The sequence below is a fragment of the Lathamus discolor genome, chromosome 2 (genome assembly GCF_037157495.1).
Source record: "Lathamus discolor isolate bLatDis1 chromosome 2, bLatDis1.hap1, whole genome shotgun sequence".
Taxonomy (NCBI): Eukaryota; Metazoa; Chordata; class Aves; order Psittaciformes; family Psittacidae; genus Lathamus; species Lathamus discolor.
In genome coordinates this window covers 42,607,242-42,861,759 of record NC_088885.1, presented here as the reverse complement: position 1 = coordinate 42,861,759, position 254,518 = coordinate 42,607,242, and the positions used below count along the sequence as shown (strand labels likewise).

General features: G+C 40.8%; 5 protein-coding genes across 24 annotated transcripts; 2 read left to right on the top strand and 3 right to left on the bottom strand.

Moving 5' to 3' along the window:
• Positions 1–667: 667 nt before the first annotated feature.
• ACBD5 (acyl-CoA binding domain containing 5) lies at positions 668–28,783 on the bottom strand. Of its 2 annotated transcripts, XM_065666633.1 has the most exons (14): positions 28,684–28,783; positions 28,282–28,473; positions 26,983–27,103; positions 25,383–25,455; positions 21,723–21,834; positions 21,562–21,594; positions 11,011–11,148; positions 10,085–10,282; positions 9,266–9,372; positions 7,031–7,301; positions 6,068–6,267; positions 4,339–4,389; positions 3,950–4,059; positions 668–901 (listed from the first exon to the last, which is right to left on the bottom strand). In XM_065666633.1, the coding sequence occupies exons 2-14, from the start codon at positions 28,355–28,357 to the stop codon at positions 889–891; spliced, it is 1,503 nt and encodes a 500-aa protein (XP_065522705.1). In that variant the 5' UTR covers positions 28,358–28,473; positions 28,684–28,783; the 3' UTR covers positions 668–888. The 2 variants fall into 2 exon arrangements, with proteins under 2 accessions (XP_065522705.1, XP_065522706.1); XM_065666634.1 differs by lacking the exons at positions 21,562–21,594; positions 28,684–28,783 and having other exon boundaries at positions 28,282–28,560.
• Positions 28,784–48,614: 19,831 nt separating this feature from the next.
• ABI1 (abl interactor 1) lies at positions 48,615–129,386 on the top strand. Of its 12 annotated transcripts, XM_065666610.1 has the most exons (12): positions 48,615–48,937; positions 74,093–74,260; positions 99,813–99,989; positions 110,005–110,019; positions 110,779–110,879; positions 114,104–114,244; positions 116,270–116,370; positions 117,659–117,700; positions 119,320–119,496; positions 122,377–122,463; positions 126,648–126,833; positions 128,498–129,386. In XM_065666610.1, the coding sequence occupies exons 1-12, from the start codon at positions 48,821–48,823 to the stop codon at positions 128,671–128,673; spliced, it is 1,488 nt and encodes a 495-aa protein (XP_065522682.1). In that variant the 5' UTR covers positions 48,615–48,820; the 3' UTR covers positions 128,674–129,386. The 12 variants fall into 12 exon arrangements, with proteins under 12 accessions (XP_065522682.1, XP_065522686.1, XP_065522690.1 ...); XM_065666614.1 differs by lacking the exon at positions 122,377–122,463; XM_065666618.1 differs by lacking the exon at positions 119,320–119,496 and having other exon boundaries at positions 48,617–48,937.
• On the bottom strand, positions 129,309–156,658 carry PDSS1 (decaprenyl diphosphate synthase subunit 1). Of its 4 annotated transcripts, none has more exons than XM_065666623.1 (11): positions 156,404–156,658; positions 154,655–154,719; positions 152,633–152,756; positions 152,237–152,367; positions 142,841–142,982; positions 141,953–142,064; positions 141,756–141,865; positions 135,220–135,300; positions 134,951–135,064; positions 131,476–131,556; positions 129,309–130,717 (listed from the first exon to the last, which is right to left on the bottom strand). In XM_065666623.1, the coding sequence occupies exons 1-11, from the start codon at positions 156,641–156,643 to the stop codon at positions 130,577–130,579; spliced, it is 1,341 nt and encodes a 446-aa protein (XP_065522695.1). In that variant the 5' UTR covers positions 156,644–156,658; the 3' UTR covers positions 129,309–130,576. The 4 variants fall into 4 exon arrangements, with proteins under 4 accessions (XP_065522695.1, XP_065522697.1, XP_065522698.1 ...); XM_065666624.1 differs by having other exon boundaries at positions 130,627–131,242; XM_065666625.1 differs by lacking the exons at positions 152,633–152,756; positions 154,655–154,719; positions 156,404–156,658 and adding an exon at positions 145,596–145,691 and having other exon boundaries at positions 152,237–152,325.
• Positions 156,659–157,003: 345 nt separating this feature from the next.
• Positions 157,004–186,126, top strand: LOC136007994 (protein adenylyltransferase SelO-like). Of its 5 annotated transcripts, XM_065666628.1 has the most exons (12): positions 157,004–158,529; positions 160,105–160,164; positions 166,517–166,580; positions 169,173–169,231; positions 169,970–170,053; positions 171,018–171,147; positions 172,101–172,226; positions 174,205–174,284; positions 178,596–178,675; positions 179,035–179,417; positions 180,699–180,969; positions 183,306–186,126. In XM_065666628.1, exons 3-7 carry the CDS (start codon positions 166,537–166,539, stop codon positions 172,132–172,134), a joined length of 351 nt encoding a protein of 116 aa, XP_065522700.1. In that variant the 5' UTR covers positions 157,004–158,529; positions 160,105–160,164; positions 166,517–166,536; the 3' UTR covers positions 172,135–172,226; positions 174,205–174,284; positions 178,596–178,675; positions 179,035–179,417; positions 180,699–180,969; positions 183,306–186,126. The 5 variants fall into 5 exon arrangements, with proteins under 5 accessions (XP_065522700.1, XP_065522703.1, XP_065522704.1 ...); XM_065666629.1 differs by lacking the exons at positions 157,004–158,529; positions 160,105–160,164 and adding an exon at positions 165,300–165,569; XM_065666631.1 differs by lacking the exons at positions 172,101–172,226; positions 174,205–174,284; positions 178,596–178,675; ... (1 more) ...; positions 180,699–180,969; positions 183,306–186,126 and adding exons at positions 158,855–158,957; positions 169,810–169,857 and having other exon boundaries at positions 171,018–171,106.
• APBB1IP (amyloid beta precursor protein binding family B member 1 interacting protein) lies at positions 183,528–245,897 on the bottom strand. Its single transcript, XM_065666609.1, has 14 exons — positions 245,689–245,897; positions 228,926–228,997; positions 225,647–225,734; positions 222,073–222,353; positions 220,698–220,775; positions 218,704–218,863; positions 215,242–215,363; positions 207,898–207,972; positions 206,425–206,568; positions 202,864–202,974; positions 190,662–190,760; positions 189,573–189,690; positions 187,373–187,470; positions 183,528–185,000 (listed from the first exon to the last, which is right to left on the bottom strand). Exons 2-14 carry the CDS (start codon positions 228,995–228,997, stop codon positions 184,467–184,469), a joined length of 1,980 nt encoding a protein of 659 aa, XP_065522681.1. The 5' UTR covers positions 245,689–245,897; the 3' UTR covers positions 183,528–184,466.
• Between the last annotated feature and the right edge of the window lie 8,621 nt (positions 245,898–254,518).

Here is a 254,518-nt window from a genome sequence, read left to right as displayed (position 1 = left end):
GACATAAACTGACAACAGAAAACTTAGAGTGCACTGAGCTTTTTAAAACCTTAGAGCTATACTTACAGCATTAGCTTTCACCTCATTTTAGAGCACCTTGTGCCTAACCTATGTTTCAGTTAAAACAAGCTGTCGTCAACAAGACACAATTCTCAAAGTTACAAATGTAAGGCGCAGCCCCTTTACATGGGTCCCTTTACACTTGGTACCACACTTGGTTTCCAAACTTGCATTTGACTGTCCCTCTCTATTAATGGCTCTAACTTGTGAGACACGTACCAATTCCCAAATCTCCTTTGCAGTCTTTAAGGAGAAACAAAGGATCCAACTTCAGTTCTGACCACTTTGCATGGAAGTTTGCCCCATGCCAGTTTAGCAGCAAAAATAACCAGCTGAATTCCTCAGAGCTATGTTGTATTTTCCCAACAGCTTACAATGTATTGAATTCATACTTTGTTAGTGCTTTCATCTGGTAAAAGGTAACCCGGTGGAAAAACAGGCAGGGATGTTGTTGTAAAATTATTTCTATATTAAAGTGACAGTGTACATATTTTTCACTTACTCTTTTACAAAGATGATATTCTCTTCATCACCTGACATCAGCAAGACCAGTAGTTTCTGAAGGCCCATCCACAAGCATATTCCAAAATAATTACTGTTCATACGGTTTCGAGGATGAAATTATTATTAAATTTATTTGTAACCTAGGAGCTGTGAATCATTCAAGTTTGAATAATGTTAGTCCTTAAATGTTTAGCTCAAAGGCAGTACAAAATATTACTGTAACAGAAGGAACTTCATCCCAGATTCCGAGATTCTATGAGAATTCAGAATTCCTGCACTTCCCAGGGCCGTCTTCTAAAAGTCTTTAAGCAAAGTCATGAGTTCTCAGTTCAGTTTTCTAGAAGAGGAATCAAATACACTAGTTTAATGTACCTTCCCAAAGAAGATGATTTTTCATTCATCTAAAAGAGCCAAACCTATTATGGCCACATGTGAATGACTTCCCATCTATTAAAACACAACTTAAAAACACTGCTTAAAGACACCTGAAAATCTGCCCTCTAAGGTTACAGAACTATCTGTAGGGTTACTGAGCTGGCACAGCTTACACTGAGGAGCACAAAATATCACTAGGAATTCTGAACTGCAGACGAAATTCCTCAGGTCAGCCCCTGACCACACCAGTCAGTGGTTTGCTAGCTCACAGCAGAGCAATGCTCATGAGTTTCCAGTGACTCCAGGCAATGTGCAATCAGAACGTTCTAAAATTGTGAGCCAAATCTAAACAACTCTCTATTATTAAGAATACATTTCTATCTGTGGTCAGGTTTAGAGCCCTTGGGTTTTCAAGCTTTTCTCAGTGAAGGTTCCAATACGAGTACCCAGATTTTCAGCATTAAGTTCCCTGTACAGGAATGAGACAGGTTAAGAGGCTCAGAGACCTAAACTGTGCAGAAGGGTGCTAAGAGAGAGCTGAGCTGCCCATTCCCAGGGACATGAGCTAACAACAAAGCTGCTGGCTACAGAAGGTTTCCCTCCACCAGTTCCATGGAATTTGCTCCATTATGCAGGAGAGTTCAGGAGTCATGGCTCCACAGCTTCATGATGAGAAAACCTCACCTGGTAGCAGAGACTAGCAGAAGACAGTTCACGTATTTTAAAACCAAATGTACATGGATGTGCTGAACATATGCACTGTGTACATGTGTTGCCTAAAAGCTGACACACCTCAATAGAGCATAAGCTGAAACTGGCATTGGGGCAACACAGAAGGGCTCTTGTTTTGCAATTCCATTTTCTAAGTGTACTTGAGCAACTTCCTACCTGCTGCTAAGAGATGGGAAGGTGGTGCAGGAGCAGATGGTAGTCCCTAAATTCTGGCTATGGGTAGATTTCTTCAGAAACCAAGAGGAAAGCTGAAGAACACAGAAACTTCCTTAGTTGCTTCTGTTCCTGAAGCTCATCTCATGTTAAGACAATCCATGAACGAGTAAACAAAACAAGGACTGTCTGGGGCTACACCATCTCTGTGTCTCATGGAGATAATGGTATTACTATTAGTGGACTGTGATACAAATCCTGTTGTCCAGAACTCACAATGTCGGTAAACTGTGGAGCATTCAGGAGAGAGCCACCAGAATCATCCCAAGACTGGAAAACAGCTTTAAAATGAGATTCCAGTTGTTCCAACTGTTTTGTTCAAGCAAGAGATTGAGAGATGACCTGGTGACAGCAGTAAAGTACCCACAGAAAACACATCATGGGCTCTTTGGCAAGTAGATAAAGTTCTAGGAAAACCCAATGGATGAGAGGTGAAGATCAAGAAAGCCAAATAAAAAGAATGTACCGTTCAGTCATTTAAGCTCTGAACCATTAGAACAATATATTAGAAAAATTGCTGGAAAATGTGCTTTTCCAAAAACTGATTTCTGACTGAATCTGTGAAATGACTGCGAGAGCTACAGAGGTGAGAATGGATGATCAAAAAAGTTGTACAAAACCAGCATACTACTGAGAGAGATTGAACATGGCCATTTGAAAGCTATTAGCTAAACAACACAAAAGTTCATAGGAGCTTCATGTAAGATACTAAAACCAAATTTGTATTGATTCTAAAAACCTTTGTCCTGGCTGATGAAATTGAAATCTTCACTTACTGGTGCAGAAAATAAGGAAGATGTGTGTAGGTGCCTGAAAGCCCAAGTGAAATCTCTGGTTTCATCAGACAGTGCAAGTTACACCAGTGCTGCTGATGACAGCTCTGAGACAGGGTAACTCCCCAGCAGCCCCCGTGGACATTGTTTGTTTACATAACCATGGGCTGGGCCCAGAGGGTGGTGACTGGTGAGTGACAAAAATCTAGTTGGAGGCCAGTAATTAGTGGTGTGTGCCAGGGGCTGGTACTGGGTCCAGTCCTGTTTAACATCTTGTTTATAGTCTGGATGGTGGAGCAGAGTGCACCCTCAGCAAGTTTGCTGATGACACGAAACTGGGAGGAGTGGCTGATACGCCAGAGGGCTGTGCTGCCATCCAGAGGGACTGCAATAGGATGGAGAAACATGCTGACAGGAGCCTCACAAAGTGCAAGGGGAAGTGCCAAGTCCAGCATCTGGGAAGAGCTTGGCAGAAAAGGACCTGGTGGTCCTGGTGAACACGAAACTGAACATGAACCAGCAACATGCCCTTGTGGTAAAGCAGGTCAGTGGTGCTGGTAAATGTTAAATAAGAAAAAGGTGACAGATGTGACTCTGCAAAGGATTTGATAGGAACAAATTTTCTAATGGCATAAGGGACTAAGGAGTCTAGGAACAGTGAAAATGGCTCAAGAGGATATTGGGAGTGACAGAGTCTAAGAATGTCATGGAGACACTTGAAGCTATCAAGCCTCACCCACTTGTGCATGCTCCTGCATCATGTTTCATGGATTTAACCTAAATTGCCACATATACAGTATACCACATATAAAGACCGATTAACCAGTACTTTCTTAAGATGAGAAATTTTCAAAGCAAGTAAACAATACATGTCTCTTCCTAGAATTCCCAGCTAGTGGAAGGTACTCCTACTAGCTTCCAGAATTTCTTTTTGCACATTTGGCTTGAGTTCTTGGGACTGAAACACACACCATACCAAGGACTCTACAATCTGCTTTAGCCTGGTATCTTCAGAGCTATGGGTCCCCGATACATACAATGGAACATTAGGCAAGGTGTGTCCTGAAACTCAAGGGAATAGGATTTATGAAAGCAATTATTATCAAGCTCCTCATTTCAATACCGACCTGATGTTTCAGGTACACTGCCAAAGCCTTATTGAAAGCATTCCCTTGCATTCTTCTTCCCATTAAGGCAGTATTTCATGTCCTGTCTCAATAACACAATATACTACATACTGGTTTCAACAGCTGAAATACAGTATCTATGCCCTACCGAATGTGCGTCTTTACCTTCGCTTTCTTTGAAGATACACGTGTACCAACCACTGGGCAATAAACGGCCATACAATAGCAAAAGCTAAAACACCAGGAGAGATTTCAAAGGGCCACCATGATGGTTTCTGAGGGAAACAGAAAAAGTTCCAGTCAGCACTCTGTGTGCACATACCCAATACACGTGTACTTCTCAGTTACTGCAAATGCTGCGGGATCGAAGTAGAAAATACTAGTAAGACCAGAAAAGAAAGATTAATCTATCGAATGCCTTCTTCAGACACACATTATTATCTCATAGTCAAAGTACAAAAAGCATGTATCAACAGCTAGATATAAAATAGTAATCCCATCTTTTTCACCATTCACACTGCTTTTTACAAATAGAAAAAGCCATTTTTTATTACCTTGACAGATGAGGCGGGCTCACAATTTGGCTGTAGTGTTGCAGATTTTGCCTTTAAATACAAAGAAAGGCTGGTAAGTATGAAAAAAGCAACTGCAACCAAATTTTTTCTGCTTCAGAAAAAAAATGAGAATATGAAGTTTTTCACCTCATGAAGGCTTTGCAATCTGTATGTATCACAGAACCACCCCCATACAACCCCCCTTTCACCACTTAAGTTTCCATTACTCTTTCTAGCATTTTTATCACATCTCTCTGTGTTAAAAAAATGCATGTCACTCACTGGGCCTCTACACAGTTTTTCAAGGCCCCCCTCCCCAACTTGTCATTGCAACGTTCTCAACTCTTGTCCAGTCCCAGCAGTTGCAACCCAGAGTAGAAATCCCAGTAGCTTAATTTGCACAATTACATGTTTCGACACCGGTCTGTACAAAGGCAAAAGCACTGGTTTAGTCTGCCCTGAGCTATAGCTACAGGCACGTCTAACAGGATAAAGGAAAGAGAATCTTCCAGGCAATCGAGAAAGTGAGAAGTACCAGAAACTTTTCAAGACTATTCCCATGCACTCTTGTGGTGTTTCCACAAAAACAAAGCAGTCAGTTTTCTAGGTCTTTCTTAATTTACGTAAGTGTGAAGCAGAAGCTTCTGTTTCTCTTTAGGTAAGAGTAGCAAGCAGAGCACAAACTGCTGATGAAGGGTCTTTTACTATTTCATCATATATTGCTTAGGCAGAAAAATAAGACCAGTCTTTTCTTCCCCAAAGGGGTAGTCAGGTATTGCAACAGGCTGCCCAAACCCACATAGATGAGGCCCTTAGTGCCATGGCTTAGTGTTGGACTTGGCAGTCCTGGGAAAATGGTCAAACTTGATGATCTTAAAGGTCTTTTCCAATCTAGTTGATTGTATGATTCTATATCCAAATATCAGATGCTTGAATAGTGACAGAGCAAAAACATGGTTTTACTAAATCCTTTTCCCTAGTGGCCTGAGATTTGGAGTACATGCATCCCATAGGATACTTTATTCTCAGGTAGATCAAAATATCAGGAAGTCAAACAAAACCAAACATTTTTATGATCCTGGTTCAACCATATTCACAGCATATTCTGTTCTTCTGAATATACAGTGCTTCTATTGAAACAGAAGGAAAAAGAAACACTACATCAATAAATATCTACACTTGCTTAAGACTTCTTTTGCCTATTTTGTATACCTGATGTGAAATTCCAAGAAAGCTGGATTACTTCATGGGGAAAGAATGCTATGATGAATCAGTCTTTTGCTAACTGAAAATGGAATCAGAAGTTCTACCTGCAAACATTTATCAGCCTGGAAGATGAATGTAGTTTCTCACTTCCTTTAAAAATGCTTTGAGATCTACTGATGAAGAAATTACCATGTATTACATTAACTATGGAATCTCTATATAATGACTGTGAAATGCGTATAAATAACTATGGCTAAGATTACTCTGATCAGAAATCAGTAAAATAATGTGTGGTTATTTTCTAGCTCAAAATACATGGGTTTGCTCACATGTAAGAGCGTCCTGAATTGTGTTCCTGAGAATAGATACCAATAAGGAATTTTAAGTTGGAATCAACTACAGAATACAACTGAAATGTCTTCACAGTTTATGAAAATATTGTTTGAAAATTTAATCTGAAAAAGCATAAAAATATCAAAGGAATTTTAATAGAAAGTAATCAAGTAGCTTCAACGAATAATACCTGTGATGCTGTAACCGCCTCCAACACGTGCAACCTCTGGAGGACATTCTGCATGTCTTCTTGCAACCGCATCAGCACTACTGCAATCTGTTCATTGAGGCTTCCCCTGGGTCCTCTCTCCGATCCCCAGCGCTCTCCATCCCCTCCACTACCCATCTGTCCACCTTGCAAACCATCTCCTAGAGGCTGAAGTCTATGCCCTGTTTTGAGGGATAAAAAAACAGATACATAAACTACAGAATGGGCTACCAATTCCACTGAAAATGTTTGATGTTAACTTTATCTTTGGCTTTACAGATCATACTACTGGAATATGGTGCTGCTCCTAGGTAACAGTATTAGGAGTATTATGGCATTAAAAAGAGCAGAGGCCCAACATAAATTGAACATCTGGACTATTATGTCACTAAGAATCATTAAGTTTTTAAGTATCAGATGGTATCAGAATCACTCAAAGGTGTGGCTAACACCCCAATTATATAGAAAACAATGTGTCACTGATACCTAACCAAGATGTTCCATGGTTTCAAATAAGAAACAAATACCTGTCTATATATTCAAATCGAGAGGTATAAATGCACATGCATTTAAAAATAAATACGCAACTTATAAAGAAACTCTTCTCATGCACACACAGGTTTTGAAGATTATGTTTCTACAAAGACAGGTGCCATAAACAGCAGCTGGAATTCAAGGGAAGCCAAAACAGAAGAACCCAATATGCTTATACACAAGACCTCCATAGCACAAGAAAATCCTTTTGTAATACTTACTATGAATGAAATAAATACTCTGAAGATAAAACTGATTGCTACCCATTGTAATTAGGGTTTTGTTATCTATTTTTACTGTGAAGGACAGAAGCACTACATAGCAATGGACAATGTTGACAAGTGCTTCTCAGACACCAGTAACTTATGGCAGCCAGGAGAGTGGGGAACACAAAAGCAGCGTGCACAGTACCTCTCCCTCTTCTGACACTGTAGAAATCTGCTTTATCTCCACCCTTCTTCTCCTTGTGAGGGCCCCCATTACTGGCTTTGCCATCTTCTCCTCCACACTTGACTTCACCTTGCTCTTGAGCTGCTCCCTCTACAGTATTTCCATGATTCTCATAAGTCATGCAAGTGCGCTTTGGAAAATCCGTATTTTCTAACAGAAGACTGTGATCTACATCCAAGAAATGGGATGAATGCTTTAAAGATCCTTTAGCTGATGTGATGATCTCCAAGGGCTACAAATTAACATTAGCAAGTCATTAAATTCTGTAAAATGTGACAGGTAACCAATAAAAAGGAAGAAGCACCATCTCTACTTTAACTTTAAGAAAATAGTCCGCCCCAAATTCACACTTTTTTTTTAACAGAGGCAGTAGAATGTGCTTACTATTATCTAAACGTCCTCTTTGGATTGAAAAGATATTTGAGGCAAGTATGCTCAAAACATTGATACCACTTGGAGTTAGTTTAGACATTTCCAACATACAGTAATATTCATTAATCAGTGAAATTGAACATGAAGATCTAAAAATGCCCAGTTTCCCCTTTTAAAATTGGCTTTGCTTCCTAGACAGGGAAGTGGTATCCCAGCTTGGATTCCTGAGCCACATGGTTAAATGTCACGTGCTATTAAGAACCCTGAGTAGGCAGTGTTTACACTCACGGCAGACAGATCACATTGCTTATGATCAACATGTTCAAAACAGCTTGGCTGCACCCTGTGCCTCTCACCAAACAAAAGGAAGGCACAGAATCCATCAACATCTCACTTAAAATCAGTGCTACTGTATGAAGATATTAAAAATGGACAAAATATGTGTTGATCAGGTCATGATTACATGTTCTGCAACAGGACTGCCTTAAGGTGGCTCAAGCAACCCTTTGTTCAGCACGAGCACAAGCACTTGCACAAGTATATGCATAAGCAGAATGGGAACCTCAGATAGCTGAAGAATAACTCCATGAAAAAGCCAGAATAACCAAAAGAAGGGGCAAATAAATGGAAACTACTGCCAAAGTCCTGTTTGTCAGACAGCAGTTCATAAAAACTGGATCATCAGAACTGAAGGTCAGAGTGCTTACTACAGCTTTTCCAGTAAAAATCTCTAGTTAATTCTTTAAATGAACCTCTTCTAGTTTGAATTAATCCATCTGTATTCTACTTGTATAGTTACTTACATATACCTGAACATCTGTTATTTTGTTCAAAACCAGAAATTTTCTCACACAGGTTGGGAAATTCTGACAGATTATCCACCCACTTCAATTAAAGAACCTCAAACATGCTTGAACGACACACAGGATGATTGGGAAAGCACCCAGATCAGAGAGCTTGCAGCACTTCTACCAAATCAGCTTTCCCAACATGATTCACTACTGGGTAAAATTTTGATTTGCTGAAAGGAATTCTCTAGATCCTCAGGGAACAGCTGGACAACAGAATGATGCAGTATCAGTGTGCTTACTGGTCTTTCCAAACCCATGCATCACTCATATATTCATCCCCAGAGTCAGGAAACTAGGGGTTTGACTACAGAGTCCATGCTTAAACTGGACCTGTGAAGAAGGTCCAGGCAAGTAAAGCCAACTAAGACTGCAGTTAATACAATGAGCAGCAGCACAAATTTAGTCAAAAGTTAGCCAGCAGAGCTGGTACCCACCTCTCATGAAAGCTGGAGATGTACATTATGGTTGAAGAGAACCCAGAAATCATTGTCATCTCCCACTTCTCTAGACCTACGCCACTTTCAGCACTGGCCTACAGGCCACTTGCTAAGTCTTACTCTTTATTTATTCTTAGAAACAGATACAGGATTCATCAGGCCAGAAAAAGAACATGTAAAAAGCTCATTGTTACAAAGACACTGCTTCTCAGAGATAGCTGGATTCTGGTCCCTGCATATATTATCAGACCCTAAATTCATTTGTGCACACAGCCTTTAGTTTCTTTGTACTGTTGGTTTGTTGCATTTTCTCCTCACATAAATTCTCTGGGGGAAAAGATAGCACAGCTTTTAGATCTGTAGTAACCAACTTGTAAAAGACTGATGACAAAAAAACCAAGAGTCCAAACAGGAGAAAGGTATACATGAGTTACCTCATTCACCTCTGCATGCCCAGGTTCACCTGACAGATAGGAACCTATTTAAACGTAATCACATCACTCTCAAAACTACACCTAGGAATACTAAGCCCCTACCTCTTCTAGTCCAAGTTGCTCCATAGAGTCACAATAAACTTCACTGTCTGAATCACTGGTTAAGTGCTGAGTTGCTGAAATCTCTTCATTACTCTCTTCATTTGCACCTGTACAGAAAGGACATACTACAACACATGCTTTGTAAATGTGAGCCAAGCCTGGCAAAGAGGAAAGCAGTAAGTTAAAATGTCTAGGTGAGCTTCAACTCCTGTCCCGTTTATCTGCAACTGTCATGTTAACGTTAGATTCTGAATAAAGTGGTTATATTAACATAGGAATTATATAAAAGTTTTACTAATTGGAAAACTACACGTCATATTGGCACTTGTGCCTTATAGCCTGGTAAGTTTAATTTTACCTTGCTGATTTACTCTCCGAGGTCAGTATAAAGCAGTTTTGTCTGAAATTATCAGTTAGCTTTACAATGTTATATTTAAGACATCAGTTTCAACAAACTGACATGTATAATATGTTCAACCTTTGAGAATGACAAGTAAGATGTTAGTGCTTCTCATTTTACTACAGATTAGCTTTCAAAGGCAGGTACTTGCATTGATAATATAATGATTTCAAAAGAAAGCAATTGTATTTCCGCAGGTTTGAGCCCCTGTCTCTGAATTCATCTCTCTTTCTGCAGGAGATCCTAAAAGAAAGCCTTATAGTCTTGGGTTTTTTTTTCTCAAGTATTCTTTCTTCATGTTTCTACAACTGAAAGGCACCACTGCTGGTCTCTGAATCCCAGGATTAAGCTTTCAGGAAAAGAATTCTTTTCCATGAAAAATATGTGCAAATGAAAACATGGTCTTCCAGGGACAATACCTTGGTGGATGCTGTTTACTATTTCTAGGCTTGGCTCAGTTTTCTTTATTTCTTCTTCTGGGTTCAAGCCATTCAGGGCAGATTTGGTCTGGATGCCATTCTGCATATCTGCGATAAGGCTGTCCTTGTAACTGCCATTACTAACAACACCTTCAAAGTCCTTAGCATCTGCTGGTTCTGATTTCACATTCTTATAGTCTGTAAAAGAACAAGAAAACCTTGCAAATAGAACACTGTGCCCGCAATATTCAAAACAGTTCTTCAAGTAGCTAACTCTAATGGACTAAGTACAACGTATCTGCAGAACAAAACAGATTTGCACTTGCAGGGATTGTTCTGTTCTTGTAAAAAGTGTAAATATCAAGTTTAACTTGCACAAAGAGCAGATGATATTTAAAACAAACGAAAGCAAATCCCCAGTAGGTCTCTCTGATAAATTAAATAATAATCCTCATATCCTTGAAGGTAAAAACTTGTACAGAATTCTAAATATGTAATTTCATTTGGTTTTCACTTGATGTTGGTTTTCCTCAAAACTCTTTATGGACCCCCTAAATGATCTCTGAAGGTTCTGTTTTATTTCTTCTGAAGAAAAAAGGTGATTTTCAATTCTACTGTTATAGTCCATGCATCGATTCACAGCTCTCACAAACAGCACTGGCATCAAAAAGTACAGGGTATAGACTTTTAGCTAACCTATCGACAAGACTTTTTAGCTGAGTCAAAAATTGTATGGCATAGCTCACAGATCTGTACTAGTTCTGCATCTTACAATCCAGGTTGAGACACTGCCATTTTTTCACACATGTATCTGCATGTGTTTGCATCCAATTCTCCTGAACAAGTAAAGCATTCATGATCCTTTGGGATTTTCGTGGCAAAGCATAACCTCAGAAGAAACAATGGTCTAAGTGCAGAAAACATACCCTTTCCATTTAGCTGCATTTCCTTTTCTTCCTCTTCACGAAGCCCTTCTTCTTCTGATTCTGCTCCGCTATCACTACTTTCAGCTTTTCCATTCACAGCCTTTATATTCGGAGTGGAATTCATGACATTACTAAGGTCTAAGAAAAAAATCAAAGAGGGAAAAAAAAGATGTATTTTAAAAGAAACAAACATACAACCCTCCCCACCCTCAGACTATTAGTCAGTTCTACACAAGTATTTCCATATTAGAAGATGTACAAAATAATGCCCGCTTCATTTCTGTAAGCTCTTCCTTAATTGATTTAATGTTTTGCTTTTGTGGTCCAACACACTGCCTGACCACTGGTGAACAGATTCTCAATGATACTGAGGAAGCCTGCTGGTGGGAGACAGGCACTCTAACTACTGAGTCTCAGACCAAGATTATTACCCAAACTTATAGCATGGCTGCAGCAACATTTTATCTAGGACCCATGTGGCCATGTTCTTTTAAACCCAGAAGTCAGTGGTTCTATAGAAGTTCCCTTTTGGACTGAAATGCTTCAAAAATGATCTCTGTTCAAAGGAAAATTCTGAAACATTATATTCAATTATGTGAGCACACAGGACTCTGGAGAGGTAAATACAATATCCCATGCATCTTCTCCTGCAGCAATATAAGGAGACACAAAAGGTGGGAAGAAGTCTCATGTTTATACAGATCTTTATCTAGCAAAGGGCATATGGAAATATATTCTCTGATTTCAGTGAAAAAGATGATGAAATAAATACACTGAGCATTTGTTTGCATGTCAAATTACATGAAAATTTAAAACAAACCCCAAATCTTGAAAAGGACATATTGCTAAATCCTTGGGTTTCACTTCTTTGATTGCTCTGAGGATCACAAACAATTCACTCTGACTGTACAAAGAACTGCAAGATAAAGATTCTTAAAAGACATGAACAATTTCAGGGACAATCCTACCACCTCATGTAAAAAAGATATGCTTAAGTACATCCTGATGATCATTTAAGCCTCCTAGGTTAGGACAGAGTGATTAAAGTACAAAGAGGGGACAGTTTCTGCAAGACACAGAGTTTACATGTTGACTCCAAGGCTGAATTCTGACTGTTTCAACTGTCACCACAGCATTCCATTTGCATAATTTCTACATTCCTTGTCAGAACCTTGAAAGATTAATTCTTATATTTAGGCTTAACATTAAACAGCAAAATAATAATTATACTGAAGTTGCCAAACCAGCTCTGCCACTTTCTTTGCTGCATGATAATTTAGAGCTAAGGGGTTTCTGCTTTAATCTTGCAAGGAAGATTCCCATATTTCTCTAGTTTCAAATCTTATCCATAGTGTGTTTTTAAGAAAAAGCCACAAGCAAAAAAAAAAAAACCCTTAATTTCTTGTACAGGAATAATATGTTGAATATCCTGTTCACCTTAGTTTTATTGCAAGGTAAGGGTTCTGTGGGCACCCTGCATCACTGTTTTATATTGATTTAATCCAACTTTTATCTGAAGATTTAAAATATGATTCTTTATTGTAAAAAGAGAACTGCAAAAGCTATGGTCTGTCTCACAGGCAGGAACATAAGCAACCACGCATTTTCTCCTCACTGAAGAACACTTCTATTTTGCAAGGAAATTTGTTTCACAAAAGAAAAACACCAACATATTCCCAGTTTATTTTTCATGAGAATGTCTCATTTACTGTGAAACCCAGTTCTCGTTTTTCTGAGAAGCAGCAATGTAAGGAGGATAAAGTAGCAGTTAAGACCTCACAGGGTGAGCTTTTAAGTGCAGACATAGCTCCCTTGGCACATTAAGGCAGCCATCACCCTTTGTGTCCTACCCAGCCGTGGGAGTAAACAGGAAAGACAAGACTAGAAGGAACATCTAGCTGTGACCGAAGGTGAATTAAAACTGCAAACCTCCTCACCCTACCAACGATACGGTAAAAAGTCCCAGCTATACCATAAGCTTTTTTCTTAAGATTCACACTTTTTGTAGGAAAGGTCTTGGAATATTTTAGCATGCTCTCTCCCCACTTAATTTCAGTAAGGAGGTTTATTCATTTGGGGAAACTTCCAAGTGATACATCACATATATTTAAACAAAGAGGGAGAACTGAGAGAAAATACCAAGAGTGACGGATATACACCATCATGCCATGGGACACCCAAAGAACTGAAATCTATCAGGACCATATTTCTTCCACAAAGTTATTCTCAGCAACAGTGCTCCTAAAGACCCTAAAGGGGTGTCACTTTGATGCAGAGACTGAAGAACACAGCATTGTAGACTCTTGGCCGCTTGAAATACCACACTTAATTGCATACTTTTCCTCAGAACCTGTACACTGCTGTCCTCATCAGGGCTTTTACGACATGATAAACACACAGCTTGCTCCCATCCTCTAACAGCAGCATCTGTTAACAAACCAGCAGTGACAGCCAATACTGGGGGTGACAGGGTTAAAGACCAAACAGAGCCAACTAGTAATGAAGTCCACAGTCCCTGTTGTAGGTTAATACTACTCCCTGTGGAATGTCTCTTGTAACATACATGATATAAGTCAAGCAAGCTTTTAAAACTTATCTACTTTGTGCTAATCCCCCCTCCCCCCCCCCCCCGCCCCCCGCCTTTACTCTTTTTGTTTACCCACATCCAATGCAGGCAAAATGTTAGCTTTTTCTGTTGCTCTGGCTTAGATACTACAGAATTCATCTTAGTTTATTTTCACCTTGCTGCCTACAACACTCAACTGGGAGATATGTGACACATTTCTACATCAAAGCTGTAACTGCGCTATAGTCATTCCAGGAGTTAAATTCCATAAAAGCCTGAATTGTTGGGGGGCTTTTTAATGCTATACAGTAAGAGCTGTGTAATAGTAACAGCGTGCAAACAGAAGGAAGAAAGATTTAACAAAAGAATATGGTGAGATGGAAAGGATGTGAAGAACAGACACATAGCCTCTTTACAAGCTTTTACTAGGTGTTTCTTTTCTTGTGTCAGCTCTATTAAGAGATTTCCTTAGAGTAATTCTAAATATACTTCCTTAAAGGCAGCACTACCATTCTTCTCAGTGACCTGTATAAAGGGCCAAGTTTCTCAAAACCATGTATTTGATTTGTAACTTCTCACATATTTCAAGGCAAGTTTTGCTACCCAGATGGTAGTTGGGAGCTTAAATACCTCTGTGGATCTGCCCCAGCTTGAGGGGCATTTTACAAACTAAACCTGGCCTAGCAGGCTTTTCTCAAATGCCTTGTAGTTTTGGTTTTCTGAGGTACATAATTCCAATGCAAAATTAACATGCACTGCTGGAGCTGTACTGACGGTTGGCTCAGCACAACACAGTACCCTCACACAAGTTCTACAGTGCCTTACACTCTTTCCAAGTACCAGCGATGCCAAGACAGTCTACAAAAGCAGGCAAAACAGATCATAAAACATTTAACTAGCTGTGTATGCCTTCATCACTTAAAAATGACGTGCTTTTGTAATATACCATAAGTAGACTCAAGCTTTGTCAAAATTGTTATGCTGAGTCTCAGAGGCCTATATGCTGTGCAGAATTGGTTTGATAATCAGGTGACTGGGATTCTTTCCCTGACATCACAACACAATGTTTCATGCTTGTTATTGATCCAAGTAGGCTCCCTCCTTCAATTCCAAGTTTATGCAACCATGGTCTGGAATTTCCAATACACTTAGTTACAAATCTCCACCTCCCTTTTGAAACTGATGTACCCAAATACTGCAAGAAGTCCACTGCACAGAGTGACTGCAGTGAGAAAGGAGGGGTACATGCAAGCATCTGGGAGCAATGAGCTCTTCAGCTAGAAGAACAAGAGTTTCTATACCCTCATTTCCTTCCATTCTTTTTAATATAGCATACTACAAAGAAAATTTCCGGGGGCCCAGCCTGCTCTGTAACATCTGTTCTACACTACTGAAACAAGCTTCCATCACAAATAAAAAGAGCTTTTAGAAGGCTCTGTTAAAAATAAAAGACAGAAAAATATAAAATTCCTTACTTTAACTACCACCGTTTTAACACTTTAAAGTGCATAAAGCATTAAGTTCCCTGGAAAATGTATTCCCTAAGCACATAGATTATGGCAGCCAGGTCTTCCTCTATACAGTTTTCCTTTCTTGTTGTTTAGTCTTCCTAAACTTTACTACGACAGAAAAAAGAAGCCTCTTCTCTGTTTTGTTTTTCTTTTATTATACTCCAGAAGACTGCAGCCTTGTTTTGCCATCATTCCTCTTTTTGGTTATGTGCTTCTCAAGCTGTTACAGTCTAAGACATGCCACTGCTTCCTAAAACAATTTAATCAATAATATTCATGTCTTTATTTACCATTTATAAGCATCAAAACAATAGTTCGTGGATAAGAACACACAGAGACAATAGCAGCTCCTCAGACATTTATATTAAATTGCAAGTATGATATTTAGGTTTACTGGTCATCCTGGACCTTTACACTTCTCAGTAGGTACAGAGTTTCACATATCCATCCATACCAACAGTACCCATTCCTTTGAATTTTCAGAATATGTCCCATTCAAATGAGGTACCAAGTTTTTGGGTTGACTTAGATACGTTTTCCTCCTCCCTGATACTCCTGAGCCTTCTGCCTGGGATTTCCTGACAAAGCAGCCCAGCAGAAGAGCTGCTGCGCTGCAGGCATTCCCAGAACTGGCAGGTAGCTCCACGATGGCCACTGGACGTCTAAAGTGCAGGGCCACCAAGCACAGGCAGCTCAGTTACGTGGTGCATACGCAGCAAGACCAATAGATCCAGGCTATGCCAACTTCCTGTCAGCACCTTTGCCAACAATCCCAAGTGAGAACAAACAGTAATAGCGGCTGCTTTGATATTTATAGTAACTTGCAAGAATAGCAAGATCATTCCAGGATTCAGGATGTCCCCATGTCTGGTCCTACTTCGCTCTGGGAGAATAAGCAGGACTTGCTAAGCTGTCGTGTGTGAAAGAGATACAGTCAGCAGCTGGAATTTACACTTTGCATGACAAGTAGAGGAGCATTATGCTCTTTGAGTTTTGTCCCAGAAAATACCAAACATGAATACAGCAAACTCAGAACCCTATGAAGAAAATTGAATTATGCTTGAAAGCAACAAAACCCCATATTGCTGAGTCACTCATCATCCAGAAACTCTGGTCTATAATATTGCAGCCTGAATCAAAACTTGTTTTGCCCTGCACATGAAAAAAAACCACAACAACAAACCAAACAGAAAATAACACAGAGATCGTACTCTCCTGCCACCTACTCCAAGCCTCCCAGCTGAACAGCTGTTTACAATGCCCAGTCTCATTGATAACATAGATGGCTGAACAGTGTGTGTGCTTAACACAGATGGTTTCTCCATACATCTTAGAGGCTATGATTAAAGTAATTAGTTTTGCTGTAACAAAGTTATGCATGAAACACCAGCCCATGCCCACTGGGCACTTTTCTGAGAGCAATCAAGATATGACTGCCTACATCTGTTCTTCCCCAGCCTCCCATACCTCTGCCTCCTGCTTCTTTGCAGCTTGCCTTTGTAGAACAGAGATGCAAGAAATCTGGATTTCAGTTCTCTCATCACAAGATCTGACACAAGTGAGACCTCCAAAAGATAAGACACCAACATTTTATAGCAAGTGGGTACATTGCTAGATTTGCAAAACCTGAAGAGCTTTTTACAATTTATTCTCCCTTTTGCAGGGAGCTGTTGTCTGGCTGGAGGAAAAAAAGAAAATCTGGGTCCAAAGACCAATTATGCACAAAACCTGTTACTGTTGACTCAATCCAGCATGAAAAAGAATAAAGAATAAAGAATAAAGACAGGCTTTGCTTTTCATGGAAGAAAGCTTCTCTTAGCTCCCACCACTTAAAAAAAACCAACCAAACAACACAATTTTTAATCTTACATTTTCACATTGGGACACTCTGCTGCTCACCCTGTGGTGATATATTCTCTGCTACTCTGACAGAAAAGCTGTTGATATCCTCAGGCTTGAGCTATGCTGATGCTCTGCCCTAATTTTCCAGCATTGTTAGAGAGCACTGACATAAAACCAACAGTTTGAAGTCAAGTCACAAAATAAGCTCAGATTTGAGCTGGAAAGCCTGAAGCAGGTACACACTGCAACAGGACAAGCCACAGCTTGTTGAGACACTGATCCATATCTCCTTGAGACTTTCCACTGACTTGGGCACTTGCTGGCCCAGCCCTTAATCCTATAATAATTCCATCCTGCAGCCAATGCTGCAGATAATGTTCTAGATGCTTCTGAAAGTAAGCTATTAAATGACTGAGATATTAACAAAAAGATTTTGTATAGTAAGTTTCACAGTAGCCGCCCTGAACACAAGCGAACAGCTATAGTCAAGATTACAGATAATCATTGGAACCTAGAAGAGAAGAAATAGCTTAAAGGACAGGCTTTTAAATAACCTCTCCCACCCACTGGCTCCTCCTGCCCCATGCTTGCCCTGCCTTGATGCACCTCCTCGCTATGGTGCTGCCACCCATTTAACATACCCTACTGAAGCACAGCAATTTCAGACTAGCAAGGATTTTAGCTCTTTTCCCCCTTACTACAAAGCATTAAGAAGATCCACAGCCATTGAGTTCCTTAAAAATCCTAGTGAGGAAAGGAGGAAAATGAAGGAAATCAGTTTAGCCAGTATCTTTGAAGTCAGAAGTGTAAAAGTGATTTTACAAAACAGGATGTTTCACAGAAAAGGCCCACAAACAAGCAGGAAAAGCGTGCCACCAACTGCTCCTTTACAAAGCAAAGATGCTGAAAGTAACTGGAAAAGTCCTTTGAGAAAATGAAACTATTTGAAAAGATAAACTAATCATATGTAATCTACAGAAGTACAGTTAGAAAATATATTGTATTTTAAGAGTAAGGAAAGTGTTTCTGCCTGGAAAGTAATACAGAACAGAGTCCCTTTTTTTCCAAGTGCAGTTCTCCAAGCTGACCTATGTCCTATACTAACTACTGCCTTTGAATTACAAGTGTTTACATGTATTTGTTTGTTTTAAAAGCACACAAGCCTCAGTGAGTATCCTCTTTTAAACCTAGCTCCCATATCCAATGCAGGAAGGCACTGAGCAAGTTGCTAAATAGCTGTATCTGCCTGTGAGTCAGGCCAACTTCTGCCATTCGCACAACCTGCTGCTTAAGCAGTGTCCTCTATGGGCTCCTAGCAGCAACATGCTACACCGCCATCAGTGCTGCCCAAAGTCTGCCTATGCAGCAATGAGTCACTTTGCTCCATCAGGGCTTCATCTTGTGCAACTGCAAGACAGCTGGGAGCAAAGTTTTCAGGAGAAAAAGCACTCATTAAGGTGACAAAGTTTAAGACCATTATAATGCCGAAACTTTCTGCAGCCTCTGCAGTGCATAACTTATCATTACTGGAAGCAACACAATCCTCACAAAGGCTTACAAAGAATACTACTACTCAACATAAAGGCAAAGGGTCATCTTTATTTAGCAGGATTTTAAAACAGATTAAATGCCTTGTCACAAAGCAGAAGAAGTACACACAAAAGTTCCACTGAAGAACTTGTAAACAATTTTCAGATACTTTGCTTAGTTGCTGAGGTGGGCCTGTCAGGGAGGGATTTTCTTGTTCTGATTTGGATTTACTCACATTCAGTAAGAAGAAAGCATCCACAAAACGTTCAGAAAGACAAGCTGGCTCTGAAACTCTTGATGTTTTTCACCCAGTATCAGATCAGTAAGGTGCCAGTTCTAGCCCACCTTTGGCTCCTTCAGGTACAACATAACAAAAAAGCTTGAATGCCCATTCTGAACATTTCAGATTCCCTGAGCAATGGCATTTTGAAGCTTCTTTGTCTTTTCAGCACTGGCTTCGACAGGAGAATTTTTATGAATTTATTAGCAAACGCAAAAAGTTAAAAGGTTGCACTTTTAAGGCATCCCTCCAACTTACTTTTCCAGCAGCTGCAAACAAAAGGGCCCTTCTGCAAAACTGCAAGTATTGCCTATTCTCTTCTGCAGCACTATGACAGTTAAAAGCCCACTTTCTTCTTTGATGTCTAGGATTTTATGTACCTGAAAATGACTTCTCAGTAATTTTCTCTGTAAAGCAGTACCTCACATACCTGTCAGCAAGAGACTACTGACTGAATTTGCCAGAGAGCCTAAGCTTCTCCCACAGCTGCAGAATGAGCCTTCAAAACACTACCAAGGATATACAGTTTTGAAATATCCCTCAGATTTCCTGAGCCTATTGGAGGGAATTCTCTAGTTTCCTTTCTTTACCAACACTCCCAAGTCTGGATATTTGTAACCCATGGATCTGGCAAGTTTGTCCTAGTTATCTAGTAGATGTTACAAGTCATTTTAACGCTGGCATGTCAGTCTTAAGTGTTCTTTATTAAGGAAAGCCACAAGCTTTTTGATCCAGGAAGACAGCAGTTCAATGGTTTGTATTAGACATTTTCAATGAGACCACAAGGAGTAGAAATTCAGTTTTGAAAGGCTACATTTTTCTGTTGAGGCTAACCTGCTAGACACAATGCACCAGTCACAGCTGATGCACACTAAGGTTCCATAAAATCCTTTCAACTAATTCAAGAATACTGTTGATTTTGAGGAAATAGTATGCAATCCTTGATTAACTATCTTCACACAGATTAAAATCTGACAGAAGAAGAACAGAAGGTGAACTCAAACTAGAATGGGCTACAAGATGGGGCAGTACAGTATGAAGTGAGAGACACAAGAGTAGGGTCCCAGTTTTCAGAACATACCAATTGCCTGCCCATGAAACCAAAAAACCTTCCACAACAGAAGCTACAGAGAGTAGGGGCTTAGAGACAATGGAACAAACAAGACTGGAGAAACTAATGCAACCCAAACATAACAATGTCTCAAATTTTTAACAGCGTTGTTGCCAGTGCCTACACCATCTCAACACAGACTTGGGCATGCTGGCTCTATTCTTTAGCATGAATTTGGAAGACTGAAGGTACTCATGCTTCCTTACTTCTGTGAACTAGTTTGAGACTTGTACTGTACACAACAATAATTATTTCCAGCTTCACTTTTACTTGGAGAAGTGGCCAGAGCCCTGAAGAAAGGGTTTCCAACTCTTAACTGCAATGGTAAAGTTATACATACAATAGACTTTGTGAAAATTCTGTCTTAATTCATTGGGGCCTAATTAGATGTTGCAGCTTTAAACTGTATGAATGATGACATATAAACAGATTTATTGCAACAATGACAGGACAAGAAATAGCTGAGATTTGCTATTTTGTTTTACTTGCACTGCCTCATGGCTAAGCTGCCTCTTTAAAAAACAGTATGTTATTGATACAGGTATTGTTTAACTTCTGTGATTCACTGCCTAAATTAGTCACTTTAAAAAGTAGCTTTTGGCATGGTGCCATAGACACCAGGTCCAAGTAGATCTGTATTACACAGATCACTAACCTGAATCTAACTGATACTCTTACAATCTTGCCCATCAATCCAGCTGCCAGGCAAGCTCATTAAATCCCAGATATGAAGCATACAGAATTTTATTTGAGGAAAAAGTCAGAGCTCTCAAAATGGCCATTTAAAAACTTCTACCATTATCCTTCCTCAAAAACAATGAAAACTATTTCTGTTTCTCTGAGACTTGATACAAAAAACAAAATAAAAACTTCGCTCCTTTAAGGTAGGGTGCATGCCACATCCAAAAGGCAATTTAACCAGTTGACTCCTACTACTTAAGCACCTCAAACCAATTAATTTGTGCAATGATTCATTTTCTAAAGACTGTTTCAAGTTTTACCCTGTTGCATTTCAACTTTTAACTGAAATTTTAAGCCACATTTAAACAACTGTAAGCCTTATATTACAACCTTACGAACATATTACCGATCACATAATAACTATTATCAAAAAGTTCTCACAATGGTATTGCTACATAAAAATCACCATACCGATTTTTATGCAGCTATGACACCACTGGGTTTGCCACCTGTTGGAGATGTTTAAATAGATATCTACTTCATGAACTTGAGCCTCAGAATACTTAACTTCACAAACCCAGCTTGTATTCTTTAATCCTGGTTTCTCAAATACACACAAAACCATGGGTTTCAGTTGTGGATTTCTTTAAATTTTAGATCAGATGGCAGACCTGGATTACCAACTCTGCATGCGATCTGATACTCCACAGCTACACCAGGATGTAGTAATACACATTAATTGTTCCTTTACTAATGGAAAAGTAGAAACTAGATTTGACTGTGGGAGCTGTTTTAAATACTCTCCTTTTTTGGGAGGAAGAGGCTTCCCTTCAGCAGCTTAAAGAGTCTGTAGACAAGGACTAAAAATGCAGCTTCCCGGGTCTACCTGGGTTTTGTACCACAAAAACGAAATAAAACAAAATCCAGCCTAGCGAGGTGGCAAGCCCAGAAGTTACGGGTGTTAGCAGGAAGTTACTACAGCACCAAAATGATGGAGGAGATGGACTTACACATAATTTATTATTCCTACCTTCCAAATACTTAGAGACTTTCTCCATTCGAACTGCCATATGGTAAAGAAAATGAACAGAAAGATGCAACGTTTAGCTTCAAAATGATTTCCAGAAAACAAGCCCCCAAAAATCTGGAGTTGTGACTATTAGTAGTATAAAGGAAGTTATTTGTCCGAACCTGAGGTTAGGTCAGATCCTCTGTTCTTTTTATCTTCTACTATTTCATAGAACGGGCCTATTACTTGTAGTAATTCTTCGACTTTGTCCGTCATTGGCATACTCTCAAGAATCTGCACAAGTCCAAAATATGAAGCATCTTATGAAACAGCATTTCATGATTCATTCATTTCAACTGATGTTAGAACTTGCTGGTCATTGTACAACATTTCACTGAATCACTTACCACATTATTCTGATTTTCTGTACTTTTTTATTTTTATTAAAGGAAAACAACATAAAATTAATCTACCATACATGAATCTGAACCAGCTATATTAGCTTTTCTTAGGTGAAGAGAAGATGGCAGAGCTAATGCATCTGCCGACAGAATACAGCAAAACTGGGATGATACAAAGACAGAAGAGCAAACCAGAACCAAGAGCAGCAAACTAGAACCAAGCTCTGCTCTTGAAGTCACTTGGACCTCTTACTTTAATAAAAATTCTTTTATTTTAAGTTAAAAAAACAATACCTTCAATCATCTGACAGGAATACAAAATCTTACATCTAACGTAGATTAAATAGAAGAGATTTAGTAAGTATTATTTTAAAAGCATACCTTTCAACACAAACCATTCTATGATTCTATGATATTATTGTCCATTTCTATTTTAAGGTCCTTTCAACCAAGCTTTTTGCCAATAGCTTTGTTCTCCCTTTATTCTCTCTTTTTTTTATTATTATTTTTAAAGAGGTAATAGCTATAGGAAGAGACTCTGTAGAAGGAAATTAACAGCTACAGTACACCGCCTCCTCCAGAAGAGCACCAAGAAAGCAACAGATGGAAATACAAGTTGCCACAGAACATGCTGCTCAAAAGCACCAAGCATATCACTAAGCAGAAGAAGCAAAAGCTACAGCTTTACTTCATAAAGCAGGAATGTCAGGCAGGCTAACAGTCAACAGGTAACAAGTCAACAGCAGGTAACAAGTCAACACTTGCAAACCAGTCCAGGATACCAAGAGACAATAACCCTATCAATCTGCAGTTTCATTGCCACTTCTCTGATCTATTCAGTGTACATAATTCGTTCCTGATTTTTCAGGGAGAAATGCTCTGTACTGAAACACCGAGCTGGATACAAACCAGAGCCAGGGCAGTTCTGTGATTTTAATTAGTTATTTTCTTAACTTTAATAACATTGAGAGAAACAAGAAGCCTATTCTAGAATAACACTTGTATTTGCTATGTATTTGCTTTTACAGTCTGCACTGTAAAATGTTTCATACATGTTATTTCCATGATGGCCTCTTCATCTAAACACACTTCAATATAATCTTGGAGAAACTCTTAGAGCCTTACCACACAGTTTCTGCTACAGTTCTGTAATTGCTAGCTTTTAGGTGAGCAAGAAAAAGAGCAAACATTTCCACAAACAAAACCAGTTACTTACTTATATAGCCATCAGGCATAACAATCTTAAAATTTGAAAGTCCTTATTACTGTTCTCTTTGGATGTCAGACAATTCATATATGAAGACTCTTGTTTTAAATTAAAAACACCATATAGTCTCAACTCTTCTTTATGCCAAGGTTATCACTCATTTTTAATATAAAACAAACCAAGATATCTGAAATCAATTAAAGAGTATTTCAATACAAAATTTCAGAAATGCTACTTGGAAGTTAAATTAACCTTAACAAAATGCACCTGAGCTCTTAGCTAAGACCAAGACATGTTTGTTCATCTCCCACCAGCACCTCAAAACCTCACCTAGACACATTCCTCAACAGCTGCCATTTTCAAGGCTACCACATGAAGGGAAAAAACTAACCAAAAAAAAAAAACCATGAACAAGTTTACAATAAAAAGTATCTTGCTTCAGGTGACCCTGCCACATGTGTAGCCCAACCATGATGTGCAAATGGTAGGGACATGCCTGAGAGGCAGGGGGGAAATATGACAATCTTATACACCCTTAAACACAGTCCTGTAGTATCAGTACACAAGTGGGGTTTTGCCCCCTTAGACATTGATACCTATGCAGCAACAGCAGAACACCCACAGTAAACACCACAAGGATTAGTGCAGTATGTGCTGATAAAACAACCCAGTGGACCCATTTGAAATGCACTTCCATGGACATTTCAAGTAGAATCAATTGGGTTGGAAAAGCTGAAGGTAGTATTTCCAGTGTGAGAGCTGAAACAGCACCACAGCAGGGTAAACAGTTTCCCCAGTTTCAAAGCAGAGTGAAGCAAGAAGCCATTTACTCTCCAGTCCCTACACATAACCTGTTCAGAGGCAGAATATTTGTGCTTTATTAGGGTCAACTGAGTACACTTCCTCACAGGAAGCTTCCAAGAAGGTTTTTTTACAACAAACATTGCAGTTTCACATAAGTTTCAGTGTCCTGACCAAATCAATGCAATGTAATGATCTGCACCAAAAAAATAAGATTCTCTACTTAAGCATTAATGTATTTTGAGCCCGAGATTTAAAATAAAGTACTAAACCTTGTAGTACATGTTCAAACAGAACTATTTAAATTTAGTGGGATTTTTGACCAGATGAACATTCGGCTTTCTGTGTTTTCTGGAGTTGTTTATTTCTCATTTTAAAGCAACTACATTAACACCATCAGGAACTAAATTATCAAAATTGCAGGCAGGAAGAAGAACAGTAGTCAGGCTCCATTTCCATGCCTAGTAGAAGTTTTTGATGTATCAATCATTAGACATGTTAAGAGATCAATGTCAAGATAGTGGCTCAGGAGAAAAGCAAGTGTCTTCAGAGTAGAACTTACATTTTCTCCCTGATGCTAATCTCATTACAATAACACATTACAATGATACTTTTATCTGGATTGACAGTAAACAATATTTAAACTGGAAAGGCCACCTAGAAGAGCTTCAGTGAAAAGACTGCAGTGAAGAGTTAGTTAATAAAAGACAATTACTTTAATTCTGGATGTTTACTTCAGCTAATGCTGCAATTCCTGCTTAATAACTATGACTGTTTGCATTACACATCTATTCCAAAAAAGACAGACCAAACTACTCGGTTGCAATCATATATATGCATGTATATAATAATTAGAACTATTATGGACAAGGAATAGTTTCATGACAAGTACAGAAAATTCAGGTTGCTGAGTTCTTCTTGGAAAAATAATTAAAAAAAAAAATCTAAGATTACTTATTTGATTATACTCATGCCTCCAGTCATGACAGTGAGACTCTTGCTCCTGAAGTTCTTCTGGAAGGTTGTTTTTTCCTTTCTAATGTAAGGATCAGTTACATCTCTCTCAACTCTGAGAGCTGAGGCAGTTTGCAAGAAACCAGCTTTTCTTTCGTTGTACTTTAAGTTCCACTGTTTTCCCCACTGCTCCCCTTACCATGATTTACCTTTCTTTAGCTCTTTCATTTAAGCTTCCTATCAGCTACAGCTCTCCTGTTTCCCTGAAAACAATCAAAATTCTACAGCTTTGGAAGGAACTACATAATTTTCTTCTCCCTGTGGGCCAGACAGCATAGTACTGAAACATAATGGTTCACACAGGGAATAACTCATTTGGACCTTTGACAGTAGCAGTCAGCAAGAACCCCCTCATGTTCCCTAATTTATTTATGGAATATTTGTTCTAGAAGATCCCTCCCACTCATTAATAAACTTACCTTTTTCATTTCTTCAACATAGGCTATCATGGCTTCTTCTTTGGACATGTCTCCCAAGGCACTCCAAGCATCCCTAGGAAAGAAAGCCGCATACATCTTCACTATCTCCAGGGCCTACCGGAGTTTTTTAGGCCTGGCCTTAAGTAGGTCAGTTATGTAATGCCCAAAGTTCCTCTGATACAAGTAAAATGCAACAAAAATTCACTGTTCTAAGTCCGAATATACAATTTGCGAGGATAATCACATAGTGGTACATCAACAGAGATGCAACAAACTGAACAGCCTGGGGACTGAAGAGCTCCTCTCTAACCAACTATCATCTTGTGTGTGTCTCATATCTGGACTTGTTAACAGCTTACTGGGTACATTTCCCTTTTGATCTACTGGATTTTTTTAAAACTCTCTGCTGCAGAAAAAGAGCAGGCATAGACAGTTCAGCCAGCACTTGCGCAAACGGTTGTCAGCAAGTTAGAACAGTTTAACTATCGTCCCCAGTTACCACAGTAGCTACTTATGACCTAAAAAATCTCCTGCTCTCCAACTCTGCAACACAGAAAGCGCAAATCCGATTTATCTGTATCACACAAGGAATATGTCAGAACAGAGACTGGAATAAAACATTTCCATACTCAGTCTTGCACTTGATTCTTGATTTGTCACTCTCCCTGCCTCTTGCCAGAGTATTTGTCCCAGTTAGAGCAAAACTCCAAGGTTGGTGGCTCATGTTTCAGTTACAACCAACCAGGTTTCAGGAAGCTTACTGCCCTAGTCCTCTGCAAAGATAGACCCTTTAACCTGTCTTGGGGAGAAAGGAAGGCAAGAAAAAGGGGTAGGAGGATGGTTGGGTGAGGGAAGTCTAAGGAATCATGTCACAGATCCCAAGACAAGATGACCACGACCATAAAGACAGAAATAATACTTGTACTTCAGGATAAGTCTTTACTAAATTATAATAAGCAAAGCATTCAGGTGGCTTTTCAAACAGATCTCAGCAATCTGGTGCATCAAAAGTCTTCTCAGCACAAGCAAAATACAGTGGGAAGCCCTACCACTGAGCTACCACAGAAAGATACACAAACCAGACCTCTCCCCAAGAGCTTGAAACTGTATGATTAGCTGTCAGTGAGTACACACTTATTTCACTCACATGATACATGAAAGCTTGAGAAGGAAGAATTCCAGACTCATCCACATCACTCATTCTGCAGAGCACCTACAATTTCATTTTACAACATAGGATAAACACGGCAGAAATACCGTGATGGCGCTTGCTGAAGAAAAACCTGCCCACCTGCAGAACCCAAGGGATTGTTCTCACCTGCAGCTCTGAGAAATTATAAGTTATCTGGGCAAGAAAGTTGTAACACAAGACAGAATATTGATTCAAGCGTCAAAGGTTGTGGTCATTCTTTAAGAGAGAAATAAACTCACTACACGCTTTCTCCAAGTGCCACTCTGCTAAATATCTCCACTCGAAGCATTAATAGAAACCCAAAACACCTCCCCCCAAAAAAACCAAAACCAAACACCAAACACCCCTCCTACACCAAAAACTCCACAAACAAACCACACCACAAAACAATAACTCATGAAAAGTTACCATTTATATCTACCAATTGGATCCCAAAATCCAGGTCGTGGAATGTTACAGGGTCCTTGGGTTGCTTGCTTATAAAAGCTATAGAACTTGAGCATCATTTCATTCGTTGGCTGGAACGAACCTAGTGAAGACATTTTGAAATACAATTAAATTGTAATCAAGAATATTAACAAGTATTTTACAAGCTTAGCTTTTCTGTGAGAAAATAGCCTGCAGTTTGTTACAGCCTGAGTCACAGCAGTACAATTTAAGTCAAAGATGAAGCCTTCACTTCATCTACCATGAATCAGCATCACTATTTACTTCACAAACAGCAAGTTGCAGATTGAGTTTAAGGGACTATAACCTTTACCGCTCCTAAGGTCAGACTCCACAACTAAAAAGAGAGTAATAAGTAACACGAAGCAAGCCTCCTTTCACTCAGTTTAAAGGGACACGTAAACAAAGTATCTTGCAAGTCACTTCACTGTTACAAACAGAAACTTAGGGAAAGACTCCAGAACTTCAAACAAACAACAAAACAAACCCAAACCACAGCCTTCTAGGATGCTTTTATTATTTGAGGTGTTTGACAGCACTTTCAGTAACAGTTCCACTATATCTTCTTCCCACTTTTTTCTCTTCTTCCTTTGTGGAACACACTTTTGTAGAGGTAGAAGACATAGATATAAAACTGTAACAGCTGGCAGGGAAGATTCATAACCAGTCTATTAAACCATGTACTTTGAGGTTCAGTTCTACTAATTGGGAGAAATTTACAGTGACCTTTACCTTCATACCTCAACAAACCCAGTTTTACTTACACCAGAATAATGACATACCCAACAACCAACTTATTATTATTATTATCTTTATTTCTCTTATCAAAAAGACATTCTGATTGTTTTGCTTTTCCATTAACTCTTTCAGCAGAGGACCCTCATGGTAGCGGCTCCGAACCCGTCAAACCAACTTGAGGCTTTCAGGGAGGCTCAGACCCTTCCCCTGGCTCCCCGCACCGCGCCCCGGGCGGCCGACAGCCCCCTCCTCCAGGCACCCGCGGGGGCCCCGAAGCCCCCGAGCCGGGGTTTCCTCAGGGGAGCTCCCAGACCGAGGTTTCCAAGCCGGCACCTGCTGCCAGGCCCCCGGCGGCGCTGCTGCCCTGGCCTGAGCCGCCCGGCGGGGAGGGCCGCGCCGCCGCCCCTGCCCCAGCGAAAGCAGGAGACGGGGCTCGCCGCTGCCGGGCCCCGCCGGCCGCGCAGGTGCCAGCCGGGCGGCCAGGCCCCGCGCCGGTGCCCCGGCTGCCCCCACCGCACGTACCATTCTTGGGCAGGCTCTGGATCACCTTCACGGCCGCCTCGAACCTGGTGGCGTGCACGGAGCCGGTCTCCGCCATGTCCGCGTCCCGTCCGTTCACCGCCCGCCGCCTCCTGCTGCTGCTGCTCGGCCGCCGGGCCGCGTCCGCCGGGCCGGGCTCAGCTCTGCCTTCCTCGTCGCGGCACCTGCAGCCGACTGCACGGGCGAGTGGCTAAGCCGCGCCGGGCCATACGCAACCAGCCCCCGGCTGCAGCGGGGACGAACGCCCGGCCCAGGCCCCCGCCCCGATCCCCCAGCCCTCCCCCTCCAGCAGGCCCGGCCCCTGCCCAGCCCGCCCCTCGGACCGGCCTCGCCCCACGGAGTGCGGCCCGCTACAGCCTTAGCTCAACGAGCAAGCCTCCCTACCTCCGCCCCAGCTTCAGGCGCCCATGTTCTGCCTCCGGCCGCTGCGCCCTTCCCCTCCGTTCGCACCACCCTGAGGCCGCCATGGGCACGCCGGGAAACGTAGTCCGCCCGGCGGGCCCACACAGGTGTCCCCCCCAGCCGCGCCTTCTGTGCCTCCCGCCGCCATCTCGGGCCTCTGCCCTCAGGCAGCTGCTAGCCGCTGCGGGCAAGGGTGGCAAGGCCGAGGCCGAGGCGAGGCCCCTGTGCCAGCGGGCCTCTCAGAGCTGCTCTGGGCAGTGGTGACCGGGAAGCCGTTGGCGTGCTGATCCCAGGGAATGCCTCCCCTGTGCGCTGAGGGAACAGCTCTCTATTTATTTTTTCTTTTTTTCCTTTTTTTTTTTTCCTGCTGCCTTCTTCTTGCTATGCTTTCCCTTCCCTGCTTGTAACCTATAATTACATTTCAAATCGTGCCGTATTCCACCCGGTTTTTGGACCTCCGTTACCCTCAGGGCATCCCTCACCACCCTGGCAGTCTGCTTTGCTGCTTCTGCTTCTCCTCGCAGCCTATTACCCACGCCTAGTTCCATGCAATTCACTTAACTTACCACTGCAGCCACGTATTTCTGCAATAGCTTTAATGACTCCTATTTACATTAAACTGTTAGGTGTAAGATTTGAACAGCTGAGAATGTGGGGAGTAACTATTTCCATGGTATTCAGAGATGGGGGTGAATAGCAGCACAGTACCACTAGCTAGCTCAGTAGCTAAATAAATGAATGGCCTTATTCAAAAGCACTGCGCATCCAGCACTGCAAAGTCAAACAAAAGTATGCTAAACCAACTGCTTTTGTAGCAAGCGGAATAATTTACCCAGTGAGCACCAGGATGAATTAATAGCCCCTTTGAATAGAATCCAGTACAAAATCTTGGCATTTGAGTCAGTTCATTTATCTAGTACAAAAAATATATTTTCAATTCCTCTGAAGACAGTTGTGTGCTCACAGTAGATGCCCTCTGGTGGGAAAGAAAAGCTCCGGAGAGAGAGAATTAGAGCAGCTCAGCCCCTGCTCTGCTGAGCTAGTACATTTCACAAGGTCAGCAGCCAGCTGGCCAGGGGAGAGATTTGCTGGAGAGAAGCTGATACTTCCAGAGGTGTTCAAATAGGATTCCCCACACCGGGCGAACGATGAACCCATGTTGTGAGCACCATTGCTCCACTCACGTGAACATTACAGATGAAACGTATCTGAATTTTTGAGTGCTGGATTTCTACAGCTCTTGTGAGCTCTGTACTAAGATCTATCATCTTTTTTATCCATGAAGGTAGGAATGACGGAAGCTCAGATCAAAGGGAAGTGGGGTTTTGAAGATACGTGGGTCTCAGTATAAATATGAATTCTTTGAGCATGCAAGCAGATATTGCAAAAAAATTATAAAAAAATTAAGAGCCTCTTGTGGTGCCAGCTGATGTGTAAATTCTATTTACCTGAAAAAATCTATAATGACGTTTGCCATTCTAACTGTTTTAAGAGAAATGCAGCCTGCATTTTTATAATGAATGTTCCCAGACACTGGGAGTAGGCTTTAGAAGAGATGCAAATGACAACCTATTTAATGGCCGTACACAGAAACAGAAGCTGCCCGCTTTGCGCTCAAGATGTGCAAGAGTGTGAGATCTGCAGATCCAGATATGAGGCACTTGAAGTAACCCAAAATAATCAGTACCATAGTGCCCTGGGACAAGGATGAAATAGTAAATGAGAGGCAAATTTTTGCGCACTGGTAAGCCTGTGAGAACATATAATGAATGATTAGTTAATTTAAATGCTCACATATAATACTAATTAGCGTTGCTATGTATACATTTTGCATTCTCACTGCAGTGACTTCCATATGGGGTTAACATTAATCAAATGTGGAGTACAGGTAATAAAGGAGACCCTCCCATCTGTTGCAGGAATGGATCTGCAGCTTTATCTCAAGCTGAGCATCTAGACTCCATTTGTTAGGGAACAAAATCATACAACGTTTCCTTGTTTTCTGCTGAGTACCTATTGGGAATGACCACATGCTTGTAAAATGTAATTATAATCTATGTGTTGAACTGGGCTGTGTTTCTATTGCTCTACAAAAGCAGTGTCCAAAGCAATCAACCGTAAGTATGACCAGCTTTTACTTCCCATATACTGGTTTTGATCCAATGTATGAGAAGCTGAACATTGGGAACTTTGATAGATTGACCAGCAGTGCTCGTCTCTTGAGATGTTAGAGAAGAAAGACCATGGTACTCTGCTACCAGCATGATTTGCAGTGAGTGCAGCATATGGCACTTAACATGTCTGAGTGCTTTGCTGTCTTCGCACTTTTCTTCACATGGTGTTTCACAAAGTACTTACGGAGAGCCTATGAACTGCTAATATGAGCCATTCCTGGCAGTGCTGAGACACATAAAATCTTGTATGGAAGCATGCTGGAGTAGTCACTGAAGGAGCACAGTTGGAGGATGTCTGGAGAAAAGACAGACAAGCTTGATCCTGAGTGTAACCTTGGACCTATCCTTCAGAGATGGATTAGGGATGGTTACTGAGTTTAGTGGTGTTATGGCGCAGGATAGTCTATCAAAGCCTGTTGGGTTGAGCTACCTTACATTATGTGTGGTGTGTAAGCTGCCACTGTCCCTTCATGTTCTTATTTGTATCACAGGTCTGCCTTATTTTTCTAGTAGTTGTTTCCAGTGCTAAGCTACACCCCAGTCTAGCTTGAAAAGCACCTTCATTTTACTTGAGTGACAAAGAAGTCAGTTAAATTATGCAAGTGAAAAGCAGAAACTGGAACCAATTATGCCTATTGCTCCCTCAAGGGTCTGAATCATAGCAGTGTATTTTACAGAAATATTTTCAAATGGTTGTTAAGAAAGTAGACCATAGTCTCATATGCATTATGAGCAAGTTCTGTAAGCTACCAGATCCAAGAGCATGTAATTTTAGCAAAGCTTACTTTTTGAAGTATGTAATCCAGTGGGGAGGGAGAATGAATTATTTAAAACCTAATAGTCATAATTATGAAGAACTGAATTAGCATTACAATTTCTAAGTCAAATCTCCATGCTGATGAAGAACAGAAAGATGTTGTCTAAGAAGGGTAGAGCTTTTCATAAGTAGTTTTCTACATTGTTTACAGTAGAAAATCTAATGTATCAAATTACATTTACTTTCAGAACTTTTTAATGAAATCGTGAAGGATATTTGTGTCAAATTCAACAGTTCTGGAGAAAGAGAACTATTTACCTACCATGAATATGGCAAAACCCAGCAGCTGAAGTTTGCCCATCTATGTAGGCCAATCCCTGTTCTTCAGGGAAAGCCCTCTGGGCAAAGGACTAGTTTGACACAAACAAGAATGCTTTGGGGGATGGAAGTTTCCTTCGGAGGTTCAGATGCACCCTTTAATAACTTGTCTAGAAGTATCGGCTCATTTCACAGTTGGGGATTAAGTAATGGAATTATTTTTAACCATTATTAACGGCAGCTGCTTTGCCTAAGGGTTAGGCTCCATGTTGTCAAAGGCGTTAAAGGTAATATATCCAATTTCAAACCTCTTTTGAACTATTCAATTCAGAAATCTCAGGTCTTTCAGAAATCAGTATTTTGAGTCTCATTTTTGTTTCCCCCCATGTCTCCCCACTTCTCTGATGTTTCAAAAAAGAAGGTGCAGCAACAGAAGTGTATCTGTAGATCCGTTTCATAAAATGCCCTTTGAAGAACAGAATATGATCATACTTCCAAAGACACTTGGCAGCACTTGACATTGCATTGAACTATACAGTACTTATGAAGTCAAAACCTTTTACAGGTTTGTATCCATGTAGGTCTAAAGCATAATGCAGTGCCATATTGTCTTGAGCCCCTCTGTTTTCCTCTGAGCTTACTATTCATTTCTTTTATGAAATTTTTAATAAAGTGCATTTTCCTCACTGCCTGAAGGTATTATTCTTGTAGAGCCAGCAGATAGTTATAAGAGAATTGCTCAGATTTTACATATTCTGTAATAACATTTAAAGAATCAAAACATTTAAAGAATTCACACAGCCATGAACTGTGCTTTGAAAAGTATCAAAGTGTTCGTCTTGCAGCAATGACAAACTGTCTTACAATAAACAACAACAGCAGCAGACAGCCCATAACAAATACTTATTATTTTCCCTTCAGTAAAAAATACAGTACCTGTAGGTCAAATTGTGCTGTCCTTTACAGTGGTACAAATTTAGTTACTTGGTTGATTTGGGGATATTTATGGTGTTACACATTTTCATAATGCAAATGAGTAGATTTTGACTCTGCAAGGCCTAGCTATGTCTGATACATTATTTCTGTTTCACTATTTGTGCTTCTTCACAGCTACTGCTGCTAAAGTTTGAGAAGCCTATCCTTGTGTAATATGCCTCTTAGGAATAGCAAACAAAATAGTGTGACTGTATCATATTAATGTGCTTATGCAATGGCATATTTATAGCCAAACAGCTCTTGTGATTTTTTTTTTTTTTCAATATCTGTAAGGGAAAAATACAAACCGCCTTTAGTTTATGTGTGTCCTTTCAAAATTCTAGCAAGGAAGGATATTATTCTTTCTAGCAAATCTGAAAAATGACTTTTTGGAAATGTTTTCATGATACACGTTTACCACTGTGCGAAACCTGGAATATAACTGGCAAAGATAACTGAACTTAAGCATTTTCAGGCCTGTCTTTATCATTTTGTATACTTATTCAGGCAGAAAATATAACTCTGTGGCTTTGGTCAATGGTTTTCAACAACCTAATCTAACAAATTAGGGATGATTTACGGGAGTGAGTCCTCCAACAAAGAGGCTCTCAGAAGGATTTAAGACTCTGTTTAACTGGGTGTCTTAGCACTCAACCATCACTTTGTTACAATCCTCAGAGGCACCCAGCTCTGTTCGTATATGAGTCTTAGTGAAAAAATCAGACTTCCTTAGAAACCAGTGCCAGCTAGACACTTTTTCCAGCTATAAACCACAGCTTTTTTGCTCTTATATTCAGGTCAGGCCTGATACTGGACGTTATCCAGGGAAGTTTATCTGGGAAGCTTTATTGAGGAAGAAATTTCACATTAGGGAGCTGTTTCAGTTTATACTATTAGGTCATTTCTGCTCCACTGAAATAAAGAAGTCATCTCTGCTTCAGAGTTTTGGGGTAATAAGGCCTGTCTGTTTCACTCAGGGGAGGGACACAGGTGAACTACGGCAGCATAGCACACCTCAAGGTCTGTACCTCCTGGGTACCAAGATCAAAAACCTGGGTTTTGCCAGTTAAAACAGAGAAATAATTCTTAGGCTGAGAACTCTTAAGAAGAAAATTACTGGATGAATAAATGGTGTGGATGAAAAATTAGGAAATTAAGTGTCTTAAATGGGTTTTTTTACTTTGTGCTAAATGTTCTGGTTACTGTAACATAGTGTTAAGCATAAGAAGCTTAATATCAAAGCTGCTGGAGAGGTTAATGAGGAAAGACAGCTGTCAGTTCTTGTTCCCCAAAAAGTAGGAAAAAAAATAATCAAAGAACCTAATGAGTAGTTTTCAAAGTAAATTACTCTTGTTTTTTTAAAAAAAAAAACAACCCAAGAAACACAATTGAAGCTGTATGAAATAAAAATGACCATTGAATCCACAGAAGCCTTTGAATGCACCTAAACAGAGGTGTTTAAAGGTCAAGTCACTTTGCTGCAGATAAATGCAGCCCTAAACTAAGCAGGGAGCTGTGCAGCCACGTCACTGTGACAACAGTTACATTGGAATCTGTTTGTCACACTGAGTAATCTAACAGAGGGCAGAGGGCACTTTTGGGAGGCATTGTAAGTCTTCAACCAAAGCTGTACCCATTAAAGAGACCAAGTCTGCAGTGTCAAATAGATCACTTACCATCTTGAAATCGAACGTCAGTACTACATTTTGCCCTACAAATACAAAATATGCCCTATTCTATTTGTTTGCCTAACTTTTATTAGCAGTTTTTAATCTTTCTGTAACTTTGTTTGCTGGATTACAGAGCTCACTATTATCCTCCTGAAGGGTTCTCTAACAATCCTACAAACTGTTAGAAATCAAGCAACCCCTTGATTTCCTTGATACAGAATTGATTTCAGTGATGCTTTCACTCCAGTGAATTAATTCTTTCATTCTCATGTTTTTCCAATATTTTGACATGTTTTTTGAATCACAGATACTACTGCTAGGTACAATGCTACAGAAATACTTTCCTATAGGAATACTATTAATGTTGGGGGCAATAGAGGACTGAAGTACTGCCTTTTCCAGATGCAATATTCTCATTGGAAGATGAGAAATAATTGATTCTTGGATGTAGAGGTAGATGAGGACCTCAAAGCACAGGCTTCTCCTATCCTACTTGTAGCTGAAGACCCATGTTCTAAGTGGGTACTCAAAGCTTTTGTTCGGAGTGATGAAATGGTAGTTGGTTGTACTCAGTTACCCTGTTTTTGCAAATAGCTTATCAGATGATTCTATCATGTCAGTCTGTTCTTTTGTCACTCTCCTAATCACTGTACTCTGCGAATTCTATCAGCAGTGATTTTATTGCTTTCTTGTAGGATAGTCAAAATAAGTTAGCAAGGAGTCAAGATTGGTACAGCCTTTATGATGACATTTGAAGACTGACAGCCATCTTTTCATTTAATTTGCACCATAATGATTTTCTATTACAATAATAATTTCTTTTTAATATTTTATTGTAGTTTCTCAATCAAAATTCCATGTAGATGGATATTTTACGGAAGTATAAAAACGTTTCTAAAACACAGTTACGTTTATCTATCAAACTTATATTCTCATGGAAAAGGACATTGTTATATTCATATATTCAGGATAAGGTTATCTTGAATATATGTATACTTCTCCATACATTACTACTGATTTGCATTAATTAAATCATCCTTCTTTAATTCTTTCTTAATGGAATCTCCTATCAGTCATTCTGTCATATATTTGGGATCACTATTAAGTTGATAGGACTACAATACCAATATATCTTTTTTTCAAGATTGCCACGACCTTTGCTTTCTTTCAGTGCTCTGGAACTTCTCTAATATTCAAAAACTGGCTGAAATGAATATTCACCATCCATAATGCTCTTTGCTGGCTCATTTAAAACTCTTGGGTGTGATTAATCTGTACCTGCTGATTTAAGAAGATCTAAATTTAGAACCTGCAGATAACGAGATCTCCCTTGATTTTCATCTTAATGTAAATAAAAAATTGGGCTTTAAACACTGTGATTAGAGATGTCTTTTAGTTGCTCTGTTCACTCTCCTGGTGTTTTGCTGTTTCAGTGTCTGTTTGAGATCCTGCAGGTGGAATTCATGCCTCTGAATTTCTAAAGATTTGTTTTTTAAAAAGGGAGCTACACATTTCTTTGCAGATTACCTTTGACTTGTATGAACCCCTGGGATAAATGTCAGCTCCCCCAGCAAATTGTGCATTATAAGCAACTCAATCCTGTTTCTAACCTTTGCAGGAAGGAGCTGTTGTTTGGTTTTCACTTAAATTGGGTGTGCATTTTCACTCTTTTGCATGGTAGTTCTGGGGAAAAAAAGTCTTGAAAACTAAAGCTTTTGATTAGTAGGGTTGTCTATCACAACGTCTCAACTTCTATGTCATGATAAACATAATGTGGACACTATTTACTGACTTCCTTTTTCCAAGACTTCTAAAAATATTGAAATCTTTGGAGAAAGTACACAAACATATTTCTGTTTTATAATAGATGAAACAATGCAATGACCATCTATATACAAATATATTTGTACATATGTAATATATAAAGTAGTGATGTGGCATACAACGTTGATAAATACATTATAAGCTGTTGGTAAAAGCAATATATTCGTTGCAAACAGATGAAAGGAAGAGACTGGAGAGTCTGTTTCTCCCTGGATTAGGTGGGTTGTGCTGTGGCTCACATGGCAGGGGGGTGCTCTCTTGGATGCAGAAGCCTTCCAACCCCACTCCCACCACAGCTGCCCCTTTTTTCTGCATAAGCAACTCCAAATCTGCACTGGGGACAGAGGAAGGAACAAGAGACATTCACAATAAAGAGACTAAACCACTGTAACCACAGCCCAAATACATATATTTTGAAGACAAAATAGCAGTAGCACTGAGTCTATGATTATACACGTATTCAAGCTCAACATCCTGAGCATCCCACTGGTTTTGCAATAGTAAAATTAATTCCTGTGGTACATTTACAAGATGGAGCCCTTGGCTGTCAGGTAATTCCTGTGGTACATTTACAAGATGGAGCCCTTGGCTGTCAGGAATTCTGGCCTTGTGTTTTATTTCTGCCACCTGCCATTACCCTTATTTACTGACTCAGATTTGCATTCACAGTAGGACTCACAGATGGATATTTTCTCATCATTGTGGAAGAGTTTCATGTTTGCTGGATGCTGACGTCTGCATCACTAAAGTATCATTGTAGTGTATTTAATTAAAGAATCTCTGGCATACCTGGTATAGGGAATCGATGATAACAGAATAAAGATGCACAGAAAATGATAAAACTATTACATTTTTGACCTCAGATATTAAAAATATGAAGTGGTCTCACATGTCTTGGAATGGGAAATTTGGTGGTACAAAGAAGCAGGATAAGTCCCCAAATCAATGGATTTGGATGTTTTACATTATTGAAAAGGAGTTGGAAATTACTTGAGAAAACATATTTAAAGCATTAAAAGTAAATACTCATGCCCGCCCTAGGAAGCAGCTCTGTGGTGCCTGTTCAGTTATTCCAAATAGACCAGCTTTTCTTCCTCTAGTCTGCATCTCCTTCTCATGTGCCTCAAATTATGTGCTTCTTGGTGGGGCCCACCATATTCAGAACAGTTTGTTAACACACTGAAGCTTTTTAAAATGCATACCACGTGTGCACAGAAGGTCTTCATTTATCAGATTAGCTCACAGATCAGACACCATTCAAAAGAGCAGAATGGTGCTAGAACAAGGATGTCATCTTATCCTGTACTGAAACTGAAATCCCCCTTCAATCAAAGGCTGACACAAACAGACACAAATGACTAATTTTCAAGTTTTACTGCAATAATTATTAATTTAAATAATTGTAAAACTCCTTCCGTGAACACAGGCTGCATTCACACATTCCCAAACACCTACTTCCAAAACAGCTGAAGAGGTGACCATCTCTTGTACACCCACAGCTGCTGACTGCTGCTCCTCTGATCTGCCTCTGGAACCACTCTCATAAATGCTCCTCTACTCATTTCAGACAGAGTAAACCAGGCTCAGTTGAACAATTTAAAGGTGCTGACCAAGTCGTTGCTATGGATTTTTCTTGGTGGGGCTGTTTGGGATTGGCCAAGCCATGGCTACAAAACCATGCCAGCACGAGCCTCTAGCATAGATGCAGATGACTTAGCAATGCTCCATGGTCATGGCACAGTTGGTATTGTCACTGGGGTTGATTAACGCCATCCTGTAGCGAAGAATGAGGCTCCCACAGCCGAGCTGAAGCACTTTGGCAATACAGTAACAGGTATTTCTGTTCAGCTGGAACACACTTTTTGTTTTATTGGTGCTTTAGTATTTGTAAGGTAGACATGCTCATTCATTCACACACACACAGATGTCAGGTGTGTCCTAAACATCTAAATTAGGTAGGTAGATAGGATCAATTATTTGACCCCTCTGTGACATAGTTCCATTCATGTAATGTGGCCCTCCCTCAATAATAGACATGGCAGTATGTTTTATGGTAAACAAATTTCTATCCTTTCCTTTCTACAAGGATGATGTTGAGAAATGGTTGAGCAAAACCAAATAACTTTAATTGGTAGGAGAAGATGTGCTTAATTATCCAGGATTAATTATTGAGTAATATAATCAAATATAAAACCAGATTTTTAAATGTCAGGAATAGTGAGAATGAAGAAATACTAATCGTACCAACCCTCCAGGTAGAATCAGTGACTTATATATTGCCTTTGTGTCCTGAATTTAGCCTTCTGATTGTTAATTTATGTATAAACAAACCTCCTTGTGACTCAGTCTTTTCCTATTAACCAACAGAGAAGGTTAAGAAATATGAGTTATATTGAATACAGTTTGCAGTTTTAGCCACTATCATGTAAAACAACTGGTGCATTGCTGTAATAAATAAATACATGCCAACTGATCACAAAAGATGTTATTTCACTATTTTGATTCTTTCCTATACAAATTCAGAAGACAAATAATTGGAGAGATCTGCTTAGGGGGGCAGGGAGAGAGGGGCAAACACACAAAACCAGCCTGCTATTGTGAGATTTCTGACATACATTAAGGCATGAATTTGTTTTGGTATTACCCTCCATAGCAAAACCCTTATTTCACAATGAGTAAGCCTTTTTACTTATTTTCTTTTCACGGAACCATAAAATCACAGACTGGTTTGGGTTGGAATAGACCTTAGAGATCATCTAGTTCTCGAGTCAAAATACTTCCTTTTATTTGATTAAAAACTTTCACACAAAAGTGGTTATGCATTGGACAGCATAATTTATGCAATCTGTTCTGTGAATAAGCCCTAGCAATGGATTAAACATGAATTGTTAGATTGTTGCTGTGATCTGATTCCTGAGCACTTATAAATAAATATATTCCCCTGTGGCTTCACTAAACCTTCGAAAAGTACATTTGTATGCAAATCTGTGAAAAGTCGCATGGCAGTGTCACCCTTAGCATTGAGCAAGTTGTGCAGTACCATAGCGGACGGTGGAACAATCTGACAGCTGACGTATTGGAAACTCATGGCCATTTTTAGTAGGGACATTTAAAATTAGAGAGCATAAGAAGCTGGGCTATGAATTACAGAGGACAATTTTGCCATATTCAAGAGATGGACTTGGTTATCTGCTAGGCATTCCTATTAATATCTTCTACTGATACACACAATATTCTCATAGTCATTTGCTAACTCTTACTAGTATTGCTTAAGGAGTAAAATAAGTGATACTCTGATGCAGAAAATGCAGGTGTCTACCATGTGCTCAGGAAATGGGCCAGTATTAGCTACCAGCCTGGCCTACCACTGGTGTGCCATGGCCACTGGTGACCATGCTGGAAGGTAGCAGGGATGTGATTGACTCACTGCTCTTTTAACCAACACCACCTGGCTTTCTGCTGAACTGCAGCAACAGAATAACTTCAGCTATAGGCTTGTGTTACAGGTTGATGTAGTTTATACCAATCACAGAAATGTAATGGAAAATCGCTTTATAGCAATTCTATTCTTCTAATAGACTATTATAGCATGAGGCTATTGTAAACAACACTTAAAGAGGTAACTGAAATGAGGCTTTTTCAGTTAGGAAAACATAATATCTTTGAATGAGGTACCATTTGTTAGATTTGCTGCTCTTTTCCTTGTGCAGAATAAGAAAACATTTGAATACTAAATTCTTTTATCTGAAATGAGATAAGGAACCTTTCAGGCCAGACAATAAGAATAATTAAAAATTATGTAAATTAGCCATTTCAGCAAAAATATTCAGTTTTTTTTTTTTTTTCTTTGACAAAACACTTTTTCTTCTGCTGGAATCCAAAAGAGTTTTCAAAAGAGAGCCTGTTTCAACAAATTGCTAGGATAAAAAACACCTGCCTCCTTTATTAGCCTGTGTGAGGATACCTAGCCAAGTATCACATTGTCTGTGAGATTGTAAGAGGGTGGCACTTACTAATTAACTGGACAAAGTAGTGTTTCAACCTGCTAATAGTTCAATGTGTGGTCAACATCAATACCAACATCAGGATCTGATTTTCAGTTCTACAGCAAATTACTTACATAGCAGAAGTAACTGACAATGACTGCAGACTACAGTCTGCAGTTTTCTGTGATTTTTTAGAGAGAAACTAAGTTCTTGAATTCAAGCTTATGTCCTGTGTGGGAAATGTCTCCAGTTTTTAGTGCTCTCCTCAACTTGCCTCTCCGCCATGATCAGCCCATTGTGTTACACCACATACCTAACAATCATAGTTCCTCTCATCTATTCTTCTCCTATTCTTCTTTTCACACCTGTATATGCACCGTCTTCTGACCCCTGCAAACCCATCCACTATCTCATATCCCAGAATTCATCATGTTGTTACATTCTACTTGCCAGGGAATACAATCCTTCCATAGCATTACACATCACAGCAATATCCTTAAAAAAAAAAAACAAAACCAGAGAAAATCCCTTGGACCTTGCGGCGCACAGTGAAACATCAGCAACATAGCTCAGTTCCTCAGTGGATGTATCTTAACTCTTAAAAACTCACTGAGAGTATGCAGATACATTGCTTTTAGAAACTTAGGAATTAACCCAATGTTGTGAGGTTTTCTCAGGAAGAGCAGGAGGTATGGCCCTAAAAGAACCTCCTGCCGAATTTGAAAGTCCTCATTCAAAATGTAAAGCTGCTGGGGTTTTAAACCTCTTGGCTGAAATATTTGTAACAGATTTGATAGAAAAGCATTTCTTCCTGTTTCCATCTCAGAAATTCCCTGAAGGGGAAAAATAAAGTCTGAAATAGAAATACACACTAGTAGGGCTTAATTACGACTGGCAAAGGTATAAGCAACTGAAAACAAATCATTACATGGGAAAACTTAACTATAAATTTCACATACAGTACAGTGAACTGTGTATCATGTACATCTTGCATGTAAAATAGCATCTTGATCTCTTTTGCAGTCAGAACAGTATTAAACAAATCTTTTTTTTCCCTTAGTGCATAAGCACTGTTAAGAGACATCTTCCAATTGATGTAAAAACCTAGACAGCCTCCACCTTATGCAGTGAAGGAACTTTGAGAAGTACAAACATGTCAGATACAGAGCAAAGGGTCAGACATTTAAAGAGAAGTGATAGCAAGCATAATCAACCCATTTCAAAGTCAGAATTATTTTAAAGAAGGTTAGAAACATTTTAACTGAGTAAGTACTTCTTTATTACACAACAGTGTTTAAAAGTTCCTTTAGGACACACACTGGCCAGAAATATACTATGGGATTGTTATGGTTATGACCAAATAAATTGAAACATTCACAACTAATGCTGACACCAAGTAGCTGAGCATAGCAGGAAGCTGCCCATTGGTAATTTACATATTCACTTCTAATTGTGCCTGTGCCTCATAAAGATTGTTCATATTTGCAACTGCTGCCCTCTGAACCAAGTAATTTTCCAGTGGCATATATTCACTTTCACCGCAGGTAACTTTCATTAATGGTAATTAAAGGACAATTTTTACTGCATTATGCTACAGGAAACAATAAGTGGTTGCTGAGTGATTAATATCTAAACTAAGTTTGAGACATGTAATCAATCTCATAGGCACTAGAGATTGTTCCTGTTATGTAATGAAAAGTATCAGGAAAGAGACCCCCTATTTCTTGTGAAAAGCCCTGCTTACTCTTTAAATTCCATTGGATGGTACTAAACGGCCTGATTTATTTTTAAATGCTCCCAACAGAGAATAGCCTCAGTCTGCGTGTAATGACTTTTACCCTCATTATCTTCAGTCTGTGTTTGAGCTCTGACTGGGACAATACCAAGGAGGAAGTCAATGTTATCTTAGTGTGGAAATTATTTTCTAGTAGACAGCTACATCCGAGGGTTGAGTGCATGCAGTCCCATTCCTTTTGCCTATTGAAGATGCTCCTTTTCAAAATCTACTCCACTCAGTTGAAAGCTTCCAGTTGAAGCTTTACTGTTTCATTGGGAGCTGGAACAGACCCAGTAACTGTAATGTGTTTTCACTTGCTGAAAAACCCCCCAACCTATTATGCTGTGCCTTATTTTGCCATCCAAATATTGTGCTGAGAAACACTATCACTACAGAATTGCTGTCAAATATTTATTTTTATTGGGAAAATAGCACTCTTTCTGTAGTGGCACGATGTTATCATTTAATTATTTTTTCTTTTCTCCTTTTTGAGGGAAAGCTGCAATTCAATGAAGTATATATTTAAATGCAAAAGAGGCACACCAATTAATCAGTACAGAATACGAATGCTTTTAATCTGCATCAAAAAACCTGTGGTGCTTAGGAAAAACACAATCTTTTGAATAGAAAATGTATAAAAGTAATTCCCATCCATGTTCACGTTTCTTCAAACACAATGAAAAATTGCAATTGTGCAATTAAATTATCTTCACAATATTACATTATTTTAAGACTTTGCATTATGCTAAGAACGTTTTCATAAGTCTTTCATTTCTTTTTATTTAGCATAAAAATTGACATACATGAATAATTTAAATTGATAAAAAAGTAAAATATCCATAGAGATAGATCAAGTGCTAGCTGTGAAACACTGAGAACTGAAACATAGATGTTTACTGCTAATAGATGTACAGAAACTTAGTACTGAACATAGGAAATAAATTAGGCTAGAGACTGCAGTTAGATATAGCCATTAGCATGGACTGATCAATTTTGAGGTGCATATAAACAGGATGATGGAATTATTACAGTCAACTCTTCATTATCCAGGATCATAGGAGACTAGGAACTGATGGAGAACAGAAAAACCTGGATATTAGTGATGCTCCAAGGAACACCAGAAACACTTCAGTTCTCTATGTAGTAAGCACAGTCCAGAAAACCTTATTAACTCCCAGGACACAGAAGACTTGCCTTTGGATCTGCTCTATTCCCTTTCATAGCTAATTATGCAAATAAATACCACTTTATGCAGGGCAAGGTGTCCCTCTGTCTGCTTTTGACCAGAAGCTCCATGCAGGGTGAAAAACCTTTCCTGGGGAAGTTTCATTTCACATGTACACATCAAAGAAAGTCTTCCATTTCAAAGGATTGGTATCCCCCAACAAATAGCTATTTCATCAGGAAATTGCAACCTGCCCAGTAATGTGTGGGCCAAACCTGCATGGGTCTATCCAACATATTGACTTTCACTCAGTGCTTACCCCTTGCAATGGGTTTGATTTTTTCTCATATTTTAAAACTATGGAAAAATTTTTTTCATTGGGTGAGCCCCCCCCCCAAGCCACTAAATAAAAGAACATTTGCAAATAAAAATGATTACTGCCAGAAATCCACCTCCTGCTTTAATTGCTTGCTTTAAAGCCAGCCTTTCCTCAAAATATTTTAATGACAAAATAGTTCAGCCTTGCTTGTTACTGCTGTAAGAAGCAAGTCATCTTGTCATGTCGCACAATACCTATGCTACCTAATTTAGGTCTAGGAAGAAAGAAATGGGTTTTCTTGAGGTTCTGCATATGTATGGCTTCATTACTGCAGTCTGGATCTGCCACTTTTCCCATGCTCTTAGAGTGGTGGATGCCTCCTCTGCCTTGGCAGTAGTTTGAGGGATTAAGAAGATAAGCCTGCTTTGTGATGGGCAGCTGGAAGTGATGGCAGCAGAAGGGACCTAGATCAGGAGCTGGGAACAGAAGATATGGGAGGAATTCTTTGATGCAGTGAAAATGGAAAGGCAAAGTCAGGAGGCAATCTGGTGGTCAGAGTCTGAGCTGAGAAAGATGAAAGACTGAAGACCAAAATGAAAGAGGCCAAAGGAAGAGGGGATCCAGCATAACATGGGAGGGGAGCAGCTGAGATGACAGATTGAGAAAATGGTAGGGGAGGTGACAGAAAAGGAAGGACTGTTGACACTAGAGCACTGCTGAGGAGCAAAGATAAGCACGCAGGAGGGATGAAGAGGAGTTTATGAAAAATGAGGCAAATCCTGCAAGTGAAAATACACTACAGAAGAAAGGTCATGTCAAAGTACAGTAACACTATTTATCTTTGTGCTGCTCGTACCTTGTGCATTCTCAAAGCTGCAATTTTGAATGTTATTATTCCTGTGCTCTCAGGCTGCCTAGCAATGCCTGGCTGTTGTGTGCTGGCTCTGCCGCACAGAGCTCGCCGGCTGCCTAGCAACTGCCAGGAGGGGGAGAGGGGTGCAGTCCTACCCCAAACATTTCTGCTACAGTGGCAAAGCAGGAGGGAGCATTTCCAGTTGTTACAGCTGTGAGAAAAACCTTAAAAATATTCACTGGAAAAAGGGGCATGTGGAGGTGCCCACGAGAGCACCGAGAGCGTGACAAATTGTCTCTGAGAAGTGGGAACAGCCCCATTCATCTCTGCAGTACTCAGACACTCTGTGATGACAACTGAAATAGCAATATGGTTAATTCTTCTGGTTCTTAAGGCTTTGTGGGATGGATCTAAAGCACAGGAAAGCAAACCAACAGAGTTACGTACCTTCTTGGGCAGCTACTCTAATTTGGTGTAGGAAATGCGAAAAGGAAAACTTTTGGTCCCAAACCATTGAAGTTATAGCGTTAAGTATTCACACAGGATTGTCCCAGTACTGCCACACTTGTTTTACGGTATCACTGTAATCAACAAAAATTTTCTTTCAAGAACATGAGACTTGGTATTTGGCAGTGGAGCTGATAACGGCTGATCTGAACAGGCACAGTGTCCTCTGTGCTTCCAGGCGTCCTCAGATCCCTCATCTCCCTGTCCATTGCACTGTCAAAAGTGCTTGTGTACCTAAACAACCAAATCAGGAATTAAGCCAGCTGAGAAATATTCCACAAAATATTAGAGTTATTTTCCAATCAACACTACTGAAGCAAGTACTGTTCCCAAGGGAAAAACAAAGACATGTGTCAATCTATGGCCTAGAAAAGGGAATAGTTACAGAGCTACACAAATTACAGTGCAGGAGAAGTTGCTTTGATGTTGTTACTTTGATGCTGTTCTAAACAGGTGTGTTTAGAATATAGTCACATTTTTCTCTCCCAGTTGGAACTGGGCAGAAGGACAGTGTTAACCTCGGAGCTCATCATGCCCCACTGAGGAGGAGCAAATCTCAGATGGACAGCTGAAACAGTGAGAGGTATATAAGCACAATGTACTCCAGATGGGATCTCATTCAGGTGACTGGATAGTGCCTGAAGAGCATCACTGCATTTTTAACTCTACCAGTCCAGCCACCCCAGCCAGGAAAATTTTTGTTCCCAGCTCTCTTGCACACTTGGTATCTTGAGCAAGTCAGTTAATTTTTCCTTCTAATCACCAGTTTATAGTCTGGGGCAGTGGGAAAGTGTATTAAAAACCAACCAAACAAACCAACCTAGCAAAATAAAACAGTTTCTAAATAAAAACCCAGTGAATGTAGTTCATATGCACAGTAGTGTCTTCAGCAAATATCAGCTCAAGTCCAAGGTCTATTGGCTGTGGCTCAGTGCTGGTTCTGCTAGATTTGGCTGGCACTTGCGTAACTACCCAAATGTCTCTGTCCTTTCAGGTACTTTGGAATTGCTCTGTGTACACACTGTGCACGGAGCCAGCTTGGGTCTCTTGCATCTGGGTCAATAAATGTTCCAAGAACCTCAGACACGAGGAACACACTGCAAAGACACTCAGGTGACCCTGCAGAATTATTCTGAAAGCAGGGGGGCTAGCATGGGGCAGGAGCTAATAAGGCCTGCTGAACCTGGATCTGTTGGGCAGGTCTGCACCACAGTTCCCAGTGCATCTTGCATTGTGTGGCCCTTGCACTGCTGCGGTAGTATGGCACTAAGTTAAAAAGTCCTGCTGGAGTTGACTCAGCTCAGCGCGGAGCCAATTGGGGTATATCCACAGGTCTATCCACCAGGCATTGGGTAAGAACCCCTCTGTGCCAGGAAGGCTGAAGTTACAATGCAGCTGTCACAAGGTGGCACTCTTTGACGCGGTCACCCAAGGTGGTCTTGACTTGAGAGCACATTTTAACGGTGGGGTTTTTGTTTGGTTGGTTTTGGGGTGTTTTTTTTTTTTTTTGTTCTTTTTTGGGTCGACATCCACTGCAGGGGAAGCGGCTCTAAGCCTCCCTGGAGTCTATACCCTACTGCCTGAGGTGGGTGTGTTTCCTGGGAGTCAGCACTACCCTGCTCAGCTGCCATCTGCTTGTAGGAGTAGGTTGCCCACTAAAGTGAAGCACAAGACATTTAGCAAAACACACACCACTGTTTTTTCTCGTACCGACGTGTAAGGCTCCACATATCTGCCATCTCTGGGTACAGGGGCAGCCATAACATTTTAAGAAGAGCCGACAACAGTTTTGAGGATGTTAACAACTTCCATGAAGTCAGTGTGTGATCTGTAGGCAATTACAGACTCACTGAAGCCAATGGGTGTTAAGCAATTTGCAGCCACATTGAAGAGAGAAATAAAATTTGTCTTTGTATTATGATAGCTGGAAACAAGAAGCCAATGCCCAAGATGGTTTCTGATCACGCTTACCCTGGGACCCATTAAAAGCTTGTCTATACCTCAGCGGTGTTGCAGATCAAATTTAATTATTTTATATTAAAAGGGAATAAAAATAAAATATTTTATTGGAAATTACGTGCTGTCCTAAAAAGAGTTATTGAAGCCACTTTGGAAACAACTTTGCTAAGCTGCCAAATGAATTAACCATCAGAAGATGGCAATGTAAATGCATTTCTACCACACAACAAGGGCTGTAAATGTACCAACTCCTTCCTCTGCTGTCCCAGACAGCACTCAAATCTCTCTCTCAGAACCTGCCTAGCTGTTCCCTGTTTTTTTGTAACTTCTGCTGCAAAGACCTTCTCAGGCCCATCAGTTCTTCCACGCTACCTACCATTCATCCTCATTTCCACAGTTCTAGACCAAGATGTTAGACTTTACTGACCTCAGAGGGAAGGAAGAATTATTTTTTCCTCTTCCCGTCTTGATTTAAAAACATCAGCAGGTATGCTGAAGGATCCTGAATGGAACAGTTTTCAGTGCTGCAAACTGAAGACTCCAGAGGACATGCAAAATACCACAGTTACACAGACGTGAGTCAGTCTCCTCTTACTATAATGTGTTTGAGAATATTTCTTTCCAAAACCTGCTGACTTTTCACCACTGTGTGAGTTTCTCTGGGACAACTACTAAAATGCAAGGACTAATACCAGTTGTGTTCGTAATTGCATACACACAGCATGCAAAGCCAAGGCATGAATAACGGATCTTGGAAACTGCTTCTTCTGGGCCTGTTACTCATTGCAAAGGCAGGCTTGGACATCCCAGCATAGCAGCCACCTGCTGTTACTGGCTTTTCTTCTGGTATGATCACAGAAACAGGATTTTGCTTACAAAAAAACCTACATGCAAGAAAGATTGTACTAAATAATCACCACTTATCTTCCACACCTTGCAACAACTAGAGGAGGCCCGGAAGAACGATTAACTGAGATAAAAGAATGGCAGGAATAATGTATTTACCTCAGCCAAATATATCAGTTATTTTTAAGAAACTAAAACCAAAGAACTGAGGTAAAAGAGGGGCAGGAATAATGTATTTACTTCAGCCAAATGTATCAGTTCTTCTTATAAAACTAAGACCAGAAAAATGCAAATCGTCAATTACTTCTTAGCAGGCCTTCACAAATACCTGCACAGCTTAGATTATTTCTCCCTCCCTAAGGTATAACCCTCTGCTATGGAACTAACTGACATTAATCATGACACTCCTATCGTTATACCAATTTCACTGTTACCTTACAAGCGTCTGGCCTGCAGGAAGTTGGATAACCAGAGCAGCGCTTCCCTCCCAGACCCCTTTGGCTTCCGCAGAGAGGCACCACTTTCAGGGCAACACTAATGGGGCTGGGGCTAATTTAGAAGTGCGAGGGAAGGACGCAACCGTCTCCCGTCGTCTCTAGGCGCCCAGAAGAACGCTCCGACAGCTCCACAGCCGCGCTGCTGCCGACGGGAGCCAGCCGGGGCGGTGGACCCGAGGCAGCGCATCTCCCCTCACGGCCGCGGGAGGCGGCCATGAGCAGCGCCAGTCCTCCGCATGCGCCCTGTGCGGCGCAGTGCTGCCTACAGCTCCCGGCTTGCTGTGCAAAGCGGGCGTGGGTTCTTCTCCCTCTCTGGGGTTTTTTTTTTAAGCTTTTTTTTTTTCCCTCCCCTCGGAGGGGGGAGGATGGGTGGGGAAAGCGAGAGCTCACGAAAGCGAGGCGAGGAGGAATCCCACAATACCAGGCGGGTTGCGAGCACGGCGCTGCTGCTGTCTCTTTAATGCAAGAGGAAGCGATGCGGAGGGGTGGAAAATGGCAGAGTTGCAGATGTTGCTAGAGGAGGAAATCCCTTCTGGCAAGCGGGCTCTGCTCGAGAGCTACCAGAACCTCACTCGAGTCGCCGACTACTGCGAAAACAACTACATCCAGGTGAGGGGCGGCAGCGCAGCGCACAGGGGGCCGCCGCCGGTGGAGCGGGGAGGCTCAGCTGGGCTCGGCTCTCGGGTGCGGGCTGCGGGGCCGGAGCCGTCTGAGGAGCAGCGCGGCCCCCGTCTGCCCCCGCCGCGGCTCCCCGCCCCGCAGCCGCTCCCCCGGCTTTGCCTTTTCTTTCAACTTTTCCAGCCGAACGACTGGGCTTCCCTCCCTCCTCGCCGCTCCGGAGGGGAAGGGAGGGGGTTATTATGTCAGCCCGGCTCGGAGGGTGTGTCTCTTCTTTTTTTTTTCCTCTTTTTTTTTTTTTTTCTGCTTCCCCCCTGTCCCCCCATTTTTCCTCCCCCTCTGTAATTATTTATTATGAGTCACATCCCAGAGACCTCCGTGTGCTGGGGCGAGTGTGGCGTGAGGGGCGGCGAGCCTCTCCGTGTGGCCGGCTCCGAGCCGGTACCTCAGGTTTCCCCCTTGCTCCCCGGCGGCTCGGCTCGGCTCGGCTCCCCCAGGGGGAAGCCGGCAGGGCGGCGGTTGGTGACGGTTGCTGAGGCGGGCAGCTCCGCGCGCCCCCAGCGCCTCACGTGGAGCGCGGGTGCCAGCCGCCTCCTCCGCCGGAGCCGGGCCGGCAGCGCGGGGCCGCCATCCGCAGCGGCGCGGGGAGCGGAAGGGGCCCCGCACACGCGTGACATCACGTAGTTCAGTCCCCGCGCTGGGGTGGGGGGATCCGCTGGGCCGCCGCGGGGAGCAGCGGGCAGGGGCAGGAAGCTGCCCGTCCACAGGCACCGGTGGGAAAGCGGGAGGTGGTGGTGGTGGTTCAAAATGGCAATCGGTGCCTCCCGCGGGCTCCGCGGCTCAGGAGCCCTACAGCAGGAATTTCAGGCCGGGTCTCTGGTGCTGGAAGAGGCTTCATTAGCTGTAGCGTGTCCTCACTAGTCGGTGTGGATTCTTTCCCTCCTTAGCTTGCCGTGCTTCCTGGCCTCGCTTAAGTCTGTGTTTTGTGAAGCTACTTTAAGCAGAATTTACTACTGCTATTTTTTCAGGATTTGCAGCGCATAACTGTGTGTATTTTGCCCTTCTGATGTGGACACAGAGAGCCATCCAGAGATGGCTCCAGAGCCATGCAATTCGGTTTTTTGGGTTTTTTTGAGTTTTTTATTTAATAAAACTGAAGGGGAAGAGCAAATAAACTGCACTCTACTTACTACCAAGCTTGTAAAGTGAACTTGTTGAATCTAATACTAGACTACCTGTGATGAGTATTCAGTACAGGTTATTAAATTCCCTGGCATCCGTCATTGTTGGTAAGATGTCTTACCATTTTTAGTAATGGAGCATCAAATTTGAAACCGGCTTTAATACTGTGACGTGAAATAGATGCATTTATTTTAAAATGAGCTGGTTGGATTGAAGCTGCTCTAAGAAGCCATGTTTTCAAGGTTTGGTTTTTTCTTTTGGTGGTGGTATGTGAGGTAGTATGAGTTAATGTCTATTTACCCTTCTGAGTTGTTTGCTCCACCCAAAGAAAGCTGCTGATATAAATACTTCTCAGAGGCGAGGTTCATTTGGTTTTACTCATGGGAAATATGACAAATACATGAGCATGGTAATTGCGGCACAAGTTTTGACCTGTCTCCTGCTCCTGACTTTTTCCCTGTGTCAGAAAGTTAGAGAATCTTCAGTTACATCATTTTCTTGAGAATCCTGAGATTTCTTTTCTTCAAGCAGACAAACCAAAAAGCCCACCACTTCTGCTAGTTCACATCCAGTCATTTGGGGTGGTGGTTTTTTTTTTTTGGTGTTTTTGTTTGTTGGTTTGGTTTTTTTTGTTTTTGTTTTAGTTTGGTAGCTCATTTTCACCCCAAGTATCAAGGTCAGCTGGATGTGGATTGGTGCGGTCTGTTTTATCTGTGTACAGCTGTGTTTACCCCTTCTGAAGGGAAGCTGCAGTTCAAAAATTCCTAATGAGGACTTGTGCAGTAGCTTTGAAAAATGTGTACCTCTCTTGGACGTGCATTGTACATTTACTCAGTAAAACTGGTAAATATATTGATAAAATTAAATGTATACATACATGTTTAATGTGTAGTGGAGGTGGGTATTTTAATCAGCACTTTGTATGAAGCCATCTGCTCTCCAGTTGGAGTACTGAGCAGATTATACTTGCAGTGCCCATGGTGGGGCCACTGCAGGATTAGGCAATATGACACAGGGCACTGGGTTATGAGATTTGGGAGAGTGTATGTATTGTGGGATGAGAAGGGAGGAAAGGAGAGAGAGGAAGAGGTTTAACCAGCAGATAATACAAAGTGTTTGTATTTAATGTAATTGAGCATTTTATAAAAAAGGCAGGTCAGAATAGAGAATCTGGTCATGAAGTGGGTGTTTAAATAGTTCAGGAGTGGCTATGCATTGTAATTTGTCCTGTAGCATGTAACTGAGCCTGTCTGGCCTCTGAGTTTGGATAGATTTGAATTTGGAGAGTTTTCCCTCTTCCTGTGGTAAAGGCTATGTGCTCCTTAGTAGGAAGACTTAATGTGTGCTGTCACACACTCTGTTGTGGCATTGAGGTGGGACAAGGTTGTCTGACTATTCTGAGCATTGGTGATAACAGTTTGTAGTAACTATAATAGCACTCGGCTATTTATTCAGAACTCATGATGTTCTCAGTCTTACGTTTTATGCTCTTTGCTCACTTAAGACGGAAGTAATTTCCCACCCCCAATATTGCTGTATTTGCACTGTATCTGTATTTTTGATCTGAAAACATACAAATTGTGTTTTGTCTCTTTCACTTCATCTGGGGATAATTCTCATAAAATTCTAGTGCTGATTTTAAGGGAATTTTTCTTCAGTATCTTTACAGATTCCTCAAAAAAAACCAAACAAAAAAAGGGGGGTGGGTGGGTGGGGTAGGAACTCTCCTGGGTGAAGCTTGGCTCCCTAGTAGTGAATGTAGCTTTACTGACCACAGGCATCCTTTTACTGAACCATTTAGGAAAGATGACAGTGTTCAGGACTCTCACGTTGGAAATTGCTGTTCTCAGAAAAGTGGGGAAGCAGTTTCCCGCTAAGGCAAATTCTGAGTAAATCTAAACGCCAGGGAGTAGCACAGTTTCCTCCAGACCATGTGTATTCTGGTTATCTAGAAGGTTTATCTGGTAGGAAGAGAAAAGAATTCGGGAGAGAGGAAAACCTGCAGTGCTAGAAGGAGAGTACACTGTCGTGGCTGTCTTGGGGGAGATCAGGGAGAGAGGGAGATACAAAAAAGGGAAGGAAGTTGTGATATTTTTGGTGAGGATTTTTGCTTTGACTGCAGAGAAAAAGGCATTATAAATATGTCACTGTATTTAATCTGCCAAAATTTAAAATCTGTTATGTTTCTGGTGGGCAGCTTCAGTGACAAGCAGGCAGAAAATTAGATTCCTATTTTCTTTTAGATCAGAGACTTAAAATCTGAACAGTTTTAAGAGCCAGCTTTGGACCCTGAATATTTAACTGGAAGCATGTTTTTGTCTTCTGCAGTAAGCTTTCTTAAATACAGAGAAATTGCATTTTTCTTAATCTTCTCGATTTTTTTTTTTTTTTTTTTTTTTTTTTTTTTTTTGCCAGGCACTCTTTAGAAGACTGGTATGACTGTGATCTCTTATCATGGAGGCATTTGCATGTGAATTGGCATACCTTTATAATAATATACAGTGAGATTAAGTGAGGGGAGGAGTAGTGAAACTGTTTTACAATGGAAATAAATAAGACTTCTTCATAGATGCCATATAAATGTAAGTTCCAGTAACTCATGCCTTCCCCAAATCCTTTTGCCTGCCAATAAAATCTGGGACTAGCTCCTTCCAGTGTGTGTGTAACTGTGAAAGGTTATCTGAAAATCCATAGCATAAAGCTGAATATACTAGTAAGGAGTTTCCTTGCTGTCCTGAACAGTATGACCTTTATCAGTATCAGTACAGAAATAACATATGGCGTTAAAGCACAGCTTCAGTTACGATTCTTCAGCTGAAAATAAATATTAACTTCAAGAGAAAATTTACTTTTCAGTGTCCTGGCAGAATTGAATTCTTTTCATTTTTTAATGAATTTATTTTCAATAATTACATTATGAAGTGTTAGAATGACACAGAAACCCAGTGTCTCCAGTGTCACCAGGCTGATGACTTCCTTCTGAACAACTTCAGTTGACTCTTGTAGCTCAGAGAGGCCTCTGTGTGCTATAAAAAAATTGCTTACAACTCTTGCTACTTGCTACTGCCTAAATCAAATGTTTCTTATAGTCTTGTTTATGCATAGGCAGATACCTAGGTTTCGTCAGTCTCTTCCCCTCTAGACCACTTGGAAAGATCCCTTTGTAATTTTTTAAGTGAAAATCATATATGATTTTAATATGACTCTGAGAACCTGTACACGAATAGCTTGCAATATGTGCTACTTGTCTAAATCCCAATGCTGATGGTGTCTAGTGAGTAGATTTACCAGCTTTAGAAAATAAATTGAGTGAAAGACCTTTTAAGGAAGTGCGTGCTGTGTTGCTGAACTGTGTGTGTTTTTGTTGTCATGTTATTTCCTTCTGTAGCTTCCAACTGGTATGTGGAAATTGAACGGTGAGTTAACAAGCTATTCTGGGTAAAACAAACCAAAGCAGGGACAGATTTCAGTCTGACTGCTGTTGCAAAAAAAATTAGTTTCCTTCCTGTTAGTAGAAAAAGAAATGTGTGGGGTTGAGCAAGTGTTATGTGCAAGAAGTTCTACAAATCCTTATGTTCCAATATATGTATAGGAATCCTTTCTGTTTGATAGGTTGGATGTTCTGCACTTCATATTCAGTAGATAAGAAAGAAAATAACCTTTTTTTGTGTGTACTTATTTTTCCTTAAATGTTGGTAACTGATCTGACACTTGGTTTTGTTGCCAAGTGTCCAGAAAGTGGCTTAGCTTAGTTTAAGACAAGGAACTTCACTGAGAATGTCTAATTCAGGAAATGACCTGCTTTAAATGGATAAACTTCTTAAATTGTCGCTAATACAAATCTTCTATGTGCCATGAGAACTTGCATGCTTTTATGTTCATAGGTTAATTAGCTTGCATGGAGAGTAAATAACAGTGATTTAATTTTTTTTTGCCTGCTTTCATTGCTAAATTTGGAACACTTTACAAAAACCCAAACTAAGGTAGTTCATTTTCTGTAGCACCAAAAGATGATTCAAAATCAGAGAGCTTGAGAGCAAAGAGAGAAAATGTGGATGTACAATTCATTATCTTCAAAGTTTAAATCATATTCTTTAAGAGAAGGTGTTATCTTATAAACACTCTTTTAATGTAGTTCAAACAAATGTTTGCCATTGGTATGAAAGGCACTGGGTGTTCTCCGTGTGTTTGGCTTTCTTTTTTTTATTTGTAATAATGATTTGGTTACAGGTTAGTGGGTTAGGCTTGTAGCTCTTCTGCCTTGTATAGGTCTGTGCTGATGCTTTGTCTGTGTTTTGGAAAATACAGCTGTATGTTTACCTTGAAAGCAGCAATAAGACAATAGTGTAACTTCACTGAATCAGCAAGAGATTACCCTGCATATGCAGGAAACAGCTCCTGGAGTGTTTCATGTCTGTTATGTGTCCAGAGGAGGTAGAGGATACAAGACCAGCTTTCCCTAATTTATAATTTTCCATTAATTCTGGTACATTTGGTTTAAGAAGTCAGCAAGATGTCAGCTGCTCCTTCTGCTCCATTTTTCATTAGTATTTCAGCAGATGATTGTGTCAGCACCGTGCTAGCTTAATCAGGCAGAGTAAAGTGGCTTGGGATAAGCTTTTACAGGTGCATAACGATTCTTCCACAAAGGAAGCACTGGCCGCTCCTTTTCATTTGCATGCACATTGTAAGGAAGAAGCATGCAGGTTGTCTGTTGTCAGTGTACAGTAAGCATGATCCTTGCTCTGTGCTACGGTTGCAGTGCCCAGCCCTGTAGGAAGGCAGGCAGACAGACATGAGTAAGAGGGGCAACTGTCTAATACTTAACTCCCTCCAGATCTCTGGGAGCTTGTTGCAGTAATTAGCACTTATGGTAAAGAGAACATAGAAGGGCCTTGAGGAGAACTCATAGTGGATCACATTGTAATGAAGGTAAGAATACATGAGTTGGCTGCGTAGAAGTAGGAAGCATTGTACCTCTGAGAGTAGAGTTGCTGTTAGTATCTGTGCTAGTGCTGATCTAAGTTTAACAACAAAAAAAAAAATGCTAACTCTGAAACAAAAAACCATGCAGCATCCTGGTATCTTTGTTTAGTATTGTGAGCTGTCTTAGTCTTACAGAAGCATAAATGGAGGCATACAATTTATAACTAACTTGTGGAAGGTCATATAGGGATGTGCTGTCAGATTTGGGAACAAAACCTGATTGTTTGGACTTCCAGTGCTGTGCATAAGGGGTGTCCCTCACCACCACCCCCCCCTTTCCAATTTGCCTCTGTTACACACAGCAAAAAGTGCGTATCTACAGGAATGCAGAGACAGTGTTCAGAGAGACAGTGCGATGAATCCCTTGGGAAAACAAGCACCTGAGCTCATTACCAGCGATTACTTTTTAAGAGTTTAATGTGTCTCCTCTCATAAGAATCTTAAGTTTATAATTTTTGGCTTTGCAAACTTCTGGAGTTACAGTAATGCTTCCAGTACTGCCTGTCTGCGTGTTGGTGCATCTCTGTCTTGGCAGAGGTAGTAGAAGACACCGCTCTCTTTCTCATTAGGCAAAGCAGTCTGGTTTTGACTATTTTAGGGACTGAAATCTTCCTGAACTGCAGAGCAGTGGGGTGGCAGCTGTGGGGTAGAAGTGTCAGTTCTGGTGTAGCAAGGCATCCTTGAGGGGTAAGAGGGTATCTTGCTCTCTCTGTGCCTGTCTTTGATCCTTAATTAATAATGTGGAGTCGAAAGGAGCATGATGTAGTTTTTATTTGTTGTTGCCTGGTAGGAGATGACTTGTGGGCCCTCAGTTAATCGGTGCTCAGGCTTGTCTCTAATTACCTGAGCATTTTTGCTCCTCAGTACTTGTGTTACCCAGAGCTGTGTTCCTCTGGTGCAGTCTTCCCCCGACCCAATCTGAGCACTGGTGACAGAGACTGGAGGGGTTGATCAATAGGGATCCTCCCTTCCCTACACCCTTAAGTAAGGGAAGTAACTGCTGAATTTGTAACACTGGATATAGTGCCTCAGTGTGGTTTCTCCCTTTTCCTGACCTTGCTGATGAGGCAGCTGCTTCAGAGACATGATCTCTCCTGTGGGTAGTAGAAATAACCTTTTGCAGCTCAAAACTTGCACAGAGCCCTCTGGGGCCAAGACCAGGATTCTGTGGAGAATAGGTCACTGTGTTCATGAACACTTGCTGTGAGCAAGATGGCATCTGCAGGTGCTGTTTCTCCTTCCACCACCAGCCTGTCAGTGTGCCCTTCTGACTGTACTGGAGGGGCTCAGTCAAATGTTTCATTGGCTTAGGGCCAGGTAGTGAAATAAAAGAACCCACTTCTAACAGGTTTGAGGAATCCATTTGTTGTGCAGTGAATGAAAGCAGAACTATAAACTCCTCCTCTTGGTATTAGAGGGAATGTGTGTTGTGCAGGTTTTTTGTGGCCCCCCTCCTCCCCCTTGTTAATTACTAGAAGTGTAGATGGCACCTTTGCTTGAGACTATGTGAATAGTGTTACTCATTATTTATGCAAGCCCTTAATGCTGTTAACAGGAGCCATGCACACTTTGCAGAGTGTAGATTTGTTACTATGATGCTAGTGTTTTAGAAGAAAAGGAGGGGTAGAGAACCCTATATGAGAATTTCAGCTTGGAGCAAAACATGAATGCAGCATTTTCAGATACAACTTGGAAAATTCATCAGTCTGCATTAACATGAGATGAAATTGGTAGCCAACTTGCTGGCTAAGTTGAAAAAAGCAAATTGGTTTTACTCTGGGGTAAAAAAACCTGTCTGCTTGCAAGGTGACTTTATTTTTTATAAAGTTCCTAAGATTCCAGATCAAATATATTTGGTTAATAAGTGCTGGGTTTGGCAAACTGAAAAAGGCTCCACAAATCAAAGCTTCTCTTGGTTTGGGCCTCTCTTATGGTAAAGGCTCCTCATAAGAGCTGCAGATGATATATGCCATACTGCATCTTCTGCCATTGTGGAATATTATAGAATCATAGAATAGTTAGGGTTGGAAAGGACCTCAAGATCATCTAGTTCCAACCCCCCTGCCATGGACAGGGACACCTCACACTAAACCATCCCACACAAGGCTTCATCCAACCTGGCCTTGAACACTGGCAGGGATGGAGCACTCACAACCTCCCTGGGCAACCGATTCCAGTGTCTCACCACCCTAACAGGAAAGAATTTCCTCCTTATATCCAATTTAAACTTCCCGTTTAAGTTTTAACCCGTTCCCCCTTGTCCTGTCACTACAGGCCCTGATGAAGAGTCCCTCCCCAGCATCCCTATAGGCCCCCTTCAGGTACTGGAAGGCTGCTATTAGGTCCCCACGCAGCCTTCTCTTCTCCAGGATGAACAGCCCCAACTTCCTCAGCCTGTCTTCATATGGGAGGTGCTCCAGTCCCCTGATCATCCTCATGGCCCTCCTCTGGACTTGTTCCAGCAGTTCTATGTCCTTTTTATGTTGAGGACACCAGAACCACACACAATACTCCAGGTGAGAACAGTAAAGGTTGTCTCTTCTGCAGTGAGATACAGCTTTCTTATGTCCTTTATATTTCTTATCCTAGGGTAGCAGGTATATTGGTGATAGTGTCATCCCTCACTCTCTAAAGACCCTGAAATAATCAATTCTGTGTACCCTTTCTACAGCATGAGGAGGCTCTGATACTGTAGTGTTGAGCAGTTAACTCATGGGGAAGAGACTTCACATCACTTTCCTAATTTTAATATAACTTTAAAGACAGGAGTGAAACATGGTGTTCTCCTTTTGTTGAGAAAGCAGGGAGGTCTCTCGGAACTTGGGCAGAGGAGGCTTGCTAAAATGAATGTTAGTTTTGACATCCTTAGAGTTGAACATAATGTTCTTACTGGGTGGCCTTAAGGTTATAAATAGTTCCAAGAAAAAAATTGTTTGTTTACTACTTAAAGCATAACAATTCTTTGATATCTTTGGGAAAGAGTTGAAGTGTAGACTCCTCTGGCAACTTTCACACCAGTGTTTCACATGATAATGTTTTTTTCTATGCTATACATTATCAGGCAATTGTAGGGTTCTTTGTTGGCTTTTTTTATTTTTTTCCCCAGCTAATCTTTTGCCAGATGCATATCTTCACTTTCATCCTCTGATCCCCTTGTTGTACTTTGGGGTCAGCAAATCTGCCAACCAGTATTTGTCCTGCGGCAATCGTCAGTTGAGCATCTTATTTGACTTAATTTGTAGCAGGCATACTACAAATTAATACTTGAACTATGGTCCCCATGCAATAATCCTGTGTTTTCTGGAGGCTAAGATAAGAAAATCTCTGCATAAAACAGATAAGAAGAACAAGGTGTCCAGGCAGTTATGTCAGACTAGTGCAATAATATTTAAATGGCTGCAGAATGCCATGCCATGACTTGTCTTTTCACATTTGTGCACCTAATAATGTTAACTATTATGTCACAAAATGTTACTAGTGACAACATTTCTCTTTCTAGGTGCTGCTTCTAGCCTGTGATCTCAAATGTGAATTTACTGATTTCTGTCTCACTGTTGAAGTCTCATAGCTGCTTGCTGCAGGCCATTCCCTAGATCTGTTGCCTTACTCTTCTACTGTCAAATACTGTGGACTTTGTCTTTTGCTATCATTGACACAAAATTGCTCTCATCACAGCTTCTGCCTCTGACATGTTTCCTCTCTACCTCATTGACTTTGTCTCATTTCACATCTTATCTGAAAACCTCTTCTCCCTTGCCTGTTTCTCTTAATTAATCTCTTTTGATTATTTAACTGCATATTTTACTGCCTTGCAGCTTAAATTATGCAGCTGTTTCTCATGATGCTTTTCAGACAAACAGCTTCTACTAGCATGGGTTTGAATAATTTGAAACCTGTAGCTACTGAAGACATTCATACGTGCTTCTTTAGGTTGTCTTTATCGGCACAAAGTTAAGACTAAGGCCTTGGCTGTGAAGTGATCTGTAACCACCTGAAGAAGCCATGATGAGCAGGAAACAAAGAGGAGCTGGAGGGATGTGGTGTGTAGTGGGACTGATGTGATTCTGTTTGCTAGTAAAACTTTTAGGAGGCCTTTGCCAGGCCTTTCCTTTATAAGAAATCTGTCTTGTTCGGGAACTGGTCCTTTTGTTACTCTGACACCATGGAGTGGGAAGGGCTTGAAACTTCTCTGCTCAGAGGACTTTGATTCTCTTATCAGTGAGGGAAAGATGGATGTGTCAGGGGGAATGGTGTTCTGTTAACCTACATTAGTAGGTGTGTATCCAGAAACCAAAGCTGGACCTGATCCTGAAGGGTTTTTATAAAATACGATTACAGCATTCAGAGTTCCTGCTGTGAGGCCTTGTGGCTGGTGGCTTGGATGATGCTTCCGTCAAGGTCCACAGAGTATCAGACTAAACAAATAGAGGTATGATGGATCAATGCACTTATGTTGACAAGGTCCTTGGAGACCTGGCTGGAAATTGGTCAGGTTTTGATTTGCTGGCTGGCTTGCAGGATTTCTAAATCTCTGGGAGGAGCTATTGTGATGCAAAGTTCTGGCTTTAGCTGCCTTAGATAAAATGTGCTGTCTGGTTTGAAAGTGCTTGGCTCTGCAAGGGCTCTCTTCAAATACCGGGGGTGTGTTTCCTGCTGCAGCATATACCGTATGTTCTCCCAGCACTGAAATGATCTGGTTGCTGCAGTAGTCCGGAGATTTGTCTGGGAGCATTGCAAGTACATGTTGTCTTAAATGGCAGTAGATTTTGTGTCTCATTTCTAAGGTGTCTTTAGCTTTGAATGTTGAAGAAAAGCATTGTTGCCATAGATGTAATTGGGTTCATACAGTGTTGCTTGCTTTGTAAGAAGTGTTATTTCTAGATGTGTGTTTCATTCCTCTTTAGCAGTCTGTCCTTTAAACCAACAGAGAAAAATAACAGTCAGTGGAAAGCTTTCTAGCACACATTTCCTCCTTGGAAACCTGCTGTACATGAACAAGAACTGTAAAATCAGCTCCTGTCAGTACTCTGCAATGATTGTTGAACATTCAGAGACCGAGGGAGGTATTTGTTGTAACTATGAGAGAGACTCACTGGGGTGAGAAGCCAAGTATGCAGGATTAAGGTACCTGTGGGCTGCTGCTCCTCTGCTGGGGGGAGAAAAGTTGGTTTTGGTCCTGAATGTGGGACGTGTGGGGGATTTGAGTTTGGGATTCCTTGGGCGTGGAAAGTGCTTAAAAGTTTACTGAGAATAGTCTGTGTTGAATAACTTTGTCTTGCTAACAGAAAATGGGAATGGTTTGAATTGGCGGATGGCAAAGGTCACACCAATCTATAAGAAGGGCAAGAAGGAGGACCCGGGTAATTATAGACCGGTCAGCCTTACCTCCATCCCTGGAAAGATGATGGAACAACTTATTCTTGACTCCATCACTAGGCATATCAAGGATGAGGGGGTCATTAAGAACAGCCAACATGGTTTTATGAGGGGGAAGTCATGTATGACCAGCCTTATAGCCTTCTATGAGGAAGTGACTAGGTGGAGGGATGATGGTAGAGCGGTAGATGTAGTTTTTCTTGATTTCAGTAAGGCATTTGATACTGTCTCCCACAGCATCCTCATAGATAAGCTAAGGAAGTGTGGGCTTGACGATCAAGTAGTGAGGTGGATCGAGAACTGGTTGAAAGGAAGAAGTCAGAGAGTTGTGGTCAATGGCGCAGAATCTAGCTGGAGGCCTGTGACTAGTGGAGTTCCTCAGGGGTCGGTGCTGGGACCGGTGCTGTTTAATATTTTCATCAATGACCTGGATGAGGGAACTGAGTGCACCCTCAGCAAGTTTGCTGATGACACAAAACTGGGAGGAGTGGCTGACACACCAGAGGACTGTGCTGCCATTCAGCGAGACCTGGACAGGCTGGAGAGTTGGGCGGGGAGAAACTTGATGAAATTTAACAAGGGCAAGTGTAGAGTCTTGCATCTGGGGAAGAACAACCCCATGTACCAGTACAGGTTGGGGGTTGACCTGCTGGAAAGTAGTGAAGGGGAAAGGGACCTGGGGGTCCTGGTGGATAGGAGGATGACCATGAGCCAGCAATGTGCTCTTGTGGCCAAGAAGGCAAATGGCATCTTAGGGTGCATTAGAAAGGGAGTGGTTAGTAGGTCAAGAGAGGTTCTCCTCCCCCTCTACTCAGCCTTGGTGAGGCCGCATCTGGAATATTGCGTCCAGTTCTGGGCCCCTCTGTTCAAGAAGGACAGGGAATTGCTTGAAGGAGTCCAGCGCAGAGCCACAAAGATGATTAAGGGAGTGGAACATCTCCCTTATGAGGAGAGGCTGAGGGAGCTGGGTCTCTTTAGCTTGCAAAAGAGGAGACTGAGGGGTGACCTCATCAATGTTTACAAATATGTGAAGGGTAGGTGTCAGGATGATGGAGCTAGGCTTTTTTCAGTGATATCCAGTGATAGGACAAGGGGCAATGGGTGTAAACTGGAGCATAGGAAGTTCCATGTTAACATCAGGAAGAACTTCTTTACTGTAAGAGTGACAGAGCACTGGAACAGGTTGCCCAGGGGGGTTGTGGAGTCTCCTACACTGGAGATATTCAAGGCCCGCCTGGACAAGTTCCTGTGTGATGTACTGTAGGTTACCCTGCTCTTGCAGGGGGGTTGGACTAGATGATCTTTTTAGGTCCCTTCCAACCCTTGGGATTCTGTGATTCTGTGATTCTGTGAATGGTGATTGAAAAGCAAGGTGAGCGTCTTGAGCCTTTTTCTGGTAGGAGTAAAAGCACAGGAGGAACAGGGGAGAGTATATAACCTTCCTTCACTGTGTGTCTCTCTTCAGCCACTCTCTCTTGCTAATTGTGATATGGTAGAAGGGCAACATGAAAAGTAAATATTGCTACCATTTGCTTCTTACCTACCTTCTTACCTACAGCAGACAGCTAGAGAGGTAGCTGTACTCTTTCCCCAGGCTGCTGTTAAGGGGTTACTGCGGCAGCTCTAGGGGTGGGGGAGTATGAACTGAAGCAGGTACTTACTGGCTGTATAACATCCCACGAGGCTTGCGGGAATGAATGTGGGCAGTGCTGTGAGTCATGCTTGTCAGTCTCAGAAAGCAGGAGGCTTTTTAAAATTGGCCTTGGAGGGGAAGAGGTGTTTAATGGAGCAGTTATGAAGGGGTTATGCAAATAGAGAACATAAATAATGAGCAAAAGGTACTCATTTAAGCTTTTTGCCTCCTCTGAAAATGACTAAATGCAAACTTAACCACTGCAAAAGTAAAGGAAAGCGCATCATCATTAGGTATAATGGCTGCAAAAATGTGGCCATTCATGATGGTAAGAAAATTTTCCTTTTGTGGCTAGGAAAATGAATTTCTGCTGTTGTTGAGCAGAAAACTTTTTTTTTTCCAACTCCCCAATTTCTGTTAAAAAATAAGGTGAGCATCTAAAAGCAGTTCCTCTTGTAAAAAGTGGTTAGGAGGAGAGGTGGTAAAAAGACCAGCCTCCAGTTTTGCTTTGGACATAACTTCAGTGTTTAGGCTGGTTTTGCATTAAAATCCTTTCCTTTTCTATCTGCCCATTCATGTAGGATTCCAATTATACATAAATACTGTCTATTCTTTGGTAAAAGTGAGAGCATGTTGTTAGGGTATAACTTTTTTTCTACTGATACAGCCAGCCACTTCTTGCTGTTTTAAATTGCAGAGTTTCGAACAGAGTTTAGGAAATGTAATTGTTCCAGTTCTGGGCTTGCTTGCATCTGCTCACATCATAGTTGGAATCTTATCTCTGGTAGCTAAGTCTCGCCAGCAGACTTTAATTGGCATATAATTGGCTTGGATGATTTCTTCTGCCTCTCTTGCAGTGTAGAGAGGCCATCCAAGCTTTGAAACAGTGGGATGTGCCAGATATGCTGTCCCACGTGCTGCTTTGCGGTTGTGTGTGTACTCCCTTGGCCTGCCCTGTGTTTTAACTAAGTGGGTGGGGGCAGGTGCTCACTTCCTCTGGGACACACAGATGAAGTAGATGGCAGTGTGGGTATGGGTGGATCCGCAATTGTGGCTGGTGAGTTCCTGTTGTGAAAGGGCTGTTTCTCTGAACGCAGCTTCTCTGTGGCTGTAGTAAGGCCACTCATCTGTCAAGCTGATTACAGACAAAGATAGTAGCAAGGTGTCCTGGTGGCCCTACTACAAGTGCTATTACAAGTTCAGGGATTGTTCTACCACTGAGGGTAGGGGAGGGTGCGTGGGTGATGGGGAGTGATGTGGGTGTGACTTCTCTCACGCATCTCATTGTGAGCACTATATGGCTCTGCACCTCCTGCATCTGCCTGAAGGTGCCCTTCTCTTGCATTCTGTATGAAGGGGAAGCAGCCTTTAAAATCATGTGAAGGAGCAGCATAAAAAACACAGTGGAACTTCAACATGGATTAGAAAACTTTGCTGTAATTGTTTCTGCTAGAGGCATTGCAGCTGTATTTCTAGGAAAGGTTACTCGCTTCAACTGCTGTGGTTACTAACACCACAGCAACTGTCTCTCCAAGATCTTTGTTTAAAAAAAAAACCCAACAAAACAAAGCAAACCCCTCACTCCTGAATTTAACACTCTATTTCCTATTGAAGAGCTTGCTTTCTGTCTTCTATTGGTTTCTGTAAGTTGTTTTATCTGTTGCTGGATGTGGAGATTACTGTAGTTACTTACATTTTGTTACCTGATGTCCTGACCACGTGTTTTTTTGGGAAAGAAACAATGGTATATTATTGACTGTCTTTTTTAGTTCCTTCTCTTAAGCCATCTGTTTTGTTCTGTTGTGTGTTTGTTTTTAGAGGAGCTAAATTCCTACTTGCTGCAATTGAAATAATCCAGCATTCAAATAAGTTTATGTATGTTTTGGAATATTGTTGCTAACAATAGGCTCAAATTTTAACATAATAAAAAATAATTATTCGGAAAGAAACCAAATGTAGTGTGCTTACAACCCTTGTCAGCCAAAAATTGAGTAGTCAGGTCCAGGAATATGTAAAAGTCTAAGTAATATTAGCAGCTGTTTATGTGATCAAATAGAAACAGAAACTAGGTTGATTTTTCTCCACTTGCATGCAATTTCTCATAAAAACAATCAGTCCTTGTATTGCACTTCATTACTTTATTACCATGAGATCATTGTATAGCCTGTGTGCTATGTGAGAGTATGCCTTCTGCTGGGAGGCAAGCTGCTACAAAACTGTAGGGACTTACTGGTTTCTGGTATAAGCATGTTGTGCAGTGTTGAGATCTGTGCAAGCCCTTGGATGGTTTCCTACTGAACGGGGAGTATATTGATCTTCAAGACACTAAATAGTCATTAGTGTAGTGCTATGGAGTATGAGAAGAGAATTTGACCCTGTAATGGACCCTGTTTTCTTTGTTTTAAAAATACCATGATGTTTGGGAACTGCCTGAAAGGTAAAATCTGGGCAGCAGCTCTGTGTTGAAAGTGACTTTCTTAAACGTGAGAACTCTTCCTGAATTAGGAACACTGGTAGTCCAGGCACTTGCTGGATGTTAGAAGGCCTGTGTAACTCTTGGCTCTATGTTCTAGTGCCTTGAGGCTTCCCGGGGCTCAGCAGGCTTGCTAAATGCTTTCCTTCCCTGCTCCCCTCCTGCAACATCTGTGGCATCTCTGTATAGAAACCTGTTGTGGTGCATAGTGTAGCTTTGAGCTTGCATGCTTCTGGACCAACCCTTTTGCAGATGCTGATGCTCAGTACGTAGCTGTCTTGCAAACAGCATCTGAGGTAACCCTGTTGTATGTGTGCAGAACACTGTTGACATACAGCCTGTGGTACCAGGACATGCTGAGATGACACTGTAATTTCATCCTTTATGCTACATCTTATTGACTTAACCTTGCTTGCTCAATGTTGTCTGGTCTGATTCTGCGCCTGTCTAGAGTGCAGGGAGGATGGGAGAGTGAGAATCCGGAAGGTAGTGTTGGAAGCTGACCTATAGAAGGTCTTTGAATTTTAGCATGTTGCTTGTCTTAAGGGATAGATTTATTGTAGTATTCTGGACTTACTCCTTCAGTTTGATTTGTCAGAACCGAGATAAGAAACTTCTGTGTGAGCACTCACCAGTTCTTGAGAGTAAACTGAAGAGATAAACAAAAAAATCCATAGAAGGAGCCATTGTTACTGATGCTATGAAAAAGGGCTTTTTCACACACTGTAAGCTGAAGATCGTTATCCCAGAACAGGTTGTTCTGAGCTATCTTGTTAAAGGCTTCTGTGGCATGAAAATCTACCTAGCTCTGATTTTTCACTCCAGTGAGGTTCTGTGTGGCTGCCACCCTATTACAAGGAGGATATTAAGGTATCTAATAAGTGCTAAAGTGTCTCTTTCCCATTCCCCTAAAAAAATCCAGTGAAAAATAAGTCTGACTTATCAGTGAGCGTGTCCTTGCTAGATGAGCTGAAATTTGTGGTGGCTGCTGGCACTTAAGAAAATAAATGGAAAGCCATTTTAATTTCAAGCCCCATTACAAACAGAAAACAAAAGATCAATATTTGAGAGACAGTGTATAAAAAACCAAATGGAACATAAATTCTCTAGTTCCCTATTATCTCCTGTCTAGTGTGCTGGAATAATCATATGCTCCAAAGCCTTGGGTAGCTTTCTTGGTGTGGAAGAAGGAAGACTGCTATGGAAGTGCCAAGGGGTTCTTTTCCTGGCTGACAGTCAAAGGGTGTCGTTGGTCTGTATTTGGAGCTCTGGCTGATGTCTGTGATGTCAGAGCCTGCTTTATGTGAGCTCTGAAGAAATCTGTGTGTTTTGTGTCATCGGCACTGCAAAGAAGTGAAAAGTCTAATTTTGAAATAACTGTATGTGCTAGCACTGTGCAGTGTTTTACAGGTATTGAAGATAGTTTCTGTCATAGAGCTTCTGTTGTCTAGATCACGTAAAACATGGAAAATAAGACTCAGACCAATTTTCTTAAGCTTGCTGCATATGCAGTCTCGAAGTCTGGCTAGTTTGGTGTATAAGGGTTGTGTGACAATGACGTGGTATGTCTGCTTCTGTCACTTCAATGTGGCAGGCTGTTTTGGTTGTATACACAGACTATATGCAACTGACATTAACAATATATTTTGCCCACATACATGTTTACTGTGACATCTCTTCTGTTGGATTTGACAGGAGAACTGAAAACTGTGTTTTTAATGATCTTTATATATATATTGATTGCTTTTTAATAATGAGTGGTTTACTCTAGAGCCAACGTGACCACTGTTTGCTGCATTGGGCAGAAAATGCTGCTAACAGCAGCTGACACATATCTTCCCAGTCTCCATCTGTCAGAGTTAGCATTGCTTTGTGAATCACGCTCCTATTGGATAGATTCTTTTCTTGCTATAATGTTCACAGCCTGGATTAAAACAGAATTCCTAAGTTGATATTTTTTTTTTTTTTAATTTTTTAAAGTTATTTACTGTTTGGGGTGGGGGGAATGGTTTTGTAGGCTTCTGCTCTCCTTTACAGGCACATTAAAGTATGCATCAATGTTGTGAATGCTACACCTTGTGGGCTTGTGTTAAAGTAAAAATGTAGGAGGGTAAGGTAGTTATTGGAAGCTTAATCTCAAAGACATGGTTCTCTGCCATGTTCATATAGGTCAAAATGGGATCTGATGAAAACCTGTATCAGTATATCTGAGAAAGCTGAACACTTCTTTTAGAAACGTGAATGTACATAGTCATCTTGCATTTTTTGTTATCAAGACAGATATACTTTTACCATTGTGGGCTGTGTATGTGTCTGTGTGTGTATACATAAAAATATATGCATTTCCCTTAGACTCTCCTTCGGAATGGACTTCTCCGCTTAAACTTTATTCCCTCTGCTTTCCCCAAGAGATAATGAGTAGAAAATTAGAGAGTCTTCTTTCTACAGTTAATCAACAGAATGAAGAGCATCTCTCAAGTAAAAGAAAATCTGCAAGGACACACAGGAGGTTGGCTAAATTGGTCTCAGCCCATAGAAATGCTAATTTTCTATGAAGGCTATTCAGGACTGGTCAGGGGAATATTATTGATGGAAATGAAGGATTTGCTTCTGACTGATTGTCTAGCATGTCCAGGATTTGGGGGAAGGGCCTTGTCTGAAACACAACTTGTGAATTAGACAGTGCTTGTTATACCCTACTATGTTTGTTTGTTGAACTACAGTAACTTGGTATGTGTCTTGAACCTTGAGATAAAATAGCTGACTAGTCAATGATTTTTATCAAGATAGTGTTCCTAAAAAGAAACAGACTGAAATCTTGCTTGTGGGCTGTGGTATGATTGTTGCTGTGGTGGTGAGCACCTTCTTGTTTGGTGCCTTGAATGAGTGCCAGCTTTATTGTGCAATGTCTTTACCTGGGGAGAAGAGATTTCAAGTTTGACCAGTTCCTCTGCATTTGGTAGAGCTGAGTTACTGTGTGTTATCTTGGAGGAACTCAACAGACATGGTATTATTTCATACCAGTGGGCTTTTTTTCTTGTCGATGTTGGAAGGAAGTTCACTGAAATTGAATTATACATGGCTGTGCTTATTGAGGATTTCTGCCTCAGCAGATGGGAAGAATTAGTGTTTACCAAATGGACTTCATCATCCTGACTTTAAGCTTGGGTTTATGGTAGTGAGAGGGATCTTAGGTTTTAGAACTGTTCTGAATGGTTAGACATCTTTTTGTGCCTTCCCTGTCCTTATTTGTACTCCTGGAACAACCAGTTGTTTAAGTGGTTGAGAACCTTGATGCTTCTATTGATGCCGCTTCTCACTATGTATAGAGAGGTGTGTTTGACAGTCTGTTCCATTTCTTGTTTTCACTGTCAGTGGAGGATTGACTTCCAGTTCCCTGGGGAGAAGGCCTTGGAGAGGAGGTGGACATGTTCAGTTACTACAATGTGTTGCTATTAATAGCTTGCAAACTATTGGGTAATTAAAATCTTGAGCTTCCCCCCCCCCCCCCCCCCCAAAGAAAAACCAACGAAAAACCAGGAATGGTAGAAAAGTACAACAAAATGACAAGTTACAGCAAATCACTTTGGTAAAACACTTTAACATTTTCCTACTGCACGTATTGTAGTACTGATGTGGTGATGCAGAATTTTAGTTGAGATCTGCCTGTGAGCTGGAACATGTAGGCCTTTGGCTTCAGTTCCCCTCCATATGGAGGCTGAGTTTGTTCTGTTGTTTTATCAGGCTATGCATGTACTAAGTCCCTTCCTGTTCCTTGTCCCCACATAAATGCTTTCATTTTAAATTTCCCACAGTTGTTTTTACTGATGATATGAACAATACAAATGGCAGAGCAGGTGGTTCCAGTAGCAGGAATACTAATGGTGCCTGATCTGGAACTGGTTATGTTGAAGAAAGACAGTCAATGAAGTCTGCTGGTGACTGTCTGAAGGCTTAGCTGTTGTGCTTTGGGAGGGTGTATCTTATGCTAGTATGTTGGGCAAAGGCTGAGATTAAACTCTCTCAGGGTGCTTTACTTCAGTTCCCACTGGGAGGACTAAACTGCTGATCAGTGAGGAACACTGTAATTTGTAGGTAGGTAACACCAGGCCTGGTATAGCTCTCTGGATATTGGGAAACACTCAGTGCATCATCCCCTCGAAGTAGGTGCAACCCTAATGCGTTGCAGAGAGGATTTCTTCAATTAGATTGCTGTATTGCCTGAGCACACTAAGACTGTTCTAGGAGACAGGTGATGCATCTGATTGATATTCTGTCCTTACCTGGATGGCATACCTAGTGTAAGCAATATATACATATGATCTATATCCCTTAAGGCTATATCTGTGATGAGAGAAACCCTGAATGCTCCCTGCTGAGCACTTGCTAGTAATAACCACAGACTGTTTAAATCTCCTTGAATGGCTTTCAGGTAGGTAGTTGGCTCCTGAAAGTTCTTCAGAATGTAGAAACTTGTGACACTTGCTGCTGTGATTTGCCAGTTTGACTTCTCTCATTTATTACTGATATTCTGATATAATAACTATGAATAACAGCCAAAAAATCTACCGTAGTGCAGTGTGTTTACAAAGTCTTAACAAGCTTCAAGAGCTGTGGATAAGGGGGAACCTGTATCAATGGGCTGTTCTGTTATTTCAGTTGTTTGCAACTATCTCTTGATTTACAGTTCTTGATACTGTAAATTTTGGCTCAGTAGGTAAATGTTATCTAGTGTGTATGGCATATTTAAACCTTTGAAACACATTGCTGCGGCTTGGTTGTGGAATACTTGTTCTAAGCTGAACATACATTGTGAATAGTTTAGAAATGCTTAAGCCTTTTGCTGTTAGCAGTCAGAAGTAACAAATAAACCCTTATGACCGTCTTTGAGCTATTAAAAGCCTTATCTGATCAATGAAGTAGCAACTCATAGATGCATGCGGGAGATGCTTCAGAGAGGTTTGAGTGCTCCTGTTCTGAGTGGGGACGTCACTTTACAGAAATAGATTCGTTTCTCCTTGGAGCATCCCCAGCTCGTTCTCGGGGTGGTTAAATACTGATACCTAGGAGTCTTCAAGCCGCAGCCTGGATGTATGTCTTTGCCATTCTATAAAAACATTTCCAAGTTGCTTGAAAAATGAGGTGCTGTAGTATGTAACTTTTCTTAGTAAATTTCATTCCTGAGTTTGTTGGGACCATATCTCTGAACTAGAATGACAGCACCTTAGTGAAGGAAGAGAACTTTGAAACCCTGACTGTAGTGTCTGTCTTACCAGGCAGTACACATTCTGTAAATGTCAAAAGATGGATAAATGGCAGCATGAACAAAAGAGAATAAAAATGGGTGTATTGATGATTTTAGCACAGTTGCATTCTGTGAATGCTGATACCCAACAGAGATTGTTAGATTCATGTGGTGACTGGTTGCAGTAATCCTAATTTGCTTGCTACTCAATTGATGAATGGTGGAAGTATTTTTTTTTTTAAAAGACAAGCTCCAAACCTGAACAATTATCTTGTGCTTACTTGTGAAGCAAACACAAATGTAGTGCACTGTTGAATTCATTAAATGTGCATGAATAATAACAGCAAAGGCATATAAAACTGGATGTAAGGCTGTTCCTGTAGCTTGATTGCTGAGAGTGATGTAGCCCTTGAACAGAATGCCAAGCATCTGAATAAGTATGGGGCACTGAATAATTAACAGCTCTGTTTAGCTTAGTGATTATTGGTCCGCTTTAGGGCAGCGCTCTATTAGTAGTTTATCCTGGATGAGTTTTTATGTGCTTGAGTTTGCAGATATTCCAGCAGCTGAGAATGCAAAATGTGGAGCAACACATGCCACATACTGAGGAGGCAAATTACTTTCTTTCTGCTGTGATTTTTGGGAAGAAGCTTGTACATGTAGTTGTGTACTGCGTGAACCAGAAGATAGTGGGAATTAGCTGAGAGAGAGAAAGCTGGATGGTTTGCACACTGCACAGACACTAATGTGAGGATGTGTCTATGTGGGTGGTAGTTTTGAGATGGGAAATAAAAATTGACTATGTGACTTGTAAAGATCAGCTGCCAAGTGATGGACAGGTTCCTCATTATTTGAACTTTATCTGCCACTGAACTGAAGAATCAGTAAATAAGCTCCTACTCATTTTTTTACTGTGGCGATTGCTTAGGTGCAGAATCAGTTTTAACTTTACTATAGTAGTTATGTGAACTTCTTAAGGAAGCTTTATGGTACACATTTGCATTTAACAAAAATAAATGATATGCAGTGTGGAATGCCATGCAGTTTTAACTATCTGTTTATGTATCCGCTTGGATTCTAGGAGAGGTTTTCCTGGTATGGTTTTTTCTTTTTTTTTTTTTTTTCTTGGGTATTAAACCTAGTTATGTGAAAGTGAGCTCACACAGCAATTTTGCCGTAGTAAAATGACTGTTAAGGATGAACTGGGGATATAGGTTAAGGGTGAACTGGGGGTATAGGTGGGAGTTTACTTTAAGAGGGGAAACTTCAAAAGCAGTTATGTTCTGCATATATAGATTATTCACTTTGCTGCTAAAGGACACTCAAACTTTCATTTTATCAAGGACTACTGGACAAACAACAATATCTTAGAAACTTTTAATATGAGATCATAAAGTAACTATTAGGAAACCAAGCCATTTGACAGCCTTTGTATTGTGTTGTCTATGAATAGTTAACTAGTGCAGATGTATTATACTTTACTATCTGAAGGCAGGCAAAGTATCTGAAAGCATGGCAACATGTGCATTATCTTCTACAGTGATTTTAGTCTTTGCCTAAAGAAGTAGATGAAAGAAAACAGTTGAGGAACACCGGGAATTCCAGCTCCCTCCTGTTGCTGCCATATAGCTCTTGGCTTCTCCCTCTCCATTTCCCCTTTTGCTGGCTGTGAACCTTGTAGCTTATATCTTGCGAATGCCAGCAGTTCTAATTAAAAAATGCCAAAGATTGTATGTCAAGTTAGTTCTAATCCAAACTGTTAAACTGCAAACTGAAACTGCCTGAATTATCTGCAAAGCTTGAAAATATTTCTACTCTTAATTCTGCTAGGCCATGGAATATGTTCCACCTCACAACGATGAGCATGTAATCCTGCTGCCAAGCATGTAATCCTGCTGTCAAGCAAGTCATTTGAGCAAATAACTAAAAAGTTGAATGCCTAAGCAAATGAGGGCAAGGCATTTGATCAATAAATCATTAGAGATGAAGAAAAACTCTTTATACACTGAAGTTTTCTCATGTGACAGCACTTGGTAACTGAGTGCTGTGGATTGGTAACCGGTTGGTGTTCAGCCTAGCATTATGTAGTTGAAATTTTGTAGTAAGAAAACTGCTCGGGCAAAGGCTATAGATCTACATGAGTGTATATAAAGTTAGAATCGTGTTGACTGCCACCTTATTGGCTGTGTCTGTTTCATTAAACTTTTTATTTTGGATACCACTGTACCTCCTACCTGTATTTTCATCATTGTCCAGGGCGGTAGAAGTTGTTTCTTTAGGCTGTGGCTCAGTAAGACAGTGTGTTTAAAGGTACTACTGGTGATGGTTTGAAGTTTACAACGCCTCTTTGGAAAGACAGGGTGCTTTGGGAAACTTGCTTCTTGAGCCTTTAATAGTTGTTTTACAGATCCTTCACTACCAAAGTTTGTTTTCTAGAGAAGCAATGTGACTTTTACTGATGTTTTCTGACAGCTAGAAATGTCAATAGCTAGAAATGCCAAGACTCTTTAGGTGAAAGGTAATTTTGTTTGCATTTGGAAATACTAAAAGCTGGAGTTTTGTGTAGTGTGGCCTTAGTACACACAGTAGGTGGTTTATCTTTTGGCAACAGATTGCACTGAACCGTTCCTGCTGTTTTGTATTGTAGAAGGCGTCTGTACGTGAATCAATTTGAAGGATGGCATTAACGGAGTGTTTTAGTAAGTGTCAAAACACTGCTAGGAATGTTAATCATTATGAACAAACTTACTGGACTGGGAGGGAATTCACCCTTGTTTTAAAAAACATTTAAAAGTATCTTAGGATAGCTTATGATACAGTATTTAGGTCGCACTGCGACTTTATAATGTATATGAACAGCTTGCCTTCTGGTTTGCTCCTTGAAGAGAGACAAGAAGGATTCTTTATTACCTGTTGCATCTTTTCATACTTTAATTTAGGGACAGATTTAACACCTGTGGATGCTAAACTAAAATATTGATGTGAAGACATGAGAGGCAGGACTTAAGAATGAGTGCATGGAAACTGGAAAACACAGGGCTTGGTTGAATGCAAACAATTTCTTTTGTTTCCTGCTTAGTATTTTCACTGTTGTATACAATGTGTGTTGAGTGTTATTCAAAGAAATCAATAAAAGTAGAAGTCTAGTGGGAAGGGGCTATTAATATGAACCTTTCCTTTTGGTTGTTGAGATCAACTGACTAGTCTACAAATAAATGGGGAAGAAACTATGCTAACACTGAGTCACTGTGTACTGCACATCTTTCCGTATGCAGTGCACCTTTCTTACAAAGGGAAAAGAGAGTTCTGGAGAGCTGCAGTTTACAAGCTGTGTAAAAGATGAAGTACATGGCCTCCACTGCCAGCTCCCAAGATGTGATACAGGGAGCACCTCAGAGTGGGGAGTGTGTGCATTTTTCAGGTAGAGGTGGTGTTGGTTCCCCCCATGCTGTCAGTGAGAAAGACTTAGTTGTGCTGTGTGATTCAAGTCATGTAAGAAGTTGCTGATGTTGGACAGTAACCTGCCCCCTGACTTTGGGAATAGCACCTCAGGGAATAATACTCAGCACAGACCTTACCTTACTTAGCAAGTGAGTGATCCTTTTCTTATATTTTTGCTCTTTGGGGGGAAGCTGTGCTCTTTCCTTACACCCCAAAATATGTGTGTCTTATCAGTCAATGATGAACTCTGTCAGCTGTCAAGGAAAGCTTTTGTGTGAGGAGGGATAATTTCACAAATACTCCTGTATGCAGCAGCCCTCTGTATGCCATCCTGATGCCCTGCTTATCCTGCTTCTGAACTGTGGCCAGCAGTAATAGCTAGCATAGCTGGAGGGTTGGCTTTGTAGGTAGCATGTGCAGTAGGAGACATCCAACTGTGGGAAAATATTTGTCTGTCTTTAGCTGGCTTTGGCTGTGTGACCTCATAGGAGATGGCAGAAGCTGCGTTTCAGTGGTCCTGGGGAATTGGAGGCTTTTTGGGAAACGAAAGATTAGACAAGCTTTAGAAACACAGCTCCAACAAATCATGATAGTGTTGTTTTTTCTACTGAATGAATTGTTTCTTGGCATGTAATTTTGTTATGGTTAAATTCTTTATCTGCTCATTATTATTGAGAGTTTTTAAAATGCAGATGCAGATAGAGTACTTTGACTGCGCAGTCAGATCTTCTTGATTACAAATTCTTCTAAATATAGGTTGTATTTTTTGTTCCTGGCCTTATGTAAATGTCTTGTTCTTTTGCTTTACAGGCTCCAGATAAAAGGAAAGCATTAGAAGAGACCAAAGCCTACACAACTCAGTCTTTAGCCAGTGTTGCTTATCAGATCAATGCACTGGCCAACAATGTATTACAACTGCTGGACATCCAAGCATCCCAGCTACGGAGGATGGAGTCCTCCATCAACCATATCTCCCAGGTAATCTTTCTCCCTTTGTTTTTAAGAGGACTGACAACACTGGAGCAGGTGTTACGTTGCCTCTTGTATTGCTGAGTTGGATGGTTTATGTTGACTTCTTTGGATTCTCTGAGTAGCATGATAGAAAATGGTAAGGCTTTTTTTTAATACTGTTGGAACTGCTTTGTGACAGAGGTCATGACTGAAATAAAACAGTTCCTTTATCAAGAAGTGCTGGAATTGTATTTGCTTTAAAGCAGGAGTTAATTAAAATTCCAAGATCTGAAGCTGCTGTTGAGGGAGGAGTAGAGAGAGGAGGATCCTGTTCCAGAAGGAAATCCAGTTAGAAGTAGGGTATGAGTGATGGTACTTTAACATTGTAACATATGCAGCAATCTCATTTGTTTTCATACCCCTGCAGGATGTAATGTCATGACCTGTGTGTAGAGGGAGTGGGGTTTATATGTTGCCACTACCTGCTCAAGCCAAACTTGCCAAGGCAATTGGATGAGTGAGCTGACCTGACTTGTACAGTTACTGCAGTGTTGCTAGTGTTGATGCATGGAGGACATGGAAATAGACGATGGGAAAGAACAGGCCTGTCGCTGTGAGTGGCAGTCTGTATTTCCTTAGCTGAAGCTTCACCCTTGCTGGCTGTTGTTGAGGGGAGGCAGCTGCCTGCCTTGTACCTGGTCTATCACTAGTCTGATTGTATGGGAACTCAGCCAAAAAAATAAGTGTGCTGTGTTTAACCTCGAAGTAGTTTATTGCATAATGAGGGGTGTGCCATACTAGTGCCCAGGAAGGGAGGGACATGATCCACTCGGTTACCTCACCCTTACATTGCTGTTCTGAAGTGGGCTTTGGTGGGGTTTTTGAGGGACCAGTGTCCACTCTGTCATATGCTCCTATGGAAATTCGGTTGAATCTTTGCTGGGCTTTCTGTTTGATGTTTGGCTGAGACATTTAATAAACAAATCTTAGAGGATTTAACCTAAGAATTTTCTTCAGTGCAGCCAGTGAATTTAAAACCTTTGTTGGTCAGCGTGTTAGTGGCACACCTTGGACCTAATACTCCAAAGAAAGTGTTTCTTCTAGCCTCTGCTGTTTATCTCCACTTGGGCCCTGCTAACCTCTGTTTACCGTTCTTTTAGAGTAATTGTTGTTTCTAAAAATCTTTGTTAAATGGCAGCACAGTGGTTCACTGAAAGCATGTCAGCAGGGAGAGGATTCCAGTGCATGTAGAAAGGCCCTCCTAGTAACAAACCTTTCTAAAAGGCTTGTCAAGTTAGCAAGTGCTAGGAACTACAGTATTAAAAGCTGCAGCAAGTATTTAAAAAGCATCTGCCACTGAAACAGGGAAGTAGGAGGAAGTACAGGTGCTGTAGATAACTTTCTTGTTTTATTAAGTATTCAGAGATTTCTTAATTCTAGTATTACGATGACCTCTGAAGAAATGACTGTATAAAGGACTGAACCTACAGACTTGGGAAAACACTGGATGTGCTTTAATACTGAGCACATCTTTTCTTAGGCGTTTCAGAGCAACAGTGTGTGTATGTAGCAATTATTGTTAAGTTCTCATTGGCCCACTGATATGACTAACCATGGAAAAAGCCGAAATGCTTGATAGTAGCACAAAAGGTGTTAACCCTCTGTACTGTTTGCTGCTTGAATTGGAGGCGCTATGCTGAAAGCTATTGAGTCACCTGATACATGAACTGTTTGCTAAAGACTGTGAACAATCAGTGCTTTGTAGAGCTTTTGAGGAGTGCTTAGCAAGGTCACTTGCTTGTAGTTTCTGTCCTGGTTGGTCTGTCCTGAAACTAATCCTTGCTTATAAATGAACCTCTGCAGACTAATTTTGTAGAATTAAACTGGATACAGATAATGCACGCATACCAGCTCAGCTATTTGCTTTGAAATGTTTCTGCTCAGATGCTTCAACTGCTTATCTTAAATCTGTTGTGCAGTTGCTTTGATAGACTGTTTCTAAATTCTCCGGTCTCCAGAGTGTCTTTCTCATGCTTGTATCAGTTATGAATATTTTTAATGCTATTAAAGTATGGGAATGAACATATTCTCAAAATGAAATTCTTCCCTATAAAAGTATTGCATAGAAGCACAGATCTGAGGCATTGTCAGTCAGTGATTCTGTTCTGGGTTTTGTGAGATAGATATTTTTGCAATGAGATACAATTTGATAGGTTTTTTTTTTTTGTTAAAAAATACCTTTCTTCTTTCTGTGGAAGAAAATCCTGTGCATCCTGTTCTGGCCTTCAGGCAGTTGCTGTTCCCCTACTGCGTTTCAGTTCTCCATGTGCATTTTCCAGAATATCTCTATGCTGAATGGCTGGATAGCTAATCTTCATTAGTAACCACTCAGGTATTTTTTCTAGCTATGTACCTTCTTCATTGGAAAAAGCACTCATGAAAAGTTAGGTGACGGAGTGTTGTGTTGAAGTCTTGTTGCTGGATTTTAATTTTACAGAGGGAAAGTTTACTTTTATAGGAAAAAATTAATTCAACTTTGGCTTGTCATTGAAAGCAAACAGAGGTTTCACATGAGTAATCACACTGCGGTGAGAGAGTGCTGTTCTGGGCACATGGAGGCAGTGAACAGCTCCAGGAATGGTTTTCACGTAGCAACTAAAGCAAAAGCATGTCTAGCTGCATCTGTATTTCTGTAGTCATAGTTGTCTTTCAGCTGTAATGTGTGGGTCTGGAGTGACCTACCACATAATTATTTAGTACATCAGATACACAGAGCTGTGCACATACAGCTCAGCTCTTTGGTTTAAACCCTTGATACTGACTTTGAGCTTTGCTAAGCTGACTTGACTTACCAAGCTGCTCTGATGTGCCAGAGGAGAGACTTGTTCACCATCCTGGTGGAGTTTGCAAACACTTCATGTGTACTCATTGGTTAGGCAAGATCTGGACAGAAGAAAGGGGGGTGGGAAAGATGTCAGTGCTATCATCTGGATCAGTGTGAGCATCAAGGCTTCACTAAAGGCATTAAGGTTAGCAAATGTGATGCCCATCTATACAAGAAGAGCTGGAAGGAAGATCCAGGGATCCAGACTGCAGGCCTGTCAGCCTGATCTTGATGCAGGGAAGGTTATGGAACGGGTCATCCTAACTGCCATCATGCAGTGTGTACAGGACAACCAGGTGATCAGGCTCAGTCAGCATGGGTTTATGAAAGGCAGGTCCTGCTGGAGGGAAAGGCTGTGGGTCTTGTCTACCTAGACTTTAGTAAAAACTTTCGTACTGATTTCCCACAGCATTCTTCTGGAGAAACTGGCTGCTCATGGCTTGGACAGGTGTACTCTTTACTGGTTGAAAACTGGGTGGATGGCTGGGCCCAAAGAGTGATGGTGAATGGAGTTCAGGTCCCTCGTTGCAAGGAAGCCATTGAGGTGCTTGAGCAGGTCCAGAGAAGGGCACCGAAGCTGGTGAAGGGCCTGGGCCACAAGTGCTATGAGAAGTCGCTGAGGGAACTGGGGTTGTTCAGCCTGGAGAAAAGGAGGTTCAGGGGAGACATTATCGTTCTCTACAGCTGCCTGAAAGGAGGTTGGAGGGAGGTGGGTGTTGGTCTCTTTTTCCAAGTAATAGAACAAGAGGAAATGGCCTGAAGTTGTGTCAAGGGAGGTTTAGGAAAAACATTAGGAAAAATCTTTTCACTGGAAGAGTTATCCAGCATTGGAACAGGCTGCTTGGGGAAATGGTGGAGTCACCATCCCTGGAGGTATTTAAAAGATGGTAGACATGATGCTCAGGATCATGGTTTAAAGGTGAACTTGGCAGTGCTGGGTTAATGCTTGGACTCAACCTTATAGGTCTTTTCCAACCTAAACAATTCTTATGCTATATATATCCCTGTATGAATGCATGGCCTGGGCAGTGACAGGGGACAGGAGAAGCTGAGGGTCAGCCTCCTGTGGAAGACACCAAGAAGGACCTTGGACTTTGAGGTAGGGAAGGAATGAAGACCTTAACATTCAGCGTATGATATTCCTTGTTGTTTAAACTTTGGTTGTTCATTCGTGCCATTCTTCCATGAGTTCCTGAGCCAGGGATTTGATTCTTTAAACAATAAAATTAAAAATCCTCTTGTATCTCTCTATTCTGAAAATCGGTGTCTTTTAGTAGAGGAGTTAACAATTCAGCTCTTCATAGCTTGAATATTTGACAAGGGAAAACTGCTTTTCTAGAAATTTGGGCCTGTGTTCTTTTGCTCTTTTGATTAACTGTTTCTTGGTTGTTCTCCTCTCTTCCCCATCTCCTCTTGGAAATGAGAGCTGAATTAAACATGTACTTTCAGATAAATTTTTTGCTGCTTCACTTTCACAAACTTGGAAAATGAAGATGCGGCAGCCAGATTTGTCAGAGGAGGAAGAGGTTGACAGGGACATTCTTGTTTACTGTGTCAAAACTGAAAAATGCAACAGATCAGTGCTCACATTTATGTCGGAGCAGCTGCAGTACTGGGTGTAGCAACTAGTCCTTTTTTCCTGGACATAAACAGTTTTTAAATAGCTCAGTGTTTAAATCCCTGCCTCTTGAAGCATGAAGCAATAGACTTCTTTTTCAGAAATGATGATTTGCACTAGGAAGCACTGCACCCCTTAAAACATTCAGTGTTAAGATTTTCTTCTGCATCTGAAGCTCTTCTCTAATGTGAAATAGGGACTATTACAAAATAAAGTGTTCTGAAAGCATAACTTGGGGGGGGGGGGGGCGGGGAAGGGAAGTGCATCTTTTGTCACCATTAAAGGTTAGAAGCATTTAGAACTAAAAAAAAAAAAAAAAAAAGAAAAAGAAGAAAATATCCCTGAATTAGTTTAGAAGAGTCTTACCTGTCACCATTCATGTCTAAATCATTCCATGTGTAATTCAAATACATCATGCAAGCAGGAAGGCATATGCCTTCTGTTTCTATGGTGTGGTTGTCTTAAAGTCAGGCCATGCATGCAGATACACATGCGATACCTTTTCTCATAGGACTTCTGAATCTTAGAGCTGTAGCCTGTGTTGAATCACACCTATGCACCATACCCATCCCCAAATACTAAGGGCTTTTCCATTAGGTGAGCAACCAGTCAGGACTGATGTGGGTTGGGTTTCAGAGAAGCTCTACTGAAGGTGTTCTGGGGCTTGAAGGGGTGAGCTACTTAACAGCAAGTTGAGAAGAGTAACTGGTGTTTGATGCCAGTGATGAAGAGCATAATAAAGAGTTACGTGCTCGGCAGGTTTCTGATGTTTGACGAGGCATGAGGTAGTGTGGGGATTTTTCATCTTCAATTTGTGAGAAAGAGCTTTCTCTGAGTGTGCACATCTGTTCTTTGTATTAATGTGGTACTGCATTCATGAATTATGGTACATGTTCACAACACAGTTCATATTCATATTTGAAAGCCAAGATGTAGAAAGAGGATAGGAATTGTGACAAATCATCTGCTGATGAATGTGGGTGGTCATGCCTAGGACCATGAGCAATTATGTGCTTTCGTGTACTTATGGATGGGTAACAAAAGACCTCTCCACATCCTCTTGGTGATGACTGCTTCTAAAAGACAGCTGTCCAGCTACTTTTATCCTGAAGTTGCTTCTTTAAATAGAAGAAGATGCTTAAAAGTCTGATCTTGTTCTCTGGCATGCTGGACGAAAGGACTGTTAACTGGAAAGAAAATTAGTCAGAAGTAGCACGTGGTTGATGGCTGCTAATAAGCAGGGCCAGTACTGGAGTCCACACTGTTCAGAATATTCTCTGGAGACCATTCAGGATATAAAGCATGTCCTCAGCAAATCTGAGGATAACCCTAAATTAGGAAAGGTGATTCATATGCCGCATAACAGAGCTTCAGTGCAGAGGAACCTTAATAAACTTGAAGATGGAGCCAGCAAAAACCTTGGGAAACTGGGCAAGGTGCAAAGCCTTACACCTGAGGTGGAATAAAACCCCATGCATTTGTATGTGCTGGAAGGTGACTGTGTGAGTAGCCATCCTGCTGAAAAGGAGTTGGTGTGATGGTGGATGCTGTGCTGAACACGAGCCAACAGCACAAGGCCATCTGAGTAAGCAAAATAGTACGGCAAGGCTGTGTTGGGAAAAGTGTGGCTGGCAGATGAATGGCAGTGATTATCATCAGCTCTGCAGTGATGAGTCTTCACCAGCAGTGCTGTATCAGTCAAGGGGGGTGTGTGTGTGTCACCCCTGCCTTATTCAGGGGTGTTCTAGGAAACTGGAGTTAGTTATCAGAGAAAGATACTGAGATTTCATGGGCATGGAGCATGCAGCTAGCAAGGAGAGGTTGGGGTATCTGCTTGTTTAGTCTGACAAAGAAGAAGCAAAGTGGTGACATTAATGGTAGCCTACAAATAGTTAAGCCTCTTAAGACTGTCTTTGCAGTTAGTCTTTCTATTGATAGTGGCAGTGTACAGTTGAACAGTTAGTCACAAGTTGAAGCTCTGCAGGTTAGTACATGGAATTGGAAAAATCCTTTTTATTTTGGAGTGTGGTGCAGCACTGGAACTGGTTCCCCTCTAGCATGACTCTTCTTGGTGTTACACTGCAGTAGCTGGATATATCCTAAAAGCTGCCTTTGTGTCCTTGCAAGGTACATCATAAACTATAGGAGCTATATGGTGAGAGGGAGATAGTTACAAAGGGGAGAAACTGCCACTCCATGTCTACAGATCCTTGTAAGGCTCACTTTTTTAATACAAACTTTTCTTTCCGTGTGTCCAGCAGTGTGTGAAGAGACCAAGTGTTTCTGCAGGAGCTAGAGCTTCATCTAATGTTGTATGCATTAGAAAGGTTGTGTCTTCTCTCTGGTTCTCTTGGACTGCCCTTGCTTGTCAGTAGACACAAATATTCTAAATATGGTGAGGAAACTTGCACCTTTTGTTCAGCTTAACTATGCCTTGGGTGATGTTCCCTCTCCTAATAATGTGCTGACATTTATCTCTGTGGCCTTTGCTTCACATCCTGCTCTTCCTGTGCTCTATGATAGAGGTCAAGGCTCCAAGAAGTTATCCTGTGCTTGCTCTGGTTATTTGTCTGCTTAGGAGAGTTGTTAACTTTGTACATGTCAGCTTCTACATGATAGGTATGCATTGCTCAGAATGTAGTATGATGTGTAAGGGTTGCCTTGTCAGCTGTTGAGAAATTCTCTTCATGACCACAAATGAATACACATGGGATCTGTCTATAAAGCCTGTGCAGTTTAGCTGATGCAGTCAAAAAAATTAGTTATGTACACCTATGAGAGAGCAACCACAACTGTCAGCCTTGCTGTGATGGAGAAGGGCAGTTGCTTTGATGGAGAAGAAGAAACTGAGCCAGAAACTTTTGTTTCCTGTCGTTCTCTCTGCCTTCCTCCTCCTTTTCTTTTATTGTGAATACAGGGTTTGAACATGGTTTTAGGGAATGGGGAACTTGCTAATGTTAATAGTCATTGACTGTAATGAGTTCCTTCATATGCTGATTCCTATTCCACAGTCTGGTAAGACGGGCAGTCTGAATGGTAGTTTTCAATGTGTTTTAGACCATTAAAACTGCCTTTCTGCTGAATGGGTATTTGGCCATAAGCTCTGGATACCTCATTAAATACTAAATTAAGAGGCCTTATGCAGCGTCATTGTTTTTTTTTGAAATCAAAGCCAAAAATTTCAAGGCTGTGAACATTACTTTGAAAGGCCTTTTTGATAATTTTGTGCAATAAATGAGTCAAGGGTGTTGGTGCAGTCTGTCTTCTTTTAATGAAAATCTCTCGTATCTGAAAGATACACCACATAAATGAAATGCGTCACTGACCTGCTGTAAAGCCACATATTGGACTTTTTGGCATCTTTTTTTTTTTTTCAGATGCATCTGATTAGACTGTTGCCTGAAATTAATTTTCCTTCTATTCCATCAGTTTTCACATATGAATAGCTCCTGTTTTACACTGAATAGAGGTTTTCTTATCTCTGTTGATGTTTCAGTCACATAAGGGCAAAGCAAAAAGGAAATGCAGCATATGATGTGATGGATATAAGAATGTTGTGTCTAGCACAACAGCAGGTAACCAGCTATCAAAGCATTAGGTCGCTCGCTGTATCTGTACTATGCAGTGCAGCTTTTTGGGATGTTGGTTTTCATGGTAGCTGCGTAGTGTTATGCTTGAGCTGACCTTATTTGGGGAAAAGGAGGGAAAAAGCAACTGCAAGAAACTTACTGTGGATAAGATAAGTCTTGGTTGTACTGCATCACTGAAACTACATCTCTCCATAATTTGCCACTCCAGCACATCAGCACGTGCATCTGGGTGCTTGTTGCTGGACTTTTTGTCCTGTTCAGAAGGGAGTTGCTTAGTGTTTTCTGCTGGCTAGTTTTATTATGGGGCACATAAATGCTTAGTTAATGTTGATCTGCAGATGGAAAACCAAGAATTGATTCATACGTTTTGTAAGCCAGCAGTAACATTCTACCACTTTCTATACTGCTGCTGGTTTGCCTTTAAGCTTTCTACTAGCAGCCTTTTGGGGCCTATTGCTGTCTGTTATGCATGTCTTGTAAAAGCCCCCTTGCAGGTTATATATATACCTGGTGAACAGACTCTTTAATTAGTTTATGGGAAGTGTATGAATGACTTACCAGCCCTTCTAAAGCTGGGACAGCTTGTGTTTTATTGTAACTTTGAAAAAGAGTGTATGAAGTGTGGAAATCTATCTAGCTGTGTTAACCATAGTGAAAACTTGTCACATGTCTGCTGTGCTCCTGCATATGTCCCTTCCCCGACATCACCTGGGACAGTATAACCTCTGCATCACAGGGGCAGTTGCAGAGCACAAAGTGAAAACTTCTTATTGTAATGGAAAAAAGCATGTGTGAAATTGTATTTAACTGATACAATTTATGGCGAAACACCTAACTAGAAATAGGTGGCCATGAGTATTATTTTTTCAGAACTGCTTATTTCACTAGAGAATGTTGATTCTTAACTGACCCTGCTGCTAGTGCTGTCACAGAAAGGGTATTGTGGTGGGAATGGTAGTTTGCTTGGTTAAGAGCTGCACTCTGTCTAGGGTTTTTCTTTCTTGAGAAAGATCTGAATGTGTTTTGGAGCAGCACAGTTAGAGTGACAGCTAGTGGAGGCCATGGTTCACTTTTCCAGTCGTTCCCATTTGGAGTGCTGGCTGTACGTGTTGAAGTAAACACCATTAAAGTATGTCTGCCTCTTCCTGAATTTCAGAAAATAGATTAGAATGGAAAGCAACAGCTTTTTTAATGTTCATTCCTGGTTCCAGCAAATAGTTATTTCATAATTTTGCCTAATACTGCGCTTAGTTATATCTTAAGGGCATGAATATTTAAGTAGTACATGACCATAGCATCGTGTTTGCTTCCTCTTTGAGAATTTGCTAGACAGCTATGACTCATTTCCTGAACACAGCCTTGTATGAACGCTAATGTACAGTGGCTCTGATAGCTTCACCTGTTTGTGCCTCAGTGAGGTCCTGTGATTGTTATTTACAATGGATCCATCAGTACAATTCCGTATGGTGTCACATAGGGGTTGAAGCATAGCTTGCTATTTCTTTAACTGGCTTCTCTGTTCCTTTCTTGCAAGAGAAAAATAATATCTTGTCAACCTGATCTTGTCATGCTACTTCAAATTCCTGTATGTGGCAAAACCAGGAGCAACAAGGGTGTAATTAAAACCTATCAAGCTTCTATATAAAATAAGAACAAGTAGAATGGGAACCTTAGATTTAAAATGGGTTGTGATGGAAATAATAAAATGTATCATTGCTTCAGGAAAGGTCAGTTGGACCATCTTTTGAAAATACAAGAACAAGGAAATACTGAGTAATGACTATAAAGCTTGATTTGATCATAGGAAGTTCTGCTTTCTTGCCAAACTTGGTGTTATATGGGATTGATTTTTCTTCTTTTTAAGTTATACTTTTGAACTGTGCTCAAAACTAGGCTGTATAAGGTTGCAGGATAAGCCTTGAAACCACAAATCAACCTTTAGCTGACTGGAAAGGGGATAAATGTAATCTTTTGAGAAGCTGATCCTTTTTTGTCCATTTATAGGATTTTTTTCTTACTTGTGTTGTTAAGTATTGGGCAAGATGCAGCAATGGCCAGATGTACTATAGGACTAAGAGATGAGCTGTACTGTGGATAAGTCTTGTCTCCTAAACCGGGGTGGAAGAGGTGTTACTGGAGTTCTTGAGCAGTGTACGTATTTTTGCTCCCTAATAGCTGATAGGTAATGTATGGTAAGCTGGTAACATGCCAGCTCACATGGACTAGAAGATTGTTTATTTCTCTTTATTAGAAGCAATTCAAGTACTACTTAAACTTGGATGGTTTGTTTTCTTAAAAAAACCCAAACCATTTAGCTTGAAATTATGCAGTTGATCTGCATGTGCATCTTGGCAAATGAAACATGGTGTTTGGGAGCGGCTGAAAGGTAGAAACATTTTATTCTAGTGCTCCACCTCAGGGTACTTCTTGCCTATGGTGGTGATGAGTGAGATGCTGAAATAAATGAGGACAGGCTCCATTTGGGAGGTGAAACCTGTAAGTCATACCAGAAATGTGCTATCTTCATGTAGTTATGGGTCCTGAAGGTAAAGAGAGAAGTTCAGTCAAGTGGTCTGAAACATATTAGACTCTCAGCTATCTAATCTCTTAACCTGTGCCACTGTTTGGATTTAGTTTCCTCATACACCCTAAACCTTATGTTAAAAAGCAGCACTGACAAGGTTATAAGCCTGTAAGCTGATAGCAGCTAGACCATGCTTTATTTTATTCCTCTCTGCCTGCTGAGGATGGTCTGTCACCACTTACATACCAGTTTTAGTCTCCTGAATTGATGTATAATTAAGCATATCTGTTTCAGTGTTGTGTGAATGGTGTTCGTCCATGTGACCTATAGACATGTCTGTTAGTGTCTTATTTTGACAGTAGCATGAGAACTGGCCACAGAAGTGCTTATCCTTTATATATTACAGCTTTGAAGCATCCTTAATGTAGTGGTAGCATTTGGTGCTACTCTGACATCTGGATGCTAAAAACAGAGGACAGAAGTTCTGGGGGTGTTCATGGTGTTTTGGCTAAACTAATGTGTCTTTTCCTTTTCCTAGTACAGGCTGAGGCACATAAACTAATAATGAAACTTCAGGAAGTGGGGGATGGTTTCCGTAAGCTCTCACTGGGAGAAATTCAAGTTCAGTTGCTTGGGATTTTGCTGCTTTAAACATTCTTCCTGCAGTGCAGCATGCCTCTTGGCTGGCAGATAGACTGCCAAGCTTCAATGCAAGTTAACTTTCTTCTTTCTAGACCTCTAGACCTGGGAGCCAAAGGTGCTCTATGGGACCACAGCTCCAAGTTACTTGCATCTTATTTTCAACGCAGCATCTTCACGAAACTGTATTTCTCTAGGCTGCATTAAATGTGTAGTCCTTTGGTCAAAGCAGAAACTCTTCAGAGATGGTCTCTCCTAGTTGCTGGTTGAATTACTTGGAATAAATGTATTTAACACATTTCTTCTTTTGGAAATCATTTGAAAACTTGTTTTTTAAAGACTGTTTTCCGCATGAAATTTTTGCTGGAAATAAGATTGAGAGAATGTCATTATTGGATAATGACAGGTCACTTTGTTCAGTAATGTTTAAAAGCATCAGCTGATCAGTAGACACAGAATAAAGATGATGTGTGGCTTTTTTTTTTTTTGTAAATGCATTTTTAGAAAGCAGAGGTTGTGCAAACAATTACATGACTTAAGCAAACATCCTGGAAAAACAGATTGTGAGCTGTCTGCAGATCTTATTCAAATAAAGATACTTTTCCTGTGTGCTCTTCCTTTCCTGCCCATTTGCCTAGATTTCTTCATAGTGGTAGTTCTTAAAACAAATGCATAGTTGTTGATTACATTAGCTATATACTTCTGGGAGTAAACACTGTCTCTGTATTGCTGAATGGATATACACAAATCCAAAAAGTACATTGACCTCACTGAGGAAAAACAAGCTTTACCAAAGCAGTGGAGAGGAGGCAGGCCACAGAAGTTTGAACAGCTGTCTTTGTACTCCATTAAATTGTGTCCTGACATACCTCTTTATCGCTCTGGGAGGCATTTTACTCCTCACCAGCTCCACTCTCCCTGATGGAGGTAACTGTAGCAATATACTGATCCCAAGCCACTTCCCTGTGCAATCAGGTTTATTGTGAAAGTCTAGTAACTCTTCAGTGTGTCTTTAGCTGTTCACTCTTGCAAAGGTCAGTGGGAAGTCATGCAAGAGTCATGGTGGTTCAGAGTCTTGTAATCCACCATGGTGTTTTGAAGAGCATCTTTACCAAGGCATCAGTGTCCCTTCCTCAGCTTTAAACATTTGTCAGTATTTGTATAGTGTATATGGAACTTTTGCCTAAAGTGACATTAAGAGATGGCCAGTCTCGTGGATGGGTTTTTTTTTTTTTTTTTTTTTATTTTTATTTTTTCCCTGCCATTCTTTTGTGCCAGTGTTTTGCTCTCTGCCCCTTGCCCTGGATTTGCAGGCTTAATTATCCTGGATGCAAAGTCTAGAAAACTACAGACCTTTACCTGCTTCTTTCTACGGGCTTCTTCGTGTGTGTCACCCCCAATGGCTTATGCTCCTCTTCTCACTAAGCATTTGCAATCAGGTTTAATCATTATGCTAATAGCTGCACAGTGGAAATGTCTAATTTCTGAACACATGATCAGTGTGACTAATGAATTTACTGCAATGGTAATGGGATAATGCATTCAGCAGAAGGGACATAGTGATGTCCTCTCTGTGCTACGCACAAGACTTTTGTTCCTGACTTGTACTGCCTTTTAGCCTGTCATCAGGCTGGAACATTTGTGTTCAAGTGCACTTTCACAGGATGGAGCCAAGAACTCGCTGTTGGGTGCATGCACATACAAGTCTGAGGTGGCCCTGGAGGAGGGTTGCCTGCTGTCATAGTTTCTTCTTGGACCAATGTCTTCTGCCAGAGTGCTCAGCTTTAGCCTGGAAAAGTTTTGACTGGAGAAGGCAGTGGCTCACTACAGACTGAGTTCTGCTAGGACTGTTGAGGCTGTGTGAATGTTCCCAGCAGATATACTTGCAGTATTTCATATCAGTCATGGCTGAGAGTAGGAGGCTAAGGGAAATCCCTTTACAGAAACAATGTGCAACTTCCTGTTCTAGTTGTATGTGGAAATTGAAATGGCAATGGACAAGTAGAGCAGCCTTAGCAGTTCCATCTCTGCCCTGTCTGTTCCTCCCCACTCTGTTAAATGGGTAAATGTCATACATGCTTGTGATTTCGTTGTCTGTCTTCTGCTTTTACTTAATGTGTTCCAAATCACACAAAGTCTGTATGACTCAGTCCAAAATAGTAACACAGTCTTAGGAAATGTGTGAGGGTGTTTTTGTTAACTCTTTTTTTTTCTCCTTTTTTTTTTTTTTTTTTTTTTTTTTTTTTTAGAATATCTTAATAGGCTTCCTTGTGCAATGCTGTGGAAACTGATTTCAGAAGTTTGAGTGAAGTTTGTGATGCTCATAAATAAGCTTGTCCTCTGTACCTTCAGAACAGATAGCTGGTTAATGAAGGGGGTTTGAGTAATGGGGGACTGTGTGGAGAGAGAGTTGAACTGTCTTGTTCTTTGTTTTTGAAAACAAAAGTGAGGAGTTTGTCAGATCCTAGTTAAAAATGTTTATTAAAGAGACAAGAGCTCTATATACAAAAGGTACTAGTATGGATAGTAAGTTAATTGCAGAGCAGAATAATTATGTTGAAAACTTTTAAGGGGGATCTATAGTGACCAAAGTTTGCTCCTGCTATCTTATTTTACTGATAAGACTCAGTGGCAATGGGGATAATAGGAAAAAACTGGCCACTGCTGGTCACCTTCCTGTGTGTTGTAACACGGTTGTTTGCCGTAGAGACTTGCTTGCTTTGTACAAAATTTGCTTGAAAAAAATCCGTAACTTGACTAGTTCTGTTCTGGAGAAAATGCAATCTTCAATCTTCAACATTTAGGAACCAAGCGAAAAAAACAATCTCATGTGTAGTAAGCTGTTTGTGACACTTAGTGAGAAGGGTTTGTGGTGTAGGTAATACAGCCGGTAGCCATCTGATGGCTATGTAATTAATATTCAGCAGTTACTCTCAATGTGGTGCAGGCCCAGCTGAAAACCAGCAGGTTTCCTACTAGCTTGTATCACTGCCATCAAATGGGATACAATCAAAGCAATATAGAAATAACATGGTGCCTTGGATGGTTTGTAGTCAAAACTATGTTGGCAGGTGGCTAAAGGATACTCGGTGTCATTTCCACATACACTGTCCGTGTTTTATGTGTTAAGATAGCAGTCCGTCCCAGGATTATCAGTCTTAGATTTATGTGGAGAAGAGGGTGCTTGGGAGAGGAATTTGTTGTGTGTATGTGTGGCTTTTGCTTGTGTTTTTTGCTGGTTTAGGGTGGGTTCTTGGTTTGTGGTTTCAAGAAAAGTATGTGCCTAAATATTATTTCAGAAATTTTTCAAGGATAGGTTTTACGTTGGAGTTTTATTATTCTTTAGCATAATGATTATTTTGAGATACGCAATAAGTCCTCTATCCCAACCATGTAACATAACCTTTCTTGTTGGAAAATATTTTATTTTTGCTAGTAGAGGTGATAAATTAAGAACTAAAGAGGTGATAAATTAAAGCTCAGGCTGCATTAACTCACTTCTTTTGGTGTGCTGTGTTCTGCCACCCACCTCAACCCCAGCTTGAAATGCCAAGTTACAACTAAGCGTGAGGGGTTTGGCTTTGGGGTTTTTCTGTTCAGGCGTGAGCATTCTGGCTTGTCAGTATTCCAGCTTTCACAGTTCCTTACCTCAGACAAAGTTGAAGAAAGTTCAGACTTATTCTGCTGAGTTTATTTTTTTTCCATGGGCTTTTTTTAGATGGTTTCCTTTTCAGCCACCTGCAGTGCTCTTTGCAATTGCACATGTTCATCTCCTACAAAGTTGCTTTTTTTGGCACACAAAATGCTTTTCATTCGACATACAATTTTGTTCTACTCCCATGGTGGTTCTTTAGTGAGTCCAAACTACTGAAGAAGCTGTTTAATTTTTCCTTTATGTCCCTGTGCTTTCCTTCAGTCAAGAATATATTCAGATTTGTATGTTTTGTTTAATTCTAGGCAAGTGCATTGCTTCCAGTAAGGAAAAGAAGACTCATTCAGCCCCTTTAAAATGCTGAAACGCTCATGTGGGAGCTTGCATAAGCATATTTTGTTTCTTCTATTTATTTTTTTTAATGAGCCTACTCATGCATGCATATCTTGAGGAATACCCCAAAAGGAATTTAAAATTACTAAAATCTAATTTCAGGTACTGAAATACACTCACACATACAGTTGGGACTTTGACTTTGCATAATCAAAAGCATTTATCTGCTTTTTGTGCTTTTGTGAATGCAACGTGTTATGACTGCACATCCCAAATGTTGTTCTGTCAGAATCAATCACTAGGATTGTACACTTGAAACACTTCTGTTCTGAAGTGTCTTCTATTTTAAAGACTGTTTTTAATCAGCAGATTTTTGAATTTCTGGCTTGTGTTCAAATATAATTAATAAGTCTTTGGTTTGATTTAGATAGTCTTTAACTCTGGAAACTTGTATTAGCTATGCAACTGGTGTTAGCTAATCATGGAAATGCCTACTCAGTTCACTGTGTAGAACATGTTACAGCTCACTAGAGGAGCAGGGATATGACCTTGGTAGTTCCCTTATCAGAATCCTGCCTCAGTGAAGGGAAGATAAGGGGGGGCAGAGGGAGTACTGAATATGAGAACTGTCCTTCAAAAAGGTGTTTGTCATAGAGCATGAAGCTCAAGTGGATGGTTAGTAATCTTTAGTGTGCCACGTGCTGTGGTTTTGATCTGATGCAGAGCTGAGTCTGTACTTCCTGTTGTACAGTGGGTGTGAAGTGGTGGTGTATAGTGTTCAGCCACAGCTGAATCTCCAGTAAATACTGGAAAGCATAATCTAGAGTGACTGTGGATTTTGTGTTAGAACAGGAATTACACCATGGAAGCTACTTCTTTCTCTCCGCTCCCAGCTTTTGATGCTGAAAAGCCACAGATTTTAGGAGGCAAGTAGAAGATAATTGCAAATAATCTCCCTATCTCACCTTCTCTGTGTCCTCCCACAGAGATCTACATTAGTGCTGCTTTTTTTTTTTTCCCAACCTGTTTATTATACTCATGCTCTTGAAGGGGGAATTGAGCTAGCATTTGAATATGAAAGACCAAAAAACAGCTAGGATGCAGAAAATCATGTTGTAGTCCCCAGGACCATGTACCAGAGGTCACTGGAGGGCTTGCTTTTATAATGTTCGCAAGTCATTTTTTATTGAAGTGAACGTATGTTTGGTTTGCTCAAACAGTTAAGATTGACAGTAGGGTTTGCCAAAGCACAAGAACTCACTTCTGCATTTTCACTAACAATTAAGAACACTGATGGAAGTTGTTCTACAGAGAGATTTTGGGTTTCTCTGTCACTGTGTTTCCCTGTGCTCAGGGCAGGCAGCTGTGGCCTGTACCTGTGCCCACTTATGTTCTGTCTGTGTCTGTTCTCAAAGCTGCTGCAGGTGGGCAGCTCCAAAGTAGCTGGCCCAAGCAGTGAAGTGACTTGCTTGGTGTAGCACAGGAAGTCTGGCAGAGCCAGGAATAGAACTTCAATCCGCCATTTTCCAGGCTGTTGCTCCCAGCCACAGACCCATCCCACCCCTTCCCTCCACTCGGCTGATGTCCCAACAGACAGCTGCCTCCTGCACGTGGGGCCAGCTGCTTCTGCAGCACTGTCTGATCTCCATACTCCAGATGTTTGAAGTTCCATTTCCCCCATTCTTATGTGAACTTCAGTAAAGTGCTTCTGGCATTTCACCAATGCAACGTGGAGGGGGGAAGACTGTTGTCTTAACTGTTTTCTTTCCATAATGAGGGCCTCTGTAGAGCTGCTGAAAATCTCTTCCTCTGTAGGACTTAAACTCCATGTGCCTTCAGTTGCCATCTGTCTGTCTTCCTTCCCACATCCCTCTCCCTGTTCCAAAAGATGCTCCTGCAGATATCCCCTCCTTATGCTCTGTGTTGACATCATCTTCCTTTCAGCTGGGGAAGGTGGAGGGCGAGGGTGTGATGAGATGCCCTTGTATCTCTCCATAGATGTTCCTCATTTATAGAGCCTAATTCTGTGAGGTGGCATTTCAAAAGTGACGCTTGTTTCTTTCTGCTGCCCCATTTTATGTTCTCAGTGTCTTGCATGCATGTGCTCTGAAGTAGCTGTTGGAGAATAAAGTGAAAAGCTTCTTTCCTTCTGTCCTATTTGAAGGAGGAAAATGTGTCCTCCATAGCGGTCCTCCCATTTCCAGTTGGCACTGGGAAAGAAAAATCAGGCATGAACTCAAGCTTGGCTCTTAGATGAGTGGGCTGGTTTCTTTGCTCTGATTCTTGTCCTAGAATGTCATGTACCCGCTCCAAGCCCTTCTGGTCAGTACTTGCCTCTTGTCCCCTTTCTGCTCAGTTTCTCCAGCAGAATGTGTGACTAGATTTGCCAAGAGGGTACTCTGAAAAGCAGCTATATAAATAACCCTTTAGCTGAACAGACCTCTCTTCCCTCTCCTTTTCAATGCTGCTGTATAGGTGTATGTGTATGTGCCACTTCACAGACTGTGTTTTGGAAATTGGGGTCTCTTGAATCAAATTCCCAGTGGATCCTAGCCTTACTTTTGGAAGAAAGGCTTTCAGTTTCCTAACAGCAAGAGAGCTAAAGGTGAGGCTCTTTGTCTATGGCCAGTAAGCTTTAAGTCTGTTTCTCCAGCTGGTTTTTCAGCTTTTGGATTTTAATGAGGCTTATCAATACCCCCCCCCCCCCCCCCGCTTTTTTTTTTTAACATTCAAGTATTTTAGTACTTGTAAGCCCATGTTCTTTCAGAGGTCAATTTTTTTGAAGTACGCCTTGCATGGAGATTGGTTGGTACAGCTTATGAAAGATAATTCTGAAGCAGGACGTGCCGTAGACTGCAGTACTGATTTACATTCTGTGTTTCTGAATTCTTAAACAATACAGCAAGCAAACTGTCCTTGGTAAATGGGATACCTGTGGTGTGCAGACCGGAAAAATACTTATGTAAAGTTAGAAAATATCTTCAGACCTTTGCTGAAATCTGGTCTGCCTTATGCTGATGGTGATTGCGAGGAGAATCTGAGAAAATTTGTGAGTGGATAGAAAGAAAAATGCTTGAATTTTTAAATCAAGGGCTACATCATAGGATTAAACTGGCAAATAATCTGTGTTCAGACATAATTGATGAAATCCGGTGATGAACTGTCAAAATAAAACACTGCCACCTCTTTTCAACCCTCCTGATATTAGGTGATATTAGTAAAATACACTGTTAGCATTATGTTTTATATGTGTATTTGTATACATAAACAATATATAATTTTAATATATAAAATATGTGAATTTACATATGTCTTACCTGTGGAAACAGGATTTAGGACTTAGTTTCTTCTGTCTAGGGCCTTTCCCTCTCCGATAGCAACCATATTACAGACTGCAAGTTGCTCTGTGTGTGTTGGTGACCTTAGTTCATTGTGTTAATCTGCAAAAGCTCTTCATTGTGAACCCTCTCTTCAGGAAAAGGAAGGTGACATATCAGATTACATGGGACATGGTTTATCTGGCTTCCATAGCCTTTTACCTTAAGAGGCCTGGATTTACAAGGACATCAGGAGATGAAGCTTTCTGGAGAGCCTGTCCTACTACTGTAACTTGTCTGTATGCTGGAGTGAATGAGTGATGAACTTCTATAAACCTACTAGAAAACATTGCTGGATTTGTGGTTCTGGAAATACAGCTCTTAAATCTTATTTCATTTGCTGCCTACGTTGTCAGTACCAAGTGCAAAGCAAGCACACAAGGTGAAACTTGGATGTCTAAATGCTCCAGAGGTGACACGAGACGTGTCTTTCGCGGTGCAGCTTCAGAACGCGTGGCAGGATATTTTGAGGATTCTCAGATGACATTAAACACTGGTGTTCAGGCAGCTGACTTTTAGCGTTAGTGAAAATTGGATTGAAGGATTGTTTACTTGAAATAATAACACCTTGAAATCCTTATATTTTTAAAAGAATTTGAGGAACTGAAAAAAGGCACCTCTTTCTCTTTTTCCTTCAGTAACTCTTGCTTGCTTCTAGTACTGGCTTTCTTCTGTGGATTGACTGATAAATTCACAGTATTTTAGCAAACTTGTTTCTGGTGACTGTCCAAGGGGCTTGAATTCATCTCTTGGGGGGAGCTAGTAAGGAGAACCTTTGCCTTTTTTTGCCATGAAAGATAGCTAGTATAAAGCTTCTGGTATGGCACCTTCAGATGAAGATTTATTCAAACCTGATTAGGGACTTGAATTTCACATAACTGATGGCTACCTGAGCATGATAAAATGTTTCATCAGTCTTCTACCTTAGATGCAGGTTTGCCCCACCAGTCAGTGATGTAAGAGGCTAGTGCTTCTGTTAAAGTTTCTTCCGGGTTTTTTGTATGCTTCTCAAATGTTGGGTAACTTAACCGACATCTGTGCTGAAGAGCTAGGAAGAGGCAGATGCCCACCAAACTGCCCAGCTTTGGTGTTTCTAGCCAGTGGAATTGGCAGTTACAATTGCCAACAATAGCAGAACCTCACACCTTGGAGGAGATCTCCATGGGAGAAATGAGTGCATGCATAACTATAAACAGGGGTAGGTGGTGCCAGTTGCACTGGCACTCTGCTTCTGCATCTCCAGTGAGGCCAGGTGTGCTTAGCGCTTGGACTCTGCTGGCCAAGAGTTGGAATCACCGTCCATGAAAGTGTTAAAAAACTTGTAGATGAGGCCCTCAGTGATAATGCTATAGTGGTGGTCTTGGCAGTCCTGGGGTAATGGTTGGACTTGATGATCTTAAAGGTCTCTTCCAACATAGTTGATTCTATGATTCTATAAAATTATTTCTGTAGATAAGTTCTTGAGTTTCTTGTGCTTTTCATGCTTGATGTGCCTTGAACCCTTGAATAATTGATCTTTTCTATAGAATGTTTCTCTTGCAGTATAAATATGTTAATGTTTCCCTGCATGGAATATACTACATTTTCTTCTGAATTTCCTTCACAGAATAACAGCATAAAATGGTGCTCTCCCTGAAGAAGTTAGCTGTCTGGCTGAGCTCATTAAAGGTGGTGATTTTATTGTCCTCTTTGTAGGTCAGACTGACTTTCTTGCAGGTAGTCTACGCAATGTGTGTTGTCCAGAATCTCTTCAGTGCTGTTATTCAATTAACAATAACTCATTTGAAAAGTCTAATTAAACATGCTTTATTTATGGAAGTAGCAGTAGAGTAGATCTGCAGTTCTAAACCATGAACAGGTTAATGTTCTTAGCCTCATGATTTTTTTCATTTCAGGGAAGCTCGTTGTGTAAATGATATAACAAGACAATGAAATCTGCAGTTTTGGAGAATGACAGTAAAGGCTAATATTAAAGCTGAGTCTAGGAACACATTACAAAGAGTGAGGGTTCGTAATTTCTTTTTTATTTTATTAAGGGATGCTGAAAGCACCTTAGTGTTTGTTTCTGAAGTTCTATTTCCTTAGGTTCATGCTACAATTTATGGTCTGGGTATATGAGCTTGTAGTACTTCATAGAAAATGTGTATTTAGTAGAACATGTTTGTTGGTGTTCGTTACAATGTTTGTAACATTATAGTAGAATAGATCTTAGCTTTCCTATTCAAACCTAAACAAGTAAACTTGGAATCCAGACAACTGTCCCAGAGGTTGAGGAAGGAAACTAAACTCCTTTCTCTGCAACACTCAGTCTCATGTATTGTATAGCTTTATTGACTAGGTTCAATCTGAAAGCTGTGTCTTTGCCCAGTATTTTGTGTAACATCAGGCACAGTTTCTGCTGAAAGGAGTTTGTTTCTTGTGTAGTGTTTGTCCTGGAACTGCATACTGTAGTGCATGTATAGGGCAGTATCTGCAGCACAAAAAAAGAGAAAAGAATAACTATTTGCTGTATCATTGCTGTGCTGCAGTTGGCCTTGAGGCTACTTCTGAGGAAGCAAACAGTTAAATTTTAACTCTACATCCTGTTGTTCAACTGTTGTGGGTTTTTGTTTTTACATATGGTTTGCGGAAGACAGATAGCAGATGCAGCTAATCATTAACAGTTCCTTCAACCTCCAAGCTTAACTTGCTTCTGGGATTAGCTAGCATGGTCCCTAGCACCCAGCTGTAATGGCTAGGGCTTTGTTTGATGGCTTAGTTGAAATTTGCCTCCCAGAGGAAGCATGTTGTACTTTTGGAAGGGTCTCTCACTTCTCCAAATCAGTGCAATGCTGGGCTCTTTCTAGTTGGATTATGTTGTCTAGGAGTGAGAATCCCATCCCTATCCTCCAAATTTTAAATTATGCTACGTGTTTGTTTCAGCATAGGCCAAACATACTTGAAGCTGGTCTGTTGCTGGCATGTGATCCCAGCTGCTTAGCTTCCCTGCCTTCTAGTTTGTGACCGTCAGCCACATTGTCCCAGTACTGGAGCAACCACGTGATTATGCGCTCCCCTGGGTGATAGGTAAAATCTTTTCACATGTTCCATGGCTTGGTTGAGGTCTGGGGTTGAGAAGTCACCTCTTCTTCCTCTTCCTCTGATTCACATAATAATAACTCTTGATCAGATGCTGTCCCATGTAGTAAGTGCATTGGTTCTTCATCTTCACTGTACAGGTTGTTCTTTGTACCTCTTGTTTGCTTTTCGCCTTGCGTATAGGGGCAACCAGTATTGGCATGAATTGGTCCTTTGGTTTAGCTGCAGTGGTTATCACTGTGGTTGGAGTGGCTGCAGTATCTTGTTGGGGTTGGTGCAGCCACTGTGCTTGGGGTTGGAGTAGCTGTGTTGTCTGTTGCTTTGCCATCAGAGTTTGAGTAGCTGCTGTAGTTGTCACTGGGATTGGTACATGTGGGGAGCTGGATAGATCGTGTCTCAATTGTTTGAACTCCTGGGGCAGTTTTTCCACAGCTGAAATGATGAAAGGGGTGAGATTGTCTTCTCACTCTCGGAGCTGGCAAATCATTTCATCCACTGTTGGTGGTACTGTGTCATTGCCATAAAGTACAGTGAAAGAAGAATGTAGCCTAAGCCACCCAGCTGTAGTAACAACCTAGTGCTTGTTAACCTGTGTTAACCCAAGCTGGTTTACCATGCTTTGTTCCTCTTCATCTTTGGTTAAAAATAGGTTTTGTGCATGAAATCACAGGCTAACTACTGTTTAGCTGTCTTGTTACTGTATCAGAGCAGACACTCACAGCTGCATGTGCCAGGTGTGGCCACAGCTTTGAGAAACATCTATCTTGGATATACCTGGTATACGTGGTTTGGCTCTCTTGGGAATTGACTGTTGTCTGGCTGTATAGCTATGCTATCCTGCTAAAAATTGCTTGCGTTACAGGTTTTTCCTTTTGGAAGTGAAAAACATTGCCTATGATGAAACAATAAGCTTCCACATCAACATCAAGCAAATAGATTTTAATAGTTGTTCATTTCTGGGTTTGTGTGCTTTGTTTTGCTTAGTGATCACGTAACAATTAATAACGTGCAGTCTTCATAGATCTAGAGAAAGTAATGTCTTCTTGAAGAAGCAAGATGCTGTGTGGTAGCTGATGGGCAGTATATTGCTCTGGGCAAAGCATATGCTGGAAGCCTTTGTTCTGCATAGGGGCAAAACACTGCCTTGCTTTTCCAGTGTACCAGATGTGATCAGAGCTGCAGTCACATTTGCTTTGAACAGTGAATTAGTTTCTTGCACAGGCATGCCTGCATGCCATTCAGAATTTATACATGTGCCCGAAGTTGCTGGCTCTGCATTTTGATAGTCTTCTCTTTGCTTGGTGCTTCCAAGCAAATCCATGGAAAGACTTTTCAAATTGCCGCTCTATATTTAATTTTGGTTATGCTGTCTGATATAGTTAATATATGCTGTTTTCCTGTTTAAGGGTTTTTTCCGTTAACAAAAATTTGTTGCAAGATTACGTAAGTAATTTTCCAAAGCATGTATAGAGCATCTGTTCCTGGAATTTCTTATGGTCTGCTCTGGTAATTTATGGAATTTTCATTGTTCATTGCAGGGAGGAAAAGTCGGTCTTTATGGACTACTTTCTAGGAGAAGATACATGTTTTTGTACTGTGAAGGGCTTTGTTTTGTTTCCTGTTTTTCTCTTCACATGAGCCTTAAGAGAACTCTTAGTATAAAGATGTATTTTTGTCCATCCACTGAACAAAAAAGGAATTTGCTAGTAAAACCACATTAGAACAGCAGGTTAGTGAGAATGAAGTAGAAGGATAGATTTTTAGGGGCATATAGTAGCATTTTTAAAATACTCTTACTTAAAACATTGTAGTATTTGCCTTAAATTGACATTCTCCTCATCTTCCTATATTGCTGTCTTGCTTAAGTGACCCTAAAGTTTTGGGTTGTTTTTTTCACTTATGTAGTGCTCATGTATTACAAAATCTGAAGAGTTTGTATGTTATCAAAGAGTTCTGTAAGTTAGTTTGTGACCTGGTAGTATCGTTGAACAAAAGGGTTCATGTTATTTGGAGGAACTGGAACAATATAGCACAGCACTCAAGTAATATTTCTTGAGCTTGCTGAAAGCAAACTGTAAGTCAGAACTTATATGTATATTTTAGTCTCTAAAAGGAAAATAACAAATAATAGCTAGAGCTGAAGAAATAAGGGTAGTCTTATTCTTAAATCTTCTTTCTGTTGTCTGTGAAAATTGGCTGCCAGAGCAAACATAGGTGCAGTAGCTGATCTCTTATACTGCTTGATGTATAGGATTGTCTCATTTGAAAAGGTACTTTTTGTTCCTGCCTTTGGGACTTTTTCAGCGCATGAGCATTTAGAACAATGAAGTTTGCTCCAAAGCTTTATTGGGATATTTAATTAACTTACTCCAAATAAGCCAATGCAGACGTGTACACTTAATGTTTTGCATTGCTCTGATTGTGTGCTTCCAAAGAAACGCCTATTGCGATGTTAAACGTTGTTTGTTACTTAGCTATAAGCAGTGAAAACAAGCTTCCTTGATATCACTGCATTTAGGTGCTTCACTTGTGTTCCCACTTGCAATCTATACAATGCAATGCCATGTATCAAAGCTGTTAAGGAGGATTTTATTTCTTTCCGTACTTGCTCAGGAATACTTCAGATTATTTGAGCGTGTGCACCAGTTAATGAGAAAAACAGTTCAGCTGAAGGCATTTCATAGTGAACTCTCAGTGCTGGCTTTCCTAGAAATGGCAGTTTCCAGGATGCTTACCTTGCTTTCTTCATCTTGCCTCGTACAGAACTAGATTGTAATAGAAACAAATTTTGTGCTTCATCTTTGACTCTGCTTCTCTAAACAAAACCTTGCACATCTCAATCTCCATCTTAGATTAGGACATTTCTAGAGACATACTGGTGAACAAGGACTTTTCTTTATTTCTGAACCTTTACTTCCTGTTTCCATGACAGTATTTCTGTGAGGAATTGACACTTACGGACAAAATCATTTTCCTTAGAAAATGGAACGGTTGCTTGGTTGTTTTTGTTCAAAGTCACTTAGAGTGCATTTTTTCTGTCAGATACCATCTCCTGCAATGAGATCCTGAGGTTTTAGTAGGTACTTTAAACAGTAAATTCAACCCCTGAATCTTGAAATAGGCTTCCTAGAGGTAGGACTTCTTATGGCATCTGATGCTTGATTCGTACTCCTTCAGCCTGGGTTTAAGCAGTGGTTATATTGCATATAGAAGCACGTGTCTGCTATGCAAATCTTAGTTTGATCCTTCACAGACTGCTGAACTGACCATTCTTTGTCTTCTTAGGTGTTTTCTAATAAAATGGTAGAGCTTAGTGTATTTTTTTATTCCTTTATTTGCATCTTTAAGGCTCTGTTTTATTCTTTTAGTAAAGCTGCTATAAACAGTGTGACTGAAACTAGCCTCAGTGCTGAAATTAGCCATTCTCTATGCAGACTTTTACTCTGATATGCACTGATGACTTTGCTGAAAGAAATTACGGCACAGACTTCCCAAGCTTAGTCCCCCCTGGGGCTGTGGGCAAATTGCTTAGCTTGTCTGTCCTGGTTTTCCAGCTGTGGAGTTGGAGTAATTCATGACTAGTGTCAGTCATAAGAATGCTGAGGGTTAATCTGCAAGGACTGTATCTGCATAGTGTCTTAAAGTGTCAAAGCAGTAATGTATAATTGTAATTTTATTATTAATATTGGTTATTTAATTAAAATGTAATCTTCAAACAATGTTCATGTAGATTAAACTCATTTCGTCAATAAACTGGCATTCTTCCAGCAGCATTAACTCGGTTCAGATTCTTTTTCTAATAGTGAAACCTAAACATGTAGATAGCTCTGTAAGGAAAACACCAAATGCCTAAAGAAACCTGTGCTTTCTTGTTTTTAATCTAGACTGTGGACATCCACAAAGAAAAGGTCGCTCGCAGAGAGATAGGCATTTTGACGACCAATAAGAACACATCAAGAACTCACAAAATTATAGCGCCAGCGAACATGGAACGTCCTGTAAGGTATATTCGAAAACCTATAGACTACACGGTGCTGGATGATGTTGGCCATGGCGTAAAGGTAAGAATACCTGGACACTTGAGGATTCCAAATAACACAGATCAGGAGATAGGGTTGGGGCATTAAAATGTATAATTTGTTTGTGGTAGGAAGGACTGTGGGTTTGATATGCTCCCCCGCACAAACATTTCAATAACAAAATGGGGGTTTTGAGCAACATTTGCCATAACCTTGTGACTGTCAGTGGTAGTCACAGTGTCTGGACATAATGGCTCATGATCTTAGGCTAATGACTTGTCAGAAAAGGCATGACTGACTTAAAATTATCACTCCTTCCTCCTCTGATTAAGCTATCTCTGCCACTCCCTTTATTTCTTTCAGTATTGAGAAAAATTAAGTCATCTGTTACAAGGAAACTGGCTGGTGGGATGGGGTTTTTTTGTTGGGTTTTTTGGGAGGATGGTCAGGAGAAAGGGAGTCAGCTAGTTGGCATTTAAATCTGTGGCATTTGATGTCTCACTCCCATTTGTGCTTTCAGACAGCCTTATTTTCCTATTCTCTAAATAGAAGACTTCATAGCTTAATGTCTGCCTCCCTTGAAATGGTCATAGTTGAAATTAATTAAATTCTTCCTGAACTTTTTTTTTTTTTTAATAAATAAACCAGCTTTGTATCCCCCTAGAGCAGGCCTTCCAGGTATATTCAGTTCACAACAGTCTTCCCTTGAATGCCAATAAAAAGCTTTTATTCAACACCCATGTATCCTCTAAGCTTGATGTGCTGGTCAGTCACTTGTGCAGCTAGATCAGCCTGTCACGTGCCCTTTGAATTGCTGAGCTCTTGAGGAAAAGATCTTTCAGAATTACTCAACACAAGAGTGCTAGGGTACCTCCTGCTTTGTAGTAACCCTCCAAATGCCCAGGAGTCTTAATTCCAACACAAGTTAGAAAGCAGCTCTAAGATAGCAATTAATGGCGTGACTTTGAATTGTCTTTTTGATTGCATCAAAACCTTTACCTTCACTTGTATTTGTATCAAAACCTTTACTAAACCTGTAACTCTTAGGGTTGTTTTATACGAATGATTTAAGCCAGACTGGATGAAACACAGCCCCTATATAGAAGCCTGAGAGATATGCCCTGGAGTGCTGTAAAACAGAAACACTGGGGTTAGAGGAATTGTTAATTTTTTAGTACAGTCTGCAATAGAGGAGATGGCTCTAGGAATAGAGAATATGGGAATCCACAGATTCTATGTCAGGATATTGGTTTCTGCTTTTAAGTGCTCCAGGGGTCAAGTGCTGTAGAAAACTTCTAAACAGTAGAATAATTACAGTTAGTCTTGAAGGTGATGCTTTGCTGAACTGCTTGTGTTGTGCAGGCTCAGAATAGATTGCTTGATTCATGAATGCTGAAGTTGTTAAGGTGTAGCAGTTGCATTTTCTGATGTGACTATTTGCTTTTAGGAGCTCTGGTGTCTTTATTTAATGCAACTGTGTTTGTTGGGGGGGGGAATGAGGTGCTGTTTACCCATTTCCAGGCAGCTCTTATGTAACATTGTTAGTATAAAGGGTTTTTTTAAACCATTAGTAGTTTAATTCTGTATTAAAAACTTTGTTTGTTCAGAGGTAAAATAGCTTTCAGTAATAACCAAATTACCAACTCATTACAAGCCAGCTACAAATTATATCTTGCTGTTGCTTCTTTATTTAGTGATTTGCCTAAGTCTGGGGAAGGCATGAAACACTTAATAGAAAAGTGATGTTGGTATTTTTTGTGTAGACATACTTGTTACGCAAACATTTAAAATAAGCTGCCAGACAGGCCTCAGGTGTGTGGTTCCAGATGGTTGTCATGCATTTGACACCTTCACCAGTGTTGACATTTACTGGGCACACTGTTGAGAAAAGTGAGCTGAGGTGATGAAAGTCATAAGTAAATGCTTTAATCGTCATACTACTTGAGTTCCAAGAGTGTGACACAGATCATTTTTCTGAAGGAAGTAGTTTACCGTGTCTTCAAACCTAGATATAGCAAGTGCTGTCACAAGGAAATCAAACCAAAGCAACTTAAGAAACTGGATCAGGTCCTGTTGGAAATAGCAGATGATAGAGAGAATCTTGAGTTGCCTCTTGAACATGCAAATTAGGGGGAAGCATGCAATAAATTGAATTACAAACTTTGTCTTGTCCAGAATGGTCTTGGAAGATGCTTCAGACTAAGTCTTTTGCTTGACCAAAGATTTCACTCGAAATTGGACAGCGATGCATCTGATAAAGCCTTAGAAACCATGTTTCTTTAGAGGAAAAGAAGTGTGAAGTTTTGCTTGAAGCAACTGTCAGTTTGACTAACTTGCAGGTCTTTGGATGTCTTCTGCTGTGGCAGTGGTCGATAAAACACTGTACAAGATGTACATTGACATATAAGTATTAATTTAAAATCATGCAACATTGAAATCTGTAGATGACAATTTATTGCTGTTAATGAGACTCTGTGTTCTGGTGTAGGATTTGATAAAGAAACAGAAAGGAAAAATACAGGGAAGAGAAATAAAAGATGGAGGATTATAGCCTGTTTCTGCTTTTATTTGATCACATACTGATATAGGAAAAATGTCATTAAAACATGCAGTATATTTTAAGGGGTGATCCTGCATTGCCTTATATAAAAAGTGCAAATAAAAATACAAATGTTTCACAGAATTAGGGGGAAAAAATAAAGACATGGGGTAATCCTCAGAGTAAATACCATCTTCCCCTGTACATCTTCTATCTGAACAAATGCAGATACACCTCCGATGCATACTCACAGTTCATTTTCCTTGTGTGTGTGTTTCGTTCTTCTCATGGCATATGTAGAGGGGATGCAAAAGCAGATGCCTGTGCTTGGTACATAGAGAAGGGCTCCACATGCCTCCCTCTGTCTCACATGCATGCAGCAATTTTTGTGGGGGCAGGTGATGAGAGTGGGGGTGGCAATGATGGTAAGCAGCTGCTGTCTATAGCAAGTTTGCTCCTGATGGGAGATGGAGACGCCTCCTTGAAAGGCAGAGCTGTTTCATCCTCCAGAGGCTTCTTGGTAGAAAAGCTTTTGTAGAGCAATCACTGTCCCTGCAAGAGTTCAGAAAAAGATGAGGCCCCTAGTGTCATAGGTTAGTGGTGGTCTTGGCAGTCCTGGGGTAAAGGTTGGACTTGATGATCTTAAAGGTCTTTTCCAACCTAGTTGATTCTGTGCTTCTATGACTGTAGGATGGCAAACGTGCTTTCTCCTTCGGCCTTGAAAGCTCTATGGCAGCCCCAAGCTACCCCAGCTGCTCCATTTCCTGCTCCTTGCCTGTACAAGGCCAGGTACAGATGAAGTCTCTAAAAGACATTGCTTTTTCTTTTTTTAATATGCATATATATGTATTATTTATATATGCCTCTCAAGCCAAAGCTATCATCAGTCAAAATGAGCAGGGCTTTTAAAGTCGCTCTGCTAGTGAGAAGGCTTTCCCTTGCAACACAAATATTATGTGTAGATGGCTCCAAGAAACACACAGCAAGCATTTTTCCCGGTCTGTTAAGTAGTCGTTCAGCTGTCACCCTCTCGGGTTAGGGTAATGTAGCTGAAGTCGTTCTTGGTAAATAAGAGTAGCTGTCATGATGTGACAGCCTACTTTCCTGCGTACAGCTTGGTTTAAAATTATTAGGCAGAGGCTACTTTAGCATTTCCTTCCTTCTCTTCCCCTTCTTTTGTCAAAGAAAAAAATAGTGTGCCAGCAAATAAATAGGTCAAATACAATTACTCGCACAGAAAATCCTCAGTTTAGGAGGGGGGAGAAGGAGGAGGGAGCTTGAAAGCTGGTTTAAAAGCCCTGAAGTTTGCTTTGGAATTAATTATATATATTTTTTTTTTTAATAGGAGGCAGGTGAAATTGCAGCGATTTGTAAAATGGCAGCTATGCAGGAAATTGAAATGATGCATTATGGTAAAGGCAGATAAAATGTTGAATACATGCGAAATTGAAATGCATAATAGCTGTAATTAGATCAGATTTGTTTTATGAGACTAATAGTTCTTCAAAACTAAACTTGAATTGTATATGAAGATTGATCACTTTTCAGCTTTAAGAAAAAAACCTGAATTCCATCTCTGTAAACCTCGTGCATTTCAGTGCATTAATACTAATAAGCTTTCCAGCCCAGGAAGTCAAACACGACTTAAGCATTCAGAAATCTTTCTCAAGCAAATGGAAATTGGAAGGGCTCCCTTAAAGCAGGGATTGGGCCAACACTTACCAAATACTAAGCTTAGAGAAGAGAGTCTTGCTCTCACCCTTGTTATGCTTCTCAGCCTGCCCTACTCACCTGCAGTCCTCATGCTTACATATGTGTTGGCAAAACAAAAATGCAGATGAGATGCTGATGTGAGGGTGGCAGGCTACCTAATTTTGTGCCTGCTTCCGCTTTAGGATAAGACCTTTTATGTATTAGCCACTTAAGGATTAACTTTTAAATAATTCACTGAGATAAAACCAAAGTGAGACAGGGATCCTGAACCTAAGCCTCTGCTGCCTTTGTCCCTGTATTAGCCTCTGTTGAGACACTCATGCTTCAAAGAATGTCATGTTGCCAATTTCATTAATGTCACATCATCCCTCTGGGGTCATGGCCAAACAGTAAATATTGCTGTAGGGTAAAGAACTCTTCTCTGGGGGGAAAACTAACTTACTGCTGCCAGCTCTAATGACTTTGTTGTGAGCGGTGGCACTACACTTTTCATAGGGCACTTGCTACTGGTAATGTGTATAGTGTCATCTGATACGATATAGGTTTCAGGCCTTTCTGCTTGCAAAGAAAACTCAAAACTATGTGGTCTCTTATCTAATTTTGAAAATAATTCCTTTTTTTATTATATTTTACTGTATTTTATTGTAGGCAGATTCAAAGCTACCAACTCAATTCAAAAGCTTGAAGTATTTAAAGACAGGAATTTAGGTATTTTTCTCTGAACAGGACTGCTCAGGAAACAGTGTTAAGTTTATCATGGTTTTGTCTGTTAATGGCTAATAAATAAAAGGCACCTTAAAGTTAAATGGTGTGACTTGAAAATTGCTGCAAAAAAGGAAAAAAGGAATAAGGGAAAGAGAAGCAATACTGACAAAGCTACGTCTGGTTGTTGTTAACAGGAAGCTGAATTACTAGATTGTATATAATACTAGGAGAGGTTATAATTATAAAGATAAAATTTCACTGAAGAGATACCTACTCATGTTCAATTTCGACAGAAATATCTAAATTTTCTCAAAAAAAATCTCCTTTACAGTAGACTATAGGGAAATAAAGAACAACAAAAAAGGCTTCTGACCCATTCTAATAAGTAAATTGAGACACAGGAATGATTTCTTTAAAGCCGCACAGAGCTAATGGCAGAATTGTGTTACCCTGTCTGACACCCACATGCAGTCTGCCTTCTGAAACACATCTTTGATTGCATATTCTCCCGAAGTCCATAACTTGTTTTCTGTAAGGAAACCATGTTCTAGACTTGATGATTTACTGTATGCTTTTCTCAGGCATTCCATACCTTCATGTACAAACACCCTTCCAGCTGCTTTTCTTGCTGTGCCATCCTGTGGTACTCCAAAACTACTCCACTGATAAGGCAGAAGCCAGTCTTATTCAAAAATCTGTAGGATGCCTGTGGAGCAATTGAATTGCCTAGCTGCAGATACATAGTAGTACTTCAAAAGGTCTTAGGGCCAGCTGCCTTTCTGTAGGGATGTCTCAGATAATTCTCCCTTGACTAATAAAGGAAATACCTTTTCAAGTAAAAGGGGAGGTTGACTAAAGAGTCAAGAGCAGTCATGGGGTTTTTTTCTGTTGCAGCTGATGACTGTGATTACCGGTCAAAGGTAGTGGATCTAAGGCTGGTTATTGCTTTTACAGAGTATACATATTAAGGTTCTGAGTTTGCCTGATGCTTACTCTTAATGCAGATCAGATGGTGCAGTTTTTAAACTTTTGTTTCCGTTAATCGGTATTTGCACTGGATGGTCTTTAATGACTGCTTTCAGTTGTCCTGGGTTTGGCAGGATATAGAGTGAAATTGGCCCTTTAAATGCAGGAGTTGGATGAATAGTGAGTGACATACAGCAGAGGAGGTACAACCAACCTGCATAGAAATTTGAAGTTTCTGCAGTCTGAAATTAGCGAGTTCAGAGCTGAAATGTGCAGGAGAGACTTGCTGGGTGTCAGAGTAATAAGGATTTTGCCCCTGTGTGCAAGTGGCCTTTTGTGTTTCTGTGCTGATAGATACATTTGCTCGTGTAGGTGAGTTGTGTGCCATGTCTCTACCCCTAGTTTTCCAAACACAGTTTATTACTCAGAAACAGATTTCAGGTTCCCCGAGTCTAAACTAATGTTTTCCCATGACTTGTCACTTGGCATAGAAGCTATTAAAAACAGTTAGATGGCTGCTTCCTGAGGCCAGCCAGCTGAGTGCCTCAAATGTCTGGACATCCTTTGGTTTCCAGTGAACACTTCTCATTGCCTCACACCGTACCCTTTCATGCTGTTCTTGGTGTTGTCCGTTTGGCCTCAGTCACAGAAACCTGCAGTACGACCTTTCTAGGCAGGTATTTTTTACTGTTTAGACTACCAGAACTGAGCATGCTGGAAGTACCAAATTAGTTGCCTTCATCAAATAAGACTCTTACTTGATACTTACAGTCAATATTTAGCTGTCCCAAAGCTTGTCCTCTCCAAACCCACAGCTAAAAGTCCAGGTGCTCTGAATTCCTGGCATCTATTACAGAAGCAGCCTCTTTTTTGGCTTTGATAAATGCCCTGCATAGCTGCTGCAAAGACATGTTTTGCCCATTGCCTTAGTGGCATTACTCCTTTCCCAGCCCACTGCTGGCTCTCAGTCCTTGGCCAGCCTGCTCTCCCACACTTTCAAAACCCAGCAGATGTGCCACTGCCCTGTCTGTGAGCTTTTGGAAATGCAGTGAGGTTGACTTCTGTTTATTGAACCTGAGTCTGTGGTTTCTGTCTCTTAATTCTGTGACAACCCTTAAAACTTCGTCCAGGGCTGCTGGTTAGTGGGTTTTCCTTGGAAAGACAAAATTTTTCTGTTTGCTGCTTTAAAACATTTCTCTGCTATGATGCTTGCAAGAAATTAAAACCAATACTGCTTCTTACCATGTTATCTTGTTTCTGGAACATCCTGATCTGTCTAGTTCTCTGCTTTAGCGTCACAAGCATCCCCACCAAGCTGATTTTATTCTCGTGTGTACGTCATCCAGGATACTGGTATCTAGCTGAAAACTGTCTCCTGTGTGCACAATGGTTCAACTAACCAGAGAGAAGGCAGTCGTGTTCCTTACGGGTTCTGCAGGACTTCCCAGTGCTGCTCTGCATTTGACTAAGCTCTTTTCTTTTTACAATTCCTATCACTTATTTCATAGATCCCTTTCAGAACAGCCTCTTCTTTCTTGAAGCTGTGAACCTTAGATATGCTGCTTGCTGTTTCCCTTCCTCCTGCCCTGCATTTCCTTTCTTCCTTCCTGACTCTGACCTTCTTGATACTGATCAAGCAGTTGGTGAGGGTCATGTTTTGCCTACTGGCTGACTGGCCTAGAGGCATTTGTAGGGAGAAGCCTGAACCTACTTTAAACACATGCCTGCTTTTCCTTTTGGTTTTCTGCCTTTTTTTCTCCTCCATTTTTCTTAAAATCATAGTGAATCTAGATACTGCTGCCTCAACTGTTCCCAATTCCAAGGATTTTTTTTAATTGCTTAGAAACCAGTAAATTTGGTTTTCAGACCAAGAAATGCAGCAAGGTTGACCTCATAAGCTCAGCCAATAAATACAAGAAAATGTCTCCTCCTAATTAATTAGCTTATTAAAAATTACTAAATAGCCATATGGTTCATCTTGCTTCGCTTTATTTGTGTTCTTCCCTTACTTTTGTCTTCTGCATCAGGAGTTCCTCTCCCATAAGAATCCCTGTCTTTTTGTGTTCCTTCCTTCTGTGTTTTCCTATGTTACATATGTTTCCTGTGTTCTCCTGTGTTAGATATGATGTTAGTCTATATTGACAGCAACAGAGAAAACACATACAGAGCTTTTTACTTATAGAAAGCAGCATGACAACAGTTACTAATTCTTCTGTGCTATAAAGTGTGTGTATCTACATATTGCTTGACTGGTAGCAAAAGAGATGAAGCTCACCTGATATAGTGGTAGAGATAGGAATAAAAGTGAAAAGCTGCTGGACTTCAAGTTTAGTATGTTGTACTTAGGCTTGAAAGAAGACAAGATTCCTGAATCATCACTAGAAGTTGATACTCGTCACTGCAGCGGAGGCAGAATGTAACAGTGATTAAGGAGGAGGTGGAAAGACTCACCATAAGTGCTGCGTGACACTGTGAAAGGGAGGGAAAGAGCAGCCTTTTGGATTTGTGTTTTTGAGGAATGCAAATTTAGTTGTAGAGGCTGGGTAAGAAACTATGCCACCCTTCCTTTTAAACCTTGAAAAGGTTTCTATCTACAGCTACTGGGGATGGACAGAACCAAGAGTTTCACTTTTCAGTCTGTGTTAACGAATTCTTTGTATTATGCCTTTGCCCTTGGCAGCTGGTGGAGTAAGGGGGAAGGGTCACGTATTCCTGTGAGAGGGGAAAGCAAATTTCATTGCTAAAAGCCTGTTTTAAAAATATAATAGTACTCTGGCATCCTGGAAGCTGAACCTTTGTGTTTATCCATGGAATAAGTATGTGGGAACAGAGAGGGTTAAGCAATTTAGCAATTGCTTAATTTTACAGTTTAAGCAATTGCTTAATTTTACTGCTCTGCTGATGAACTTCTGCACAAATGGAGTGAATGGGATGACCTTCAAAGTTACTTAACACAGCTAAACATTTGCACTTGAATTTTGAAGCAGGTTTTTGTGTTTCTGTTCTTGTAATATGAATAACTTAAGGGCAGTGGCTTTCAACCTCTTTTGATTTGTAAGCCCCAGCTCTTTTTAGTGTTTTTGCAGGCCCTGTCAAACATCTCACATATGCACGTTGCTGCATAGCATGTTTTAATTATTTTTCTTGAGTTCATGGGTGCCTTTAAACTAGTCTGTGTTTCTTTGAGAAGGAGGAGAAGAAGGTGCAAACCATAGTTTGAAAAGCTGTGTGTTAGGAGGCTTGTCCTGCATGTGATAGTTAATTTCCAAACAACCTCAGAAAAAGCATTTGGACTATTTTATATTTTGGCAGTTTGTGTTAGCTTGTCTTTTCCCTAGTCAAAAACATGACTCCTCCTCCTGAATAAAATCAAGAGAAAATTTGAATTTATGTAAAATGTTCCATTCGTTTTTCTTATGAGGCCAAGTTTTCGTACTTTATTTCCCTCTGCAGTCATGAAGGCTGTAAGAATGATATAATGGAGTCATATAATGACTTGATTCTAAGAGCTAAAATTTCAGAATAACAATCATTAGAACACTGCCAACACAGTTCTGAGCAGCCAGCACTGTGCTGGCTTGAATCAGATTTCAATCAATAAACCAGAGGTGAAAGGCACTGCTGCTCATCCTGTTTGAGAGGTTCCTTTTCTTCCCATTCAATGCAGCAGCTAGGATTTCTTCAAAACACATGAAGGTTAAGTGTCAAAACAGGCAAGCCTCTTCTGCACCATACAGCTGAAATTAGGGTTTTGTGAACGAATTCTTGAGTAATTCTTAAGTGCATGTTGTCATTGAAATAGCATTGATCTGGGTTTGAACTTGAATGGTCAGCAAAGGGCTTTTCAAGCCTTTACTGCCCATGAGCAGCCTGGCAAATAAATCTGGCAAAGTTTAGCTAAACTTCATTTTGTCACAAATTGTTTTTCCTGTGGTCACTCAGTCTGACACAGAACTTTCAATGCCTAAGTGAGGCAGTAAAAACTGCTGTTAGTGTATGGGGATGCAGCTAATTATCAGTAGACACAAATGATTTTTTTAAAATGTGATTATCTGTAGTTTAACCTGTCCTGTCAGTTGTGCTGGATCTGCCATTAATTTCTACCTTTTTCCCCCCTTTTTTGCCAACGTTAAGTGGCTAAAAGCCAAGGTAAGAAGTGTTATTTCTCCTTTGACCCACAGTGCCTCATGTGACTGATAGTAGAGGCTGCGGAGCCATTAAAACTGAAAACTAGCGCTCTCTTATGCTCTGCTCTGCTTTCCATAGGATATTTAGATTAAACATGCTATACTTGATTGTTTTTATTTACAGCGTTTAGTATGTGTCAATATATCTGTGATACATTGACATTTGCATTTATATATAGATACATTAATTTCTCTAACACATGTAGTGCTTTGCTCTGAATTCAGTAGATGCCTTGATTCCCTTCACTGACATTTTTTTGCAGGAGACTTCCCAGACAACCTGAATGACTCTGCTAGTCGAATAGCAGGGGCAAATTGAGAAATTCTGGGCCCATGCTGACTGTATTGTACTGTCAGCGTTAAAGTTTGATTTAAATTATTACCATCTGAATGGAGGTGAACACAAATGCGCCTTCCCCTTAAAGAAAAGAGGATACAAGAGATTTGTGCGTGAACCTGTCAATTACCTACCTTCCTGGTGTCTGTTGTAAATTAATAGCAAAAATAAAGTCAAGGTTGTATTTAGACATTTTGTATTTACTGGTGTCTGTCTTACATGTAGCTGAAAACTTGCTGTTTGACAGCTGTCTGGGAATTCTCACTTCAAATCCTTGCACTTAAAAAAAAAAAACCAAAAAAAAAAAAAAAACAAAAAAGAAAAAGCTGTCAATAACAGAACTGCTCTGTTATAAAAATAAAACCATGTTTTCCCTTATTTCAGCATGGAAATAACCAGCCTGCAAGAACTGGCACCTTGTCAAGAACAAATCCGCCTACACAAAAACCACCGAGTCCTCCCATGTCAGGCCGGGGAACTCTGGGGTAAGAATGGGGGCAGCTTGGTCCAGCCTCTGGGATAGAAAGTTCTAAGTGTGATGGTGGTGTTTCTTAAGTATGTGGATAGAGGGCAGTTCTCACTGTCAGCAATCACTGTCTCCTTACAAACCCTTTCAGCTGCATTGACTCTCATTTTCAGTATGACCTTTTGAAAGAATGTTTTTTTTCATTGGGGAAGGATGTATTGCAGATACGGCTAAATGAGGAGGCTATTGTTCCTGATTTTGGGAGAGAAAACCTTAGTGACACAAAAGAAGATCAGAAAGGTTTTAACTTCATTAGGGGAAAGAATTCGTTGTTAAAGTTTGTGTCTACTCATTTATCAGTATTATAAGAGGTATGAAATGGCTGTTTGTGCCCTATTTATTGCATTATCTAAGCAAAATTTGTTGCATTGTGAACACATTGGCAACACTGATTCTCTCAGGCTTGTGCATTTTTATTTTTATGCTTGTATGAAGGAAGGATTTTCTATTCCCAAGTCCCACTGTGACAAAAGTTCCCTGCCTGCCATAGCATCTATTTTGCTCTTGTGAATCTGTGGGGAGTGAAATCTGCTTATCTTCATGTGCCAGCAAGTAGTTGTTGCTAGAGACAAAAACATTAATATTTGAGAAGCTCAGTGCACGTGCCATATGGCTTTGTCTGTCCAACTGTGCATCCTCTTCCTAAAGGTATCCTAAACAAGACCTTCTACTCATTTGTCATGTTCAGTCTTTCCTTTATGCTGTGGGGGACTGAGGCACTGTAAATGCCTGGCTGGCTGGCTTCAGGTATGATGCCCGCTAGAGGCAGAGAGCTGGGAAAATGAGGAACAGCGAGACAGAGCAGGAGTGGGATCAGGAGCAATGGTCAAGGAGAATTAGGAGCAGGAACTCCTTTTGTTGAAAACTTAGTGATTTTTTTAATCCTGATTTGATGCTTTGCTGCTTTACAGATAGCAGTGTTTTGTTGTGTTCTGCAGAGAAATTACCCTAGAGGTTTCCTCAGCATGTTTTGTGAAAATTCCCATTGCTCAAGGGCATGCAATCAGTATTCCAATTGTCTCTCTTATCCCAGCTGAGAAAGAGTTGTTTATCAGCCCTGGGAAGCTGGGTAGCGCTTTCATGTTCTCTTGGATGTTTGCTAGTGAAACAGCAGTATTGGTGTACTGGTGAGCTGCTTCTCTCTCATACTCCCCCCATGATCAAACAGGAGTTTGGTTGCCTTAGCTGATGCCTGATAAGGATTAATCAGCTGAATGTCATTTCCAGATGAGCTTGACGAGAGGCAGCAGTTGGCTGAGGGGGAGGAATAATGTGGGTTTGTAACAGAGATTTGTATCTGCCCTTCTTGTTCAGGAAGTACAGCTCTTGTCTTGAGCAGCCGTGTTCTGCCAAAGCATGAAATATCATAGGCATGACTGTTTCCCTAATATATGCAGAAAAACTGCTAGAAGCCACAAGGATACTCTTCTCCCTTTGATCCAGAAAACAGAGATAAGCGTGTAAAATCAGGAGGAGCTTGGTGTGTAACATGGTCCTTTAAGTATGTGCTGCCTATTGTACAGCTTGTCCCTCCAAGGAGGACTGTCCAAAAGAATATGATGGGGAGGGAGTCCTGCACAGAAATCATGTGGGCTGAAAGGGGAAAGAGATTGCAAGGAAGCAGGGGTCTCTTTGCCATAAGAGGGAAAGACTGTGGAAAACCTTGGATGCTCAAGTTAGAAGTACTACAGAACAAGTGAAATGCTTGGGCTGGGTGGAGGGAGTAGTTGCAGTGGTGTCTTGAGGGTCCTGGGTCAGAGCATGGCCTCGGCCTCCCTGTATCTCTCCCTTGTGGCTACTGGACACCAGGACTGCAGTGAAGCATTGGGGGAGAGCAAGGTGGGGAGTACTGGGCAGTGTCAGGATAGTGTTTTCCTCCTGTGGATAAGGGTGGCAGGAGAGCAAAGGGAAGAACTGGACTTGTGTGATAGGAAGAAACTGATTTTGACTTCTCTGGTGCTTAGGAGCTTGAGTTCTTCAGTGAAGCTAAGAAGAACAAAGGAGAAACTGAGGCATGGCTGAACCTAAGGACATAGTGGGGCTTTGCTTTTGACAATGTTTTTAAATTGCACAGGCAAAATTAATAGTACCAGAGAGCTGAGGACTAGTTCCTATTGCCAGTTCATTCCAAGGTAGAATACCTTAAAACATTAGTTTTCAAAGCTATTCCTGTTGCATATCACTTTATTCAGCAGTGTTTAGAGCTTTAACTCTTACAATTGGAACACAAGGTTTCTTTATTTTTCCCACGACTGATCTCTTTTGGCAGATCTATAGGTGGTGGCAGTCTGCATATTAAAATCAGCTGGAGTTCTTTATATAGACAAACTAATTTACGAACACCACAGTCCATGCAAACAATTACAAGAATTTCTTCTTGAGAGGTTTTAATAATAAAATGTTATAGTTAAAATTCAGTACTGTTGCATTCCATGCTGTAAAAAGGAAGTGGTTTCTTAAAATACCAGGAAGCTGTACAACTTAACCAGCTCGGTTATAACCAGTATTTGAACAAATGATTAAATGCAAGTAGTTTAGTATTTTTGTTTTTGCTTAGCTGGTGCATTGCCAAATTCCGTGTCTTGCAAGAGATCTCTTAGTTACTGATGAGAACTGAAGGGCTCTGCAGTTCAGTACAATAAATGCACTGTTCTTAAGGCAATAATGGGTCTGGTAAATAGATCTCAAAAGATCTGTGTTGTATTTCTGACTTGATGCAGTCTGCTAGGTCATCTTGGAAGTTGCTGGGCTTCACTTTCTTGGGCTGCAAAACAGAGACAATAAAGCTCCAACTGAGGCAACTGGGGGGGGGAGAGGAAATTGTTACAGTGGGGAGAGTTTCACGTGCAGTGTACCAAAAGGTAACCCCAGAATATTATGTGGATGTAACTATTGTGTGTTATGTAGTTCAAAGAATGTATTTTGTGTGGTAAATTTAGGGTTTTTTAACCAGTTTATCGTTCTGTAGGCCAACGTGTATGGATGAGCACTTTAGAGAGTCAAATGTGACCTGTCTATCCTGCCTGGTGGAATTTTTTTTTTATATGCTTTGATGTGGGTCACTGTGCAGTGATCTCTCATGAAAACTTAAGAAAACAAATGGCTTCATTACTTCATTGATTTGTCCTTTTGATCTTCTGATCCTTTATCTTTCTGTCTTCAAATCTCTTTTTCCTTGACCAGACGAAATACTCCGTACAAAACCCTGGAGCCAGTCAAACCACCAACAGTCCCCAATGATTACATGACAAGTCCTGCCAGACTGGGCAGTCAGCACAGTCCGGGAAGGACGGCTTCCTTGAACCAGAGACCAAGAACACACAGGTAAAGCATGTTCTTTCTGTAGCTCTTTCCTGCCTGGCATACTGAAGCTTTCTGAAGTCACAGCAAAGCTTTGAAGCTTTGTGCCTGTTGGCTTTTTGTTGAAAGGCAAAAGGTGGGTTATTCACTGTATTGTTGACTTCTCTAACGACATAGAAGTGTCATCATACTCTGTAGAAGCCTTGTGTTGAGCAATTTCTGTAACCACAGGCCTTGTTTTATATAATCGGTTTATTTTGTTTTATGGTATTTGTTTCCCAAGAATAAGCAAAACTTCAGAATTTATGCAGTTGCAAGGTAGAATAGTGATGTAGCTTTCAACACATGAGGGCCCATCATTAACCTTAGCCTAAAATATGCTTGGGCTTTTTTTGTTTGTTTTCAAGACCACTGATTGCAAAGGGAAATTTTTGTTGATTAGAAACACTGTGATGAAGGTAGTCAGAGCCAATTGTTTTTTTTTTTTTTTGCTAAAGCTTAATGCTCATAATCAGTGCATGCTAGAAGTAGAAAATAAAACTCTATTCACAGAGCAGGTATTGGCGTCAGCCAGTTGTTTCTGCATGCTTAAGGGCTTTGATGAAGGAGTAGTGTGTGTTTTGGGTGAGAAGGGTGTTCCAGGTGTATCTTGCTTCTTGTTTTCAATGTCATGTAATCTTTTTCTTGAATCACAAAGCTGGATCTTTCTCTGAGCCTCTTCAGGGAGACCAGTTTTTTGCAATCTGATTTTTAGCATCTGTTTCTGCAGGGGAAAAAAGCCAGACACAAGAATTCAGTATAGCGTTAAAATGAAATAACTTTTAAATCTGGCTGCAGTGAAGATCTTGTTAATCTGTTTAGCTGGCTACTGTGAATGCTCCCTACTCTTTGTCTCACAAGATCGTCTTTTATGTAGACTGCAGTTAGAAGTTCAGCTGCAACCATGGTGACAAGATCAAGATCGTCAGCAGACAGAACGCTAATTTTGAAGGAATTATCTTGGCTTCGGTTTTAGATCACCAATTTTATTTTTTGTAACAGTGTTACTTTCTTAGGATACATTTGAATGGTCTGTGCTTGACTCTTGACAGCACTGATTTGCAGCCTTCCAGGAATGGTAAATAAATTCTTTAACATTACTGAGTACTCTTTAATTAACATGGTTGAGTTAAAATGGCGTTCTGGCTTCAAAACATCTTGACTACTTAGTTCCATTTTTATTATCCATTTAATCCATGCAAATTCAAGTCTTGGCCTAAGGACTGCTCTTGGATAAGAGTAAGGACAGATTCACCTGAATCTTGATTCTTTTTCAGCTTCCTCAATTAAAAGAAGTGTTATGGCTGCCAAAGATGTGTAGAAATGTTATCCAGTAGTTCATTAGATGTACATTCTGTAAAAATGTGTATTGCTGGCCTCTAATGTGTGTATCATGTAACAGTACTTACACAAATTGTGACCTGGCTGTACAGTTACCTTTCAGATTATTGTAGAAAGAAACTTCTCGTACATGAGGAGTGTGTACACAAGCAGGGAGAGTGTTAAAATACACAGAAAATTATCGACACCATACTCCACCCCAGCTGGTTTATCGTGACTGTTCTGAGTTATAAAGTTCTCAGTCTAAACTTCTGTTCTGAGCAAAGGAAATGTTCCTTCATCTGACAGTATAAATAATCTTAAATAATTATTTATAGTTTAGGCATGAATTCTTCCAGCCCCAGCTTATTAATTTAAATTATTACAAGGCCCCTGAACTATTCCTGCACTTGTTACTCCATTGCCTAGAACTGGTATGGTTCTTACCTTTTTTATTTTTAAAGCATTTAATTAGATGTTTATCACCATAGCTAATTCCATTTATTAGGGGTGTAATGCATCCAGACTTGATTAGCTGTATGCGATTGTAGGTACAGACAGAGGCATATTATAGGGGGGTTTTCAACAGTCCGTAATTGAGTTGGACTAGCAGAGCTCATACAAGAAGTGTGACTGCTGATAGGCCTTTGTAGGAAACGCTGTGCTAATACTTGCAGTTTTCTTTTGTAGTGGTAGTAGTGGAGGAAGTGGCAGTCGAGAGAACAGTGGAAGCAGCAGTATTGGCATTCCCATTGCCGTGCCTACACCTTCACCGCCAACCATTGGACCAGGTATGCGGGACTCTTCCCATGTTAACTTATGGCTGTAATATCACTCACTTCTGTTTGCAGAGGGATTTTGACTGAATACGATGGGGTAGAAGCTGTCCTGAAGCACAGTCCTAGTCAGGAAATACAAGTTCTGAGGGACATTTGAAGTTTTAATTCTTCACCAAAAGTACCTGCAGGAGAATCACTTGGAGAATAGCAGATGGTTAAAACACCCTTGTCAGTCCATGTTTTTACAAGATAATCAAGGTGGGAAGGGGAGGGAAGGAGAGAGGTGTATCCTTTAAAAGCTTAAGTAGATTTTTAAATGCCTATCTACAGTTTGACTTTTCTGGGTGCCCTGAGAAGCATCAGCAACTATGTTTGATGGGCTGTTTCAGTTGTCTCCTGAAATAGCCTGCGAACTTTGCCATCTGCCAGTACATGGTTAGTTTTCGGTTTGGTTTTTTGTTTTTAACCAAGTAAAAGTCTGTATATCAAAACACAGAAGATGACCTATGAAAACACTGCTAGTAGTAGAATTCAGGCTTATCCACCAGTGGTGTATGGTGGAAATCATTGAGGCAGTAGAACTTGTATGTATAAGATAGCACAGCAGTAAATGAGAACCATGCAGGATTTATAGAATCATAGAATAGTTAGGGTTCGAAAGGACCTTAAGATCATCTAGTTCCAACCCCCCTGCCATGGGCAGGAACACCTCACACTAAACCATCTCACTCAAGGCTTTGTCCAATTTCTCAGCATTGAAAGCATACTCCTTTGTCTTTAAGAATGATGATTGGTGAGAGTGTGGTATCTGTCAATAATAAGAAGTCAGGATTGTTGGTAATAAACCAACTCAGTCACTTGTTTACTAGCTGTGTATTTTGTAAGCTAATTTGCACAAGAAAACGGTGGAGCTTTTTTATAATGTAGCTTTGCTATCGCGTCTCTTAAACTTCTGTTCTTCAGATGAAAATTCTTCATGTATGCATGTGTAGGCTTTCCTTTCACAGCTGTTTCTGATCCTGCAGTAGTAAAACAGGCATGAAATCCTTACTATTGTCTGACATCCCATAAAAATCAATGGGAATAAAGAGCTGCAGGTACAGAACCCTGTGTAGGATCAGGGCCTGAGTTTGTACTACTTGGCAGAAGTGGATTTTTTGTATTTATTTTGGAAGCCTATCAAATGCCCGTGCTTTCTTTTTAAATTTTTTTTTCTTTTTTAATAATGTGGCCTAATTGGGAATATAAACTACTTTATTAGCTCACATTTCTGTTCTTCCTCCTTCTGGACCCCTGCCAGCACCAGCACTGCCACCACCTCTCCCGATGGGCAGTCTGATAGGTGAGACTTGTATCAATGCTGAAGTGATTGCAGTCATGCTGCATAATCAATAATACCCTCCTCCTAATGGACTTAGTGATGGGTTTTTTTTTTCTTCTGTGCGGGGGTCTACATGATTTTAGTATAAAAATCAGTTCTGGGAATTCTTGTTTCTGTTTTTAAACAAATCTAATCTCCACTAATTTCCTGTGGTTAAAGCCTCTGAAGGTACATGCACAAGGTATGGGGAAAAGGCTTGAAATCAGTTGCTTGAAATCTCTGTTCCCAGTGAAGCTAAGATCCAGTTAGTCTGATCTATAAGAACTCAAAATCAACTTGAATATTAGTATTCTGCTATGTCACTGCTGCAGCTGAAACTAAGCCACAACAGTTGCTCTCTGGCTTTAAAATGGTAGCTGATGTATAGGGTGATCTGTGTCTTCTATCTTGTGGACATATGGTGGCTAAAAAGTGGAAGTGTCCATCACAGTGGCTTGGGTTTGATTCTGTAATGCTGCAGGCAGCTGGCAACTGGAAAACTTGAGGATATGGACTAACAGTTCTTGCAAAATTTTTTCAAGCATTACATAGAGGTGTTAGGATGGGATCTAAAAGTAGCACTTTCCAAACAGGCAGGAAAAAATACCTCACCCTTTCCCATCACAGGCTGATGACAAAATTCATTGATTGTGTTAGGAAAGTAGCTTTGGAGGCTTTGACCCATGTAACCATTTGCACTGTGCCTTACTGAAGCAACAGTGACTTTGGATAGTGTTACAGGACTTTAAACTTCTGGTCACATGCTGTTTGTGTGTGTGCATTTTTGTCTATATTTATGTGTATTTATATAAGATACATATGTATATAAAAGCACAAAACATTTTACTACAGAACAATTTTTGCATTTAAAAATTGTATTGATCCATGTGGCTTCAACATGTGAGATTCTTTAGTTTGCAAGGTGTGATTTGTTTGTCTGTCAGAGGTTAATCTAAACGAGAACTTAATCTGCTTATTAACCTTGAAGTTTGTGCAGCAACCATATGGAGGGTAAAAATGGGTGTTCTTGAAGAATGAGTGGCATATCTTTCTGTCAGCTGGCATTGGTGATTCTGATTTGTTAGTGCAAATTCTATCAGTATAAAGGCACAACCAGCAAATATGATTGATAAATGTGCCAAATGTCTGAAGCTCATGGCATTTGTTTTACTGTTTTGTTAGAGTGTTTTTTGCATTAGACTGGAGACAAGTTCTGGTTCACAATGGAAAATGAGCAGAATGTGGATTTTTTCCCTGTGTGTTTGTTAATAAAGGGTATTGCATGTAGAATTATTGAGATATGCTTAGGAGTTGGAAGCTGATTCAATTTTCCAGTCCAGTCTCTCAAAAGTAGTTCTCAGTATTTCTCAAATGCCCTTTATATGAATGTTGTTTTATGTCCTGTGTGGGTTTTTTTCTTGATTATTGATTATAACAGCGATGTTTGTTTTCTGTTAATCTCCTGGTACTGGCCTTAAGTTATTGGAGACCTGTAATCAAGTATTTCCCATGGTCTGGGCTTTTTTCTGTTTTCTGCATTCTATCCCAAGTAATGCTCTGCTTAAGTCTTTTCCTTGGTTCCTCTGGCTAATACTTTTCAGCTGCTCCTGGTTCAGCTCCTGGTTCCCAGTATGGCACAATGACCAGGCAAATCTCGCGACACAACTCTACCACTTCTTCAGCATCTTCTGGTGGATACAGACGGAATCCTTCTGTGACTGCCCCATTTTCTGCTCAACCTCATGTTAATGGCGGGCCTCTTTATTCTCAAAATTCAAGTAAGCTTCTGAGCTTTGAAATCACAAACTGTTTTGAGCAAAATTATTGTAAAAGCATGCATGGCATTTTAATTCGTTTATGAAGAGCATCAATCAGATTACTGCTTTCTTTCCTAAAATAGAAGGAAAAACAAACAAGAAAAGCCATACTGAAGCTGTGTAGTGATTGCACTATATGCAATTATACTGTTTTCCCCTCTGACTTGTTTGCTGTTACTCCTGACAAGAAATTATTATGATTGCCTACCTAATTATAGGCACATTATACTTAGCATTTCAGGTGTGCTTGGAGAACATAAACTAAAACCGCAATTTTTTTGCAGGAGGCTCAATGTAGTTGTAGTACAGTCCTTCCACTACTGGGCTAGTGGAAAGAGAGTATGGTCACAGCACAGTGCTCATTTAACAAACCTCTCCCATTACACAGTTCCTTCCTGTCTCTGTCTCTTTCCTAAGTCCTTTCCTGATACCAGATTTCTCCTTTGTTCTCGGTTTTAAGTTTGACTGTTAAAGAAGAGCTCAGTCTCTTTTTAGCAGACTCCTCCTCTGCCCTTCCACACTAGTAGTATTACAGATAGAGATGGATGAGGGAAGGGATGGATGCAGTGGGCAAGTGGGCAGGTTTGAGTCAGCAGCATCCTGCCTACCTACCCAGCAGGGCAAATGAGGTTCAATGCAGAAAGATCTACAAAATAAGGATCTACTTGAGTGTTGGTAGAAAGCTGTTTCTATCAGGACACCTCTTGGCCATTTCTGTGAATTTTGATCAGATACACTATTAGAGGAGTGGTTTCTGGTGATGGTCTTCAGCCAGAATGCCAGTTCTTTAAACATCAGTGATATTTCTTTTAAAAAGAAATGTTGATGATTGGGCTGAAGATCACTTTGGACCAGTGTTTGCTGTTGAGTACTTACTCTTAAGGAAAGAATGCACAATAAAATATTTGAGACACTGAAGAGTTTTCTCAGTGGTTGAGAAGTATTACGTTTATCAGAAAGCATTTTTATATGCAGACATAAAGTCTATTTCTTTTTTTCCCCACTCCTGATTTTCCTCCTATTCTCTTATCCATACTGGCCTTCCATTTCCTCCGCACTCTTGTTCCCCCAAATAAATTCACCATAACAACTGAAGCTTCCCCCCTGTTTGAACAGTTGTGTTCTATTGAATAAACAGGGCTTTACTTTTGGAAATAGTTGTCTTAAATGCTGTGCACACCACTGTTTCTGAACATTTACATTTGTCCAAAGCAATTTTTTGCTCAAATGCAGGTGCTGTTCCTTAATCTGGCCTTTCTGGTGTTTTCAAAATACTGATTGTCAACGTTTTTAAACAGTATTTTGATGGGTGTCTTGCTACTTTGAACTGTTTTCCTCTGTTTCTGTAACTGGTGATTTTTATTTTTTTTTTATTTATTTGTTAATGCTACTGTCTTGATGTTAAACCCAGGTCCTATGTTTCCTTAAGGCTTTACTTCTCATGTTATAAAATACTCTGCTTTTTCTTAGATGTTTACTTCAATTTTGTGAGAAGCCTGTTTGTTCTTATTCATCATTTCTCCCATACAGTTTATTTGATTATTGGCTTTGTAAAGAACTAAATGCTCCATTTTTATTCATCAAACATTAATCTTAGTTATGGCTTTATTTAAAACTATTGCTTACTTGGAAGTAGAGAACCTCTTTCAAATTTGGTTCCAACTGGATTACCCTGCTGAATTCCCACCTTCACAGGAGTTTCTCTGCTTCAGTGCAAGAGAAGGTCCATTGTGATGTTTTGTTGGGGTTTGTATTTTTCTTGCTTTTTCTTCCCCCTATTTCATGGGTAGATGTCCTGGCAGAGCTGATATTTTGAATGGCATGCCCTACTGCTAGCATGCCTCCTTCCTACCTGTAGTGGGAAGAGTTGAATATCTCAGCTGTCAGCCCAGCATCTCTGAGCACTGGTGCCATGTGTCTTATCTCATTACTCACCATATAGGTACATATTTCAGAGAAGATGAGCTTTTAAAGTGCTTCCTGGGGAACTCTGTGTTCTAGTGTAGGCAGTTGTAGCTGTTGAAGTCATTGCCAGCCTCTTAGGTTGCTGAGTGCCTTCTAACCACAGACGACTTAGTTATACATTATATACATAAACATTATATACATAAAATAGATATACATTATATACATAAAGTATATACATTATATACCTCATATACACACATGAAGTATATATATGTGTGTGTATATATATACGCACATAAAGTATAAATACATTATGCTCTAGATCCATCTGGTTTTCCTACCAAGCAAGAAGGTCCCTTTTTCTATGTAAAACAGAAACATACTAGAGCCAACCCAGTGCCCCTTACCCCAGCAGAACAAAATTACAGGAGGTGTTCTCTATGAATATGAAGTATTTGTATTCATTGCTGCACTGGAGGTAGCATCCTCTGCTTTTATTTCAGAGGAGGAGTCCAGAATCCTGTGAAAATTGCCTCTACTTCAAATAGTGTACTTTGAAAAGATAAATACTGAATAGCAGTAAAGCTTATTTGGCAGCAAGACAGAAAGCTCCGCTTTGTGTGCTCCCCAAGTGAAGCAGAGCAAGCCCCTTCACACGCACACCCTGTGAATATCCAGATGCGCAGCGTGCACTCGGCTTATTCAGCTGAACACAGGGGCATGCTTTGCTTTTCGATCCTCCATTGGCAAACCAGGAATTCAGCCCTGTTGGAAGCACTAGCTTGAAGGAGGTTCTTGTGTGTGTGTGTTCTTGTTGTTCTTTACATACTTTGTTTTGTGGTCCTCGTTACTGACGGCTGCTTTTGTTTGTTTCCTTTTTTTTTTCCTTTGTCTGTTTGACTTGCCCCGATATCGTGTGCGTGTTGCTACCAGTTTCTATTGCTCCACCCCCTCCCCCTATGCCTCAATTGACTCCACAGATACCTCTCACAGGCTTCGTGGCCAGGGTGCAGGAAAACAGTAAGTTTGGACAAGCTGAGCTGTTAAAGGGTAGAGCCTACTCTTTCCTCTAGCATGCATGGCTGGCAAGTCAGACTCTTATTTTGTTTCCTTTTCCAGAAGCTAATACCATCTTGCATTCTAGTGTCAATACGCTATTGGAGCTGAAGGGCACACTCTTCAATATTTTGTAACACGTGCATGATTATTACTGACCCATTTAAGTTCTGAACTGCAAATTTGTTACAGAAATAGTGTGAAATCCGTGGCATATGCTTGGTGTGAATATAGAAATGTATCTTAATTAAAAATATTAATTTCATGTTGAATCATCCCGCCTGAGGCGCTTTCACTAGGGATAATTGATTAGTTGTTATTAGAAAGGCTTATGTAGACTGTCAAAATATGTCCTGTGTAACCATTGATTCTAATACTGTAGTAGTTTTCACGAAGCTGTATAGTCAATTGAAAATGTATGCTTTTATGACCTAATGCCATTATAAAGGAGCTTGTAAGGTATATCTCCTCTCAGCAGCCTTTCTTCTCCATTTCTTTGTGTTCTCTAGACAGATTTCCCTTTTGAGCTTCTTGCAGCATAGCTCTGCTTGTTAGGTTTGTGAGAGATACACTACCTGGCCATGATCTGTGCTGCAAGGTGTTTTATTCTGGTAACTCTGCTTTTACTATCCCAAATGCTAATGCAGGTATAAAGTTGTGTTCCTTGATCTGGTGTTATCTTTGCTGTAGGGGAGTAGTTGCAGTTCTGTAAATGACAGAGTGAATGCAGTGTAGATAAGGCATGAAGTAAACACAAAATGTCTCTGTGTTTCGTAGGCATAGCGAAGTTGCTAGGATCTCAGGAGCTACTACTGCATAGTAGCTATATAGATCTAGCTTATCTTTAGTGGCCCCCTAGATCTCACTAGTGCTGCTGTTCAGCTTCCCATCAGAGCTTTAAGTGGTCATATTCTGAGGATACCCTAGATATAGGAGGCGTCTCTCTGGTTCTCATTTGAAAAGAAGGTATTTTGGTTTTGTGCTAGGTAAATCATAAGAATCACGTTGATGTAGAGTAAGTATGTTACAAAGGTGTGCTGACGAACCTTTCCAGTATTCAGAGCATAGAGGTAAACCTGCTGAAGGTGGAGGTTGCTGCATGTCTTCACTTGCAGGTAAACTTGAGAAAATTGATGTCTCCTTCTGAATTGTTCCAAGTACGGCCTCCTGGAGATGGCACAGCCCTGGGGAGAGCACAGGTGAAAGGGACAGAGTTTATCTGTGTGTGCAACAACAAAATGCAAGCTGACTTGTGAACAAGATTGCAGCAGAAACAGCTGAAGCTTGAAATCTGGTCTTAGGAACAGTTCTTTTAGGGTTTGTTTCCCTTTTAACAGTGCCTTGGGTTTGATGGTTACATAATGAGTATGGGTTTGATCTGCTGCTGCCGCCTCGTTTCGGAGGCAGGGCACGTGTGGCAGGCAGTCTGCGCACACACTCGGCAGGACTGGCTGTGGAGGCTGTTGTTGAGTTTTGGCATTGTGCGCTAGACTTTCATCTGCCTCATCTTCTGCAAGGAGTCTCCGGAGGAGTGGAGCTAGGGAGACACGTGGGTAGGCTTGTCTTCTTATCATGATGGTCTGTGGGTTGGAAAAGCAGCATCCTCTGCTCTGTGGACTTCTTTCAGAGGGTAAGGACAGAGAGCTTAGAAACTATGCAGTGCCTGTTCTTTTTTCCTGCGCCCTGTGCCCAGGCTGTGGCTATCTCCTTCAGTGAGGATTTACAGTGTGTCCAGTGCCCAGGAACAACTGATGAGATGTGAATTGCTGTACTGTCGCACCCAGGGCTTTCAAAAGGAGTCTGCTGGTCCCCATTTAGGGAACAGGGATGTGAATACACACAAGAGAAGATGTCTCGATTTGGAGCTGTATAAATACTGGTCCTTTCACCCTTTCTTACTTAGTGTGATTTTCTGTATGCTTTTTCTGTTTTCCTCCCTTAGGAAGAGTAGTGCTGTTCTACAGCCTGCCTGTTCTAAGTTCAGAACTAGGAATATTTTAGATTAAAATCCAAGATGGGGGAAAGTTTCCTTGGGGTGGCAGTTGTCTAATGTTTTGTTCCATTTTCTCCCCTTGTTTAAATGTGAAGTTGAACTGTTTTAAATGTTTCCTGTAAAGCATGCAGTTTCTGCACTGCATCTCAGTCAGGGTACGTGTTGGTGCTTTCACACTTGCATTTCCTGCCCTCTTTTCAAATAACCAACTTCACTGTTGAATAAATAAACTTTTTGTATTTCTTAAGGTAAGGATTTCTCAAGATCTCACATGATTGTTGTTTCAGTACTCAGTTTTTTCCTGGCTGCAGACAGAAATTAAGGAGAGAAATAAATTTTGTGAAAGATGTGGTGAAACTACTGCAGATACTCCATCTATTCATAAACAGCGTTGTCATGTGTCTGTGGTGGATTAATGAAGCCTGCCTGTGAGTGCTGTTCAGTAACACAGGCGAGATGTAGCATTCATTCAGCCAAAGACTTTGTTAGTCTCCAAATGACATAAATGGGCTTCTGTACAGGAGAGGAATTGCTAATAGAGTGGCATCCAGTCTTACTGATGGAGAGAGCTGTGAGGTATACAGCTCAGCTGGTGAAGCTGAAGAGCAGTTGGGCTTGTGGGTGAAGAATAGCACTAGCTTGTCAAGGGGCAGAGAGCAGGCTGGGTGCCAGGGCTGAGGCAGCCTCTGACCCAGCACCTCCTGCTGGCTTCGGCGGCTCCCCTGCAGCTGGAGAATTGGCTTCCCCTATACCAGTGCAGCTAGTCTGACCCAGCTAGGACATGGGAGCTATGCTCAAGCCCTTTGTCATACGGCTGAAGAGCAAAGGTTGTCTTTGATGGAGTGCTGGCCAGGTGAAGGTAAAGAGCATTAAAGCAAGCAGAAGCCTGATTGCTAATCTACAGTGCCATTGTGACTAGCAGTAGCTAAAGCTTCTCTCCATATTGTTCTTTCCTTGCCCTGCAGCTTGGCTTTCTTCTCAAAATTAGTGGTATGTGCTGGAACTACACCTTCTGGAGCATGTGCACAGCCTGATGGCTCCTTCGAGTCAAACCATGTCCAGAGCAGTGGTTTTTAGCCTGTTCTCAACATGCAGACTCCCAAATCTCTTATAATTAAATCTGTATTGCTAATAGAGTATAGCGACAATAGCTTCCTTTCAGTAACTTCTGGCTCCATAGTACCTACACCTAGGTCCATGTTTAGAGGACCACAATTCCCAAGGAATAGGACAGGTGACTTGATGTCTTTCATCTCTTTTGCTGCCAGCTGCTGTGAATGTGACCAAAACCTAATTTCATGAACTGATTTTAAGAGTGTTTTGTACCATAATGCCTTTCTCTTTTTCCTTTTCCTGAAGCAACCTGTGATTGTGCTGATTGGAGAATCTCAGGGCAGGGATTTGACATTTTGGATTATACACTTAATTCCTTCAGCAGTTTTTCCCCCCAAGAGCAGCAGCTGCCTGTTGTAGGTTTTCCATTTATTAATTGAATCCTGGATATGTGCACATATGTGCACATTATGGACACAAGCTAGGCTGCAAGATAAGGATATGTACAAAGCTTTTCTTCTGCAGAAGGATTACTTGGCTTTCTCTTACCTGGTTAAATCTTAAAACACTAGTCTCTCTTCCCTTCTTTTATGATCCACACCGGATCTTTTTGTCAGCTTAATGCTACTTTGAGAGAGAAGGAATCCAAGGAAACAGTGTTCAGAAATGAATTGAATTGACTGTTGTAGATGAAGGATTTGGTAAAAAATAATCAAGCTGCTGGTCCAGCCCAGAGGCCTGTTGCTGCCTGGCTCAGAGGGTGCCACTCGGAGTCCTCCCATAGCTAACTGCTGCAGCTAGCCCCATAGCGCATGGGCGTCGGGGCAGGAAGCTTTCCTCTCTGCTGGTGTTCAGCTTATGCCCTGCAGCATGTGCTTTGACTCTAGTAGCATTTATACGTAGATTTGACCACTAACAATAATGTAGTTGTGTGTCATAGCTGTTAATACAAAGCCTCTGTTTCTAATCAGTGCATGGTGTTGTAGTGCATGCTGTGTGTTGCCCCCCCACCCTGTTTATTTGCAGTGTACAGCCTCAGGTTTGTTTGCAGTTCCACACTGTTCTGGTTTGAAGGAAAAAACTAATCTCCAAATGTTTCTAGTTGCTGATAGCCCGACTCCTCCCCCCCCACCGCCTCCCGATGAGATGCCGATGTTTGATGACTCTCCTCCTCCTCCACCCCCACCTCCAGTGGATTATGAGGATGAGGAGGCCGCTGTTGTGCAGTACAGCGATCCCTATGCAGATGGAGATCCTGCCTGGGCACCTAAAAACTATATAGAGAAAGGTAAGAGAAGTGTTGCAGCTCTGTTACTGCAGTATAAGGAGATAATGATACCTGAAGGGAACAGAGGGCTTTGCTTGGGTCTGAAAACAATCATTATCCCTGCTAAGTTAGAACTCAGATCATTCTTTTGCTTGTCTGTGGCTACACCTAATGTGATAAAATATAATCCTTCTCTGGAAGGATTATAAAATACCTTCAAGCATTCTAGAATGGATTAAAAAAGAAATCTGTCATGATGAGGAGCAAATGCAAATGGGATAGCTTTCATCTTTGCTGAGCTGCTGGACTGTGTCTGTAGCTGTCTCAGGATTAATGGTAGTCGTCTAGAAATAGCATTGCAGAAAGGCCAGGAAGTCTTGAGCTGTTTACCCCATCAAACTAGGTAGCTGGAGTAGATCATTAGACTTTTGAACTGTAAGATGCAGTGAGGCTTCCTTGGAGACTTCCTAGTGACTCTGGATCAGCGGACTATAAGCTCTGCTTAGGTATGAACTCATATAGTAAATGTCTCTTCCCATGAATAATTGAGATGCCAATTTCCTGCCTGTAGAGCTGTCTGTGTTCTGACAACAACCATTCTGTCAACAAGGTTGCCAGCTTTCTCATCATCTGGCTGGTACAGTATTGCCTGTGAGATGGGGCAGGGTGCCTGACACCCTGTCCTGTCCCAGCAAAACCGCCATGTTCCATCTGTGCTCCTAGCTGGACTGCATGCAACAGGGTACCCATGGGATGACAGTAACTGATACATCATTATTTGCTAGGCATTAACACATCAGGTTTCTAAGCATATGTGTATGTATGTAAAGTAGTAGGCTCTTGAAATTCATGAAACGGATCAATTGCATAAAGCCATGTTAACTGTTTGGAAGCATAAGACTGTGATGTCCAAAGTTTGTGTAGTCATGGGGGTAGTTTTTAATTACAGTCTTACTGGTGGTGATTTAGGGAGATCTTTGTTAATTGCACACAGCGAGTTGGAGGTTGGGAAGAGTCGTACATTCATCAAGTGGGTACTGAAAAATAGTTGCTGCTGTAAATTCACTTCTTTTTCCTGCAGTAACTTTAATACTTGCAACTCATTACAGCTATTTGAAAAGTAACACCAAAACCTCTTACCGCAGAGAAGCTCTGTCACAAAGAGCGTCCATTTCTATACAGTGGTGTTCAACATCTGTTCACAGGAGGATGTGCTGAAGTACATGCTATAGAGCTGCAGGGCCCATAGTGTAGAATTTCTTTCTGTTGGTCCATTTCTACAGAATTATTTATTTAGTTTGGGGTTTTCTCTGTCCAGGGATCTACATGCTTTTGAGGCAATCTGACCAGAAATGATGCCACACTTATGCAGCCAGTTATATCATAGTTCGGCTTGCAAGTGTCCATATACTTCACTTTACTGAGTTGCAGTCAAGTGTACCTCTCTTGTCAGTAGTTCAGCTGAGCTTTTAAGTGTAGTGACTACCTGCTTCTTACTGATAGCTAATGTGAGAAAAGTGAAATTTTCTCTTCTGGACATAAACTGCAACAGGGAAAGCATATGAATTGGTTATGGAAGATCCCGGGATAGCAAACTTGTCTTGTAACATTTTTTTGAAGTACAATTATTCTTTAATGCTGGTGCTATGAATAAAATGCTAAATGTGTCCCTGTTCAATCCACAGTTGTTGCTATATATGACTATACAAAGGACAAAGATGATGAGCTGTCATTTATGGAGGGTGCAATCATTTATGTGATAAAGAAGAATGATGACGGCTGGTATGAAGGAGTTTGCAATCGAGTAACTGGCTTGTTTCCTGGGAATTACGTTGAATCAATCATGCACTATGCCGATTAAAATCCTTTGCTTTTCCAAGTTGGGTCTTGTATTCAGTCATACCATGATTATTTACAAGGGTAACTAAAGCTAACAGAATTGTCTTAATATACTTTCAAATAAAAATGTGCCCATTTCTTCAGGCCGTACTGTTTGTTTTAATGGTATGATTGAATGTCCATCTCTGAGTCTCTGGAGACAGTATGTCTTACCTGATGGCAATTTGTAAAACAAGCAACTGTCTATAACTGGTTATACTTATTTACTTATGCATTGTTAATTTTATGACCAGCCTAAATATTCTGGGGAAGTAGGGTATAATATTTAATGAACCATGATCAGATTGTGCCATTACATTTTTCAGTACAGCATGGTAACTAACACTACGTTAGACTAACATATTAAAATCTGGATGAGAAGTTTAATGTTAGTGCTGGTCATATTACTTTTTGTTTAGACTCTTTGCTCATTCTTGAACTATATTTGTTTAAAGCATGCATACAAACTTATGTATTGAAATATACTTTTTTAAAAATCCAAGATGCTTCCAATTGTTGTAATCTTTACCTGGAGTATTTCACTAAAGTCTATTTCAATGAGTTGTTTGGGTCTAAGGTGTCCATGTGAATCAAAAAATGGGTGGTCTTATGTATGTGTAATTTGTACCCAAGTTTTTTTAATGAGTAAATTTACATTATGACTTTTTCCATTCATAAATATATAAGTGAACCAAAGGTCTTGTCCAGTACTTTGTTGGTTGGCTTGGCAAAGAAGTTTGGAATGCTAACGTAGCAAAATCACAGCTGTGTTATCCCAGGCAATGTACTAAAAAGCAATGTTTGTAATGTGACTTTATCACTGACAGAGGGCGAATAAATTAGATATGAAACCTCAATTACACATTTATACATACTCTTAAAAGTTCTTGTCTTCCCAAATTAACTTTAGCAAGGATTCTTGACTGCATCTAGTTGTCTGGATGCAGGAAGTTGGACATCTGTAACTGATGTTTCCCAGAGGAAACTCTGCCTGGCTTGGTGATGTGCCCAGTGAGAAGAGGCGGCAGGCTGCCTGCAAGATGTGACTAAGGGGTAACAAACTCAGCAGGAACTTAGCCACTGCCTTAAGGGATCATGGATAGAGACGATGCACTTCCCTGCTCCACAAATTCTGTGGCTTAAATAACCTGAGAAGGAATGCGGTGGTACTGGATAACTACTGTAACAGTGTATCTATCTGGGACTTAAAAGCAGGCTTCTAGGAGAGTACCGAATGTATTCTGTAAATGGGGGATGGAGCTGAAGCTTTCACTGGCTGCTGAATTTTAGTGTGAGTTCTTAACTGTAGCACTCTTAAATTCTACATCTTAACTGCTACCAAGTCGCAACCAACAGCATACCTGTATTTCATTATGAACTGGAAAACTTCTCATTGAAGTCCACATACAGTCTGTTACAATAAACTGATTTCTTAAGATACAATTCCAGGTATTCCCAGTTTAACAACCAGGAAAGCACTCAAACCATTTCCCTTCCTAGGACTTTCCTAGATAGTGCCATACATTCTCTATTTATTAGTGCTAACAAGTGAAATCTGGAACAACTTCAGTTCTCATACACTGATACATATTTATTCTTATTGTGGCCTTTGTGCATCAACATGTAAACATCTTCCCCGCTCCCCCCAGTGAATAGCCCCCACTAAAACAATTGTACAGCACAGTCTGATTTGCTCTGAACTGTGGCTTCCCACAATAAAACACTTTAAACTTTTTTTTTTTTCTTAAAAAAAAAGAAACAGAACTTCAAAAAAAAAGTTTTTAAAAAAATAATTTTTGGTAGCATGTGTCGGAAGCAAATAACTTCAGAAGTCAGTTTAGGCACAGTCTGGTAAATAGCTGCCAGAACGAGTGGAAGGAGTTCTCTCACTTGTCTCTCGTGAGCACCATTTCTGTCAGTTGGATGAGGGCTTCTCTTTCAGGGGATGGTCGTAGCTTACTGATCTCTCGTGTAGCTTCATGGCAGTAGCGCTGGGCGAGGTAGGTTGTTTGCTGCACACCATCACTCTTATGTGGGAAGACAGGTAAAGGTAATGGGTAACTGATTATCCTCCCTCCTGCCTCCTCCAGTTACGGGGAAGTTTTACAGTCACTATGTACCCTGAACACTTAAGTTATATTCTGAAGAGTAAAGGAAGAGGATTCTGTCTTCATTGAATCCTTCATCTGTTCTCCAAAGTCTCAAAATACTAAAACTTACCCATGCTAAACCTCAGTATACTTACAAAACAACACTGGTATTAATAACATCCTGTTCAGTAGGATTAGGAACTAATAGTTTAACCTCTCCCCCCTGCCCTAAATAGAGATGTAAAAAACAAAAAAAACCCTGCTTTCCTGAAAATGTATTTATTTTGCACAATTATTCAGTCTTTGCAGACCAGAGTAAATGTAAACTGATATGGAGTGTGTACTGCAGTTCCAAGACTGGTATTACATGCCGCTTACACCAGTTGTTGGATACAGCTACTCTTCAGCTGAAGGAACTGAGTTCATGCATGAGCTTTTAACTGTTACTGTGTGGATTTCATGCTATTGGAGGGAAGAAAAGAAAAGAAAAAAAAGCTCTTCAGTACCTAGCATTTCTGCTAAAGCATCCGTCACCAGTAAGGCAGTTGAAGAGTACTAATGTGGTATTGTACACGGCATGCTACTTAACATGGATTTGAAAATGCAGCCCTGTTTTACTTCAGATGCAATGAATTTCAGACTGACTTCAGCAGGGACAGCACTTCAGGAATGAAATACCTGGTTATCAGTCCTACCTGCAACACGTACTTCCGAGCACGTTCAACATCTCCTGGCTTGCTGAATCTTCTCATTATCATAGCATTCATTTCTGGAAACTAAGCACAAAGGAAGGAGGTTTTGTAGTGCTTGTGAATTTATTGCTCCCTGCTATGCCAAGGTCAAAAAGTAACCAAAGTAGGGACCTCCTCCTCTGCCACTGGTGTTGCTACAGATACAGCTATAGGTAGATACCTGTGATCTACACGGGACTGTAGTGCAGTAAAGCCCAAGCATTGAAAACTTCAACTGTCTGGCTCTGGCTGCAGCCAGCTGGTAGGGAATGTTAAAACCTGCCCTTTCATCATGTTGAGCAGATAATCCAGTGGTACTCCTAGGTGTGTAATCTGTTCAGGTATTCTTATCTTACAAATGATGATTAATATGACACATTGGAGAAGCACCTCTTCCCTGACATGTACCACAGCAAACCCAGGAGGTTTGTTATAGCTGGATTGTGCAGTTCAACCTGTAAAACCCTTCATGATACCTTTGACTGCTACTTCCACTTATGCTTTCCATTTGTCTGGTATTTTTCAGACACAGGAAAAGCTCAGGAAAGATTTTTAAAAGAGAAGAATGACAACTATAATGTATGTTACTTTCAATCACATTGAATTTGCATTTCGTATTGCACACTCAGTTCCCTACAAATCAAGTAGATAACTAAAATCAGTTGTCTAAGAAAGTCACTGCATGTCTTTCCTAAACATGCAGACACCTTCTTCAGGCAGTCCAGAAATAGCAAAACCTGGTGCTTAACAAACTAAGGCCACAACTCGAGACAGCTACACTGCAGAAGACTTTAAAAGAAAGGTGTCTGTTGATCCTGTCTGAAAGAGTTATTATAGTCAAAGGTTATTTTGTTGCCATACACTTGTAAACAATCATCTGCTTTCCTTGCACACCTTTGGGCCTGAAACTGTAGATCTACAACCGTGTTTGTTAGGAACCAAAGATGTAGCATCCCTGTTGTGACATTCCCCTGTTATTCACAGGTAGGCTTTTTGGGAGATGCATTTAGAAGTCTGTTGGTGACTCATAATTGGCTTTCTCTAGATCCTAGCTTTCCTCCCATGTAATGACAATTTAATTGCAATATTCGTATAATCTGTTTCCATATTATTCATATTTACAATCATATAGGATGCATATACATTCACTTTTTATATTTAAACACTAAATGATATAAAAATCCTCAAACTTGTAACATAAAGCTGTTCTTAGCAGTTCTGCAGATTTGACAAGAATGCTTAACAAAAATAACCCCTCATTCTTCAGTTGTACTAGCTTAAGAGTGGCTTTAGACTAAGCATATACCAGTGTATTTCCTTGAAAAAATAAATGTTTAGGTGTTTTGGATTTTTTTACTGAGTGAACTAACTTAAAATACTGAATAAACAGGTCTCACATCAGGATAGATAGATAAACATTTTTTACATAAAGCCCCCTCCTTAATATTCTAATACACAAAGATGTGTTTCAGACAGAGGACAAGAAGGTAAGGCGGCTGTCACAGGAGATCCAGAGCACATTAAGAACTAAAGTATGTTTGTCAAGATGATGTGAAGATTACCAGATATATTCAGGGTATGCAGGATAGCAGTAATATTAATTTCAAGAGAAAAGACAGCCTGTCTTTACCAATTACAATCTGGACTATCTTCAAGGCTCAGGAGGTTTTATTCTCAGCTACAAAGAGACGAAGCATCTTAGTTTTTTTAGCACTTATACTTGGTTTATGTATTACTTGAGCCTGTAGTGCTGTTCTTCCACTTGCTTGAAAACAGCAGGAAGTTGTCAGCAAAGCAACCTTCTGGTTAATACAAAAAACTTCGCAAGATGGTCATGTTACCTTTCAATGCAAAAATGGACACTTTGCATCTAGCAAAGATACACATGAGGAAAAGCATTTACAACTGACCTACAAAGAACAAGTAAGAATCTGCAATAGAAGTGACAGGTTTTATTTTCTTGTATTTCCATATTCTGAATTCATTTCTCTCATAAAGCTAATTAGAAGATAGATGGAGCTGAAAGTTGGAGACAGCCAACCCAAACAAATGAATAAAAGAATAATTTTAATTAAAAAAAGTAGTATTCAATACCCAGAAGACAATCAGTGTTGCCCACGCTCTGCCAAAATCAAGAGTACGTGCAAATGTCCTTGTTTCTCTCTACAAGCAGCTTTAACACGCAAACCATGTCACAATTGCATTCTCTTTCTGTACCCGAGTCTCTCGCTGTTCTTTAGAGAACTCCCCAGTTGCTGATGAATAACAAGATCCTGCTGCTTACCAACAAATTCTGAAATAATGACTCAAGAACAGGTCTGTAGATCCCCGGGGGAGTCTGTTGCGGGGAACTGAGAACATGGAGGAGATTGGGCTCAGCATGCATTTGTCTGCTTTCCTCTCTTTCTCCAAGCTACCTATCCTTGTAAATGCCCAAAGGCTGAGGAAGCAGACACGTGCACACGCTCCATGGCCTCCTACACCAGGCTCTTTAAGAGGAGAAGTTATGAAGTTGTTGTTTTTTTGTTTAATCATTTAAAACTTTTCCCATGTCAAGCTCTGAGCAATTCCAATGCAAGATCACAGACTAGAGAGCTCTGCTGGAGCTATGTGTGCTAGTTTTTGTACCATGCTGTGAAGCTGGATAGGAAACATTGGTTTAAGTCCCAAACCGTCTTCCCTCAGGTGAATCAAGAAGCTTTAACAAGGTGCATTAAATCAGTTTCTTCCCCTTTTATGGATTAGCACCAATTTTAATGTTTCTTTGGGTGCTGCTGGCACTTCTGTTTTCCTTCTACTCTGCCAAGTCATTTTTAAGCCACTAAAAATCTTGACCGATTTTAAGCTTATTCTGTTTATGATACTCCTTTTTTTCTCTCATCCAAACTAGCATTACAACTTCAGAAGGGAAAGCTCCCTACATTTGTAACTGCACAGGACTAGAGGACAAAGAAATGAAGAGTTCAAATCTAATAAATAGAGGTGCCCACCTAAAAGCTAGGCAGAGATTTAAGTTCTTGGCCCCAGGATGAATACAAAGCCCGTAATTTGGCAAAAAGCCTGAACATATAGTCAAGTCTGGGGAGAACAAGATGCCTCAGGGATGATGATAAGGAAGAAGCTACCTAGGAATAACCTGAAGAAAACCTGCAAAAGCTCTCTGAATCCCTGGCCCTCTGCAAAGGTTAAGCACTTGAACTGCGGCAGCATATACATACATATACATACAAGGGCTTCATGGTGAGAGCACGTGTATAGGAAGGTGTTTCTCATTCTGAAAGCACGTGCATGTGCACACTGAATCCAGCTGATCCTGACCACCCAGGACATGCTCATCACTTACACTGTAGACTTGACGTGTTCAAGCTGGACCTCTGTGTGTGCCATGAAGAGCAGTGTACACTTTCTGTTTCGGGAACAGAGTCTCCTGTTGACTTACCTGTCGACAAGCAAACAGGACAGGGCCTGTGGCTAATCCAAGCTTGAGATCTGCTGCTGCTGGCTTCCCCAGATGGTCGGCACATGATGTAAAATCCAGCACATCATCTATTAGCTGGAAACAGATAAATGTACAGATTATTTACAAATTGCAAATGAGAGCTAAATACAGAAGATGTATAGAAATGGGTAAGAGGGCCCACTTTTGGTTTCTAAGGCAGTTTAGAAAGTTTAGATTTTAGATTCCTTTTAGTTCAACACAGGCACTACCTGAAAAGCTATGCCAACATTTTTTCCATACTGGTATGCAATCTCATGAACTTTGGGATCAGGGCAGCCTAGAATTGAAACCTGAAAAGAAAAAGAAAACCCTGAGTAAATAGAAAGCTTTAGTTAGTATCCACTTTTAAGTCTCTCACCACAGAAGTGGCATAGCAAGCACAGACAGCAGGGATATGGGAAAGGGAAATAAAGCTGACTCAGTAGCACATTCCTGCTTATCTCTGCTCATGGATACACACAAATAGCCAAGGTTATTAGAAAACAAGGCTGAACAGCAGTGCAGTATTAAAAATACATTCTTCTGGAAAGAGATTAGCTTTATTAAATATTTATCAGACTTAGGAATTGTAATGCGAGGATGAAAAGAGAAGAAATGTGGATGCACTGCACATGCAGGCTAGTACTCATACACAGTCCAGTGGCAGGGGAATTAAATATATTACATGTATAACTCAGCCAGGGGATAATTGGAGGTCAGACAACAGATAAGTGGACATCACATGCCTCATAAAGATCCACGAAACTGGCTGTGCTGCACCCAGTACAGGAGGGACAGTTGTGATAAGATCAATTTTAAGGGTGATATTAATGATAACTGAATTGCTCAGGAAGATGAGCTGATCAGCTTGCAGACAAAGGTATCAAGGGACAGCTAGTGGCAAAGACAAGACAGTGACTGAAGAAAGGACACCAAGCTAGGCAGAAGTACCACTGAGATAAACAAAACACTGTAATGGAGTACAGATAATCAAGTGCTTGAGAGACAGAAGTTTTGCTGCATAAACCCCACTAAGCTAAAATATAAGACACAAACTAAGATTTGAGAATTAATATCTTGCCTCAAAGTAAGGGCACTTATGCTTCTGCATTTATGTATTGATTATACACTTTGCAAAATGAGGTTGGTTATATTTAAATACTCAGATTTATTTCAGCCTTCAGTAAAGCCATTATGAACAGGGGGCAAAAATCCATTCTGGTTTAATGCAGACATTCCAAAACTGCTGTGACTAACGGAAGGAGTGAAGATACATTCTACTTAATGTAAGACTAAAATACATGCTAGGAAAGCCACACAACATTAAAATATGCGTGTGTATATAAAAATTCCTCTTTAAGACTACGTAAGGTAGGATCAGTAAAAAACACAAACAACCCCATAGTAAAAGAGAGTCCAGCAGTAGCTTTGAAGATGAACATAAAGATGGAAATAAGAACATTATATCGTAATAAATGTGATGCAACTCTCACAAGATTAGGGACTATTTCATGCATCAGTGCATTTTGTAATTCAGCATCAGAACAATTCCCAGTAATAATATGCATCCATGGATAATAGTTAAAACCCAGGGGAATCTGGAGGCCTGAGGCATTAACAGCATCTCACATTTCCCAATTTTATTTAAAAGAGGAGGACAGTACAGCAGGAAATAAATGTTACTGATGTCTAATCACGCAAAATCCTGACGGCTACTAAAGCAGAGTGAACTGTAAATATGAGATATTTGAACAGATGTTGCTAGGGACTATCAAACTAGAACATTTTGCCCTTTTTATATTCCTTTTGATGCTTGCCTCTTACATAGCAGTATTTGCCCCAAAGAGCTAACATCTACTGCTGTACCATGCCTACCAAACTTCTGGTTGCTTCTGTAATACAGATTAGTAAGTACCAGCAAGGTAGGGGGACTCCATCTACCCTGTTCAGTGAAATCTTTACCTACCACCACATTTCATGTAAAGAACTAGAATACAGAATTCAGTAGAACAATGACAAAATCCTGGCTGATAGCAAAGGGTTAGACCAGGCACAAGTTGGTAGATAGGAAGTGCCATGTGAAGAAAAGAGCTTCCTCATTTCATCTGAAAAGCAGAGCTATTCCTGTAGGTACACAGTTTTCTGGGGATGCAGACATTACCTACATAAGGAATTGCATATATACAAGTGAAGCAACAGAAGTGTGAGTTACAGAATTCATCACTGCAAAATGAATTCTTGCACCTCTGCAAGAGAGAACCTGCATAGTTCCTACTGAGGTTACAGACATTTCTGAAGACAAAAAGAGGACACTGATGTGCCTGTCATACCCCAAGTGAGCAATGACCATGACCACATCATAAACCTGCAACATGACTGGGTCTTATCTACCAGGGAGCTCCTTCAGGAGCCCATTTCTTAAATAGGTCTTGTGGATTATTGCCCCCATCCGGACGCTCACTAGGATGCAGGCAGGAAGCCTTGGCCCAGTCAGACTGACACTGAAGAAGTTTAACTGAAGCCATATTGGGATAGTAGCATGCATCAGGATAACAATCTAATGACATATGTTTAAACAATAAAGCTCACCCTCTGAAAACATCCTATAGCTCCCATGATATGACTGGTTGATTACAGATTTAATCTTATAAGAATTCAGGCTTGTCCTCCACTAAATCATGCTGAAAAACCCTTCCTAATACCAAGCAGAACAAGTTCTTCAGAGAGGTTCTTTGACTTCAGCAAGACAGCAAGTCAATCTGCCTGGCATTATTTCAAACACACTTTTTAAAACAGAAAAAAAAAATGTTTCTATTATTTTATGTTCCATGAGAGACTATAAACCAATCTGGCCTCTTTACTGAATTTCACATCCATAAAACATTCTGTCATCAGCTCTGGGTAGCTACACCCTGCTCTGTAAAGTTATGATGTGAGGCTATGGCAGCTGGAATTTAAGGCACTTGCACATCTATACCAGTGCCCTGTAGCTCAGAGAGGAAAACCTGCTGCTGAGCAGGGAGGGGATATGATTGTATAAACAGTACTGGAGATGTTTGCTTTCACACTCTTTAGATTTGTGGACACCATGGAAAGGAAAAGGCTACAAAATCTTCACATTTTCCAGCCTCTCTCCTCCATGCCCATCTCCTGAAGCAATCAGGATCCTGCCTTCTCCTTCATGGCTCATCCACCACTGTTCTTCCAGACAGGAGGACTGTTCCCCTTCCCAGCAGAATCACAGAACAGTTAAGGTTGGAAGGGAACTCTGAAGCTCACTTCACAACTCACTGTGAAGTAAGCTTTGCTTACTTCACATTTAGATCAGGTTGCTCGGGGCTGTGCCCAGCTGAGTTCTGAGCATCTCCAAGGATGAAGATCCCACACCCTGTCTGCACAACCTGTTTTAGAGCTTTGACCAACTTCATGGAGAAATGTTTCCTAACAGCTAATTGAACTGAATTTTATCATGGTGCAACTTGTCCTTTCACGGTGCATATCCCCATCCTCTCTACAGCCTCCTGTTACACAGCTGGAAACAGCAAGGGGACTCCCCTCAGCCTTCTCTACTTCAGACTAAAACCAGCTCTTGACAAAACCATTTGCTCCAGCCCCCAGCCATCATGATGGCCCTTCAGAAAACTGACTCCACGAGCTGAATGTCTTGTATGAGGGAGCCCAACCTTGAGGTCTCGTGAGCCGAACAGAGGCAGTCACTTCACCTGATGTGCTGGCTATGTCGGTAGCAATGCAGCCCAGTATGCGCTCACCCTTCACTGCTGCAGGGCACAGTGCTCACTTTTCCTGCAGGCTCTTCAAATCCTTTCTGGTAACTACTCTTGCAAAGGGGGTTATGAAGGCCTACTTGGGAGAGGACGATATTTACCCAGCAGAAGCCTCCACAAAGAGCAGACAACTATCTTGTCCTGAGCCTGCTTTTTCATGTATTTGACCTTTTTGCAAAGAATTAATATTTTAACATGTTAACCCAAGTACGTGATTATGAAGAATTGTACTTCTACAGAGATGAAGATTATCTGCCTCAGTATCTGTGATATATTTATGCTGATCTTTTTCATAGCAAATATTACGAAGAAACACCCCCAAAGGAGTTACTGTATTTTAAATAATAAATAAGGAAATCTACTGGCTGACCATACTTGATGCTACTGATACTATCACCCTACATATGTCATTGAACTATACTGTAGTCTGCATTCCTAGCTGGGCTGGGGGGGTCAGTTTGGCTGGTGGGGGTCAGAGGTCTTATTGTCCTAGACACCAGTTCCACACCCTGGTAGGTTTTTCTGCTGGAGCCCTGTACGCACACCAAACTATAAACTAGTTAAAGCAGAAGCTCACATGTTGAGCCAGAGCTGCAGTAAGCTCTTCAGTCCTTAAGGCAGACCTACCATACACAGCCTTGCCTTACATGAGAGGCCGCATGCTTTCTCCTAATAAAGAAACCAAGAATCTCTAGTGCAACTTCACACTTATCTCAAAACAAGCATGATTTAATCCCTCTTCTGCAAGTATGCTATGTAAAATATAAACAGCTTTACGAGGGTTAGGAATTCGTATTACAGCAGGATAAAAGGAAGACAGAATGAACCTGCTCAGCTTATTTTGCCATCTCCAGCCTGCCTGAGACTAATAGAAATTCCACTTCAGCTTTATTTCTGAATTCTTGAACCAAAGTCACCTCTCATGTTTCTCTGAAAAATGCCTTTCAGTAACTAGGGCTTCAGTGATCCTTTGGGCCATCTGCCACCATTTCCTTTTGCAATGTATTACTTTGACTGCAACTTTGGTTAACATTCCCCCACACAGAACTCTTGTAGAAAATAACTGGAGACTGGGATGGCTCCAACATCTTAAATAGTCTGTTCTGTCCATAAAGAAACCATTTTCGCTTATTTAAAGGGCTTTTGATTTAAATGCAGTAATGCTTTGGAGATGCAAAAGGTATCTAATGCAGTAACTACACCAGTGTTTTTAGACTATTACCTTGTTTAGACATTGTTCCAGGAATACTCTGCTCTTCCAGCTCTAAGGCATGACACTGTAGAGTTCTAAGATGCCACCTGAGCTTGTTTGACATCTTTCCAGTTAATACTTCTATCTTATTTGTGCACAGAAACAAGTCACTGTTTTTTTTCCTGCCATTAACAGGAACTGAACTGCTTCTAATGACACACTTGCCTGGTTGTAACTGATGTTCTCAAAACCAGTAAGTCTCTCCTTAGCTTTGTCCCCGAGAACGAGATGTGAATATTCTTGATTCCCCAAGTGAGCTTCCTTTTCAGTCTAGAGCTGATGATCCTGCTTATTATTTTTGCTACAGAAAACAACTCCTTTCTGATTCCATCCTTTTCCTTAGTAGCCAAAACCATCAAAGCAAACAAACAACAAACCAAAAACACTCCCCAGCTTAAATCCCCGTTTCATGGCTATCAACAGACTTCTCCTAATCCATGCAGAAAGAAACTGAGAGGGAAAAGTCAATGCTATGTCCAGTAAGCACGGCCATAAAGAGAGACCTCTCTCTTATTTTTCATGTATCACAGATTTTACTACATGTAAAATTCCAGCAAATCAGCAATGGAACAGCTCAGAACAGCCACTAGAAAAAAAGCAGCCAAACACCCCCTTCACCAGCATCACAGACACAGTCTGGAGGGAAGTGCTTAAATCTTTAACTCTTTCAAGTTACGAAAAGGAAAAAATTCAAACTAGCACATTTGTAAGAAGAATCCACCCAGTGGGAAGGTGATTTCTTCTTCCATCTGTGAGAGTGCTTTTAGGAAGGCTGTCAAAGTGAATATAAAGACTTGTATATTTTCACTGGGCTAACAGGATAATGTGATGCTCCTTACTAAACAAATTGCCCACTTATATAAATGAAGATTTGCAAAGGGTCAGGTTGGCATTAATATGAGCAATCCAGAAGGCATTTTTTTTCCTTCAAGAAGATATTTTCCCTCCCCACAAACTCTGTCTCTCATTCTATACAAACCTTTTGACTTCAGCAATTTTTAACACCCATCTATTGCACAAATGTACCAGATCTCTGAGAACAAAGGAGAAAGACGGTAGCACAGATTGTCAGTCTAATTCTCTTAGAACTGCCTCTTGCTATAGCATACACCAGCTATACTGCCTTTAACTAAAATAATAAATTAAAATTATAACTCTTTTGGGGTGAGATTATTGCCATCTTGAATCAAATCTTTTTGTAATCAAGTAACAGAACTGAGTGACAGATAGGGTTGGATATAGTAACTGGTAAGTAAATGCCCCAGACAAATCAAGAAGTACCTGCTTCTGTTCTTTTACAGTATAGTGTACAGACAATCAGTTGTTTCCTCACACTGTTATCATTTAAAGTTCCAGTCCGCACTAAGGAGTGGGACCATATGCGAAAGACAAATTACAGGTGCAAGAATTATCAACTGATATTAAAAACACTCTCGAATTTGCAGAATTGCATAAATTAAAAGCTGCCACTGTGAACCTTATTTTGATTCAAGTGAGGATAATAATAAATTTGTGTATGAATATAAAATAGAAAAGTGAAAACCAATATTGAAGGCTACACAGCTGAACTGTGATAAAATGCACAATCCCAATTGCATTCACATTCTGGCACAATACCACCTAAAGGGTTTGCTTTGGAGGGTCTCCAGAGAAAACACCAATAACTAGGAGTTTAGCTGTGAAGCTTACAGTACGATATGTTAACTTTAGAAGAGACAGACGTACATACTGCTTTACAACTGTTTGCTATGAGACTTGCAGTCTTCTTAAAAGTCTTCTCGAGGTAGTGAGCAAATCTCTCATTCTCATTTTCCTTGGAACCCAACTGGAGGAATTCACCTAAAAAGTTGCACAGATGGGAGTGTTTATTTGAGGGTTTACTGCTTAGCAAGCAAATCTGAAGGTAAAAACAGAAAAAGACCTTACCACGCACCAGATCTTCAATCACCTGAGTTAGAACAGAGATGATAGTAGTATTTCCAATTCGTGCTAAAGCTACAGAAGCAGCTGAGAGGATGAAGTCACCAGCTAGAACAGCCTAAGAATAAGAAAAAAATTGATCTTTCAAGTCTTTTCCTGTGTTAGTACAGCCAATACAATTCCCCTTATTTAGCAGGTTTACTCCTCAAATCACATCATTTTCCTATGTAAAGCACGTCTATCTCAAGGTAAGAGAGAAAACAGAAGACAACCAAATACTAAAATTTGAACCATTTTTGAATCCCTATCTTCGAGTGCTGGTTATATTTTCTATATAAGTACTGTCCTCCCTATATGCAATACCTGAACTGCTTGTGAAGGTTTTTTGAACATTACTTCTCTATTTGACCACCATGTTACACCATGTTGGCTCTGAACTGCCCTGGTAAATTCTGATGTGCCAGCACTGTATGTCTTTCCTCGCATTTCTGATTAAAACCTTCCTTTTAATACTCTATGAAGAAACACCTCTCTCAAAAGTCAAAATATCTTTCATGCTGACTGAAAACCTCTTTGCATTCACTACTGAATCAGAGTAACATATAGTGTTCTGGATGATGTACGAGTTCAAAGTATTCCAACAGCACTGGAGAAAATGGCATAGGGAATGTAAAATCAGTAAGAATCACAGTACAGTCAGACATTACACCTAACGCTTCCTACAGTTCAAAAAAGGAACACATATTTTTCTTATCCACAATCTGTGCACACCTCTTCATACTTTTTCTGGCACATCCCAAGACCGTGCCTAGGGATAGTAATGTGACAAAAACCCCAGGTATTTGTGCTCTGCTGAAACTCAAAGGCAAGTCTTGCACATAATAGCAAACCTACCTTCCTCTCTCCCCAGATTTGATTGACTGTCATTTTTCCTCTGCGAGAATTTGCATCATCAATAACATCATCATGAACTAGGCTAGCTGTGTGGATCATCTCAGCAATTATGGCCACAGAGCGCTGGCTTGCTTGCACCTCCCTGAAAGAAAACCCCAAGAACTGTCAAATAATTCAATCGGTCCTATGTGCTGAAATACATTAAAAGGAATCTCTATAAAAAGCAAACAAAACCATGTTTCTCTGAAAAGCAGCTGTTGCAGCTTTTCAATGGTCTGAACCCCATCTTTCAAACCTGGAATTAGGAAGACAAAAGAAAGTGAGATCATGTTAGTACAGTAAGTGCAATGGGATGTTTCCATCCTTATTAGGCCTGTTTCTGCCTTGCTGCATTAGCAGTACTGCAAAACTCCCAAGTTATTAACTCTAATCCCTCTAAATCCAGACTGCAATAAATAGCAGAGTATCAAGGATGCTTGGCTCCAAGCAGATGGAAATCTGGAACACAGCAGAGAAAAGAATGCCAGGTAGCTCTGTAGATGAGTTTAAAGTTTTCCTTTTCTCGGTGTTGCTCTACCTGCAAGATGCATCATCACAAACTCTCCAAAGCTGGGTAACTACTGACCTGCAGGCTGCAGAGATCAGCAGGCAAAGAAACCTGTATTCTACATCTGAAAGCCATAGCTCATGGATTTCATCCTTTAAGTTATTTGATTACCTTAAGACCTCAGAAGTTCTTCAACAGCCTGAGGAATTAACTGGAATTATACTGCAATCACTTTAGGACTGTAAACACTACCTAACACTTACTGAAATTCAGCCTTTGGGAAGATCTAACACTGATGATTCAACTCTCAGTAGTTCACACCTACTTTAGTTTTTAAACTAGGTGAAAAGAAGAAAATGGAAGAAAACCAAAGCAATTATCTAGGGAACAAGATGTTGAAATGTACAGAAAAGAGCCAACTTAGCTCACACAGAAGACCATCTACCTGACTACCCAGCTACCACAGCCCTGTTCTTGTATCTGTTTTCTTCTACCTGTTTTCATCATGGGTTGTATGCAGGATCCCAGAAACGGCTATCCCAGTCAGCCTTGCCTTATAGTTGTAACAAGCCACATGGATAACATGGACATTAAAAACAACAAAGCAATGAAAGAAAGAAAGAAACAAACCCAACAAAATAATAAGAAAAAAACAAAAAACAAAAAAACCCAAAAAAACAAAAAACAAAAAGAACCCCAAACAAAACCCCAACAAACAAACAAACAAAAAAAAACCCAACAAAAAAACGCTCAACCAAAATCACCACCACAAACAAAACCAAAACCCAAACCAAAAAATCAGGGAAAGAAAAATATTACTTCTGGTACACAGAATCATGGAGTAGCTGGGGTTGGAAAGTATCTTAAGATCATCTAGTTCCAATCCCCCTGCCATGGGCAAGGACACCTCACACTAAACCATGTCACCCAAAGCTTCGTCCAACCTGCCCTTGAACACCGCCAGGGATGGAGCATTCACAGCCTCCCTGGGCAACCCATTCCAGTGCCTCACCACCCTAACAGTAAAGAACTTCTTCCTTATATCTAACCTGAGCTTCCTCTGTTTAAGTTTTAACCCATTACCCTTTGTCCTGTCACTACAGTCCCTAATGAAGAGTCCCTCCCCAGCATCCCTATAGGCCCCCTTCAGATACTGGAAGGCTGCTATGAGGTCTCCACTCAGCCTTCTCTTCTCCAGCCTGAACAGCCCCAACTTCCTCAGCCTGTCTTCATACGGGAGGTGCTCCAGTCCCCTGATCATCCTCGTGGCCCTCCTCTGGACTTGTTCCAACAGTTCCATGTCCTTTTTATGTTGAGGACACCAGAACTGCACACAATACTCCAGGTGAGGTCTCACAAGAGCAGAGTAGAGCGGCAGGATCACCTCCTTCAACCTGCTGGTCACGCTCCTTTTGATGCGGCCCAGGCTATGGTTGGCTTTTGGGCTGCAAGCGCACACTGAAGCCAGCTCATGTTCATTTTCTCATTGACCAACACCCCCAAGTCCTTCTCTGAAGGGCTGCTCTGAATCTCTTCTCTGCCCAACCTGTAGCTGTGCTTGGGATTGCTCCCACCCAGGTGTAGGACCTTGCACTTGGCATGGTTAAACTTCATGAGGCTGGCATCAGCCCACCTCACAAGCGTATCAAGGTCCATCTGGATGGCATCCCTTCCCTGCAGCGTATCAACTGGACCACACAGCTTGGTGTCATCGGCAAACTTGCTGAGGGCGCACTCAATCCCACTGTCCATGTTAGCGGCAAAGATGCTGAACAAGACCGGTCCCAACATCGACCCCTGAGGGACACCACTCGTTACTGGTCCCCAGTTGGACATTGAGCCATCGACTGCAACACTCTCTCTGCGGCCATCCAGCCAGTTCTTGCATTGCCTATGTCTACTGAATTCTAATGATTAATCACAAAATGAAAGAACATCTTGCAGTCTGCTGACATACACCGCGTCTGACATCCACCTCTGTGCAGAACTCTGCACTGCTGTTAGTGGGAGTTCTACACCCTGAACAATAGCAGGATGTGTGGCTCAGGCTGTGAAAATGTAGCTTTTCACACAACAGAAGATAAGAGCTGGAAACCTTCACAGCTGTTTGAAGGTAAGTTTCACTGTGGACTAGTAATTTAATCAAATGCTAGTTCAGTGTAAGTAGTTTTCCAAAATAAGCTATCGTTACTAAGTAGGAGAACTTACCTTCTAACAACTGTAAGGGTCCCCAGGCTCTTTCATGCACTGGTCTCCTTTGGGGACTCCCTTTTCATTAATTATATCAGCAGACTGGACTTCCTGCTGGGAAGTAGCAGCAAAGGCAAAACTCACCGACACACCAAAATCTTTCAGTTGTATGAAGACAGCACAAGAACACATTTCAAAAGCACGTTTTGAAAAGTTCTGCATTATAGTGCATTTCATCTCTGACAATGACTAAAAATGGCATAAGAACGTTCATGGTCCATGTGTCTGGTTCCTAGAATGTTGTATCAAAAATGGTAATTTAACCTGAAGAGGGTTTTTTTTAACTATTTCTGCAAGGTCTCAAGCAAGGTTCTTCCCATCACGGGCAAAAAAAAATCTGCAATAGTTTCCTACAAATATCTTGTGAGAGTAATTGTGAATCGGAGCATGCCTATGTTAGGGAAGACACACAAGAAACAGGATCCTTCTTACTCCCTGCCATTTTGCATTCTGCATTGCCTGCAAAAGAAAAGCAAAAAGTAGCAGTAACTCAACTCAATAGATAATTGGGTCCCCACAAGTCCAGTAAGTGGAAAGATGCCATTTTTAGGTCATTCTCAAAGTAAAGGCACCCCCAGATAATATATATTTATACTAAATTTGTATACAACTTTGAGTTTATCTTTTTACATATGCATTATATTAATTTTGAAGTCCTTGATCATTTTCTGTATGTCAGTAGGACCCCCTGACTGATTCTGTGATAAGCTTTTACAGAGCTACAGTACCCTGAGGTCTTTTCCATTACAGAACTTGTGTCATGGACATTAAACAAGACCAAAGCTGCTCTTACAGACTGGAAAGAACACCCAGACAATCACACCTCTACCTCCAAATATCCCTCTTCAAATTAAAGATGAAAATAAAAATAAAAATAGGGGGTGAGAGGTGACCAGGACAGACTCAAACCAACACAAAACAGTACTTACATTTTGCAACAAAGATTTGCAATGTGCTTGCCAGTAAGCAACTATTGCCAGTTTAAAGACAGGAAACATGCAAAAGAACTTGCAAAACTGGTGTGTTATAACCACACTCCCAAAGTACGCTGTTTGAGAAACACAGTCCCTGACACGGAAGAACACTGCAGACTAAGGGAAGCACAGAGAAAGGATGTGTTAACAGGGGAGCAAATTACAGACCAGATGAAAAACCAGTACACAGTACAGATATCTGATAACCATGGTTTAGAGAGTGAAAGAAAAGAGGGCAAAGGTTGTTGGCAGGTCATCATATCTTTGGAAAACATTATTTTATTGAGTTTAGCCTGGTGAATATATTGAAGTATTTCTCACACTATTCTGATGGATTTATTGCCCTTTTTACCCCTAAATCTTTTGTGCTATTTTCCCTATTGAGATGTCTCTGTACTTCTTTGGCCTTCTCTTACTTGCTCATCTCTCATTTTGGTTGCCAAAATAGAAATAAAACCTCCTATTTTTTTTTTCACCTATCTCTTTTTTTGGATACTTTACAGTTTTCAGTAACTGCTTTGAATCAAGTCCATAAGTTTGTATCACGTGCCAAAAACAGATTAATCTCAAGCCTCTATTACCGCTTTGGCTTTCTGTATCACTTACTACTTGAGTGGTTTACAAGCAATTATAGACTAAGTCTGCCAGAGTCACTTGGAAAGAGCACTTCCTACTCCAATCTACAGAGAGAAATGGCTCATCGGAGAGGATCAGATCCTGGTCCACAGCATGCTGAACACCCACCTCCATGAACTGCAGAAAGGAGGCTGCTCTGCTGGTAATCTGACCTTGTAGCTAAGTTAGTGATGTTTGTATAGCTAGACAAGCAAAGAGGCAGAGGAGCCTGCAGAAGTACACGGAGTGGGGAAAGGAGTTTATGCAATAAAGGAGATAGCATGTGGTTAATCCTTGTTACAGGTGGAGAGCTGGGAACAGACTCTGCAGTGCATACATGTGGTTGTTGTACAAAAGCTGGACAATATTAATTCAAACTGTTGAACACGAGGGGAAATTAGGGGTGGCCATGAGTGGTGAAGGGCAGTTGTGAGGGAGATCATGAGGGGAAAGGGATGGCAGTCACGAAGGAAGATCGTGAGGGGAGATGAGGGATGGCCATGAGGGGTAAGGGGCCATTGTGAGGGGAGATAGTGAGGGGAGAGGAAGGGCGGCCACAAGGAAAGATCATGAGGGGAAAGGAAGGGCAGCCATGAGGGGAGATCGTGACGGAGAGAAGGGGCAGCCACAAGGGAAGATCATGAGGGAGAGAAGGGGTGGCCCATGAGGGGAGATCATGAGGGGAGAGAGTGAGGGAAGATGAGGGATAGTCATGAGGCGTGAGGGGCCGTTGTGAGGGGAGAGGAAGGGCAGCCATGAGGGATGATCGTGAGAGGAGAGGTGGGGTGGCCATGAGGAGAGATCATGATGGGAGAGCAAAGGCAGACATGGGATGTGAGGCGTGGCCATAAGGGATGAGTGGCATTCATGAGGGGAGATTATAAGGGAAGATTAGGAGGGGAGAACAGGGGCAGCTGTTGAGTGTGAGGGGTGGCCACGGTAGGGTGTAGGGGTGGCAGCTATACAGTGTGGGCCACTACAGGCGACAGATGAGGGGTGGCTACGAGTGGAGATTATTAGGGGCAGCCATGAGGCGAAATCAGCTTGTCCTTAGCACCATGGTTTAGTGGTGGTCTTGGCAGCCCTGGGTAACGGTTGGACATGGTGATCTTACAGGTCTTTTCCAACCTAGCTGATTCTATGATTCTATTTGCAAACACCTTTGGAGAATACACTCTGAACAGAAACACTAGGTCCAGTCGGGCTAAGTGATAATGCTATGAAATTCTGCACACACATCTGTGAAGAAATGCCGGAGCATGTGTGAAACTGAGGGTTTGCATGACCTCAGCTTGGACTCCTTACAACAATTCTCACTCTTGCACAAAGCTAAGTTGCTATCATTAAGCAAAAAGCCATTGCTCAAGGGGCTCAAGTACTCAGGGTTGGACTTCTGACACTTGGATCTCCAAGGGAAAAAAGCCCAAAACATACAAGCACAGAAGAACTGGAATGCTTCAGACACTCCTTCTGACAATAGTTCATATTCTTTAAACAACTGTCATTCTCCTTATTATAACTACAATAAGATGAACTCACTCTATACAGAGACAGTTAACCTGCTGAGGGCATTCTAAATACTTACCCTTCCTCAACTCTAACCACGAATCACCTAACTTAAGCAGAGCTACCTGGGTGCCCTCTATTCACTTGAGAAGTCTCAGCAGTTCTGGTGTGGCTCTGTGAAGACAGAGAGGTCTCTGTGGAGTGCCTCGTAAGATCAAGACCTATAACCTTACAAAGTTGTTTTCTGTTTTTTGAACAGCCAAACAAGGAAGAGTATTACCTTTTCTGCTACTACTGCACAAGAGGAAAAGGGAAAAAAGAAACCACACAAAAAATAACAAATGAAAGAACAGACAAAAGCATGCTGGGTTCAGCAAGTTATATGACAGTTGAGAATGGCAGCAAGATGAAGCAGAAACTCAACATCGGTAACACAAACCCCAGTGGCAGAATGCAAAAAAAAAAATGCTAGGGATGAACAGCACAGGATATTGTCTCACCCTACAAGTCTAGAGATGCTGTGGCCAGCATGTTTGATTACATGTGTGGGAACCAAAGCTTCAACAAACAAAAACAAGTCTAGGAGAAGAATCAGTATGAACTGAGGAAAACAACAATAAAAGGTTTGAAGAGAAATGACAAGTTGAAAGAGAAAAAACATCTTTAAAAAATAGTATTTGTTGTGAGCAGCAGAACAGAAAGCAAGCTGGGTTTTCTTTTACTCTCAGGTCTACAGCAGAGTAACACACAGTGTTACCTTCCCTATATACACAATATTCCTCACAAACAGTAAAAAGCAGGAAGAACAACTTGTCACCTGAAAGCAATACTGCTTTAAGAAACAACAATAATGAAACCAGTATCAGTGTGAGCTGGAAGTATATGCAAATACAAAGTAGATGTAACAGACTGCTTCAAGAAGCTTAAACACAAAAAGTGGCATGAGGCAAAGCAGAGGAAGATATATACCCTGGGATCGTTCTTCTCCTTTGCTGAAACTTTTCTGCTCTCCCTACTCTGAGTTTCATTCTAAAAGTCATACATCAGAGATAGTGACTCTATTTGTCCTTTTACAAGGAATGTTCAGATTAATGAAGAGGCTTTTAAACATTAGACATAATTTGGAGGTGCTGACAAAAACTCAACACATGTACAAAAGCTGCCAAATTACACGGGCATCTATAAATCAGGGCGCTTATGCTGAGGGTCAGCTTATGAGAAGCAAACACTTGCCTCAGGCATGTGTGGCACTTGAAGTCTGAGATGACACTTTATCATTGGCATAGGGCAGGTCTCAAAACTGATCCTCACGGTTTCAAGGCAGCATAAAGTATGGACAAGAATATGTCCATGACCATATACACACATCAAAAGACAGCAAATATGCTTTGAGCATATAAAGGCAAAAGCTACTACTTGTCTTTGCTTCGTTGCTCACCTGCATGACATTAACTCCAGCCTTCTCAGTACTGCATGTACACCACACAATTTTGTTCATACGTTTCTCATGCTACACACTAGAATGAGATAAAAACTATTTTTCCTGTTACCCTGACTAGAAGGATGCTCCAAAAACTCACTGCCCCAGTTGTTGCCCTGATTATTTTTGCAGCCCTTCTCTGAAGCTAGCTGTACTTACCTATTTTGAATAGAAGGATCAGACATGCTGATGATTTCACAAAGTGTGATATACAAGGGTATCAGCACACCAGTAGCTGATCTGAATATATTATGTTTGATGCAAGCTAGGATTACTTTTAAGGTTTTTCATAGAGAAGGTGGCTAGAAATCATACGTGGGTTACAAGTAAGGGGATACTCATGAGCCTCCGAGCTCAAGAAGAAATTTCTGTTTAATTGTGGTGCCTTTCAATACACTATAGGTGGCCAGTCATCAAGAATGACTCTGTCATTCTTGATTGTCATTCTGAATCATTCTGTCATTAAGAACTGCCATCATCACACTCATGCTCTTCATGTCAAAATCACTCATAAAAATGTTAAGCCCATCAGTGCTGTGACAAAGGACATCCTTGATGAGTTTCACAACTGATATTGCTCCTTTTGCTACCTCTAAGACAATGACAATGCACAGTGCTGCATGGAGAACAGAATCAGGCTGGCATGAAGTTCATTAATCCTAGACAACATTCCCCTAAACCAAGAGGAATTGGCACACACAGGACAGGACACTGCCAACTAGGTTTTGCTTTCTCCTTCAAAATGATATTCACATGGGAGGGGGTATAACAGGAGAAGTGCCATATCAAACAGCAAAATATATGCTATGCTGAGGCAGAAATCAAGTCTAACAAGGCATTAACCTACTGCTAAGGAAAAAATTATGTGAGAGCTGAGAGAAATCCCTTAAGACTGACAAATTGGTCTGGAAACACTTCTGTCAAGGGGCCAAACATTTCATATTTGAAATTTCATATGAAGGAAGACTGGAAGCATAGCTGGAAAGCAGAGAACACTCCGCCCAACATCTTTCCTCAAAATGAGAAAGTAACAACTGATAGGAACGTGTGGAGAACCATTTGCAATCAACCAGAGCAAGGAGTGGTGGAGAGTACAGAGAAAGCATGATGTTCTGCTCAGTTAAAACTGTTGTCAAAAAACAAGTAACTTCAAAAATGTGAGGATTACACCAGCTCTAAGCTCAGAATCTTACACCGAACTGTAGAACCTTGCTCCTAGGGTTTGGGGCGGGGAAATCTGACCACTTTGAATGTCTCACAGTTTTGATTATACCACACACTTAATGGCTTTTCTGCATAGTAACAAAAAAAAAAAAAGCTATGGAAGTCTCTTCTTGCAGCAAAGTTCCCACCTGTGACAAGAGTTTAATAGCTACAGGACTGGTTACAAATGAAATTAAGTTGATATATTTTCAAGGAGTGATAAAGGATCTAATCAAGCATCTACATAAGAAGCTAAAATTGATTAAAAGCCTTACAAATATCAGACTTCTGGATTATTTATCCATCACCTGTTACAGGTACAGTATAGTCCACAATTTTACACATGGAAATACGTAATAAACTCAGTAGTTCCTTTCGCATTGCTAACTACAAAAATACAGTTTCACAATGGAACTTGAACTCAGGTTTTCCTGAGGAGCTTTTTATTTTCAAAAAGCTACTAGACATATTTTTTTTTTGGAACATGAGAATGATAAATTTCAAGTACAGTACTTGGAATGAGCTTTAAACTTGGGGGAATGAAAGAGGGCAGATTTAGATTAGATATTAGGAAAAAAGAATTATTCACTAAGAGAGTAGTGAGGCACTGGCACAGGCTACCCAGAGAAGCTGTGGATGCCCCCATCCCTGGCAGTGTTCAAGGTCAGGTTGGATGAGACTTTGAGCAACCTGGTCTAGTGGAAGGTGTCCCCACCTGTGGCAGGGAGTTGGAACTAGATGCTCTTTAAGGGCCCTTCCAACCAAAACCATTCTATGATTCTATGAATATACGTCCATATATCCAAAAGTGACTGACTCACCTGGAATTATTATGGTGAATGTTGCAAGCCCTTGCCATTAGCACCACAATCATTGGTCGAAAGGCCTTTCCTTTCCCATCAAAGTAATAATCACACATTTCCTTAAGTTCTGCTGCAGATACAAGTAATTCCTATAGAAAGGAAATTAACATATCAGCATAGAAGTCACAAAGCTAATCTGTTTAGTGCAAGCAAAACAGTATGCATGCATAAGGTTATTGCCTGTATTGCATTATGGCTCTGTAAGGTATGTAGAAATGCCCCTTTTGCCTTCAGTTTAAGTTTCAGACAGCTGTTCATAAAGAATATTCTTACAATAACTATACTCCAAAGCAATGGTTGCTATTAAAATCAGAATCATCACAACACCCCAGAACAGTCACCAAAATCCCTTACCTTTTTAATATCTTCATAGAGATTCTTCAAGTCTTTTCTACCAAGTTGAAAAGGGTCTTGGTACTTTTCATTACTAACTGTTTTACTGCAGCTGCACCAGTGGGAGGTACTTGTATGATGAAACCTGGTAACAGTGTTTTTCAAGAGAGTAATTATGTTAAAAGCAAACTTTCTCCAACCCCCCAAACAGAAACATTTTAAAGCATTCCCCCCTCCTCCGCCCTCGCGCAAAATTTAACCAAATGGCTAAAATATAAGCAGAAGGCATCAAAACACTCTTTTCAGCCAGCTAGTAAAGTGTAAGGATGGCACAGCCACGTACTGATGATTGTAGACTTTTAGGAGCTGGTAAAGTGCAGCATTTGGCAAACAATAACCCCCTCTCCACCTTTAACAGATTACACAAGTCTCCCGAGACACATAAAACTACATTGCTCTCACTGTATTCTTTTTGAATACACTACTGATAGCACGGCATATGTTTGGAGATGAAGCATTCACTTTCCAGTAGCACAATTATCCTGTTTCTTTGTGGTCAATGGCGCAGAATCTAGCTGGAGGTCTGTGACTAGTGGAGTTCCTCAGGGGTCGGTGCTGGGACCGGTGCTGTTTAATATTGTCATCAATGACCTGGATGAGGGAACTGAGTGCACCCTCAGCAAGTTTGCTGATGACACAAAACTGGGAGGAGTGGCTGACACACCAGAAGGCTGTGCTGCCATTCAGCGAGACCTGGACAGGCTGGAGAGTTGGGCGGGGAGAAACTTGATGAAATTTAACAAGGGCAAGTGTAGAGTCTTGCATCTGGGGAAGAACAACCCCATGTACCAGTACAGGTTGGGGGTTGACCTGCTGGAAAGTAGCGAAGGGGAAAGGGACCTGGGGGTCCTGGTGGATAGGAGGATGACCATGAGCCAGCAATGTGCTCTTGCGGCCAAGAAGGCAAATGGCATCTTAGGGTGCATTAGAAAGGGAGTGGTTAGTAGGTCAAGAGAGGTTCTCCTCCCCCTCTACTCAGCCTTGGTGAGGCCGCATCTGGAATATTGTGTCCAGTTCTGGGCCCCTCTGTTCAAGAAGGACAGGGAATTGCTTGAAGGAGTCCAGCGCAGAGCCACAAAGATGATTAACGGAGTGGAACATTTCCCTTATGAGGAGAGGCTGAGGGAGCTGGGTCTCTTTAGCTTGGAGAAGAGGAGACTGAGGGGTGACCTCATCAATGTTTACAAATATGTAAAGGGTAGGTGTCAGGATGATGGAGCTAGGCTTTTTTCAGTGATATCCAGTGATAGGACAAGGGGCAATGGGTGTAAACTGGAGCATAGGAAGTTCCACGTTAACATCAGGAAGAACTTCTTTACTGTAAGAGTGACAGAGCACTGGAACAGGTTGCCCAGGGGGGTTGTGGAGTCTCCTACACTGGAGATATTCAAAGCCCACCTGGACAAGTTCCTGTGTGATGTACTGTAGGTTACCCTGCTCTTGCAGGGGGTTGGACTAGATGATCTTTTGAGGTCCCTTCCAACCCTTGGGATTCTGTGATTCTGTGATTCTTGTATAATCCTGGAAAAAGCATTCCTGACACGGATTTGAAAATTTTTCTTTGCACACCCAGCTACGTTATAAGTTAATTCAGTACTTCCAGGTAGCATGATGATACTATGAAAGTTCATCAATAAAGGGGGAAAGCCCCACCTGGATGCATTAAGATGCATTAGGCTTAGGCCCGATTTTTTTTCTGTAATGTTTCCTGGAGTTTAAATTTATGTCGCTTATTATGTTTCCTTTTTCAGAGTGAGCCATATGGGTTTCCCTGGGGCACTCTTGCTCTACCTGTTGCTGTCCAGCATGAAGGACTTAGATTCACACTTAGGACCATAGGAAGAGTCTGTACAGAATTATCCAGCATGTACTAGAACAAAAAAACTTCTTTTCAAAGTTTACAGTTCACGGGCGTAACAATATCCAGTTCACCCAATAACTATCTCTTTCCCCATTACACAACTATATGAATCTCCAACTTACCGCCAAAATATATTACATATTTTTGGAAATGACAACGTTGAATTTCTTTGGGTAAAGTGACAAATCTGCACAAAGAAAAATCAGGGTTAAATTAACTGTCAGAAAACATTTGGCTACAAAACATAAGTGTCTGTTCATCAATATTGCTCAGTTTCTCCATTTTAACTGCCCAGCAGCCAGTGGAGTCTCATAATCTCCTTCCATATCATGAGACATAACTGCCAGTATGCACATTAGCTTCTAACTTGAAGTGACTCTTTCACTCAGAAGAGCTGGACTTTCTCCCCTCACAGGACCAACCTAGAAGACATTATCAGTTAACTTTCCAGAACTGCTCTACTGTAACCTTGCTTTTGCACTTATGGAAGGTATGATTTCCAAACTTCCTGTCCTGCAGATAAATCTGGACTGCACCAGTCAAGGCACAGAGAAAAGGACAAGAGCTGTTTCTGTAAACTACTACACTAACAGAAGAAGAACGTGTCCTTATTTTCCCCTGAAGCAATTTTAATTCAGCTTGCTTCTTATGATAATTTGTACCAGCACATCTTCTCTGCTACCATGTCAAGAACCTAACCTCCAAACCTAGCAACCTCTCCCTGCAGAGCCCAGGAGCCTGAGGAAAGGCAAAGTCGCAGGTCCAGATTCCAGCAGAGACAGGCTGAGAAGGGAAAGGCAGCCTTTGCTCCACTACCAGCAGTCCTTCCAGGAAGTACCCAGCCCCGCCCTGGAGTACACGCTGACTCAGGGGCCAGCCATGTGGACCCAGCCCAATATCATTGCAATCCACACACTTCACCAAACTTCCTCTTCAAAAGCCTGTACAGAAATGCTCAAGGAGACCTAGAACTGGAGAAGGATTCCCTCAATTTGCTCCTCATAGCTCAGTGTCTCCTTGTACATGGCGCAAAGCCTCTCTCTCCTTGCACACAGCAACAGACAGAAAGAGCACCACTCCCGCTCCAGGGCACCCTTCCATCCAAACTGTGTACAGGGCAAAAAAAAAAAAGCCACACAAGGAGACAAGGAAAGGTAGAGGAATAGGAAGAAGAGGTACCGCAACTTATCGCAGGTTTGCAGCTCCCGGCTGTATGATTCCAGTGCCCAGATCTATGGCCAAGACCCTCATAAGCTCACCCTCTCACCATTTTCTGCTGTTACAAGAACAGGCGATCTCTTCCTAGTCCTTCTGTGAGGGTACAGGCTCTCTCCTTTACACTGCTGCTTAACGACATGGGACTGGGTCGTGCACGACTCTATAGACACACCACAGCCAGAACACTTTACTGCAGGTCAGAACAGTAGCCTGGCCTTGTGAAAGAGGTGTGAACAAATGCAGGAAGAGAACTGCCTCCCCATTACAACTCACTAAATTAACTTACACACCAACACACTGAAACCCTCTCGTTGAGGAGAACCACTTTCTCTGCTTCCACTTAGCGAGAGCTCCAAGAGGTTGTTCCCCACAAGAGCAACCAATCCTGCCCTCAAAACCCTGAAGTCAGTACTTAACCTTGCACTGACAGCGCTCCTACCCCCTGCGAGGCCCCCGGCCCGGGCTGCGCACCGCCTGCCGCTCACCGACGGCCCTCGACCACTGGAACCGCCTCCGGGCCTTCGCGCACCCCGGGCGGGAGGGAGGCCGTAGGTTGTGCCTGCCCGACCCCGCCGCCCACCCGCCTACCCCCGCCGCCGCCGCCCCATTCATTCCCGGTGACCTCCAGGCGCCCGCCGCCGCGCCGCACTCACCGCCGAGCTGGGGGCCGGCGGCAGCAGCGGGCTGCGGGCCCCGGGCCCCGGCGGCCGGAGGCGCGGCAGGGAGCCGAGCGGCTGCACCCAGCGGGAGCAGGGGCCGCACCGCCACCACCAGCGCAAGGCCATGGTGTCCCCCAGCCCCGCCGCGCCGGCACCGCCTTCCGGCGCCTCCGCGACCCGGACGCGGAAGCCGGGCGCCGCCACCACCCTCAGGCACGGGTGCTGGGAGGACATCCGAGCGGGGGGAGGCCCCCGTCACCTCGGCCTGCCTCGCCTCCCTGCCCGCCGCGCGCTCGGGAAGCTGAGCGTGGCTGAGGGCCGGGAGGGAGAGCGGCACCACCCGGCAGGGCCCGGTCTCCGCTCCCGGCTGGGACGGGACAGGGCTCGGGCCGCACTTCAGCGGGGATCCGGCTCTGGCACACCCAGAGCGGGAATGGCCGCTCTGTCCTTCCCGCTCGGAGGAGGCACCAGCCTCTCCAGACGTCTCTGTGAAGAGATCAGCGAGGAGGGCTTGTTTTGAGGGCAGGGAGGCTTCGAGCCGGCTTCTTAACGTGAATTGGTGAAGGCGAGGTGTGGGGAGCATGCAGTGGCACCCCTGGCTGGCCGCTGGAGCTGCGCGCCCGGCCCCGCTTTGCGCCTCCAGGGCCCCTCGAGGCCTGAACGAGACCCGGCCGCAGCCGGGTCAGTGCCGGCGGCAGAGCTCTGCGCACAGGCCTCCGAGAGCACCCTCCTCCGCCCCGGGGTTTTTCCCTTGTACGCCCTGCTCAGCCCTGGTGCTGTCGTTCAGTGGGTTGTAGCAGCTAGTAAAGCAACAGCGAGTTAGGTATTAGGAAGAAATCCTTTACTGAGAGTGGTTAGCCACTAGAACGGGCTGCCGAGACAAGTCGTGGATTCCCCATCCCTGGCAGTGTTCAAGGTCACGTTGGGCGGGGCTTTGAGCAAGCTGGTCTGGTGGAAGGTGGCCTTTCCCGTGGCCGGGCTTTGGAAATAGGGGGTGTTTAAGGTCCCTTCCACCCCAAACCGTTCTGTGATTCTAAGCGAAGACCTTATATACACAAATACTGCACTTAAAACTAGATTGCCCATAAGGAGTTCTCTTTTCCTTTCCCTTATTAGCAATTTAGTAATTTAACAAATAGTAATGGAGGGACGTGCCAGTCCTAATTATGTGTTAATGCAAAACTGACAGCCTGACAGCTGACTGGAAGAGCATAAGCGGTATAGCTTTCAGGCATACAGAATTGATTGTAATAATAAAGATCATTTATGTGATAAGATTACAGAAATAATTTTTGCAGGTGATGCAGTTACTTCCAAGCAGTAAGAAATAATAATCGGTGATACGTCTTGTGGCAGCTGGGTGTAACAGGGTTTGTCGTTAGAGGTATTGAGAAATATGGTTAACAGCAGCTCTCCAGAGGTGCTAACTAAGGTACAGTTTGTACCAGACAGTGACTCTGAGGTACTGGGATTTTATAATTAACATGGAATCATAAGATTGTTGCAAGCAAAAATCCATAAAGATGTTAAAATACAGAGTAGGTGTAAAGGAAGAATGAAGCACGTTTTTTCAGTATATGTGTTGTACTACAGCAAGAATTGCATCTTCTGCTTCTTCCATTCGCTGTTTAGATTACTGAGAGATTTCAAGCTGGTTTCTTGGGTTACTTGGTGATAGTCACTGCACATGGACAGTACATACCATGGTTACTGGTGCACAATGACTTAATCTGTGGGGCTAGCGGAACTTCTCTGTCTCATATAAATATCTTTTAGGGTGGCATATAACTGAGTGCAATATAAAACTGTTCTGAGACTGTTCTAATCAGTTAATTGAATCTATGTTTAAGTATGTTTTCAATCTTAAAACTACCATGCTCTATCAGGTTCTTTAACTGCAGAATTCAGTCCTTCTTTTCAATATTCCAAATAGAGTAACATCCTTGCTTTGCATGTAGGCTTAATGTACATTGTGGTAAAGAGTCAGGTTTTAATTGTTTCTGAACTATTTTGATTGGATTTAAGAGAAAAGGTATTAAGAATAATGTGATTAGTTGTTTTTAAAACCATTTCTTGACTCTTTCATGTTTACAGATCCTTTTCCAATTGATGTGATCCAGGTGAGGAGCTGCATTTTTTCAGTTGTCTATCCTACACCTTTTAAATCTAGAGTTCATTTTGTAGCTGTTTCAAAGGCTGGCTTTTTTTTTTTTTTTATTCCTCTCTAATTAATAGAGATAGTTAATACATGTTCTGAAATACACCTTAATATTCATATGCTATTTATTGTGAAAGCATCTTATCAATATATACTTTAAACAAATAGATCATTTAAAACGTATTGTCGGGTGTCTCTTAATAATGAAATCTGTAGAGAAAACACATTCATTACCACTGAAAATTTGATCATCTACAAGTACCATCTGTATTATTTTTTTTCTCCAGGAAGATCTTGAAAATATTTAATGTTTCTCAAAGGGACATCTGATTTTCTTCAGTTTCTCAGTGGTGGGAAAGTGATAGTTGGGTCTCTTCCATTGGCGCATAGGTATGGGGGCCATCATGTAACTGTGTGTCCTGGGTTTACCAGTAGCCGTTTTTCTCCTTCTTAGTAACTGGTGCAAGCTCTGTGTTTTGACTTCCAGCCTGGGCAGAGAGCTGATAACACCAATTGTTTTTAATTGTTGCTAAGTAGTGTTTATTCTGGCCAAGGACTTTTTGAGCCTCATGCTCTGCCAGGGAGGAGGGGAAGGTGGGAGGAAGCAGACACAGGACACCTGACCTAAACTGACCAAAGAGGTATTCCATACCACAGCACATCATGCCCAGGGATGGAACATGCCCATGTGAGGGTACAGGAGTCTCTGCCTCAAAAGAAAGAGGGAGAAAAAGAAAAGGGGGGGGGGGGGGGGGAGGAGTGAGTGAACGAGCTTTTGTGGTTGGGTTTAAACCACGACACTGTGGCACTTGATCTTCCAGGTGGAGTTATGTAGGTTTTCATGTGAATTGCATCTTGTTAATACCTGTAAGAGCATATGCCTGTGAGTATATATACTGAGGAACATTTTGCTTGCAGAGTTGTTCTTCATAAGGGGCTGCAGATGGAAGAGAACAATGATATTCTTTCATGGTACTGCGTCTAGTTTCTATGCTTCTGTTTATGCCAGAAGCAGATTATTTTTTTAACCTCTGTTACCTGTGGAGCCTGCTTAGCACCCCTGCAGCCTGACAAGCTCTGATTCATGATAAGTATTATCAGCTTAGAGGAGTGAAGAACGGCAGAGCCTCACTGCAATACGAAGATTACTAAGAGTTAAGTTCCATAAGATTATTCATGGAGAAGAATGGTAGAATTTGATTCGTAATTTCCAATTAAGAAAAAAATTATAAGTTGTGTCAATTTAGAGGCTTGTTATACAAAGGAGACAGAGCTGTAGCTGTGCATCATAGCTGGAAGGCAAAGGAAAAAAAAAACAACAAAGGATTACTGGTGTTATTCTTTTTCTGTGGTTTTCTGATTCATTATTGGTGTGGGTGTGGAAATACAGCTTTAGGGATCAACATCTTAATGACTACCTGAGCAAATGTCTCATTATATTGTGCAGATCACAGAGAACCTACATGTAGCTCATACTGTTTTCATTGTAACTGCTGTAAATGATAGAAGAAAATAACTTGATTTTCATTTTTGTCAGTTTGGCAGCTGGGGAGGTCAACTGGGTGACGAAGAGCCCACTTGATCGGAGTATATTCAAGTAGGTGTGACTTTTAAGTGACTGATTCAACTTGGTTTCCTATTTAGCTGATTCATGGATAGCTCAAGGTATACTGTTAGAAGTGCTAATGCTACTTTTGCAGGCATGGTTAGAGGTGGGAGCTACACTTAGAGGGTCAGGAAAGACCCCATGCTCCAGGCAAGTTGCAGTTAATCTGTGTACACCCAGATTTTTTGTTTTCTTTTTGAAATTTGGTTTGATTTTATGACCTACTCCTTGTTTCTCTGTTCTTCATATGAATGGCAATGGAAGAGCTGTGCTTTGTTCTTCTATGTGAGAGCTTTCATGTAGTGAGGCCATGCACTATCTTGGAATTCCTACGGGTAGAGCTGCTATGTGTTTTTTTCACGGTACCTAATTTGCAGGTAATTTTGTAACTGAGTTTCACTGAGCTTCGGTAAAGCAGGACAGTGTTTCTGTTTCCAGGAGGGGAGATCTTTGTTTTCATATGTATACAATCAGAAACAAATATGTCCCTCCATTTTCACAGATTTTCGGATAAAACTTTGCGGTAATAATGAGCTCCAGCAATTAATCCATTCACTTTCGTCTTTGGTAAGCTCTAAAGTATTACTTTGTTTAGACACAATATTCTGTACTGTTTCTGTATTGCAGTGAACTGCTCTTGTTCACTTGTAGAACTGAATTACCTTAATCTGAAATCTGGTTCTGGCAAAGAAAGTTTAAAGTGGAAGTTAGATCAAGTGTTTATATATCTAACACATTTGTACAGCATATGGACAACACATATGTTGTCCGGGAAGCTAGGGACCAGCTTAGGAAGGCTAAGGCCCAGTTAGAATTAAACTTGGCTAGGGATGTTAAGGATAACAGGAAGGGATTCTACAGGTATGTAGCAAACAAAAAACTGACTAGGGACAGCATAGGCCCCCTGAGGAAGCTCTCGGGAGAACTGGCTACACAGGATTTGGAGAAGGCTGAGGTTCTGAATGACTTCTTTGCCTCTGTCTTCACTGACAAAGGCTCTGACCGCACCACCCAAGTCTTAGAAGGTAGATGCGGGGACTGTGAGAATGAAGACCTTAGGCCCACTGAAGGAGAGGATCTGGTTTGAGACCATCTTAAGAACCTGAACATGCACAAGTCCATGGGACCCGATGAAATCCATCCGTGGATCCTGAAGGAGCTGGCAAATGAAGTTGCTAAGCCACTGGCCATCATATTTGAAAAATCATGGCAGTCAGGTGAAGTTCCCGACAACTGGAAAAAGGGAAATATAACCCCCATTTTCAAGAAGGGGAAAATGGAAGACCCGGGCAATTACACACCAGTCAGTCTCACCTCTGTGCCTGGCAAAGTCTTGGAGCACATTCTCCTGGAAGGCACGCTAAGGCACATGAAAAACAACAAGGTGCTTGGTGACAGCCAGCATGGCTTCACTAAGGGGAAATCCTGCCTGACCAATTTGGTGGCCTTCTATGATGGGGCTACAGAACTGATGGATAGGGGTAGAGCAGCTGATGTCATCTACCTGGACTTGTGCAAAGCGTTTGACACTGTCCCACACAACATCCTTGTCTCTAAATTGGAGAGATATCAATCAGATGGATGGACCACTCGGTAGATAAAGAACCGGCTGGATGGCCACACACAAAGAGTTGTGGTCAATGGCTCAATGTCCGGCTGGAGACCAGTAACAAGTGGTGTCCCCCAGGGATCGGTGTTGGGACCGGTCTTGTTTAACATCTTCATCGCTGACATGGACAGTGGGATTGAGTGCACCCTCAGCAAGTTTGCCAATGACACCAAGCTGTGTGGTTCGGTTGATGCGCTGGAGGGAAGGGATGCCATCCAGAGGGACCTTGACACGCTTGTGAGGTGGGCTGATGCCAGCCTCATGAAGTTCAACCATGACAAGTGCAAGGTCCTACACCTGGGTTGGAGCAATCCCAGGGACAGCTGCAGGTTGGGCAAAGAAGAGATTCAGAGCAGCCCTGCAGAGAAGGACTTGGGGGTGTTGGTCAATGAGAAAATGAACATGAGCCGGCTTCAGTGTGCGCTCGCAGCCCAGAAAGCCAACCGTATCCTGGGCTGCATCAAAAGGAGCGTGACCAGCAGGTTGAAGGAGCTGATCCTGCCCCTCTACTCTGCTCTCGTGAGACCTCACCTGTGCAGTCCTGGTGTCCTGAATATAAAAAGGACATGGAACTGCTGGAACAAGTCCAGAGGAGGGCCACAAGGATGATCAGGGGACTGGAGGACCTGCCATATGAAGATAGGCTGAGAAAGTTGGGGCTGTTCAGGCTGGAGAAGAGAAGGCTGAGTGGAGACCTCATAGCAGCCTTCCAGTATCTGAAGGGGGCCTATAGGGATGCTGGGGAGGGACTCTTTATCAGGGACTGCAGTGACAGGACAAGGGGTAACAGGTTAAAACTTAAACAGGGGAAGTTTAGATTGGATATATAAGGAAGAAGTTCTTTCATGTTAGGGTGGTGAGGCACCGGAATGGATTGCCCAGGGAGGTTGTGAATGCTCCATCCCTGGCAGTGTTCAAGGGCAGGTTGGACGAAGCTTTGGGTGGGATGGTTTAGTGTGAGGTTTCCCTGCCCATGGCAGGGGGGTTGGAACTAGATGATCTTGAGGTCCTTTCCAACCCTAACTATTCTATGATTCTATGACACTAATTTCCCTCTCCGGCTTTTATGATACTGCAGTCAGGATTTTCTTCTCTAAAAAATAATTGAGAATTGTTCTCTACCTTGTTACTCACCAAAAGACTTGTAAAACCATCAGGACTAGACTGCTACTTTGTAGAGAATAATAATAATACCTTTAGCGTATGTGGATAATCAGTGAGTCTATTAATACATTTTTATATGGTTAATAAGTGAGTCTTCTATTACACTAGAGCTAAGCATTTGGATGTATTTTTCTAGAATCAGGCCAAGCAGGAAAATAGTGAAAGTGGCTAATTCTGTATTGGCCTAGTCATCTAGTTGCAATTTTTATGACTGGTAGGAAAAATGTTAGTCAGATGAATAGGTGTTAATATTGGAAGTAGGACTGAATATAGGTATTCCTTATTTGTGCAAACACCCCTTGAGCAGAAAGGGAGATTTTATAAACAAAAATTTAAAACTAATTCTGTTTTAACCACAGAATCATATAATCACAGAATGGTTTGGATTGGAAGGGTCCTTAAAGAGCATCTAGTTCCAGCTCCCTTCTACTAGACCAGATTGTTCCAAGCCCCGTCCAGCCTGGCCTTGAACACTGCCAGGGATGGGGCAGACACAGCCCATTCTAGAAGACCACCGAATTTATCAGGCACAATTTGACCTTAAGTGAAGCCATATTGGTTGTCATTTTCCATGTGCTTTAGCTCAGTTTCCAGGAGGATCTGCTCATTTTCCACGTGCTTTAGCTCAGTTTCCAGGAGGATCTGCTCCATGTTCTTGTGGGACACTGAGATGAGAGACTGGCTTGTAGTTCCTTGGGTCTTCTTTTTTTCTCTTTTTAAAAACTGGGGTTACATTCACTCTTTTCCAGTCAGTGGGAACTTCACTGGACTGCCATGACTTCTCAAATAGGACAGTGGCTTAGCTACTTCATCCACCAGTTTCTTCAGCACCCATGGACTTGTGCACCTTCAGGTTCATTGGATGGTCCTGAACCTGATCGCCTCCTACAGCAGTTCTTCAATCTTCTAGTCCTTGCCTTTGCCTTCTGAGACTTGGGCAGTGTGGCTGGAGCTCTTGCTAGTGAAGACTGAGGCAAAAAAGTTGTTGAGTACCTCAGTCTTCTCCATGTCCTGGGTAACCAGGTCACCTGTTTCCTTCCGGAGAGGGCCCACATTTTTCTTTGTCTTCCTTTTAACCCTCATGTGCCTACAGAAGCTTTTCTTGTTGCCCTTGACATCCCTGTCCACTTGTAATTCTATCAGGGCTTTAGCTTTCCTAACCTGATCTCTGGCTGCTTGGACATTATATTCCTCCCATCCTTGCTTCCATGCTCTGTAGCCTTCCTTTTTGTGTTTGTGTTTGTCCAGGAACATATTATTTATCCGTACAGGCCTCCTGGCAATTTTGCCTGACTTCATTTCTGTTGGGATGCCTTGCTCCTGAGCTCGGAGGGGGCGATCCTTGAATATTAACCGGTGTTCTTGAGTCACTCTTCTCTAGGTAGTCTTCTTTGTCCCATGGTATTCTATCAAGCAGATCCTTGAAGAAGCTGAGGTCTGTTCTGATGAAATCCAGGGTAGTGAGCTTGCTGTGTGCCTTCCTTGCTGCCCTAAGGATCTTGAACTTCACCATTTCATAGTCACTGCAACCAAGGCTGCTCTGGAGTTTCACACTCCCCATCATCCCCTCCCTGTTGGTGAGAACAAGGTCCAGCATAGCCCCTCTCCTCATTGGCTCCTCTTTCACTTGGAGAAGGACATTATCATCACTGCATTCCAGGGGCCTCCTGGATTGCTTATGCCCTTCTGTGTTATCCCTCCAACAGATACCAGAGTGATTGAAGTCCCCAGTGAGGATCACAGCTTGTGAACGTGTGGCTGCTCCTGTCTGTCTATATAGTGCCTCATCCCCTTGGTCTTACTGGTCAGGCAGCCTGTAGCAGACCCCCACTATGTCAGCTGTCCCTGCTCTCCTTTTAATCCTAACCAATAAGCTTTCTGTTGGCTCCTCATCCACTCCTCATTAGAAGACTAATGCATTCACTCATTTGGATGATTTGCTCAAAACTAAGCAAACTGATTTTTTTCAGGTGATTGTGTTTAAAATGTCAAGTTTGTGTTCCAAGTAGTCTTATATCTGTAATCTGGTATTTCAGGCTTTAATGAAAGTAAATGTTCTGCGGAAAAGGCCTGTACTCAACTGTGACATTGCTAGGTGTCTATATTTGCAAAGTGTCTGCAAATCTCTCTAGCATTAATTCTGACACATTTCATTTGTTCTGTTGAAGTGTGGTGTTTGTAAATGACATTTTTGATGGTTTATTCACTGACTTCACCTTGAGACCCTTTGCTGTTTGCTGTTAATGTAAAACTTTAAATCTGTCTGCATATCAGCAAGAAAGCATCTGGCAAGGTTATAACCTTTTTTGGCTGTTGTCTCAGCAAAATGTTCAGTGCAAAACCAGTATGAAATTACTCCTTAGCTGTGCACGAATTCTATAGAGTACACAGTGTGCTTTAGTTCTCTGCTGGCAAATTTGTTAAATGCTTGGCTCTTAACTGCTGTACAGCCTCTCCAGACTGTTTGCAAGACTTCATTTGGAAAAACCCCAGCTGATACCCATATTCTTCCCAATGGGGAGCTGTTATACTGAGGCTGGTGGGATGCACTTCTAGAGGTCTTGTCAAGTCTTGGCAGAAGTGTGGGGGAAAGCCTTACGGCTTATCCCAGAACACCCAGCAGGTTGGTTTGCTCTATTAATTTTAAGTACTGTGTTCCCAATGGGGTGCTACAGTTTATGGTTGTACTGCCAAATAAAGAACACTTCTTCATACGGTACCTTTTTAGTCACATACTGGGACTGTCAGTGAGCAGTGTTATGCATTAGGTTAAAAAAAGTGAGCCAATCTGCGTAGTTTTCAGAGTGGCCCTTACTTTTGTTGAGCTTGATGTTCATGCAAAACAGCCAGCAGAGCACTTGGAACTGTAAAGTCCAGCCCTTAAGCTAGAACCAGGGGCAGGGAGGGATATAATCTGTCCTTCTGTGAGTGCTGTTCCAGCTTCTCTGGTGTAAGAGCAATTTCGGTGCTCCATAAACTGTGACTGAATGTATGTCTGGTCTCCTACTGCCTTCCCTCAAGTAATGTACTTACCAACTATAGGGAACGTTTGAAAACTATTTTCATAGTAGGGGTGTATGTATCTTTATGGGTTTCTGATTGCTGAGGGTCCTAGATCTGTCCCCAAAGTTCCTGAGACAACAGGTTTGGCTCAAGTAAAGGGCAACCTCTATCTGATGCAAAATTTTGGTTTCTAATTTCTCTATCCTAATTTTGCTGTTGTCCTTGGGGAAATTGTGACTTATACTTGTGACTCATCACACTTACATATATGTCACTGAGGTTCTAAATGAATGCAGGAGTTTTTTTGAATGCAGCCCTGTCTGCAAGGTGGGGGTAAGTAATGGAAATTGGACAACATTGTATTAATACAAAATAAATGCATCTTGCTAATGAAGCTTGGTAAGCCTCAACTTACTGTTTGCCAGCGTCATTTATAATACCAAGCTATGCCAGCAAAAAAAAATCTTTTTATTAAAGAAATGAAGTTATACAAAATATGATTTGATCTTTATTGTAAACTATTTTTCCTGAAATAAATTGTTAGTGTTTATTCCTCGCTTGTTACAGCTTAGTTGTAAGTGGTGGTGATGTGTGGAGAGACCAGTTTCATCAAGGAAATATTAAGAAAGAGGTAATGATCATACTTCAAAATAATAGGAATAATATGTTGCAAGACTGTAACTTAATTCTCCATTGCAAAAATGAATTTTTATATGTCATATGCGTGTAATAAAAAGTATTAATTAGGCTTCATTTAATCTCTTAAGATATAAAACTTCTTCAGAGAAAATCAAATCTGAAACATGTCTTAGTTAAATAAATGAAGCCCTATGAACAGATCTAATATGACTGTGGCATATGTTATGTGGGGGTATAATTTTCATTTTCACCTGCCATTACAAAAATGATACTGAAAACTGGGGACATTTTCCATTGTTCTGATAGCAGTACTAGGATTATGGGAACAGTACTGTGGCTGTGCCTCTGCTGTATCATCTATACCTGCTCTGAAAAAGAGTGGGATGACGCAGTGTGGGGAAAAAATCAGTTTATGCTGGTTCTTTCTTTGTTTCTAGTGTCTCTGGAGTAACTCTGATATTAATGCAGTACTGGAATTTTGCTTGTGTCTGTTGGTATAGGAAATTAAGCTTTATCATTAAAATAGTGTTGTAATGTAGTATTATACATATTCATCTGCTATGCATTAAGTATACTTACAAAGATACCAGTTTGACTATGCATGTATAAATTCTGTATCTATAGAAACAACAGATGACAGCTTTTACTATGGAACTGTGTTATTTTGCTCATACTCTGTTTACATTTAAACACATGTGTCTATATTTAAGGTGCAATAGTGCTACATCTTGCCAAATCATGGTTTTATATAGGATCCTTAGAAATCTTAGCTCATTCTGGGGAATTGGCCTTACAAAGGTTTGGATTTAATCTTCATAGTAACTATATTATTTTTCTTAACAATCAAATATATATTAGAATGCATATATACAGTTGGAATTTAAACATAAATTATTTAGAAAGGAAGATTGCATAATTTAGAAAGATAACCTGATGGTTTTATGCAAGCATAAAAAAGATCTTGCCTCGTAAGAGTAAAACCACCTAGGCCTGGATCTTACAAAATGAGCAGTCTTACAGCTGAAGTAGTTCTGGTAACTGAGCACTAGCGGGGTAGTTGTTTGATTTGGAAAGATTTGTAAATTTAAAGCATAAGTTGCTACATTTCTCATAGTTGCCTGTGAAGCTGAATTAACAGAAATATGAAATAAATCACTAGCATAGGTATGTGGTATAAAGTATTCTCCAGAGACATGCAGAACCACAGAAGTACGTGTGTCAAGCAATTAGCGTGTCAAATTTGTGGTCTACTGTAAATATTTAAAAGTTGATCATTTTTCCTCAGGAGCAAAACAAATTGTTCTGGGGTGCTTAAAAATGAGCAGCAGATGTACATTGTAGTGACTGATAATTCAGTTTAACTTCCAGCATCTCTCTATGCTGTCTTTTTTTTTTAAATCTCACAGCAGATTTTAGTTATAAAACTGGAAGACTGAATTAAAGAACAGGTTTTAAGTTTTTGCTTTGGTTTGGTTTGGATTTAAAGAGTATGTAAAGATCAGTTGAATTTACACAAAATAGACAGCTCCTTTCTGCCTGTTTTGGAGGGGGCCTCACCAAAGCTAGTGTGACTGTGCTTCCTCCTCAGAAGAGGTCTTCCTGAAAGAGGATGCTTTGGAGCAACCAGCTAAAATCCAGAGACAGTCGGTTGGACACCCTTCTGAAGGTTAGGTGCTAGGTACTCTGGTAAAATCATCACAGTTTGAGGAGAATTCAGTGATTTCCTCCAACAATCTGATTAGAAGGTAGAATCTAGGCATTTGTGTGTGTAGCCACACAGCCTTTGCCCAGGTCCAATCCTTACCCAGGCTACTCTACCCCACATGTAGATGGTGCTTACGGCTTCCTGTGTCAGTGGCCCTGGCTGGCTCTGACCACAAGACGGTTCTACAGGGAGCTCCTAAGTGTACTAAATGTCCGCAGCTCTTCTTTAAAGCTTTATATCTGCAAAGATGTAAGTCTTTTAAAAAGTTGTTTTCTGCAAGCATGTGAAGAAAAATCATACAAATCTTTTCAAAGTTTCAAGCTTTAGAAGGTTTTAAAATTTGAAGTAAGCTTCCAGGCTTTATTAGCTGAAGTTTGTTAATTCTTTTCAGTAAAATTGCTTCTTGAAATCTTTTTTCTCTCAAGTATGTACATTCTTCACCACTTTTCACTGAGGAAATGTTAATTGGGAAGCTTCCATTATCTGTTGTTTTTTTTTCTCTTTCTGTTCAGATTTTAAGTGAACAGTGTCTATGAAGTGATGAATTTTCTCTTGCTAATATAAATTCGGTCTATATTGTATATACTCTGGTATGTATAGTGTCTTTATTTCTTCTTTTCTACTCTTTAATTGCTTTTAGGGCGTATGTATGTACTTATTTAACCATATATAACCTTTTCTGTTAAGGCTGTTGTGCAGTTGCTTAACTTAGAATGTGAATGAAAGGTCCTGACAGACAGAGATATGCATTTAAAAGTAGAATGTATGACATATTTCTGAAGTGAATCAGATGTTTATGATATTTCTTGTATTCCATATTTTTGATTCAGAGGACTTGATGTAAAAGATGTGTTTGATTTTAGGAATTTTTCTCTATAGTTTTCTATCGGAGACTGCAGATCTGATTGCTTTGTGGATGTCTGTGGAGTTTGCACATGGTAAGCTGCAGTTGATGGCATTGGCTTTACAGGAGTAACTTTTTATGGTCATATACTTAAAGATGGCTTTTATTTGTCCCTTTGTTCTTCAGTTCTTCTGATGTCTTCACCTACAGCAGTATCTGTTATGCGTTAATATAGAAAGGTTTTTTTTCAGCTGGAGTACATTCTGATTCAAACCATGAGTGTTTCTGACAGAAGCAAGAATATAGGAGCAATAGTTAAATCAAAATTGTTGGGATAGTCTGATGTACAAAGACCACATGTTGATGTCATATAGAAGTTTAGTTGCTCTGAATTTGATGCATCTATTAAAAACATGGCCTTTTATAGTGTATAGGGTACATTGCTGACCACCTTTGCTTCAGATTTATATTCTGAATAATAAAGTAGCATTGTCTTGCTAATACAGGACACAGCGAACTTGTAAGGAAGCAGCTAATCACCGATTTGCAAGATGCTGTTTCAATGCTGTGCAGCACTGAAATGAAAAGGAAACAGTGCCACCTAGGTATAGAAATCGGATGCAAGATAATGCAGTAAAAGGTTCTCTTTTTCATCCTTAAAATACATGCCAGGTCGAGTGAGAGAGACAACTTGATTTTCCAGAGTCTAATTTCTGAAAGGTAACTGCTCCAAAGTTCTGCAGATTCAGTGTATATATTTCACAGCAGATTTTCTAGCGACCACAGGGTTCAGGTGGAATTTTAACTTCTGTTTCTTCTTGTTTAATTGTAGGTGTGTGCAATACAGATAACTTCGGTTTATTATCCATAACAATAGATTACTGTCCATTTGGATTTATGGATTCACATGACCCAAGTAAGTGCACCACCTGTTTTTAAATGTATTTTTTACTTAAATTCTTTATGTAGTTTCTATGTGCATAAAAACTAACATTATTAGGAGTTTTAAGAGATGTTTGAAGAGTTTTGGGGGGAAAAAAATTATCAGAGGCCAGTTTTAGGATGCAGCTTGCAATTCAAGTATTAAAAGTCTTTTTAATGACATGTCACTACTAAACCTATTTTCATAAGAATGTTTCCAGTTGAACTTCACGAATTGAATAGACGCTGCAACCGAAACCTAGAAAATTAAAAACTCTGTTGCTGTAAACAGCCAAAAGCAAAAGTGTTATATAATAACTTTTCATGCATCATGCTCTAGCTTTATATTCAGAACAATTATATGTTGAATGAAAACAAATCAGACCTACACAGTCATGGCAATGTTTCTTTGAAAGTATGAATTCAGTCAGTCTGGGATTGGTAGATATAGGTCCAGTATGTACATAAATGCATATTATTTGGTTATTCAGATGCAACCTATAAATAATAATCTTCAGAACCAGTTGTTATCTCGCTGTCTGTTTTTGTGAGATTGCAGCCTCAGATTAAGGAAGTCTCATGAGAATAAATGTTATGTTGCTTCTATTGTAGTTGAGAAACAAAAAACCCAACCAAACAAAACCACAGGGCTTTTCTGGTTTTCAATCTGGTGGATTGGCCCCAGCTGGCAATTGAGAACCTACCAACCACTTGTATACTCCCCCCTGCTGCAGGCTGGGGGAGTATATTTATATACTTAAATATATTTCCAAATAATAGATCTTGAGTTAATTCACTGTAAATAAGTAACCTTGTGATCTGATTTTAAATATTTAGCAACTTTAGGGCTTTTATTAGTTTGCTATGTGAATGTAACAATGGATACACTTCAATATTTTAACATTGATTGTTTATTGTAATTACTCTCTTGTGGAAAAGTAATGTTTTGTTTGAGACAGATCTTGTTCCAAACACATCTGATGATGAAAGGAGGTATAAAATAGGAAACCAGGCAAATGTTTTGCTGTTTAATCTGAGCAAGCTGTTACAAGCTCTAAAACCTTTATTGGATCCCAGGCAAAAGCAGCTGTAAGTAATCCTTAAAATATCTTAATGCTTAAAAGAACTAGTGAGATGGGAGACCATCTAATCACCATATGCATAGGAAAGAAAGGGATTAGCCTTTAAAAATCTTCTTTTCTAAGTGGAAATTGGTTCTGAAGTAATTATTGGCAGAGTAAGGTTGGAGGAAGGAGCAAAAGGTTTTCATTAGTCATAAATAATAGAAAAATATGACTGGAAGGTGGTCCTAGATGGTCTGTTGTCCACTCTCTTTTCACTAAGGTAGCTTCTTTGCCTGCAGTTTTCTATTCTAAGTTTGTCCAGTTTGTTCTCTTAAGATGCTTACTGATAAAAACCATGCATCCTCCTGAAGTAATGAGGTAGTATTTTAATATCCTGCTGTAAAGATTCCTGATATAAACCTTCAGTTGTGCAGTTTCAACTCATGATATCTTACTAAGTATGAAAAGGATTTTTTTTCTTCTTTGCAGCAGTTATTTGTGTATTTGAAGCCTGTGAAAATGTTTCCCCTCAGTCTTTTTCCCACTACAGATCCCAGCAGAATAAAAATAACAATGTTTGTGAGATACCAGACAGAAGTTTTGTTTAGTGTACAGTAGGATTGTACCCATAGTAACATTTTAGTTCCATAGATCTGATATTGCTTTTGTTTTTGCAGAGCTTCCCAGGTTTTGGAGTAGTATGGTGAATGCTATTACATCCATATGCAGTTCCAGATCTCAAACCTCCTTGTCACAATAATATAAATTACATTATGTAACAATTTCCTTACTTTGTTAGTATTTTTCAGCTTTACAGAGCTATTTAAAACAAATATGGGTCTTGGGGAGAATGAGGATGATAATTATTTGGTTGCTTTCCTCCTAAAAGTGAGTTTGTTTTGCTAATTTTGTTGGCAAAGATATGAACTGATGCCACATATTTCAAAACCACTGATGGAATTATCTTTATTTCACTAGCTTATGGAAGATACAAAGGCTGATCTCACACTGAAATGACTTTTCAATGTAAATGTCATTGAAATGATATTTCAACAGCTCAGTGAAATTACTGAAGACCAGTTAAAGGAGCTCCACATTCCTGAGGTATTAATACAATAATCCAATTTTAGGAATACTTAAATGAGTAAAGCAAGTTGGACATAACCCTGATACAATAGAGGATGTCTCAAGCCATGATTTGTCTGGGAAATGTGTCGTTGTATCATTATTAAGGGACAGGGAGACTCATATATCTGTGTTGTGCTACCGCCTCATATTAAGCCTGTGTCTGTTAATGAAGGATACATCAACATAGAGTGCCAATGAAAGATACATTAATGAAGAGGGCTGAAGCCAGATTTTCCACCTCTGGTACAGATCCAATATGAGCAGTCATAAATATTCGTACACAGGTGGGAATGTGATTTCACATTCAAGATGGGTCTGCTAGGAAGAGCTTTCCTCCCACTTCCCTTTTTTCTTTTTTTTTTTGTGTGTGTGTGTGTTGCATGAGAATACCTTCTGATGGTATTTCATAAGACACAAGTGAAGTTGGACAGGGGCTCATAAGGAAAGGTTCAACCTTGGGTCATTCAGACTATTCCTAACATGGGTTTACCAGGTGGTCTAAACCTCTGCTCTCAGGCCCATCCACTTGTCTTGGTATCTAATGATAAGTGAGTTTCCATCTTGTCATAAACATGCTAGAATCTCAGTCCATAGTGGCCTCTGTCCTTCCTTGGACGGAAGATGAGTTCTGAATGTATCTTGAAGCATAGCAATACATTTTGTTACTGTGTCGTGCTCAGCTTGGTAACCCATCCCGTGTTGCTGCTAACTCAGCCTAAACGTATTCTTTAGGACCAAATATAAAGGAGGTAGATGTATTAAAATAAAAGAAAAAAACTTGCCTGGATATAGTGCAATCTTTAGAAGTGGAAATATAACTGAAATGGTTGAACTGGACTTTGATGATAGGCAAATAATCAGTAGATAAAAGTGCAGAGGAGAAATTCTGAAAAGAATGCGTGTAAGAGCCTGGTCTGGAAAGAAAAATAGGACCTTTTTTTTTTGTCCACACAGTGGTGTTATTTAACCCACAGGTTCTGAGTCCCAGAACTGATGTGGTAAAAGCAGGTACAATTTTATGCTGGTAGAAAGTTTTATTTTTTTAAAGATTTTTTTTAAGTACGAAAGTAATTTCACCCGCTCTTTATTCACGTTAATACTCAGCTAGTAGCAAAGTAAGTTTCCATATTGGTCTGTAGATCACTTACATTTTTTTCGAAGCTGCACACCAAAATTGGCTTAAAAAATGATAGAATCCTATGGGAATACTTACATTTAGTATCCCCTGGAAACATTCTCAAATTCCTCCTAAAGCAGCTTAGCCCTGCACAGCTTTGAACTAATGCGTGACTCCCACACTCACCTGTAATCCACCTGTCAGACCCCCAGCTCTTAGTCACATCTGTAATATTAACTCATTTTTATACTCAAATGTGGTTTTCATTATATTCCTCTAAAAAAACTCCACAGATGTGATCAAAACTTCGATTCTTGCTTTTAATTTCCCTTACTTAACTTTTGCCCATTTTCTCTTGTATATCTGCTGTTTACCTCCTTTTATCTATGTCCATGTCTTTCTAAACTGTTCTTTGAAGTTCATACTTTGTCTGTGAGCTTTGGCTACTTTCCCTCTTTTTTGGCTACTTTCTCTGGTGGTTGCATCAGCTGCAATATGAAGCAGCTGTTAGCTCAGTGTAGTCATCCAGGGAAGACTCGTTTGTGGTTGTTGTCCAACACTGGAGGCCATAACTCCAAGCTCTAGTTTCTCTCCGTTTGCCTTTTTCAAGTTCTATCTCCTCTCCCTTCTTCATCTCCTACTGTGTCTATTCTCCTCAGTTTTCCCTGCCCATCATCCAATTCTCTCTCAGTCCCACCAGGCAGCGTGTGGAAACGGCTGTGTGATGCTTAGTTGTGGGCTGGGGTTAAACCAAGACATTTGTTTGCTTACTTTGTTTTTTTTCTTAACAGGAATGGAATTCTCATTGCCCACCATTAACTGTTTCTTTCTCTTCAGGAGTTCTGGATTCCCCAGGATCTGAGTAAACACTAGCTATTTTCAGAATGGGTTACTATGTACCTCTTGAGATTGAATTGGTAAGTCTGATGCAGTTTTAAGTGTAAAAATAACACCAGATGTGTGTTTGCCAAAGCAGGCAATGTTAATCTGCAGCGATTTTCCAAAATCTTTAGCAGATCTGGTAAACTGGCCCAAACATGATTTCATATGCCTTTTTTGTCTTTATGGTTCTAGGTTGTGCTAGATTTCAGAATAATTACTATTGTAGTTCTGTTTTGACACACAGATATACATAAAAATGACATGGGAGGAGTGGTCTGTACTTCCTGTCCTTCACCGAGCAACTGATGAGATTTCTTTGGTTAACAATTTTTGTTAAAATACCAGCTGTGATACATTTGTGAAATTTGCCTGTAAAATGCAACGAGCAACTGAAAATCTGTGGCCAAATGAAGGAAGGAAGGAAGGAAATGCAGGATCTGATCAAATTCTGCACAAGAACTGTTATAAGCTTCGACATTGTGCTGCTTTGCAGGGTCTTCTATTTCTAGTGGAAATGGCTGTGCTCTTTTGTTAGATATTTCTTACAATTTTACTTGTATTTTTAGAACGTTAATATGAAAACAGTTACCAAGAAGGAAGGTTTGGCTTAGTACTGGGTTTTGGTAGGGTTAAGAAGTTTCAACTTTGGGACTGGGAGGCTCTTGGCTGTTTTCCTTAGCTAAAATTTGATGCTAAAAACTGTCTAAACACACTTCATATTTTCCTGTGGCTTTTAAATCTGCTTCTAGAGAAGATCGTGATGTTTTGAGTTTTTATTCCAAATCAGAAAGGATCCTGGTTTGGGGATGGTCTTCTGCAAATCAGCATCATGTTTTTCCACATGCACCTCAGAGGATCATGTAGTATAGAGGACAGACAAAACAAGGAAAAGGTTTTGCTTTCAGGATCACAGTAGTTCTAGTGGCCTGTTTTGGTAGCAGTCCAGACTTGGTATGCAAAGATTCATGGTTATGCTAGTTTTCTTCCATATAATTGGTCATCACTCTATATCCATACAGCAGAACTGCAGAAATTTGTAACAGGCTACTGATGTTAATTTCTTATTGTTATATTTGAAATTTAATTTTACTTTTAAAACCCAGCAAATCTTGTCACGTTTTTGCTAGCTGCTCAATAACAGTGTGGCTGAAGTTTTTTTATGGAGTTCTTTTCTTGCTTTTGTTCTCTTTTGCATCATACACTTAAATAGGTCTCTTTGATGCCCTTGTGGTCTCTTTAAATTGTGTTTTGTTTGTTGTTTGGTGGTTTGGGGTGTTTTTTGTTTAAGTATTTACTTGTAACAGCTGTCTCTTGTCAGTACAATTGGCAGCAAAAAGCTGGCTCAACTCAGTCAACTGTGCATTTTTATCCACTGTTTCGTGTTAAACACAAAACTGTCAGCTCTTTAGACTTTTATGTGGGTTAGTAACTCCCACTAAATGTCATATTTCTGTCTTTAGTACTGACCGACCTTGAATACATTGCCATTACACCTCATTATTCATTACCTTTCCCTCATCATTACTAAGTGTAGTAGAATATCTTACTCCTCAAAGTACCTTACCTTGAGGCATTGAAGCTGACCACTTATTATCTTTATCTTTTTTTCTCTCTTCATTTACTTTTTAGTTCCTATTAGCACTTTATCTTGTAGTGCTGAAACTTGGTTCCTTAGGAGTTGATCAAAAAGTTTTGACAATCCAAATCCCAGTACGAATCTTTAATTGTATTTCTTTACAAAAGAAACAGGAAAAAAAATGTAGACCAGATTATAAAATCCTCATAAGGGCACAAAATGTCTTCTGCTTTGTCCTTTTCTTATCTGGCTTGTCTTTCCCTTTCATAATTATCTTGTCACTTGTTTTAATTAGCTATTTTTAATGCCACTGTGAAACTTGACAGTTTTCTATTGTTAAGAATATATTTCTGGGCCAAATATTCTCCTGCTAGTATGAGTCATGGGTTTAATGTGAGTTATGGGGTTTTTTTTTTTTTTTGTATGAGTCATTTGTTAACTTCTCCACCTTTTAAATATTCTTTTTATATTGTTACCACACTTTGCTATTGAAAACCCATTTACCAGATGAAATCAAAAACTTGGCCAGAGCAGATTATTTTGCCAAGTAGGAAAACACTATTTTTCAGCAGTTAGACTATGTAGAGACTATCAGGGTTCCAAACAGCTAGTTGTATTTTTTGGCTTTTGTTTATTATCTGGGAGTACATACAGAACAGGGGTAATGTGAACATGAAGAATGTCTGTATCTGGGTGGGTTGCACCTCCGCCTTTTTCTCATGGAAGTCAGCAACTGGATGTTGTGGTGGAATGTTCTATTACCTGTGCAGCTTTTATAAAGGAGGGAGTGAAAATGCCACCTGAGGTGCTTCTGATTTCAGCCGGTATTCTGATTTTGTAAGAGAGTTTCACCTTGTCCTTTCTGGCAGGAACATGAGCAGCCAGAATCCAGCACGTACAGCATAGGGTGACTTTTTTTGTTCTTTACTTTTCTAAATAAAATAAAGACCCTTTGTGTAATGCTTCTGTATGTCAAATCTTGTGGTTTAAAATGGCTGTCATTCTGTTTCAAACAGAAAGAATTTAATTGTATTGGATACATAAAATAATCATGCAAGTGTTGTTTCACTGATTACATAGCTTCAGTAAATTCTAGTTTGTTGGCTGGTTAAATGGTGCTTTTTAGAAGCAGTGCTTTATTACAGAGAAGTTTGTTCACTGTGCTAGGCACTAATTCTGTATGGGGAGCTATTAAATATGAATAAAGTCCTGTGACTGTCTAACCACAGAACTTTAGGAGGAGCCAGTCAGACCTATTCTCAAAGACGTCAATTGTCTTGGTAGTCAGCTAGGATAAACAAGTTATGTTTGCAAGCTGAGGAAGCAGTACAAGGAGGCGCAAGAATACAGTGTACTGGGAAATGGAAATAGATTAAGTTTAATCCTTTTATCCAAATACTGTTTCTGATCATCTCCCTCCTAATATCATTTATTAATCACATCATAACTAATTGGTTAGAGAAATTTTATTTATTAATTAAGTAGAGGGAAATTTGGGATAGCGATGAATATTCTGCTCTCTCTAAAATCAACTTTCAAATATGCTGTAAGGGTATTTACAGGAATATTTTATAAATATATATATATATTTAAAGAAACATATAAAAGTAACATTTATGTAAATAAAACCTGCTGAGACACAAATGGAAAGGGAAAGAACAGATGAAGTTTGTGTATGTCCAAAAATAACAGACTTTCGGTTTCAAGTCCATGGGTGAAATGTCTCTGGTATCACTAATTCATCTCTTCATAATAATCAGCTACTGAATTTGGCAAAATATGCAGACCCATGTCAAATTCAGATTTGCAAAGCGAGCTCGAAATGTTTGTTACAGTTAATCAGTAACATTGTTTTGTTCATTAAAGGGAAAACTTTCTGAAGTAGAATGCTAGGCTTTAATTGCAGTTGACTGACATTATCTGCTAAAAAAATGATAATACAAGCCGTGTGTGCTTTTATGAGAATCCTCTTTGGCATACAGTTTGACAGGATGCCTTTTATGAGTTCTTAATTGCTGTCCTGTAACATGTAGCCTGGTTTTACTAATTCAGCAGTTTCATTTTCTATGTCCCTACAATCTCCCTACCGCTATTTAGACACAGTCAGCCTGGAACATGTGAGAGACGCAGTGCAGTGGTCATCAGTGTTCCCGAAAAGATACAGCAGACAGTTGTGGAAAAATCTGGGGAACCTCCCACTACCCCTAACAAGAAATTAAAAGTAAAGTTGATAAAGTAGTTTCTAAAAAATACAGCAGAAATAAACATTAGATAGAGGCTTTTATGGCTAAAGTTTTGATACATGATATAGAAGAAGGGATATCTAAGTACATATACTTGAATTAATATCTTAATAATTCCTATTCAAATTAAGTAATGTAATATTAATTTTTATGCTCTCCAGGAAGTTACTGACAACATTGAAATATGCTTTCCAACAATGTAGCAGGAACCGAAGCCATGGTAAACTCATCACATTTGAAAAATCTGCAGGTGTTCACCACAGGAAATCCTTTGTGTATCAGTGTGATGTTCTGTATTACTGTAATCTTTGTTTGGCACTTCGACGCTACTGATTGTGCAAGTTTAAAAAGTTCCTTTAACAGCTCATCAAAATAAGTAGATTAGTTCCTTTTCCTTTTTATGCATTTTTTTTCCTTGATCTGCAAATTAAACCTTCTTGAAGATTTCAATGACATGTTTCAATGACTGTGTTTCCTTTTGTTGAGTATGTCTAACTAAATTTAACCCAATATACTTTTGGTTTCAGCTGTTAATCCTCAATACATAATTAGGAATTGGATGGCAGAATCAGCAGTGCAAAAAGCTAATTTGAATGATTTCTCAGAGGTAAAATGATTTCATTCTTTCCTGACATATTTATTAATAATTGGCATAATTTTTAATGAAAGAGTTGTTGCATTTACTTTTTGAACCTATACTACACTTTGACCGACACTGTACCGATACCAATTACTATTAACAATACTGACAAAATTAGTAATTGTATTACTTATAAATAGTAGCAACTATATTAATAGTAGCATTAATAATAGTAAGCAATAGTAAGCAAACTTTAAGTATAAAAACAGTAAGCAAAAATAATAGTTTCTGGAGCTAGGAGGGTGCATAATATGAAGTGGAACAAACCTTTCTTGTTTGCAGGAAAATATTTTGCCTAAAAACTTACCGATTTTAATTACTTACAGGTTTGTTTGCTACAGCAGATCTTAAAACACCCTGTTCAGAGACAGCAGGCTGCAGAGAGAGCAGGTTACTTCCAGCTTGGGCCAAGTACTTTAAAGTGAGCTGTTCATCCTGAGAAAAATTTGACCAAGCATGAAAGATCAATGGATCAAGCCGCAGAAACTTCTCTGCCTTACACTGTGTGGACTGAAACCTGGTACTCTGCTAGGCAAGACAAAGTTGTCTTAGCAGCTTTATAAAAGATTGGACCACTATGTATGGTTGCATCACCATATTGGTGTTTATAACTCTGCCTTTTCTATTCAGCTGTACATTTATTTGAGTCCCAATATTTAAGTTCTGCCAAGCCATCACACTTAACCTCTCAGAATTCATGGCTGATCAGGTGGGTCTCAATAGCTTCTAATGGCTGGTCCATTTAAAATCCATCTAAGCTAGTTTTAATAATACGGTATTCTGATGAATGTTTTCCTTGCTGTTACACACTGTTCAAATAAAATTGTATTCTGAAGACATAAATGTTCCTAAATCTTTTGCAGAGATGGAACAGAGGATCATCTTACACTTAGACCTTGCCACCTTTTCTCTTTCTGACCTTGTTTTGTCCCATTAAACTGCCAAAAAAGATTTAAAGCAAATCTAATAAAATAATGAGCAAAGATGTCTGTCTTGGAAGTGACTTGCCTACAAATAAACTTTGATGCCTTTGCCAGTGTCAGATGCCAGTCAAGCCTGGCCCACTGCTCTTTGAAAGTCTATCTTTTGAAAGTATTAGAAAGATTGTTGGCTCATGGGTATAAAGCCTCAGGAAATTTTCACTGGTTGAACATGGAAAAGGACTTTCTTGGAAATATCTTACTATATATGTAGTTGAGTGAATATGCCTTTTGTATCCAGCCACCTGATGCTGGGAGGGACTAAAAAATCTTGCAGGGCAAGTATTTAAAATTCAGCTGGAGCTGCTATATAGAATCCTATGAGTAACAGAGAGAGACTAGTCTGAGTCCTGTGCCTCATTGTTTAGCCTTGTTTGATATCCCAGTTTCACAAAACTTAAACCAAAATTAATACGTAAGGAAGCAGGCCCAGTGTTTATGCTTGAAAATTCACAGTAAAAATCACTTATCTGGGGGCTTTGTTACTTCTTGACATTACCTTGACTCTTCCCAAATCCAAAATCTCCAAATTTCTCGAGTGCCACTTGAATTTTGAAATGGAGGCTATTAAGTGTTGTAATCACCATTTCACAGATCTATCTCTAGAGACATAACCAGAGTGGAAAAATACAGTATTAGAAATCTTTCAGTGGCTAAAAAAATATTTGAATGTCTTTACTTCTTAACCATAATCAACAGAATTATTCAGAATGGTTTCCTCTCAGAAATACAGCTGTTCAAATATAAATACAGCTGTAATGTAAATAATAGTATCATAATGTGAGGCATAGTGTAGCTATTTAAATATTTTTCCAAAAGTCCAATGAAATTTGAGCAAGTGACACAGGTTCAGCCTGGGTTAGCATTCTTTCTGCAGGTCATAAGTGCTCTTCTGCAACCATCGGGATACTACTGTTTGAGCTGGCAACACTTTCAGATAAAAGGAGTGTGCTGCTGGGGGAGGGCTGCATTCTCAACCTACTGAAACATTGCTGTTGATGTCTTCACAGATACGTACAAGCAAACCAGCATGTTGTGATGAAATCTGTGAATGCCAGCTTTACCACCTGCAGTGGAATGAGTTACACTACAGCTAAGTGATGACTGGAAGGTGGATGTATTGGTGCCTGCAGGGTAAATACAGCACCACTACAGCTTGGACCCTGGTTTCAAGTTATGTGAAAGGAAAGAACTCTGTGCTGAACCAAACATCTGTTAAGTTAGTTTTGTGTGTGAGCCAAACATGGCTGCCTGTACATCTTCACCTCGTGGAATAACTGCGTAAGTACAAAGCATTTTTATACTGCTTTTTCCTTCAAAATGTTTTGTAAATGTTAAATCCTGTTAGTAACAGTAGCAAGTGGAGCTGTGTTTCGCCCATAGTTATGTGTAAAGAAACCCTCCAGCATCACAATACAAAACCAGAACACCCGGAATGGGAGCTCTTTTTACAAGCAGTGATATGTACTCCCACTGTGCTCATTGTGAGGCTTTTCTCAGGTTCTTCAAAACCATCTGAAAGAATGCAGCAAGCCCTGAAAATTGGTTTCACATATTCATCTGGTTGCAGGGTGTAGGTCAGCTGCTTCTCCAGGCGTTCATTCATGGTCTCAGTCATGTCCTCTTATCTTGTTTTACTGGCAAATCTGCCATTTTTTCCCCCCTTGTTTTACCATGCAGTTCAGAATGCCTGTTTTTAGTAACTATTCTGATTTTGTAATAGTCAGTACTGACTGTTAATGGTGATAAAACTGTCTTAGAGTATTCTGCAGGACCATAAGCCTTAACAACACTGAATCTGTAGCAATAGGACAAGGGGCAATGGGTTTAAACTTAAACAGGGGAAGTTCAGGTTGGATATAAGGAAGTTCTTTACTGTGAGGTGGTGAGGCAGTGGAACAGGTTGCCCAAAGAAGTGGTAAATGCTCCATCCCTGGCAGTGTTCAAGGCCAAGTGTTTACCTGTACTCTCTTTCTGTAGCAGAGGACAGATCTGAGGTGTTGACCCCCCACATGTAGGCTTTTCCACAGCTAACCTTTCTAATCCTAAGGCCTAATGGAAAAGTGGTCACTTGAAGTTGATCCTCCTTGCACATCAGTGATGCAAGAGTCCAGAGATGACAGCTGCTGAGACTGCTTCCAGCTGAGACATGGAGAGAGGATAAAAATAACATGCTGCAGTTTCAGGTCTTTTCACACTAAAATACTGTAATCTCTGGTAGTGTACATACTATGGCAGTCTGCAGGAATCGGGCAATTTCATGTGGCAGTAGGTTAGGTAGAGGTGGAAAGATTAATTTCTATTTTTTACAAATGCTTTGATTTACAGTCTTGGAAAGAAAGATCTTTTTGTACTTTGCAGCTTATTTTTATACCAAATAAAGCCAGATAATTGTGTATCATTACGATGGTAGCTCTGTTCTCTGAATGGAGTTTGAATACTTACATTGCAGAAATTCAATGCAACCATGTACATACACAAAATGGTTGATAGAGGTCTAATCATCACATCATTTTAATTGATTTCTGGAGTTTTCTGTGGGTTCTTTTTGTTTTGAAGAAAGCTTAACTTTTTCTTTTGTGTAAGATTGTGTGAGTTATGATTGCAGATGTAAAATTTATAAAATTGAGTTTATTGTGCTGTAACAAAAGAGAAGGGAGGAAACAGGGCAGGAGGCTGAGCATTCTGGTAAGGAGAGTGAATGCTGGGAAAGCCATGTGGAAGTCTTAGGTCTCTGTGGATGTAAAGAAGCCAGCTTATTGTGCAACGTTTTTCTATGGATATGTCCTGCTTCAGTTTGATGCTGGGTGTGTATTTCATAAAAGAAAATTCATTTGATTTAAAAATAATTGGATAGCAGACAGCTGTTGTCAACCCAAGTGTGCTGAAGATGTGCACTCCTAATACCTTACCAGAAAATGACACCCAGCTCTTTAGCATTCAGTAATCTGCATAATGCTTACCTCAGCTACATATAGAAAGCCACTGGAAAAAATTAATCTGTTTTTATGAACCCCTAGTTTTAACCCTCCTACTTTTAGCTAGTTAGTATTTTTTTTCTCCTGTACTTGGAACTAAAGCATGAACTAAGCTTATGGGCCTTGCACTCATCCTTCCAGGCGCCTGTCCTTTCATTCTTACTGCTTTGAGCAGGTCCTACCAGCTCTTCCTGGTGTTGAGATGGCCATGTTTTGCCTTTCACTGCTCCAGCTTATCAGGGACTGGTTCCGAGACAGTGAGTGTTTGTGGTTTGTGCTTTATCACAGCAAAGCCCTGGTCTTTGCTGTCTTGTGGAGGACTACACTCATGCAGCCACAAAAAAGTGCTAACACAGTAGGGACCAGCCAAACAAAAGCAGGGCAGGCCAGCCAGTACTGGTGCCTGTACTTGGATAACAGGGTGGCTCTTTGTTCTGCGACCTTGTAGATAACGTGGAAGATAATGTGTCCACACCTCTTAGGTGAAGTGGCACCTCAGTTAGTGTCACACCTTCAGACTCTACCAACAACATTTTAATTGATGTCAGTCAGTGCAGAGACTGCAAGGTGTCTGTGTGGGAGTGACTTTGATAGCCTGATACACCTTGGAGAGCCAAAAAAGTCCCCTGCCTCTTCCAGGTTGGTCAAATGCTTCACCTGAACCAAAGACCCCACTGGAGTGGAGCCAATGCAGGAGCATGCGGTGTAGCTGTACTGGGATGGTGGAGAGGGGGTAGGCCGCCTTCAAACTGCAGCAAACAGATTTCTAACACATACAGACAAAACCTCTTTAAAATATTTGAAGTGGTACCAATTGCCAGTAAAATGCCTGTTCATGAACGACGACACTTTGTGCAGATATAAAATAGAAGCTATTTTTATTTGAGAATTAATAATGAGTGCTGCCTAAATGAACAACGGAGAATTAAAATGGGAGAACAACTGGAAAAAAAAAATGTAGGAGGAGACATTCAGATCAGGTACAAGATAATTACAAAGTCTTTGAGAAGACAGACTTATTTCTAGGTATAGTTTGAAGACAAATGTTAACCAACAGGAAAAACAAAATCCTGCTTATCACCAGAAACACAAGATTTTGAACTAAATTCTTCTTTGTCTAAGATTAACCAAATTAAATCTGATTTAAGGCAGCAGCTGTGAGCGCTGACAAGTTATGACTGGAGTTGCATATGGAAGCAGGAGTGTATAGCATTTGGGGTGACCATCTCTGGAAATGGCCCTGGTCCTGCCTTGCATCTCAGAATGATCTAGCTGAGGTTTTACTTTTTAAGACAGACTATTTTTGAAAAACAGTGGCATCTTTTTTGTTGAAAAAAACCAAAACAAAACACCAAAACCCCCACAGCTGGGGGTTTTCTCATGAAGAACCTTTAAGGGGCATTCTGTGAAAAGGGATCTTTGCACTTCTCAAAATTCACACAACACTTGCTATTTTTGTTCAGCTCCAACTCTACTAGAGAGGCAGGCACAGTGTTTGCTCACTGGCCAGCTCTCTGGGTGCTGCTCCACCACCTCTGGCTGTCCTTACAGAGTGAAGCAAGACTAGAGCCATTCTTACCTCAGCCTGATGGCAGAATGGTAGCTAATAATAGAGGGATAGGGGCAGAAGAGGCAAGTTATAGGGACAAAGAGCTGGAGAGAGGGTACCCCATCTTACTTCCTGAGACCCCCCAGGAGGAACTCTGAAGGAGAATTCCTCCTGGAGGAGCCTGATCCAGCACAACTTTACCATGCTGACTCACAAACAGCTATGGCTTGAAGTCCACCTGCTTCCAGAGTTCAGGAGTTGCTGCCCCTTTTCTTCTCAAGAGCTTTCATTAGGTCAGACATGAAATCTGCCTGCCTGCCTCCACCCCCAGTTGGAAGTGGCCCAGCTGACCGTGGCTCTCCAGCTTGTGCAGTGTTTTCCATCCTTTTTGATGGAAGTGGCACAGGTTTCTTTGTCAGAGGTGGTGGCTTAGTGGAGACGGGTGGAGGTGGAGGGGGTAATGGCACGTCTCCATTGCTACTGCTGGAGGCTGGTGGTGGTGGTGGTGGAGGCACAAAATCAGGAGGAGTTTCACAGAAATCAGATGGTGGTGTTGGAAAATCAACCTTCAATGCAGGTGGTGGTGCTGGAAAGGTGTCTGGATCTGTTAGGAAAATGCCGCTGTCTCGTTTGACTTTGGAGGGTAGAATTGGTGAAGCAGAAATAGCAGATGACCGCCTTTCTGGTGGAGGAGGAGGCTGCAGCGAGTTCCTCTTACTCTGGAATTTCTGTGGCCTCATCACTGGCTGCGCCAGGCCAGGCACACTGATGTCATTTGACTTAGCCTTTAATAAGCAGAAGGAATAAAAGGACAAGACATAGTCAGTGCACATGTAAACTAATGCCACTGCTTGAGAAGAGTGAAAGATGTGAAAATCCACGAGAAGACTGCAGTGGACAGACAGCAAAATGAAGTATAGTACATTTTGCCTGAAGAGTGCCAATAGTATTTTGTTTTCTTTCTGGAGCTGCCTACAGACCTCTAACAGTATTCATAATGCTCTTGAGTGCTGTCCTCAGAAACTGAGTGCTTTTAAAATCTCAAAGAACTGCAGTTACTAAGACATGTAAAGATGTTTTCTTGATCTTCCACCCTGTTTATTCCCTGAGAACATGAAGACTTAAATAAAAGTAAAATCTGTGCTGTGTTTTTACATCCAAAAATACTAAGCAAGATTTGAGAGCATAAAAAGCAGATGTAGTTTTGGCTCTTGTGTCTCCACCTCCTGTTCTAGCAGCAACTGCTGGATCTCTGGATAAAACTAAAATAATGAAGTCACCTATCTGCCAAACTCACTAAACACAGCAGCAGCGAACCGCGAAGATGGACAGATTTGGGAATGGAAAGTTTACATGCCTGTATCTGCTTGTCCCCAGCACTTTGCAGCATGGTGTGAAGCATTTATCTGCAGGAAAGCGTCCTGGGCCCCCTCTGTGAGGGAGGGAGAGCACTGCCAAGCACTGGGAAGAGGCACTTGGAAAGCCCCATCTGTCGCAACTGTGCAGTGCACAGTATAGGAAAGACGCTTCTGTAGTGACCTGGCAAGGACCACTGATAAGCCTGGGGAAGGTGTCTTTTGTCTGCTGGGCAAGACACAGGTACACGCTGCATCCGCTTTCAAATCAATAGTGTGACAAACAGGTCCTTGAAGCTATGAAGTTGTAGCCATGTTTGCAAGGTCATGAGGCAATCAAATCCTCTGACAATTTTTTTGAAAAAATTAATAAAAATGAATAAAAATGAATCTTTTTTGAAAAAATGAATCAAAGCCTCCATCATACAAGTTGAGAAAAATAAAATGCAGGACAGCAGTTAATTATGGAGATGTTTATTTTGACAAAATTTTATGTGGCTTTTCTTTTGTTAACTCTGAATGTAAATAAAGCCCATTTGGTGATACCTGAATATAACTTGCTCTTCTTTTTGTCAGGTAGCAACTAGTAGCTGTTTACAGTTACTACACACACACTATCTGTTCTTTTAAACCTGTGGAGAAGTCCACTGTCCCGAAAACACAGCTTTGTAACACATGTATTTCTAGCTATGCTAATTTATCAAGTTAGCCCCAGCTAGCTTATAGCTCTAACTGTAGCACGGTGCACCCTGAAAGACTTCAGCTTGCTCCCTTGGTCCCAGGCTTGTAAAAGCTGAGAGATGAAGAAAGCAATGTGTTAAGCAATGTGTTTGCTTCTGCTAAAGAAAAGCACTCTGCAACCCTGCAGTCAGCAGTCCTAATTCTGGCATTAGCCAAGTATAACTTCTAAGCCTTCTCTTCCTCACTCTCCTTGCCTACAAAGATGGAAGTAAATGAGACGCAGGAGGAGGGAACCACTGGCTGAGTTCTGAAAATGTGACCTGTTCCAGGGGAAGTAAGGTTCAGAACAGAGAAACAAATGTTTCTAAAGGAGGAACTCTATAAAGACAGAAACAAGAAGCACAGGACGCATAATGCAGGTGGCAGAAAAATCCTACAAGTTTCATTTCACTTGTCCTTTGCACTTTATTCATTCCCTCCAACATGCATAATGAACTGCAAACATACGCAGGGTTTGTTTTTTCTGTAGGATGTTTCTGAAGCCCTCACACTTTACCCTACTGATATTTTTACAGCCAGAGATGCTGCAAGTAGTCAAAATCTGGAGCTTAACCAAGGAATTCATTTAGAGCGTAATGAAAACACGTAATGTTTTATATCTTCACACTTTCTCCTTTCTTACACATTCATCTTCAGCTGTGCACAGTGTTCCCTGCTGAAAACAGTACTATACCCTTTGTGCTACTAAGGCAAGACCTGTTTTCTGGTAGACACAGGAAATTACACTGAGGTTCTGGCAGCACAGACTCTTTGAGACTGTCCCAGTAGGCACATCCCTATTCCTGCTACATGAACTCACAGCTTGTTCTGAAGAATGAAAGTGATGGGTGACTGTGCCTTTACCTCCCATCAGTAGCTCCTTGCTTCTGGGCTACAGGCACACCATTTGCCGTGTGTAAAACCCAAAAAGGGGCAGCAGTGAACCAGACACTTTGTCCAGGAGCCAAATAATTGTAATAACAATACACTGTGAGTGGGAAAGACAGTGTGTGAACTAAAACAAACTTGAAGAACTGTTTCACAGGTGACATTTAACTACTGCAGTGCTCGTAACTGCTTACCTGTACCTCTGATGTATCCGCTTTCTTCTGAGTCTCTGGAAATTCTGCACTGGAATGACAAACAATTTGGGGAACCTGTCCATTTGACTGAACAGCACCTGTGACAAGGAGGGGAGACAAAGGAAATAGAGTGTTACATTTTCATGGCATTAACCAGATCAGTGAATAGCAAACTAAGAAAAACATCTTTACAACTTCCACCAAGCAACCACTCATTACAGGTTTCTTATATGTAATTCTGTAAAATCCATGAGGATGTCTGTTTTCTACTTCAGGCTTATTTTGAAACTTTTCATATTCATTATCTAAGGAAAGTAAACATGATACCTTACATTAAAACTAGTAAGTCTCCACATGATAAAGCCCACATGCCTCCATGGTTGTAGCTGACAGTCCTACAGGAAGTACATCTGAATAAAGCAGCTTATTTAATCCTTCAAACACTGTAATATTGTGCTGGCACACACACAATGAGGCATAGAGACGAACAACATTGCCTGAGATACACCTGGCACCTGGGACACTTCAGACCCCCAGACTACTGTTTGGGGTATACATGAACACACAGCTAAAGCAGTGTGACCAGGGACTACAGGCTTCATAGGATGTGAGATGTTCCATCTGCCTTCCTAAACATTGCTTGTGGCTGCAACAACAGAATACAGTTCCCAGCTAAGGTCACAAGGACTAGTTTTCTATAGCATAATTTAGTCTATACTGAAATCAGCCCACACAAATAGCTATACAGCCATTTGAAAGCAGAACAGAAGAAAACATGCTTTATTCTATTTCCAAACCATGAGCCAACGACTACTCACAGTCAGGCAGTTCAGGTTATAGTATTATGGTCAGGCTCCAGGTTTTATATAGGGCAGTAATGATAACTGTTAGACAGAAAGAATCACAGTGACTTGCCTCAATTAGAACACTAATGATCCATCAGAGATATTTCCATAGAGACAACATACATGACTAAAAGCTTTCTAGGCTACTTAATCATTTACTGGGATCCATTAGCTAAGATTAGCAGTATACTTCATGATCACATACAGTGTTCTTGGATTCTAGTCAGGAGCTGAAGTTATAGAGATATATATATATACATTACAAGGCCTCAATCCTGCCCATATCCACTACAGACTGCAGCATCAGCACAGAGCCCCCTGGCCAGCCACTTCTCTTCTGCAGTCAATACCAGAACACAAAATGCTCCAAGACTGTCTCATCCACTGTCATTAAAATAACACGCCCCCCCCCAACCATCAGAAAATCCCTTGATTTTGAACAGCCTGTTCAAAATCTCTCTCCCCATCCCAAATGTGCATTTATCACTGTGATTTGACTCCAAGGAGTAGTAGAAAGATCACCCTCTTTTCACATATACTGAGAAAAAGACAAACTGAAGCCTTGATAAGGTGTTTGGAGGATTTTCAGTTGTCCACATGAGAAGTCAGAATGTTAACTGCCAACACAGATTTTGACTTTGCCTGTCTTATGTCAGTAAGTACCTAGCCAGGATGTCCCTCCTAATAAATACAGCATAACTTAAGCATGTAAACTAAAAACATTCATGCAAGTTACAGCTCGCATCATGCACTGTTTTATCTGTACCATGATAAAATAGGTAACAGTGGTATGATTAAGCTACTGGAAAAGTAAAGTTAGAAAATAACCCAATCATTTCTTACTCTGCATTCTTTCCCAGCACCCACATTATTATCACACATGAGTGAAAGGCTGGAAAAGAGAATGGCTCACCCTATAATAATCTCTAAAATGATCATTCTCATTCTGAGATCCCACTCATCCCTTTCACTCATTGGAAGAAAAGCTCTGATATAGCCAGGATGGAGACGGGCAAACAGAAAACTTCAAGACATGGACCATCAGTTGGTAAAATGTAGAGGGAGGATAAAGCATTTGTATTCAGATGCCAACAGAAAAAATAACCTTATTGAATTATGCAGATTTAAACTGATCTTCGGTGGACTGTCTTTTGATTCTCTAAGTGCTAACTTTAAAGTGAGAGCTCTGCTGCTAGCTTAGTTACAGGCAGATCAGAGCTACACTGGGCTGTCCAGAGCAAAATATCATCTTGCTGAATGAAAGGATAGTTTTCTGAACAAAGACTATGTTCAACATTGATGATGACAAAAGAGGGCAATAAATGTGATTTCAACTGCTGGGACATCATTCGTACCTGCTGGTAAGGATCCTGCAGGGGCAGCTTGTTCCACTGTTCCTTGATTTGCCCACCGAGAGGACAAGCCAGCCTTCTTCACTGCACATTTGTAATTATCATATAGCAGCTTGCCATACTGCAAACCAAAGCAATACAATAAGCATGGTATTAAGCTTGACAGAGACCAAGCACTCATTTCTCTATTGGAAAACTTTCCCGACCCCATTCCTTTCCACCCAGTTTTGTTCAAAAATAGCTTTCTGCAAGTGGTGTGCCTATTTCTGCACAGGGCCAGGTGGAAAGCATCTCCCTAACAGCACAATAAAACACGCACCCCCATGACCAGACAGAGTCCTACTGATATCATTCTCATGTTTTATGTTCATTTCAGTATCTGTAAAAATCTTGAAACTTGGCTTGAAAACCAAATGTTCTCAATAAATCTCTTTCTCAAAAGCTTTCCAAGTATTACATTTTCAGACTGGAGTCTTGGGACACTGAATCCTGGGCTCCAGGGAAAACAGCTCTGTCAGTGTAAGATACAAAATAACTTGACCACTCCAGACCTTTGTTGGATGCCTCCCTGCAGCAGAACTGGCAGAAAAGAATATATACCTAACAGGAGTAGGTCTGTACAGCCAGATACAGCCAGTATAATGAGCTACATATAAATCCATCTCCCTTAATGTTTTGTGCAAAACAAAGTGGGCTGTGAGTTAAGATCTTTTGAAGAGGGTGAGGTAGACAATATGGACAGAGCTGTCTGAAAAACGTCTCAGCTGGACTGATCATAGGTTGCACACCTTTAGCTGCAGCCCGTTATTATTGTGCCAGATAACTGTGGAGTAAGTTTTACAAGTACATGAGTTTTACAGCTACAGAATTCACCCGTGTTAATGAGAAACACACACTGATAACTAAGGTACAGGAACATTCAGCAGATCCATCCTGGTCATGCCCTTCTACTCTTTCTTCTTAGGGCAAAATTAGCATAGATGTTCATTCTTGTCCCAACATTTCCAGTTGAGGTGCTGACACTCAGTAACATGAGGAAGACAAGATGATTTTACAGAAAACATATTTAAGTAAATGTAATTTTAACCTCACCTTGGCAATTCTTATTCCTGTTACCCACTGATGCAGGGTTGCTTGATCATCACAGCATAAGTACTTGATATATTGTGATTCCTTTTGAATCTGGGGGTGCTGAAAGATATTAATTCATAAAGTAAGGCAAACATAGAAATCAAATCACTATACAGAAGTATGAAGGTACCACACAGTGACCTCTCTGAGAACACTGCCTATAGGCATCATGTTAACATGGAGATGACTTGGGGCAGGGGGAAGAAAGGCAGCAAAACCAGAGCATAATAAAATAAAAAAGATGTTGGTTATGAATTATGCCTGAGCTGCCACGGGCAGCACTTGCCCAAAGTTATGTTAATGCATTGTGATATGAATTCAAGGGCTACAGAAATCTAGCAGTGATCTAGAGTTCAATGAAGTCTACAAATGCTATGGTTCAAGGTCTAATGCTCAATGTATAAACACTGGAAGGAAGTCTGTTTCTCATTGTGGTTTGTCCTATGTAAGGCATCCAGACTGAATGCTGAACATAATTAGTTTTCAAAGAGTATGTTAAATTTGTTTAAGCATGAACTTGCAGCTGAAACAGATTTTTCCTTCTAACTGACTGCCTTTCTCTGGGCCAAGTTCTAGCTTTCTTCCTATACATTTTTATTCTGTTTTACCCTTGCTGTTGTTTGCCAACAGTTATGTAAAACTGCCGTATGTTCTAGATGGAGGATCACTCAAACCACATCACCATCAGAAGTAACCTTTTACATTTGCTTGTACCAGGAACCTTTACATTTTTAAATGTTTTTTGTTCTTTTGGACAAAATTTAGGATCTCCTCCCCTTACTGATCAATGCAGTACTGGTATGTGGTGACAAACCACTGCAACTCAGAGATGACCAAGATGCCAGGCTGCCTACTTGCCTGAGACCGAACATCCTCTCTGAAGCTGAAGGAATCTGGTTCCCCTACTACAGCAGAGAAGGCTGTAAGTCTTTATAGCTTGGATGGAATAATATACTGCCATCTCTTGATACACAAGGAAAAGAATGAAACCAAAGGAAAAGGCTTCATTATCCCTCATTCATGTGTTCATTTCTATCCATCTTCTTATAAATAACAGGTGCATAGCCAGTGAAATATTGTGAATGCACAAAAGAACATCCAAATCTGCTCTGAGGACTCACTATTGTCAAACCACTCTCTTTTCAGCCCATGCAGTAAAAAATTCAAAATGTACCTCTGCCTAGCAGCAAGGACCCTGCTTTTATACATACTGTTAAGGCCCCAAAGCAGAGCAGTGCTGCCATAGGGAACTCAGCAGGACCCACTGCAGCACACAGTACTGTGAGCAGCCCACCAGCCCAGGGCTGATGTAGAAACCAGATGTCTCCTCACAGGCACCTGCCTACCAGTGGCTGGGGCATTCCCAGCATGGAGGCCAAGCCCTGGCTGGGTGACCCAGTGGCTCAAAAGCAGTGCTGAAGAGAGGTCTCACTGCTCAGCCACGTGTCCCTAATCCCCGCTCAGTGCTGCAGGCACCAGGCTTCCCTTTCTTGTGCTGACCCAACTGTTCATGAGGCCACACTGCGATACAAAGAAAAAGGAATTGGTCAAGTTAAATATAACTCCTTTCATCATGCTGTAGTTTTGGTTTGTTTTTTTTAACTCAGCAGTACACAGTATGGCCTCACATACAGCATGGGGATAAGGAGTACTGTGGCTTGAGGAGACAAGTAGGAAGGGACGGATGAGAGGAAGGGACTGCACAAGTCAGCATAGCTACCAAATTCCTGTATCATCAGGTTATGGAGCAAGAATGAAATAACTGTGAAGAACAAAAACCAAAGGCATATTACTCTTCAGGGGTCTCGCAGTGACAGCTATGTCCCATGACAGTGCTGTGTGTAACTGTTACAGCTCCGTGCATATTTGAACTCAGGTGCTCACCCAGATCATACTGTCTGCCATTTTTCTGCAAACACATAGCTGGCCATCTCCCCTGGACGATAAACATGCAAAGTCTGCTTCACCCCATAGCTACTTTAACCTCTTTGCTCTTGGATGCTCTCAAGGTAAGAGCTAGGGACATCACACATTGCAAGCCCAGAGATGCCAGTTCATTGTCACCAGGTGCCTTAACTGCAGAGAATGGAGTTGTGCCTCACTGATCTGGTACACTCACACACTGCCCCTTCACCGTTCAGTGTACAGGGCTGTATCTTGCTGCTGCACACCTATGCCACATATCAAACAGGTATGTCTCTGCCTTCAGCAGCCAGAATGCTGCTCAGGGTGGGCTCCACTACTGCAACGTGTAGCCAGGGCACAATGCCTGACAATCCTTATTTCCTTCCACTGTTTCAGTGTTATGTGACCAAACACAGTGAAAACCATTACAGAATTCAGTTGGAATGGTATCTTTAAAAGGGAACAGTAAGCAGACACTTCTCTGTTTGGCAGAGTAGATCCTATATACCTGGGTTACATTATCACCACCAGAGCCAAAACAACCAGCAGTTACAAGCAAAGACATTGCAACCCTGAGTAAATTCAGCTCGTCAAGTACTTTTCAACCACCAACAATTTTGCTCCAGTGTGTAAGTTCTTATTGAACCCAGCAGATGGCACCCAAAGCTTTAAGAAATGGCAAAAGCGAAGATTCTTTTTCATGACGATAAAGTCCAATGGGTCTACATATCTCCCCTCAAACACTACACCTACCAACAGCTTTTTATTACAAGGAAAAAAAAAAAAAACAAGTCAAAAAACACCCCCTTCCATAATTTAACATACAAATAATAGATTATTATTAAGGTATTATAAGATAATTCATACAAACATCTGGAAGTGCACACTGTATAAACAAGGTAGAGGTAGACATGGCACCGAGGAAGCTAGGTCACAATGCTGCACATAGACACAGCCCTGCCATGGGCCTCTTCTCTGGGTACTCTACAGAAATACCAGTTTCACAAGAACACCTGTATCGTGGCAGATCAAAAGTCCTTGTACCCAGTATTTGGACTTTGACAGTAACCACAAATGGGTACTGAAGGAGGAGAAATGACAAGCCTGTATGATACTTCCTTCACTGTACTCTCCCTGTCTGCATCTATTTTCAGGTCAGGAGGTTTCCTGAGCCAGATGGGGTTTTTCCATGTGTAGGTTCTTCAGTGGACTTCTCCTCCATGTACTTCAGCTTTTTACTGAGCCTGAAGAGAGTTCTGGCATCCACAACATCTTGTGATGAAGAACCACCTCTGCACCTGACTGCTACTAGCTATGTGTGATACTGCTGTTTTGGAAGAGACACTGTATGGCTGATCCCTATCCACACCTCTCTGTGCCACTCCTGAGCATAGACCTGCATCATATTCCTGGCAAGTTGTCTCTTTCCCAACCTACAAGCTCTAGCCTCTGCAGTCATTCTTCAAGTCAAAGTCATTCCTTACCTTTGCGTATCATTGTTGCTCCTCCTTGATCCTTTTCCAGGCTTATTATATTGTCTTTGAAATGAGAGGACCAGAACCACACAGGTGAAAGAAAACCATTGACTCGTGCCATGGTATGGCAGTGTTTGCTGTTTTATCATCTATGCCTTTCCTGATCATTCCTAATGCTTGATTTACATATCTGACCACCACTGAGCACTGAACCGCAGCCCCACAATGGCCTTCCAGAGTTCTTCAGGCTGCCCCTTCCTCAGTGATCTGAATGATGTACCATCAGCAGCAAGCTTCCTCACCTCGCTGCCTATTAACATTTTGAGACTGTGGGGTTCTCACCACCCTGAGAAGCTGAAAGGGAACAAGGCTAGAGTACCCCATGCCAGACAACATGGGAGTTATTTACTACCTACCCTCTAGCCTATCTTTTACTATTGTCTCCACTGGGCAATCAATCTTAACTACTGACATTCACCAGTGGGGCTTCTTCCAAATTACTCCAATCAGTTCCTTGATTAAATTACTCCAATCAGTAACCACAACTAAATGCAGAGTCACAAGTATATTCTGCCAATTAGGGACCAAAGTAGCAAGCTGCTGAACACCCCGTTCTCACAAGTGAAGTTTAACACCTCAAAGCTGTGCTGGCAGTCTGGATCTTCACTTTGTAACAACTAAGAACTGTATTGCCTTTCACTTCCCAAGAAGCAGCCGCAGCACTGGCTCTCTTTTTACATGCTAACTTTAACAATGACACAGAAACCACAACTTTGTACTGGCCGCACAGCCCACTGAGGTTGACTGGAAATACCTCCATTACCTTTCCTAGGCTTTGGATGAGGTCTACGGAGAATTGCTCCATGGTGCCAGTGAAGAGGCTACCTACTGCACCCATGTGCAAGGCCAGACCACAGGACCAAACACCAGCAGCAGCAAGCTTAACACTGAAGGTTTATACCTCTAAAAGATTACTAGAAAGTGGTTCAGATGGAGGCGTTTGGCTTCCTGTGTTTTCCGATGCATGAAACACGCTACTTTGAATTGGGAAGTACAGTGTTCCAGCCAAGAACTGTCACATCCCACCCTCACTTGGGAAGAACTGTACCATAGTGAAATACTTTGGCAGTACAAATGGCAGAAGTCTCTGCTGCCGACACTGACCTTTACAAGCTCAACTCTCCACTAAAACATCAGGTCACACACAAAGTCTATTAGATAGCACACAAAAATGCTGACTCAGGATAATCGATGCAGAGAAGAATTTGGACAGCTGAAAGCCCCTGGAAATGATGACTTGGTGTGAAGATCCATGAACCGAATTCCTCCTTTCACAGCTCCTGTGTCTCAGGAGAGTTGTTCAGTACGGTACACAGACCTAGGAGCTGTAATCACTATGCAAGTCTGGTTTTGCTTATCTAAATTCAGAGCCCCTGTAATAACCTCTCTGTGGGACTAACAAAGGTCATAACAGTATCAAGCATGACAGTGATGTGAGAAATACTGTAGTTTTAGGCAAAATAACACTGACCTCAGTATGCCGCACCTTATACATCTCACACATAGAGACAGATAAATCATTTTGTTACATGGTGCATACCATGTCCTGAAAAGGTCATCAAAATCATCTGGCAGCAAAGTAAAAGCATCTCCTCTGGAAAGGCTTAGCACCTTTTCCTCCAAAATACGCAGCATCAAAATGAACTCTGAAAGACAACTGGTTAAAAAGCAACCACAGAGAAGTCACAGTTTGAAGGAAAAGTGGCAATACGCAAGTAGAAAGAGAAGCCAGAATTTTTCTCACAGAAAAAAAAAATGGAACAGCACTATGAAATAATACGCTGTATTAAAATGCAACATAATTTGACTACAGCAAACATTTCTCTCCCTCAATGTCACAACTCTCAGTGCTGATCAATTAATTGCATCATGGGGCCTGATTTTTGGAACTGTTGGTTCTTTCCAGTTACATATTAAGGCCTGAGCACCTCAAACACCAGGCAGCAAAAGGATGTGCTGTACTCCACCTGGAAAAGCCCTGAAAAGGTTTGGTGTTCTCTGACCCACTGTCTCCTCTCTGAGCATCACTGTCTAGAGATAAAGAAAGCAGAAACACTTGTGGATATAAAAAGCTTTTTTTTTTTTTTTTTGGATAGGTTTAAAAAAATATTTGTGCACAGATTACATTTTCAGATATAAACTCTCTGCCTAAGGAAGAAAAAGATAAGAACACATTGAAAACCTGAAGAAATGAGAACTGAACAATGTGGTTTCCATGGTTTGTGCCAAAACAAACGACTACAGGCCAAGTGTGCGTGAAATTAGAGATTATCCCAATAAAATGTTCTTTTGCTTTGCCTTCTTCCTATACTAAAGATGAAAATTGAACTGAAGTTACTCAGCATCTCATTGGATTCCTTGCCCCAAAACATATGGATCATTGCTCAGCCTCCAAGCAGAAACAACAGCCAGAAGCATGAAGAGTGACTAATCTTGGATCAAAAGCTTTGGCTTTAGGCCAAAATGGTCAATGTTCTTGGATACCTTATATGCGTTCTAGTGATGAACTTGGTCTATGTTGAGTTAGCTTCTCACAGAAAAGCTGAGACTCTTCTGGCTCCCATGACTGCAAGTAGAATTAACACTCAGCTCCTTTTGAAAATCATACTCAATTGGTTCAAATTTGCCATCTCCAAGTAAACTTGGTTAAATCCTGATGCTATGCACTCCTTGCATTAAAATGACCAGGCTTAACTGATCTTCTAAAGACATGTGTGAACTGTACAGATAAAAAAGCAACCGCCCTAGTCTAAGGAAATTATTCTCTTGGCTTACATTTCTGTAATGACTGAGGCAAAATGTTTAGGTTATTAAAAACATATGTAGCAGCCAATGTAACCAAACAGGACTGCTTTACGCAGCAGATATTTTCGAAAGCCATTATAATCCATTTCTCACTGTACATTCTCTGTTCATATTCTCCCCATTGTTTATGCATTAATCTTGCAAAACTGTGCGCATGTATTATGACTGTAATCTTGCACGTCTGAAAGTGTTCTGTAATAAAGAGTATTCCCGATTTTGCTTTTTCAGTTTATCTGGAAATGTATTTTACTCTAGAAATATTTGACTGAAGCATTCATGCTAATACAATTTTCAAACCTTTCAAATAGAAAATCTCCTGGTTTCTATCTTCATTTCCTGCACAAGCCATTTGTTCTGCATCTTTTTTCTACCATTTTCTATCTCAAACACTGCTAATTTTCACCTTCTACCTGCTTAACTGTCATTGTGTTGAACGCATTATGTACATGACTCAGTCCGCGTACTGGGTGTGAGGGAGGCAGGAATCCGGAGTGCAGTGACTAGGTGCTGAATTACCTGCTGGAATGACGTCCTTGTTGCAAACAGAAGATAACCTTCTTGAAAATATACTTCCAAAATTTACTTTGGATCATTAGAATTTTTATTTTTTAAAATTCATAGTTTCCAGATGACACCAGGAAAACTCTGCTGTTTAGACTGCAGAGAAAAACCTACCCAGCTGTGGAAATAGACGATGATTTGCCTTTGTCTCAGTTTATCCCCAGGAAACCAATTTTTTCCATCCTAGATTAATTCAGCATTATGCACCATTACCCCCAGATTACTCAAGCACAACCAGCACCAATAAACTATAATTAAATCCACTCTTCGTCACAGGCACATTGGACTGACTAAACCAGCAAATTTACATATAGATTACCTTGCTATTTGTCTGCTTTGAAAGATTTTCCAACATGGTGTGACAAAACCAGCTCCTGCACTAATGTGTGCACACACACAGAGACACAGACATTCAATGCACAAAATAAACACTATGTTCACAATTCCTGCTCGATGCAATAGATGCCGTCACTAGCACGACAAACAGATCCCTTCATGGTGGAGTCTCTTGGGTCTGAGGGCTTTCAGCTCCGTAACATGAAGTAAATCACAAAAGGTCTCATCCATTTCCACAGCATTTCCCATGTAATGTAGTAGATGGTGACAGAGACTGTCAGGGAACCTACACATACAAATTCGCACTTGCAAAGGCGACTGTGAAGAACCAGACCCCTCCAGCCTGTGCACTTGCTGTGTGTGGTGTGTGGAATTACTTCTTCTGTGAAGGAGGTATTTGTTCCCTCGCCATTTCTCTCCCAGGAGTGGCCAGCACTCTCCACAGGATGGCGGGGAAGAGCTGTGCTGGTACCCACTCCTGCCTCCTGTGCCTGGAACAGAGGGACAGATCTGACCTGAACAGATGCAGGTTTGAGCGAGGGTCTTCTTTCACACTTGGCTGCCCTTTCATTTCCTTTCACCATGCAGGAAATGGAGCTTTCTATTAAGAAAAGACTCACTTTATCTGATGTCAAAATGAAGGGTGGGATCTTTACATTTTTGTAAGCATAACATTTAGGCCGAGTAGAAAACAGGAAGAACCTTCGTATTTACTTGGACAGATGTGCCAAAATGATTTATTTTATTCAGAGACCCTATTCGTAGTATGCTGAGGGTTCTTTCTGTTGTTTTTTGCTTCTTAAATGTGTGACTTCCTTTGAGGGAGGAAGGCTTGGTTAGCAGTGGTACAGAACAATTCAGTTTAAGAAGGTTATAGCTTGGCATGGACCAAGTAGATACTGGGAAACAAAACAGTTCTTCGAGCCTTATAGTTGCCCCAAAGCTCCATCAGTGCAAGGCTGCACTCTCATCCTCAGGACACAGGCACATCAGTTCTGATTTACTGCACAGGGACAGCTAAAGGTGACCCTGCTCTCTGACACCAACCAGCCAGCTGTGCTCTTTTCAGTTGGTCCCAGCTGGGCTTTCTGCTGCCTGAGAGGGCCTGATATGAGGAAGTAACTGCTTTGTTCAGTTATTGCAGCTGTCTCCTGAATCATTCTAAAGGGAAACTCCTGAGTAAGCTCAGGAAAGTGAGCTGGTTTTGCTGGTAGACACTGTGATGTGCTTTTGAATGGCTTTCAGCACACCACCCTTTTCCCTATTATCTCCTCAGCGTCTTTGTGGTTAACAAGTTGTCCTGGGTTGAGCAAAGTACAAAAGTAAGCAAAAAAACACCCCATTTTTGTTCTGAGCTACAGTATATACAATGGGGTGCTGATGTAATGGGAAGAAGTGACAGGCAAGGAGCATCCGCAACATAGCATCCTTCTCTAGCTCTAAGAGGAACATCTTACAGGATGGATCTGCAGACAAGAACATTTCTATTTCAACTAGTTTGAAATAGCTAGTTTAGGCGCAGCTCCAACATCACAGGCTGCAAAACCTACCCTGGCTTTTGGCTAAATACCAAAGCAACCTGCCCATGAATTGCATGATCTTATTGCTACATGAACACCATACCCAAGCCAGCATCAGCTAACTCTGACCACTGAAGTTGGAAAGAAATGGCTAGATTAAAAATGAAACAGGACAGAGGGACTGCCAGCTCCTGGTGATTTGGATGCAAGTCAACCAGGACAGACACTAAGACCAAAGTCTCACAGTCTCTGTGAGCTCCTCACTTAACTGTAGCCTAAGAGAAGAAACTGGAGAAAAAGCCCACATCCACTTTCAGAGGCATCAAGCTGAAGTAACATTCAAAGAAATGTCATTGAAGACTTTGAGGCAAAAGTCCACATAGTTCAGAGCAGTGAACTCCAAATCAGCCCACCTCACTGGCCATTTGAATCGTAGAATCTTAGCATTTGCTACCATTTGACTGCACAAATGACATTTCCCCTGTTCTTGAAGTAAGGATGCCAATTAGCTTAACCAGTCAGAAATAAAGATGGTATTTTTTCAACTCAGTGCTCAAAGCTAGGAAATTATGTCTGGTTCTGAATCCAGCAGCATTTCCCATGAAGCACAGAAGCAAGATACTGCTGAAGCTGCTAAGGCCTTGCATTTCTCCCGCACTATAAAGTAGAAGCTGGTCTCTTGTCCATGAGCTGGGCAGTTTCCTTCATTAAGTTTGAAACACAGCAGAGCAAGTAACTCAGCTGACGACTGCTCACTGCTTTGACACACTAATTCCTAAAGGGGTCCTCAGAAAGCAGCAATTCTTTAAAAAAACGTAGTGGTATGCTATTATTCAAACCTTCCCACGTGGTGTTACAGCTTGCTGGAGCTACTAAGGGCTGAAGAATAACCTGTTCTCCAAGATGTGAAAATCTCCTTTGATATATTGCCACCCTCAGTGAACAGCTAGCACGGGCTATGGCTGCTACTCTTCCAATTACTTTCCCCCATTTGCTTTAAAGACAGATAATCTTCTGCTGCAGCCAACACAAGCAAGTAACTGGAAGAGAACCTCCGCAGAGCTCACTGTCCTGTGGCACACATGGGGGAGTGGAAGAGCTGTGAAGACACAGCAGTGCAGCCTTGGCTGCGGGCAAATTTCCATCCAGCTTGGATAAGCTGGGAGTCCAAGTTTCTTCCAAATTACTAGGTTACCAGTATAATAAAGACAAGTGTTTACCTGTTAAATGTTTTGCCTTTTGCTCACAGCACCTGTCTGCAAAAGTACTGTCAATTTTGTCTGAGGACTTCATTCTCAATATCTATATGGCAGGATGAGAAATGTCTTAATGATGATGGTTTGTTTTCCTTTGACATCTCAGGACAAGCATCTCCCAGAATGATATTTTCTTCTGGGAGATGTCCATATAAAACCAGACAGCTGCAAAATGTAAGTAAGTATAATAAATGGCTCTATGCTCCTGTCCACACATTTTTGTGTCACCAAGCATCCAATCAGCAAACCAAACATTTACTTTGCTCTTTATCTCAGTCCACAGATCTCAAGATGTATCATATCCTCAGCTCCAGCCTCCAAAGGTAAGAGAATATGACAGAACTCACCTCACCTGCATGCCTTCAAAAAGGTAGGTATAGAATTCAATTAATTACAGAGATTATAGTAAATATGAAACTCTCTACTGCATCACTCTCAGAAAGCCACCCTAAGTGGGAGGCTTCCACTTCTGAAACAACAGAAGATTTCAAGATACCAATACTTGCTCGTATTTCCTGACCAACTCCAGCCACTGCAAGAGATAGCTGTTAAGAGAAGCTAAGTCTGAACTGAGCTAGTCAGGAATATTTCAAAAGCTGATTTGTGAGCGTTAAAATGAAGAACAATCACTGTAATAATAACCTATTCATCACTAAGTAGTGTCGGTAGGGTATACTGATCTTATCAATATGATGTTTATTCTAACATACCACAAACATTTTATAAAGAAGCATCAGAGCAAACAGTTTTGCTAAGTAGATTTTATACATTTATAAGCCTATTACACGTAAAGATTTCCCTAGAGAGCTTTTGATCTTGTTTTTCTCATTTCACATTGAGGGTACAGTGCTAGCATCACACATCCAATAAAGCACATATTTCAGTTGAGCTGTGACTTCATTTTAGTTCTTATCATAGCATACCTCTTTTCACAAAAGATGGCAGCAAGTCCAGAAAGTTCTCCTGATTATTATGAACAATTAAACACATTGCTACATACACTTCAAAAATCACACTTTTATTTTCATCTGATAGAATGTAACTGTTCTTAAATTGGCCAGATATCTCCTTGACGAGTCATCTGCTTAGAAAATTCATTTCTCCTTATTTTTTTTAAATCGGGCCCCCTTTTCCTGAAATAAAGCTTACCTGTTCACTTCAGAAGGCTCACCCTGTTTCACAAAAAAGGACAAAGTGGTTTTTGCAGAGCATTTTGGGGAGAATTGTAGTATTAAAATTGTTCATCTGTGTTAACTGAATACATCTGCTTCAAAAAGTAAGTCTGCGTCTATAAATCACTTCTGTTTTGCCACATGTAAATCAGGCTAGCAGACTTTTTGAAACTGAATAAAAAAGTGCTGTAAGTGTGCAATGTGACATTATGTGACCTCCAATGTGAATGTTTCCCCTACATTTTTTCTGAGATGGCAAGATAGGGTGTTTTCTAATATCTTGTTTGCATTGCTGGCCTTTAAATAGAAAAGCAGCAACAAGATTATCTTCTATCTTGCACACAGTAATCCCACTTGTATTCTAAAATCTGTACTAATGACAAACAGCAAGCAACGCCTAATTCCTGCAGCCTCAAAGCTTCATTTCTCCTCTTTGAACTATGTGAAAAGCATAGCTTCTCTTGCTTTCCCGAGAGGAATGCAGAATTCCCAGCCTATCTGCGGTGCTATTACTGCAGCAATGAGATACTTCAACAACAAGAACTGATTTTCATGAGTGGGTGAACAATGTCTTTTACTCTCCTGCCACAAATAGCTGTACAACAAAATATGCCATCTGTGATGTCTCTTCCTGCAAGACTCTGCACCTCAGTTCAACAAACCACTCAACAGGTATGACTACACTGCAGATAAAAAGTAGACGTACTTTTTAGTATATGGTTCATAATGCTCATAATTTCAACATCAGGGACTGCCAGTCCTCTCCTCTTACATCTGCCTTGCGTGCCATTTGTCCAGGTGTGTCCAGCCACCTGGTCAGGAAGCATATTCAAGCTTGTTTCAAAGACAACTTTATAGATACAGTATAAACACATATCATAGGACTAACAGTCCTTAAAATTAAGGTTCTAAAGGTGTGTTGCTGATCAACAATGAAGCAAGGAAGAAAACAGAAACCAATTTTGCAGAGGGTGCTCTATCTCATCGGGGTCCTAGAGTTTCAAATGTAAACATGTTTACATATAAAAGAAACTGGTGTAACATTTGCAGAACTTAGTTTTCTAGTACATTACCTTCAAGACAAAGCAGTGATCTGTAGGTGCCTTATATTTCGCTTTGTGTTGAGAACCATAATAAACGTTCATATTCTCAAACTGAATGAAGCACGCCAGGTCCCGTGAGGTCTACAAATGAAAACCAAGCACATCATTGTAAGAACAAACTGAATTTTGACGTGAAACTCATTAGCAGCATTTCCTCAAGTGCAGGAATGCCAATACTTTTTAATTTTTTAACTGTCATGAAGTTGACTGAAGAAAGATGAATTTTACGTGTGTGCATTCGTAAACTAACAGTTGGAAGAGTGTCAGTCCACCTTAAGAACGATATATAACAGCATAGCATTTCGCTGTTGTTCTGGTTTTGCTGTGCTTTATTGCTTTGTATGGAGGTTTTGGCTTACGGTTAATAAGACCAAACAGAACAAGAAATACCTTTAGTAAAATAGATATAGGCCTTGCAACCACACCCTGAGCGGAGAAAGAAGGTCTGGGGTTCTAAACTGCTTTTGAAGCTTGTTTGTCTGTGGTATGTGTAACGAACAAACTCTCATCAGGAAATAAGAACACATTTCATCAGGTTTGCTTCGAATTTTCTCAAATTTTCTGGCATCATTCCTTTTCTGCTTATAATATTTGCTTGTTCACAACACGTTGCTGAAGGAACAAGGTTTCTGTTGCTGGCACGCTTCTCAGTGCAGAATCCTGTACACAAAGCGTAACTTTTGTAGTCTTTGAGTGGAAATGCAACAATGGTTCTGTCCCGTGATCACTGCTGGCTAACCTGAGAAATCAGGAAATTGTGAAAGAAAAGACAAAACAAACCACAAACCCTCTCTCCCGCTAAGACCGGGTTTTATTTCCATGCATGATGGTTCTTCTAGGCTGTGCTCATTCTTGCTGATATTTTCATTACAATGCACTCTTGAGTTGGATTTATTTACAAAGCGAGTTTGCAAGTAAGACTGGTGGGGAGGAGATGCTCCATACTGAAGGTAGACAGAGCTTCTCTCTCTCCCGTTTCCCCTGAAGCTGATGTCAGGGATTTTGTCATTAACTGTGCGGACCTAGGATTCAAGCTCCTGAACATGCTCAAAACCTTGCAGTAAAATGAGTTGTTCCTTTCCTTTACGAACCAGGTAATGGTAATTAAGAGCAATACGTATGCAGTTGTTGTTTTCTTCTAAGTAAGGAACAAGCTTCTATGCAAGGGACAGAGACTTCTTGTTAGTATTTCTGCAGTGTGAGTATGACAAAGTAATACAACTAACAGAAACAAACCTTAAAACTGTATCTGCAATTCTGAATCTGTTGTTCTGTGACTCTGCCCATTCACAGCATGGTTTTGAATGGGATATAAGTAGAGGAACACTGAAGAAATTAAGACAGCAGTGCTGACTGGTGCCTGGTTTGTAAAGGAAAAAGCCTCAAACAAAAGCCACCAAAGGCATGCGAGTACAATAATCTGAACGTGTCCCTGTATTTTCACATTTGCAATGTATTGTACAGCCAACACGAAGTGCCAAAGGTTTGCCAGACTTCTTTGCTTTTTTATAACAAGTGAGAACACGATTACATGATGAATTTCAAAACAGCTGCAGCAGCTGAAGATACTATTGTCTGCCAACTGTTTCTGTACCTCAATGAGAGATCATTCTACCCACCACTGAATGGGTTGCACATTTGCAAGGTGCACATGCACTCTTCGTACCACCTGGGTATGAACTCTCACAATTTAAGGGCTTTGACTGAAGAGCTCTACTGAATTCTGCTGCAGTGCTTTAAGATGTTTATCAGCCTCAGTGCACCCTGCCCATCTACTAGAGATTACTGTCTGCACAGAAGACATGTACCTGAACCTCAGCTGTTCCAATACAGATTCCAGTAATTAACTTCAAACACCATTAAACAGATTTGAGCTAATAGATCTGACTTCCTCTGGAACGCCTCAGGCATGGACACATACCTCCTTTTGCTGAAGGCTGTTACAGAAGCAGGAGCAAACAGTTGATTGTGGTACTTTTTTAAAGAGCCACACTACCTCAAAAAGAACTAGATTCAAAGTTCTCAATTCCTGTGAGTGGCTGGGTTGGTAAAATAGTGAGTCTGAAGTACTCACACAGGTCCTTAAAATGGCTCAGTTATAGGCAGTATGGGCTACCCTGCCCATAACAACTAACAGGCACTAAAGTGCTTTACAGGTGTTACGAGGTGACATGGCTTGGTGCGTGGCTCCATCCTGAGCCTGTATGTGCAGTCTATCACCTGAAAAAAGAAAGCACTTTCCTGATTTGCACTCTGATAGGAACTCACTGAAATGGGTATCACTGGATGATGAAAAAGGATGGGTAACTATCAGTATCGGCTTGCCCTGTTTGGCGCTGTACTACTGACTATCACTGGAGGCAGGCTACAAGTAAAAGCCCAAGACGGACTTTTCATTTGACTATTCTTATACTCTTAGTACCTTAAGTGCCTTCCAAATAGCATTCTAGTTCCTAATTGGCATGATATTGTGTGTGGGCAACATGATTTGAGGACTGGAAGCTGATATCTCATGGTCAGGTAAAGTCCAAATGAATTGCTGTGAAATCAGCAAGGTAATCTAGGTCTGCCTTTCACTGGGATATAAACATAGGTCACTGGATCAGCATCACGGCATTCCTTTACAAACTGTACGTTTTTTTTCTTCCTTTGTAGTTTAGTCAGGGAATGGCAGAACAGTTTCACAGGATGAATCATAACAGCAAGGCTCCATTAGCAGCACCAGAATTTCCAAACATGAAGCATTAGCAGAGCTATGAGTGGTAGCAGAAGTGGTTTTCAAAACACACAAAAAAATAACCCCCCAAAAACCCAAAACCAAACGCAAAAAACCCCACCAGTCCCAGAAGCCAACATTCTACCTCATCACTGTGGAAATGAGAAGCCAGCTGCCCTTATGGCCAACATGTCCAGGACCCCGCTGCTTCTCCAGTGCTAGCAATTCAGACTCTTGAAATATTTTGCAATATTAAATGTCAGTGCATTTCATTTGATCAGATGGATACTTCTGTCTCACTTCCTTCTGCACAAAAGGCAGACTTAGAAAGCATAACACATTCTCTAGGTAAAGATCATGGTAGGAAAAAATGCGTAGCATTTCTGCATGCTAGCTACTGGCATAGAAATTTAGTATCGAACAAAGTAGAATTCCACCTTTTTGTGATAAGAAATTAGTTTACTTGAGAACTTTTAAAGTATTCTTCCAGAGGAAACCCATGTAACAGCGAAGCATTTTGGCAGCATAACACTCTCTGAAGGGTGCTGTGCTGTTTTTCTTTCCCTGCTGACTTCCGGAGGAGTACTATTTCACTAATGCTTTTATCTATCCGTAGAAATCGAAGGAGAGAAACGTGACAGGACTCAGGGACTACATTCCAGTATTTGCACAAGTGGTGTAGTCAAAGTTAAACCAAAAAAAATCCAACCCTCTCAGATGCACCAGACACCGCTCTTAAAATGTCACCTTGGGAGTTCTTCACTTTCACCTATGTGAATTGTTTTATTGCTACAAAGATTATTTGGCTTCCTGACCTTGGTTTTTCCTTTGGGAACATAATAAATTCCAGAAGCTCGTAGAAGAAAATAACGCCTCTTCCATGATTTTTTTCCATCTTCCTTTAAATAAAGGGCCCCTTCAAGCTCTGGCACAACGACAGATGTCCCACAGAAGCTTTCCTGTGCAACAAGAATAATAATACACAAAACAGATTCGATTTAAGCACAACCCTATTAATAGGAGAAAAATGCTCCCTTGAAAAACAGAGACTTTTACTGCGACAGTGAACACCTGAACGTGGGCAATTCAGTTCTCAGGGAGATGAACACCTTAGACAGGCAAAGGAAACTTTTCCAATCTAATGTGGCAATTCAGCCATGCAAGGTGGGTGCTCACACTGGAAAAGGAGGCTCGCAGAACCTCCATTCTCTACAGGGTCAAGCTAAAACCTACAAAAGGTTTTAACTACACGTAGATGTGCTCAGTGAAGGCAATAAAACGGAATGGTTAGTACTACTGCTGTTGGTTTTTCTCTGTTGCTGGATCTACAGGTTCTGTAGCGAAATACTTCTACAGAGAGAATCTTCAGGGACTGTTCATGGCTCTAAAAACAGCAGGAAAAAAAATCCCCTCAATCTCTGCTTTCACTTTTAAATACATGCTAGCAGTTAGAACACTGTTTAAACAAATACACTTCATTGTTTGCTTGAAGGACCTACTGTTGGGTAATTTTTAATGCCAACATGCTTATCACTTTATGTTTTCATTTAGAATTTACCAGAACTGCTGCTGGTTGACATCTGGTGCCTTCATGAGATGCACTTAACTTCGAAATAGGAATCCTCAGTTGCCTGAGAACAGCATTTCCTTTGTGAATTTCTACCAAGTCAAAATGCTTGCCAGGAGAACTGTGACAACCTCATCTTTCATATGGCTCTGGATTTTTCACTCTCAAAACATGCAACTGAAGTAAACCTTCAGCAGGAAAGGCAAGAGGCTAAATGGACTTTCTGGAAAGCGCAAAGGTTCTTTTTCTGCTGTAGTACAGCCAATAATTTGAGGTAGTGAGAAGTACATCTACTTCTAATCCAAAAGATCATTGTTCGCTACTGATCAACCTTACTAATAATATAAAGTCACAATGGCTGGCCTAAGGGTGTGGCACAGCTGTTTCTTTCACTTGTATTTGTATAACTGCTTTTATTGTTATCATGGCGCTACACTTCATAGACACACTAAGTGAAAACCTTTCATGGCACTGGGTCTAGAACAACAAAATCTCCATCGTTTATACTCTCTGATGGGGGATACAATCTGCATTTTAATGGTGAGCAGCAGATGCAGAGGAAAATCCAAGGTTAAACCTTAGACACAATGACATCAACCAGCACAGAACGTCCTGTTACACATTTTCCCACAAAGAACTAAATGCTGTTGTTGCAGAGCAGACTCAGACGGTGGCAGAGTTTCAGTGACATCTGCATCATCAACCAAGAAAGTTAGCTTACCTCCAGTAAAGCCTCTTTGCTTTTATCATTCATTTCTTTGCTTTCATTCCTCCCTTTGCTTGCAAGGTAGAAGTTCTGAGTAAGACACAAAAGAAATTGATGCTCATTATAAAGACAGCAATACAAGTAACTAGATCACTACAGACCCATTCAATAGTTAGTCTTTCAGAATTGAGTACCCAAGCCAGCAAATGCAAGAGGCATATACCTATGGATTCTCCTTATGGAAAACTTTAATCACAGCTGCCTGCTCATGAGTTTTAATTCTTTATTTTGAATAAAACTCAGAAGTAACACAAAATTACCTCTGCCTATGGATATACAGCCTTCCAAATTTTGAAAACACTGGCTTATGATTTTGGCTGTTTTTCTGGATCAATGGGTTTGATTTTATCATTCCAATTTTCACCACTTCCTATTTTACAGACAGTAGAGAACATAACATGCTGGTGTGCTGGAACATGTGCAGTGGCTTTGCTGAACACCAACCATGGTCAAATAGCGGAGCCAATTGCCTGCTGAGAGTATGGCAGGTGGGCATGAAGGAAGCAGGCAGATGAAGGAGCTATGCCATGCATCGAGTTCTTGTACTTCACCATTTTCTAAACAAAAGTACATGTAGAAGAGGAGCTTGGGAAATACTTGATACATGGGACAGACTTACTGATTTCCCTGGAATCAGTCAAAAAGCTAAGTTTGCAGAACAAAGGGCATAAACCAAACACACGCCATTGTCTAGGAAATGGACAAAACTGTAAAAACATAACAAATATTGAAAGCTATCTACTTAAAAATTACTCCAAATTCCATAATTCTTCAGCAATTCCATAGGAAGAAAACGATGAGTTTTTCTGACTTTTTATCTCCATTTTTTCAAGTCTCAAGACTAGGAGAATATGGCAACATATTTACATACCTAAAACTCCGTAATGACTGAACTGCAACACCAAAGCAAACATTACCAAAATTAAAATGAGAAGCGTGCAAATGAAGGAACATGCTGTTGCTATAGCATAAGAAAGAAACAAACAAGCAGCGTATCTTCCCTGCCAGCATACCATCTTTGCAGCAATGAGGTTCATCTGAAGTGAAACCCTCCTATTCCACACAACCACATCTTCTTTCTCAAGCAGCGCGGTGAACAGCTGTCTGCCAGAATGCAAGCCTCATAGCAGACAGCTTTTGGAGGGGCACCAGGAGAGGAAGGGGAAGAAGTGTGGGTGATCTCAAAACCAGTTCTTTAAAAACTTCCTTAAAATTTCACAGTAAGTCAGACAGGACATTAGAAACACAGCCACCTGCAACTTGGCCTGTGCTGATGTCACGTTTATGGAATGAACGTAAGAAACTTGAACATTCAATACAACACACAGTTATGCCAGGAAATATTGCTGGCTCCAAACTGCCTGGGCACATTTTTAGTCCATGGCTGAAGGTAAACAAGCGCTAAGGATCACAACTTTGTGACTACATCTGAAGACAGTATTCATAGTGGAAAAAACCACGACACTAGCTCAAAACAAAACCTGCTCAAAAGTGTATTCTCGGTGCAACCCAAACAGTCATACCTGCCAACGCAGTAAAGCCATAGGTCTGAGTGAGGTGACAATCCTCACTCATACCACTGGGGAAAAAAAAAAAACGCTGTTCTGAGCAGCCAAGTCCTCTGTACATGGGCAACAGCTCTTTTTGAGAGGGGCACTACCACAGCACTGCTGGCTTGCTGTTGGTACTTCTTTCTCACTGATGAGGGTATGAAGAGAAGCCTCAAAGGGCACTGTTAGGCTGGGTTGGGCCTCCAGACTTTGGGATGGATTTGGAAAGTAGAGGAACATGGAAGCTGTAAGCTGCCTTCTGCAGATCATTATAAAATAGACATAGTACAACCCCTAAAATACCCAGTGAAGATTTATTTATTAAGGTAAGTACACCTTATCACTCTCTCAACAAGGCTTGGCTCATCAGGTTTACTACTGGTGGGAAGAGCATTCATCTGGCTCAGTCAGCCTTCAGTGCACTGATAATAAGAAAACAAAGCTCCTCTGATTAGAACTGATTCACATTCAGGCATCTGGCATTTATTTAGCAGAAACAGACCACCCTGTACTGACACAATCAGTGATAAAGAGAGAAAGTTTGTAATACTATCCATGCTGGATCTTTAACAACGCAGCTTTTTCATTAGGGAAACTGGGCTCTGTCACCTAAACCAACATTACACAGATGTACACTGTCATCTTTCACCTGCCAACACACATTTCATTTATTACCTCCTTTATGTCTCTGCCCTGAAATCTGGAAGTACCTGGTACTTATTAGTTGTCAGCAGCTAAAAACCTGGGGAGCAGACTGTACACTGTACTTGTTTTATCACTATGTGGTCTCCTATTTTTGATCAGAAGCATTCATCCTGTAGGAGACAAACCACATGTGTCCACAGAAAGTCATTCCAAGTCCAGTAGCCAAAGGTCATGATAAAAGGCAAGTGCTTTCCTGTCTGAGGACACCACTAGGAAATGCAAGTTTGGTTTGAGATGTCAGGTCATTAATAGGACAAGATGAGGCTACGGGCAGCTCTCTGCATATGTCTACAGATTTGAGAGTTAACTATTTTTTACATTCAAAAGATAATGTCTTTCTCTTGAGAAACAGCTGAGCTTACTGAACAGGATGGATTCATCATCTTGGGCTGATAACATAAGAAAGCAAACATAAAGAGTTATTTTAACAAACAAAACAGTATGCTGTCACGCTTTCACATTGGGTTTGCTTTGTTTGCACTGTTTGGGTTATCTGATGCTGAAATGAGCCGGTATTTTTGCTGAATTATTCCCTGTGCCTACACAGCCCCAGACTAGCTGAAGCTGACATAAAGCCAGTTACTCTCCTATGCCATTCTGCTTGACTCAGAATGCAGAGCTCTAGTGGCAGTTTCGACATGTACTGCTAGCCAGTTATGGGACCCTTCAGAAACATTAGGTGATGACCCATCTATGGCATTACATTAGCAGAAAATTGCACAAAAGTTTTTATGGCCATCTTAAGTTAATTCTGTGCTTTGTACTGTAAAGCACCAGTAGTCTATGCATACAACCTTTCCATTCAGGGATACAACCACTCCATTTTGTGTGGAAATGCAGGTAATAAAATTCAGGCTGTATCTCTCTCCTCTGTGTAAGCCTCAGACAGTGGAAGAGAGGAGGTGTTTTCAATAGCTTCAAAGAACATCTCTGGTGGCATGTAAGCAAACCAAATTTGGATCATAGTAGAAACAGTAGCATTAACACTGCCAAACTCTCTGATCAGTGTTCCGTGCCTCTGTATTTGTAAAAATAAATTCCCTAAATGAAAAAGCATCTCTCTCATATCTTTTTTCATACACAGCCCTATAGAAGCTGGAATGCAGCAGCTACTTGTCAGCATACAGCAAAAACCAGGTGCTCAAGACAGCATCCTCCCTCTGCTTCCCCTTCTGCTTAGATTGTTTTTTTGCTTTCCATCTATTGAACCTGTTTCTCCAGAAGATCTGCAAGGTCCACAAGAGCCACTCTGAAGATCACAAATGTAAATAAATAAATGAAGCTAAAGGCAAAGCTCTTTTGAAGCCCCTGAAAATTAATTTGCAACTCTGCTTTCTTGATTTTATGTTTTAAGAAATCACTTAAAGAAAGCTGATTGTTCATGCCTTGAGGATGGTGGTCTTCGTCATCAAAGAGGGGGCAATATGGAACAAATGGAAGACATACATAAACTAGGATGCAGACAACAGCAAAGCATTTAATAGGCTGATTAAGCCACATGTGTAAAGACTTTCTGCATTACAGTCTCAAAGCAGAAATAGAGTACTTATTGAAGGAGCATCTTCAACTTGAAACTATACCATAGAGATACACTAATAGAGAGTGACATTAGGATTACTAAAGAGTGGGAGTACAGTGAAATATACTACCTTTTCTCACTTCTATTTCTCTGTGCATATGCCAACACACTCAATAATCAGGATCCCCACCACTCTTCTATGCTTCCTTCTCTGGGTCACAGTTTTCAAAACAACTTTTCAAGCATGAAACTCACTACTGCTGCTGTCCTGTTACAAAAGACATCACAAATTCTTACCCCACCTCCTTTTCACGCTGTTTAGTACTCTTGCTTTTCAGAAGAGGAAGTAAAATGTCAATTCAGTGTGTGGGCCCTCCGTTGGAAGGGATAGCTCTTGCTTTTCACTTAGATATAAGGGAGCAGAAGCATAAAGTACTCACTATAGAGATTTTAATTAATTTTCATAAACGATGCCCCAAAATAATAAAAACCAAACCAACCAACAACCAAATTAGAAGACACATGAATGTGGTGTCACCTGCATTGTTTGAATTTATCCTGTCTGCAAAAATCAAACACTTGGTTCTAAGAGCGTGACCAGTGTCTTTTTTGAGTCCCTTTTTTGCTGAGACTTACTCTTGGAGCTTTTTGAAAAGAGGTGTTGAGACCTGACAGCCTTTCCTTTCAAGAGTCAAGCACAGCATCCCTCAACTGCACAACCAAGCATCACCTTTCCTATGTTACAAAAGTTTTCTTTATTCGCACATGTACTAACATGTATTTTTGTTTCACTCTTTACTCATAGACTTGTGACACTCTGTCTCTGTAGATGAGCCACTGATGACATTCATGGAAAGGTCTTTTACTCTGAGCTACCTGAAGGGTAAATTGTATCACAGTGAGAAAACGGCAAGAGTGTGGCAGCCTTTGTAAAGAGGGGGGCACCTGAGGATTTTGCAGGTGCTTTTTCTAAAATACATTCCAAATACTTTAAGAAATAGTTTTCGGAAACAAAGCTGCAGAAAAAAATATTACAGTACTGCAGGACAAGAATGACAATCTTCCAAAAAAGCCACTGGCATTAGCTGAGCAGCTTGCTGCTAGCACAGACATAGAAGATAAATCCTGCATTTCAAAACCCCAGTTCCTTCTTAAAAAATTAAATATGTTTAATTAATTGTTGTTTAATCTGTACCAGGAATATAACTCGTTAATAGAGAGAAACAATGAATACTGGCACAGGACATTTAAGAATTTAAGGATAATGAAAAATTCCAGGAAGAAGCCCTTCACTGTGAGGGTGGTGAGGCACTGGCACAGGTTGCCCAGGGAAGCTGTAGCTGCCCCATCCCTGCAGTGTTCAGGGCCAGGCTGGACAGGGCCTTGAGCAACCTGGTCTAGCGCAAGGTATCCCTACCCATGGCAGGGGGTTTGTAACTAAATGATCTTAAGGTCCTTTCCAGCCCTAACCATTCTATGATTCTATGATTCCATGATTCTATGCATACCTTTTCCAGAGGTCCACTGGTTTTAGCAATGCAATCATGTTTATAAAATTTTTTTTAAAGCATTTATTTATGTCAAAACTCCATACTGAAAATTCTGTATCACTAATTTGTCTAAGAATCAGTTGTAAGCACCTGGCCACCTTTGGAATCTGACTAGGGTCTTCTTCCAGAAAAATAACCTGCAAGAGTCAAAGCCATGAGATCTCCACTGACAACCTCCGTCAGAATGAGCACTAAGAAAGACCAACAAGGACTCCAACTGCTGCTTCGTTACTACCACAGGCTGTGTCAAAAAAAGCATTCTGTAGTTTCTGTACTCACAAAATGAGTTTATAAGGCAATCGTGACTGAGACAGGAGGAAGTGTCTGAAATATACTGAGAATGTGTATCACAGCACTGAATTTCAGTGTCCCATTGGTTACACCGTAATTTCCGTGAGTAGTTAGTTAGTTAATCACACATCCTGCCCCCCACTAACTCAGCATTTCCTCTTGGTTTACCTTTTCAGGGACTCACTCGAGATCATGCAACTTACCATGTTTCATTACCTAGTGTGAGCTCTGCCTGTACAACACTGATTATTTTCTGCCAAAAAGACAAACCACTGATATGACTGTACTATTCTGCCCGTCTCACAATGTTTGAATTTACTCATCCTGACAGATGGTTAGACTTTGTTACTGGCAAAATATTTCAACAGTGTGAGAGTTGCAACTGACCCAGTTTCCTTAGGCTGTTCATTTTATAGCTTATCACAGACGGGCTGAAGCTCAAGGATTGCAGGCATATCCAGATCAAGCTCCTTAGGTGGGAGGACAGACCTACACCCTTATTCTGGTTTTGGTTCAGATAATTCCTGGTTCAGGTTTGGCTCAGGTCATTTGGCTCAGGTTTATTTCTGAAGCTCATTGCAATCCAAATGCCCAGAATCTTCATCAATTATTTACTTCCTATGGGAGGCCCACAGCCTAGCTCTAAGCCGCTCGCCCCGATAACACTACCAAGTGTACATATGAATCAAATGTACTATCAAACCTCTGCTGCAAGATATGTTTGTGTGCACTAGAAATTATAACATCTTGACCCATCCTGTACGTTTTACTTCCAAACCTGCCTTTTCTGTCTCACATTAAAAATCAACATCAACCCATGTACACTGCAGGGTAAGTTTTCTTTCCCTCACTGTGGATACTTGTTATGTCAATGAAGAAAACTTCCTCTCTGCAGGTTGTATTTGAAACACTATCTCATTCTAAAAAAAACCTGGCTTCCTAATGAGCATGTTGTGAGGTTTGCTGCCAAATCATATATGACTCATTGCTTCAGCAATGCTGGATTGATCATTTTTCTCTTGCTGCCCTTTGGAACAAATCAGATGCTCAGTGAGCTAACAGACGGCTGACAAGGGGAAAAGATCTAGTGCCTAGGAACCCATCAACTGTACGTGCTAAGGTGTTTGTAAACATAGTTTTGACCACAGATCACATGAAATAAATTATAACCTTTGCTGAATAATTTGTTGCAATTCAGTGTGCAAAACCTTTCACTAAATTAGGTGTTCCCATTCATCCAGTTCTTCCCCTAGGCTAAATGAAACCCAGATAAACTCTCTGCAACACTCAGCATTCTCTTTACAAAGTTTCATGTATGACTGGCAAAAACTGGACCTTTGAGGAAATGTTGATTCCCATCAGTAGAAATAGCAGAGAAACTGTAGTAATGATACAGGACGGGTTTTTACAGCCCCTAAGCAACAGTACCAGTGAGAACCGTGTATTTCATTTTTTACCAGTGCAGAAAAGACTTTAAAATAGTACCAGAAAGGAATAGAAAGCACTTATTTTCAGATCCTTGCATTTAACATTCTGGTCTGGGGTTCTTTTTTGTTGAAAGCACAAGTTTTGTTTTCTCTAATTCCAAACTGACACAGCTGAAAGCAAATTAATAACGCGATAGGCAGCATACGGACTAAGTGACATAATTTTAGACTCTTATCCAAATTCCATATTAGCTTACCTGGGGATTTTTAAATAAAGCATATTTTTCACTTTTTTCCAAAAACATAATCTTATTCACAGTGTCTCGGGTCCAGTCTGATAGTACTTCAACAACATTTTCATGGTCTTCAAAAAACCTTTCTGGAGAGACAGAAAAGGTAATGTAAGACACTCAAATTCTCTACGCTCTCCTGAGGCTGCAGAAATTCCTGTGTAAGAATGTAACCGTCATCTGATGTTTGCTCAGAGCTGGACAGTCCAGCACTGTTTTGCACTGCATGGAAGGGACCAAAACCACATGGAAATACTGTCATGTGGAAGGCTTAATAAGCTACACAAGATGCCTTATGTAGGTCTGGCATGCTCCTGGATTGCCTCCTGCACCTCTCTGCTATTGCCTGAAAGCAGCAAAGGATGGAAACAGTGACCCATTAGGAGCAGATAGTTACATCTGTGTCTTTGAATGGTGTTTCAGTTTTGTTTTTTAAGCTCTGCAGTATGATTTGGGGGAAGAGAGGTACATACCCACTCTGGAAAAAAAAAATAGTAAAAACCTATTTCCTTGTCTTTTCACTTATTAAAACAAATGAAAAATTGCTTTCTGTCAATAGGAAGAATTCTATGCACTGAAAATAAAATATTTTGATTCAAGCAACTGCATTCAAAGAAATAGCAAGCCAGTGGAAATTAGAAGACAGACTGAGAACTGATGTGAACATACACTTTCACGCAGCATCTCTGCAGTTAAAAACCTCACCAGAGATGTGGCAGTCCTAGTGTCAGTTCTCTCCCTTCCTGAGCTGATCTGAACCCAGATCCTCCACCCAGGAAAACCACAGGGTATTGCTGAGGTCAGATAACTCTGATCTCTTCTTCTGAGGTTTCATTTGTATGAAGTAGCTAAACAGTCACACAAACCTCCTTTGGAAGGAAAAGGAGCATAATTGGACAGGTAATTTTGGAAGCACTGAAACTTCATTTTTTCTAAAAGTTCAGTACTGGGACAGGGAATTCACACAGCTCCAATTTTCAGTGCAATTTTGGCAGCCCCCTGGGAATGGCCGTACTCCATTTTAGAGGTCTGTGGTGTTTACATTTTCCAACAGTGTAGACTGGCCTAGTATAAGAGGAGATAACAGAACATACATTTGTAGGCTTTCTTTAACACTTCTTGTTACTTCTGCAGGGGTTCAGTATGTCCCATTAAAACCAAATTATATTATTAAATTCACAAAATTATGTTAGTTTCACATGCACACAGTAATTTTTAACACCACAAGCAACATAACACTTTTCATTCAGCAACTGATACTTCTGCAGTGTACTGGAAACATAAAGCAGTATACCAATCCCAAGTAACAGCTGAAAAGGGTAAACAGTATCTTACAGTTCAGGATAGCCGTAAAATAATTCTCAGGTAGTAACACTAGCTATTCAACACCGATTTTGCCACATGTACTTTTGTTCATTCATTTCCAGTACCAGGCTTTTCTTGTATAAGAGGTATGATCTTACCATCCTTAGGAGGGTCTTTTTTATTATTATTATTATTGTTACCTAAGAAATGACAAATCCTGATGCCTATTGTAAGGCAATACTCTTTATTGCAAAATACAGCTGGTATGTACAGCCCAGTGTTATATCATCATCTCACTTCTGAGATTATCTGTGATATTTAACAGGCAATTAATCTAAAGCTGCAGTTTAGTTTATTTGCAATGATGATTTTTCAAAATAGGAGTGTATATAAGATACTCTGTCAAGGATCTTCTGACATAAAACTAGCTTGGACTTTCAGTTCAGCCTGAAATATCTGCTGCTGAGATTTGCTTCTTATAGAAGGGAAAAGTGCAGAAAAAGGAAAGTGCAGGAAAGCCTGCCTTCTAAGCATGCTGACAGTAACAGCTATCTAGAACTGCCAAGAAGTATACTAGCAATAAAGAACAGTTCACATTATTTTGATTTTAAACAAAATTTCCTGCGGGTAGCTGTGCACTGGAAGCATTCCATTCATATAAAAATTTTCTTCTGCAAACAAAAAGGCTCCGTTCCCAGCTGATTTGGACCTGGTGACAGACCTCTGCATCAGGAGTTCATAGACTTTTCCTTTTATTCTGAACCAACTACTGATTTATTTCCTTTCCTACGCTTCTTCTGTCCTGGCTTTTCAAATAGTTCGTATCCAGTATGAGAGTAATTCCTTACTATACCAATACCCTAACTCAAAGCACCCAGCATTAGCTAGGTCTAAAGTAACATAATCTGTCTTTATGCTGCCACCGTAATACTCCAACATGTTTGTCCAAGTCACAGCAGACAGAGGAAGCAACTTTCCAAGACAAGGAAACACTCTAAAATTATTCAGTGACACTTGTGACATTTCTAGGGTCTAATGACATTTCCAGTCTTTCCTCACTTAAGCTAGGCAGGTACAAAAAGAATGCAGCAACATTGCTTCACGTATCATCTTAATCAAGTAGAAAGAATAGACTGGCAGTTGATGTCTCTGCCATTCTTACCAGCAAATAAGTATCTCTTTGCACAAGAGCAGTCAGGCTTTTTCCAGCTATTTTTACATTTCTTTGTTTTAGGTAAGCAAGATAACTATTCCTGGGGCTGTTAAAGTGCAATATTGATATTTAGCTTTCTTTGTGAGTTTTTACATCTCTGCTGACTGTAAACTAAGAATGCCAAAGGCTGCTTGACAATTTCCTGTGTCTCTAGGTCAAATGTGACTCTGGAAGAAAGTTGTGGCAATTTTCCTTTTGCTTTTGATGTAAACACCTTTGCAGCCTGGACAATAAAAAGATTCTGAAATAACTCACAATTAGAGAATATGCCACTGCTTGCTTGGTCTTGAAGCCTTTTTGAGACAAAACTTGTTAAGTTGCAACAAACAATACATAAGATTTGCACAGCTGTTTCTTAGGGACCTGGAGGCCAGGTTAGTTGCTTTCTAAATCATAAGGTTCCACCAGCAAAGCTGCAGCTCTGTCAGACAGCAATATCCTGACCACAACCACAATAAAGAAAACAACTATCACAAATGAAAAGCATCAGAAATTACTGAAATGCTTCTCAGACAGTCTTGTTTAATTAAAACATTTGTGTGGCCAATATGTAACAGCCTATTGACAGCACTTCAGCCCTCTCTTCAAAGAGCAGTGTACTTGTGTGTTTTGGGTCCTTGACAAACAGTGAAATCACATGGCCCCTTTACTTTGTGTAAAACAGAATGATGGAAATCGTGGTGGGCAAAGAATCTTCTGCAGCTCAAAGCCCAGATGAATGGAAGACTCGTTTCTACAGCAAGAACAGCCCATGTACATTCCCACATCATCCCTCAGCTTAGAGAGTAAGATGTTCCAAAACCAGTGGACACATAGGCACAAGAAATGTTATTAATTCCCTTTCCAAGATTACTAACAGCAAAGGATGCACTGTATCTATTTTCTATATGATGTGTCATTATACCACTTACCAATTTGCAGTTCTGGATACATTTCATACAGACACCAATCGACGTTGCAGTCGCAATGAGTTTTCTCAAAGAGGTTGTCTAAAACATCCCGTGTCACCTGACGCTCATCCACCATTAGTGACTTTGAGCTGTTATCGTACATGTGCACCTTGACAACAAGCTGAGTACAGAGTCACAGAAGAGTCAGTTAATTTCAGAAGCAAGCAAAAGGCTAGTCTGAATCTGCTAACACAGATAAGAAAGATTAAGGCTGAAGGTTATTACTGATTCAAAGGCACCCTGTCCCACAGTGAGCTGAAGGAATAAAACAGCGCGGAAGCTTCCACATCATACTGCTACCAAAATAACTACCTTTTCTCAAAAAAGAAAATTGAACCATGTCCTGTGCACGACTTCAGGAAAGGTGAAACTGCTATGGAGAAAAAGCAGAAGTTAATCTTTTCTCTAAATCTGCTAGATGTGCAATTAAGGAAAATACTTGATAGGGAAACCAAGTACAAAAGGATGGGGTGTCCTTAGTGGAAGCTAGAAAGGTTGAAAATTTAGCTTTAAATAAGAAAAATAATTGAAGAATCTTGCCATGCCAGCAGACTAATCTAAAATCAGATTGTACTAAGATGGGCAGTAGGCCAAAACCCATCAATAAGCAAGCAGATGAGTTACTTATATTGACCAAATTGACCTAAGACACTCATTATTTCTTCATAGTGTGAAGTATTTCTTAAACAAGACACAGTGTAACCTTTTATCCAGAGAGGAACAACATAAGAAAATGCTGAAGTACATAAAATGTGATTAAGAACTGCAAATACATTTTTAGGAAAGTGCTTAAAATGCTCCATTAGTACTGAAAACAGAAGAAAAATTGTCTACAGGATCTGTACATAGAAACTGGAACTAAAATGGTGTTTTATTTAAACAGCTCCTTATTTTAAAATGTGTGCATAAGAAGTTTTGGTACTATAAAGACAACCTCTGTCAAAGATCAGGTAGAAGCAGAGAGTTGATCCCCAAGAGAAAATCTACACTATCTCTGAGAAGTAAAAGCAAATAAAAAAAATTGCAAACTTGCTTTGATTCCAACGCTTGCAAGTATCCTCCTCTCTAAAATAAGCAACTGAGCCATAGTGTAGATTATGGAGAAAAAGAAATGTTGTACATGGATAATCTCCAACGTGTCTGGGGAAAAGAGGATATTGTCTGGTTATAGCTGACTGCTCAGAAACACGCATGCAGCTTCCATCTTCACAGAATCACAGAATGGCTGAGATTGGAAGGCACCTCCAGCCCAATTCTGTGCTCAAGCAGGGCCACCTAGAGCCCATTGGCCAGGGCCCTGTCCAGATAGCTTATGAGTCTCCCTCCCAAGGAGGGAGACTCCACAATCTCCCAAGGGCAAACTGTGCCAGTGCTCAGAGTAACTGAACACCTGCAGCTTCTGTCGAGTTCAGCTGGAACACTAGCTTAGGATGTGTGGTCATAATTACTTGACACACTGCAGTACTGAGCAGACACTGGCCAGAAGCTTTCTAACTTATTGGTCATATTATCCTTGTACATTACTACACTGCTGTGGAAAGATTTAGCAAGAAGACCCTCATTAACTTAATTAGGATTAGCTACATCTATATCCACTGTCAAAGAAAAGTTTAATACCTTTGGAATCAGCACAGCATAAATAAGCAATGTTTTTATGTACATTCCACCTTCCCTAAAGCGACCTATCAGAACAGTGGGCTTTGCCCCAACACTAGAAAAAAAAAAAAGAAGGAGGCAGAACCTTCCAAGCCCTCTTAAAATTAAGTTCCTCACAGGTAGCATTCTCCCAGACACTTTTCTTCTGGTGAATGACAAGACAGAACACGATAAGACATCTCAAGGTACAGACAAAGTACCTACTAGCTGTTTCAGTAAGAACTTTATTATTGACAGGAATGATAAGAAACACTTGCCTGGTAGCTCTTATGATGGCAATTCATGATTTTAAGGCTCACCTTTTTAACTTTGGCTTCCTTCAGTTTCTCCAATGCAAGTTTAATCTTGTCAGCTTTAGCCTGTGCCTCTTGTTCTTCCTGAAAGAAACCACAAGATATTTAAGTGAGGCTAACAATTTATGTTTACTTGAAAAGAGTTGTTTCTTGTTATTCATATCCAGAACATAAGGCTTGTCATGGGAAACTTCATAATTACAAGGAATTCCCAACTTTCTTTGAGCTAATATCCTGCATCAGCCACAATTTTATTTTACAAGTCCAGTACTCCATTGTGTTGCCCAGTCATACAGCTCTTACATGATCTGTTCCTCAAATGCTACAGGAATGCCTGAAAACTGAACCCTTCTATGTTTCCATATGGGTTACAGCTGATACAAAAGATAAGATGAGGGAAGATCTAGCCTGACTGAAACAGCATTTTGGATGCAGCTGCTTGTAAGAAAACTCACCTCTTGATAGGGTTAAGAGAACTAGAATTTTTAGATTCTTACTAACAACTTGGTTTGCAATTATATCACTTACAATTTTACCCTGTCTGTTAAGTACATTAATTTACTTGAATTATTCACTTGCCACATATGAGCTCTTACCACATGCACAGTTACTGGGGGGATCACCTCCTTAAATTGGATGGTATCATGGCTTTTTATTCTAGTAACGGACCCATTCATATTAACACAGACACAGTTAGAGCATTGACCTGCTGGCAACGACTTTCCTAATGCCTCTACCTCCTGTTCCCATTCTTTTCTGCCCTCTCCCTGTATTTGGAAAGAAACAAGAAAACACTGCTAGAGTTAACTCAGCACACAATCTCAGAGAAACACTTTAACTGAGGGAGACAGAAGTGACTTCTAGCTATGCTTTTGCATATAGAATTCCAGTTGTGTTTAGCAGGTATATCCCTTTTCACTCTGAAATCTCATTTGATCTGAGTAATGAAGGATGCCAGCTAATTGCAAATTAGCTCAGTACAAGACTCAAAGGAAAGAACTATGCAGCACTGTTGATTTCAGTGAGCTTTAGATCGCAGCATCATGGAAGTGGCGGCTGGAAGAGAGGTCTGGAGGTCCATAGTCTGGCTCCCTACCCAAAGAAGGACAGACAACAACATTAGATCACGTCAGCCATGATTTTGCCTAGCAAAGTTGGGAAAACCTCCAAGGAAAGAGAATTTGTGATCTCTCCATGTCACCTGTTCCAGTGCTACAGCACTGCCTGAAATGGAAAAGATTTTCCTAATGTCCTTGTTACATGATATAAGAATCTGGCTCCACCAGCTTCAGTGTTTCTAGCTGGGATATGCACTGCTGTTCCAATGCCAAATACCACTTGCAAAATTAAAAGAACTCGTGAATGCTCAGAACAGGCTTACCTGGGTGAGTGGCTCAGTAGGAGGTGGTGGTGGTGGTGGTGGAAGGTCTAAGTCAGGGTCTGGAGGTGGAGGGGGCAAGTCATCCCCAAAGTGTCCAGTAACGGGACTTAATTTAGAATAAATGTCACTATCCAAACCTGTTGAAGGCTGAGTGAGTGTATTCTGCTGGCTGCCAGAAGTTTTCTGGGCTTGTAAAGTTCTCTGTTCAACATCATTTATGTCTGCTACAAGATCAGCCATTAAAGCATCCAGGTCTTTGTCCTCTAGGGCATTTAGGGATTCTGTACAGAAAATCACAAAATGTGTCAGTGAGTGCAATGCAAGCCACTATGTGTTCCATTTCACTGGAGACTAAATTGCAGACGGCATGCTTACTGTAAGATATAACGGTTATGGGAAAGGAAACAACACTTTAAATGGGTTCAAGAAATAAATGTGTTTTAGAAATAGCCATTAATCAGGTCATACTAAAGTTCAGAGTACAGGGAACTCAATGAATACAAATCAAACAGGACAGGAAGCTTTACTTTCACTGATACAGCCTCTGGCTCTTATGACATTACCAAACCTGGCCCTGATCCAGCAAGATTTCTGGGTACATGCTTGGTGATACGAATTCAAGAAATTCCACTAGCTGCCATTAAGCCATCTACTTATGGTAAGTACATACATAAATGCTAAGCAAGTTTTGGTATAACAGAAACCAAACCATGTAATTGAGGCCTAGATCAAGAATATCTTCACATATTACTGCTATTCTACCACTCTAAAATTAACATGAAGCAGAATCAGAGGATTGTAAAACACAAGAAATTGTACAGTCATTTGTAGCCCATCAGTAATTGTGTGATCAACACTGAAAAATCATGGCAGTCAGGTGAAGTTCCCGATGACTGGAAAAAGGGAAATATAACCCCCATTTTCAAGAAGGGGAAAATGGATGGCCCGAGGAATTAAGGACCAGTCAGTCTCACCTCTGTGCCTGGCAAAACCTTAGAGCAGATTCTCCTGGAAGGCATGCTAAGGCACATGAAAAACAGCAAGGTGCTTGGTGACAGCCAGCATGGCTTCACTAAGGGGAAATCCTGCCTGACCAATTTGGTGGCCTTCTATGATGGGGCTACAGAACTGATGGACAGGGGCAGAGCAGTTGATGTCATCTACCTGGACTTGTGCAAAGCGTTTGACACTGTCCCACACGACATCCTTGTCTCTAAATTGGAGAGATATCAATTTGATAGGTGGACCACTCAATGGATAAAGAACTGGCTGGATGGCCGCACGCAAAGAGTTGTGGTCAATGGTTCAAAATCTCTCTGGAGACCAGTAACGAGTGGTGTCCCTCAGAGATTGGTGTTGGGACCGGTCTTGTTCAACATCTTTGTCGGTGACAAGGACAAGTGGGATTGAGTGCACCCTCAGCAAGTTTGCGGATGACACCAAGCTGTGTGGTTCGGTTGATACGCTGGAGGGAAGGGATGCCATCCAGAGGGACCTCGACACGCTTGTGAGGTGGGCCGATGCCAACCTGATGAAGTTTAACCATGCCAAGTGCAAGGTCCTACACCTGGGTCGGAGCAATCCCAGGCACAGCTACAGGTTGGGCAGAGAAAAGATTCAGAGCAGCCCTGCAGAGAAGGACTTGGGGGTATTGGTTGATGGGAAAACAAACATGAGCCGGCTTCAGTGTGCGCTCGCAGCCCAGAAAGCCAACTGTATCCTGGGCTGCATCAAAAGGAGCGTGACCAGTAGGTCGAAGGAGGTGATCCTGCCCCTCTACTCTGCTCTCGTGAGACCTCACTTGGAGTATTGTGTGCAGTTCTGGTGTCCTCAACATAAAAAGGGCATGGAACTGCTGGAACAAGTCCAGAGGAGGGCCACGAGAATGATCAGGGGACTGGAGCACCTCCCGTACGAAGACAGGCTGAGAAAGTTGGGGCTGTTCAGCCTGGAGAAGAGAAGGCTGCGTGGAGACCTCATAGCAGCCTTCCAGTATCTGAAGGGAGCCTATAGGGATGCTGGGGAGGGACTCTTCGTCAGGGACTGTAGTGACAGGACAAGGGGTAATGGGTTAAAACTTAAACAGGGGAAGTTTAGATTGGACATGAGGAGGAAGTTCTTTCCTGTTAGGGTGGTGAGGCACTGGAATGGGTTGCCCAGGGAGGTTGTGAGTGCTCCATCCCTGGCAGTGTTCAAGGCCAGGTTGGACGAAGCTTTGGGTGAGATGGTTTAGTGTGAGGTGCCCCTGCCCATGGAAGGGGAGTTGGAACTAGATGATCTTAAGGTCCTTTCCAACCTTAACTGTTCTATGATTCTATGATCTGTGACATACCTCATGTAATAGGCAGGGTTAAGAGGATCTTTTAAGCAAAGAACAAACAAGACAGTCTCTTTTCAAAAGCATCTTATCAACCAAATGTAAATATTGCAACTTTTGCTTTCTGTCTTCTACAATGCCAGAGTACAAGATAAAATCCTATACTGGAGTTTCATATACGATTTCTTTTTTGGTTATTTGAACTAGCCATGGTGTAAGAGATCCTGTGGAATAACACCCTGTAGGATGATTCAGCTTTCTAGAAGAGAATGGTTCTTTAATCAAGAGATCCAGAGATTTAAATATCTTTGAAGAATCTAATAAAAAAAAAAATATCACAAACTGGAAAGCTTTAAGTGGGATTCTGGAAAGGGATGGAGAATAGTGAACAAGATACCAAAAAATGCTGATAGAGCCCAACAAAGAATATGTCATTCAACAGACTAAGTATGAATATACCACCAGACTGTCTCAGTTTACCTGTTATACTAATAGAGTATTTTTATAAGCTTTTCTTTTCATTGGGAAAGTTGGCTCTCCAGTTACATACCTCTTCCCACTTTGCTGGTGGAGACATTAGGCAGATTAGAATGAACTGATTCTGGGACAAAACCACAGGTTTAAGCCAGCTCTGGCAAATGCAAATGCAAACAACCAGCTCCCAGCAAAAAAGAAAGCAAAACAAACAAACAGATAAAAACCAAACCAAACAAAAAGTAAACAAACCACCCACCACCAAACAAAACCAAAGGGAGCATTCTTTCTTTAAACTCGAATAAATTCCTTCATCTGTTTTGCCACACAGCCCCAGCAAGCAGCTGTACATGCAAAAGCAACAGTACAAACCAGAATGAGAAAAAGCAATGTAAGGTGGAAGCAGTTGAAGCTGATACTTCCATTAGACAAAAATGCTTATGCAGCTCTAACCTCACACTGAGGAATTTCATTTTCTATTAAGTTCAATCTTTACATTAGAAAGGCTGCATTTCAGAAAGTTATTTGGGGGACCTCTCATCTTTGTTTTCCTCTGCACTCATTTTCAAGTCTGACTCCTATATAAGACTGAGCAATGTTCCTTTAAAGAGAATTGGCCCCTTCAAAGTTTCTTAAATTGAGAGACACAAATACACCTGCCCATCCAGCAGAACATTTCTTGGTTTGTTTTTAATTAAGAATATTTGAAGATTTTCTTCTCCTTTGTTGCCGTGAGGTATTTTAAACAAGCATAAAAAGCAGAAAGTCCATTCAGCTACTTACCATTTAAATCTTTAAAACCAACTGTAAAGCTAAATTCATTGTTGGACACTCTGGGGGATGGAGGTTGTACAGTCTCCACTCCTAAACTCTGGAAAGGTAGAAGAAAAAAACCAAGGTTATCTGATGCCATAATTACTATTACAGATTAACATTTGTAAATCAACTACCTGAATTTGTCTAATGAAATTGATTCTTCTTCAAGCAACAGAATGACATACACTTGTTTCTGGGATTATGCCTAGACCGGTAAACTAAATAGGGCCAGAACAAGGGTTCAAGCACTGTCTCACTATCATGCCAGGTGGTTAATGGTTTGAATGCTTCACAATAGTGCTGACCCACGCTAACTGCAGCTCCTGTCAGGCAACACCCAGGCTTGGTGTGGGGAACAGCAGAGGCTAGGGCTATTTCTAATAGAGAGAGTGGCTAAAGCCAGACTGGTTGTTAGGGTTTGCTGGGGGGTTTCTCTGGGGGTGGATGGGGAGAGTGCTGGAAGAGTTCAGTTGTGTACACATTTGAGCTACAGTGCCATTTGCTCCGGAGTGCTTTATTTACTACTGTTACTATTTATTAAATGTAACCTAGGTGTTGCTTTCTCGTGATGTTTGCAAAAACAAAAAAAAAAAGACCTGCAAACACAACAGACAGCAAAACATGCTGCTGTGCGCAATACAAACTGCAGATCTGCATAGTTAAATAGAGAAGTCCTAGTTTGTCACTTGTTGTTTAGGAAGCAGGCAGGGAACCAGTGCTTCACAAGTCAGGAACAGTGCATACAGTGGAGACAGAAAAAGATACATTCTCCCTTCCACAATCAGAAAAGTGACATCTTTAATAAACAAACACTGTAGACAGGACTGAAAGTAATTTCAAGGGTCTGTCTAGACCATTCACCTGTCCTAAGGCAGGTCAGTTATGCCTTGGTGATACCTGAAAAATTCATACCTAACCTGACTTAAAAAGCTTCCTATTAGATAAACTCCGCCATCACCTCTGGCAACCTGTTCCACTGCTTCATTACCGAGGCCACTATTCCTCCCATCAAATCTTTCTTGTGATGTTCATCCTATACTTTCTTTGCTGCAGCTGAAGACCATTCCTTGTTGTCCTGCTCTCTGTGGACATAAGGAAAGAAATACTTCTTTCTGCTCTGATGCTGCCTTTGATGTATTTTAAGATTGTTATCAATCTCTTCTTCTCTAAACAGCCTCCTGCAATCTTTTCTTACAGATTGTTTCTTTTCCTTCTCATCACTCCCATTACTTTCCCCAGGATTTTCTCCAGTGATCCCTTCTCAAAATGCTGCGCTAACACTGGACTCACTGGACACAGTTTCCCTGTTGAGGTCTTACCAATGCTGCCTTCATTCATCTTCATCTATCCTACAAGCTATATCCTCGTTCGTACACCCCTGTGAGATGCTTGCCTACTGGTGCTCATACTCAATTTGTACCAGAGCATTTACACTTCTTAAGAGTTGCCTGAAACTGAAGGGTGTTTTCCATGAAAACTAATGCAAATATTTTTCTTGGCAGCTCTTTTCACCTATTTCCCACCCAGGATACGCTGGTTTCTTCTGAAGTTATACAGAGCTGGAAATCAAAGCAGTGATAGCTTTAAACACTGTTTCTGGTTTAATACTCACTCTCATAAAAATAGACACTGTATAAATAGGGGAAGAGGAAGAAATTAAGAACATGAGATAGTTTTACAATGCCCACAAAAAAGAGAGAGAGAAAGGAAAATGTACTGATGAAACAGACTGTAAGAGCTTACAGGGAACACTTTGATCACTAACCTATCAAGAAGTTGTAGCATCTCTTAATGGCCATAAAAGTATAGGAAAAAAATGAAAAGAAGAAAGTAAATGCAAAGGGAAATTGAAGAGAAAACAATAAAATGCTAAGAAAAAAAAAAAAAGTAGTACACAAAAATAACAGAAAAGTCCAATTCTGAATTTGCGTTTATTTTTCAGCCTTTTTATGCAATGTGAAGGCACTTCTGTGTGTTTCTATCATTTACACTTACTTTAGGAACAGGCAGATTGATGAAAAAGAGCGAAAAACTATCCACAGTCTCATTTTGGAAATTTAAGAGTCTAGAGGAATTAACAGATGCAAGTCTGTTAACTGAAAGTCTTCAGGCTTTCAGATATGCCTGTCTCCTCTTCCCATACAATGTTGAGGTAAGAGGTGATGTCAGCACTTTAGAGAGGAGGAAGAGTCAGTCTTCATCTTAGGAGCTCGTCCTACCCAGTACTGAACCTATGAAGGGGCTCACTCTCCCACTCTGTTCTCATCACCTGCACTTATTAGAGTACTGTGTCCAATCTGAGGAGGTATTTAAGACACATCGTCTTTTAGTAATTTTCAAGGCATAATATTGAAATCAAGCTATCCTAAACCTCTCCCCCTTTACATACATATATATATATATAATAAATATGCACAGTTATAAAAAGCCCTTAAAAAGCATAAAGTCTACCAAGGGGCAAAGTACTGTGATCTGACTGCTAAGAATGTCAAGTTAAATTTTGGCTTTCAAACAGCTGATGCGCAATTTCTGTTCAGTGGCTCAGAATTGCTCGTATTCAGTTTGGAGAGCACTGGGATTCACTAAGAGGAAGGACCCCTCAAATCAGAGGCTGTAAGCAATCAAACTCACACAGAATCCAAGGTAACAGCTTAAGTGGTTGCAAGAATAAAATTACTAAACTACAACAAAGTTACTGACTTTGTGAAAGATTTTTTTTTTTTTTTAAGAAATAAAAACTCTCCTTTCATCAGGTTTTGCAGGATGTTTTCCATGACTATAGATTTAGCAGTAGGCTCGTGCTGTTTTATAGTTTCCGCTCAAGAGTGCATTCAGCACTGGCAATAATGTCTCTATATTCTCAAATGCTACCCTAGCTTAGCAGCTCAATATTCTGCCATACCTAAAGATTTACTCTTATGCATATCTTCAAAATGTGGCTTTCATTTCCAAAGTTTACATTTGACATTCAGGCTACATCCCTTTTACCCATGTGTGCAAAGCATTCATTCCTGAAAATTCTCACTCAAACTCTTCCTGTTTTGACAGGATCTTTCCATTTCTTTGGATCAAGTCCAGGAGAATTTAAATTGCTTATTTGTTTGGGGTTTTTTTCAGATAAAGAGTCTACAGTGTATCTACATTTATTCAGAGCGGAGGTACATGAAAAATGTAGAAAAGTCACCTCTTTTCTCTAACACATAATAGCTATTTTTCTCATCTTGATGAAAAAACTCTGTAATTTACCTGAGTCAGCATGTCCATCTCCCCAAGTAAATTGCTGAACATTTCATCTATATCATCACAGGTTTGCTCCATCTGAAAGAAAAAAAATCACAGACAAGGAATCATCACAAATTCACTTCAAAGCCAGCAGTGGACAAAACCAGAGGATATGCAAGGTTCCTTTACACTGCATTTCCAATTCACTTTAAAACAACTGTTCATGACTTGCAAAAAATTCCATTCATAGTTCAGAAATAACCGTTAACAGATCAGAAGAATCTCAATTCTATATATGCCTGAACACACATCTGGGCTCTAAACTCTTTAGGGACTTGTGCAAAACATTCGACACTATCCCACACGACATCCTTCTCCCTAAATTGGAGAGATATCAATTTGATAGGTGGACCACTCAGTGGATAATGAACGGGTGGGATGGCCGCATGCAAAGAGTTGTGGTCAATGGCTCAATGTGCACCTGGAGACCAGTAACGAGTTGGCCCTCAGGGATGAGTGTTGGGACCGGTCTTGTTCAACATCTTTGTCGCTGACATGGACAGTGGGATTGAGTGTGCCCTCAGCAAGTTTGCGGATGACACCAAGCTGTGTGGTCCGGTTGATACACTGGAGGGAAGGGATGCCATCCAGAGGGACCTTGACACGCTTGTGAGGTGGGCTGATGCCAACCTGATGAAGTTTAACCATGCCAAGTGCAAGGTCCTACACCTGGGTCGGAGCAATCCCAGGCAGAGCTACAGGTTGGGCAGAGAAAAGATTCAGAGCAGCCCTGCAGAGAAGGACTTGGGGGTATTGGTTGATGGGAAAACAAACATGAGCCGGCTTCAGTGTGCGCTCACAGCCCAGAAAGCCAACCGTATCCTGGGCTGCATCAAAAGGAGCGTGACCAGCAGGTCGAAGGAGGTGATCCTGCCCCTCTACTCTGCTCTCGTGAGACCTCACTTGGAGTACTGTGTGCAGTTCTGGTGTCCTCAACATAAAAAGGGCATGGAACTGCTGGAACAAGTCCAGAGGAGGGGCTCCGGCACCTCCCATATGAAGACAGGCTGAGAAAGCTGGGGCTGTTCAGCCTGGAGAAGAGAAGGCTGCGTGGAGACCTCATAGCAGCCTTCCAGTGTCTGAAAGGGGGCTACAGGGGTGCTGGGGAGGGACTCTTCATTAAGGACTGTAGTGACAGGACAAGGGGTAATAGGTTAAAACTTAAACAGGGTAAGTTTAGATTGGACATGAGGAGGAAGTTCTTTCCTGTTAGGGTGGTGAGGCACTGGAATGGGTTGCCCAGGGAAGTTGTGAATGCTCCATCCCTGGCAGTGTTCAAGGCCAGGTTGGACAGAGCCTTGGGTGACATGGTTTAATGGGAGGTGTTCCTGCCCCTGGCAGAGGGGCTGGAACTTGATGATCTTAAGGTCCTTTCCAACCCTAACTATTCTATGATTCTATAGTTTCAACAACCTCCTTGTATTATTTACATTTCATAGGAAGTCACTAGCTAATAAACCATGGTTGTATCTTAAACATCAAAAAATGCAGCTTATAAGAGTTTGAGAGGGAAACAAAGTTTAAGACTGAAAAACTCCTGAATGCTTCATCTTGAAAGCCTTCTTTCTTTGGCTTAGATGACTAATACAAGTTTATTAGGTGTTACCTACTGCAGGACCTGGTTCTGGTTAGGTACGAAATCAAATTTTTGTCTCAACATTTCTCCCCATTTGCTTTCGAATACCAGTGCACTAGTGTGCTAGTGCACAGTAGTGTGCTAGTGCACAGGACAGGAACAACGCTAATGTTTATAAAGCCCGGTAAGAAAGGAAGACCAGCAGGTATCTTGTTCTTCCATCTTATTGCTCTTCATTTAATAGAGCATCTTAAGTCACATAACTATTCCACAGTTAAATAACAAAGGTCACTGAACCACTGAAGTCAGTATCTGTTGTTTGAGAATTATGTGGTAGCATGTCTTTAATACGATAGTTAATACTGGAACAATCTGAGCTGATCTGCCTCCTTTGGACTTGGTCTTTCTGACATCAACATAAGCAAGACTGGCCTGATTTCCATTTGTCCACTTACCACCTGTGTTAGCTCTGACACCAGAACTCCCGAGGAGTACATATCTATAGCTTTCAGCAGTCAGGCTCAGGCACATCCTATCTATTAACATTTTTTCTAGCTGGTATAACAAGTCACAGGCAACCCAGAAGGGGACTTTGAACTTTCACAGTTCGCTCAGATCCCAGAAATCAAAGACTTAAAGATTTGGGAACTGGATGCAGTTAAAGACATCATAAAAGGATATGGTTGGCAAGGCTGAGAGTAACCCTAGCCCAGTGGTAGAGACAGCACAGATATGCCCATGTAATGGAAGATGTCACACTTGACAGAGTGAATGGAGACCTAAAGTCATGTTATCTGCTTCATATCCAGCTGACAACCCCACACTGGATGGCTCACTCTCTCTCTCTGATTCATAGTTAGCCTACAGAAATTTCTATGCAAAATTCCGTTTCTGTAGATTCAGCAGTACAGTGGCTGGGTACTACTGAATCTTAATTCGTTTATTTGAACCAACAGCTGTGTAGCTTCCTACACACCTGGCACTTGGAAAATCAATTTTCATGAAAAGGATAGATAAAATGACACTTATTTGATCAGGCAGAGCGAAGTCAGATTTGTTATGTGACAAAAAATGGGAGCTTCAGCTCATACTGACAAGTATCTCATCAGGGCTTAAATAATACTGAATAATTTTACATTTTCCTGTTTTCTTATTAAAGAGAACAAAGTATCTGCTGGGAGAATCTTATCAGCTCTAACCATTTGTGTATTTCCATGGGGTTTTTAAGCACTGGCTAGATCTACCCGCAGGAAAAAGTCTTCATACTGGTGCCTTTAACAAATTGAAATTCTGCTTTGATATATTTTTCCAGAATAGAAATATAAAAATGGAAAAAAAAAAAAAAGAAGAAAAAAGATACTAGTGGTTTACAATGAGGAGACTTTATCAAGAGGTGGAGTAAAACTTGTCTAAAAAGGAAAAAAAAAACCCAAACCCAGACAAAACACTAAGAACCTTCTTCAGCAGTGAACAAAAAAAAGGGGGGGTAGGGAGGCAGAGAAGGGAGTATTAGATTATACACTATTTTCACCAAATCACAGGATTTTGAGGTTCTAGTAAATTTAGAGCTTCTTTCTTTGCAATTATATGATATGATGAATCTTCAGACACAGTTCATAAGGAAAACAATGTAATCTTACGAAAAAGCAATGTTCAAGGAATTCTGTAAGAACTTCCACTGTAAATTGGAGCTGAGTTTGTCACTGATGACTTTCCCTTATCAATTCAAATAAATTATATTTAATACTAGGTTTGTTTGTTTTTTTTTACTTTAGGCTCATAGGGGAAGGCAGAATGCCTGAACATGCGTTCTGAGAAGGAATTATGTGTCACTTTCAATGAACAGACATCCATCATCACCAGGCTGATAAAGCCACGTTGTCACCAAGACATTGCCCCTACTGGTATCTTTCTTTTCTCTTGAATTTTTACTGATTGCATTTAGGAAGACAAAATTAACATCACAATCAGCAAAAACCCTGGAAATATTCTTACGTTAAAACACACTGAATGATCTCTTAAACTGATATGAGAACCCTGCAAATTCATCACGGATTTTGTCAAGAGCAGAAAACCTTGACAAAAGACAGTAAAACGAGTCCCCAAAATGCAGAACTGCAAAAGAGTATCCATCCAGTTTCCTCCTCTTTGAGTCCTCTCCACAGTAACTTCTGTTTCTTTTATTTGATTGCCACAGAAGGAACACAGACAAAGCAGGACACAGATTTTTGAACTATCCCATTCAAGGAAGATGTTGCTGCATTTTGGACCATCAAATTCTTTTGACTTCTATAAATAACCTGGAGCTTATTCAAACTAGAAACTCGAAGTGAAACCTGCAGGTGTATGAGCTATCATTAACAAAAAACGGGAAAAGATTTACCAAAGTCCCCAGAAGAATATCAAGTTTCATGCTCAGTCCTCCTCTATATCCACTAAACACTAACTTTTCTGTCAGGTTATTCTGTATATGGTACTAATACCAGTAACTCTTAAAATCACTATCAACTACAATACATTGAAGAGAAAGAAAAGTACAGTACTTTTACAGTAAGTTTCTCATGTTATGCGTAAGATTGCAAGCACATAAAATATTCAGAATTAAAATAAAAAGAGGAAATTGTGGTTGTCAAGAATAAGCATGCTAAAGAGGGGCTTGTGGGAAGGCACACATGTGAAACCTAACCCATCTTAAAAGTCACTGGTTTTCAAACTTATTTTTTCTACATTTTGAAGTAACACCAAGCATACAGGCAAAGGTATTTCCTTGCCTTTCATTTCCCCCAAATTTCACATGCTCGAATCTGCAGTGAGATCTCAGAAAAAACCTTTTTTTTTTCCCCTCTTAAAAAATATGCCACTTTTCTCATACTGTGTATCTAAGGGTGAGGGCATTTTCTCTTCAGCTTGCTATTCTTACCACAAAGCCTCACTATTTAGTTTACACAAATTAAGCCCTCACAGGTTTATATGATACATACATATCAACTCATTGTATTTTGACTTATCAATACATTTATTCACTCCACCATTTACCAGAAGTCCCTCAGACCTCCCAGACCTATTAGTTTTTTGCCCTTCCAATTTCAGATTTAGCAGCCTCTTTACTGATAAAAATAATTCAAATCTAAATCAAGATGGGAATAACAAAACACTTTATTTTATTGTACTCTCTCTACTTCTAACATCTTTGCATTTCAGCTCACCTGATAAAAAAAACCTGGTTTCTGTGTATTTGTTCTTACTTCTTACCTGCTTGAGTCTGCCTTTTGTGGTGTCTGTTATTTCTCTGTCACGTTTTGTTGTCATTTCCAAAGACCTACCTGCAACCATTCAGGTGCCCTATGAGGGGGCCTCCAACCATTTCCTTTTCACAAGAACCAGCGCTCCTGCCCTGAATGACAGTACAAAACTCGTGTGCCCTGGATTCCTAAAGTTGGCAACAGACCTGCACAAAACTTCTTCCCTCTCCTAAATATCTATTCCCTATATACCCTTATTTTGAAATGGAGATGTAAATTTATACATTCTTTGAGCTATGTGCTAGGAAGCTGGAGTGAAGTTATCTCACTTCAAAACCCAGTGAAATTTGGCAGATGCACAGAAAGCAAGCTAGCCCACAGGGATGGATGCATACACTCCCTAGTCCAACTTGCTGCGTTTGCATGAGCAATGTACTTTGCTGATAGTGAACAACACTGTTTTCCCATGGGGATGGTCCAGTATTCAAGAACACCAAAGAAAAACACTGACTGAGAAATTTCTTGCTCAGATGCAAGAATGGAGAATTAGCCCTTGCACTCAGTCTCAAGATTCATAATCTTACCAGGGTAAGTACAACTTCACCTATGTTATTCGGTGTTATCCACTGACAGATGAAGCAGGATCTGCCTTTCCTTCTATCATTAAAATCAGGATGCTCTTTCTGCATGGTTACATATATTTTTATTTGTTAAGATACTAGAGGGAACAATAAAACTACTTTTTTGTTGTTTTTTAAAAATGAAGAAAGTTTTGTGATTTGCACACTAACATAAGACAGCATATCACTATGTCTATGACAATATGTAGAAAGTGGAATTGTTTGGTAGAATCATTATCACTTGGCAGGAAGCTAACAGCAGGAGTAGTAAAAAAATGGCACAATATTCACCCTGCTTAAAAAGAAATGATGAAAAAAATATCATGAAAGCTGACGTGGTGATCATATGGTACAGCTCAAAAACCCAAGCATGGTAATATATCAAGCAGAGTTTGAACTGTTACAATCTGATAGCTGTGAGAGTTAGTGAAAGACAGTCCCTTTCAACAGGAAGAGTGGTCTTAGTCACATGGCAACAAGGTTTCTGCACTTGCAATTTGAAAACAAGCTCAAAGCGCTTGTGCAATACTGAACAGGAAACGCCAACGGTATCGCACATGAGATTACCATCTCTGCAGCTCAGTCTCAGTTGAGTTGATGCAGTTTAATCAACCTAAGGGCTACAAACAAAGTAATGAGGACCAGCATAGTATCAGTAGAACAAAGATATACAGCAGATTCATGCTACCAACAATATTAGTAATCAAGTTCACTTAGTGGTATGGTGAACAGTTAGAACACATTCATTAAATTCAAAGCATTGTTGTCATACTTAAACCATTACCTATGCATCTAGCAAGGGTAAAAATACATGAAGTACGTTTTTACAAATCACACAGAAAGATCAAAAGCACACCCTCACCTCCTAGTCCCTGCACTAGAGTGTGTAAGTGGCGGAACACCAAGCCCACCAAAACAAACACTACCTGTTTGACTATCCAGGTGACCCCTACCAGCACTGTAACTTTCTGCTAACGCTTCATGCTTAAATGCTTCCTGGGGTGGAACGAAGAAATCTTTACTGTTCTGGAGCGACCCACCAGTAGCCCAATGTTTATATCACCCAAATCAGAGATCTACCCTTACCTACAGCAGACTATGCAAAATGGATCGTCCCATATCAAAGACAGAAAAAAAAAAAGAAGATAATGAGGAAAGAGGGATGATAGTGACGGAAGCCCCACCATAAAGAGCAAAGCTGGAAAGAGGGTGACTGATTGTCACAGGAAACAGATGTGAAAGTAGTATGATTAAAAAATGCATCAAAACCTAAAGCAAAGCTACTGAGGCATCATTTTGTCCTAGCTTGTAACTCAAAACCAATGGGATAGTAAATGAAACTCAAAGTCTGCACAACTGTTCCAGGGACATGTGCACAACGTTAATTGTGAAGCACATCACCGAAACTGGTGAGTTAGCAAGTTGAGGAATCAGTTTTTTCTACAAGCAGTTATAGCTGGAAGTGTTAGCATTTCAGAGAGTTTCTGGCAAGGATGATAAACTTCATGTTTCAAGACCTAAAACAAAGGCTTCACCAATTTGAACTGGTATAAAGCTTTCATGACAGACAGGTTACACCATGCTTTCCAGCACAGGATTTCTGTACCGACTTCTGAAGCACATGATGCTAGCCACTGTTGGAGACAACTTTCTGGCCCAATTGACAGCAAGTCTAAAATAGATCTAACTAGGTTTCTTACAGTGACTCTAGATATCAAGAAAAACTCCAGCTACCAAAATATCTCATATACTTAAGTGAGGCAAGATGGAAGTTCCTTAGCCAGCTATTTCATCATGTCTAGTAAAAATTCCCTAACTCAGGTCAATTTTTATGAAATAGAATACAAGAGAACATCTACCTCTGCAGAATTCAGTCTAGAAGAATAATCCAAATGGTTACTAACTCCAGCAGATGCTGAGAAAGGAAACTGAAGTTTTGGAGTGATAACATAGAAATGGCAACTGCTCCCAAGCTGTCAAAATCACAATCAGATTTGGCCATTAGTATGCTGACTTTTCTTTTTCTTACCTACACCACATGACCCTGTAACTCTCTTCTGTTTCAATACTAACTCGTATTTTGGAAAGGATGGATCAAAAGCAATGAGACTGCTTCCAGCTCTGCACTTACCTAACATTGATAAGCGTGGCATTTTCCAAGAAAAAACTTGCACACATAGATAACTTTGAAAGCAGTTTCTTACTCATATCCCTATTCTTCTGGGAAATCTGGTGTGCCAATGGCTGTAGGTTTATCTGCAGTTGAAATTACACTGCATATTTATCAGTGATGGGTGCAACATGTCATAGCTCTGCTCATGATGGAATAAAAGAAGGACACACTAAGACACTAGCAGCTGCAGGAAGACTGATAAAACTGTGAAGTGTCCTTCGTAGTTTAAAAGTAAGTCACATGTGGCTCTGAATTAAAATAAAAATGGGAGATAAATGTAATCATGTGAGAGAATCCTTTTCTAATGTTAACCTGGAGCACGAGAGCATCTTCAGGTGACCACGCCGCAAAAAAAAAAACCAAACCAACACTTCTAGTGTTTTCCATTGATTGCTCCAGACACATTTTTACATACACTATGGAACTGACCGCACAGAAATTGTAACAATGCCATTTATACAATTAAACCTCTTGAAAGCTCATTCTCTCTTTTTTTGGAAATTCACAGGTAACTCGCACTACAGGAGCAACCCTGCAATTAGAATCAAATTTAGAAGTCTTTATTAGTCCAAAAGACACAGGTTTCATAAACCTGAAAGCTACACTGCTGCACTTTAATGATGACAGCAGTTGTATTTTACCCTTGTTTTGCCAAGATGATGATAATTTAAACACCACAGGAACTTCCATGCATGAGTGCACCAGAGCACAAGTTCACCAACATCTTTTTAGTGTTATATACTTGAGTACTTAATTTTCCACTGAAAAGAGAGAAAGAGAGGAGTTTTAGTGTGCTTGTAAAGCACCATGGGACACTTAGTCTGAGGCCGTTCTTCAGATGCTGCTGCCACAGCATTCACCACCTCTGTGCTCTCCAGCCTTCCCCTCTCCTCCACACACTGCCCCAAACACATACTCTCTTCTTTATCTCACCTACTGAGAGTGGCATTTGGGAGAAGCAGCCGTAGGTCCTGTTCTTTGGGTGAGGTGGGATGGCAAGATTATCAAATAATCCCAGAGGCTTGGGTGAGAAAGGCTGAGAGGAGCAGGGGACTATCTAAAAGCTATCCACAGTATGTTAGGAGGAAATTACTCAAGACCAGAAGAAGTGGAGAGCAAAGGGCTCTTGTGCTGAAATGAGAGACAACGGGAAAAATATTTAACCAGTGTCAAGCACCGTATGCTATGGCTATAGTGTATACTCATATGGCATGCAGGATGGGTGTAAACCAGCTCATTCACCAAGCTCTTATCCAACATCATTTTCAGGCACAGATAGAATCTAGATCCTGGGCTCCAGAAAATGTATCCCAAATGAATTCAAGCTGCTGAGGACCGAGTGCTAAAAGCACCTTATACAAGGAGAAAAAAGAAACCCCAGTGCAAAGCACAAGCTCAGGGAGAAGCTGGGGAGCAATTTCTGCACTTCCCAGAATTTCACCTTGCAGCCTCCTGTCAGCTCCTGTCAGCTTTCATGGAGCTCAAACGCAGTGCCACTTCTGCTTATTTTACATAACATACTCTGAGCAGACAGCATGCTCAGTCTAAAAACATTGCAGAAATATCATATGGCTAGAGACTTGGACATCTTTTTCCTTTGTCACAAAATCATTCTCTGCAGAATGGTCCGGTTTGGTGACTTCCTCCCAATAAGCCATACAGGTAGCACAAACTCTGTGTAGAATGAAATCGTAAGAGGAGAGATATTTCAAGTCACACAGATTTGTAGAAAAACAATTCCCCATTCTGTGCCAGATTACTGGCACACAGGAACAAGATCTCCATTCCCCCATCTTACCTTCGCCTGGCCAATGCAGAAAGCTGTTTGCAAGTGTGTCCCCTGAGCTGGGTTCACCTCATGAACCACCAGATGATTTAGGCTCATCTGTCTTGTGTTGATAATGCACCTACTTCAGCTCTACTCATGTATAAACAACTGTAGACATCAAGTTTACCAGAAAATATGAATCTCAGTTCTAGATCCCTCCTACTCCCTGTCTTGGTGGGAGAGAAAAATAGCAAAAGAGTAATGTAAGTCTGAGTAGCATAAATTTGTTCTGTTTCCACATTCCTTCTTACAATCTGTAGTTTGCTCATGTTGGTGTAATGTTTTCCTTCCTGTTTTTTTGCAGTTACCCAACATCACTGTACGGAACTTACATGACAAGAAGACACTGCCTGGGCCTTAAAAAACCTGACAGCAATGAATAGTGCAATTATTACTAATTTTTTGATGCAACAGAATGCTCAGCCTAACTGCACCCTGCAATAGATCAGATGGGCTGTAAGCATTTCATTCCCATTTGCTACTTCCGAACTATTCCCAGAATTCCCTTACCCTCAGGTCACTGAGCTATGAGAAGCAGGTATTGTGGCTCTCTAATAAGTGAAGATTATTATATTCAGCTTCACAACCGATAAGGCAGGCTGATCCCACATGAACAGATTGTCTAACCAGCATAAACTGATAGACCAGGAAGCCCACCGATTAGACAGGAAAACATACAGGGTCCACAATGGGAGAAAATCCTTTCCCTTACCAATTGCCTATAAAATCAAGAGATATTAAGTGTGGAATAATTAAAATAATAGCACAAGCTTAGGAAGAAATAAAAAGGAATGAAAAGTTACAGTACAAAATTTAAATGCAGGATCTGCTACATTTACTGATCGAAGGCTCATCTTTTCCAATATTCACCCCCCCCACGAGCCATTAGAGGAAGTGTAAGATACGCTACAAGGATCCATGACAGAACTGTCTATACACACAAATAACTTTTTCCTAAACAGCAGTCACTGGCAAAAAACTTGAAGACACCACCTTATCTCTTATAATTACATGTTGTTATTACTGCCAGAAATGTTTAAGAGAGGGCACACATGGTATGGAAAAGGAAGACTGAAAGTAGAAAAGATAATAGTGTAAAATGATCTAACAGATAAGAATGAAGGAAAAGATTGAAAACAAATCTGTAAAAAAATTACTGAACCCATCTGTTTGTTTCATACATTTGTGTATTAAAGACAAATGAAACAAGTAATGCTTTGATATGAACTTAGAGGTATGTCGCCAAAGTACAGTGCTCAGTACCATAGTGAGCAGTAGAAAAATCAAATTAAGACCTTTTTTATAAACCTTTCTCTCAGCTGCAATACTGACTGAAAAGCCAGACACAATTTCAAGGCCAGTTATTAATTTTCCACCGAGAAAAGCTGTTTCTTTCAGGAGCACCCTCCGTATGAAGATAGGCTGAGGAAGTTGGGGCTATTCAGCCTGGAGAAGAGAAGGCTGCGTAGAGACTTCACAGCAGCCTTCTAGTACCTGAAGGGGGCCTATAGGGATGCTGGGGAAGAACTCTTCATCAGGGACTGTAGTGACAGGACAAGGGGTAATGGGTTAAAACAGAGGAAGTTTAGGCTGGACATGAGGAGGAAGTTATTTCCTGTTAGGGTGGTGAGGCATCGGAATGGGTTGCCCAGGGAGGTTGTGAGTGCTCCATCCCTGGCGGTGTTCAAGGCCAGGTTGGATGAAGCCTTGTGTGGGATGGTTTAGTGTTAGGTGCCCCTGTCCATGGCAGGGGGGTTGGAACTAGATGATCTTGAGGTCTTTTCCAACCCTAACTATTCTATATAATACACAGCGATCACAAACAGCTACAAGCAGTGGGTTTCAAGTGAAGATCTGTAAGGAAAGTGGAAGCCTGAAGTCACCACAGATGGGTGTTACATTGCAATGGCTGTGGCTGCTTTGCCACAGCCCAGCAAGCCCCGAACCACACAAAGGAAACAGTTATGGGAAGAAAATGAAACAATGGGAGAAGAACCTTGTGACATTTCTGGTGCAATTCTTCCACTTCTGTAAGGTTTTCCATGAGAAGGAAATGCCATTACCTCCCTCTCTTTTTTTCCTTATCAAGTGGAGGAGGGATGGAATGACTGATCTGGTCAGAGACAACAACTCCATCATGACACAGGGGAGACAAAGGAGGTCAATCTAGATAAGAAAAGCTTTGCTGAATTTCATGGAAGAACACGGCCCCCATAGGACAAAACTGCAGTTAAGTTTATGCTGAATCCCTTCCCAGCACTGGCACCCAAAACCACTGGTTCATGTTTATTTGCTCTCTCAACCATTAGGCCTGCTGTCTTCCTCTCAGTCCTGAAGATGTGGTCATCAAAGTACAAAACTAAGCCGTAACCACAAGTATTTGGGAATGTTATTTGTGTTGATTTTTTTAGCACATTTTCTCACTTGCTCAGAGTTATTTCGGCGACTTAGGCCCTCCAAGACACATGTAGGGCAGACCTTCAAATACAAAATTTAATCAAAAAGCACTGAAACCAGTAATGTACACTTGACTGTTATTTAATTGATTATTTTTTAAAATTTGCAATCAAAGACAAAAACCACATAAACTTTCAAAAATGCCTTTCTGGGCTGATGCATCCTCCTTATTCTGGTGCTTCAATGAAATTCTCATATGAAGTGAGAATGGGGGCTTCTAGTCCTGTTAGAGAATACTAGAAAATCTTCAAAAGTACATCAAAACTTTGCTCTGAGGTGGAAAAAAGTAACTGTGACTGCAGTCTGGTTTACCTGAAGATGCAGTGACAGTACCAAAACTAAGGCCACTGAGGAGCAAGTTTAAATTTGCTGCCTGTATGGACTTGACGCCAGCAGGTTAAGTGACAATACTGTAGAACTCGCCTACTCCTTTGGTGAGATGCCCTCTAGGCAGACACATTATTTTGCCTAAAACTGGAGACTCAAAGTCATTCGCAATTTTTATCAACCAAAACATCAGGTGAGTGCCTTTATGATTTTAGCTCCTAGCGCTCTCTCTATGCTTGATGGACTAGCCATGCTGCTAGCAGCAGATCTACTCCCTATACATCCCCACTGTCTTTGATAGGTGTAGGTACAATGGCAAGATTCTCAACATATATTTTATTAAAACACTTGGCTCGTCTGAGGACAATTGAGGACCTTCCGTTTTTAGTGATATCGGTCATGTAGGGTCTGTCCATCACTGGCAGCAGATAGACAGGGAGTTTCATCCTTTAATATCAGCGTTACATGTCACACTTTTACATGCCCTGCTTTAGATTATAAGCAAACACAGAGTAAAAGTAAAAGCGGAAATGGTCTGAGGAGGTGCATCCCGTGCAAAATTTCTATCAGAAATGTCTCTGTATGTAGTCCTCAAAAGAGCATCATAGAAAAATTTTGTTACTGAACCTTCTTCTTCTTCTAGGATTCCTAATACATCTACTCCTTAAATGTAGCCCTAATTTATTTGAGCCTAAACTCATGGCATGTTGGATCAATGGTCAACAAGAAGGAACAGTGCTGTGTGCTGCTTGTCGTGACCTCTGGTAGCAAAAATTCTGAGAGCAATTAGCTAGCCATAGGTCTAAAAGGTCACTTTATTGGAAGAAAGGCTTTGAAACTAATGACAGATTTGAACTTTTTAAACAGTCCTTCTCAAACTAGTTTGTGAACTCTCCCATTAAAGTTGTAAGTCAGATCAAAGTCATGTGCATTACCTTTTCAGTCACAGACCAGGAGCAATGCTATAAATTAATAGAGGGGTGATGAGGAACACATGTTCATGGTTCCTCATGTAGATGCTCAAAAGCCTCCTACAGAAACTTAAGAACATGGCATCCTAGCTTCTTTCTTTCACAGTGCAACAAACTATCTTCTATACTGGCAGCTGTACTGTTAATATCTAGGGTAGCCATGAATCAGTAGGCTGGATGATAATGAAAGCTGCCTAAAATGCCTCCTTTTCCAAAAGCATTTTTACGGTATCATGGATCACTCCTAATCACGAAAAGACATATGTTGGAGTTTCTATGGCATCTGCATTGGACCTGGTCATCCCAGAATCTTTTTAGTCAATGAAGGAAAAGAAAGGCAATTTTATAGAGCATAATTCACGGTAGCTGTCTAAAACTGGGCACCTGAATCAAGCTTTAGCAGTATCTATTTCTCTCTGTTGACTGCAAAGGGGACTCAGAACCTCAGGTGACTAACTAAAATACTGATGTCTAAAGCTGGCTGAAGAGGATCCTGCCTATAAAGTCCAACAAGTGCTTTGGAACACCTGCATAGATGGATGCAAGTTAGCACTGTCACTAGACAACTTCCAAAACAAAAAACCTAAAGCTTCTATATTGCTGCAGGCAAATTAGAGGTTGCCTTTCACTTTCACCCCAGATCAGCACCTGACCATGATGATGACTTCATTATCACAGCAGGTCAGACAGGCCTATGACAAAACAAGTCCAGACATACTGAAATGAAAGGTGAAAAAAAGGTCTGTAGGAAAGGAAAACACATGTAGTTTGAAGAGAGAGCAGGAAAGGACAAAGGCTTTGGTATTTGAATAATATGCAGGAAAACTATATCCAGCTACATTCCTGTAAAGCCACCTCTGAAACACAGACATTCTTTCAAGAAAATCCACATTCCCAGATCTTCTCAAAGGACAGATGTTCATGAGTCTGCAGTCAAGGCAGGTCCTCTCTTGAACAAGGCACCAGCTCCTCTCAGCTCCAGCAGTATTCCAGACTGGTAGTTTTCCCAGCATTTAGTAGGGCCCAAGAGATGCAATAGCTGATCTCTCCATTCACCGGTTACCCATGTCCCACCTCTCCCTTTACCTCATACTGCACACCACAAGAAGGAAAGCTTTCTGCCTCTTGTTCCTCTCATTGCTGTAAGGTATTTCTTCTAGCAGGAGAGGTGAGACACAGCAAAAGCAAAATCTTAGTGGGCTGGGTACATTCTTTATAACCTCAGAAATCTCAGGCTGCAGGAATGAGCTAAGGTGTTACAACATCCAGCAGGCCCCTCTATTCATACTGTCGCCCCCTTTGTGCAAATTGTTACCCTCCCAAACGCATCTCTAAAGCTTCATAAAATAAAAACGCTCAAGTTTACAGCCTGATTCACAGGTGCATGAGCTACAGCATGTGATCTAGTAGACGCTAGTCAAATATAGTGAGAATCAGAGTTTTGATCTGTAAAAATCAAACTTAGCTGGAATTAATATAATTGATAACAAAACAAACCAGCACTTCAAAGGTATCATGTCCTGCTTGAAGATACTACATATTAAATAATTGAGAAATTTTAGCATGAACAATTAAAACACAATTTACTCAATAACTACTTTAAACTTTCGGTCATATTTGCCTCCAAACACCAGAAGAGTCTGAGTACCTGCAAGAAGGTATTTAAAGTATAAAGAGAAGACACAGTCAATGACTGAAAACACCCTTCCACAGACAGTACATTTTTCCAGCTACGTGTGCTCCCAGACGGATCAGAGTTCTCCAAGAATATAAAAGAAGGATCACTCAGCCATCTGTAATGCTCCATTGATTAAACCTCCCAAAGACATCTGTAATCTATATTTCAATGCAAATTATCTCAATTTTTAAGCAATGCTTGCACAAAGCATGAAATACAATTAAATGTAATAGTCTCCTTAGAAAGCCCACAGGGGAAAACAGACCTGAACAGGTTAAGCAAAAAGTTAAATATTCTGTTTTAAACAAATTTTAAACCTAAATTCATATTCTTCACAAAGTTACTAGAAAAGCAAACAAAAACCAACCAAAACCAACCAACCAACCAAACAAACAAAAAAAGCCCAACAACCACTTTTGTAAAGTTTGTGAAGACAAATGAGTAGGAGCCTACACAGGTAGAGCAGGTCACCTAGTATAGCCCTTTGCAGCACTGGGGCTTACCTCTTTGTGTCTAATGAGACAGATGTACTAAATTGATTCCTGGCGACACTGCATTTACACTACTGTCATGCAGCAGTGGGGTAAGTAAACAGTGACATTAACAAAGTCATATGTGAAATGAGTATTTTTTAGAAGCAAGTCAGGAACAGATGACAAAACATGTATGTCATGTAATTCACAAAGGGGAACTAGAACCAAACAAGAAAAATGACTGCAAAATTCCTGCAAACAGAAGTACTGAGGGGTAAAGTCAAGCTTGAGCCACGCTAATCACAGAATCAGAGTAATCTGGGGCAGGAAAAGACCTCACAAAGTCAAGCTGTCTGTCCCAGTCTGGTGGCATATTTTGTTTGTACGCTGTATTCCTGCACCCAAATTTTTATTGTCAGTTGGGACAGGCTGGATGACACGCTGCCTAAAAGACCCTACCAGATCCATCTTCCCAGTGTAACAATGACTGGATTTAATAACTTCTCTTCTGGTGCACAAGGCACTGAAAAACTACCCCAAGCTTGCGGAGATGGTATTTATGTTACTTCTCCATGGTATTCAGATGAGGGTGTCATGCAGGATGGGCCTTCTCAAAGTCAGGTGACACATCTATTTCTTCCTTAAACCATGCGGCCATGTACACCACCAGCAGTGAGATAGCGTTCCCTGGAAGCCTGTACTGGCTGCTTTGGCATAGCCACAACACCTTCTTACATGCTTAGTTTAAGATGGATGGATTAGCACATTCACATGGTGTACTTCTGCCCACTCATGTCAGGCCTCTTGGTCTCTCCTGCCTGCATTCACTTTTCCAAAGCAGCACCTAAAACAGGACACTGTGCATCCACCGGGATCCCACCTGCCTCATGAGGCTGCAGGGAAGCTTTTGCAATCCTTGCAAATGACCAATCTCCTACTGGCCCCCTCTGGGTCTGGCCACAGCAAAGGTCTGACTCGTGTTAACCCTGCCGAAGAGAACAACCAACGCCGGGTCCCAGCCCCGCAAAATCCCATTTCTGCCCACCGAGGCCACGTTTGCCGTCGGAAGGGTCCCTGTCCCGGGGAGGGAAGCCTGTGTGTAACAGCTGGCGTCCGGGCGGCATGGCCGGGGCTGCCGGGCTCCCCTCCGCGGGTACGTGCGTTGCCCACTCGGGGCTGCCGCGCTTCAGGGGCACGCCAGCAGTGCCGTACCCCCAACACCGGCATTCACCGGCTTCACTTCCCACCCCATACACCACGCCGTAGCCGGGCGACTCACGCTGCCCGAGGCGGCCGCGCCTCCGCCCTCCGGCCCCGTCGGGGTCCCGGGCTGGCGCTGGGAGCCCTTGGTGGTCCGCTTAATCCCCCCCTGCCCCGCTTACCTCGGCGGGCTGGCGCCGGAGCCGCCGGCTCCCGAAGGCGCTGCGAGCGGGACGAGCGGAGCGGCTGTGCGGCTCCCCTCCGAGTCAGAACCTCACCCGCCCTCTGCCCGGGGGGAAGTGGGGCCGCCCCGCAGGCTGCCGGGCGCCCTGGGGCGGCCACCTCCTCGGGAGCCGCCCTGGTGCACGCAGCGCCGCTCTCCGCCGTCGGCCCTGAGAGTCGTTCCTCCGGCCGGGAGGCTCAGAGCCGACCCGGGGGTCGTGGAGAGGCCTCCGCCTCCTCCCCGGAGCCTTAAGGGCAGAGGGGCTGCCCACAGAATGGAGCCTGAGGGTCGCCCTGCGGCGGCTTGGAGGCCAAGCGGAGAGGATGTGCCCGGTGCCGGGGCAGTAGCCTCTCGCGGGGAGCTCCCGGCAGGCCTGAGCAGCTCAGCCCGGCTGCCTTCCCTTCTCCGTCTCTGCTGCAGCCTCTCCGGGGTCGCCTCAGCCGGGCCGGGTGGCTTTTGGCTGGGCAGTGCGGCAGATGTTCTCTGGTTTTCAGGCAGAAAGGTGTTTCTTTCCCCACTCTGTTTAAGCGACCATATTTCTTTGAAATAATGCTGCCACACGGCAGCAAATAGCTCTTATGGCATTTTCACACCATTTTGTAGCATTGCAAAGTGCTGCTCTGAGGCACACTTATATTTTATTCACTGGGTAGAAATAATTTCATAAATTTGTAAATCATATAAAAACATGGGGAGGATAAAAGCGAACCACAAAGGTTTCCATCTGAAGTTAAAAAGGAAAACATCACTTAGAAAATTCCGTGTGGCCTTGGCGAAGTTAAGGTCATCAAGTTAAAAAGATGAGCTTCCAAGTGATGCAGGTGGCATGCAAGTAGACCCGTCTCTTGGTTTAAACTCCTATTTTCATTGTCCATAACTTTCCCAAACCAATGCTTTTAGCTATTTTTTTCTTACTTATCTAAGGCAATGACAAGCCTCAGTGTAGCAAACAAGGGTGAAGATGTTACCATCTCCTACTTCCGTTACTTCAGTTTAGAAGAGTCATCAGGTAGTTCAGCTTAATCTTGTGTTTGCTGGCAATTTATATTAGAAGCCCAGGTTTTGCTCCAAAGCAACCAAGAAGTACCATGTTCTGTTCCTCCAGCACTGCTGGAGATAATGTAATTATAGCAGATGAAGCATTTTAAATTACCACCATGTTCTGCGCAGAGAGTGTTTCAATGCTTTAAGGGGTAATTGCTTTGAAATATTCCAGCTGAGACAGCTCAGCCATGTTTAAGGAGGCATTTGGTGAATAATGCACTGTTCCACTCACGTTATTTAAAAAGCCCAAGCTATTTCACTGAGAAGCTGGCTAAAATTCATCAGAGTTTGCTGAGGTCAGAAAGGCACCTTTGGCCAGGCACATGAAAATGCATCTAAATTTAGCAAGTAACCTAGCATCTGAAAAATCATGCACATAGTTAACAGAGAGTTATTACTTCAGCAGCTTGGGAGTCTGAGAGTCCATGGATTTTGCATATTCCCTTTGCTCACTTTCTTTGCAGTTGCTCTTTTTGGTTGCTGGCATCATTATGGTGCCAAGGAAAGAAGTAATTTTAAATGACTGATTTGCAATTATTATTATTTTTTAATAATCCCAAAGTCAACTTTGAAATCAGCACTTTGCAGAGAGCTCTGTATATGTATTAGTATTTGATGATGCATTTCGTTGCCAAAAGGTGTTTTTTTCACATCTATATATGTGACCCATCAGTAACGTGGCCACACCCTGGTTGCACTCGTGGTTTCGCACTTATTTTGCTATTGTTGAAATACCTCGCCAAGATGTTTGTTATGATAATGTAGAAAACTTCTTTTCTGCTTGTGCAAATAAGCCTTTGTTTTCTCTGTGTCTGGATTTGTTCCTGCCCTCTCCAAGTAGCCTGAAGTAAGGCTCAGAAAGTTGAATGGCTGTGTTTTCCAGCTCTCCTTGTACTTTGCTGGAACAGATAGGCATCACTGTAAGAAGAACACTGAAGATGAGAACCACACTTCTCTAGAAAGCGAGAAAATCATAGAAATCATAGAAAATCTTGAATGAATCTGAAAAGTTTTAGGGCTGTGTTTAGGAGCACAAACACTGTGCTCCAGTGGGATGGGTGGGGACCATCATGTATTATTCAGAAGGAAGAAATGTGGTGAGGGAAACATTGCAGCAGATACGGACTTGATTAACACTGTGTCCTGATGTGAAAATACGTAATGCTTCCTAACTTGTTTTCTGGTCTCTCAGCTAAAATGAGTATGCAGCAGAATCATCCCCCAGTTCTGCCCTTCTCCAAAAGCATTGCTTTCTAAAGGAAAGAAAAGACACACACCCCACCCATGTTACAATTGTGTGTTTCACAGCAGTTGCATGACTGAAAATCTAATGCATGCAATTACAAATTGTTCTTTTCCTTTTCTTATCATGGGAGCATAGATCACTGGGTAGATATGCTGTCATGATACGCCCTCAGCTAGGGATGGGGGACAGGGGGGTGGCGGTGGGGTGGGTTAGGGAAGCTTTCTTAACCTCCACAGTCCTTGTGGGTTACATCTCACTGTAATGTTAGTTTCTCTAAGCAGCAGATAATTTAGAACAGAACATCTGTTTTTGAAAGGGAGCAAATAGATGCATTTCTAGTAGTCAGTAAACTAGCACTTCATTAAAAAAAAAAAAGTAATGCCTTATCATAAATGCACTCCCTTAAGTTTCTTTGACATCACTTTATACACTGATAATGTCATGATTTTAGAAACTGACCTTCGTTTTTGCCACAGGGTGAGTGTGACACTACACTGACTAGGATCTTACCTGCCCAGAGTAATGCAGTATCAGCCCATAGCCCTCAGCATTACCAATGGAAAGGCTGAAGGTATGTAAAATATTGGCAAGCCATTGTGCCACTGGCCAATAGAAAAAAAAAAAAAAGAAAAGAAAAAAGAAAAGAAAAGAAAAGAAAAGAAAAGAAAAGAAAAGAAAAGAAAAGAAAAGAAAAGAAAAGAAAAGAAAAGAAAAGAAAAGAAAAGAAAAGAAAAGAAAAGAAAAGAAAAGAAAAGAAAAGGAGAAAAGAAAATAACTAGCAATCAGTGTATTAATTATATATTTTGTCATGGCAAAACACATAAAATACAATTGAAAGGTTTCTTTTGTTGTTTAAACAGAACAACTCTCAGAATGATGTCAGAGTGAAGGTTTTGATCATAGAGGACAAAGGCATAGATACAAGATACAAAATAAGATAGAAATGCACCAGTTTAAGGCAAGTGATATCTAAAAGATAGAGTATCCTTTTTCAAGTAGTACCCTGCAGACACTGAATATCTTTGGTACAGCAACTGGATGATCCTCTGGGGTACAGCAGGTAATTTCTTTCACCAGGAGACTGATTTCTCAAGAAACCTTAAAGAGGTTGCCATTAGTGTGAAGTGAATCACAGCACCGCATCAGACTACGATGTCAGGCCATTCTGGAAAAAATTGTATCTCTGTTTGGCATCTTCCTAGATGATAAGGCCAAAAGCAGAAAGTATAGGAATAAGCAAGTAGCAACTATAGGTCTTATGTTCTTCTGATAAGAATTAATTCTATTTAAGCTTAGGGTTTTTTTTATATTCCTTTGTGAGTGTGCAGTCCGGTGGAAGACCTGTAAACTATAAAACTTCCTGTGAGAAAGATGGAAAGTTCTCCTTTGGGAGTTTATATGGAAGAAACTACCAAAACCAGCTTTTGGAAAATCACAGTAAACTAATTTTAGGTTCAACTGCATTGAATACGGAAGCTAGTTAACAAGCATATCACATATAATTCTTTAAAAACAAATGAAGAAGCTAAAACTCAATGTCCTGAAGAGCAGGTGTATAGCCAGATCAATTTCTTTCTGCCCATCTATCCTTCTGTCCTTTTGATGGCATCTTTCTGCCGCTCAGAACCACAAATAGAATTCTTTCTCCATAATTATTGATAGGAAAGCTTATATGCATTGGTTCTTAAAGTGGAAAAGCAAAAGCAAAGCAAAACCTTAACCTGAATGAAAAGCTGAAGAAGAGGTTCTAAGTCCATCTGAAAATGTCAGCAGTGAGACTAGCAAATTCACACTTTTAACTGCAGGAAATTAGGTCAGAAGTACTTGTGGGAAGTTTATGATTGAAGCTTAGTTACTGGAGCTCTTTCCACCACATTGATCTTAAAATTGATTTCCACCTATTTTTTTTTTCATTTTTTTTTTCCTCTGTGTATGGTGGGGCCTCAGGTTAGTCAGTGGTGTCTGTTTCTACATGTAGAGTATGTTCAAGCGACAATTTACATGTCCAGGTTTTACAGTGTTTAAATTTCAAAGGCCTTGGTTCAAATGCTAGAGGTGCCTGAAGGAGCCTTTTTCCCTGAGTTCAGTGAGGTTTAGATCAGAACCCGAATTTTCCGGCTCTCATGTATAAGTATCACTGTGTGTACATCCATATTTCTTTTAACTGTTTGTAAATAGTAGATACATATCCCTTTCTGTTCTTCAAAAACATCTGTTCAAGCCAGACCACTTTTCACTGTGAGAGCTGAGCATCTAACACAATTGCAGCTGAGGTAGGAAAAGCCTCACTAACATGTCTTGTTTATTAGCTTTATTAATCTTATGATAAAATGAAATTGCTTGCACCCTTTAAAGGAAACCTGTAAGTATTATGAAATGGAATATTGAAATCTCACATAACTTATTTGGAATGCTGCATATTATTAACTAGAAAATTGTAACCTGAGGGTATTAATTTGAAAATGTCAGCATTTATTATTAACATTACTTCTTTAGCTTTACAATATAGGCTTTTAGCTATTGCTCAGAGCAATGTATACAATAATTGTACAATAATTCGCTTAATGAGAAGCATAATTTTAAACTGGACATTTGATTTTATTAATGCTCCGTATCAGATTTCACATGTATGACAAACTAAGCATAATATGAGCAAGGTTCTGAAGCTTCTTACTGAGGTGAATATAAAAGGCACTTGAAAACAAAAGATGGCATTAGCTGGCTTCATAAAAGGAAATAAATTAATGATGTATTTTACTCATTTCAAGCTGTTCAACCCTTTCCTTACTCACTTCTTTCATCTGTGATTTATTTCCCTATGCACTTTTTACTCCTGGTTGTTAAAATGCTGTAAGCATGATTTACACAGGTAGAATGTTTATTTGAAGTTTCTTCCATTTAAAAGTCAATCATCTGTGTTAACCCATGTGAGAGGCAGCTCTGAAGTTGTTCCACTGATCATACCAGGGTTAAATTTTCTCCTTTATTTGCTACATGTTAACCTTTTAATTACATTCACATGAATATTAAAATGTATCCTGTTGCCTGGAGGTCTACAGGAAGCCTTTGAAACATTCAACAGTCTTATTCTAACTACACAATAGCAGCTCAAAACAACTTCATAATTTTATTTTGAGATTGTTTTCTGTTACTCAGGGTTCAAAATAAACCCGCATTCCCCCCCTCCCTTTCTCTTCCCCCCAGTTTTCACAGTGTTTTACAGAAAGCTTTATGGAAATAATTGTCAGTATTTTTCTCTTGTCAGAAAATCTGAGTATGTATTTACTATTCTTTCCATCTCAGTGGGTAACTTTCAAGTCCAAATGCTAGGTTACATCTTTTGCCACATGCATTTGATTTTCTGTACCTGCAAGTCAATATTGGGATGTAAAGTTCTCTGCTATTTATAATTATGTCAGCCATTTAGACTGTATGTATAGTGAGTGTAATGTGCACATAGGGTGAGGGATAGTATGGAGGAAGTAGCACTATAAACTACCTGTATTTTCGAATGTGAACAAGCAAGAAGTGGAGGTTTTGCACAATCGTTTGTTTTCCATCAGTGTAAGCAGTGTCTGCAAGGAATTGAAGTAAACCTTTGGAACAGTTGTCAGACCTGTGTTTTTTCTGCAGCAGAAGATCCTCATAGTTCCTGGAAAATATGTTTTAGGTATATGTCTCTTACTGCTTATATAGGGCCAAAGTAGAAAGCAGAACTTGCTTCAGGTCCTTGAACTAAATATGGAAGCAGCTGTGGAAAACTGAGTTTCATCTTCTTGCCTCATCTCAAAGGGAAGTGCCTATGTAATAGATCATGCATATGAAATTAACATATGGTATTTGGGTACACAGACAATCAGGCAATCCTTTCTGGTAGGTCTCAGTGAGCCAGACCGCGTCATAGAATCATAGAACAGTTAGGGTTGGAAAGGACCTTAGGATCATCTAGTTCCAACCCCCCTGCCAAGGGCAGGGACACCTCCCACTAAACTATGTCACGTCACAGCGCTGCAAGTTAAGTCTACACAAAAGGTACCCATAATACAAAATCTTAAGGGTAAGAGCTTTGTCATACTATGACAGCTTTGTCCTGTCTTGGCCACATGAGAACATTATGTTAGATTGTGTAAGATACGGGACAATAGTTAAACAAATATTCATCTCTTTCTACCCTACCACAATCTTGTCTGGTGAATGCTAAAAAAATAGCTATTTGCTAGAATTTAACATATAGCAGCAGTGGTATCAACTGATGCTTGATGATTGCTACTGCTGCTAAATAAGATTGGCAGGGAGCCTTTTTATTTCCATATTATCCATAAAAATTTGCCTTCATAAATTGTAGATTATCTGTAGGTTATTGCTCAGGTAATGTACAGCTGAGCTCTGAATATTGCTATTAAGAATTTGGAATCCTTGACCTTCCTATCTTCTTCTACTGTGGTCCATGGCCTATTGTTGGCAGTGGACTTCAATCGAATGTCTGTGAGCCAAGTAAGAGTCAAGGTAAGACTCTTGTTCCACTTGGTTAAAAATTATATCACCCCACCTGTGTCCAGCTGCATCACTTTTACACAGGACTAACATCTCACATGATTCATGAGAGCATAAAGCAATGAATGATGTACTGATACAGATCCAGTAATCTAACAGTGTTTTTCAAATGGTGTGGACAATGTAGTTTTCCATAAAATGAAAGTGGAAAATTAGCTGTACTTGAATGTAATAGAGTCAATAATATGTAAAAGAGGAATTTGGCAATAGCATTGCGCTTCCTTTGGTAGCATTTTTTTTAAATTTTAGTAGGAGGAAGTGAATTCTCACTTCCCCTTCCATTGAATAATTCAAGTTTCTACACTGCACAGTTGCAGTGTACGGTTTGTATTATTTTTAGAATATGGTTATAGCTAATATATTAAATACTGTCATATTTTCCTCATATAGTAGCTTGAGTGTCCAGTTGTCAAGAAACACTTGTACTCTTGCATAGCAACACAGTCATCTGCTGACCACAACCGAGCTTTTATGAGAATAAGGAAAAGCAAGCTTTGACCCAGCAGCAGCAGTTAAAAATCGTTTAACAGCTTAAGTATTCCAGTGAGGATCATGTGCTTTACTAGTTTTTCATGTTTCTGGGGGTAGGGGTTCCTCTGTACTAGCTATCAGTAGGAACTGAAGGAGTTTCTTGCAGGACACATTAAAACAGGTTGTGGTTTTGGGTAAAATTTTCAAAGAAAGTATCTCAAATAATGTAGGCTGCCTTTGAGAAAACTGTGCCTTCTGCTGTAAAAATATGACCAGCATGAAAGGTCTTTTGGCTGATGTTTCTCTGAAAGTAAGCGGATTATTTTCTCAAATAGAATTAACAAACAATTTCAAGCTCTTAACCAATGTTGTCCAGGATTTTCTGGAAAAGGGTTGTGTTCTGGTTTATGGCTGTACTTCAGCAAAGCAATTAAGGAAGTGCTTGTCTGTGTTCAGTCCACCATGTTTGATGCTTATACTCTGTGCTTTCTTATTCATGTTGAGGTTTTGTTTCTGTTTCTGCATGCTTTTTGCCTCAGCAAGACTCTTCTCATCTCTTGGATTGTCTCTGAACATAATTCAAACTATTTGTGTGCTCTTCACATTTCACTCTTCAGTATTATTTTTGCTCATTTTCAAATGAAAACCCTTTACAGCAGCATTTAGATTATCCCCAGCTGACAGAGACCTTTCTAAATACTGGTAGCAGTAGTAGAGTAGCAAGTATCTGTACTGCATTCTCCCTGGATCTCAAAAAACCTTTTGAAGAGGCTTTTTAGAAGTTTCAGATGTGAAAAATAAAACTACATGAAGGCTCTTGTGAATTTTCATAAATTCTCCAAGGAGAGATGAGAGCTAATGGGTGTACACTGTAAGAGTGGTGGCATAGAATGTGGAACCCATAGAGGGACTTGGAAGTGAAGATAGCAGTGTGTTTGATGCAAGTGAGAAGCCAGTGCCAGCCAAGGAATGCAGAGACTAAGTGATACTATTAAACATTCAGCCTATAAAATAATCTTCAGAGCAAGAGAGAATAAATGAGAAGGGAAAGACCACACCTGGAAACCAAGGATAAGGATATGAAATGGCTTGCTTCAAGCATATGGAAAGAGGGCACCTCTTTTAGAGGTGCTGCAAAAAAATGGGCAGTCTTTAGACACAACTGGTCTGGGAGGACCTGGATATGTATCTGAATCAATGATGGTGCCCAGTTCACAGCATGTGGAAGCAAGTATTTTCTTAAGTCTTCATTGGGTCAACTTAAGCTTGAGTTGACAGCTGGATGAAGAGGAAAGTTGAAAAGCATACATTGGAAGTGAACCTGGAACATATAGGTGTGCATTCCAAGTAAATCCATCAACTGGCATGCACTGATTTTTTAAGTAGTCAGTATTGTCATGTATGTGATATGCCCTTAATTTGTTACTATTGAAGATTGTGAAAAGCAACCTCTACATTTTGTTCTGGTGGTAGA

Excerpts from the sequence above, each read along its gene's own strand:
- ACBD5 (XM_065666633.1), bottom strand. The coding sequence starts at position 28,357 with ATGGCGGAGACCGGCTCCGTGCACGCCACCAGGTTCGAGGCGGCCGTG. Across the intron at positions 27,104-28,281 it reads CCAGAGCCTGCCCAAGAATG|GTTCGTTCCAGCCAACGAAT; the intron begins GTACGTGCGGTG and ends TGTCTTCACTAG. Across the intron at positions 21,595-21,722 it reads AGGATCTGACCTAACCTCAG|TTCGAATGGAGAAAGTCTCT; the intron begins GTTCGGACAAAT and ends ACCATATGGCAG.
- ABI1 (XM_065666610.1), top strand. The coding sequence starts at position 48,821 with ATGGCAGAGTTGCAGATGTTGCTAGAGGAGGAAATCCCTTCTGGCAAG. Across the intron at positions 114,245-116,269 it reads CAGAGACCAAGAACACACAG|TGGTAGTAGTGGAGGAAGTG; the intron begins GTAAAGCATGTT and ends TTTCTTTTGTAG. Across the intron at positions 117,701-119,319 it reads CCCGATGGGCAGTCTGATAG|CTGCTCCTGGTTCAGCTCCT; the intron begins GTGAGACTTGTA and ends AATACTTTTCAG.
- PDSS1 (XM_065666623.1), bottom strand. The coding sequence starts at position 156,643 with ATGTCCTCCCAGCACCCGTGCCTGAGGGTGGTGGCGGCGCCCGGCTTC. Across the intron at positions 154,720-156,403 it reads CGCCGGCCCCCAGCTCGGCG|ATTTGTCACTTTACCCAAAG; the intron begins GTGAGTGCGGCG and ends TTCTTTGTGCAG. Across the intron at positions 131,557-134,950 it reads TCCTGTTTGCTTGTCGACAG|TTTCCAGAAATGAATGCTAT; the intron begins GTAAGTCAACAG and ends CTTTGTGCTTAG.
- LOC136007994 (XM_065666628.1), top strand. The coding sequence starts at position 166,537 with ATGTGTGGAGAGACCAGTTTCATCAAGGAAATATTAAGAAAGAG. Across the intron at positions 166,581-169,172 it reads AAGGAAATATTAAGAAAGAG|TTTTCTATCGGAGACTGCAG; the intron begins GTAATGATCATA and ends TTTTCTCTATAG. Across the intron at positions 169,232-169,969 it reads GTCTGTGGAGTTTGCACATG|GTGTGTGCAATACAGATAAC; the intron begins GTAAGCTGCAGT and ends GTTTAATTGTAG.
- APBB1IP (XM_065666609.1), bottom strand. The coding sequence starts at position 228,997 with ATGGAGCAAACCTGTGATGATATAGATGAAATGTTCAGCAATTTACTT. Across the intron at positions 225,735-228,925 it reads AGATGGACATGCTGACTCAG|AGTTTAGGAGTGGAGACTGT; the intron begins GTAAATTACAGA and ends CTACCTTTCCAG. Across the intron at positions 207,973-215,241 it reads CTTTATTTAAAAATCCCCAG|AACTTCTACCTTGCAAGCAA; the intron begins GTAAGCTAATAT and ends TGTCTTACTCAG.